The sequence below is a fragment of the Saimiri boliviensis genome, chromosome 9 (genome assembly GCF_048565385.1).
Source record: "Saimiri boliviensis isolate mSaiBol1 chromosome 9, mSaiBol1.pri, whole genome shotgun sequence".
NCBI classification, from domain to species: domain Eukaryota; kingdom Metazoa; phylum Chordata; class Mammalia; order Primates; family Cebidae; genus Saimiri; species Saimiri boliviensis.
The window spans coordinates 41,880,435-42,168,792 of NC_133457.1; the positions used below are offsets into that span (position 1 = coordinate 41,880,435).

Sequence of the window (288,358 nt, forward strand, 5' to 3'; positions counted from 1 at the left end):
TCCTGATCCGCCAAAGGTGACATGTTGGCCTGACCCTGCCTGATTATACAGACACCTGTACGACCCCGACAGAGCCTCTGGCAGAGTCTCAGGATGAACATTCTGTTCGCCTCAGTATAAACATCATCTGCCATGTGTTGTTCACAAGCCACATCCACAGGGCAAGCACATCCCAGAAAACTGAAATTCTAGTTGCTAATGTCACATGCATTTTCAGGAATGCTTTAAAAGTGAACGACACTGAATCAAACCCAGGGCTCACATTTCTCGTGAGCTCAGCCCATCCAGGTTAGGTTATGTAAACTTCCTAATAGTGTAAATGAGTGGAAGCAAGATGAAACAGAGACAGTTCTGCCAGCTCCAGGCTGCTTTACAGACTGAGGCGCACTCACTGTGAAAAAGGTGAGTTGCCTGTGGGATTAGTCCAATGTTATCACCTTCTGAGAACTCATTATACAGAATAGCTCTAATGCAATTGGCTTGGGAAGAGCTATGTATAACATCACCTTTGCATGTGCTCTTTCTTCTAAAACATGCAAAACTTTAAAAAATTAATTCCTATCCTCAGCTATTCTTTTTCTACCTCTGCACCCTGTGCTCAAGCCACTCAAGTTTATAGGCTATTCACAGAGTCATCAGCAAATTCACACCACTGAGTTTTCGCCCATACCGTTCTTCCAACTGGAATGCCTTGTCCCCAGGCAACGCTGTACAACCTGCTCAATTGAGTTTCTTATCTTTGTACAACCACCCTTTTTCACTTCTGATGAAATCAGTTGATGTCTCATTCACAGTCTCATTGCAGTCAGCACAAACTTATATAATGGCATTTTAATTATTACACCTGATTTTAATTATATGCACCTGCTTTTCCTAGGTTGGTCACGGATTTCCTGAGTGCAGAGACTCTGTACCCGTCTCATCTTTATATGCCACAGAACACAGCACACTCTAGGCACACAGTAAATATGTGTTGAATTCAGAACAATTCACACAATGAAATTGAAAGAATATTAATTATCTTAAAAATAACCAGATAGCACACGAGAAACTCCTGAGGTATCTCAGACCTGTAAGAGACATGACAAGAACCACAGGGCATTGGTCATATGTGGCATTCTTAAAAGACTCAGACATCTTTTTGAAATGATAAATTTGGGCAGATGGAAAAATACCAAGTAATTTTTTGCGGCATATGATTAGTACCAAAAACAACATAAATAATAGATTTTTTAAAGCCCAGGATGCAAAGAAGAGAAAAAATCATTTCCAGATGTGATCAAGGATAACCATTATTATAAGGTGGGGCCTGAGCTGAGCCATGATGAATGAGTGGGAACTTAGGTAGGTGGAGAAGAAGCTGAGAAGGAGGAAAAAACACATTTACTCACCAAACCTCTACGATCATAGAGGAAAACCCAAATTCTTCAGTCTGTCATTCAGGGCCTTTCCTATCCAACTGTATAGCCTGGATCTACCTACAGTCATGTGTCCATAGAACCAGAACTTCTCAGTGCTTAGTAAGCACAGGCATTGTTTTGTGCACTACAGATGCAATGTTGAGCCAGAACAGTTGGGGTTGTGTCCTGGTGGACTTGATAGGTGATAAATAAACAATATTTAATCTATGGTGGTGCTATAGAGAGTGATGAAGGTGGTCTATTTTGAATAGGATTGTTAAGAAAGTTTTTCTGAAGAAGAGATACTTGTGCTGACACTTAAATAGTGAGAATAAGTTAGTCATCCAAAGAAAAGGGGAAGAACTTCAGGTAGAGAAGCAGCAAGGGTTAAAGTCTGAAGTTGGTAACAATGTGTCTTCTTCAAGGGTCGTAAGAAAATCATCATGACTGGGATAAGGGGTGTGGTTAATGCAGGTGTATTATAGCAAAGTCAAGACAGTGCAAAGCTCTGCAGGCCAGAAAAAGGGATTTGGATAGGAAAGCTTTGCAGTATTCCATGTGAGTGAAGGCCATGTCCTGGGTTAGGGCCATAATGGTGGCAATGAAGATAAATGAGTAGATTCAGACTTCACTTCAAAGTAGAATGAACAAGACCTACTGAACTCTCACCTTGACCCAATTCATCAGTAACCCATGTTACATTCCAACTCCTTTCTTCCTGCATACTACACTCCAGCCACAATATACATAGCCACCATTTTTTAAACTCTCCTTCTTCCAGCCACATACAAACCACATCATGTTTCTAAAATACAGCTTATTATTCATTGCTGGCTCTCAAGACCATCCCATCCTCATGACCATTGAAATATTATTTTCTTCCTGAAGGCCTCCAAAATCCTTCATTAGAATTTATCTCCTTTCCAATACTCCATTTGTACTTTATTTACCATCATCATGACAATCTGCTTTAAGACAGAAATATGAATACATAATTTTTGTCAGTCTTGGCAGTTAGATTCAAGGGAGTGTCTCCTTTTACATGACTTTGGATGCAGTAGGCATTCAATATGTGACACATATATTGAATTAAAATAAACGAAGTAAAGGGTAAAACTTCTGGTTTTTCAACTTGAAGAACTGAATTCTAGTTTTCCTGCAATAATGATATCCTCTTGGTCACAATGATATGATGATGACAATGATAATCGTAATCATAATAATGACATTGATTATAACTGTTATTTATCTATCACATATGTGATAAGAAAGAAAAACTTTGCAGAGAAAATAGTTGGGCATATCATGATTTGATGTGTTGAGACTGAGATAAGAATTCAGCCAGAAAAAACAAGTAGGAGACTCTTGCAAGACCCATGATGCTCCTTTACCTGAAGTTCTTCCCCTTTTCTTTGGGTGGCTAACTTATTCTTGCCATTTAAGTCTCAACACAAGTATCTCTTCTTCAGAGAAAACTTTTTTAACACTGTGCTAAGCTCTTTATACATTTCATACTCACAGCAAACCTGTAACATGACATTTATTATTATTTCCTTTTTCTCGATGAGGAAGCTGAGGGGTAACGAGGTTAAGTAAATGATCTAAAATCATACAGATAGTAGGGTAGGGCAGGGACTTAACCTCAGTGTCTTTACTCTTAGAAAACTTGCTGTGAGAAAGGTCATCACGACAGCTGTTTAAAATATCAGGTGCTGGGGGATAAGAATTGAGCCAGTAAAACCAAGTAGGAGACTCTTGCAAGAGCTCTGGCAAGAAATGGTAAGTTTGAATCAGTACATTTCCCACAATGGAGAAGAGAAGATGACCTGGAGACACATATAGGAGGTGGAATTGACAGCAGTTGATGACTAATTGGATGTAATGAGTGACGGAGAAGTAGTTGAAGACCATGTCAAGGTTTCTGTTTAAGGCTGTTGGCTATTTGTCGGTGGCATCAACAGATTTTGTGGAGAAAGAAAAAACTTAGCAAGGAAAAATAGTTGGGCATATCATGATTTGATGTGTTGAGACTGAGATGCCTGGGAGGCATCAGTTCTGGTATAACACTTGTAAAACCTTGAATTTGTTCCAATGATATTAATATATTAGGAGATAGTTTGAGCATAACAAGAATTTTGCATTTGCTTATGTGTGATTTCACCCACAAAAAAAAACACTAGGTGAATGCAGAAAACTGCATCCAGGTGAACCAAACCACAAAGGAATACCAAAACTCACACACATGCATACCTCAAATATCTACCTACTATCCCAGTTTGCAGGATGTGTTATGAGCCACACTCATCTACATCTGTCTTCAAAACTTTCCAACCAATTTTACATAGCCCTGTTTCTACCACTTCACAATAACACAAAGTACAACGATTTCAAATCACATTTCTACAAGCAAACTTCAAGTCTTCTTTAAGATAAAGTGTCATATTTGTTGTAGTATTTGTGCATTTATTAATCATTTAATATGTGTAAAATTGTAATATTGCTTTTCTTAGGTTTCTGTCTTCTTCTCTGTGTTATTGTCTTAAGCGTATTCAGGCTACTATAACAAAATACCATAAATCCAGTGGCTTGTAAACAAAAGAAACTTATTTCTCATAGTTCTGGAGGCTAGTAAGTTCAAGATCAAGCCATCAGCAGATTCAGACTCAGGTGAGGATTTACTTCCTCATAGATAATCATCTTCTTATTTGTAACCTCACATGGTGAAAGGGGCAAGGGACCTCCCTGGGGTGCAGAGAGGGCTCTAGCCTCATGATTTAATCACTTCTCAAAGGTGTCACCTCAGAATACCACCACCTTAGGGGTTAGGATTTCAAGATATAAATTTTGGGGAAGACATAAATATTCAGTTCACTACAGTTACTGACAGACTGTTGTTCTTCTAACTCTGATTTTATACAAGTCCTGTTGTTTTTGTTGCATGATTTTGCATATTGTTGGAATGCATAAGTCACATTGTAGCAGAATTGACTAGTTTAGTTGAAAATACAAATATGAAGCTCAGAAAAGTGACAAGATACAGATTTTACAAGATTGAGCAGGTCAATGGTAGTCAAGGCCATGGGAATGGATAAGAGATCTCTGAGAGAATTATGAAAAAATAAAAAGGGTGAGGACAAGACCCTGGGTAACACCAGAATTTACACGGACAAAGAGCCAGTAAAAGAAACTAAAAATGAACTACTGTGAGAGGAAGAGGAACCTTGAAAAACAATACTGGGAAATCATAAGGGAAGGAAATTTCTACAAGGAAAAGATAGTGGTGAAAAGAAAAGGTCAAATGACGTATGTTGATCCAGGAGAGGGAGAGTTAAGAAATAGCCACTGGACTTTGTCATTCAATCATTGGTTCCTCTTGTTAGCCACAACCAGGTGAAGAGAAGCTTCACCTAAAACAGCATAGATATCAGAGCCCTTTAACATGAAATTCAGAGACACAGAGTACATGAGAAGTGTTTTATTCAAAGCACAGGGTAAGCAGGATTGGAGCAAAGAGGTAAAAGGGCACAGTAAAGCCTAATAGACTGAGGCTCAGGAGCTCTGTTCTACTCTTGCATCTGTCATTTAATAATTGCATGATCTCAAGCATTTTCTCTAAGCACTATTATCCAGAAATACTTTATTTAATTATGACTTATCTTTATTAATGGTGTGATTTGTAAATCTATCTGGAACATTTATTGTATTTTTCCATTTTTATAAAGAGTTGTTTATTTAGCATAATGATGGGGTAACCACTTCTGGGGAAGCCAGGCCTTCTGGATCATAAGGCCAAAAATGAATCATCACCTACTTGGCAGCAATATAATATAATTGTAGGCAAAGTGCTGAATGGAAAGGATGAAGAATTGATGGTTAACGAAATATACACAGAAGGATTTCAAGTTATAAATTTTTGGGAAGACATAAACATTGGTCTTCCCCAAATCAGAAGTTGGCATACTGTGGCTCACAGGCCAAATCTGGCCTTTTGCTTGTTTTCATAAATAAAATATTATTGAACACAGCTATCAATTTAGTCATATACGGTCTATAACTGCTTTTGAACTACAGTGGCAGAATTGAGTGGCTGCAACAGAGACTTCATGATCCACAAAGCCTAAGGTATTTACTCTCTGGCCCTTTACAGGAAAAGTCTACTGTTGTCTGCCCTAGATCAAAACTAACATGAAAGATCTAAATGAGGCTGTCCAACCAAGGTTAGATGAATAAACCAAGTTTACCAATCCAAAGTCATGAACTCTTCTTTCCACAGTCAAGGTCAGGATCACAGATTCAATAGCAGTAAGTTTGCATGCGTTGCTGGAGGATAAAGAAACTCTGAGCTATTAGTACTGAATATTCAATAAACATGTAAAACATTTTTTGTTTTTTTTGAGATGGAGTCTTGCTCTGTCTCCCAGGCTAGAGTGCAGGAGTGCAATCTAAGCTCACTGTAACCTCCCCAACCTCCGCCTCCCTGGTTGAAGCAATTCTCCTGCTCCTGCCTCCCAGGTAGCTGGGACTACAAGCATCCACCACCAAGCCTGGCTTTTTTTTTTTTTAATTTTTGTATTTTTAGTAGAGATGGGGTTTCACCATGTTGGCCAGGCTGGTCTTGAACTCCTGACCTTGTGATCTACCCACCTCAGACTGCCAAAGTGCAGGGACTACAGGCATGAGCCTCCATGCCTGGCTGATAAAATAGTTTTAAAATCCAATATTCAATGTGTCAAAAAGCATCAATGTATTCATCCTGGAAAAAAATTAAACTTTATTGGAGTTTCAAAAAATTATTTCATTATTTTTTATTGTTTTAATTTAAACTGCATATGGCAGGTGAGGGCAGAGAGAGGCAACTTTAATTCTTCCATATTTAGGGCCTCTTAGGTCGTAATTCAATGCAAGGAATAATTGTGTCTCCTGGTCTGGATGTTAGAGGCTGACCAATTAAATGTCACCAGCTCATTGTAGCTACTTCTCTTGGTGTATTTCTATTCCCAAACCACCGATTGTCTTTTTATGTTTTGTCATAGCTTTTCCACTTTCCAATAGACTACCTCAGTATAAATTCTAACTCCACCGTATTAGTAGTCTGTTTTCATGCTACTGATAAAGACAAACTGGAGACTGGAGATATATATATATATATATATATATATATATATATATATATATATATTTTAAAGAGGTTTAATGGACTCACAGTTACACATGGCTGAGGAGACCTCACAATCCTGGTGGAAGGTAAAATTTATGTTTTACATGGCATCAGACAAGAGAGAATTGAGAACAAAGCAAAAGGGGTTTCCCCTTATAAAACCATCAGATCTCAGAAGACATTCACCATGAGAAGAAAAGTATGAAGGAAACTGCCTTCATGATGCAGTTATCTCCCACTGGATCATTCCCGCAACATGCGGAAATTATGGCAGCTACAATTCAAGATGAGATTTTGGGTGGGGACACAGCCAACCCATATCATTCTGCCCCTGGCCCTTCCCAAATCTCATGTCCTCATATTTCAAAACCAATAATGTTCTCCCAACAGTCCCCCAAAGTCTTAACTCATTTCAGCATTAACTCAAAGTTTCACAGTCCAAAGTCTCATCTGAGACAAGGAAAGAACCTTCCACGTATAAGCCTACAAAATCAAAAGCAACTTAGTTACTTCCTAGATACAATGGGGATACAGGCATTGGGTAAATACACCTATTCCAAATGAGAGAAATTGGCCAAAATGAAGGGACTGAAAGCCCCATGCAAGTTCAGATTTCAGCAGGACAGTCAAATCTTAAAGCTCCAACAGGATCTCCTTTGACTCCATGTCTCACATCCAGGTCACACTGATGCAAGAGGTGGGTTCCCATGGTCTTAGGCAGCTCCACCCCTGTGGCTTTGCAGGGTATGCCCTCCTCCTGGCTGCTTTCATGGCTGACATTGAGCATCTGTGGCTTTTCCAGGTACACAGTGCAAGCTGTTGGTGGATCTACCATTCTGGGATCTGGAGAACAGCAGCCCTCTTCTCACAGATCAACTAGGCAGTGCGTCTGTGGGGAGTCTGCTCTGTGTGGGGGCTTCCACCCTATGTTTTCCTTCTGCACTACCCTAGCAGAGATTCTCCATGGAGGATTTGCCCCTGCAGCAAACATCTGCCTGGACATCCATGCATTTCCAGACATTGTCTGAAATCTAGGGGCAGGTTCCCAAACCTAACTTCTTGACTTCTGTGAACTGGCAGGCTCAACACCACATAGAAGCTGTCAAGGCTTAGGGATTGCACCCTCTGAAGCCATAACTTGGGCGAAATATTGGCCTATTTTAGCCATGGCTAACATGGCTGGGATACAGAGCACTAATTTCCTAAGCTGCACACGGCAAGGGGCTCTGGAATTAGTCCATGAAACCATTTTTTCCTCCTAGATTTCTGAGCTTGTGATAAGAGGCACTGGTGTAAAGGTCTTTGACTTGCCCTGAAGACATTTTTCTCACCGTTTTGGCAATTAATATTTGGCTCCTTGTTACTTATGCAAATTTCTGCAGCCAGCCTGAATTTTTCCTCAGAAAATGAGATTTCTTCTCTATGGCATCATCGGACTGCAGATTTTCTGTTATGCTCCATTTTCCTTTTAAAACTGAATGCCTATACCACTACTCAAGTCAGCTCTCGAATGCTTTGCTGCTTAGAAATTTCTTCCAACAGATACCCTAAATCATCTTCCTCCACTTCAAGGTTCTACAAATCTCTAGGGCAGGGGCAAAATACCACCAGTCCCTTTGCTAAAACATACCAAGAGTCAGATTTGCTCCAGTTCTCAACAAGTTCCTCATCTCCATCTGAAACCATCCCAGCCTGGATTTCATTGTTTATATCATTATCAGCATTTTTGTCAAAGCTATTCATTAAGTCTCAAGGAAGTTCCAAATTTTCCACATTTTCCTGTCTTCTTCTGAGTCCTCCAAACTGTTCCAACCTCTGCCTGTTAACCAGTTTGAAAGTCACTTCTACATTTTTGGATATCTTTTCAGCAGTACACTACTCTACTCATACCAATTTACTGTAATAGTCTGTTTTCACACTGATGAAAAAGACATACTTGAGACAAGGAAGATAAATAGGCATAATGGACTTAAAGTTCTTCAGGGCTGCAGAGGCTTCATAATCATAGCAGAAGGTGAGAGGCACATCTTACATGGCTGCAGACAAGAGAACTGAAAGCCAAGCAAAAGAAGTTTCCCTTTATAAAGCCATCAGCTCTTGAGACATTCATTACAAGAACAGGATGGGAGAAACCACCCCCATGATTCAGTTATCTCCCACTGGGTCCCTCCCACAGTATGGAAATCATGGGATATACAATTCAGATGAGATTTGGGTGGGGACACAGCTGAACCATGTCACTCATCATTTTCTGTTACCTTGGGTAAAAAAAAACTTAAACTCTTTCTGCCTTCTGTTTTTCATCTATAAATTGGGGATAGTTGTATTTACTCAAGAGATAATCAATATAAAGTACTTAAAACAGAATCTGGCACACATCCAAGCATTGAGAAAATGTTAGTTGTTTAAAATGTCTATTGAAATTTCCAATATACTTTCTTCAAAGAACTGAAAAGGGACAGTTGGGATAAATTAGTTTTTTTCCCCTTATCAACATTGGATCTTTGAAGTAAAACCATATTTGTATAAAAATTGTCTTTTATATCTAGTATTCTATCCGTAAGAGTGTAAACTACTTTTGAAAATATTTTGGTCCAGAAGGAAAGGAAGAGAAGAAACTAACACTGACTAAGTCAATTTCAAGTGCTATGCTATATAATATTATCTACTTAAATCCTTAGAATAAGCCTGTACAATAGGTATTACCCTCATTTCACAAATGAGAAAACCAAGGCTTAGAGAATTACTTTTTATCTTGCCCAAAACACATAGTGGCTAGCCCTGCCATGATTCCAAAGATTGTCCTAGGTTTTCTTGGCTTTATCAGTGGTACTCAGCTAGGAATTATTTTACCTTCCAGGGGACATTTGACACTGTGAGGCTGAAAACGTAGAGCAGGCATGTCATCATCAGGCATATCTAGTAGGTAGAGACCAGGTTACTTCTAAATATCTGTATTAGTCTTTTCTCACACTGCTAATAAAGACATACCTGAGACTGGGTAATTTATAGGAAAAGAGATTCTATGGACTGACAGTTTCACATGGCTGGGGAAGCCTCACAATCATGGCAGAAGGCAAAGGAGAAGTGAAGCAAAAGCACGTCTTACATGGCAGCAGGCAAGAGAGCATGTGCAGGGGAAATCCCCTTTATAAAACCATCAGATTTCATGAGACTTATTCACTCTCATGAGAACAGCATGGAAAAACCCACCCTATGATTCAATTACCTCCCACTGGGTCCCTCCCACAACACATGGAGATTAATACAATTCAAGGTGAGATTTGGGTGGAGACACAGCCAAACTGTATCCATACCCTACAATGCACGGGACAGCTCCAAATTATCTGGCCCAAAACGTGCATAGTGCTAAGGCCAGGAAACCTTGAGCTTCATTAGATAATTATTTTAAAAAGAAAATGGGTAAAAACAAACAACAACAACAAAAAACCATGCAAATAAGATTTCTAAAGGACTTACTGAAATGGTTTCAGTTGATCATTATTCGAAGTTATTGGTAAATTGACTCTTTTTTTTAAGTTTGATGTTTAACATCTTTTCTTAGCTTTGTCTATTGTTATCTGAGACTTGTTAGTATGGCTCTTTATAAAAGGCTTGGAGAGTCTTTCAAGGAGAGAAGAAGATGTTATTTATTACAAATACCAAGTGGACATTGCCCTATATTAGCAGAATTCCCTCCGAAAAAGCTCAGAATGCCGGACATGCTTCTCAAGGCCACTGTGAATAATGCTGTGACAAGCAGTGATACTTAGAGTACTTTGGGGTATTTTTTTCTAACTAATTGTATTTGTGATTCATGTCTCTTTGAGATTCTGGCAGAGAGGCAAATGCTGTTGCTCCCTCATCCAAGTGCCCTTCAAAGTATAGAGGCACTTCTTCTCCCACAGCTGTCATGAGTGTTGGTTACTAAGGTCTTATAGCAACTTTCTTCTTAGAGAATTGTCCTCCATGGAATGGGAGCTCTTCACCAGAGAGGTAACAACTCATCCTATTAAGTGGCCAAAGGCAAAGGACTGACAAAGGGATATGAAAGGCTGGTTTCCTTGCTTTTAGGAGGACCAATTCTGCAGTATACTTCATATTCCAAAGCTCTGCATAAGACCAGGCTAAAGCTAGATTCCTGTTAAGACTACATCCTGCCGGGCGCGGTGGCTCACGCCTGTAATCCCAGCACTTTGGGAGGCCGAGGCGGGCGGATCACAAGGTCAAGAGATCGAGACCATCCTGGTCAACATGGTGAAACCCTGTCTCTACTAAAAATACAAAAAATTAGCTGGGCATGGTGGGGCGTGCCTGTAATCCCAGCTACTCAGGAGGCTGAGGCAGGAGAATCGCCTGAACCCAGGAAGCAGAGGTTGCGGTGAGCCAAGATCGCGCCATTGCACTCCAGCCTGGGTAACAAGAGCGAAACTCCGTCTCAAAAAAAAAAAAAAAAAAAAAAAGACTACATCCTTGTTTAGATTCTCCCCCAGCCCTAATCTGCTTTCTATACTCCCCTGCTCTGGACAGTAGCCTCTAATAAAACACTTTCACCAAAATACCCACTGCAGGCTCCCATATTATGGAACTTGACTCAAAACGCATGGGGTCCATGTATCCAAGTAATGAATATTACAGGTGCCTTTTTCCGTAACAACATTCTCCTTGCTCTGCTACATCTCTGTGGTTTTTTAGCCAGGAGGTTGAAGGAGATGTATGGGGACGATCAGAGCTCAGAAAAGTTTGGTTAGAGATGACAGCATATTCTGCTTGCTAATCAGAGGACTGCTGGGAACCTGTCTCTCCAAACTCAAACTTTTCTCTGAGAGAAGTTTGTCTCCTTGGCCTGAATCCAGACCCCGAGGCAGCTGCAGTTTTGCCAGACTCCCAGCTCCCATCAAAGTTAATGAAGAGGAATTTTCCTTACTTCACCATTCCTACTAAGTTTACACATTTAATATTGTCAGCACAAAATAGTCCATAAAATTTTGTATCCCTTAATATGGTTATTAATTATATCTTATGTGAATAGATCAAATTTAATGTTCCCCTTTTCATCCATGATACCTGAAGTATTATAAAAATATCCTTACCTAGTTGTAATACTCATTCCACAAAGATATGATCACCAAATAATTAACAGAACAAGTCTTACTGTTTCTAAAGTATAATTTTGCAAGCAATATTTGATAAGTGTGGGATATTTTTCCTTTTTCTTTTCTTTTTTCTTTTTTCTTTTTTTTTTTTTGTAATGTTAGGTTTTTAAAACGTACCACCATCAGGTTAAGAGGAAATTTATGATTTTTCTTTCTACTCTGACCACACACACATTTCTAGTGGGATTTTTTTTTTTGTCTAAGTGAAAGCATATATTCATTTGTTCACTCCTTGCCATTATTCTAATAACTTTTCTGTCCAGGCACTGCTTTAGGCACTGAAGAGACAAAGATGAGTAAACATCAAAGCCTCTGCCCTGTTGGAACTCACTTTCTCATAGGGAACCAGATAATAAATAGAATACACTAACAAAATAATGTTAGTTCTTGATAAATAAAATGAAGAAACATTCAGCAGACTAACCCCCCACTTTAATGAAGGGGGTAATAATTTAGTTAAGATTGTGACTTAATGTTTCTCTAATGAGATGACAATTTAAGTGAGATATCTGAATGAAGAGAGGGAGTAAGATATGTGGATAATTGGGGAAGAGCTTTTCAGGAAGGGATCAACTAATGTCAAATTCCTGAGACTAAAACGTAATTGGCAGGCTCATGGATCATGGGAGAAGGTCAATAGCTGAAGCACAAAGAGCAAGACGAACAGTAGGGTAGGCAATGAACTATTGCATCCTACCAGAGGTGACAGAAAGCTTGTACAAGTCAGTTCTTTGCAACCCCTCCCACTGCAGGAAAATTAGCTTTCTTTGTTCCCGGGTACTAAATGCCAGTAGCACCATGCTTACTGTGACAGCCAAAACTATGCCCCGTATACTTGCAATAACACACTGGGATACATTGTTAGTCTGAGTGGAGGACTAAGGTTTAAACAAGGAAATGATCAGGTTTTAATTTGTGGAGTTATTTTGGCTGCTGAGTTGAAAACTGGCTGAATAGATAGAGTGCTGAAGAAGATAAACCACTTAGGATGCTAACGCATTGATTCATGCTAAAGATAATGATGACCAGAACTAGAAGTCATCAGTGAAAGTAGTGAAAAGCAGCTGTTTTGAGGATCTAGTCTGAAGGTAGAGATGACAGGATAATGCTGACATTGGAAGTCAAGTGTGAGTGAAAGAGAAGAGTCATAGAAAACACTAAGGCTTGCTGTTGTTACTAGTATTCTTGATTTTGCTTATAAACAAGTGTTAGAAATAATGTAGGTAGCTATTTTATCCTCTTCTTGTCATCTTTGCATTTATTTGCATGTGTGTGTGTGGATGTATGTGCTTGTGCATGCTTTTACATTTGAAAGTGACTCTGTCCCTGGGTTTCTCAGCCTTGACACCACTTTGTTGCAGAGCTATTCTGTGTGTATTAGGATGGTTAGCAGCATCCCCAACCTCCACTTGCTAGATACAATTAGTACCTTCCTGCTTGTTGTGACAATGAAAAATATCTGCAGACATTGCCCAATGTTCCTGGGGGACAAAATTGCCACTAGTTGAGAATCAGTGCTGTAAGCAAAAGTGACTGAATCTGTGGCCCTGGTTCTGCCTCTAATGTACTTGGCCAAGCTGCTGCACCTCTTGGGGCTCCCTTGCTTCCTGTGTATTTATCATAAATATGAGTAAGACATCTGTTAATCCAAGTTGGAAATGCTATAAATTGGTTAACCAAGTTCTTTGTTCTGAGGAATTAACTTTCAGTGAATTTCAAATGAATAGTGCCTCAAAACTACCCTATTAATATAAACACAAAATTACTTCCTTCTGTTAAAAAAAAATATTGCCCTTACCAATTAGGTGATTGATTTTCTCAATTTAAACCATAATCTGAAGAGATACAATTTGCTATTGGGCATCCTCAGATCCTTCAATAGCTACTGTAATTTGCTATTTTCAAAGGACGATTGAAGACATAGCCACAGCTGTCCATGTGTGGTTTTTTTGTGGGCTTTATCAAGCAATTTGGTGCAATAAAGTTGATCAAGCAATTTGGTGCAATATTTTGGTTGAAAATATTGAATTATTACAGGGGCTGTTGAGAATTATTTTGCTATATGGCATTTGTTCCTTTGCCCAGTGATAGCTGTCCATAAACAGACTAAACTGTCAAAACAGACAGAAAGATTTAGTAACAACCTCTTCTAAATTATTTCACAAAACTCCTAAGAATTTTTTGAAACTACTTTCTCTAAGTAATTTTATGATTTTTCTCATCCACTCCAAACTTGGAATTGAAGGGTGTACATCACATACTTATATAAATATTACTGAGGCTGATATAGGTCCACCTCTAACCTGTCATCAGAGTGGAGCTGGAACTATAGCTTAGAACTCTTCTTCTTAGGTCTTGAGCTTTGCTCACCACAGCTACAATGTCTGTTGCTTTGCCAGATATTGAGGAAGCAGGCAAGCACACAGATTTGTGGGATGGGTTATAAAGGTATATTTACAAATAATGGATAAAGCAGAAAGTCCAACAACATGGCTACATAGGTGTGCATGTGTTGTAAGATGGCTAAGAGCTATTCTCTCCCTCCCTCTCTCTCTCTGTCTCCCTGTCTCTGTCTCTCTCTTTGTGTGTGTGTCTGTTCTTTATTTGGAAGACCCATACGCAGGGTTTCTACTTTATGAAATCTACAGATGCTTTTTTATTAAATAGAAAGGATAAATCGATTTTCTATATTTAGCTTTACATTCCAGTTTCTCTAAGCTTGGCCACTTCCATTGACATTTAAGGGAAGCAGAGTCATCTGGGTGGAATGTGTATGCCCCTGTTAGGCTTTTCCTGAGTTCTAGGCCAGGGATTTCCTTCGTTACCTTATTCAGTGGTCAATTTTTGATGCTAAATGGTGGATTGATTTGTGCTATTGATTACTTTAAATTAAGAATCAATGTGTTTATAGTAGTACCAGTAGGGCTGGAATTGGTGATTTTGACATGGATAATCTTGAGATGATGTTCATTATTCCAGCGACAACGAGACAATCAAACTTCAGGAAAATGGCAGTCACGTGGCCCACCACAACAAAGATCCAAGATTAATTAAGGATCTTGACTCTGAAGAGCTCTGTGGAACAGGGGTCTATCTGGAAAAGTGATCACATAAGGAAATGAAGTATGTTCACAGCCTAAGGCAGATCATCAGCATACCTTAGAATCCATTGTATCTAATTATTGGAAGTTCTAAGATTCTCATTGGCTAGAGGAATTTCAAAGAAATGATTACTCTTTATTCTTTCATACAACAAATATTTCAAAGACTAATTTTCACAGAGCTTAATGCTAGGCAGCAAGAGAAATACAAAAGGAATAGGATATACAGCCTACATTTAAGGAATGTGTAAATTTCATGGGTCACATAATCATAGATAGTTTTAACCATACTACATATACATGACAAAATAAAATGTGTTTTTGATACAGGAGGTGCTCAAATATTGTAGAATAACAAAAAATACAATCAATTCTAGTTACAAAAGGAACTGTGTGTATAGTGTGTATATTAATTAGGATGCCTCCAACTGCAAACAACACAATATCCAATTAAAAGTGGCTTAAACTTATTTTGGGAATCTTGTTAAAATGCATGCTATAATTTAGAATTTTTGGAATACTGCCCAGGCTTCTGCAGTTTTAACAAGTTCCAGGTGACATTGATACATTTGGTCCACTGACCTCACTCTGTGAGTAGTAAGAACTTTTAAAATAAGATTTTGTATTATCTTACGTAACAAAAGTTTGGATGTATGTGGTTACCTCAGTAAGGGCACAGGCTCTTTCCATTGTTCTGCTCACTCATACTGGCTTTTCCCTTAAGGTCTCAAGATGGATGCTTTGAGTCTAACCACTGCATATAGACATGGAAAAGCTCATGATTAGTAGGCGAAGAAGAATATCATTTCTCTTGTGATCTTTTTATTAGGAGAAAGGCCTTTGCTACAAATCTCCAGCAAGCTTCTTCATAAGTTCCTTCGACTGGAATCATGTCTGCTTCCCATTCTTCACCGCAAGGGCATCTAAGAAAGTAGATTTTTAGCCTCTGTAATGAGAAATGGGCTCAACTGGAAGAATGGTGGAGAAGATGATGGTCATTGGATGAACAACCAACTATGTCTGCCACAGTGGGTCTGGGGTTCTGTTAGGGGAATCCTGAAGGGCTAGAAGTGCCTCAGTAAGTTAGTACATGGAAGGGATGACTAGACTTCATTATAGAATGGGTCACTTAGATAAGGCCATATGACTTAATTTACCTCAGAACCTTTCTGTCTTATTGGTCTATGCCTCCCCATACCCTCTTGTTTTGTTGATTCAGAACAGCAACTTCTCTTACCTGGAGTACCGTTATGGTTTGGCTGTGTCCCCACCCAAATCTTAACTTGAATCATACATCCCAGAATTCCCACATGTTGTGGGAGGGACCCAGCAGGAGGTAATTGAATCATGGGGGCAAGTCTTTCCCAGGCTATTCTCATGAGAGTGAATAAGTGTCACCAGATCTGATGGTTTTCTGCTTTTGCTTTTTCTTCATTCTCTCTTGCTGCCACCATGTAAGAAGTGCCTTTTGCCTCCAGCCATGACTCTGAGGCCTCCCCAGCCATGTGAAACTCTAAGTCTAATGAAACCTCTCTTTCTTCTTGGTCTCAGGTATGTCTTTATCAGCAGTATGAAAATGGACTAATGCAAGTACTGTAATAGAGTCTTAAATGGTCTCACTATTCCCATCCCCTTTACACATTCCCACTATGTTGAATATAAATGTAAGAGACTTCTAGCTGGAAAATGTGTCTGTGACACAATTTGCTCAAAATTATATTACAGCTCCCATAGCCTTTATGTTAAAATGTTAACTCCGTATTACAGTCTTCAAGTCTCATTATAATTTCCTCTCTGCTACTTATCTAGCCTCCCCTCTCAATACTCCCCACTAAAAGTCAATGTCTTTGATGTTTAAGAGAATAACAGAATAATTCTGCTGTAATCTATGATTAACTTCTATGGGTAGACAGATGTATACTTAAAAATTCCTTTTAATAACTCTGCAGGTTATGAAAAGTGATTACTGAACTTCCCCTTACTTGAAATATTTACACTTTCCAATCCATTCCACATGCTAAATGCTTGCTCATCAGAGTCCTCCATCAATATGGCACGAGGCTTTAATACTGAGGATTCCAGAGCCTTTTTACTCCCTGTGAGGGTGAAAGTCATTTGGAGTCAAAGTTCTTATTTACTTAATCTTACAATTAGTTTGCCTTCCCTTTCATGGTTTATTAATTTTTACCCAAGATCAGAAGATTTTCTGGCTTACTGACTTTTCAAAATACATGATTTTTATTATTATCTTCCCCTCATCCCATTACTTTTATCATTCTGCTAGATATAGCTCATAGACTATGTACTGTTTCCCTCTCTGCTCTCTACCTTCCAAATATCATAGCTTTAGTAAAAATTACAAGCATGCATATGACATATTTTAGGTTCTTAATAAATGTTCTTTCCATTCTCTTTCTTAGGTATGTTTTGAGCACCTTACATCTGGCTTGATGCTAAGGAAATGAAGACCTAATACATGGTCTCAGCCTTTAGATGATCACACTTGAGTTCACCATGGCAATGCTAGTTTGATTGTTCCCATGTTGGAATAATGTAGATGGAGCATTTAGAATCAGAAAGAAATAGTCCTTATGTCTGCCTGGAGAATCAGAAAAGGGAGCTCAAGATGGTATTAGTGAGAGACACATAAAAGATGGGGAGAGGCTGGCTGAATGAATTGGAGATTCCAGGCTGTATTTCAGTGAGAGTCACAAGAATGTGGTGAATTTTAGAGAACTGTGAGCATCTAAGCTCAGCTGTATCACAGAAGAAAGAAGAGCCCTAGTGAAAGAGGCAGACAGAAGATTATAATGAGACTCGTGGGTTTTGTCAGGAAGTTAAAATGTTATCATGAACCATTGAAGAATGTTGAGCAAGGCATGTAGCAGTCACATCAGCAGACTAGAAGGATCACTCCAACTGCAATGCAGAGAATGGAAGGGAGTTGAGGGGAGAGCTGGGGATGGTGAGACCTTTTAGGAGAATACTGAAGTACTTAGATGAGAAATAATAATGTTCTGAATCAAGACAGCAGCTGGGAAGAGGGTAGGGAGATGGTGTGCTGTGGACCATTAGTTATTTAGGAGGTACGTTTGGTTGTATTTGCTGGTGCACATGGAGGGTAAGGGTGACCTAAGGGTGAATTTGTGGTGTGCGAAGAGAAGAATATAACTTTCAGGTGTTCTCATTTTGGAAAGATCTCTGTTTGCTGAAATTGCTGATGGCTCCTTGAATACAAAGTTGTGTGCCAGGTATACCCAACAACCTGTCAATGCAACTCAACCTTGATTCCTGTTAAAACTCCAGAAAATACCTCTCTCTGTTTAACTCTTGAGGAACTGAGTACCGTGGCTCCTAGAAGCAGGGCATTGGCCGCGAGTAAATATTGTGCTTTTTCTCTAGGGTATGATCTCTATTTTTATTGAGCAACTGTCAGTAGGCCATGCAGCACTGCCAACAACACACTGAAAATAGAATGGAGGCAATTACCTCAGCAAAGATTAACGCAGAAAGTGAAATTGCACTTATGTAATACTCATTTTTCAGCCCCTGAGACCAGCCTTCGGTTGCTTTTCTCTGCATCCGCATGAGCGTCGTAACAGAGCAACAGCATCCGTGCCCATGTTGGAGGAATATACCCTCTGTATCACTCCCTCTTCCTGTGTTCTCTAAAGCTTTCCTGAGAGCAGACATCAGAACACTGAGCTGCTCCCACTGATGATCTCCCAGCAAAATGCAGTAAACAGATGAGAGATAATATTAGCTAACAACATATCAGCACTCTTCTGGTGTTTGGCAACTGCTTGTCAGTAAACTTCAGGAAAATGCTTACGTTCTGAGAGAATGTCAGGCCTGAGTGAAACTTTAGAGACATTCAAGCCAGTTCTCTCATTTTACGGAAGAAAACACTGAAGCCTGCAGGGATCAGATGGCTTGTCTGTGGTTTCCTTAGTCTTGTTTAAGTTTAGAAAAAGGACTAAGTTTAGAAACCCCCGCCTCCACTCCAGCAAGGGCATTTCCTCCACACCCTTGGCTGCTTACAATGAAATCAGGACCGCAGGGAAAGCTTCTCTGTCAAATCCCTGAAACATCCCCAGTGGGTGGGGAAAACTTTAAAACAAAAGAAGAAAATAAACCCCGTAATTAGAAACAGAACTGACTCCAGACCAACTAACAGAAATATTATGCTGGCTTTCACAAGTGCTACAGAAGGAGGAGAGGAAAGCCTGCATCAGCAACTTGAGGCTGACATGTGGGTCTGGCGGAATGCTGCCATTTTCCTAAAACACAAATAAATAAAAATAGCTATGATGGGGTGCAAAAGAAACAGGAACAAACAATTGCTGAGGAGGGCCACATTGGCATCAATTATCGATGTCACCCTGTTTTGTTTTGTTTTTGCCCAAATCTCTGGCATTGAAAACTGAACTAGCTTATTCTATCTATTAAATTATAGTAATAGGGATATTAACTGCACCTTGTCGGGCCAAATCTTACATCTGTAAAGTAACAAGAGGACATGGGGGATAATGGAGATTTTAGGGAAAAGAAAAATTCAGATGCCCCGGACGCAGACATGATGCTGTTCTATTATCATGAACCATTGAAGAATAGCGACCCATGTGGATATATATGTCAAAATTAGATTCACGTGTTTCATAATAAGTGTCATTCATATTCATGTCAAAATTTTGACATGATATATATGTCAAAATTTTGATTCGCATTCAAAAGGTAGAAACAACCCAAATATCTCCACAAACTGACAAATGGAAAGAGAAAACATAGCCATATAACAAAATATTACTTGGTCATAAAAAGGGAAGAAGTACTGATACATGCTATTGCATGATGTATCTCCATATGGGTCCCTATTTTAGTTAGAGAGAGAAGGAGGAGGGAGAAAGAGAGCATTTGCCAGATACAGTGGCATCATATATAATATCTCAGTTGATTCTTACAAACTTAAGAGATGACTATTTTCTATTTACGGAGGAATCTCAAACAGTACAGAGCTCTCATGTACCTTTCACCCAACATTAACATTTTGCATCACCATGTGGGCCTAACTTTTACCACTGTTTTGAGATATAATTCATGTACTTAAAAAATACACTTCAGTGTTTTTTATTAACAGCCATCACTTCAATGTTATAACATTTTTCTCACCTCAAAAGGAAATATCACACCCGTAAGTTATCACCTTTTTCATTCCCAACTCATGCCACAGCCCTAAGCAACCATTAATCTACTTTCTGTCTCTGTAAATTTCTCTGTCCTAGACATTTCATGTGAATAGGATCATATAATATGTGGTCTTGGCCGGGTGCGGTGGCTCACGCCTGTAGTCCCAGCACTTTGGGAGGCCAAGGCTGGTGGATCATGAGGTCAGGAAATCGAGACCATCCTGGTCAACATGGTGAAACCCCGTCTCTACTAAAAATACAAAAAAAAAAAAAAAAAAAATTAGCTGGGCACGGTGGCGTGTGCCTGTAATTTCAGCTATTCGGGAGGCTGAGGCAGGAGAATTGCCTGAACCCAGGAGGCGGAGGTTGCGGTGAGCCGAGATCGCGCCATTGCACTCCAGCCTGGGTCACAAGAGCGAAACTCCATCTCAAAAAAAATATATATATATATATGGTCTTTCATGACAGGCTTCTTCTGCTACTTACAGTAATACCCAAGGCCCATTCATGCTGTAGCATGTATCAGTACTTCATTCCTTTTTATGGCCAAGTAATATTTCGTTATATGGCTATAATTTATTTTCTGTTTCCATTTGTCAGTTTATGGAGACATTTGTGTTGTTTCTACCTTTTGGTTATTATGAATCATGTGAATCTAATTTTGATGAAGATTAAAATGTCCACTGTATTGCAAATAACATTGATTGGAAACGTGATTTTAGATCTACAAAAATTTTGATATGTCCTAATACCTTATTTTTGAAGTAAACTGACTTGTTCATTCAGTCACTAACTAAGACCTTCCCCAAAGGGCAAGTTCTTAAGCACCTGGTGGAGTTCAGTCTGAACATATATGTCCTATGAACTTGATATCTTCAAAAGAGATAAATATAAAGGTAATTTTCAGTGTCTTCTTTTAAACTCATCAGTCAGGTAATTTGACCCTCTCTTTTAGAGATCAAGAGTGAATGGGCCAGAGAGATACCTTAACCTTTTGGATAAGGGTGTGAATTCAAGTAATTTATTTGGAATGTTCTAGTGGAGGTTTACGGCAGTGAGACAGAAATGGGAAAGAAGCCAGTAAAGGGTTTACTTTTGGGTAAGTTAGTCGTACTTTTTGTGGGTAATGAGTACTTAACCATACAAAGGACTTCTGGGGCACAGTGTACAACATGCCTTAGAGACATCCCAAAAGTGGAGTTGTGTGTGGGATAGCCATCAATTCTCATCAGTCACTGGGAATGGAGCAGTAAGTCCCCTAGCACTCCTCAAAAGGCCAGTGTAGAGAAGCAGGTGCTTGCAGCTTGGAGGATGGAGGATGGAGACGCAAAGGGATGTGGGGAGCAGCAACAGCTACAAGAGACTAAGGTGTTATGAAGTCTCCTCATGGGAAGGCAAGAGAAGCAGGAGTAGAGCTTCCATCCTGATAATGAAACTTTCAAAGAAGTCATTGATGAATACTAAGGCAGCATCACAGACCTCCACTTACTTGTCTATAAAATAAGAACTAATTCTTTGTTCATTAAACTCTTGATATTTAAAGCTGCAATTATATATGAAGCAAAATAGATATAATTTTGCTTAAAGTTATATATCTTAATACCTCAGTCTACCTTAATACCTCATGAAAGATTTCTGCCCTATAAAGAAGCATATTAGTATATGATTGTGGGATGGTAGGAAAAAAACACATGTTTTGGAGACAGAAGATCCTGGGTTTAAGCCCTGGCCTCAATATACAGAACCTGTGTGCCCTTAAGCAAACTGTTTCATCTATGAGAACAGGTCCTCTCAATCCACAGTTGCCATTCATCTCCACCCCAATGTCTGGTAAAAAAAATGAAATGAAATTTTGACATTTTAGTACAATGGCTGTTTTACAGCATAAGTTCATTAAATGAGAGTTTTTCGTATTTCTACTGAGAATAAGGAAGAGATGCAACAAAGAAATATGTTAACTCATTCAGCAAATATTAATATCCTACCCTATGTAGAATTCTATTCTAGTTGTTGGAACATAGTGGCAAACGATGCAAATCTCTGCATTCATGAAGTCTACATTCTGGTAAATCACAAACACTGGGATCCTGTTTTCACATTTAAGTTCCTATTCTTATTGTCTGGAAAAATAGGTTCAGTTTATGTTGCTTGTTGGGCTTTTAACTTTGAAAAATATAAGCTTTATATTAAAGCATCCCAAAGTACTTGTCTTCAACTTTTAATTAAACATTTTCTGAGAGTCATTTCTCAAATCTTTCTTTGATGTTGTATTAGTTAGAAGTTTTTGGGTCCCGAATGATGGAAAGAAAATTTGAATGACTCTAAGTAAAAATACAAACTTACTGAAATGAGTGGATATATAGAAAGCTATGAGAAAAGCAGAGACATGGCTGCACCTTTAAATAGCTGTATCCAGGGGCATAGAAACTACAAGGAATTTTTCTGTCTCTAACATCTGTACCTGTGTGGCAGCTTTATCACTCATATTGCAGTGTGGCTTTCTCCACATGACAGACAATATACCTGCTCTTTGCACCTATGATTTATATCTTGCAGCTTTAGCTACTAGAGAGGTTAACCCAAACCTCCCAGTTTTCTTACACAAAATTTCCAGAGAAGAGACAGTTCCGCCTTGGGGAAAGTTCTCTATTAGATCATGCAACTCTATACTTACATCACAGTAATTATGGGGCTGAGGCACTCCTAGAATTGTTTAGGTACCCATATTGTCGGTTAAGACATAGAACCTTAAGAAGGCTGATTTTCATGTCATGGTCACCTTTCTGCCAAGAAGCATGTATAAATAGCAGCTCTGAAAGTTGGAAAAACAGCAGATAGAAGAGATCACATCTTATTCAGTCCATGCAGGTGTCCATTAGTAGAAATGAGCCAACAGTACATTACTTTCTGCAAATTTGTCCAGTACGTTCAAAACAAACACATTAAAAAGGGATTATTCACCATTTATGTGTCAGGGAAGTCATAATAATGTATATATTACACATATTAATGTTCTAAAGTACTGTGGAACTTCCCAACATCTTCCAGTTTCAGGGAACGAAGTAGCTCCCCTGTGAAGTAGCTCATGAACAATATTGCCATTTTGGAAAATGAATGATTGAGTTAGAAAGCCAAGGGATGTTGCATTACTCATCTTTTCAATAAGGGTATATCAAGCGCATACTTCATGCATGTCTCAGGGCTGAGAGTTGCCAGGACATAAACTGAAAAAGTTTCTGCTCTCAAGCAAAGGGAGACTTCTCGACATTGAGCCATAATACATGTCAAAACAAGGCCCAGGTGAGATGGATAAATATGAGAGACTAGAGGAAGTGATGAGACAGGACTGGGAAGAGACTTACATTGCAGAAGCCTTTAAAAACACCATGAGAAATTTATTTTTCCCTATATGAAGTCATCATTACATTTTTAATATAGAAAATATTATGAATTCATTTAATTGACTACAACTCCATTTGTTGATGCACTTAATAAGTGAAATAAAAATTGATCCATTTGCCTAAGTCGTTCAAATGATTAGTTGGTTCACTGGTTCAATTTGCTTGGTGTGATCTGGGCTAAAATTTACGATATTATTTGAAGACTGGATGAATTTGTATGGTTGGTAAGGCTAAACTGTTCAGATTTTCGTTATTTGGAAAGGGTCTGATCTCTGTTGGAGCTCTCCTAGTGAACCCAATTGCTATGCAGTGAGGAAGTCTTTGAGAACCTATGGCATGATGCACATGGAAAGCCCCACATGGAGAGAAACTAAGGTCCCTGGCTTTCAGTGCCTGTCGAATGCTCAACCCAGAGCCAACAGCCAACCCAGCCTGTCAGGTATCTGGCAAGCCATGTGAGAAGTGGATCAGAGGTATGCTTTCCTCAGTGAGCCTTGTCCAAATTCTAAATTCAGGCTAAATAAATGATCGCTGTTATTTTAAGCCAAGATGTATTTTAGGGTGGTCTGGTATTAATAGTTAAGTGGAACACATTGTACAAAGGATTCATGGTAATCATATCTTCATGTTTTGATCCCATTCATCCATTAGACAGCAGAGTTTCAGGCACCCAAACAATTCAGATTTCAGAAACTCAATTCCTGGGCTCAGAGGAATGCATTTCCATTTCTGTAAAGAGTTTCAAAGAGAGAATACAATTTAAAATTCAAGGAATTTCCTTTACATGAAAATTTTTCTGGAACATAATTGATTTTAAAATGGTGTGCCCCTATTTCTAAAGAAAGTTAAACTGAAAACACCAATAAATCATACTCCCCTCTATATTTCTATAACATTTGTAATATACACAGACAACTCGTACAAACCATCTATCTCTGACCCAGAGGGGCCACTGAAGTAGATGTGAAGGTCATAGACTTACAGCAATCAGCTTCCTTCTCTAGTTCACTAATCAAAAGTTACAAATACAGCTTCTGATCCTTCCTTTTTCTCTCTCCCTCTCTTTGTATCGGCTGTCAAGACAAGGCAAGGGTAGCAACCAATCAGATCTTTATATTAAACAGCATATTTTGGTGAACTGGACCTGACTTCCGGTTGCTACAAAACAAATCTAAGTTTGTATTAGAGGTGACAAACTCCATGCCCTGTCGTGTATCCTTTTTATAGCATGGGTGACACCAACAGTCAACAAATAATGTTGATGACTTGTTGATGAATTAACAAAAACAGAAAGCATCCAAATCTAGAAGTTTCCTATGTCCATAGTTAGTGATATTTTAATTAAAAGACAATTAAAAACCAATTCTGCTTTTTTTAACTACATAATTTTACTTTATGATTACTATAGGATTTTTTAAAAGACACCCCAAATCCCAGTGCCAACAGAGATAGCCACTGTTAATACTGAAGTATATCTTACTGTAGAAATGAGTCTACATATGTATATATTTTTACCAGAAAATATATTATACTTAATCTCACGTTTATACATTTAATAGTTACTAAATGAATCTATTTAATATATTGAGATTTTACTATGTATTAGGCACCATGGTAAGTACTTCATAAATGCCATTTAACTTAATTATAAACTCGATATATTGGAGGTTCATGTCCACAGTCACATCATCAGCAAGTAGAAATGTCTGGTTTCAAACCCAGATTTGTCAACTTCAGATTTTATTTTTTACTATTCTATATCCCACTTTGTGCATCTGAAATTTTTGAGTATAATTACATTATGACCATAAGTCATGATAATATTCACCTATTCACCTACAACATGATAGTGTCTGACTGATATTCCATTGTATGGATTAAAAAATATTTTTACCATTCCTCTCTTGGTAGACATTTGAGTTTAGTTTAGCTTCTTTTCAATTTTCCACTAATATAAAAACATTGCAATGACTATCCAGGTAGATAAATCTTGTTGCTCAACCTTAGTTATTTCCTGAGGATAAATTTGTTGAATTAGAGTCACTGGAACAATGGAATGCAAAAAAATTATGTTTTCAATAGTAGTGACAAATTTTCCTTCGGAAAAACTATGCCAAATTACATACCTGGTATCCAAATGTATCTATGTTTGTGTTCTAAAATCTCCTTTAAAAAACAAGAACAGAAATTTAAAAAAACAAAAACAACTTTAAACCATAGCATCAAAACATTTAAGAGGCAGAAAATATCTTGAGTCGTTTAGTCTAATCTCTTGCATTATGGACCTCCATTTTCATGGAGCATTTCTGATCTGAGGTATCTATCTACCCTGCAATTTGTAGAGGGTAGAGGGTAGGACAGAAAACACCAAAAAAAAAAAAAAAAAAAAAAAAAAAAAAAAAAAAAAAAAAAAAAACCCTTAAACTACAAAGCAATTGTCTTCACCTCTGAATAATGTAACACTGCTCAAACTGTTCTAAAATGCATCCAGAATAAAAGAGCCTCAATAGAAATGAGGAAACTTTGGCAGGCTTTCAACATACTTGACACAGGTCATGAAATGATAAAGATGTTTTGGTCATTCTCTACCTGGAATGGGTTTACTCTAGGTGCTGGCAGCTGAACATGTATGTCTTGCTCTATGCAATTGCTCAACTGCTTGGTTTGCTTTTGCTTTTTGGAATTCAGCAAAGGTGGGGTGGTCAGTGGGAGAAGATTGTCTAGAGACTGAAATGAATTAAATATTTTTTTACCTTTGCAGTAAAGGGGCTGTGAGTCTAACTCTATGTGTGGCTCCCCCGACCACACCCTAAATCAAAAGTTTCGTCCCTGGAGTCTCTTTAATTCTAGAGGCACAGATTTAGCTCACATTGAAGGAGAAAATGACCTTCAACTGGATCAGCTTTCTTTGAGTACCCATTAGATACAAAACACTACTGGGTGTTGCAGTGAGAACAAACAAAAAGCACAGGGAATACTCATATGTGAGTAAAGAGATAAATCTCTAAATGTATAAGTCCCGCAAGTGATTGGCGAATGACATTCTGAGAGAGCAAAGAGAAGGGAAAGATTTATTCTGCCTGTAGTTAGGGGATTGGGGTAGTGGAAAAAAGCTTTAGAAAAAGGTGGTATTTGTAGAGTCTGAAGAGACGAGTTCCTCTGCCCCAAACTGGTGTCTGGTGCAGATATGATAAATAATTAAAATCATGAAATTAAGAACATCACTAAAACCAATAATTTGACTTACTCTTAAAAGCGCGCGCGCGGAAACACACACGCGCGCGCGCACACACACACACACACACACACACACTGGCGTGCGCACGCTTTTTTAAGGGGCCTATAGACTCCATTTCGACTGCACGTTAAAGTCATCCCAGGAAGAAGAAGGGAAAATTGAATTCCACCTTCTGCTTTAGAAAACTAGATTGGTTGAGGGTCGGGATCAGAGACCGCAACTCAACCCCAAAACTTCGGGCTTCCAGAATTGCAGGGGAAACTGATTCTGAGATATGACAATGGAACCTGGGGTTGGGGGTGGGGGGTGTATCTTACTCATAATCCTCCCTCACAATAGCCGAGCACAGTGCTCGGCACCCAGTGAACACTCATTTGTCGAATTGATTTTAAGCATCAGCTTTCCCTCATTGAGGGCAATCAATCCATTGCACGTTTTGCTTCTTTGGTCAGCTTAATTCAGCTGTGATCTCAGTAGTTAGAATAACAGGGAAGGAATGGGGCCATAGCTTGCTGCGAGTGGAGCTGTGCAAGGGGGTGTGAGGAAGGAAGGCGAGAGCAGCGGAGGGAGTTAATACTCCTACCACAGCCGGTCTCCTCCCGCAGCCAACGCTCAGCCTCCGCCCCCTCTCTCCATTCCGGACCCCCCAGCCGCGAGGTGAGACAGCGGCGCCCGCGAGGCGCTGGCTGGGCTCTGACTGTCACGTTAATTCCCTGCTGCTTTTCTAGTCCCCAGCCGCCTCGCCCCTCCTCCCGCATCCCCAGCCTGGGTTTGGAGGCGATTTCCCTCTAGTGACTGAGCCGATTGCATCTGGGCAAGCGGCGCTCTGCCTCTCTCGCTTCTTTGTCTGCTCCTCCGGCAAGGCTACGACGCCAGGAGCAGGGTCTGCAGCGGCCGCCGCAGCAACGCGAGCCAAGTCGTGCCCCGCACGGCCACCCGGGGCCGCACCCTCGCTCGGTAGCGGCGCCCGAAGACGCCAGCCGCGCCACGCACTGCCTGCGTCCCGCGCCCCAGCCGCCGCGCACCAACGCGGCCGCCTTCGCCGGGGAGCCCAGCCCGCCGCGCCGGCCCGGTCCCAGGTGGGCAGCTCGGCTTGCAGCTGGTTGGAGATTGCGGTCGCTGCAGCCCTGGCAGCGCGCGCACCCCTTGGCATACGCACCCAACGCCTCTTCCCTGAACCACGAGGATGGAGCAGCCTCCCCGGCCCGGGACTGGCGCAAGGTAAGGTGCAGCCGCCTGTTGCTTTTCGCAGAGCGCGGGATCATCCCTGTGCCCGGGTACCTAGGCCGTCCCTCCAAGGAACAAGTAGAGGAGAACTATTACCCCAGTTCTAAGCCATGCCTGTCTAAGCCCCCTGATCCCTTTTGCGCAGACTCTTAAAGAGACCTCCGCGGGGAGAGAGTCGACCCTCTTTGCTCCTTCAGCCGGCTGCGATGCAATAGTCTGAAAACTTTTGTGACCCCTTCCCTGCCCGGTGCTCACCCCGTGCTGTGCAAGTTGCGGGTTTAGTTCTTGCATGCGCCCTTCTCCCAGCCCCCCTTGCCAGATGCATCTGCCCATTTCTCCGTGTGTGTTCTTGCCAGTCGACTTTCCACTCCCCGCAGCTCTGGCTCCTGAGGCGAGGGTTTGGGACCCAGCAGTGCTCATCCTGCCTCTAGGAGCCGGGTAGGGACAGAGAAGGTGAAATAAGGGAGGTGGGACGTGGAGGATGGCTGCGGCCACCCCTGAAGCTTCGTCCAGCGCGATGGGAGTCAGTCCACCCTTGCACACGCCACCCCCAACTCGGCAATGAAACCTTTGGTGTGGCTTGCGGCTGTGCGCCGTGGGAACTGCAAGTGCAGATATGGGTGGGTGAAGTGAGTGGCTCAGGGAGGGAAAGGTTGTTCCTGCGGTGGAGGAGGAGGCTGAGGGTCGGGGTAGATCTGCCCACGGTTGAGGGAAACGAAAAGGTACTGCCAATGTGGGCGAGGGGCCAGCCCTGAGAGGCCATCTGACAAAGAGGAAAAGGGATTTGAGTCCGGAGGGCGCTGGCCTGGGTATGTAAATACATATGGGGGAGGGGCTGGGTACCTGGGGGCGCGTGGAGACTAGGAATGGAATGCAGGGATCCTTGGGTACTTGGGAAGGCAGACTGCTGAGTGCCTGGGATGGGGCGATCCTCTCCCCAGAGGCAAACAAACCTCCCCGCGAGAATCTGAATGCGTTGGCATCTTGGGCGGTGACTGAATGGTCAGATTGTGGACTAGGGATGCTTTTCCATGCTCTAAGAGGACCGTAGTCCGCTCTCTTCTCTGGCATCCGCTTGCTTCTAAGCTTCTTCACCTCCGCAGCCAGGTCGGTAGACCCACACCCACCTTCCCTGCCAGGCACTCGGTAGTCAAGGATGTTTCCACAGCCGCAGTGTGGGAAGGGGACTCCTGTCTCCCAGGAGGAGACGTGTGTGCGGGGTAGAGGGGAGTCCCCAGCGCCCGGCGAGTAAACAGGGGTCCAAAGTGGTTGGAGGAGAGCGCAGAAGCGGAGGCTGCGGTGGGAGCCACTTTCCCCCTCCCCTCCAGAAATCGCACCTGGGCGGAGCGAGGGAGTGGGGGAGCCCTGTGCTGCGCCGGGGAGGCTGCGGAGCGCAGAGCTGGAGGGCGCGCAGGGAAAAGCCGAACGAGGGGGTGTGGGCCTTGGGTGAGGGGAGACCCAGCTCTTAGACCTGGTATCCCAGGCTTAGGTGGATCTACCCACCTTGCAGTTTCCAGGTAGATCGTTTTGGTGGTTCCAGATGCTCTGGCCAATGCTTGAAAGGGAGGCTCTTTTCTTCTTCGCACCCCAGCAGTCTGGAGCGCAAGACCGTTTGCGGGAGGGGGTGCAGTCAGCTGTTTCTAAGAGGCAAGCTACCCCTCCCTTTCATCCACCTAGCCCCCTATTTCCGGGTGGGGACCCAGTCACTGCCAAGGCCAGTGAGCACCTCATTTAACCCGTCTCTCTCTGAGGAGGTGCATGCTCCTCTCCCAGAGATGCGTTTGGCTCAGAGTGGATTCCTGGTTCCTAGTAGCCCTATAGGGAAACATTTGGTGGTTGAGTGGGTTTGGAAACCTGTACAACCTCTAGGTCCTCCCTTTGCAGACCTCCCGCGTGCAGACTTTTCTTACTTTCTCCGCGGTTGCCTTATAGAGGACTCCTGCTCCCTTATACCAGTTGGGAAAAAGCAAAATTCAGAGCAGTTCTTTTTTCTGGGTCCCTCGCCTTGGCCACATGGGAGGAAACGTCGACTCGCCAGGGCTCCCGGGAGAAACCCCGAGGTCAGTCCCTCCCATTCTGGGGCACCCCTGGAGAAGCTAGCTCTCTGCCTAGCGGTGGCAAAGTTCAGAGCCCCAAGGAGCAGAACGGGGATTCCCTGTGTGCAGGCTCCTGGTGCAGCTCCGGAGCACGCAAAGGCCACACCCTCACAGGCTAGGCCTAATGAGACAGCCGTGCTTCTTCACAAGTACCTGGATACTTGATGTAGTATCCCAGACTTAAAACCCACGCTCCAGGAGATTTATCTCTGACCTCCCCAGGGCCCCTTTTCTCTGGATGCTTATCTATGTCCTGAATTTGTGCTCTGGCCACTTCTTTTTGCATGTAGAAACAAGTTAGAACACGTCCCTTGGTAACTTGAGGAAAGACTCCAAATTCATACCAAGGTAGGTTTATTTCAGGTTGCTGAACTGTTCTGGGGAGACAAATAGTAATCGAGCCATCAGCACTAGCTAGCAATTGTGGAGTTCTTACTACGTGCCAGATACTATCTTCGATATTGTGTGGGTTCATGTTAGTTTTAACCCTCACAACAGCCCTGAAGGATGGGTACAGTTATTTATCTCACATTATAGATGGGGAAACTCAGTATCGAAGCAATCAAGTTATTTGTTTATTGGCATTCAGCCAGGAAATGGTGCGGCTGTTTGGTCTGGTGAACAGAGCACACTGAGTATGTCCCGTACTCACAGCCCTATTTGGTACTAAAAACCCTTTGTCTAGAAGGAAGCATGAGCGAGGCCCCTAACCCTTTACTCCAAACTGCAGGGACATACTATGAGTGCTAGTCCTGGCCTGTGAGCTCCTGTGACTAGAGTACCAGGGAGACTGATGTTGCGTATCACCTGTCCCAAAATTTGTTGAGGTACACCTTGGTATAGTAGAATATTCGTACCGGAAATCGATTTAGAGAACTGGCTACGGGTACTGGACTTCTTTTCTGAAACTCGCAGACATTCTGTTTTTCAATGGGAAGAGAAATGGAAGGAGGGATCCAAACATAAACAGAGATTTGCTCTGTGGTCAAAAACTAGAGGCAGTTTTAGGGAGCAACTGTGTTCTGCAAATGAGTGTGTCTCTCGGCGTGGAGCCACAGAATTAGTTAGAGCTAAGAGGGATCCCAGATACCATCCCACCCAATCCAGGCTCAGGGAGGAGATTCAATGCTGAGCTCAAGGCCACTTGGTACATTTGTAGCAGGATTAATGCTAGAACCACTGCCTTTGCCCCTTTCTCAAATATGCTACCGTTATACGTAAATAAATTGTGCTCACTCATGCTACTTCTTACCATCTTAAAATTAATTAGGAAAAGGCTTTTTATTTTTAAAGACTCTTTTGCTTATTTTCCCATAACTTCTTCTCAATCAGCATAACCATAAAAAGCCTGTATCATATATGATGAATAAGCTACCACAAATGTGACTTTTTGCACAATTAAAAATTGCAATAGAATATTTATAAGCCTTCAAATCAACAAAAACTAACTATGCAACCCTCTGAATGATTCTAAATACGATTAAATGACTTCTAATGATTTTAGCAAAGGGTTCTATTAGGTTTACTTGCTCCATCCTTCCATACTTCCAATTATTTGTGAAAATAATAGGGATTTTTTCCTATCAGGAAACATTCTTTTGAATACAATGGCATGAATTCTTAGGATTTCTCCTGGTTTTTTGACTTTTGATTAAAGTTTATGCTGATGTAAATCTGAGGAAAAACAATATATTTCTGCACTTGGGACTCAGAAAGAGGAAAAATAGTTCTTTATTGCTTTCAATAATACTTGTCACTTCCCCGCCTACCTAGCCCCTTCAACAAGACGGACTTTCTCCAGTCACTTGGGGCTTTCATATACATTTAAGCATTTTTGTGGGAAATAGTTCTAGTTTCTAAGAATCCTCCATGTCTTTTCTCTGTAGCTGTGGTACCAGGATATCCTTCCCTTGAGACAAACTAACACAAAGTCAGCTGGAATCAACAGGGAGGGGCATAAGAAAATCCTGTTTCTCATCATCACATGAGGGGGTGGGGAAGAGTCATAGGCAGATGGTGGAAACGTGGTAAATTTTAGGTCACCTGGAACAGCATTTCCATCTCTAATGCTATGGCACACTAGGACCTAGGCCATCCTACAGTGAGGGAGATGAAGGAAGAAAAGAAGAGAGTGAGGCAACAATATTGTCAGAGGAAGGATGGGATGGAGGAAGACGGAGGTGAAGCTTGACTGCTGAGGGACCCAACTGTGACGAGAATGCCGACAGAGAGCCAGGGTGCACTAACAGCTGCTCCTCTTCTTCCCTTTTTTTCCCTACCCTTGATCTCAGGCTGCCTTTTGTGTCAGGCTAACTTTTCTGAATCCCAGAGCCCCCAGTTAGCTCAAGGGGAAGCATTCATTTTGCAGAGAATTCACTAGAAATGAATACTGTTTTTATGCGAGTAGAAAAAACTTGTACACCTGGCCCACTCTTCAGGAAGAGCCATTCAAAACCAGATCATCCAGAAGGGTGACCTTCCGGATGTGGGGATACCAGTTTAGTTGGGTTGCAGCAGTGTGAAAAGAGATGTAACACTGAAATTAAGTGTGACAATATCCGAGATAAATGGTCTCTGTCTCAGGAACCACAGGAAGAAGAATCCATTGGAACCAGGGCAGACCTCCTGGTTTCCACTTCTTCATTTTTTTCGGGAGAGCTGTACCCTCATCTTATTTATGTGGTCCAATCCCTCTACTTAACTTCACTGTGGCTCCTATGCAGTGCAATATCAAAAGTCCCACACAACACGTCCTCTCTGTGTGGGACTTTTGATATTGTGTCGGGAAATTCTTTGGGGTGCGTCTTTATCTTAAATCATATCAGTATGAGTTTGTTGACATTTACAATAATAATTACTATTAAGCAACATGCTCTAAGACAAAGGATATGAAAAATAAAAACTTTTATTCAGAATACAATGAATAGATACATTTATACAGTACATAATATGAGTTTAAAAATCTCATTTGAGTTAGATATTTGAAAATAAAAAGAATCAAGATTCAGAATATCTGATCTTCTATTTTTAATAACAAGATAAGCCAAATAAGATTATGTGAAAGAGTTTGAAGAAGATTCTAGAAACAAAAGGTCAGAGTAGGACCTGAGAGGCTTTATCCTCACTGATTTTATTTTAAATAAGTATAAAATATCTTAACCTATATTTAGATTTGAATAATCCATAAGATTAATAAATTTCATATTCATTTTATTATCTACAGATTATGACTTTGATGAGCTTTATTTGATTGGTTTGGAGCCATGATGGAAGTTCTTATATCTGAGATGTTAGTATATATCTACGTATACTTTATAAAAACTTAATGAGTTAATACATCTCAACAAGAAAATGACATATGAAATTCCAAATCTGGAATCTTCTCAAAAACTGATAGGCTTGAATGTACTATTTCTCCACCACAGCTGGTAAGTTAACAGTAAGGGCCATATAGTTCTTCTAAAATAAATAAATGAATAATCACTGAAAAAAATGCCCCCCCACCAATAAAAACAGATTTTATTCTTTCGGAGGATACATGAACAGATTAGGAAAGGTTATGAAATTTACAGTTTCATTTTATCCTAAGCTCTCTAAGCTACCTTTTATGTTAATACTTGTCCAGTGCAAATGCCACTACATTTTCAGTTAAAATACTTTAGGTGCCTTTCATTATAAATAAAATGGAAACAAATATTGTTAAAAATATCTGAAGCTATTCCCAACCATAGAGTAATATTTGACAAAGTGGTATGTTTCTAAATAAATACTAGTTTCCTTTTATTCTCTTCTCTACCCCTCCCTGCCTGCTCCCTCCCTCCTTTTCTTCCTTCCCTACTTCCAATTTTAGGTCATTGATAGAAGTACTCAGGAACTTACTGGGAGAGACTGCTATAATATTTCAGGACAAATATGTCCTCTGGCGAGGGCAGTGCTGAAAGCACAGTGCATAGCTCTCTAAAGCTGAAGCACAAAGGTTAAGAGGTCTCATGGCTTTCCCCTGAGTCTTCAACCCGAGCTCTGATTTGGAGAAACAATCATTGCATTGTATAGGCCTGCTACAGAGGGCTCCCCCGGTTAGCAGTGACTAAGCAGTATGCTTTTCGTATGCTGCACTGGGAATTTCTGCACTGAGAAGAGTCCTGATCCAGGCTGCTGATCTTCCCTAGATGTCTGGCCATCAGGGATTACTAACTGGAACACTTTTCACTCTTTCCACAATTATATTTAAGTTTAGGGTTTCAAAGCTTTTATCTTCCTGCTACCCTGTGTTGTGTGGTCGTTTATTGGAATGGCCAGTTTGTTGTTGTGATTGTGGCTCAGAAACAGTGTCTGTTAGTAAACTGATAAATGATTCCCAAAGGGAAGATGTAATGTGGACTGTTGATACCCAAAACTTCTGCTGCAAAACCTGTGAAAGGGGTATGGTGTGTGGCCAGCCAAGACAGGAGCACCAAGTGAGAAGCAGCAGACAACAGGAGAGAAAGGTGGGGGAGGGTGGGGGCAGGAGAGAAAGAGAAGTAAGAGAGGCATGGTTAAAAAAAAAAAAAAAAAAAAAAAAAAAAAACACCCAAAGAGAACCTAGTACTTAGCACAGAAAGACTAAGAGATATCTGCTAGTAAACCTAAACCAAAAGATAAGGGGGAAAGCAAACAAAAAGTAAGCATAAGAGACAAGGTCTCCTACTCTGATTTATTCCCTGGTGCCCTTTCAATCTGACAAAGCCTAGGGGCCCTGGAATGGTGTGTTTAAATGCATAAAATACAATACATAAGATCACCGCACAAACCAACTTTATTGAAATATCTATTTGTTGACTTATCAAAGAAACCACTGCTACTAATGTATGTGGTTCCTACATAATGCCCGTATAACAAGACCTGCTAGTGGGACTAGTGGCTACTGTTGTTTCAAAATAGGAATAGGCATAAATGCTGCTGTGAGATAAACGTGGCAGCTGTATTGTGGCATGAAAATATTTATATTGGTGATATAATCAATAGTATTGCTACTACTAAGGTTTATGGCCTGTGTTCAAAATGGAATGAGATGCTCCATTGCTGTTTAAGCTTCACAAAGTTGCGATTTTTTTTCCATGCAAGTTCGTGGATGCCTTGAATTCTCTTGGAAGATGCCTTGGAAGTCTTTGATCCCAAGAACTCCAGACAAGGGTAACCATATAATTTATCATTTTCCACTGGGACACTTTGCAGAATGAAAGGGCTTTTAGTTGTTTTTCCAAGACAGTAGATATTCATTGAGGCAGGCCCGGGCAAATGGTAATACGGCTGCTTTAGCACGCTGGGATCTTCTAGCTGTGTTCATACGTGGGGATCTTCCTCCCCAGACCAGTTTTCACTTCTCTGGCTCAGGGAATTGGCTTTTTCTGCTCTGTTCATAGGGATCAAGACTGCAGATACTGGTAATGGAAAGTAGAGAAGACCTTCAGCTGGAAAAGGATCCTGTATCAGGGCCACAATCAGGCTAGGGGATACCTTTGTGAGAACTGAGAAGTGGGCTTCCTTGGGGCAGCAATGGCCTCCTGGATCCTGGCCTGATGAACACAGGCTTGTGTTTTAGTTCTCAGTGGCCCCCTTGGCTAGGTTCACTGTAGCCTTGGCCAATATCACCTGAAATGAGGGTGAATTATCAGACTACATTGCATTCCAGCCAAACGTTTCAGCTTCCCCTCCAACAATTTCTCTTAAGTAGACTTGCCACAATAGTTTTTAAAGATTTGCTTCATTTCCCTCCCCACTTCCCAATTATCAGGGAATGGCTTTAGAACAGGCAGGTAGATGGAGACCCATGGGAAAAGGTCAGGATCTGAAGAATTTTAAAGCAGATAATAAGGCCTTGAGTGTTAAAGAAGGAATGGTGGTCACAGAGTGTTTCCTAAACAGATGGCTCATGTTGTCCAGTGTTAGGGGAAAATAACAGAATGTCCCTGCTCCTAGAAATTAGCGTGTTTTTGCTTGTTCCCTTTGGTGAAATGGAACCTGCTTAGTAGAAGAAAAAAGCTCTTCTAAGAAAGCCTTTGACCCTACAGGGGTGGCAACATCCCAGGAAATGCCCTCTTTATGTGCATGTAGACTTTTTGACTGGGAACCAGGCCACCTAGTTCTAGTTCCAGCTTTGACTCTAACCATCCCTGTGGCACTGGGCAGGCTACATCAAATGTTATGGGCTCTATTTCCCCAGTAAGAGGACAATTAGGAATTAAATGGTTTCTAACGTCCCTTTCAGTTATATGGGTTTATAATGTCAAGGATGTGTCTGACATTGTTTTCTTTATATCCCATATGATGTTTTCTCTGTTTAAGTTGACGCAGACTAAATTCTTTGCCTGGGCCTTCCAGCCTTTACATGTTACAGATCCAACAATGATAGGTGGATACTCTGTAGTCCTGAGGGTCTATTTCACCTGAAGCACTTGTGGGAGCCTACAATAGAAGGCTGAGGGAGAGTGCACAGAGAGAGCAATCTGGTAAACGGACAAGGTACAAAGGGGTGAAACAATTAATAGCTTTTCTTACAGCAATAATTGCCATGCAAGAAAAATATAGGAAGATGAAGAAGGGTTCCTAATATTTTGACTATGTCCCTGTCTTGTGTCCAGCTTTTTATAACCCTATGATCATATCATTCTCTGCTAAAAGGCTTTAAAGTACTCCTGGTTGCATATAAGAGGATTTCATCCTTAGTATAGTTTAATAGGTCATTGTTTAGCAATGGGCAGGTCTATGCAAACATACCCCCAAAGTTCAAGGAAGCTGAGAGGCTGAAGAAAGAGGCTGACAAATCTAGTTTCTCAGAAAGAAACCTATAGTTGGGACTTATGAACAGAAGCCATGTCTGTGTCTTGGGTGATGGTGAGACAAGATGGTGGATCACTGAGCCATTACCCTCTAGACCCAGGGTTTATATATTGTAGGAAAGGGTGATTTAGAAAATATTTGTAGAATCACTGAAGTATGGTATCATCAAGTTTGTTTGACTTAAGGGCAAGATTTATAGTAAGTACCTGTTCTTACACAAGGAACAGTAGATAAATGGGAAAACTTAGAGGTCTTCCAGGAACTGAAGGTAATCAGAAGTCAACATGGTGAATTAGCATCCAAGATGGAGTTGCTTTGACCTCCACAGTCCTTTGTCACCTGACTGTTACCTGTCTCTTGTCATTTTCCTTGGCATACCCTATGCTCTGGTGTTTTCAAACTGGCCTGTACTGACAAGTGTCCACAATTTCTCTCTCCAGCTCTGTGGTCAGATATCATGTTGGCACCATGAAATCAGCCATGGCAGGAGGATATTTACACCATTATTCATACTACAAAGCAAGCTTTTACCCCTAGAAAGCTGGTTGTAGATTTTACAAGCACACACCACTGCCCCTGCCCCACCAAAAGATTTGATGTTCCTGTAACACAAAGTGCTCTTTCACATCTGTCTCCATCTGCCATTCCCTACTGCTGACAGTTATCTGTCCTCCCTTCTCTTCTTTCTCTTCTTCTCTCCCTCCCTTTCTTCTAATTGTTCATCCACCTACCCATCGACCCACTCATCCAGAGGTAGCCAGACTAAGTTCTAAGTAGTCTTCTGCCATTTAATAGCTGAGTGAGTGACTGTGGGAAAATTGTCTAACCTTTAGTATGCCTCAGTTTTCTCTACCTGGAATGGATATAATTAATAGGTATTTGTGAGACTTAAATAAAGGAACGTGAACAAGGTGCTTTTTAACAGTGTCTGGCACATGAGAAGTACTACTTAAGTCATTGTCAGCAGTATTGAACAAAATATTATTGATCACTTACTGTGTGTTCAGCACTGAATATGCACATGTGAAAACAAGTTTAGTAAAGCAAGCGTAAGAAAATGTTCAAAAACACTGAACAAAGCCTGGTTAGTTATTTCAGGGATATCAGAATTTACTTCATGGAACCAGGGACATTTGAACCGAATCCTGGAAGCTGATTACATATACCCAACAAATTGATGAGAGAGGTATGGATATCCCAGGAGGAGGGAAAGCACAGACACAGGAAAGGGAACGGAATAAATGACTTGTTAAGGTTTTGTGTAGCTGAGCATGAAGTCACAGACAGAGGAGATCTTTGATCTACCCTGGGTTATGGCAACATCTTCCAGGAAGCGAACTGCAGTCTCCTTTAATCCGTTTTTTTTTTTTTGTTTTTTGTTTTTGTTTTTGTTTTTGTTGTTGTTGTTGTTGTTGTTGTTGTTATTGTTGCCTGCATCAATATAGATCTGAACTTTGGATTTTGCAAAAGGTGTCAGAAATCCAGATCTGTATGTGTAAGCTCCTAATGTTTGGCAAAACTAATTCAATTAAAACATGGTAGAACTAATTAAATTTAAAACAAAATAAAACAAAACAAAACACATATGCAGGCTATATTCAGCTTTCCACAGGAAAGCGGGCCCTGGGTTCCAAAGCTTGGTTAAAGATGGTAAGCTCTGCAATTGAAATGTCTGGTTTTGAATATGATTCTGCCATTAGCTGTGTGACGGCAGGTGAGTTTCTTAAACTCTCTGAACCTTGGTTTTCTGCCAGATAGCTATGTTTCTTTTCTTTCATACCTTGCTGTGAGGAGCTTTTTGGATGATGGAGATAAAAGTCCTTGCAAGGAATCAGGCAAGTGTTAGAATTCTTCCTGAGTCCTGTGACTCTGCTGTGGCAGAGCCTACACTCAGTGCAGCCCTAAGCATAGTTTAAGTCACCCAAAGATACCTGAATGTCCTCACCTGCCTTGTTAATTTTAACGATAGATGGGGGAAGAAAAATGTAGGTGTATTTTTTCCCTTTATTCTGTTAAAAACATCACAAGGAGCTTGACATTCCATTTTCAAAGTCTGTATGTCAAAGATCCACCTAAGAGTTATTGATCGATTCTGCATGGATTCAGGGTGACAGGGAAAAGGTTCACTTCACCTCAACGTGGTGTGTGTTGGATGTTTCCTTGAGGTGGGGGGAGGATTCTCTGAAAAGAACTCTGCTGCACTACTTGTTAGTTGGGATTATGTCAAAATCTGTACTTGCATTTGTGTGATTTCCCGTCTTTTGATCCCTTTCCATTCCAGGCTGGCTTTGATCATACAGGCTTTTAAGGAAATGATCAAACCCTGTAAAGTCAAATTATTTCTGGTTGAGGGGCTGAGCTTGGTGGCTGTTGGCTTTGACACTGCTGAGAGTTGGATATGTACCCATCTTGCTTCATTGGGCCTGGTTAAAAGCTCTTTGTAATTACAGCTTTGCAAAAACTTCAGGCTATTATAATATGTTGAATATTGGTGTTGTCTGATCTGTGTTATCTTTATTTGTTTTGTTGTATTGCCTGATTTTACATGATCATAAGAAACTTCAAAGAGACAGGCAGGCCTTGAAATAAGGATACCTAAGTTACAGAAGCACATTCATTATGGGTTTTGGCTCTACTGCAGAAATTTTATCACCTTTGCTTCAGAACTGACCTGAGCCTCAGAGTCTGTTTTAGTCTCCCCTGAGCCTCAAGCCACTTGAACCACAGGACTTCAGTGGCTGCTGCCTCTATAGCTCCCATTTCCTGCCGGCATCTGGATCACTAACCCTGTAGCTGCTGCAGGAGTCCCAGAGGAGCCAAGGTTCCTCTTCTCTGAGGTGAATTTGAGACACTGTGGTTTACTGAACTCGTAGATGAAAGATCACATTTGTTATCAAGGAGGTATCAAAGTCCTAACCCCTAATATGATGGTAATTAGAGACAGGTCCTTTGGAAAGTAATTAGATTTATAGGAAGTCATGATGGTGGGGTCCTCAGCATAAGATTAGTGTTCTTACAAGAAAAGACACCAGAAAGTATACTTCCTTGCTCTCTCTCCACCTGCACAGACAAAGGAAAGATCATGTGAGGACACAGTGGGAAGGTGGCTGTCTGCAACTCAAGGGAAGAGCCCACATCAGGCATTAACCCTGCTGGTATCTTCCCCAGAACTGTGAGAAATAAATTTTCATTGTTTAAGCCACCCAGTCTATGGCAATTTGTTATGGCAGCCCAAACTAAGACAAGAAATTAATGTAGGTTAGCCTGGGCATGGATTCACCTTGTAAGCATCTCTTGGGATAAAAATGGACCTCGTTTTTGCACCTGTGTATACCACCAGCCTGGCACAAAATTGGCACTCAGTAACTACCTGTTGAATGAATGAATGAACACTAATGAATTAAGTGAATAATACCCAATTTATAAATATTTAGAGAACAATTCATTCTAGTGCTGGGGACTTCCTGCAATCATGGAATAATGGTTTGAGATCAAGAAAAAATAAATTTATTTTAGGATACACACACACACATACACACACACACACACACACACACACCCCAAAATGTTAGCAGCTTCTATTTTTTTTACTAGCTCACCCCACGGTGACATAATGATAGGAAAATAAATACAGTCAGCATGCTTTCCTATTTACCCAGCATGCAAGCAAATGACTGTTTCTAAGCATTTGCAATTTCATCAAGGTCTCCTAGAACTGTTCTCTATAAAGAGATGCTGAGTTGAGCTGCTGACCTGCCAAAACCTAATTAACTTGAGTTTAGTAAAATGAAAAAGTCCTTTTTTTTAAAATGAGAGAATTACAGGAAGGGAATTCTAAGGTCCCTTTTAATTTGAAATGCCCGGTCAGTAGGTTGCCATAGAAGGATGTGATTTTTCTTACAAAATGGTGGCTTTAGGATTCTTTCTTGTTGCTCTTAGAAATTCCTCAGACACTATGAGGAGTATACTCCATGGCTTCTGCCATTTGAGAATGGAGAAGCAATTTCCTCAAGATGCTATTCATCTTTATTCATATCTGGATGCAGATGAGTTCAGAATGCGTGGGCGTGGGATTTGAAGAGTCTGAAGTGCTTAGGTAACAGTTGGCGTGCCCGTTGTGTAATGAAGACTATGTATTGACAATATTAAATTGTGGGCTAAATCTCATTTTTTAGTGTTAAAAAAAAAAAAACAAAATTTCTAAAAGTGACAGTGTTGTTTTCATGCCAGGGGTGTTTCTAAATGTTGGGACAACAGTGCTGGAAAATGTGGGCCTTCAATATGCATTACTTTCTTCTGCCCAGCCTGGGTTTAGTGCGGAATGCCCATATCGCTTTCTTTTTAACTGGAGAGTGCTGTAGTGTTTTTCGTTTGTTTGTTTTTGAGACAGAATCTAGTTTTGTTGCCCAGGCTGGAATGCAGTGGCATGATCTCGCCTCACTGGAACATTTGCCTCCCAGGTTCAAGTGATTCTCTTGCCTCAGCCTCCCAGTAGTTGGTATTCTAGGAGCCCACCACCATGCAGAGCTAATTTTTGTATTTTTAGTCAAGATGGGGTTTCACTGTTGGCCAGGCTGTGTTTCTAAATGTACATTCTTATTGTATTCAACTGAATGAGAGAAATGTAATAGCAGGTAAGAATAATTCCCTTTTCATACTGAAGAAGAGCCAACTGATTTCTAGAAAAATGAGTGGTAATTTACTGAGTTACCATAAAATTGTTTGCTTCTCAACCTCCACCACTTCAAAGTCAACATCAGCTTCTAGGGCTTTCTCAGGTGAAATTGTGTGCCATTACTTGTTTTATAAAGTCGTCTCCTTGTCTCTATTTTACCGTTCCTTCGTGCAGACGGCAGTAAAGAGGTCTTCTTTCCATTCAGCTGTGAATTGACCGGGAAGTCCAGGCACACTCTGTTCAGGGCTAGGAAACATTTATGAATTATGTGGATAGTAGGCATCTCTAGTAATACACAGATATTCAGGGTCCTGGATTAGTCATGGAATGCCTGAAGTAGGGGATTTAGCCATTTTTTCCTGCTATAGATCCCTTTGACAGTCTGGTGAAACATATGTACCCTTTTTCAGAATGATATTTTCAAATTAAAAAATAAAGTACATAAGATTACCAAGAGAAAGACAAATAACACAAAAATACACTGAATCTCACAGAATATACAACATTATGGATAATAGCATCACCCAATATGTCATCAATAATAATCTTAAAATTAGTTTAAATAACATGCTTGTAGCCTACATGTTTATCATATTTCAAACAGCAATGGTAACTTATGAAGAATCAAAAATTCTCATTTGAATTGTCCAATTTGGCAAAATTATAACAAATTTAAATGTCTGACTTCTTTCCATATAGCCATTTTGACAAAATGCTCTTTTCATTTGGTGGAGAACAAACAAGTATGAGTAAGGAATTTCACAAAGCCTTGTAGATATCTGGATTACTAGGATGGGATTACACATCTTCCACCTTTCATGGCTGAAGGACTGCCAAATGAAGAATTGACAAATACTTGCCTCTTATATTATGAGGTGCTATGATCAGGAGAAATTAACTATCATAACTTTAATGTCATGATATAAAGAAGTAAATTTTCAGAATTTGTGGAACAATTGTATTGTCATATAAAAAAAAGTTGTGATTTTTGTTGGTGTGTCGCAGGTACTATAATGGTAGTGTAGTTTGTTGCTTGCCTTTAAGAGGGAAGGAAATGACGAAGTTCAATTAAGGGCTAATGGAGAAAAACAGAAAAGATGCTCTACAGTTGTGAATCCCTTGCATTCTAGCCATGTCCTCATCATGGAGCTGTTGGACCCCCAAGTTAAAAACCTCTGTCTCAAAGTGTGAATTAATACCTGACGATGTGGAAAATAACAACCAAAGCGTTCTCAGAAAAATTAGACCTGCAGATGGGATTATAAAAAGAATATCACTTACTGTTTGTTAACTTATTTAACAAACGTACCATAGTTCAACCTAAAGTTTGCAATTGACTTCATAATTGGACCCTTTGGAGAAAGATGCTCTTGCCTTTATTCAAAATCCAGTTGGGTCTTCTTTGAGAACCAATGGTATAATGTTTTGAATATTGTCATCAGTATTCATTCTTAAACTGTTTTGGGGTGGGTCTGGTGTTTTGAAATGAGCCAAAGTCAATTCAAGTAAGGCTGCTGAATGAAGAGGGTAATCAAAGCGTGTGAACACCAGATTGGGACTTGAAAGTCCTAAGGATTTTTTTTTGGAAGGGGCTTATCAGCTACCCTGATGCAGGTGGAGATGAGTTAGGGATAAGATTCAGAAAGGATTGCATTTCCAAAATGATAGCATCCTTGGAGTCAGCCTTTAATCCCTTAGAATGACTGCAGTATAGAGGAGCACTCATTTCCCTCATTAAATAGTCCCGTTCTAAATAGTCTTGAATAGAGCTGCACTGTTCAATAGAAATATAATGCTAGCCACTTGTGTATTTAAATTTTTTTTCCATAGCTACATTAAACATGTAAAAAGAAAAAGATATAGTTAATTTCAGTAATACACTTAACCCAATATATTCAAAATTATCATTTTGATTTATAATCAAATAAAATGTATTGAATTTTACACACTAAGTCCTTGACATCTGAAGTTACATTTTATACTTAACATCATGTTGTACTTTGGACACAAAATTTTCATCAGAGATACTTGACCGATATTTAGGTTTCATAAAATGTACAGTTAAAAAACCAGGTTCATATGCACAAGTTGTTTCCAACATACTTAAACATTTTCCATAACTGAATTGGGTATTAGTCTTTAAACTTAAGTTAATCACAGTTAAAGAAACTTAAACATTTAGTTCCTCAGTCACACCAACTACATTTCAAGTGATCAGTAGCCACATGTGGCCGGTAGTTACTGTATGGGACAGGACAGGTATAAACTATATGAAGAAACAACTGGAGAGGGCTTTGTATGTACTATGTGAGCTTAAACCCTCTGGAAAAATTAAAGTCATGCTTGTTCTTTCTGTTTTTTGTTGCCTTTTCTATGAATAACTTCTTTTAGTCTTTTTGTTAATCCAGCATTTTTCTAAAATCTCCCTATCTTCTCTTTAGAATGCTTTTGTGTGACCCCTCCCAAAGGCCTTTCCTTATGAGTATTTATTATTTGTATCCAGGGACACCACATGGTCTATGCTTCATAGATAGAAGGTTCAAGGGTGAGTTCAGGTGACTAGATAAAGACAGGAAGTTGATGTCCCTACGCTAAGTCAGGATGGATAAGGAGCTAAACCACAGGAGTAAATGTTCTTTGCTCCCAGCCCCACTAGGCATCTTTTGAAGCACCTCTGCTTCTGATTATGAAGATTTGGTGTGGGGTCTAGGAAACTGCATTTTTGTTACGTTTCCCTTACTCCCCCTACTCTCTCCACTAAGTGATTCAAAGAGCCCAATTTAATAATTATTACCCTAAGCCCCTCTCCTCCCGTTATGTTCTTTTTCCAGTGGTTCTCAAGCTGTGTTCTTCCCTCTTCATGAGATCACCCTACGTCTTATTAAATTGAAGACTTCTAGGCGCTGCCCCAAGTCTGCTAAATCAGAATATCTGAAAGCATGGCACTAGGAATATGCTTACAAAAACAAACGAAACAGAACAAAAAATACCCCCCAAACTCCCTAAGTAATTGTTATGCTTCATAAACTCAAAAAACGACTGCTTTATGCAGACCCCAACTTAGAAATAAAGCATTTGCTCACCCTAGCCTTTCTCATTTGTCCTCTTTTCCAGTAACTGACATTTAAAAACCCATATCATTTTTATTCTGCCTCCCCCCTGTCAAGGTTATTTTTTAAGTATGGGACTGGGATACAAAGGTATAGATCATGAGATCCTATTTCTGCTCTTAGAGAGCTTGCAGACGTAGGAAGGAGAGAGAGATCTGTGGAAAACCATGTTTATAAATCACTACAAGAGGAGGACTGCATGGCATGCTGTGTGTAGGAAGGACACAAAGAGCACAAGAGTCATATCCATTGGGCTGCGAGCTGGCAAAATGGCTTAAAAAGGCCTTCAGGAATCCTGAGTTGATCCAGGAAAGATGAACTTGGTGTTCTGCCAGACAGCTAGAGGCAGGGAAGGACACCTGGAGACTTCATATGAATTAAGGTGTGAACAGGGAAGCAGGGCCCCTATGAATGACATAGAATAATGGATTTATTACTAGAATAAACAGATCTTTCACAGTTGTGGGAGATGCTCGGAATGCAAAGGTCTGGCAGGACGCAGAAAAATAACTTAGCAGGGACCATGAAGGAAGCTGGTGAGGAAATCTATGGCAGGTACTGCCTCTACTGCTGGTGATGGAACTGAAGTTGCTTTAGGTCAGCAGGACTCAGGGAAGAAGAAATCGGGACTGATGTGAGGAGAAGTGAAGGCAAACTAGAATCTGTGAGGAGGAACTAGGCCTTGTGCCCCAGCAACACACGTGGCCTAAGGAGGAAGCAGTCACCCTTTGACCTGCAGCTGCACACCCAGACTGGGAAACCGGTGGTGGAGACCCAGGGAGATGTGGAAGAGCTGTGGGCCCACGTGTGCCCTCCTTAACAAGGCCAGCCAGGAGATCAGCAGCAGTGTGTGTTAGCTGAGATGTTGCCTTCCAAGTGTAATTCTGCATGGCATGTCTGCCTTCCAGATCTCAGGATGACTTCCCTCATGGCCAACCTTGACTGGATTCCCATAGGGAAGGGAAATCTGGGAAACACGGTCCCACGTAGCTAATTCAACACAATAGAAAACCATTGCAGTTGGCTTAGGAAACCTGAGCTGGCAGTGATGGGATAGAAAATGGCCACGTTGGGGCAGGGAACTGAGCTGGTGTGGCAGGGTGTTAGCCTATGTATGGCAGTAAAGCAGCAATGATGACCTTGAAGGGTTTTATCTTCTGCATATCAGTGATTAAAATGGAGGAATAACTTGATAACATAGACTTTCTTTCTTTCTTTCTTTTTTTTTTTTTTGAGACAGAGTTTCGCTCTTGTTACCCCAGGCTAGAGTGCAATGGCGCGATCTCGGCTCACCGCAACCTCTGCCTCCTGGGTTCAGGCAATTCTCCTGCCTCAGCCTCCTGAGTAGCTGGGATTACAGGCACGTGCCACCATGCCCAGCTAATTTTTTTTTTTTTTGTATTTTTAGTAGAGACGGGGTTTCACCATGTTGACCGGGATGGTCTCGATCTCTTGACCTCGTGATCCACCCGCCTCGGCCTCCCAAAGTGCTGGGATTACAGGCTGAGCCACCACGCCCAGCCGACTTTCTTTCAAAAAATTACAGAGTTTTAAAAATGAAATTTTTAAAAAATCAAAATTTTAAATGTCTGGAATAGTTCTCAAACTTTTTGGCATCGGAAACCTTTTAGACACTCAGCAGTTACAGAGGATCTTAAAAAGATGTTGTTCATGTGGATTGTATTTATCCATATTCACCATACTAGAAATTAAAACTGATAAAATATTTAAATATTGACTCATTAATTAAAAAACACGATTACATGTTAACATGGAAATACATTTTTATAAAAAAAAAATATGTTTTGCAAAACAAAAAATATTTTCTGAGAAGAGTGGTATCATTGTATAGTTCTACACATCTTCTTCATGTCTGGCTTAATAGAAAACAGTTGAATTCTCATATCTGCTTCCACGTTCACTCTGTTGTGATATCCCATGTCAGGAAGCCTTTGGAAAACTCCACTGTATATTTGTGAGAGAAAGAGTAAAAAAGACAAATCATATTTTAATCGTATTGTAGAAATAGTCTCATCTCCAGGGATCCCCTGCAAGGATCTTAGGAAGATCCTGGAGTCCCTGGACCAAACTTTGAGCGCTACTGTTATGGTGGAGAAGATGGCTCTACCAGCAAGTGGGGATACCAGGAACGGCTTAGGGGAGAAGGATGAAGGCATCAAAGTGTATCTTCAGGGAAGGAAAGTGGATGAATTGGAGAGAAACTAAGGAGACATAAGCCATAGAACTTCATAACCAACTGGATGTGGGGATGGAGGAGAAGACAGTCTCTGAGAATGTCTTGGCCAAATAAATAGCTGGGTGTAAGCAAGCTGCTGGTCCAGGTATAGTGTGTTAACCACACCACACAGGCCTGCTTCTCTAAAGGCTTTGACCTAGGAAAAGGAAGCGGGAAGTCCAGCCCTAAGTCAATGACTGGACTTTAAGGATATCACTACACATCAGCAGGAATTAAGATGGGCAGAGTTGGCCAAGCACAGTGGCTTATACCTGTAATCCCAGCACTTTGGGGGGCCAAGGTGGGTGGATCATGAGGTCAGGAGATCGAGACTATCCTGGACATGATGAAACCCTGTCTCTACTAAAAATACAAGAATCAGCTGGGTGTGGTGGTCTGTGCCTGGAATCCCAGCTACTTGGGAGGCTGAGGCAGGAGAAACGCTTGAAACCGGGAGTCAGAGGCTGCAGTGAGCCAAGATCATGCCACAGCACTCCAGCCTGGTGACAGAGCAAGATTCCATAAAAAAAAAAAAAAAAAAAAAAAAAGATGTGCAGAGTTACCAGAAGCATTTACATGTGGGTTGGCCTTGTCCGCGATGTTCACATATACAGCAATACAGGGAAAAATAATCGGTTGGTGAGTGGCAAAGAAAACAAGGGGTGAAGTTTGTGGAATGCCCTTCTTGAAGCTGAACACATTCATGATTGTAAGCGCACTTGGGAAGGACTCAGGAATCCAGAATGGTGATGAGGTTTTTATACATACTTGTGTGTGTCTGTGTGTGTGTGTGTGTGTGTGTGTGTGTGTGTGTGTATGTGTATATGTATATACATATGTGTTTATATGAAAACATATATAAAATCATATACACTACACATATATGTATATTCACATGTAGATGTGTCTGTGTTTATATAAGTGTGCTGTATAGATGGTTTTATATATAAATGGCTATGTCAACCCAGGTCTCAACCTGGAGTGGTGGAATGAGCTGGCCTGGGCATTTGGAGTCAGCTCCCACTTTGCCATCTACTCACCTACTAGCTGTGTGATCTTGGACAACTCACGAGGGTCTCTGGGTCTCAGTCTCACTGCCTGGAATATGCAGCAGGTGTGAAGTAAGTCTCAGGAATTCTGTGATACGATGTACCTTTTTTACAGGCCACAAAGAGTGATCTTCTGGAGGATGCAGGGATTCCATCACTGTCAGAGTTTGGCTGAGTAGCATTTTCCTGAGCCCCTTCTCAATCTTGTTCGTTGAATGATTTGGAAATGAATGAGGACACAGTCAGGCTGATGTCAGGGGACTATATATAGCAGCTGCATGTCTCAGGAGTTACAGGTCTTGTCATTTGCTTGGATGTGGTCCCTATTGTGGCCTTAGCATCTTCAAGTTTCCTTAGTTCTTGAGAAGCCTTTTCTTCCCAGCTAATTCTGCATAGACATACGCTCACACACAAGTATGCACACACATATACACACACAGAACAGTCTGACCACACTCTGTTCAGCATTTCCAGGCATACCACTGCATGTGAAAGGTGGTTTAGGTGTGTATGAATTATTTTTTGGTAATTACATATGCTTTGATAAGTATTAGAAAAATAAAGCAAGGATAACAAATACATTTATGCAGATATTATTTCTTAGGATAAGAAATTTAAATAAGTAAATTGACTTCAAGAAGAAGATTACATAAGAACAAACACAGGTAGAGCTTAGATGTAGCAGATATCTTGAAGGTAGTATTTGAGTGACTAACATGTGGGAAGCAGGAACTGAATTATGTTGATGAGGCTTTTGTTCTAACAAATTCAGAAGAGGAGACTGCCTTCCCATGCAGTACCTTATACCTGTGTCAGAAGTGTTTCTATTCATTGAGTTGATAACTCAGCCTAAAAATTCCTTTGAGAATCTGAGTTATTTCACATCTATTTCGTATTGGTCATATTGGGTACTTAGAATGTTAGACTTTAACCTGGATGTAATTAGGGGAAACAGTCAGACACATTTAAATGAGGACAATTTTGCAAAGCAACTGACCCTGGAATCTACGAAAATGTCAGTGTCATAAAGGACAGGGGAGAAAACCACTCTGAGGAACGGTTCTAAATTAAAGGCAACTAAAGAGAGATGACAATGAAATATAATGTGTGATTCATGATGGAACCCTAGATTAAAAATAAAAGGTTATTAAGGGCATTTTGGGACACTTAAGGAAATTTGAAAACTCACTACCTGTCAGAAAATAGTCTAGGTATCAATTTTGGGTTTCCTCAGTATGACTATTACAGTATAGGATCATATTCTTGGTCTTAAGAGATTCATATTGAAGTATTTAGGGATAAAGTACAGCAATGTCTACCACTAACTCTCAAATAATTCAGCCAAAATACACATACATAAACATATACTCACACATTTGATGACCATATATACACAGATACACAGATAATATACATAGCACATATACACACGCATATAAAAACAGATCTGCTGACACATACACATACATACATATATACGTGGGTACAGACACAGACGTATATACATACTCACATCTATACATGGAGAGGGAAAGCAAATGTGACAGAATATTAACAATTGGTCAGTCTAGAGTGTTTATTTGCAATTCTCACAACCATTCTTTAGACTTAGCCTTAAATTTTTCAAATTAAAAGTTGCAGAAAAAATAATAGACATTTTGAGTTAAAGAAGAGATAAATCTAACATGTTTGTCATATGTATTAAAAAGCAGGTGTTCAGAACTTGGATAAAATTTTTTGAGCCTACTAAAAAGGATGTTTACATTGTGCAGAGAGACCTGTAGTTGCTTCCTAGCTATTCCACAGACAAGATTTCCTCCACAAAGTAGCTGTGAGACATAAAGATTGTCTCTGGTAGGCAAAGAAATTATTTAAAGAAGTAAATTGACTTTCTCAGGCAAACTCAGTAAAGATAGTTCATAGTGGCTGCCTGGATTCTAGCTTGCATAGACTTTACTGTAACAACTGATCAGACAATACTATTACACACAGAATGGCCTCTGCTATGATGTATATATGTAATTCTCATTCAATAAGTATTTTTTTGAATGCCTACTATGCTTCAGGCATTGCTCCTAGGGGCTGGAGGTAAGACAATTAAGATCCTGCTTCTTATGTACATTACTTTCTGGAGTGTGAGGGATAGAAAATAGCCAAACAAGGAATTAAGGAATGGTGATATTTTAAAAATTGGGATCCTGTAATGGAAAAACAATTATGAGGGTACCATGTTAGAAAGTGGTTGAGGATGGGTTTTCTGAGGAGATGACCAACCATTAAGTTTAGAAAGAAGAGCATTTTATTTTTCGTGTCTGCTATTTATTCCTAATTCCCCCAGGCTTTCAGTTTGCCTTAATATCAAGGTCAAAGGTCTTATGGACTACCCCCAGGGTCTGTTTCTGACTATGGTCCATTCCAAGTGACCATACAATGTGGCCAACCCAAAGGTGTGCACTGATTTCCTTGTTCTCTTGTTGATGAATACAGATGTTCTCTACACACTTATCATTCACAATGCAGGCCATCTCATCTTTACGAGATCTTTAATCCAAAAACCACAGAAATCTCCTTACTTGTTTGTTGTGATACACGGTGATGAAAGTGAGTTATAATCCCTGAATAATGCTGTAGGAAGCCTTCCAACCAGCGATTTTCAATAATGCCACATTGGCATCCCTCTGAATTATTATCTCCTTTTACTAATTCAATATGACAGGTTTCTAAAGCAATTTGAGTTCATGTAAAAGCAGTGAGAGAGAGAGAGAGAGTATTCAAACTTGCTTGAAGGAGAGTCAGGGTAAAGAACTTATATCGCATTCTCCTGGCAACACCGATCAAGATCCATTTGGATTCATTTCCTGGAGGCATTAAGTATGTTTTATCTTTCTTTTGCAGTCACCTTTTCAGTTTCCTCTGATAATTATATTCTATCTGCAGTGCTTGAATTTACCCCAGAGAGTAAAACCAGTCAGCTGATTCTTCAGCCCAGAGGCCACTAAGGATAGGAGGAAAAAAAAAAATTAAAAATCCAGATTTTAACATGCAAGCCAAAAATATGCCCCTCATGCAAAAATTACTCAAGAGATAGGCCAGCAGGTGAAGAGGAGCCTATGGAGGATTTAAAATATAAATTTTTTTTTTCTATTTCCCTTGTTTCCACCTGGGTGAACCAAAGCTGGCCTCCAGTTGGTAGGATGTGGGTGTGGCAGCATGGTATAGTGTCAGATGTACAGGATTGGGAGTCGGGGAACCTGATTTGAGTCTCAGTCCCACCACTTATGGCTGTGAAATTGGCTCAAGGCCCGGCCCAGAGTAAATACTCAGCAAATGTGAGCCCCACGTCTTCCTTATCCATCTTGATTCTTTTTACACAAGTGGGTAGCTCCTTCTCACCTTTCCAACTCATCTCTTTCCATTTGTTACCTCAGGTACAGCCATACTGGCTTTCCTTCTGTTTGTGGAGCATACCAAAAATATTCCTGTTTCCAAACTGCCGAACCTAAACTTCCTTCTGCTTGATGCATTCCCCACTCCAATCACCCCATGGCATGCTACTCACTTTTTTTCAGTTCTCAGCTCACACATCACCCTTAAGAGTAGTCTTTCCTCCCTCAGTCACTCTCCAACATGTTACCCTGAGGTTTTTCTTCATGGCGTGTCTCACTATCTTAACTTATTTTGATAACTCGTTTGTGTTTTGTGCATATAGTCAGCCTCTATCTCTCAATCCAGAGCTCCTGGGGGCAGAGACCATGGCTCCTGAGCTTTTACCCATGTACCAGCACCTGCCGCATACTAGTTGTGCTACAAATATTTGTTGGATGGAAGTTACTTGGAACTCTTAAAAGAAATGGAACAGCCTTGAAGGGCTGTTATGAAGATCAGATAACACAAGGTTTCTGAGAGTACCTTAGAAATTATAAAACATTGTGTGAATAAAATGTATTATTAATTCTTCCCTACCTTTCCATGAAGAAATCCTTCCATTGCCTTGGCCCCAATTATCCTCTTGATATTCTTGGAGCATTACACATCACTCTAAAGCTACAGCATTTCTGACATGTGATTTAATGCCTGATACAGATTATTGGCAGGAGTTTCAAAGGAAACTCGAAGGAATTTGAAGCAAGAGAAAAGAATTTCCTAGGTTGGAAATTGCCACTAGGCAAACAATTTATGGCTATAAACTTCAATCCCATGAAGTACACAGAGCCTGCCATGTTTAAACAATATCCAGCTTCAGAGGGAGACTATTAAGAATTTAAGATACATATAGCTTCTCCACACCGAGTTTTGTTTCAAGAAAATGTCATAAGCCTGTGTTTTGGGGGTGGGGGGGTTGGGGGAGGCAGAAATCTATGCAGAGAGTTCAGCTCTGAGCAAGCACAGGGGTGTCGTGGCTCATTTTTGCTCATTGTGTTCCTTGACTACAAGAGTGCCTTGATGAAGGATGGTACTGATGAGGATGGAGTGCGTCTTGCCCATGTATGGTATAATAAGTTTTGTTGTTGTTATTTTTCATCTACTTACCTTTGTGGAAAATTTTCAACCTTTGCTATTTGTAACCTTTTCAGGCTTCAACTAAGATGTAGTATGTTGGCTTTGAAAGCACTTGATTTAAATTGCGGAGGGAAAGAAAGGGATTTCAGAAATCTCAATCCATTATTCATGATGTTTAGAAAGATGTGGGTTTTTTTTTTTAAGAAATGTGAAAATCATCCTAATAAAGACTAAATCAGACAGCGATTGGCACTGATTTCAGAAGGCAGAAACCCCTCCCTCCCTGTCACCTTGTAGATACAGTGCAGAATAGTACTATGCCTTTTTGTACCCACTCTCCATTCTTACAAGAAATGAGAAGAGCTGCTTTCCATTTTAGTAAAAATTAAAATCTCCAGGTTTTAAGAAAATGAAACAAAATCCTGAATCTAGTAGAAATCATTTTGCTTGGGGCTTTCAAAATGAATATTCTCCAGTTTTCTTAAAGCACCAATGACAGGATTTCGGATCCAGTCTGTGTTTCTCCTGCTCCCTCCCTAGAGAACCAGATTCCTGCTCAAATCTCCTACCATATGGGGTCTCTTCGTTTAACTCCTAAGAGGACCCCTTACACAAATGGCATGTCTACTGGGAAACGTGTATAGCACAAAGATTTTGATATTTGATTTATAATGTTTAAACTGTAGCATTTTGGTTTTTAATTTAAGTGCTTTGAAGAACGGGCACTTGCAACACTGAACTTATAATATGGACTCTGCCTTAACATCAGCAAATGATCTGTAATAAAGACAATGAACATACTGGCTGTCTTAAACTCTCAAAGCTTACATTCCTCCCTTGAGGCAACTCAAAAATAAGAATGGGGCATCTTTCTCCACTTGAGAGGTGAAGTTTTCTTTTAGGGAGCTTTGTGTAAAGAAATAGTGGATTAAGTAGCACAGAATACATCAGAAATTAAGTGCAGCCCTGAAATACAGCTCATTTAGAGGATTAAAACACAACCTTCTAAAAAATGTTTATAATAGAGGCTACTTATGTTCTTAAGAAAATAATTAGAAATAAAGTATAGATCTCTTGTCTAAAGGGTTCCAAGGATTTCTTCATCTGACTGAAGGCCAGGCTGCCTGAAGTACAGCAAAACACTGAACAGAATGAGAACATCACGCAGGTGATCCTTTCGCTTGTTTGTGTGTTTTCAAGTATGGGTAGCTTCTACTGGTCTTGGTGGAGAAACTACCATTGGAGTTCTAAGATTCAAAGAGAATTATTTGCCTCTCTGAATTCTCCTCTATTGTGTTTCTTTGGGAATATTTAGTTGAGAATATTTAACATGGAATGCTTTATCAAGGAAGTGAAGAGAATGTTCCTAGATCCCAAATGTGTGAATATTTTTTCCCAGGTCCCTCTTTTCATCTTCCTCAAATTAAAAATAAAATCAAACTCTGTTTAATTTCATGGTGTTGCCCAACGTCCTGCATGTTCATCATATTTGAAGATAACGATATCTCAACTCAGATCTCAACACTGTGTGCCTGTGTCCAAATTCACTCCTCTTTTTCTTCTCCCTCTACTCCTACTTCACATCACTACCAGGTTCATCGCGTTTAATTTGGTTATCTCCTTATTTAGGGAATTTGGTGACCTTAAGCTATGTATAATGCCAGATTCCTTAACCTGGCATCCAAAGCCACCCTATGGGCCCATTCTCCTCCTAAGACATTGCATGGTGCTATTTTGTGCTCGTGTTAAACATCATCCAAAATGTTCCTTCACTTCTTAATGCACTCTGCCTTTTGTACAGCCCTAATGTAGCCCCTCAATTGGAACTTTCTCCCTCTTTCTCTTTATTTCTCCAGTACAGTTTCATCTTTTTAAGACCCAGGACAAATACAAGTACAGAAGTTTGCATTGATCACCTGTGATGAAAATAATTCCTCTTTTTAAATAAACTTCTATTTCTTGAATTTATTTGTTCTATGTCTTCTGCCTATATTTCTATGTTTTCTCTCTCAAAATTGATTATAAGAAATCTTGCAGTCTAAGACCATGTCTCATAGATTTGTGTGTCTCCACTTAACAGCCTACCTTGTTAGCATACACGTTATGGATACGCAGTTAATATCCGTTATCTGCTCTCAAAAGTAAGGTATGTTTTTTTCTTTTTTAAAAAAAATTTTACTTTAGGTGTATACTATATCCAGCATTTCTCCCCACCCTCCCTAGCCCCCACCATCCCTCCCCTACCCTCCCCAATTGCCCCCAGTGTATGATGCTTCTCTCCCTGAGTCCATGTGTTCTCATTGTTCAACATCCACCTATGAGTGAGAACATGCAGTACTTGGTTTTCTGCTCTTGTGTCAGTTTGCTGAGAATGATGGCTTCCAGATTCATCCAAGTCCCTATAAAGGACACGAACTCATTTTTATGGCTGCGTAGTATTCCATGGTATATATGTACCACATTTTCTTTGTCCAGTCTATCATTGATGGGCATTTGGGTTGGGTCTAGGTCTTTGCTATTGTACACAGGGCTGCAGTGAACATATGTGTGCATGTGTCTTTATAGTAGAACGATTTATAGTTCTTTGGCTATATACCCAGAAATGTGATTGCTGGGTCAAATAGAATTCCTATTTCTAGATCCTTGAGAAATCACCACACTGTCTTCCACAATGGTTGAACTAATTTACACTCCCATCAACTGTGTAGGAGTGTTCCTATTTCTCCACATCCTCTCCAGCATCTGTTGTCTCCAGATTTTTTAATGATCGCCATTCTAACTGGTGTGAGGTGTCACAATGTGGTTTTGATTTGCATTTCTCTAATGACTGGTGATGATGAGCATTTTTTCATATGTTTATTGGCCTCATATATGTTTTCTTTTGAAAAATGTCTGTTCATATCCTTTGCCCACTTTTGAATGGGGTTGTTTGTCTTTTTCTTCTATATCTGTTTTAGTTCTTTGTAGATTCTGAATATTAGCCCTTTAACAGATGGGTAGATGGCAAAATTTTTTTCCCATTCTGTTGGTTGCCGGTTTGCTCTAATGGTGGTTTCTTTTGCTGTAGAGAAGCTCTGAATTTTAATTAGATCCCATTTGTCTATCTTGGCTTTTGTTGCCATTGCTTTTGGTGTTTTAGTCATGAAGTCCTTGCCTATGCCCATGTCCTGGATGGTTTTTGCCTATGTTTTCTTCTAGTTTTTTTTATGGTGTTAGGTTTTGTGTTTAAACCTTTAATCCATCTGGAGTTAATTTTAGTGTAAGGTGACAGGAAGGTGTCCAGTTTCTGCTTTCTGCACATTGCTAGCCAGTTTTCCCAACACCATTGTTTTTTTTCTAAAAAACATGAAGGCTGTATGGTTTCCATTTCCATGGGTATCAAATAAGCTTTTCTGTTGTGCCTCAGTGACTGTGCCAGGTTTTTTCTTTTCCACTTCCAGGATATGGGATGCTGGATTCAGAGTTTGAAAGGTCCACGAGGGAGAGTGTAAAACATATTTGGAAGAAAAAGGTCATGCTAGATATGGAAGTGAAAAGGTGGGGGGGTCACAGAGCTCCCCTCACCAGTGGCAGACTGGGGTCAGGGCAGTGGGAAAAGCACACCTTGGATACAGACAATAAGCAAGTGTAGAGAAAACTTGAAAATATCATAAAACCAACTCAAAGGTACTTTGCTTTTTATTTTTACCAAACACTAGCATTTCCAAACAATGTTAGTGATTAAAAATTCTTTCAAAATATTTTGTTGTAGAAGTTACTATTAAATTTTAATAATGTATGTAAGCTCCAAATCGCTCATTATTATTATTGCTGTTATTAGTTATAAACACTGTAGCCTATGTGAAAATTAACTCAGAGAGGTCTCAGTTGTGCCCAGTGACACAGGATCTCAGTTATCCACTCGACAGTAAGTGCATTACAGTTCAGATTTTTGTCCTGTGTCAGGCACAGTTCATGTCTCCAGGCCTTCTTGGTGTCACATATTCCGGTATCTAAACAGTAAATTGATGTAAAACACGGAGAGCACAGATATTGTAAAAATGAAGAAATGCACCTTGAGTTACGAATTCTGTCATTCTGTGTGTCCACACTTGTGGCTTATATTGGTGTTTAATATTTGCATACTGCAAAGTAGATCATTTTGTTTGGTGAGTGCACATTTTTGTGCATACTTAAAATATATTTGTTCAATTTCATGATTATCTTTGAAAATAATTTTGTCATACAGAGAATGGGTATAATTAAAAGTGACTTACTCTGAGACTCATACATTCTAGGAATGCCTGTGTATCCAATGCGCTTTTGTTTTACTGAAGAGCAATTTTCTGGGAGGTCATCCCATCTGTTGGGATAACCATCAGAATATGATTATACACAAACATCATCTCATCAGAAAAAGTTTCTGTGACCAACTGTATGAAATATGTAATCACTCCTTTTTATTCTCTGCCTTAGTCTCTATCATTTTTATCGTAATTTGTTTTTCCTCCCATGTTTATCACCACTGAACTATTAAAAATGAGCACGTGTGGTGTGTACCTGTGCGTATCTGTGTGTATATTTACTTGTTTAGTATCTGTCTCCTCTGTTACTCTCTAAGTTTCATGTGGTCAGAAAATTTACTTTATTAGTGCTATATTCTAGACAAAATGAGACAATCTGGCATGAAGTCAATGCTCAATAAAAATCTGTTGAGTGAATGAATGAGAGAAGGGTAGCAACATCTCCTGAAGAGACATTTTGTCTCTCTTCTCTGGAGCTCATTTGAAGTGGGGGAAAAAGAAGTTGAACTTTCAATGGGTTACAGAGGTACTCTTCTGCCTTTTTCCTAGCCTTAAGAATATGGTCCTCCTGAAGCAGATGGAAAATTGCCTCAACTTTAATCAGCATGTAAGCCTAATTCCGAAGGTTACCTTATAATAAAAATGGGCATATATTGAGAGTTTACTACTATTAGATCCTTTAATACTTATTTTCTCAATGAATTCAAGAATAAGTACCTTACAGATGATAAATGGCATCATATAACATTAGAACTTTCCCAGGATCCCAGAGCTAGCAAACGTCAAAGACTGGATTTAAACCCAAGTCTAGCTGTAGGACTGGCTCTTAGCTGTTACACATTCTTGATGCTTTGCTGCCCCTACTATAATTTTACTGGGCAATGGTGAGAATGCAGGTACAAAGTGGGTGAACCCACAGCACTTCCCATAAAATGGAAGAAAGGGCAGAGGGGTTTCAACCAGCTGAGGTAACGTTTGGCTTCCTGCAAACCCTACAGAACACTGTATATATGTGGAATAACACCTGATGATTAGCCGGGGCTGCTTTGTCCCTGAGACTGGGAGGGAAGGACAGCTGGGGCCTGCGAGGCAAAACCCAATCCTTTATGGGATCCTCTCCCGTTCTCACAGTCTCTGCTGCCTTGGCACCTGCTCCTGCCAGCATATGCTGCTGGGAAGTGTTAGATGTCACCGCACAGCTGTGAAGTGGGGCAGAAGAAAGAAGCCAAAGGAATCTCACAGAAGAGCTGGGGAACTAAATGCAAGCCTGCAGAGGGGTAGTAGAACAGAGTGTCAGCTCAAATTCTGCAAGAATAAAGGAGACAGTCCAGTGGGGGAAGAATGCATAGGAAGCCTTTAGTCTGCAGAGTTAACTGTGCATCAAGACAGTGAGACAGTTTCCTATGTCCATGTACTAAGTATGTCTCTGCAAAGGCTCATGATATTTTCTCTCTCATTCTTTGGAGTCCTCGCTTCCAAAATCCCTTGATTTTTTAATTTTTTTAAAAATAATTCACAGATGTTTTAGAGATTTCAAGTCAACTTTTTAAAAAGCACATAATTTTTTATTTAAAAGTGTAAAATTCTAACAGTTATAACAGCACTAAAGGAAGTAAACAAAGCATCTCTCCAAATTTTATCGTGCTAAGAAATATTTTCATTTTATTCTGCATTCTTCCCTTTCTTGTTCTTATTCATATCCATACATATTTTTATTATAGCATAATCCCATATCTTTTATGTGCTGAAATCTATTTCTGGAGGAAGTTATCATTTCCACTGCCACCAGTTCCAGGCATTGCCGGGTCAGCAAGAAGGGCATGGGGATGACAGTGCCCCCTAATAGATTCATACTTAAGGAGACATGGCCTCAAAACCTTAGGTCGAACTTGTGGGATTAATAAAAACAAATGAGATATCAGGTAAGCTGCTAAAGATGAGGAAACAAAAATGACTAAAAGACCGGATGAAAAAATTCAATATACGTAAGTGGGGAAAGAAGAAAATGAGGGATGGAGATCCTAGTAGGAATTAATGAAAGGAAAATGACTTGCATCTTAGCGTCTGTACTTGAACAGTTCCTCCACGAATCTAGAATGTCTGTCATTTTTTTACAGACAGGAACAAAGGCTTCCAAAGCTGCTTTGAAATACTCTCAAAGATGGGCTTGGATATACATGTGAGTTCAGATGTTGCAGAAATTGATCTGTCATTAATAACGGTTTAGGAGAAGCTGACATGTCATTTCTCACTGACTTTAAGCCTCTGGGAGGCTGAGAGAGATGAAGTATAAAACAAAACATGTAAACTGTCAAAAGGAAGAATTCACAGAAAAAAAATAAGCTGACAGTGTCCTTTAAACCGCAGTAAGATAACCTGAAGTCTAGCTGAGATTTTTGAGAACTCCTGATCTTGCCGGATGCAGTAGGCCTAAGTCATTTCTCTGATTACAGCTCAGAACCAGGTGTCAGATTTTCACAGTGAATTAGAATGTCACCCATGTAAACTGTTTTTGAGAGCAGGCTGTACCCATGTGTGTGTCCTGAAGTAGTTAGCATGACCACATAGAAAGATACCGTATTGAAAACAATAGTTCATCTAATAAGTGACTTTTAGTTTTTGAAGAACTGTATTAGGTTCTGGATATTAGAGAAAAAGTTTATTATGCCTATACCTGGTGGCACCAGATGGCTATTTTTTTCCATGTCTAATTAACAGCCTAAAATAGCCTGTGTGATACATTTCCTAGATGGGGAAGCAGTCCAAAGCCTGGCTGAATTGCTGTGATGCTTTCCTGTTCCTGGTGATCTGTTTCTAATAACCTGCAAAATAATGGAATAGAATCATAATTTAAAATCTGTCGGAGAGTTGGGTGTCCTGGAACAAGACCAAGATGGAGTTAGAAAAATGCTGAAGTGGCTGTTCAAGTATTTCTTCACTGCCATTCCATCCATACGAACATAAGCAAACATAAAAAGCTGGCTGTCCAATATTGCGGCTTAGAGAAGATCGTGAGTGTGTGTAGCAATGCTTCTCAAGTTTTGCTGCATGCTAGAACTTCTTAGCCCTGGAAAACATCCTCGGTCCAGATTTTTGTACTATATATAAATTAAACCAGAATTACTAAAGCTAGAACTAAGGCCCCAGTAGCTTTAAAAATGTCCTAGGTGGTTCTGATATACAGCCATAAAACAAGGCATGGTATAATAAATGCAAATGAGGATTACCTGTATGTTCTAGGAGTGCTTCAGAGAAAAGAGAAATGAGAAAGACTTCTTTGTTGGGGAATAAGGAGGATGTTCTAGGCAGAGAGAACAGCATAAGCAGAAACAGAGGTAAGAAGGCCTGTAATGGGACCGTGCAAAGTTCTTTTGCCTATAGCCTGGAGTCATAAAGGAGCAGCAGGGGAGAAGAGCAGCACATCAGAATATTCTGTAGAACTGCAGTGGATACCAGCTGGATGTAATCTTATATGCCATTTCACAGGCAAAAATAATCATTACAGAAAGAACGTTTTGTTTGTTTGTTAGTGAACATAGCGCCAGTGAGTAAAAAGTGCCTGGAAAAAAGCAGAAATTATTAACCTGTGTCATATTAGTGGGCATTTCCTAACCTAACATGAGTTGTTGCCTTGTGGTCTTCATAATTTTTTAATATAATTGTCTAGTATATTTTTAAAGTTACTTAGTTTACTTAAATATATTTATAAAGGAGATCTCTTTATCAATCTATCTATTTAGCTATCATCTCTCTATCCATCTATCAGCATTTATATTACTCCCTCAATGGAAAACTGGTATGACTTTTTATAAGTTGAAGATTAACTTTAAGAATTAATACCATAAAAATAAAAATTCTTTCTTCTTAGATATTTTCACTTTCTGCAGTGAATTAAACAGTGAAGAATTTCTTTAGTAGAGAAATTAGTAGGTATTACAAGAAAGAAAGATGCCTGTAGTCATAGAGCAAACATTATCACCCTCTCTTTAAAGCCAGTGACCAGCTGAGAAGAAAATATATTTCTCTCTCACCCTCTAAAGTTCTGTTAAAGCCTGTGAGAGGCACTGTAACATCTGTTTGAGTTACCTACTGTTTGTTTGTGTAGGCTATTAGTAAAAGCCAAACTTGCCTTCCTACAATGGACATGACTAAGGCATTTTACTGCTAAGTAGATCTGACTTGTTAGGTTGGCCTAGGATTATCAGTAAAATCTGGCTGTGCTGGAGACAAATATTCATCTTTTTCTTTTCACTAACTGATCTGTTCTGTTTGCATTAACAATACTTAGCTTTATCTTTTTAGTCATCATTCATGGATGTGCCCTTTTTATAATACCAAGTGAAGGAGAGTTCACATCTCCAATTCTTCATGATTAACCACCCTGTTGCCTTCAGCTGGAATTCTAGCTGTGTCATGGTGATAGAAATGCTCAGTAGTGCATTATATGAATAATGTCTACTGGTTACCAAGTTTCTGTCCTATGCCAGGGACTGCGTCAATGTCTGTGCCAAGCATATCACACACATTGTGATATGGTTTATATTTCTCCACGACTTCATTGCTATTTATTATCACCTTTTTACAGACAAGAAAACCAAGAGTCAGAGGCTAATGGAGTAGCCAAAGCGTGCATATTAATATATGATGTGCTGGACTTCAGACTAAGGTTTGTTTAACCGCAAAGCCTGACCTCATCTACTCTAGTCTGCCTCCAACCGAGTATGCCTGGTTTTTCAGCTTATTTTAGCTCAGTGATTTATGAAAGCCCAGAAGAATCACTGCAAGGATGGATTTGATAGTCTCTGTAAGGCAGAACAAGAGGTATATCACTGCTGCTCCTGCTGCCGTTGCTGCTGTCCCAAGTGAGCTGACATGCAGGATGGTTGTGTATTGTAGTTAAGGTGGTCTAATCACTATAACAAATTGATCCAAATACGTAACGACTCACCACAACAGAAGTTTGGTTTTGATCACGTGATTTTCCAGGGCAGTTTGAGGCTGGTGGTGAAGTGGGAGGGGAAAGAAAGTTTGCTCCAGGTAGTCACTCAGGGTCGTAGGCTGACTCTGACTCTGTTACTGTGTATACATGCCTTCCAAGTTTGCCACTCTTAGCTCTGTTACTGTCAGCCAGAAGGCAAAAAGGCTAAAGAGAGTATGCATAGGAGATTTTATGGACCAAGCTTCAGAAAAGACATGCATTTCTTGGACTTCCATTCCACTGGCCAGAATTCTGTTACATGGCTATACCTAATTGCAAGAGAGGCCGTGAAATGTTATCAAGCCAGGTATCCAAGAAGAAGAAAGGAATTTTAGAGAGCACCCATATTAGGGAAGCAGAGGAAAGCACTTAAGGCTAGAAATCCGCAGATTGGGATTTGAATCCTGACAACCATTGGTAGAGCCACTTGACAAGTTGCTCACTTGAAAATCAGAATCAATGGCTCCTGTTGCTTTCTACTCCACAGGGTAATTTAAAATCAAAGAGTGAAATAAGATGTGTGGGTATGCTTTGTAAAGCAAGTTAAGACTTAGCATGGGACAAAAACGTAGACTGGGAAATAGAATCTAAGTTTAGATTCTTTTTTCTGCCACTTTATAGCTATACAAGTACAACTCAGCTCTCTCAGATGCAAAAAATGTTTTCTATTATTTAGGAGTAAAAACCCTTGCCTTGCCATTTTTATAGGATCTAGAGTATACAACTCAGTAGCATAAGATATGGTATTTAAAAATCATTAAATATTAGAGGGATGTAAAGTGTGTGTTTTTAATATCATCAGGGCCTTCTGCTTAAGACACTATTGCTTAGAGAATGCTTTCCAAACCACAAATTCTCAGCTTTGCCATCCCATCCTGAATGAAAAAAAAAATAGTAAATTTTATCAAAGAACTGAAATAGATGTTCACTCTCAACTTGCACCTTTAATGCCTATAAACTCTTTGAGAGAACAACTTGAATCACCTCCATGTCTGAAATTCTTAGCATTCCAGGTATATAGTGCATACCTGATTAGTTGAATTCTACTTACTGAATTATATTCAGTTTCAAAATTTAATATGGATCAATGGCAAAAGAAGACAAAAATGTCTAGTAGGTTGACACAACAGTAGTGACCAAGTCCCCTGGGATGGAAAATGGAACTCTTAAAACTCCCATGTCTCTCTTTGAGTGTAATTATCCTGAGTGATCACATTCTAACTTTACTTGCTAAGTCACTTCTTTGAGTTGATAGTATTAGTCATTTAAAAAGACTCATCCCTGTTTTCCTGCTTTGAGTCGTTCCAGAATTAGAGTGATTCATTAAGTTATTTTCCTTTTCCTCCTCTTTTTTTTCTTGTTGATGTCTCTTGAAATTTCTTAATTCCAGCCAAGGCACTCATTACCTTCGAGGTTGCCCTCTGAGCTGCATTTGACAGAGGGATGATTGCCTGGCTTGGCTTTCCATTCATTTCTGGGGCTCACCCGACTATGAATCGATGGGCATAGCCTGTTCTAATTGCAAATTGAGATGACTCACTCTTATTTTTCTGGGTTGTTGCAGGTGAGGCTGCATCTGCCTTTTTAAACTTTGATAAGTAAACACCAAGCGATATGAGAGAAAATTAGTGAGAGACTGGATACCTTTAGTGACAGAATAATTGCTGCATTGTTTCATAGTACTGACTATCAAATTCAGATGATCTTGACTTTACTCAAGCCACTAAACACCTAGCAGAGTGTCATTCCTTAAGTCAGCTTTTCAATGAAAGATAATTTGTAAATAAAGTATCTGCAGAGAGAGCAGCCCAAGGCTTCTCACATTTTCATGTGCACAGGAATTACCTGGGAACTTCTTAAAATGAATTTTGATGCAGTAGATCTAGGATGGGGCCAGGGATTTGGCATTTTTAACAAGCTCTCCAGGGATGCTACTGGTATCACACATTGAAGAGGAGAGAGTTGAGGACATAGGTCCTATCTTATCAAAGCTTCATTCTTTATACAAAACACTTTCAGATGATGTGCTCTTTTTGACAAGAGTAATAACCAGGCTGCACCTATGGAAATAGATGAAAAAAATTGCAATCAGGGGAAAGTGCGATCTGTTGTGTTTTTTTCAATCTACAGTACTTTCACAAAGTGCCACCTCTAGGTCATTGTGAGTTTGCATAATTTAGGCAGGTTCAGGTGTAAGATTGCATCTACACTGGCAATGAACAGGAAAATAATAGATCCTATTGCGTTTGAATGGTGGCATGGACATGACTGCAACAAATTACCTGACAGAAGGGATGTTTAACTGTAAGAGGATGTCTGTATGGGGATCTACAGATAATTAAGGATCCGGGCTGGTATCAGGTGCTAACTTCTTAATGATTTTACACAATGCATTGGGAGTTTTAGAATATGCAGATGTAGATATTGTGAACTTAACTTTACAAATATATTCTTACACTAAAAATGGGAGGTGGAAGTAAACATATAAGTGTATATCGATGAATAATAGCCATATGTATGCTGCCAAATATTTGGCAAATATTAACTTGTTTTATCCTCACAACAATGCTACGAAGTAGGTACCATTATTGTCTTCACTGAATAAAGAAACTGAATCGCAAAAAGGTTAAGTATGGTCCCTAAATCAGCAGAGCTCAGATTTTGAATCGGGGCAGGCTGGCCGCCTAGCCCATTCTTACCATGCTCTCATATGGAGTTCACACACTCAAATATTGATGTGATTTAACTTCAGATTCTTCCACTTGCATTTGTCCTTGAATAAGTCCTTTTATCTCTCTATCCCAGTTCCACCATCTGCAAGGTGGGCCTAAGATGCCCTGGCAACCTCTCAGGATTTTTGGAAAGTTAAAGTAAGATAATACATATGAAATTTTTAAATAATATACAGATATTAAAACAGATTTAAGAATTCAATGGAAACTCATAAATAGTGCATTTGATTGCCATGGAGACAATTTGAATAGAATTGTGTAAATACTCATTTTATGTTTCTTTAGTCTCTATTTCTGTTTTTGCTACTGCTTTAGGAAGAACTAGTTTTGCCTGGACATACACATGAAAACAAAACAAACAAAATCCCCTCTCTTCTTGAATTTGCTTTGTTTAGGTTTTCTGAAAATAGAATGTTCTACAGAGGCTAAAAACCAATGGAAGATCCGTCAGCTGATTTCATTCATTCCTACGTTGTGAAAAAATATCCCCTGAAGAATATTCTCGGAAATGTTAGCCCATCTGGGTTGAAATGATTCTCTAATGCCTCCTGTATTTAGCTCATTCTTTTGGAAAGGTGTTTCATGATGAAAACAATTTCACCATAGAATTGTGCTCTCGGATGTAGCCCATAATTTTTCTTGTTGCCTTGCCTTATCCCAGCAAATTTCTCATTCTGCAAAAACCCTCACTTTGCTTAGGGTTTTAATCCTCCAGCTGCACACACATTTTTCTCCCTCCAAGTTTCAGCAGGAGAAAATACCGGGCTCACTTCATAATTTCATTACTCCGTCCCTACTCAGTCTAAGATTTCGGAGGGCTTGATAACACAGAATTGTGATTAGAAAGGATTATGGGGGATTTGCTTGTGTGGCCGTGTCTGGTTCCTGGATGCAGGTAGCAGAGGCGCCCTCCGATTACAGATTAATTCTCTTTCCTCTTTGTCAGAAAGGCATGGTAGAAAGGCAAGTAAATTTTAAGTCAGAACTTTATTCTATTTCGTTTCATTTAGCCAGACCAGAATTTGTTTCCTTTTGGGCTACACCCGATGATAAGTCTTTCAGAGTAAATGTTAGAATCAGATACCATTAGGTATCTTAAATAAATTATCAAATTCAAAATAGAACAAATATTAAGTGATTTTTTTTTCTGTGTAAACAGATAACATTTTAAAGCCGATTTAATAAAAGGAGAACCATCAAACATCATCATTTTCTTTCAACTATGGCTTCTAAGATAGGGTTCATTCAGGCTTTTGAAGTGGCCAGTATAAGATACTTGAGTAGTCAGTACATACCTGTGTCTTCCAGAGCATTGCTTGCTTTGCCTGGTACTATTCTAGAGCAAATGTTGACAATGGTAGATGGCCTTCTGACATATCTAGATGAATATTGTTGATATAAAAAAAACTCCAGGCACAGTAGAATAATGGTCAAAGATGTAGACCTTGAGGTCAGAGAGCAAGCAGTCCAAATTCTGCTTGCTTTTCTTTTCTGAGCTGCATGACTGAGTTACCTATTTCGCCCAAGCCTATTTCTTTATTCTTACAATGGAGATAATAAGAATACATACCGTGGGATTGTGGTAGAAATTATACAATCATAGTCTGTGGCATATGATAAATGGATTTTAAAATAAGAAAAATCATCCATGTAAGAGTTACTTTTTAGATAATTTTATTCTTGGCCATTATTAATCCATGTGGGATCATAATAGCTTCAAAACATTTTATTAGAGATTTGAGCATTTGAAAAGCATCCTGAATAGATTGTGTCAAATCAGTCAGTAGAAGTGCTGACCCCAGGGGTATGTACATCAGTGACTGAAATCTCCCCTAACCCCTGCACTCACAGTTACTGGCTTTTGTTTAGGGAAAGGTCTAGTTCAAAGGGAATATAAAGTGATATGGCTCCCAGTATGGAGTCAAAAGGCTGATTCCTCTTTTAAGACTTGCACTGCACACAGAAATGAAGTCTGTAGGTAGCGCAAGTGCTCATACTTTATCCAAAGTTCACTAATGTTTTCAATTCACCTTGTTCCTTCACACTTAAATTGGGAGAATGCTAACAAATCAGAAGATGACAGAAGCCACTCAAAATCCTCACATCTAATCATTGTTAATATTTTTATGTCTTTAGGTATTTAGTTGTTGTTAATTGTGATTATACTATATGGCTAATTGTATATCTTCCCTTTTTACCCTATTTAAAAAACGTTTCCAAGCATTATTACTAAGTCTTTACAAACATCATTTTAATGGCTGCATAGCATCACATCAAATGGATATATGAGAGTTACTCTAGCCACGCTTATGGAGTAAAACATTTATGTCTTCCCAGTTCTTTCCTGATATAAACACTGCTGCTGTGAACATCTTTGTGAATGATAATGCTGCAGTGTTTATGGCAGTGTCCACACTGTCCTGAATGTGACAAATTTATAAAAGTCATTACAGTTAGAACTTGGTTGATGCAGCTTCCATCAATTTCCTAAACTACCTTTCTTGATTTCCTTAGATTCTTCCAGCTCAGGATCAACACCCATGACATTTCCATGCCTTTTAAAGAGTGGGCGGTCAGGAATTGCAGAAAGGCCCAGAATAAAGAGATGGTTTCTCAGAGTTGTAGGTTCTGACCTCTGTGACTCCTCAAAAACTAGCAATCCCCTGAGTATTCTGGTGCTCCTCTGAGAAACGTTGTTGCCCCAACATATCACCCCAGCATTTACTTCTCTGTTCCAAAAAACCAGTCATACCATTAAAGAAATATGCATTTCCTACCTTTTAATGAAAGTCCTCCTTTACTCCTCTTGAGTTTGATAATTGAGTCATTTTTCCTGGCTATTAATGCTAGCTTGTCCTATCTTTTTTTTTCCCAGACCATTATAGTCAATTAAATTTATTTACTGTTCTTAGACTCTGCCATGCCCCACTTGTGCCCCACATTCTGTGATTTGGACAGTTCAATGCAAGAAAAATATTCTAGTTTGCTAGGACTGATATTCATTTGATATGCATGAGTATGAACATACAGTTGTTGAAATATTGAAATGCATTACTACTGATTAAAGTTTCTGCCACTCTGTTCCCTTAAAGTTTCCCCATCCACCCTTTAACTTCCTCCTACTCCTTCTATACTTTGGTAGCCCCAGCCCCTCCTCTGAAATCTATCACTGAAGCTACGATATTGATTGGTTGCTGTCCAAGTCATCAGACAGACTAGATAGACAGATAGATAGGTAGATAGATAGACAGCCAGACAGCCAGACAGACAAGCAGGCATGTATGTGGGATGTGTGTATGAGTGAGTTTTAACATTGCCCTTGCCTTATTCAAACTGGGATTTGAGTATGTAACTAAATTTCTTGGAGAGAGTGTGGCTACTTTGATGGTAGGAAGATCTCTTGATTCCTACCACTGCCTCCGCTTATCACCAGCTCAGCCCACTTCTTTAGTGAACATTTTTTTCTCAGGTTGGTGGTGAATGATAAGGCCAATAGACATTATCATTATTTTTAGGAAAGCCTGAAACTGGTTGTTCCTTTTCCTGTTGCTAATTCTTTTATTTTGTGTCATGAGAATCTGAAGTCCAAGGGAACATGAGGGTTTGCAGCTGTGTTACTCAGGAGGCGACTTTCTGAGAATCAAGAGACCAAACCTTTGTGCAAAAGGGGAATCAAGTTCTTGTCATGGCTCCACCACTCTTATTCCCGGTGCATCAGTCTCCAGAGGCTAGGTCTAGATCGAGTTGTGCTTTAGGCCTTCTCAGACACAACGATTCCGGTAAAAACTTCTTCCAAGTCATTTCCATAGTGTTCTGCTTTTTTGTAGCTAGCATTTAGCCTGACTGAGTTCTGTCTCTGGCAATATTTTTGTGCCAGAGTTAGCTATTATGTTTGCTTTTGCTCATGTAGTGATTTGGGGAATTCATTTTGCAGCTTTCTCTGTTGAAAGATTACATTACTCTTGTGTCAGTTTGCTGAGAATGATGGTTTCCAAGTTCATCCATGTCCCTGCTAAGGACATGAACTCATCATTTTTGATGGCTGCATAGTATTCCATGGTGTATATGTGCCACATTTTCCCTGTCGAGTCTATCATCGATGGGCATTTGGGTTGGTTCCAGGTATGGAAAATCAAACACCGCATGTTCTCACTCATAGGTGGGTGTTGAATAATGAGAACACATGGAAACAGGGAGTGGAGCGTCACACACTGAGATCTGTAGGGGGGAAATACAGGAGGGACAGTGGGGGATGGGGAGTTGGGGAGAGATAGCATGGGGAGAAATGCCAGATATAGGTGATGGAGAGGAAGGCAGCAAATCACACTGCCATGTGTGTACCTATGCAACAATATTGCATGTTCTCCACATGTAAAGAACAATTAAAATGCAATTTTAAAAATTTGAGAAAAAAAAAGATTACATTAATCATGTTTTTACTCCCCCCCACCGCAATACACATACATCTTCATTTTACTGTTTGCTCTTCCATTAAGCTTTTGCATATCTCTATGTCTAATTTTCTTAAGAGTTAGAATTTTGTTAATTACTAAAGAAATACTGAAAAATTCTGTAAGCTCTCCATTTAAAGTAATCATACCTAAATTGTATTTAACTGAAAGGGCATGTTTGTTAATTGTACCTGGTGTTTCTGTTGATTAAGCAATTCTATATCAGTACTAATCAGAGATGTCTTGCATTTTTCAGCACTGAGAAAGCTTTCCATTGACTGTGTTGATTTGGATATTAATTGTATCTAGCTTTCCCAAGGTAAGGGTTGATTATCTGTGTGGCTGTTTTAGTCCTCACTCCAAACTGGCAAGATGGAAATGGTCATGACTAAGTTAATTGCATCATTCAAGCCAGAAACCTGGGTTCATTCTTGCCTTATTCCTCCCTGTCAATCAGCACTACAATTACTAACATCTTGCCAATTTTGGCTCCTATGGTTTCCTGGGTTCCATATTCTCTTCCAGTTCAAAACCTTGCCATGTCTTGCTTAGACTATTGCTATAGCCTTTGAGTTAGTTTCCCTGCTGATAAAATTGCCCCTTTTTTATATTCAACCAGAGGATTTTTCTCTGAACACATTTGAACATGTACTTTCATGCTTAAAACCTACCAGCACATACCCATCACCCACCAAATAAAGCCCACACTACTTAGAAGAACATAGAAGTCTTTCTGTGCTTTGGAACTTCCCAATGTTTTCAACTTTATTATCTTCCCCTCTCTAATTTGAACTGGACACCACATGAACACCAAATTATGCATGGTTCTTCTCTGTCTCTTACTTCCATGTTTTGGTCCATGAGTTTTGCAGGAATACTTCGTTCACTTTTCATACCCTGGAAAGTCTTCATCCACTTTCAGGAGTGAGCTTGGCCCATTGCTTCTTCCACAAATTTTGAGTTAAATGTTTTCCTAACACTGTTGATAATTTGAGTATTGCTATATATACAGTATCCTTTCCTGTGTCTGTCCCCACCACTGCTACTGCTACTACCCCTAGTTTTCTAGGGCAGAGAAAGTCCTATTTATCTTGTTATCCCCAGCCTCTACTGTCATGCCTAGAGTCTAGGAGTTATTGCTAATGTGATGCCAGATCACCAGACTGTAAACAATAAAGCTGTGGTTTTCATGAAAGAAGGCATTTTTGGTTTAGTTCCCTAGAAGCAGAACCTGTGCTGAAGATTCATGTGAAATTGATTTATTAGGAAAGGATACTGTGAAACACTGTTTGGGTGGTAGGGAAGTGAAGAGGAGGTTAGGAAAGGCTGTGGTATCAAGAGAGACCCACAGAGAATAATTTTGGCTCAGGTCTGTAGCAGAGTTCTAGGAGACAGTTTAGGTCTCACCTCTGATTTGTTCTTACAAGGGGCGAGGCAGCTGGGGCATTGATAACTCTCGTATCTATCAGCATTGGTTACAGGATGCTGCCCCTCAAAATGTAAATTTCCAGTCACTTGACTCTCCATGTGTGAGTGGGTCTGAAAATTAAGCATGTATTAGAATTATGTAGAGGGCTTAATCATATGCAGATTGATGAGTCCCTCTCCTCCAGTTTCTGATCTAGTAGCTCTAAAACGGGATACAAGAATTTACATTTTTCAGGAAGTTCTGAGGTGATATGGGTGTTTCTGGTCTGTAGATTATACATTGAGAAGTGCCAGTTCAAGCAAAATAGGCTACAGCAGCCTAAAGGCCATCCTACCACAAAGGTACAGTCAAGCTTTTGGGAGTGAAAGCAGCACTATAGAATCTGGAGTATTCGGAAATCTGTAAGAAATCTAAGGGAATGGGAACAGGGCATCCAGAACATCTCCTTCTGAAGATTGGGCCCTAACTCATGCCCAGGAGGATCTGAGCTACCCAGAGCAGAGTTCCGTGGCCTCATTTCTCATCCATGGCAATATCCCAATTTGAAGGACTGGTTTATCTCAGGATTTAATGTCTAAATCAAACTTCACTTTGCTTGATTGAAAACCACATTTATGTTCTTCCTATCGTCTTCTCTTCTTGTCCTTTTTATTGTGTTCTGCTAAAAAATAGTTTCTGGAGCCACCATTGCTTTGTCTTGTTAATATGTTTTCCTTCCTAACTTACTTCCTTTTGCATTCTCTGTTATTGTAATTACTAAAACAACTTCAAAATATGGCCATCTAATCAGAAAAGCGTGGAGTTCGGTATTGACTAGTATAGAAAAGAGTTGAGGCAACAAACTATAAAAATAGAGTGTGAGAAATAAACAGACACTAAGATTGGCTAAATGACCAAGAAAAGACCTGGAAAAATAAATTATTTTCTTGATTTGCCAGGCACTATTTGAAAGCAAGTGAGAAACATGTTGGTAATTGTTGAAATTCGAGTCAAACCTTAGGTATGCTTTTTAAGCTAAAAGAAAATTTTCTTCACTGTATTCATCTTGGTTCTTTCTAAGAGTTAATGGAACTCCCAAAGGCATGTGATGTTCACCAGAGTAGCTCATGTCCTGGAAAATCTGTCTAACTGGGTGCTTTGAAATAAATATGAGAGAGCTAAAAGTTTAATGTTGTAATTACATCTGACATCATGCTCAAATGTTTGCAAAGATAATAAATCATTCAAGGATTATGAAATAGTCCTTTAACTATATCCCATCTTCATTAATTCAAATCAATTTAACAGAAACATGCTGAGAACCTATTCTGTATAAAACTAAGGGAAGGAGTGAAGGAGAGAGACCCATGGAGAAAGGAAGATTTATATCCATAAGTTTACCGTGGGATGCCTTTGCAAGAGTACTGAGTATAATCTGGATCCTAAATTTAGTCAAATGAATTTAGAAAGACTACAGATAAAAAAGACATCAAAGAAGAAAGCTGAGTAACCACAAGGAAAAAGTGAAGACAGATTATTAATGGTGGAGAAGAAAAGAAAGAAAAGGAAAACATATGACTGCCTTCAAATTTTTGGAAGTTTATTATAAGAGAATGTTTTTTTCAGTAGTGCCAAGACAGAAGAAGTACATATCAAAGAATTTACCTGATAATAGAAAATGTTAAAGATTGGTGGGATTTTTAAGGGTGTTCATGGAAGGGAGGGTATTGATATTTATTAGATCTCTACTACAAGCTCAGGGCTTTGTACCTATTATCTCAACCAATCCTCCCAACTACTTAGCAATAGATATTGCTATTTTTAAATGAAATTAAACATTTAGAATGGCTTCAGTCATACAGAAAAGTTGTAAATATAGAACAGGGAGTTCCTGTACACCCCCACCAAGTTTCCCCTGTTGTTCACGTCTTATATTATTCTGGTACATTTGTCACAATTAAGACTCCAATACGGGTTACATCACTGTCAATCACACTCCAAACAATCTTTGGATGTCACCAGTTTCCCCACTAATGTGCTTTTCTTTTCCAGGATCTACGTTACATTTAGTTGTCATGCCACCCTTTTTTCCTCTGGTCTGTGACAGTTACTCAGTATTTCCTTGCTTTTCATGACCTTGACAGTTTTGAAGACGACCTCAGGCATTTTTGTAGAATAGAAATTGTTGTTTTTAATAGAAATGAATAAACTACAACATTTTCATCAAATGTAGGGGTTTTGACTAAAAAGAGAGGTATTACTAACAACCTTTGCCAGCAACAACAGTTATAACTAATAACTAAGAATTAACTATTTTTTACTGATTGGGTATACAGACCACTATCCCCAATCCCATGGCCTTTCAGCCCCTGGGAGATTTGATAAGGATGCTACCCTTCTAAGTGAATTTTCAGAATCACTAACACTTGATATCCACTAACTGTAATTAGTGCATTATTAAGTTTACTAAGGGTTCCATTTATATTATGTTAAAATGCCTGGTTGTCATGCGAAGTTCCATATCTCCTTTAAGACTAGGTTGGCTGCAAATACAGAGACCTGAAAAAAAAAATGGCCTGCATGTACAGAGACTTAAAGAAAGTAACAGTTTATTTTTTTCTCACCTAGCAACAATTTAGAGTAGGCAGTCCAGAGCCAGAAAGGGAGCTACTAAAACTATTCAGAGACCTAGGCTCCCTCCAGCCCACTGTTCTACCATCCCTGAAGTATGGCCCCCACCCAGTCTTCTGATCTGGAAGGGCTGGTAAAGCTCCTGTCACCACATCCATATTCCATGCAATTGGATGGAGAAAAGAAGGGTGTGCCTTGTCTTTTTAAGAAAGATTTTCTGGGAATATCACATAATATTTTCTCTTTATATCTCATTGGCTAAAACATGGTTACATGGGAACTCCTAACTTAAAAAAATAAAATCCAGACTGAGAAATATAATCTTCACTGCAGGCAGTGATATGCCTGGTAAAAACACGGTGTCTCTTGCCAAGGACTAGGATGAGCCTGGGCATTGGGAGACAAATAGTGGTCACCATCTCACTTGGCAATATTGTCCAACCCTGAACATCAACACAGATCGTTGGATTACCAACAATTTTCAGTGGACCATCAATATTGAATTTTTGGACTCAACATTGTTTTGAACCTACCATTAATTTTGCATAGTGTTTTGCACATAAAAGTTTCAGAGTAAATGATAGGGCATTTCTGGGTTGCAGTTAGATACTATTATAAAAAAAAATATGAGTTTGCTCTCTTTGTAATCTACCTGGGAATACATACAGTAAGTTAGTTTTCTTTTTTCCCTGCATTAATGAGCCCTGTTGAAAGAATCAGAGATCTGTGTTTCATGGCATGTGCTCAGAGAAATGACTAGACTTTTCCAAGAAGTAGCAAGTAAGAAAGCTATTTCTTACTTGCTGGTCATAACAGAGCTAGAGCTGGTTACTTAAGCTTGACATTAGAGAACTTAATGGTGTAGGATCAGAAAGACTTGGGGGCTGTGAAATTGCCCAAAAGGACAATGGGGGGTCCATTGAAGGACTTCAAGAAATGTGATAGAATAAATTTTGCAATGGAAATATACTTGTTCTGGCCAGAAATTTTATTTTTGTGGAATGTACTTTAGGTTTAGAATCCACATTTAGGTTTCGGTAGTTTTCTACATCACTGTGCAGGCATAGGTCCCCCAGGAGCAAGTAGAATCAACTATTAGGGGCATTTTCCAAGAATCTAGGTTTTTTAATACAGAGGACTGCTAAAGCCTTTTTTTATGTGGCAGAATTGAGACCTTTTTTAAGTTTTTTGTTTTGCTTTTTTGTTGTTTATTTTTACTGCAAAAGGAATAAATAATTATTGTTGAAATTTTGGATAATACAGAAAAGCAAATAAAACTCCCTAAACCACTATAGCCAGCAATGAACAGTTACCATTTCAGTGTACGATCCTCTGGCTCATTTTCAATGCATATAGACTGCAAATTTTGCTGAATAGCATGCTGAATGCCTTCTATAAGCCTATTTTTATATTATGACTTTTTAGTAGAAGAGAAAGGATTCAGAAGTTCCTATTTGGCAGCTGAAGAACTCTGGGGATCAATGGATTACTTACAAGGGTCGTCAAACCCACATACTTATCAAGCGTCGTCTGTAGACTGAACAAATTAATATGTCATGTACACTTGTTCAACCACTAGGTAAACATGCAAAGACACTATTCATTGAGATTAATAAATGCAAATTCATCCAAAAGTCCTACTGAATTTAAAATAGCTTCCTGTCATTAGTTTTTTTTTTTTTTTTTTTTCTTTTTTCAGTCAATGAACATTAAGGAGATCAACTATTTCATGGTATGTCCGCAGATGTACTGAGGTTCCAATGTATTCTTGTGTTTGTGAAGGTGAAAGCAAAAATTCGATGGGAAGATGAGTGAATTCCACAGTTATTGCTGTTTCCGTGGTCATTTGTGAGCTCATGCCAGTACAATTTCTTCTTCAGTTTTCCCTTTTCATTCCTTTTATTAAGATGGAGTGAATTTAATACATTATTGGGTGGGTCTTCTTCCATGATTGGATTAACAAAACTCAGCTAGCTTTGCTAGATTCAGTAAATGAAAGATTTAATTCTTCCAGCAAAAATATTGTCTAAATTTACAAGTAGTTGTAAAATAAGGAGATGGTATTACCTTTTTAACCCCATGATAACCCCAGAAATCATGTAACTGAACACCAATTTTCACTAATTGCTTGATTTTTATTCTTGAAGATTTACTCTGTTAGTAAAGTCTGTCTTATTTGAAGAAAGCAAAGCAATAACTTGGAAAATAAGTTTCCTATTTGCCATTTAAAGAAAAAGCTCTTTTATACTTCATTTATTTTATTTCCCCAAAGTTGAATCTTACTTAATTTCATATGGTTTCTGGTGAAGGATGATTTTTTAGATTTCTGTAAGTTGCATGTGCTAACAGATACCCCTCACATGTGGATTATTTTGTTTTAGTTTATTCTGGTTTGGTTTGGTTCAGTTCAATTAGGTTCATTTGCTTCCTTGAGGATGGGGACTGGGTCCCAGGTGAGAGTCCTCCTCATCCACACCATTATGTTCCAATGTTTATCACATTTTCTTGAGCTTAATAAAATGTTCCTTCCCCTTCCTCCACCCTGCTCTGCTTTATCAATTTATTGGAATTAATATTGCTGATGCTTTCTGGGCCTAATGGAGTAAAATTTTTGGACAGTAAATAAACTACTGGAGAAAACTGGGTCTACTCTCAGAGTAGACCATTTTTTTTTTCTTTTGTCTCATTTTATCCTGTGTGTGCTGTTAATTAATCTAGTTCTTTCATCACTGGAGAAATGAGGGTGATTTTGAAAAGGATGTGCATTTCCTGGTAGATGCTCAGTTTCAAAGAGAAGTGATTTCCTCTCTTTGCCTTGCAGAAGTGAGAGAGATGAAGCAGTCTCCTAGAATACAGACAGACACATTAGTAGTATATTTCCAAAAATAACTGAAGGGATTTGGTTTTGTGTCCTGCCCTCTTCTTCTTACCCCATTGCATGCTAGAAGATCATAATAGATTACACAATGGAACGTTCATTGTGTTACGATTTCAAAGACTTGATTTGTTGTTCATTCTATCGCTTATGTATTTGGGCAAATTGTTTGTTCTTTCTGAGCACTGGGCTTTTTAATCTATGAAATGGATCTAAGGATATTACTAGGGAGTGGGAATCCCATGAAATACCACGTTCTATAAAAGTGTCAGGAATTATTACTACATCAAAGATTTCGCCTCATCTAACAAGCTAGAGGCAAAAATCATTTGTTTCATTATCGTGGAGAAAGGTAGTGAGTCCACATATGAATCCCATTTTACTAGTTAACTGTGTGACCTTGAGCAAGATCCTTAACCTTTGTGTCCCAATTTCCCCAAGTATAATATAAAAATAATCATAATTACGACTTTAGTACATTAGGAAAATGGAAAGCAGTAATCTACATGAAAAGTTCAATCTGGTATTGGGGACATAATAAAAGCTCAATAACCATTAATGGTTTTATTATCACCTACAAAGAACTATCAAGGAGAATTCTTGTGCCTTAGTTCTTTTATTTGATGTGTGTTCGTAGCATGCTATGGCAGTTGTATAATACTGTACTCATTATTGGGAGAGGTGGGCACACTCTACCTTCTCATGTGTCTTATAAAAATAATTTTTATACATGGAGTGATCAAGACTAGCTCCTTTCTGCAAATGAAGAAAATGAGGGCTTAGTATGTGAGGATTTGAAGCAAATTAATTTCATTAGAATCACACTTTGAACCTTTAGATATCTGTCCTAGAGTTCCTTCTCTTACATTTGCAAACTTGAGGTTGCTAGCCTTTCTTGACAGAAACCTCCCAGAAAGGCCAAGAGTTAAAATGTTGTAGATTTTGAACACAAGATCTATTTAGGCAGTTGAAAATGGAAACTCTAGTACCGACTCATTGTTAAACTTATTTTAAACACATTTTAAAGTCCTTTCAATAACATGTGTACCTCAACACCTTCAGCTCCAGGCTTTAACCAGTTAAAATAAGTTGCTGTCCAGTAACTAAGGTGTTCATTTATCATCTTATTTTATGTTTTCATCAACAGAGTGCGTTTTGAAGAAAATAGTTTTGATTTTTTCAAAAGGCAAAGCAGAAGATATTAACGGAAAAAAAGTGCCACAGACCTTAGTTAATATAATACTCTAGAATAATCACAGTCAGTACTTTTTTTTTTTTTTTAACAAGAGGAGGGTAGTGCTAATATGTTGCAATAGGCCACACACTGTTACCAGCCTGATTTCTTATTATTATTTGTCAGTTGATAGCTCAGTTCTTAAGTGTTTAGTAGGACTTGGCTATGATGCAGAGATAGGAAAATATCTCCCTATAATTTCAAGTTAATTGTAAACAATCCAAAACAGTGGCCCTTCACTTGAGGGCCTGAGAAGACACTGGGAAAACCACTTTCCTTTTGAAAAGGAGGATTAATTTTGTCATTCTGTTCCTGAACTGGCAGTTTATACTCAGTCTCTGCTCCCAGCCTCCAACCTAGTCAGCCTAATGGTAATAACCACTTTTATTGTTAAATGTAAAATCTCAAATATATTGTCCAGTTTCTATCAGCAAATATAATCTCCAATTCTATTGCTCCAATTAGAGTAGCTATGCTAAGTAGCTGATTAAGATGTTTTGATTTAGTATATTTCATCTCCGCCTTTTCATGTCTTTGAAATGCATTTCTAATAGAGTGCATCCAAGTCTTTCTGAAACATCTTAATTCAGAAACAACTCCCAGTATGCTTTGTTTAGGGACCACTTTTTGGAGTAATATTTTTAATATTCCACCAGATCAGCTGTGCAGGATGGCTTTGAGAAAACAGCATTTTTCCTTCAAAATGTGAAATGAGGGTTGTGGGTGGCAAGGTAGGTTTATTTACCATCCAAAAATTTTACTCCATTAGTCCAGTCTCATAGCACCTGAGAATCAAGTTCTAGCCTAGGCACGTCAGTGCTGCCACGTGAAATGAATCTTACAGATTACTCCTAAATAGTCCAGACAAAGGTCTGCTGCAGTGGCAAGCAATCGTCTTTTGCATAAATACAAAATCAGGAAAAATCAAAGTCATCATAGATTGCCTTTATTTTTTTCTAAAAGTCATTTAAAAAAAATCAACACGCACTATTGAAAACTGAGTTTATCTGGTCTTTTATTCCTTTTAAGGTTTCCATTTCAAACCATACAGATAATGGTGCTGTGCCTTTACATACACTTTGTGTGAGGTACAAACCCAACAATCCTGAAGAACGTATTGGGAGACATGTAGATAGGGAGAAAAAAATAGCACCAAGGTTGAGCCACAGAACGATGAAAATGTACTTCAGCTCATGTTAAGGTTTTCTCAACTGCTTGGGGAGGTTTTGTCTTAGAAATTAAGCAGTGCAGTAAGGTAGGGTGGACACAAATACTTGCTAGTGCTTGCCCGTTTCACATGTCTTCTTTGCCTATCAAAGAGAAGAGAATATTCCAGTGGTTCCAGTAGCCTGGCTTAGCATGGAGTGGAAGCAGTGCCCTCCATCTTGCTTTCTGGCTCGGGTCTCTAAGCTGCTCTGCCTTCTGTGACATATGCTCTGTGAGATTCCCCCATATTGTCTCCATCCTTACCTCCAGCCACTGAAGAACAGCCTCCTCTACTCCAACAGGAAGTCTGCATACAATTAGTCAGCTCTAGGAGAGTTTTCTTAATGTAGGGCATTAATTGGTGAGTGACACTCACCCTGTCCACTCTTTTGAGTTACTTGTTCCTGAAATTGGTCCCTGGGCTGTGGACCACATTGGAAGCCAGCCAGTCTTCAGGAGGCCCAGTTTCATCTTCTGACCTAGTGTAGATTGTAAACAACAAATAATAAATAAATAACAAATAAACACATAGGCTTGTCAATGATGAGCTTTTGAACTGAGTCAACTTTGTGATTTAATAGAAATTATTTAAATCATTTGAATTATTGGTACAAGCATATTCTGAATTTTACAGGAGAGGAGAGGTTTATGTTGAGTTTGTTCTGGATTACCGATGCTGTGTTATCAGAAATATGATTACTTTCATCACCTCCAAAAGTTAATTAATGGAGAAGATCCTTCCGGAGTCTATGGGAGGTTGTACTATCTCCAATTCAACAGGTTAATTATGAATATTTGGCAAACGTTTTTTGTCATGCTGTCATAGGGCAGAAGCAAAACATTTACTTATGAATGTGAAAACATTAACATAAAACTAAATGGCCTAAAATAAAGTTTAAGCTTTTGGCTAATTTAGCCAGATCAAAAGAAAATATTGGTATTATGCAAATGACTTAGTACTTGGCTTCTGTTCTTGTTTTCTCATAAAAAGGAATAAAGGATGCTTTTTAAAATTTCTAAATGAATTATATATTTCAAAACAAGTTTTCTCAAAGAATAAAAACATCATATCTATTCTATTGCTGATGTTAAAATCTAGGTTATTTGTGGAACCAGGGCCTATATTCTGTCTTATGCCTAGCAGTAAACACAAGGCTTGGTAGTAAATATATATAATAAATATTTTAGATGACTAAATGAACTTATGAATACCCGCTAGATTTCACAACCGGGAAGCCCCACAAACATCTCAGATTGAGTTCATTTTAAGAATGAACTCATCCTTGCTCCTTCCTTATTTGCTCCAACCTACAACCTTATCCTCTTCCTCCCATGTTTTTCTTCTCAGTGAAGAGTCACTAGGGCTAATAACTGGATGTCAGTGTAGACCGGGCCTGTCTATTGTTTTTCCTGAAGATTTGTCAAATGGCATGGGCTTAAATATAATTTAGAAAGGATTCCAAGTAGTTTTATGTTGGGTTATTTTGCTGATATTTTATGACATGACTTGAAACAATTGGAAACACCCTGGGTTATCACAAGCAGAAAGGACAAGAAATCCTCCTCTCAACGTGTTCTAGTCTTTGATCTTTGTTTTCTGTGTACTCTAGTAATGCCTTCCTGGTATAGTTCTGCCCACCTGATTCTACTGAATGTAAGTAGATACCTACATACGTAGGTAGATACAGGCAGGAACTTTTGTCATTTTCTTTTTTTTTTTTTTTTTTTTTTTTTTTGAGGCGGTGTTTCGCTGTTGTTACCCAGGCTGGAGTGCAATGGCACAATCTCGGCTCACCGCAACCTCCCCTTCCTGGGTTCAAGCAATTCTCCTGCCTCAGCCTCCTGAGTAGCTGGGACTACAGGCATGCACCACCATGCCCAGCTAATTTTCGTATTTTTAGTAGAGACGGGGTTTCACCTAGCTGACCAAGATGGTCTCGATCTCTTGACCTCGTGATCCCCCCGCCTCAGCCTCCTAAAGTGCTGGGATTATAGGCGTGAGCCACCGCGTCCAGCCCCTTTTGTCATTTTCTTAAAGTAAAATAGATACATTTAGATATGGCATGTAAACAAAGCCAGTGATTCTTAAAATGAAGTCTGCATATGGCTGTGATACCCCAATCAGATGAACTCCCAACTGACAAGGTTGAGATTATGAGTCAGGCCTATGCCATGAGCTCTAGGTGCCACATGCCCCTTCCTGGAGTACTTGCTACCTTCAGCCAGAAAAACACTGTGCCAACTACCCACTGTCTTCCTGGCGCTCCAGAGAGTGAGAATGTAGGAAAAACCATTGGTGGCATGGAAACAATTAATTCTCAACTTTTTTCAGTTTGCCCAGAATATTCCAAGCTGTGTGAAGAAGCTCCAGTGAGTGTTTTTTCCATTTTTGCCAAACAGCATATGAAACTGGAAGTTTGACAAAGGTATTGATAAAAAAATAATTGGAATAACTTTTTTCTTGCATTGTTCAATATATATACATATATTTGAATATATACTCAGGTTACCAAACAAGTATCAATTAAATAATTACAGCATAGTTAAGGGAAATTTGTTTGAATTTTTAATTTGAAAATATATAGTGTATTTTTAAAATAGGGTGATATGAAATGCCTTAATTGTTTTTTCTTGGGAAAAACTAGCCCTTTTTTTTAGAATGTTGATCTTCTTCTTTATGATAAAGTATATCATTTCTTTTATGAAATAATGGTGGCAGTTGGTAAAATAAAATGTGGCAATCTGACATAATCCTTTGTTCATTTCATTTTAAAATTTGCACATCCATGAACACTGATCTGGCAGCATGATTTATAAGGAGGAGATCCGGGCTTCACTGTAGACATGCTCTGGGTGGAAGTGTAGAATGAAGGTGTCAATGCTTCCAAATCACAATATAAAGCAGGAGTTGGGCAAGGTGTCGTGCTGGAATAGAATTGACACTAGTCTAGGGGTCAAGAGCACACATTCTTATTCTGGCTCCATCACTAATAAGTACAGAAGGTGAGTCATCAATCTCATTTGCAAAATGGATACAAAAACCATTCCTTCCTTCTTTATGGGGATGTTGAATAATGAAAGAAAATCATGTGCATGAAGTACTTTGATAACTATACAGGGCTATGCGAAAATAAGGTACTCATCTTACAAGGAAGCCATGTTTTCTTCTGGAAAATGGGACTGTGAAGGGAGGGTTGTTACGGAAAATACACCAGTATTATGGTGTACTTCCCATAATCTTTCATGCCAGGGTGAATCCAAGGGAGGTTCAGCAAGTGACTGGCAGTGGTCACAACCCTAGACAGGAGGCACTGTGTAAGGTGTTTATTTGCCTGTGATGGACTTTCACTTCTGCCAGGAGCAGGCTGCTCGTCTGCATCCTAGCCCACTTTGGAGGGGCTGGCGGGCTTGTATGTGGAGAAGGGATGGCCTGTGTGAGTCAAAGCAGATTGGACAGTGGGCTGGTTTGTTGGAGGAGACTGGGAGCATCCCTCCACCAATGGTATAAACCTTTGAAGGATATTTAGAACATGTAAGGATAATAACGCCACAATTTCGAAGAAACACATGTATACATATAACACATTCTTATTGTCAGCCAAAATTGAACACAAAAACAGTTTTGTTGTTGTTGATTTGTTTTGTTCTGGTTTCTGTGAGACAGGGTCTCCCTCTGTCATCTAGGCTGGAGTGTTGTGGTACAGCCTTGACATCCTGGGCTCAAGTGATCCTCCCAGCTCAGACCCCGGGTAGCTGGGACTACAGGCATGCCCCACCATGCCTGGATAATTTTTGTATTTTTCTTTTTTATTTTTTTGTAGAGACAGGATCTCTATGTTGCCCAAGCTTGTCTCAGATTACTAGGCTCAAGTGATCAACCTGCCTTGGCCTCCTAAAGTGCTTGGTTTACAGGTATGAGCCACCACAAGCAGCTAGGATTGGTATTTTTATTTATTTATTTTTCTACATATTATAATGAATTTATTATTTTATTATACTTTAAGTTCTGGGGTACATGTGCAGATCATGCAGGATTGTTACATAGGTATATACATGTCATGGTGGTTTGCTGCCTCCATTCCCATCATCTGCATTAGGTATTTCTTCTAATGTTGTATTTTTAACAGTAGTTTTAGATACCTATAGAAGTCCAAGAGGCTTTCTTGTGAAATTTATGAATATATGGGAGTAGTGGGATTCACTGGATGCAGTGGCTGACACATGTAATCCCAGCACTTTTGAAAGCTGAGGCAGATAGATTACATGAAGCCAGGAGTTCAAGACCAGCCTGGTCAACATGACAAAACGCTGTCTCTACTGAAAATACAAAAATTATCTGGGTGTGGTAGCACATGGCTATAATCCCAGCTACTCAGCAGCCTGAGGCAGGAGAATTGCTTGAGCTTGGGAGGTGAAGGTTGCAGTGAACCAAGATCATGCCACTGCATTTCAGCCTGGGTGACAGAGTGAGACTCTGTCGATAGATAGATAGATAGATAGATAGATAGATAGATAGATAGAAATGGTGGGATTCCTGATCAGTGCTGATGCCTGAAGAATCAGATTTCACATCCTGGGTAGTATCTATACCCAGGGTTTGTACCTAAGAGCTAGAAGACTCTCAAAACCACGTGGGAAGCATAATGCTGGTTCTTAAAGCTTACTCTGAAAGAACGATTTGAAAAGCACTACAATAAAAGGATATTAAATCATAGATTCATAGAGCCAGATATAAAAATCACTTCAGGGGTTGTCAAATATCCAACTGATACTCTGTTCAAGGTTAGCACAAAAGCCTTTGAGAGTAAAGAAAAAATAAAGACTTTCTGGGAAGAAGAATTATGAGTTGTTTGATCAGTTCTTTCCATGAGAAAGATCTGCACCTTTTCTCTTTCTCATTAGAAAAAAAGTAAAAATTGGAATTCATCTAAGGTCAGATTTTCCCAGAATATTTGGGTGGGCTCCATTGGCAACAGGTCTGCTATCATACAACAAATATAAATGTATTTGATGAGAAAAGATTTTATCAAATCCTATGTTCATGAATAAGACAGCAGATGATTATTATGTATAGCCATAACCTGGGCAACTAGAACCATTCATTCATGCATTCATCAGTTAATCCATGCATTCATTCAGTTATCCAAATATTTAAACAGTTGTACAAACTCTTCTAGGTTGGACAGTCTGTCATGTGGGTGCTTCAACAAGAAAGATGATAGCAGGGAGTCTTGCTGTGATCACAACAGCCAGAGCAATCTTTTCAATATGTAAATCAGTTCATCTCACTTCTCTGATCAAATTCCAGTGGCTTCTCATCATGCTTAGAATAAAATCCAAACCTTCTGGCATAGTCTTTGAGGTCTCCTACCGGCCTCTCCAAGCCTATCTCTGCCACTGTGCCTCTGCCTGCTTAGCTGAGGTAACACTCAACTTTTCACTTTTCTTCAAAGAAGCTGAGGGTGGCTCAGGATCTTGGTACATGGTGTTCTTTCTTCGGGAGCTCTCTACGTTTCACTGTCTTTATAGATTATTTCCTCCCTTCAGTCAGTTCTCTGTTGAAGTGTTTCTTCCATGGGGAGGCTTCTACTAGCCTTCCTATCTAAAATAGCACCATCCACTGCAATATGTTCCATGCTTTTATTCTGCTTTGTTGTTATTCTGCTTGGTAGTTATTACTTCTCCTGACATTATATCACTTATCTGTGTGTCATCTGTCCTCCCTACCCTCCTCCACCAGAATGTGGAGCTTGATGAGGGCAGAGACCTGGTCTGTTGTGTTCTCTGCTGTCAGCTCAACATCAAGAGTAGTCCCTGGCATATATGAGACTCATAAGAAAATATCTGTTAAACAAGCAAATGAATGAATGAGAGGGGAGTGATGAAAGGATTTGGGTGAGAACAAAAGTTTGTCACATAAAAGAGAACATGGGATCCCTGAGCTTCATTTTCTTCATCGGCCACTACCCCAGCCTCTATAGAGCTCACTTGCTTTTCTTCTTCAGCCTATAGCGGAGGCCTAAGAACAGTGAATCAAACTTTCATGTGCAACAGATTTCCTGTGAAAATGCAGATTCTGATATAGTATGTCTGAGGCAGGGCCTTAAATTCTGTATTTTTTGGAATCTCCCAGGTGATTCAGATGTTGCTGGTCCACAGCGCAGGGAATGGCAATTATTACAAAGCCTGCCCGACAGCACTGGTGCTTCCCAGCCTTCCCAACACCACCTCCCCATCCCCACTGCCCAGTAAAATCACCCATTGAGGGGGGACAAATTACATGTATAAATTCTCTTCTTGAAGTTTCTATGTTTAGGAATCCTGTTAAGTTGTGCTTTTGGAATATTTGTCTTATTAATCTATTTAGTAAATGGCTTATATCTCTGTTTAGAAATAAAGAAAAGAATGTTCTTACAGGATTTCTCCTATTTAAGGTCTAATGCCATGAGCAAAGATTGTAAATTTCCTCAAGGGATCTGAGAAATAGAATTTTATATTGCATCCATTTGTGGATATGGTAGCCAAGAAAGGTCACATATACCACACCTCAGTAGTTCCCCAACGCTTCTCCATCATTCCATGTCACAGCAATTCCTACTCTACATCCCAGTATTGTCTCAACCATTGATCTCCTGTATCTTCACACAGAATGTCGTAAGCCTGTGCATAAAATAGGCCAAGATTATTTGGCATTGCATTTGGTAAAGGAAATTCTATAGCTGATTTTTCCCACCTTGTCTCCAATAACTTTTGTTTCATTGTGATCAAAAGATACAAAATATAGTCTAGCCCAGACAGGAAATTTATTTGGGCATATCCTAAAATACAGATTTCCAAATATTTCAGAAATATCCTAATCTAGAAAGAGGGTGTTATTTTTCCTATTTTATTACTGATCATAAAATTTAGTTTTGGAAACTAGAGACCAAAGGTAACGTTGGACAGAGAAGAGAAAACTTGTTATTTTGTTCTCTTGAATATTTATTTTTGCCACTTATATGCTACAAAAGACAACTGAATTATTATAGTTTGGAGTAGGCTTTAAAAAAACAGGTTTTGCCAGGCGCGGTGGCTCAAGCCTGTAATCCCAGCACTTTGGGAGGCCGAGGCAGGTGGATCACGAGGTCAAGAGATCAAGACCATCCTGGCCAACATGGTGACACCCCATCTCTACTAAAAATACAAAAATTACCTGGGCGTGGTGGCATGTGCCTGTAGTCCCAGTGACTCGGGAGGCTGAGGCAGGAGAATTGCTTGAACCGGGGAGGCAGAGGTTACAGTGAGCCGAGATTGTGCCACTGCACTCCAGCTTGGTGCCTGGTGACAGAATGAGACTCTGTCTCAAACAATCAAACAAACAAAAAACAGCTTTTAAGGGAGGAAGAAGAAAGGAAGGATAGTTTGGAAGATAATATATAGTTTCTGTTCTCATTGACATTTGCTTGTACATTTTATTGTTCTTTTGATGTTTATGGAGGTGCTTTTAGACGTAATTAACATAATATGAATCCTTTGGGATCACACTGAATTGTATTAACGAACGTAATTTTAAGTGTAGGTTTTGTGGAAAGAAAAATATGTCCTATTTAATATGTAGTTTTAACAGTGATATTGATTTGAAAACTAAGGCTAAATTAAATATATTTATGAAACATATTAGTAGCACATGAAACCTCTCTTCCTCACAGTGTACTAGGGAGGAACAGACATAAACCTCATCATCTCTGCTCCGCACGAGATAATATTCCATAATGTCTATGAGCTCAGGTTCTAGAATTGGCAGATACGGATTGAAATCAGGCTTTGCAATTATTAGTAATTCAAGGAACTTTCTGTCAGCCTTGATTTTTCTTATCTGTAAAAGGGGATGATAGTGATTCATATCTTGCAGGGTAGCTCAAGAGGTGAAATAGAATTACATGACATGTACAAAGCCTATAGCCCCAAGTAAGGGCCAAATAAATGTCAGCCACTATAATTATAATAATTATTCTTACCACTATATTGTCATTAACGTCAATCACTGTCAGGCATTAGAGTAGCAACCAGATGGTTGGTAGATCTGGTAAAAACAAAAGTATTTCTGAAACATGCCAAAACCTCTTGAATTGAATACAGCAGTCATCACTTATCCACAGGGGATACTTTCTAAAATCCCCAGCAGATGCCTGAAGCCATGAATAGTACTGGACCCTGTATATGCTGTGTTTTTTCCTATACATACAGGCTTTTGTGTATACAGTTCTTGTCATATTATATCCTATGCTAAAGTTTAATTTATAAATTAGACACAGTAAGATATTAGCAACAATAATAATAAAATGGAACAATGATAAAAATACTATTAATAAAATTTATATGATGTTGTCTCTCCCTCCCTCTCTCTCAGAATAACTTACGGTACTGAATTCACCTATTTGTGGACTATGGTTGACCAGGAGTAACTGAAAAAACAGAGAACAAAACCATGAATAAGAGGGTACTGCGGTCAACTCCCAATCTCTTTTCACACAGGACTTAGCGATAGCTTTGTGACTGCCCTTTCCTCTTGCCCAACTGTTTTTCATGCTCCTTTTGTTTTTCTTACACGTTACCTAGGCTTTAGAACCCCCATACACATAGCTTGCCTCTCATGATCGCCACTTTTCTTCTGGCAAACTCTCAAGTTCGCTCCCTCTTTCTCCTTTGCTTCTCCTGCCGCCTCTCCAACCCCAAACTTTCATGCGTATATACATTGTCACTTGCAGAAAGAACTGCTTAGGTTGCTTTCTCAAGTCACCTTATTTACTGAAAAACTGTAGTTATTTGTAACTACATTTCCTTTTGCTTTTGTTCCTGATGGGAAGATCTATTTATTTTCCCCCAGGAAGTCCTGCCATTGAGATGGGAAAGTACGTTTCCTGGCCAAGTGCCACCAGAAAGACAGCCCCTGGCCTGGAGAAAACCTACTCCTTTTGGTGGGGCTGTTGTTCATTTCTAAGTACCACCGGGCCTCTGCCCAGCTTCCCTTGCAGGTTTCTCACATGAAAGTGGCATTGCCTCAGTGGATAGTTTCCCCCTCCCCATTGTATATTGCATGTGACATTCAGCTGCTGCACATTAAAAGTGCCAAAAGATTGCTGTATTTTCCTGTTCTCCATCAATTACCTCTCTATTTCCCGTTTCACTTTTCCATTTTGTTTACCCCAAACAATGTAAAGTCTGAGATTTTCTAATTTATACCCTGTGTGTCTCTCACAGGCATTCTGCAGCAGGTACAAATGACATACAAAAACAATCCTATCTTTCGTTTTTATGCCAGTTTTTAAACCTGTCAGCTTAGTTCTGAGATCTTTTCGATTCCAGTCATGCTTACTTCATAGCAAGATGTGTTGGGACTTCTATGGGAGGAGTTTAGGAAAGGTCAGGACCAAGGAAAGAGAAACTAAGAGGCTATGGGGTATTCTTTGTCCCATCAAGGAAAGAGACAGCAGTTTAAACTACATTATAGGACTGGCTTACTATGGGATGGCATTTCAGTAGCACAACCATCTGATCTGTTGGGTAAATTGTGGCAGCAGCAGCTGAAATATCCAAATATTAGCAAAGCCAGATTTTAGCATCATAGTTCTTTGGGGTCCATCAGTTTAGGCCAAAAAAAGCTCTGGCAATTTCTAAAGAAACAAAGAAGGAGATTGGCAAAGATATGCTATGAGTTGGATCCCCAGGAGGCAGAGGTTTATGGCAGGTCCTCACCAGGGGATGCTGAATGCAACTGAGAAATAAAAGCACAGTCATTTCCAAAGTCCTTGTTCATGAGGTTTGGAAAGCTGTGGCTGGGTGGACCCATATGTGCATAAGGTTGTACCCTATTGAAACAGTGAAACTAGAAATACTACTTACTCAAAGCAAACCATTCCACCACTCTGAGCAGCCCATTAGTTAGCACTTCTGGCCTGAGACAACAGCCTTGCTGGCTTTCCATTTTCTGTCTACCTCCCCTAACCTCACTTATTTGTGTAGAGCTAGGATGCACACTTTTCCTAAGATAGCTGCAGCACAATTTCTCAGGAATACAGCTCTGTTTTTACTCTATAGCACATTGTCAAGCAAATCTTGGCACCAACTCTCTTGGTTCCTTTTTGAGCATAAGTCATATTGATGTCTGACAAAAGCTGATCCTTTGTCCACAGAGCTTGTTTCTCTCAATATTTTCTCAGGATCCTTCTGGCTGAATTGTCTGCTGTGGACTTCTCCTATTTCTGCTGGTGAATCAGCCAATTTAGATAATTTGTTCAAGTTATTCAGTGAAATTCATGGTTGCATGAACAACTCCTTGGATCTTTTTTCCCCCATTTTTCGAAAACAAAGTTGGGAAAGTTCCAGCCCTCTCTGTGCTTTCACAAAGCTTTGTGCTTTCTGATAGTATCCAAGGAACCAACGGTGAAAGAAATTGTAACTGTCAGTTCCACTGGTTTCCACTGAAATTCAGTCTCAATCTACGTGGCATTTAAAGGACTACACAGTATTCCGAAATAAGCAGGTTGGTTGGAAAATTATGATCATATCCTGGCCTTGACCATGATACGTGCTGCATCTATGCTTACTCTCTTATCTCTTTTCTGACAGTTTCTGGTTTTCTACTTCAGCTCTCTTACAGACTGCCTTAGTCCATTTTGTGCTGCTATGACAGAACACCTGAGACTGGGTAACTTAAAATAAATAGCAGCTTATTTTCTTACAGTTCTGGATACTGAGAAGTCCAAGATGTAGGTGCTGGCATCTGGCAGGGGCCCTCTTGCTGTACCACCACATGGCAGAAGGCCAAAGGGCAAAGAGACAGAAAGGGGGCCAAACTTGTCCTCTTATAATGGCATTAATCCACCCAGGAGGACAAAGCCCTCATAGCCTAATCATCTTTCAAAGGTCCCACCTCTCAATACTGTCATGACAGCAGTTAAATTTCAACACCAGTTTTGGAGAAGACAGACATTCAAACCATAGCACTGACTTTCTATAAATATATGTAATATGTTCAGAGTGGAACTCATTATTCATTTAGATCCCTGAGCTCACCAGTAGCCGATCTCTGTTACTCCGTTCCCACATACACTGGAGTGCTTGCAGTCACTCAAACACATGGGTTTTTTCTTGTTGTTTTGGGGGGCGGTTTTCATGTTTTTGTTGTTTTGGGGGGGCAGTTTTCATGTTTTTGTTGTTGTTGTTTTGCCTACTTGATTTGACTTGACTTTCTTGTTCTCTAAAATGATCACCTCCCTTCAGTCTCTGCTTGTCAAAATGCTGCCTATCTTACTAGTATGTGACCAAGGACCAGTCATTACATTTTTCTGAACCTTAGTTTGTGGAAGGAGGATACCCAACTTTAACGGTGAAGATAGGCTCAATAATGGTGTAGTAATAAACCTCAAATTTCAGGATTTAAAAGGACAAAAGTTTATTTTCTCAGTCATGTTATGTGCCCAGCATGGGTCAGTGAGGAATCTGCTCTTCCTATTTACTCATGGACCAAGAAAGACTGGGGTTGGGGGTGAGAGGTTACGGAAGGCTTAAAACTCACACAAGTTCTTTTCTGACTCATCAGCCAAAATGATGACATGGCCACACCTAACTTCAAAGAGATTGGAAGCTGGGCTTGGTGGCACAGGCCTACAAACCCCACTACTCAAGGGGCTGAGTCGGTAGGATGCCTTGAGGCTAGGAATTCTGGGATATAGTACACTGGGATCATACCACTGTACTCCAACCCAGGCGACAGAGTGAGACCCCAATCTCTAATTAATAAATGGAGTAGAGAGGGCAATTCTACCACTTCCCAGAGGAAGGAAAACTGAAAATTTTGTAAAGCACAGTAATGATGACCTCACTTCTGTAAAGGTACATTATAAACTCTAAGACACCATTCAGATATAAGGTGATGTCAGGATACTTCATCTTTGTAAGAGCCTCAGTGTGGTGAGAGAGAGGGCAAGACAGAGAATTTCTATTAATTTGATGTGCTCTTTGTTTGCACAGACATGATAATAGAAAAAGTCCAATGTAGTGGTTAGCATGGATTCAAATTCTGGCTTAATTACCTACCAGCTCTGTGACCTTGTAGAAACTAATTTCAGTGTGCCTCAGTATATTTTTTTCATCTGGAAAATGGGGATAATGATTGTAAATACCTCAAAAACTGGTTATGAGTATTAAATAAGTTAGTAATTCTGAAGCTACCAGAGTGGTACCTGATGCCATGCATATATTTGCTTATTAAAATTAAATTATGTTGCCACACACACTGTTTTGCAACTGGCATTTTCACTTTTAATATTAAGATATGGTAAACTCTCTCTCCCTCTCTATATATGTATGTACAAGGATATACATATATTCACATATATACTTCAAATATATACACACTTCATATATATGTGTGTATATATATATAGTTATAGCTATATATATATATATATAATTTTCAAAAACTATGTCTATTTTATGACTATACCTTAGGCAGTGAAATTGATGGAAATTTCATATACAATAATTCAGAAAAATCTTAGTTTCATGAATCTCTATTCACTGAGCAAGTTGCCTGCTTTCCTCCTCTCAGACCTGGTGTTTAAATACTGTGTCTAATGCCATGTAGTGGCTCAGTGGGGGGATATGCCCAGATATGCGCCATTGATAACTTAGTCCGGTCTCTAAGTTATGGTAACTTTTTCTGGTGGCAAACATTCTCTAAGATTCTCTATTGCCAGTAGCTCCCTCTCTCTCTCAATAGAGTGAAAATACCACCTTCTTAGGCTTAACTAAAAAAGTCACTTGTTCATTAATAGATTCAGCTGTGGCATAGGGGTCGCACAGATTATGTCCCTTGCTTTGCCTAGGTAAATTGTTATTTCTTAATTATCCATGTTTCTTATGGTAACTTCAACACTGCTTCTTTACTTAATTTGAAGCCCAATCTTTTTATTCAATTTCCATTTGGATCATTCATAGCCTTTTTCTCTCCTGCATCCCCTACCTGCCAACCTGCATTTCTTCTTTGGTGTGTTACATAACTTATCTTCTTGGAGTATATACCAGCCTCATTCACAAAAGTAAATATTCAGCTCAGAAAAAATAATGTGATATGAAAAAAGGGCAGGGTAGGCAAAGATTAGTGACTATTAACTGTTGCATGTTGTGATTCAAAGGGAGAACCCTGAGATGGGATTTGTCATGCAAAAGGTTTATTAAGGAGTCTCCTTGGGATCAACATTTGTGAATAGGGTGGGAAAGAATGGCGAGAAGGTGAAGACAAGCTGTGATGCAGAACCAACCACAGCCTCAGCCAACCTCCCTGGGACCTCTGGATCCAGACTGGCCCTTCAGAGCTGTCCCATAGTAGCCTCAGAGAGCCTGACCTTTTCCTCCCCGACTGATCAGTCATCGTATGTAGGCTGTTTCTGGAAGGCAAAGTGTCTCTTTGCCACAGAGACAATCCCTGAAGGGGTCACTAATTGAAAGCTCTGTGCTGACAACACTCCAAGCAGCGGGGGCAAGCCCTTTATTGCAGGGTCATCAAAGTGGTGCCTTGCAGTGTCCGCCATTGAGAGCAGGAGAGGGCATTGGTGACTGTAGTCCAACCCTTTCTTATAAGTGCAGGGAGAAAAAGATGCTTCCATTTGCTCCAAGATTCTATTTTCTCCCTGCCATTCTACCTGTGTTGGTAACTGTGGTTTTGAATGTCTTGATGTGTTTTCTTCCCTTTCATCATCCTTAGGATTTTAATACAGACTTTGTTTGCTTCTGCTTTTGCTGTCCTTGGCATAATCTTTTAAGGAGATGTCCTCTTTATTTAAAATGTTTGCTGCTATGACAATCAGTGTATCCTCTGCATTATAATTGCTCTAAATATGTTCTCAGCATTCCTTCCCCTCTAGTTCTGAGAGGAAAGTATGCTTCCAAACATGAGTTTATTTAATAAAATGTGGGCTTCTCTGTGTGGCATGCTGCCGCTGAGCATATAATTCCTTTTTCTTTTCTTTGAAGAAGTTACTGTTCAAGGGAACTACCCCCACTTCTTTTTTCATCCCAGAGATCGTTTCCATACAGCCCACTCGATATTGCCTGGCAGCACGGGGAACAAGAATAGCAAGGAGAATTGAAACCCACAGAGGAGCCACAGCCTCCTCCCTTCATGTGCTTGTGAGCTGAGCTGCTAACAAGTGGTAGAATCAATTCATTTGAATTTCATCTTCCTTCATTTCCTCTGCCTTCCCTCTTGTGCTAGAATGAACAATGAAAATGACCCAGGGCTGAGGAGACAGATAGAATGGGAAGAGAATCAAGGATTGAGATAATCCGTAGTTTGAATAAGGAAGAATTAGCCTTGGCTCCTCCACCTCCCACAGCTTTATCTCATCCCACAGCAGCCACTGGACAGAACAACCAAACAAGGAGATGCTTCACAAATAGTCTCTGGGAAGACTTTTGTCAGATTCCTCCTTGCTTTGGTGCTATAAAGACACCTCATTGAAGCTTCCATCTTGGTTATCTCACAAGGAGGTTCAGGTATCCCTGGTGCACCTGGAAGGACATAAAATGGCGATTTAATTATAACAGAGTAATGGAAAAGGGATGAACCTATAAAGGTATATCCAGATGTGAACCTATGAATTACTTTGAGTAAAAAACGAAACATATCCACAGGTCTTTCTAGACATCTGGGAATCTATACTTGTCTGGTCAACAGAAAAAATGCTCCCTTACAGAGAAGAGCAGGCACACATTTTAAATAAAGAACCACAGAAAGAATATGTGTTGCTGCTTTGTGCCAAGGATCAAAGTTCCAGTTGGACAAGGAATATTTGTCAACACCAATAAGAAATAATGACTATTATTAGTGCATTCTGATTTGCTATAAAAAATACCTGAGACTGGGTAATTTGTAACGAAAAGAAGTTTAATTTGCTCATGGTTTTTCAGGCTGTACTGGAAGCATGATGCTGGTATCTGCTCAGCTTCTGGGGAAGCCTTGGGAAGCTTTGAATCATGGCAGAAAGCAAAGGGGAATCAGGCACATCTTACATGGCCAGAGCAGGAGGAAGAAGAGGGAGGTGCCCATACTTTTAACCAACCAGATCTCCTGAGAACTCACCATCATGAGAACAGCATCAAAAGCATGGTGCTAAACCATTCATGAAAGATCCACCCCGTGTTCCACCCACCTCCTACCAGGCCCCACCAGCAACATTGAGGATTACAGTTGAACATGAGATTTGAGTGAGGACACAGATACAAACCATATCACCATCCCACTCCCATAATCACTGCCTAGAGTAAAATTTTCAGCCACTTTCAGTTGTGACTGCAGAATGCCAAGCACAGCATTTCCATAAATAATTATTGGTCAGCTGTCAACAGATGTGCCTGGATCTCCAAACAGATAAGAATCTACTACCTGCAAAGTAGAAGAATCAGCTTTTAACATCACCAAGGCCTCAGTTATCCCCCATGATGGGATGAGAGTCACTTTCTGCAGGTGGAGAGAACTCAGTGTTCGCAGACTTGCGATGTTTCCTGGACTCCAGGGAGTTCTAGAAGCGGAGCACGAGGAGCCTTTATAGACTCCTAGACGTTCCATCTCCCTAAGGGTTAATAATGATGTCCTTCCTTCTAAGGCAGAGACAAAGTAGAGGAAAAGAGAGAAATGCTCGTACATTTAAAGTCAAAAATTTGCTTTGTTCAGTTTCAGTCTCTCCCTGACTCTCACTTTTTGTAAATATTTTACCTTCATGTTTTCACTAGGTGTTTCTCAAACTTGTAGGCCAGGCTAGCATCACAGGCTCAATGACAGTGCCTCTGGAACACAAGGACCAATCCCGACATGTTAAACAATGGTGACCTTCTCACAGAATCTGACCTCCCTCTGACAGTGAACATCCCCGGGTAGCTTTCCGAGAGAGTAGAGGTGTCATCCTCTTGATCTTTCCAGATTTTAGTTTTCATGAATTAGATACTGTTGTTTCCATTTCATCAAAGTGAGAGGCTCTTTCCTTCTGTTTTGAACCTGCTTGTGCAAGGAGCAGGTGGTATTAGTGGCTCACTCTCTCTCCTGTTCTTTCTCTATTTCCATACGGATTTCCATAATGAGGTGACCAAATCAGCATTGTCAGGAATAGCGTGGCCCACCCCCAGGACTTACAGGTTCTTGAGAACCATCTTTTCGGCCATCCAGACCTTTGTTGAACAAACATTTTCTGGGCACAGACTGTATCATTTGCTCTAAGGCAACTCTGAGGATGCCACAGCTGTTAATAGTCAGATGGTCCACAGGCCCACACACACATGGTGTCTTGCTCTGCTCTGTCCAGTGCTCCCATCTGTGACTTTAGGTGTTGCTGAATTGGAAAGAAAAAGAGAAGGAAGTGCTCAGGGTGGATCATGTCTCTGCTTAGACTGAATGTTACTAAATCAGGGAATTGAGGAAACCTCACTTGGCTCTTCACCACCTTCTTCTTCTTACATGCTATGATTCTGCACACAGCAAAAGCCACAGGCATGGCAAAAATGTAAAACATGGGCATACCTGACCAAACACAGGTTTGTTGAGCTGAATATGGATAAAAATTGGTTGGATGTGGTAGCAATTTGGTTACAGTTCCTGCAACTATGCCAGAGGCAGTAAAATTTGTGAATTCATGTTAATACGATGGTCTATTTTTAAAAGATTGTGCAAGTATCTAAAGAAGGCTAGATGAAGATTGACATTATAATGTTCAGGAAATGGCTGTCTCTCCTCTGCTTGATTTTCTTAGTTTTGCCTGCATTGATTTCTACTATCTTTACTTATTGTACCTGCCAGTTGGTTCACCAAGATAGAATAAATGCTAGGTTGGAGAATGCCAATCCGATTTTATTTAAATTGGTGTGTTATGTCTGAGCAAGGAGATAGGGTAAGTCTTACTGCATCGTGCAGACAATTAAATGTGTTTGAAAAGTTTTATTTGGTTCATTGTTGACAAAAGCTAAGTCCCTAGGTAGCTGTTAATTTTTTCCGGGCGCTTCCCAGAGGAAAATCAACTCAGAGCAACCTTATTTCTCTGTGGACTTCAACGAACTGCACAGTATTAAAAAGATGGGTGGTAATCTCAGTTCTGATTTTCTTTTTTGTTTTGGAGGGTTTTCCTTACTATGAAAGGAAAATTTCTCTTGGTTGGAAAAAAAAATCCATGTCTAACTGAGAAGATAAAGTGTTCGTGTAATAACAAAGAGGCAAGAACATTTCTATACTATATCCAAGCCATTGGTTTAAAAGGGTTGCCTAGTTATCTATTGGCATAATTAGTTAAACAGAAGGCAGCCTATCTGATTATATTGCTGTTAGAATTACACTGCCATTGATAGTATTTAGGCAACTTTTTGTATGACTTCCTTGTTCTACAAATATTAGTTGATTGGTTTTTCCACTCTGTAATTTTCTTTAAGGAAGGAGTTAAGCTTGCATACACACACACACACACACACACACGTATGTATGTACATGAATGTGTGTGTGTGTGTGTGTGTGTGTGTATGTGTGAGAGAGAGAGACAGGATAAATTAAATGAGGAAAACTTTGACCTTACATGAATCCCCCATGTGATCACTGAGAAGATGAAATTTGAAAATTTACATTAGGATGCCTAAGAGAATGAAGAATCTGTATCTGAAATCAAGAAAAAATCATATGAAGGTTAGGGATGATTTATATACCACTTGACTTCTACCAATAGATTGGAGGGGCAATTATTCATTTTATTTGATGGACAGTGGTTCTGGAAAAGAAAAATGAAGAGATTATAAAGAGCAACTTTGGTGTGAGATGATTTGTGACAATTTGGCTTTCCATTTTATGGTTCATCTGTGTAATCTGTCTCAAATCCTAGCTGCTTACCCACCTCACTGACTCCGTAACCAGATTTTTGACTTCTTGATTGGGAAAAAAGACTGGAAGGAAGGCTAAGTTGCATGAAAATAACTTCTCTATCCATCTCTAGTTAAAATCAGCATTCAGGTGTCAGTTTGAGGTCATTGGTCTGGATAATTCAGTGAGAATGTGCATGATGCCACAGTTCTGAACAAGGTTTGTTGGGGGATAAATGGCCAAAATGAAATGGGGGAGAGCACTCTCTTGATATCCTACTCTTCAGGCATGAATAATAGAGAGTGGAACATTTGATGGAAGCCTTTTGCAGATCTTACATGATCCCCCATATTGGGTGAGAACCTTATACTATCCACATGCTGGCAATACTCCTGAATTAACAGAAAGTTATTTATTTCGATTCTGTTTCATCAGAATTACCAAGACATGTCATTTAAATTCTTTGCTGAATCTCTAGAAGCTTTGCTTCCTTTGTAGTTGTCTCTTTGATGTTTGTCTTTGTGTTTGCAAGAGAGCTTCTGAGAGCTGCAGAGAATCACCAAGCACTGGGATGGCTATCCACACATGTCCACTAAGATGCCTATATGCCATACAGGCTCTATTTCCAAGAGTACATTTAAACCAAAATCACTCAACAAAGAGAAGTAACTAATATTTATTTTGCACTTACTGTGCCAGGTCTCATTCTACATATTTTGCCTAAATAGTATTACTTAGTCCTTTCTACAACTAGAAGAAGTACTGCTGGTATACTCGTTTTACAGGTGGGGAAACTGAGGCGAGGTAAGTTAAGGTTATTATGGAAACTGCGGTTTAGACTCAGATAGTCTGACTTTTGAGTTCCTGATCTTAACTGAGCTACACTAATAAAGCACTAATTCCACACCAGGAGCTGTGCTAGACACCAAGGATATGTGAGCAAACAATATTTAAATGTGTTATTCAGATTACACCTTAGAAGTGCATGGATGTCTTTCATCTGTGTATCAGTTTTTCTCAGCTGCTTGAAAGTTACCATAACAACTTAGAACACTATCGATTGTTAGGATTAAATAATTTGGTTTCTAATGACAAAAACTGCTGTGTCCTTCAGCATTGAGCAATTGCAGTATTTTAAAATGAGGTTTCTATTATACTTTTATTAAAAAGCATACTCTTCCATTCGTTGCTAGTATATATGCGTAAAATATTAATCAGGGTTTGTGATAAAACATATTTAATTGGTAAAATAGCCATGTGTATCAGTTAGCTTTCACTATATAAGAAGTATTTACAAATTCATTGGCATTTATTATTGCTCACAAATCCATAAGTAGCTTGGTGGTTCTTCTAGTCTTGGCTGGGCTTACTCATTAGCCTATTGTCAGCTGCAGATCAGGTAGTTGGCTCTAATGATCAGGCTGGTTTCCCCATATTTTTAGAGTGTGATTGGCTCTAGTCTGGGATACCTCAGCTAGAACAACTAGCTTCTCCTTTACATGGTTTCTTATCATCCAGCAGGCTAGCCAGGGCTTGTTCACATGATGGCTGGGCAGGGTTCTAAGAGCAAGAGCAGGAACATGCAAGGCCTTTTGGAGAAGCCCAGGATCAGAGCTGGCATAGTGTCACATCTGCCTCACCAATCTCACGTTTGTCTCAATAATTCCAATCTAGATTAGATTTTTTAAAATGGAGAAATAGACTCCACCTATTGATTTAAGGAACTTTAAGATTGCATTGCAAAAGACCATGGATAAAACAAGATAGGGAATCATGGAAGTCAGTTTTGGAAGCAATCTCTCAAACCATGTGAAATAGGTATTATCATGCCCATCCTACAGGTGAAAACACTGAGGTCCAGTGTTAAGTAACATGCCCTAAAAATCACAAAGCTAAGTTCAAGTTGCTAGTAGTAACTACTAAGAGGCTGAATGACAAGTTAGACAAACTTAGAAATGCTTAATTCCAAAGACCTTTAAAAAAAATACTGCTTTATAAGGTTTTTAAGGCCTTTAAGGGTAATTGTATTAAATAATCTTTTCAAAAAGAAAAGTGGTATCTGAAGATGAGGAAATAGCAGAGTATAAAATTGAAACACAATAACCCATTCATCTTCATTTACTTATAAGCATGTCTAGTTTAAGTCTAGGGACATTTCTTTAATAAAACAAAATACCCTTAGTGATAACTATTGATTATTAATTTTTTCTTCTCTGCCTGCAACAGACATTAGTTGGTATTAGGTGTTTCTCTATGGTAATATTATGCAGCCTGACAGTAATCAAATACAACTAGAATCCTCATTTGCAAAACTTGTCACCTCATATTCCTCTAGAATATTTAGGCAAAGTGGGAGTATATTAATAGTAGTAGTAGAGGTAATATTAAATGTTGTCCAATTGAATCAGAATCAATTTATTAATAGCAATGTTTTATTCTATGAGTGATTTCATTATACAAATAAGAAGACCTGGGGAGGCCTTCAGCAGGGAGTCAAGTATATTTTGGGAAAATGTGGGTTAATAAACATTTTACTGCAACTATCAGAACCTTTAACTGATATCCATTGTGAGTCTCAGAGAGTGTTATGACTTCATTTGTAGAACTCTGGATGCCTAACTTTCTGTAGAACCCCTGGAAAATGTGAATGTAATTTTGATCCTTTTGAAGGTAAATTCAGAGCTAATACTACTTGCCAAGCATCTGCTATGAGACAGTCATTATCAAAACCACATCAGAAATCCATGAAAATAAGCATTGTTCTTAGTTTTAGTTGAGGAAACTGAGTCTCAGAACAACTAGTTGGTTTGTCCAAGACCACCTAGCTGGTATCAGAAATGAACGTTAAACTTGATTGTATCTAACTTCAAGTTCCAGATGATTTCCGTACATTTTGCTGAGACAAAGATTAAACAGTACAGGGTGGTTCCACTGGTAAGAAAGGCACTATGTCATATACTTGCATATCTTCCATGGCACTTAACAGGGAATGGGTTGTCAGTGCCTCCTGGCCAATCTCTTTGCTTATTGCTTAGTTATTATTACGGTCATCGTGAAAAATTATGACTATAGAAAGTGGTATAAGATAAAAAGTAAAAATTCTCCTTAATATCATCAACCTCTAGAACAGTCCAATAAAGGTAAAACTATTATCAATTTGTCCTTGTTTTTCCATAACTTTAAAAGCCTGTGTGTGTAGATGCCTCTGTTCTGCCTTACTCAGATGAGATTTCACATGTAAAATTTTTCCTCAGTTATATATGACATCTTTTATATCAGGATTTGCAGATTGCTTCATTCTTATTTAATCTCTTTATGATGAGTACTTAGATTAATTCTATTTTTTAAAAAATACTTTTTCTTTTTGTTGTAACAGGCAGTTTGAAAGAAACATTTTCATATGCATGTCTTTGCACAGTTAATTTTTCAATAGAAAACATAAGGGGCATTATTTCCCTTGTTGTCTCTTCTCAGAAACATGGTGGACTTACAAACAGCATTCTTAAGAGTTAGGGGAGAGTCTGATCAAAGTTACAGGATGCCATTTTGAAAGAATATGTCAATCCCTGACACTAAACAAACCTCTGTGTAGAGCTCATAGGGGATGTCTAAGAAGACTATGCGCTCTACATAGAGCTTTCTAAGTGAGGTGACTACATGTTCCATTTTGCCTGGGACTGTTCCTTCTTGAACCTGTCATCCCAGCACAATTGTCACTAGCACTGCTTTTCACTGTTAGACGTGTCTTTGTTTGTACAATAAATTCTGTGGGTCCCTCACTGTAAGTGACATACTATCCTGTTTCACCACATTTTTCTCTCATCCTGACCTCTAGTAAGCATCATCCTTTGATCATAATTTAACTTTCTATGGCTTAGAAAGTCTTGTACACATCAAGGACTTCACCGCATGCTTAAGGCCAAAGAAGGATGTATCTACATCATCAGTGAAATCTTTTCTTCTTTTTGAGATGGAGTCTCGCTCTGTTGCCCGGGCTGGAGTGCAGCGGCATGATCTCAGCTCACTGCAACCTCCACCTTCCCAGTTTAAGCAATTCTCCTGCCTCAGTCCCCTGAATAGCTGGGACTAGAGGCGCATGCTACCACGCGTGGCTAATTTTTGTATTTTTAGCAGAGATGGGGTTTTACCATGTTAGCCAGTATGGTCTCAATCTTCTGACCTCTGACCCACCCACCTCAGCCTCCCAAAGTGCTGGGATTACAGGTGTGAGCCATTGTGCCCGGCCATCAGTGAAATCTTAAAGACAAACCTGCACATTCTGCACATGTACCCCAGATCTTAAGTGTAATAATAATAATAAAGACATTGTCCATCATGTTGTTTGGGAGCTCATTCCCAGGATTTTTTGGAAATGATAAAATTTGAAAATTCATCTCAGGCGGCTGGGCGCGGTGGTTCAAGCCTGTAATCCCAGCACTTTGGGAGGCTGAGGCGGGTGGATCACGAGGTGAAGAGATCAAGACCATCCTGGTCAACATGGTGAAACCCCGTCTCTACTAAAAATACAAAAAATTAGCTGGGCATAGTGGCGCATGCCTGTAATCCCAGCTACTCAGGAGATTGAGGCAGGAGAATTGCCCGAACCCAGGAGGCGGAGGTTGTGGTGAGCCGAGATCGCACCATTGCACTCCAGCCTGGGTAACAAGAGTGAAACTCTGTCTCAAAAATATATATATATTTATAAATATCTATCTATATATATATATCTTATAATAACTAATTTGTTTTGACTGTTTTAAATAGCCATTTTGTAATTTGACGTTTTTGTTTTCTTGCTTTGGCTTCCAGGAAACTCAGAGTTAAGCCAGGTACTTAGTTGCAGCAAAAGCTCTTAATTCATATAACGGGGAGTCAGATAGGGTTGATCTCAAGTTCTATTCTTCATTGACTACTGTATTAGTTTCCTATAGCTTCTGCAGCAAATTGCCAAAATCTTGGTGGCTAAAAATAACACACATCTATTTTCTTATAGTTCTGGAGGTAGAAGTCTGAAATCAATTTCTTTTTTTTTTTTTGAGACAGAGTTTTGCTTTTGTTACCCAGGCTGGAGTGCAATGGCGCGATCTCGGCTCACCACAACTTCCGCCTCCTGGGTTCAGGCAATTCTCCTGCCTTAGCCTCCTGAGTAGCTGGGATTACAGGCACGTGCCACCATGCCCAGCTCATTTTTTGTATTTTTAGTAGAGACGGGGTTTCACTATGTTGACCGGGATGGTCTCGATCTCTTGACCTCGTGATCCACCCGCCTTGGCCCTCCCAAAGTGCTGGGATTACAGGCTTGAGCCACCGCGCCCGGCGCTTTAAGTCAGAATTCTACTAAATAGTGTTGATTGTCTTGTCTATGCAGGCTCTCTTTTGGTTCCATGTGAAGTTGTTGGTGTGTGTGTGTGGTGTTTTTTTTTTTTTTTTTTTTTTTTTTTTTTTTTTTTTTTTTTTTTTAATTAATCTGGCTAGCAGTCTATTTTGTTGATCATTTCAAAAAAAAGCTCCTGGATATATTAATTTTTTAAGGGTATTTTTGTGTCTCTATCTCCTTTAATTCTGCTCTGATCTTAGTTATTTTTTGTCTTCAGCTAGCTTTGAGTTTTTTTGATCTTGCTCCTCTAGCTCTTTCAATGTTGATGATAGGATGTCGATTTTAGATCTTTCCTTGCTTCTCTGGTGGGCATTTATTGCTATAAATTTCCCTCTAGACACTGCTTCAAATGTTTCCCAGAGATTCTGGTACATCGTGTCTTCGTTCTCATTGGTTTTGAAAAATATCTTTATTCCTGCCTTCATTTCATTGTTTATCCAGTCAATATTCAGGAGCCAGTCATTCAGTTTCCATGAAGTTGTGCAGTTCTGAGTTAGTTTCTTAATTCTGAGTTCTAATTTGACTGTACTGTGGTCTGAGAGACTCTTTGTTATGATTTCCATTCTTTTGCATTTGTGAGGGGTGATTTAATTCCAATTACGTGGTCAATTTTAGATTAGGTGCCATGTGGTGCTGAGAAGAATGTATATTCTGTGGATTTGGGGTGGAGGGTTCTGTAGATGTCTATTAGGTGTGCTTGGTTCAGATCTGAGTTCAAGTCCTGGATAGCTTTGTTAATTTTCTGTCTCATTAATCTAATATTGACAGCGGAGTATTAAAGTCTCCTACTATTACTGTGTGGGAGTCTAAGTCTCTTTGTAGGTCATTAAGAACTTGCTTTATGTATCTGGGTGCTCCTGTATTGGGTGTGTATATATTTAGGATTGTTAGCTCTTCTCGATGCATTGATCCTTTTACCATTATGTAATGCCCTGCTTTGTCTCTTTTTATCTTTGTTGGTTTACAGTCCATTTTATCAGAGCCTAGGATTGCAACTTCATCCCTTTATTTTGAGCATATGTGTGTCCTTGCATGTGAAATGGGTTTCCTGAATACAGCACACTGATGGGCCTTGACTTTTTATCCAAGGAAAATAATTAATTTTTAAACCTAATCATCTGTGAATGGTCATTGACAGTTTCTGAAGCACATTTCACATATATTTTGTCTCCTTGTAACTGTGAGACGAATGTGGTGGATATTACTGATGACAGTCCTAGGGCAACTAAGGGATGAAAGTATTGTTTTGCTACATTCCTGAAATTCATTTCTTGGGAAGCTGAGGCTTGCATCCAGTTTGAGTCTTCATTTTGGATCTCTATCCTGTGTTTTCCCCACCAACTCAGTGAATATTATCACAGCATCTTGTGTAAGAACGATAATGCAGGGTTAAGCAGGATATATTTTTTTTAAAAAAATCGTGACACTCATCCTACTCAGAAGTACAACTGAATTCAGCCTAAGTAAGGGCTTTCTAAAGGCAGCTTTCAAGATTTCCTGGACTCTGGTGAATCTTGGAGAGCCTACATTTATGTAGATTAGATGTTAAAAGTTTGCAAAGCTCTCACGTTGTAAATGTCATAAGCACTTGCTGTGAAATAATAGTAGAGAAACAGAAAGAAACCAAGATGGATAGATTCCCACTCAGTCTCCCTATAAACTTGCAGCATGTTGCATAATAAATATGGTTGTTAGCAGAGATACGGTGGTATCCTTATGCTGTGCTCAATACCCACAGAGGAATAAATGCTGGGTTCATTAAAAATGTGTTTTAAAAATGTATTTGTTTGTTTTTCCAGTGAATGAATTGGTAGGAAGAACTTTTAAATCCACTCTGAAGATCTGTAAGCATTAGATCTTGTAGGAAGGAGTTAATGTATTCAGAAGAGTCAATTCTTTCCCAATACATTGCTTGAAGATTTATCTTGTGAAATAGGTTTCAAAAGAGGAAAAGCAGTACCTCAAGGATTTCGTGTAATTTTGATAAAAGTTTTCTATCAGAGTAGCCTTAAGAAATTCTAACAGGAGAAGGGGTTGTCTCCCTCTTTGATTTTCCTAAATTTGGCAGGAAGAGGTCAACAGAGTGCTAGTTAGGCATTTGAACCTCAGCATTTGTGTTTACAGACATTCATATTGAAAAGAGATATAGAAACCAACACATGTTAAATGAGACCTGTTCTGGGGAATATCTGAAATGTAGGTTCTTTAATTCTGCTAACCAGCTGTGTGACTTTGAGGAGTCTCCATTTAATGGCTCCTCTACTGCATTGACATAGAGATTAAATGTCCACTATGTGTATTTGATAGAGCTGTTGAGAAATAATCAGATGAGAGCATGCCTATAAACTTCCCACAGTATCTAAAGGAGTTCACAAATGTAAGGCAGATGTACAATTTTAGAGTTTCTGACTTGGAAGTATACTTCCCTCAATTTAAAAATAATCTTGGTCCTTGTTTCCTATCTTAGTGGAATCAGTTTGGAAAGAAAAAATTATAGTTTAGCTGTAACACGGTGTATGGTGCCATGTTTGATCACATATACTCTGGAAGCCAAAGGACTTCAGTTAAGTTCTTGTCTCTGTCATTTAGCACTTGTTACCATAAATGGTTTATGTAACCTCAGTAAGTCTCAATTTGTTCATCTGCACAAGGGTTGCAATTACTACCTTTCAGGAGTTTTGTGAGGATTGTGTGAGGTGATCCATGTGTAACCAGCATAAAATGAAACTTTACGTCTTGCCTCTACTGTTCCTTTAATTTCTATCTTGTGATCATTCTCTTCTACTACCTGAATGCAAACATTAGTCAGCCCTATAATTTTGTGCTTACTCCTAAATAATAGAATGTCTTAACATTATTTTAAGTCAGAAACTCAGTTAATTTAAACCAAAATAAAAATTAAACATGATCACTTAAATGTCTAGGTTAAGAGATTAACCAAAACACTGAATTTCATTTAGTATTTAACTATTCTCCCCTTCCCTTTGTTTCAGGCTCAAAGGGAAAGAGGGTTTAGTGGGTGGCTTGATTTCTCTTCTCTGCCTTCCATTCCACCCCCAGCCCCAGGTGAGCATAACTGGGTGGCAGCTGCTCAGGAGGTAGAATGAGTAGGATGAGAGGATTCAGGCCTCTCTCCTGAGGCTTTCATGCTCTCCCCTCTTGTGGCTCTCCTGAGTTTGATAGTGGATTCATTTTAGATGGCCACTTGCTCAAAATCTAAGCATGTTCTCTACAGTTTTGTGTTGCTGGAGTCCCTCTGCCCTATGAAGGAATCCTATGGTTCAGTGAGATAAGATTCTGGATGCTCTATCCTTGAGAATCTCTTTCCCCCTAGTGATTATATCTAATCTATAGGAAATAGTTTCCCATCCCTTATTGACAAACTCGGTATGTAGGCTCATCCCAACATCGAAATATCACCCAACTGCATCTCCAAACAACAGGTTAGGCTGTTGTTGTTTTTTTCCAAGACCCTCTGCCTCCTAACTCCAGGGGTCATATAATAAACTTTCTCCTCTCTTTGGGGTGACATGATAGGTGCCTCTTGACCTTTTTACTCTCAAAGTGGGCAAGGATATGTTGACTTACAGAGTATGTGTCAGCCAAGCTTTATATGGTATCTTAACCCCTTAATTCCAAAAAAGTTTATATGTAACTTTTTAATTCTACATTCATTTAACCAAGAACCTTGACAGAATTTCAATTTTACCATCCTGGTAGAGGAGTTTATCACTTAACACATACCTGATATGTAATAAAAGCCATGCAAATGATAGCTATGTGTAATGAAATAAGAATGGGTTATAATCCATTTCAATAAATATTAAATTCTTACCAGGGGCAGTGTGAGAATATGAAATGGTTAAGACACTGACCCTATCTGTTAGAACCTCGTGGTCTAGCAGTAAATAATGTAAAGTGATGTTTTTAATTTAAAGTAGAAAATAGTAAATAATATAGTGGAGGCTAGGATATTAGAGAAGGGAGAGTTTGGAGATTGCAAGAGTTCCATGCCTTAAACAGTTCTGGATCTACTACAAGATGATTCTCCTTTTAAATGAAAAGATTCGCTGTTCCTCATGCATCTGTCTGCCTTGTCGGTTCATATCCTTGACTAAAGTATCACAGCTGTTGTTATTAATGGGCCACCTAAATGACTCATGGGCCAGATCTTTATAATTGGATTTTAAATCAGGGAAGCTATTCTACATTGTAGAGATCTTCAGTTGGATTGGTTAGTAATAAATCTTATATTTGTGGAATGAAGTGCTATTCATCATCCGTTTTCTCCTCGTTGAGCTTTTTGTTGAGTTCATGTTTCTGTGTCTGTGTAAGAAAACTTGGTGGGAGACATAACTGTAAAAGGAGATCCTTATGGACTATCGGGGGTCATTAGGGTTTTTTAGACCTGCAGGGTGACGTGGTTAAGAGTGTTACTTTAACCTGACATTAGAAGAATGGAAGCAGAGAGAGACCGGACACAAGCAATTCAGGAAGGAGGCCTTTGCTTTTTCAGAACAGGATGTTGGAGATTTGAATCAGAAAAGAGGCCATGGGAATGCAAAGCAAGGGACTGGTAGAACTGAGAATGAAAATAAAAACTTTTCAAGAAATCGGGAGAGAAGAAAGAGTGGTCTACAGTGGAGGCAGAAGTCATTGGGTAAAGCTGAGGATAAAATTAGGACTTTACCTTTAGGTATGCAATGTTTGAGGTCCTGATGAACTCTTTCTGTAGCAGACAGTTGAGAATGGAAAGGCAGAACTAAAATCCCTGGTGGAACTCAGTGCTAAAGAGGTGAATGAAAAAGATGTTATCTCCAAGCATGAGCCCAAAGAGCAGCAGTGAAAAAATTACCTACGCAATTTATTCACTTGAATTAGCCAGGTCCAAGCTCCCTTTCCCTAGTTATTTTGGTAACAAATACACAGGAATTACATGTATTGATGGCTTATGCAACCCATAGTTGTTATATAGATAACCTGATTATATAAATAAATCATATCTAAGCTCTATGATAGACAATAAGACTAATTTTTGAAATATTGCATTAAAGATATCTAGTACTAACACTTTAGATTTTGTGAAAATAAAGACCACCCAAAGGAGAATAAGCAAATGCTATTTCTTCAAAGCTTTCAGTAGCAAAGGAGGTAACCACCATCCCTTGCATTTGGCAGAGAGACTCACAGGCTGGAAGAGGAGTGTAAAAGCTAGTGGGGAAAAAGGCGGCTTCAGGTATGTTCTAATTGAAGGATGTCAACATGGGGAAGCTGGCGGTGGGCTAACTAGAAGCAGGGAGGCTATGTAATTGGTTAAGGGTAGATATTTAGTGTTCTTTGGTTGGTCCTAAGTTGGAAGCAGGGTGAAAAATTAGGAAAATTATCAGTTAATAATCAGCTCGTGGCTGATTTGAGGTGTTTGCTACAAGACTGTGGTTTGGTTTCCTAGTCTGCTTCCTGCAGATTGTGGGCCAGAGACCTATTTTTGTAGATGGTGTGGCCACTGTCCGTTTGTATATGCATTCTCTCATCATGTAACATGTACTGCTTTTAATAATTCATTGTCCTTTCATTTGCCTTTGCCCTCTTGGCCACCATTGTTCAACTCTTTCATGCACTGAATAGTTGCTTTCTGAGGCATTACATTTGAGTTCAATCTCTGGCTAATCCCTAGTCCCTTTGTATTACCTTTTAAATATTTATTATAAAATAAAATATACTTTTATACTGTAAGAAGTTAAAACTATACAAAAGGATATAAAATGAAAAGGCAATTCCTCTTGTTTCCCTCACAGTCCCTCAGTTCCACTATGCACTTGGAGTTAACCATTACTAATAGTTTCTGAAATAACCTTTTGGAAGTGATCTATGCATACGTAAGCACATTAATTACATATTTCTAGTTGCATATTTATCTTCTTTAAAAAAATATACACAAATGTAATTATAAGTATTCGGGGTTTTCTTGAACTGCTTTTTAGTGTAATCTTTGGACGGACATCTTTGTATCAGCACAAGCTTATTCTTCAATTTTAAATCTGTGATAGATATTCCCAAACTGCTCATTTGACAAGAATGAACCAATTTATCTTCTTATCAAGTGTTTGAGAACGCTTTGTTCTTAACGTATTTATTGACACAATACTATTCCTAATTTAATCTAGATGATAAACACTTTAACCTGATTTTACTGTCAGTGAGATCAAGAATCTTTTCTGCTTTTTTATTTTGTATTTTTTTGAGACAGGGCCTTGCTATGTTGCTCTGGCTGGACTCAAATAATCCTTGCATCTCAACCTCCTAAGTAGCAGGGACTATAGGTGTGTATCGGTGCACCCAGCTTTCCATTTTTTTTATTGGATTAGGTTATTATTCTTTTGTAAGGATTATTTCTTGCCATTTGCTTTTTGACTTTATGATCTTAACTTTTTGCCATAGAAAAGTTTTAAATTTTAAATAATTAAATGTATGAGGATTTCTTTCCCCTTTTGATTTGAATTTTGTTTTAATTAAAGGCCCTTCCTGTTTTGCTATCTTTTTTCTTTTTAATCAAATTTTCCTATTTGGTAATAGGGTTGCAGAGTATAATTGGAAGAAACTGGTGTATCTGTTATTTGTCTATGAATTGGTACCCTTAGTCCCTTAGTTCTCTCAGAAGGGTTAATAAAAGCTTTTTGGTTAGAATCTCTGAATGTTCCTATAATTTAATGATGAAAAGAAAGAAAGAAAGCAGCAAGACAGTTGTTAATCAGCCACTGAATGGACTGTCCTCTCATTGAATGAATACTCTGTTAAATGTACTGTTTGTTTTTCTTTTTCTTCTGGAAACAGTATTTGATGGTTGCCACCCAATCCCAGAATTAGCTGCTAATGCTCAGAAACCTGGGTGGCAAGAAAATATGAGCAAGACCTGAGTCTGGAGAAAAATAGTTCTTCTCTGGGGCACAGTGCATACTTAAACACCACATCCAGAAATATTACGGCTTTCTGCTTGACCCAGACATAGTTAAAAGGAAGGAGTAGATGGCGACGAGATAGTCCAGAGAGTCGAGATTTAGGAGGGAGGAAGGCTGTTGTTCATCTGTCCCTTTCATGGGTCTGATTCCTAATCAGAAAGACAGACAGTGACTGCTGTTGCTGTTTTTGCCGTTACCTGTGTGACCCTGGGCCATTCTTTATGTTCTAACCACTCGTTCTGAAGTTAGTAGGAAGGCACTCTTCTTGTCCAGTAGCATCTCTTGTTTGCCGCTTTGGTTTGTGTGTGATGTGATTCAAACAGAACAGGAAGGAGTTTTGGGTTTCCAAGCTTTTTAGCACTGTATTCTGCTGGATAACCAACATCTGAAGAATATCCACCTTTTTTTTTTTCGGAGGCACCTCTCCTCCCTATCCTCCTATCTTCCTTTTTCAACACCAGCTGTTGACCTATCCAGTAACATAAAGCAATGTCAAATTGATACTGCCTTTGGAAACTACAGAGCCAGTATTGTGGAGTGGAGAGCAGCTCTTCCTTCCTCCCTGGTGAAGCTGACCTTGACTTGTTACTTTTGGCTTTGTTGTCTGCATCCTGGACATCTGTCTCAGTCATTTGCACTGCTAAAGCAATAGAACTTTATTTCTTAAGGTTCTGGAGCCTGGAAAGTTCAAGATCAAGGTGCCAGAAGGTTTGGTTTCTGGTGAGGTACGGTTTTGTGGCTTGTCAATGACTCTCTTCTCTGTCTCTTCACATGGAGGGATGAGAGAATTCTTTGGGGCCTATTTTATAAGAGCACTAACGCCTTTCATGTTGGCTCTCCTTTCATGACTTCATCACTTCTCAAAGGCCCCACCTCCAAATATCCTCACACTGGGGATTAGATTTAGGCATCAGAATATGTGAAGGACACACATATTCAAAGCACAGCAACATCCCAGGGCTCAGCTCTCTGCATCCTGCATCTTTTGTCACTTGATTCTGGCTCTAGAGGCTGAGTCACTGAGGCTCAGCAATATAGTTAGTCCCAGAAGATTTTATTCTTTTTATCAAATATAATAGACAAAAAAAGAAATACTTAGTTAGTTCAAGCTCAACTTCTTTGAAAGCAAGGGATGCTCTCTATTTGTCATCCCTAACAAGCATTACAACCAGTTCACAGGTAGACCATTTGGGATATGATGGATTTCATCTCAAGAAAGATTACAATCTGGTGTAGAGAACTCAACCTGTGTTCTAAACACTTCTTACATGTGACCATGACCATTGGACTGGACTGGTCATTCTGGCGAAGCCCCGATTAGAGTTAGAGTTGAGAAAGCATTCCATTCTTCTTTCCATCTCCTAGGAGCCTGACCTTACATGACTTTTCCAAAGTTCATTATGTTGCCGTATCATACCATTAGACCTTTGATGAATCAATGTTTATCATATTTATAAAAATAATCACCACAGAGAAGAAAAAGCATAGCTAGCCTTTTCAATATTTTGCCACCTTATTCATATAACAAATAGATATTTATTTAGTCCTCACTATACGCCAAGCACTATGCTGGGTGTTGGGAATGTATCCGAGAAAATAACAACTATGGCCAACCAGCATTGAACTTTTCTACAAATTTCGCACTGTGCTAAGTGCTTTACATGGATTACTTCATATAATCTTCAAATCAACCTTGTAATTAGGTGCTTTTAGAATCTTTATACAAACAAACATTTTAAAAAATGAGGTTTAGAGTGTTGCATAAGTTTCCAAGAGCACCACTGCTAATAAGAATTAAAGTTGGGATACAGGCTGGGCACAGTGGCTCACACCTGTAATCCCATCACTTTGGGAGGCAGGTAGATCACTTAATGTCAGGAGCTCAAGACAAGTCTGGCCAACATGATAAAACCCTGTCTCTACTAAAAATAGAAAAATTTAGCTCGGCGTGGTGGCATAAACCTGTAGTCCCAGCTACTCTGGAGGCTAAGGTAGGAAAATTGCTGAAACCTGGGAGGCGGAGATGTGCAGTGAGCCAAGATCACACCACTACTCTCCAGCCCAGGCAACAAAGAAACACTCCATCTCTAATAAAATAAACAAACCTAAATAAAGCTGAGATACAAATTCAGTGTCCTTTCTAAATTGCTTACTGTTGTCTCTGCAAGGGGCAGAAACAAGCCTCTGCTGAAAATTGTACTCTGAAGAGAGAACACTTTTCAAAGCTAAACTCCTTTAATGGATCCCAAGAGATATATGAAGTGTCCTCCAGAAAAGGCTTCTCATCTTTCAGCATGTTTTCAGCCGGTTGCACATATTCAGCCTATGGTTGATGTGGCCTCCCTTTATTTTCGCCAATTACATTAATTCCTTCTATCCTGTGTTTTTCTCATGCCCTTTTCCTAGAATTCTTTACCTTGTCCTTCTACTCCTCTGTATTCTCTCTTCCCTTTCACACCTGTTTATTTTCTTTCTCATTCGGGTAATTCCTAGAGTCCCCAAGTGCCATGCAATACAGTTTTGAAGGGAAACATGAAAGGGAGGACACTAATTGCCAATGAAATGATCTGTTGATGGAGGGCTTAGTAAGCCGAGGGGTCTCTCTTTAGCATTCTCTGGTTTGTAAGGGACTTCCGTGTCCCAAAAGCACATCCACTCCATTCTGCTGCTGCTAATCTCATTTTTTTTCATGATTAACAACCCAGACCATTACGTTTTTAGCTCACATTAATCTTCTCTTCTGTGAGTTTGGTAACATTTGGAGTCATTTCCCTCTGTATTTATCCATCTGGGATCTTCATAAAAGAGAAGTTTTCAGAAAGTCATTAGTTGCTCATGCAGAAAGTTGTTTGTTGCTCACTGCTGTAAGAGGAATGAATGCTCTTCTTGTTTCTCAGATCCTGCGAGGGAATCTTCTCAGTGAGGCATGGGTTCCCTTCAAAATGCAGAGTGATCCCTCACTTGAGCTCCACGGAGTCCTCAACTTGGAACAGTATTCATAGCATAAAAGACTGGGCTGCCACATAACAGCATCAGAAATCTCAATAAGCAATGGTTGCTCTATATTTATAGAGCAGATGGGATTGAAAGAGAACTGTGTGGATAGTGGAAAGAGCTGTGATATTAATGAGTCAGAACAAAGACTTTGGCTTGAGTCCTGTCTCGACATCTCAATCTGTTTGACCTTGGGCAAGTAACCTCATCTCTCTAGGATCCACTGGTCTCCTCTATGAACTGGTTCCAAAGATGTGTGCTTTCCTCTCTATATTAAAGGGTAATTTTGAGAGTTAACTTATATTCTTAACGTTGCTCTCTGCTGTTGAATAAGCTTCATAACCTTGTTCATATCACGTAACTGCAATTTCTGTGGCCCCTGCCAACACTAACAGTATATATATACATGCAACATACAGTCAAGTCTATTGGGGAAGTCTTCAAAGCCATTATTTCTTAATTCTCTTGTTATATAACAAGTCTTATATGTGTGTATCATATTTAAGCATTTAGTGGGGAGGGGATAGGGTGCTTAGAAACGAGAGAGAGGATCCTTTGAAAATTCAGTTAAAATTATATTATGCCTGGAAGGCTGCTTTTAAGAGGTCACAAGAAGGCAACTATCCTGGAGGTTCTTGGTTGTCAGCCTCTAGCAATATTTTGTTGTGAAGGTTGGAATGCATTTATTATTTTCTTAATTCAAGTAAGATGTTTCTTTAGAGACAATATTCCAAATTGGGCATCCATTCAAAAGCCATGACAGATATCCCTGTCTATGGTCATTAACCATGAAATATTGGCATTATTTTTCATTGCTGCCCAAGTGCAGGATTAAATTGTATTAATGCATCTGTTATCCCAGAAAGGGTGAGAGACATAATTAAATTTTATTTCTGTAGAATTCGAAAGGGTCCAGGATGTGGAGAGCAGCAGAGAAATAGGGAGTGTTTGTTCTCATCCTATCCAACTGCAAACCAGGCAACAGAATTCAGAAATATTTTCATTCACTGACATTCACTGACAGTTCTCTCCCCCAGCACCTGGGATTTGAACAGGAGACCCCTATTTCGCAGATAACTCCCAGTGGCATTGATAGAAATTACCTGCATAACTAACTAACGCCCCTGCCAACTGTCAGGCACGTCAGAGCACCTTTAATTACAATGTACCTAATTGCATCTGTTTCCCTTTCCTTTAGGTGCCCAATCAAGGACAGAAATAATGAAGAGACACATGTGTTAGCTGCAGCCTTTTGAACCACGCAAGAAGGAAATCAGTAGTGTGGACAGGGCTGGAACCATTACCACGCTTGTTGGAGTAAATGAGGAATGGGCTCATGATTATGCTGACATTCCAGCATGAATCTGGTAGACCTGTGGTTAACCCGTTCCCTCTCCATGTGTCTCCTCCTACAAAGTTTTGTTCTTATGATACTGTGCTTTCATTCTGCCAGTATGTGTCCCAAAGGCTGTCTTTGTTCTTCCTCTGGGGGTTTAAATGTCACCTGTAGCAATGCAAATCTCAAGGAAATACCTAGAGATCTTCCTCCTGAAACAGTCTTACTGTATCTGGACTCCAATCAGATCACATCTATTCCCAATGAAATTTTTAAGGACCTCCATCAACTGAGAGTTCTCAACCTGTCCAAAAATGGCATTGAGTTTATCGATGAGCATGCCTTCAAAGGAGTAGCTGAAACCTTGCAGACTCTGGACTTGTCCGACAATCGGATTCAAAGTGTGCACAAAAATGCCTTCAATAACCTGAAGGCCAGGGCCAGAATTGCCAACAACCCCTGGCACTGTGACTGTACGCTACAGCAAGTTCTGAGGAGCATGGCGTCCAATCACGAGACAGCCCACAACGTGATCTGTAAAACCTCCGTGTTGGACGAACATGCTGGCAGACCGTTCCTCAATGCTGCCAACGATGCTGACCTTTGTAACCTCCCTAAAAAAACGACCGATTATGCCATGCTGGTCACCATGTTTGGCTGGTTCACCATGGTGATCTCCTATGTGGTATATTATGTGAGGCAAAATCAGGAGGATGCCCGGAGACACCTCGAATACTTGAAATCCCTGCCAAGCAGGCAAAAGAAAGCAGATGAACCTGATGACATTAGCACTGTGGTATAGTGTCCAAACTGACTGGCACTGAGAAAGAAAGTAGTTTGCGATTGCACTAGAAATAAGTGGTTTACTTCTCCCATCCGTTGTAAACATTTAAAACTTTATATTTCAGTTTCCTTTGAATTATGCCACTGCTGAACTTTTAACAAGCACTATGACATAACAGATAATTTTAGTTTAGGTGATCCACCCCTTAATTGTACCCCCAGTGGTATATTTCTGAGTAAGCTACTATCTGAACATTAGTTAGATCCATCTCACTATTTAATAATGAAATTTATTTTTTTAATTTAAAACCAAATAAAAGCTTAACTTTGAACCATGGAAAACAGAGTGACTTATTGGTCAAGAAAACAGTATAGTCATTCTACTTGCTCTAAAGAAAAACAACCTTTATGAACCCAAAGAACTATTACAATGAAAAAAATGCGTTATTAAGCCCTACTGTACACTGGGGAGCCATAGCTGAATTATTGGCTGAGTTAAGTATCTGTCAGATTCTAAAATACTGAACGTTACTAGGAGGTTATACACAAGTGTGGTATCCTTTAGAGGCTTCAGTCAGGATGCCTTTTGGCATTTAATCTTCAAAAATAGATATAATTAGCTATAGAATCCAAATACTTATTGTACCTTTGTACTATGGTGAACAAAATAGAAAAGAAAACGACAGCACATAGCCTATCCTCAAGATGACTTTCTCATGGACTGGGGTGTGTGACAAATACAGAAATAGCTACACTAAAAGAGGAAGGTCCTCATAATCGTGTGGCATCAACTGGGTGTAAGCAACGTGAGAGGAATTTTTATGCTATTATTATGTCTATAAACAACAAGAGAAGAGTGACAACTGCTCTGTTTACATGAGGGAAAACTTCAAGTAAGAGAGGTTCATGATTTGCCAGGTAGAAAGTATTAGAACTTAAATTTGAGTAAGATCTGTCTCCAAAGACACGTCTTCACATTACGTTTCTACTGAGCTGGTTTGCAGTTATAATTTTCATGTTTTAAAAACTGTACCTAGGGCGGTGGCTCACACCTGTAATCCCAGCACTTTGGAAGGCTGAGGCAGGTGTATCACGAGATCAAGAGATCGAGACTATCCTGGTCAACATGGTGAAACCCCGTCTCTACTAAAAATACAAAAAATTAGCTGGGCATGGTGGAGCGTGCCTGTAATCCCAGGCACTCGGGAGGCTGAGGCAGGAGAATTGCTGAACCCAGTAGGCAGAGGTAGCGGTGAGCTGAGATCGCGCCATTGCACTCCAGCCTGGGTAACAAGAGCGAAACTCCGTCTCAAACAAACAAACAAAAAAAACTGTACCTAGGTTAAGTACACAGTTCTATACATTTTAAAAATATATACGCCTGGGAATCTGTCTTGCAATCAAGATATTGTGTCTTTGTCATTGGTCAGAGATGGGAGGAAGCACCTTTGGATCTTGGGAATAGGGAATTGTGTCGAAGTGGTTGGTTTTAAGGTACCATTACAGATCATCCTTAAAACTTGAGTGGGATCTCACAAGGTGATGATGTAGACAAGCAAGATAGCAGCAGCAGAAGGATATGGTATAGGGAGGTGTTTGGGATGAAAGAGTCTATGCAAGGAAGTGAGAAACAAGGCTGGAACTATATAGTAGAGACCTCAGTTCCAGACTAAGGAATAGTACTGTATAACTGATAGCATTTATGAAACACTTACTATGCACCAAATACTTTCCCTGGAGTATCTTGATGAATCCTTACAAACTCCCCTATGAGACAGTAGATTGTGAATGAGGATCAGAGACACAAGAGTTAAGCAATTAATACAGAGTTTATAGAAGGTATTGAAACCCACTCTGTCAACTCCAGAACCTATGAACCTTTTAACCACCGTGCTGCCTTATGCTCATCAGCTTTACTACCTAAAGTTGCTGTTTCCTCAAACCTACAGGTTTGCAACCTCCTATGTGATGGTTTTATTTTTCAAATAGCATAAAAATAGCCCTTTGTGAGATTTTATGTAGGGAAGATGGAACCTCTGCTATTTTGAGACACTGAGCCTTCTCCAACCCAAGTTAGGGTATCTTTGGGTCTAATATCTCTGCTCTCAGAAAGCCCTAGGGGTCCTAGCTGCAGCAGTAGTCTCTTTAAAGTTTATTTATTGCAAGGGACAATCAGGGTCAGCTAATCCAGGACCTGTAGCTAGGCACGCAGAGCACTGTGGCCAGACTCCACTCCTGGTACACACCCAGAGCCATGGGCTTTTCACACTCCCCACCCCCTTTAAACTTGCTAAAAGTGTTAGATATAGTCTAGAAGCCTGAGGTAACTCCTAGATGTAAAATGCAGGATATAGACCCAAGAATTCCTGCATCTCAGCAAGGAGGAGGCCAGACTGTCTGCTTTTACTGAATTGAGAATTCATCTTTCCAGTGAAATTGAAGCTTTGCTGAAGAGTTATCGCCCCCTGGAGGACAATACTATAATATATTTCTGCAGGTACTCGAGAAAGGTGCCCAACTGAACTGAAATACACACACTTTTCCTAAACAGTAGGAAAATCACGGCTTTGCTAAGACAACGTTTTAAAAAGTTAAATTGCATTTATTTGAGTGTATGAGTCACGTCCATTTTAGAAAAGCTTTCACAAATTAGATAATCCATTTCAAGCTGCTTCTTCCAAAATAATCTTTATGTCCTCACTAATGAGAGCTTATTTTTCCAATGGTCAATTGCATTATTCAAGTAAAAGCACTTGTAAAACAAAAATCTCTGAAAGGTATTGTAAATATAGTCATATTGTTGTTCAGATGCAGGAAAGTTAAATTTCCACATATTTAGTATGAAACTCTCCATATACATGGAGCTGAGAGGTATGTCATAGGTTAATAATTCCCCTGCCTGAATTCGATGTGTAGATTTTTAGTTAACAGTGCCTTAAGTGCTTAAAAAAAAAAAAGAACCTTTAAGTTAGGTTGCCATGAATCATATGTAAGCCATTGTAGGAGAAAATTCTTTTGTTTGATTCTTTATTATAAAATAAACACCAGGCTATGGCACCCATTTGTGATCAGAATTGAGAGAAAGTGCTCTTCCTGCCAGCCTGTGGGAATACTCTTTCCCCTAAGGCCAACAGTGTGTATTGCCAATGAGTGTAAAGAACTGACTAAGACTCAAGTCTGCACAGAAAGAGGCCCAACATGCATGCTTCAGCTTTGATGCCAGCTTGACCCTTAATTTTTCAAACCCTTGCAGATGGAAAGCTACCTAATTTGGGACTGTATGTTTCTTGAAATTAACTATCAACTCAATATCCAAGGCACATACTCTTTACCTCTATCTTACCTTCTAAATATTTTTAATAACAGCTTCTTTTCTCAGTCTTCTCTTTTGGCGTCTCTTTCTTAACCCCAACCTCTTAAATTCAGAACTACCTAGGAATTTTAGTTTAATATTTGACAATGTGCTTATCTTTGAAGCAAGGAAATCATAAAACATGCCAATCCAACTGGAACATTTTTAACAAAGTGATGAAAAGTTATGTAATGGAAGATTTAACTTTCAAGAATGCTTTGGCAAATTGTAATGCAATGATATACAAAATCTGCCAGGTACGCATTGTTCTTTTCTACATCCTTCTCCGATTCTCCACAGTAATTCTTGTCCTGACATCAACAAACTTAAGGCAGTCTCGGATGTGGGTAGGTTTTCCTTATTGGCTTAACACTTTCACTTCATATAGTAAGTTCTCTAATCTATCTGGCAGAGGAGGTGGAAAATTCTGCTTAATTAAATGTCCCTGTTACTACAGCCAGGTGAACTCCTGGGAGAGTCTTAGGGATGAGCTTACCTGCTTATTTTACAGGTGTTGAAATTGAAACCCTTCCAGGCTTGCAGATTAGCACCCATGTCCTCACATTCCCTATCCAGTGTCCCTTACAGGACACTAACTTCATCTCTTGATAAATTGTTTCCCAATCAACACAGAAACAATAACATAACAATATACACCATGAAAATGCCACTGACCATCAGCAAGTTTCTTTGAGGATTTGATAGGCATGTAAGGCTCCCACATTGTCAGAGTCACAGTAAATAATATTTATGATTCCAAAAACCTTCCTGTTCTTTCAAGATACGATGAGGGGATCAGTTACCTTTAAAAATAGCCCCCCAGATAACATGCTGCATGTTGAGCATGGCCTGGCTTCCCAATGGAGAGATGGGGAAACTAATCCTGGTGCAAATTGCTGGAGAAGGAGAGTTGATACGCATTTATTTCCCTGAGTAACAACATAAACCACACATGATCGAGTGCAGCCCTGCTTGGCAGGAGAAGAATGACTGTCCTTAAATGACGCCCTTCTCCATTTCCCGAGCTCTTGTCAGCTTGGCTTCCCAAAATGATATCACTCATCTGTCAAGTTGACTGGCTCTGACCCAGACAAAGCAAACCAGAGGCAATCTTGATTACCACACATTTGTAAATGCCCTGTCCAACTCATTCCAAAGTCCAAATGAATCAGAATTCAAAAAAAAAAAAAAAAAAAGGAAGATCTGCATTTCTCACCCCACGTTTGCCCACACTCATGATACGGATCATCCGAAATGCCTGACTGGGCTACACAGACCCAGCCAGGGGTACTCCTCAAGATTCAAGACTTTTTCACCCAACTTGGGGGAAATTATGCTGTAGAGACCACAAGGTGAAGACAGAGTCCCCTGGTTTCATTGGTGGATGACAGTAAAAAGGAAAGACAACAATTTTATGGCTGTAATCTCTTCAATAGTAAAAGAACCAGAAGCTAGTGAGGATCACTTAAGAAGCATCCATGTGTGCATTGTGTGAGTGAGTGTGTGTGTGTGTCTGCAAGCACGTTGGGGTAACATGGAATTGGGTTCTGAAACCATTAGGAAAAGAGATGTTGGAGACATTGAATACAAAGTATGCCTGCCAAATTTGGCCTAGGAATGGCCTAAGTTTCAGGCTTCTGGGGAAATCACTAGATGTATTTTTAAGGCTGTCTCCAAGTTCAGTGCAAACATTTACACTTGTCACTCATTAGTGGCAACTGAGTTGATCGATTTCTTAAGGTGTATTTCTTCTTTGGCTGGAAAATTGTTCTGCATTTTGCTCACCATTTTTTGCTTTCTTTCCCTGTGGATGTGCAGGCATCCAAATGCCAGGAGTTCTCTGGATCTGACCTTAAAAGCTAGGCCTGAAATGAATACATTGTGGGTCTCTCTGGGGTTGGGACCAAAACCCCATGCTTTTTGTTTTATCCTTTTTCTTACAAAGAAGAGTTTCTAACATAAAAGGCAATCTGAAATCTGGCTGTTGGTCTAAGAATTAACAAGCAATCTGTTGTGCTAATGGCATCGACTACTGAATAGATTTCTAAATAAAATGACCCATGGGGAGTAGGATGAGGTTAATTCACAGAAAGCCAGCTTCCTTGGGACTGTCTGCATTTCTACTGAAGGAAAACATCTGAAAGATTCTGGTCTTCTCTCAAAGTCTTTCATTCCCACAGACAGCCTTCCCAGTGTTTGGGGTCTCTAAGGAGCCAGCTGCTGTGACAAGACGCAAATATGACGTGAGAAGGGAAGAAGAAAATCTCAGAAAAGTGCCGCCTGGAGCAAGTCTTCAGGCGGACAAACAGGACTGACTTAAACTGACATTTTCAGCACTTCACCATTAACAAGACTTTTTATATTCACATTAAAACATGAACTGAGGAATCCTGTGCTTCAGTCACAGATAAAGAATCTCTTATCAAATAATTCCACCTTTCTGTAACAATGGTTATCATTTACTTGGCATAGTGCAAGATTCTGTTCCCACCTTTCCTAGTTCTCGCAAGATTTATTATCAAGTAGATATTATCATTTTTCTCATTTTACAGATGAGGAAACTAAAACTTAGAAAGCATCCTGCATGAGCAGAGCCAGATCTAGTTATCTGCAAAGTCCTTTGTTCCACCAATGTCACATTGCCTATTTATACAGCGTCCTTTCATTTTATGAAGTCTCATCTTAAGACGCATCGTAAGTGGAGGAGGATAAGCAAAGACATTTTTCTTAATTTGCACAAGAGGGAAGTGAGTTTCAAAAGAACAAAGCGAGTCTTAGGTCACTCAGCTAGTTAGCAGAGCTTGGTGTTTGGGAACTACAACGATTTATCCCCTTTTTATACCCGTCTTCCTACGCTCAGCTCTGAAATCTAACATACACCTAAAGTAAACCAGGCTCCTGGATGGGGAAGATGTACAGATAGTTCTCAATCATGGGAATGATAACTTTTATTTCAAGGTTGCTCCTGGGATGATGGAGATGTTGGGGAGGGTGGTATCACTGGCAGTCGCATCTGCCCTCAGTCCTACCATTTCTATGTACTCTAGCCGAATTCCAACTGGCACCTCCTGCATGCATTTGCCTGAGGGTTTTCTGCGGCCACCACGACACATTTTGCCACTTACACACAAGGTTTGGAATGCCAGGGAGTTGCATCTTTCACCTGCAACCCTCAACCGATGACTACTGAGAACTTGGTGCATAAACACCCAGACCCCTCACTCTTGGAAGCATATATTCTACCCCATGTTGCAGAGTTTCCCCAGCAGAATGAGGCTCAACCCATACGTCAAAAGGCACCAATCTTTGCTTTCTTTACTTGTCTTAATTTTCGACTTCCCTTTTGGCGTTTCCCAAAATTAACCTTTGGGAAACGCTTCCTAAATAAACTCTTTGCATTCTAATCTCATACTTATTGTCCACTTTTGGGGGAACCCAAACTAAGTTACCTGAATGTACCCTACATCAATACTTTCCAAAGCTAGCTAATGATCAGACAGATTGAGAAAGCCTTTGAAAGATATAAATATGAAAGTGTTACCCACATCTACTGAACTAAAATCTTGGGAGGTTGGGTTCAGGCCTCTGTCTTTTCTGTTAATCTCCTCTGTTCTGAAGATCTCGTGATTAGTCAGGATACCAAAACTGACCCATAAAGCATCCTGCACTAGAAATTATTTCTGGAGCATTGCGTTTGGCAAAACTTTGCTGCCCTAAAAAAACAAGTGAACTCTGTTACTTCATGAAGAGTGAGTGTCATGGGAACCCACGATAATGTTCCCTGTTTTGCCTTACATCCTAGGACTATCAGAAGAAAAGCAAATCTATGCCTGAGATATACAACCTTATAGCCCATCTAGCTGTAGCCTGATTTCCCCTACTTTTGGCTTTCAATAAGTCATCAGTTACTCTGACTATTTTACATTTGTTATTTGTATATTCCTATTTTAAGTATTTTTTTTTCCCTTTCTCACATCCTTTATGTAATAAGGAAGAAAATTACATTTATTTGCTGTCATTTACATTTCTCTCCAATTTATAAATTGTTCCCAGACTCATTCTATATTGCTCAAGTTCTGATTTCTTATCATTTGTTTCCCCAAACTTGCTTTCATGTTCTAGAAATATTGGATATCCATTTATACTATGTTATGAATCTGCCTTGATCACAGAGATCCAAGATCAGACACAAGTTCAGGTCTCCTAATCCCACAGCCCCCCCAGTAGATTTTGCTAATTTGAACCGTGTTCACCTTGGAAGGAGGGAGGTAGAGTAGATGAGAGCATTATTTTTCAAATGAGGAAACTGAGGCCAAGAGATGCTAAGTTACTTTTCCAAGGTGTTCCCTGGTCAGAGCGCTGTGACTTCAGAAAGCTCACTTGACACCAAAGCTTATGTTCTGTCCATTCCCATTTATGAGTCATGAACACCTTTGGAGAGGCCTCAGGCAATTGCAAGAAGAAGAGTAATGATCTGGCTTGACAGCTCCTTGGTTTTCTTTGGAGTGAAAAAGGCCCACATTCACCTCTTTACTCAGATTTGGCAGATTATCTTATCACTGTTGCTTCTGTTCTAAAAGCACATAATACATTTGTAGCTTTATTGTTTCATTTTATCAATTTGTGCTTCCTGACTGATGCCATATATGACCGGCTGAATTAGAACCAAAAGTATTATGTTGAAGCCCTAAGCCCTAGTGCCTCAGAATGTGACTGTATTTTGAAACATTGCCTTTAAAGGGATAAGTGATAACTGAGGCTATTAAGGTGGGCCCTAATCCAATCTGACTGGTGTCTTAAGTAAGGTGAGTCGGACACAAAGAGAGTCACCAAGGGTGTGTGTGTTCAAAGCCTCAGTGAGAAGTCAGCCATCTGCAAGCCAAGGAGAGAGGCCTCAGAAGAAAGCAAACATGCCAACACCTTGATCTTGAACTTCTAGCTTCAAGCGAGCTAAGAAAATGAATTTTTACTGTTTAATCCACACAGCCTGTGCTATTTAGTTAACATTCCAGAAAACTACTATACCATATTAACCCTTTATCTCCAAGGAGCAGTTTGGAAAGTTTTCTTAATAGGTAATAAGGGAAAATTTTAGGAAGTGCAAACGATCAATTAACACCATCTCATTTTGAGTCCTATATGTGTATCTTTGTGTGTTGCCCTTAGTTTTCAGGGGCAGCTTTGCCATTGAAACAGATCTACCTCTGTGTTTTGGAAGTGACCTGTGCTAAGAAGTAGGTATAGCACCTCTGAGAAGCAAGAACTTATGTGTAGATACATGACAGCGAATGAGACAAAATGAATACATGACCAGCTCATGCTGCCTCTATTTCCAGATAACTATTTTAAAGGGCAAATAGCCACATAGAATGAAACATCTTAATTGGGAGAATGCTACAATTATCTGCATTTAATTACATTTGAATTCTTATTCTACCCCCTGGCCCAGCTTCATCAAAAATTTTCTTTTTTTTTAAGAGCTAAAAATCCCAAATACCCCATTAAAACCAGGGCCTATAAAATCAGAAGGCTTTATTAATTCCCTTCCAGCAATTTTTGCAATAAATTGGCTCTGTTTACAACTCCAGTGATCACTTCTGAGATTGGGAGATCTGAAAACTCTGACCAGGATTGTAAATGATGTCTCTTCTCTCTTTCCTCTCAAAGAGTAACAGAAACACTGTAATTAGAATCGGCTTACCATTTGGTCAATGGTACTCACAGCTGGCTCGGCTCGGTTAGCAGGGGCTTTGGTTCTGCTAGTAAGAGGCTAGAAATTTGGAAGCCAGAGACAGTGGGAAGCCTATTAGACAGTTCATTGGGCCACAGATTTAGCTGCAATAAGAGACAAGTGCAAAGGGGCCCAACTAACAGTATTTTAATTTGCCTTGTGGAGTGGTTAAAAAAAGAGCTCAGGACTTTTGCTGTTGTTTTAGTTTGCTTACAAAACAAAAATAACTTCAATGTTTAAAATCTAAGATTATAAAATCATGCAGAAAATGAGAGCAATAATAAAAGACACTAAGAGAAATTATAAATTATTCCAAAGCCACTCAGGAATAAGTATTCTTTCCTTATCTTTGCTTCCTTTTAGACCTCTTCTGTCTGAACATACATTTCTAAAATTTCATCTAAAAGTGACATTTATGCACATTATTGAGATACATTTAATAAATCCCTATGTCCCTCTCAATAATATTCAGGACAGACCCCTTTATGCTGATATGGTCCTTCCAGATCAACTTTGTCCAGTTTTCTGGAATAATCTCTTGTCTCCATACTCATAACCCACTAGGTTCCTACCTATTATCTTGAATTCCTGGAAACAACAACCCTCTAACCTGCCACCCCACCCATTGCAATCCTTTGAAGAGCTCCAAGCTAAGATGGGAGTGTGATCAACTTTCTATTTCTGAAAGCTAACTGGCAGCAGCATTTAGAATGAATTGTCAAGAATTGAGAACGATTGGCTGTAAGTAGCTCAGGTATTTATTGCACTAATTCTCAGGTGAACAAAAGCTAGAGGCATAGACCAGAGTTGTGGCAGTGGAGAAAGAAAGAAGGTGCATTTGAGAGATGCTTGGGGGATGCAATCAGGCATGTGTTATATGCTATCTGTCTGTGTGTCATCATCATCATTTTGTAGTTATTGTTGGCTCTGGCCCTTGCATTTAATGACTCCCAAGTTCGTGATTAAAATACATGGGGTCGATGAGGCTGTGCATAACCAGCTTATGATTCTAGCACAGCAACATGGTTTCACTGTCAAGTTCAACGGGATCTAGCCAAAAGTAGGTTTGATTTAAACTGTATCACAGAATAAATAGTCTCAAATCTTTTATACTGGTTGTCAGAAAAGAATGGAGTTAATTTTATTTGAAGACCTTTTTTAATGAAGGCTTTAAATAAAAAACTATCATCACTTGTTTCCTTGCAAGAAAATGAGCTCATGCTAATGTCATTCATTAAATTTCTTGTCTAATTTTTGACCTAACAGTTATAACTGGCTTAAATCTCTGCCCTTCTAGCACCTTCCACATCTCCATACATATGTGGGCCTGTTTCTTGAAAAGCCTAGGTAATGTCTGAGCTTCTTATTCAGGAGATTAGGGTGTGGCATGCTGCAGCTGGAATTTACCAGAAGAGTTGTCTTTTAAAGGTGGGTGAAAACAACTAATCTTTTCCAAGCCACTCAGATACCATCTCATGGGGTCTAAAAGACCAACAACAACAACAAAAAAGTCATAAAGGTTTAATAACTGCTTCTCAAAATAAAATGAAGTATATTGTTTTTAAGACAATGTAATAAAATGCCCTCTGGAACCCTTTAGTGTTGCATCAATTTAACACACTTTAAAATAATGTAAATGATAACTTTTGGCTAACAACATTTATTAAGCAATTACTATGTGCCAGGTATCAGGCATTTTTCATGCCTTCTTTGATTACCCTTCAACCCTCTGAATTAGATACTATTATAATTCATATTTTACAGATAAACAAACTAAAGCTCAGAGAGGATCATAAACTCAGGAGGACCTGTGGTCACACCTTACTCAAGTGATAGAGCAGTGGATTGCAGTTCAAGTATTCTGACTTTAGCGGTCACATCACCAAGCCCTAGCTGTGCAATGCTGCCCCATGCCAGGATAACACACGTCTACATGCTTCTTATCATCGTGATAATTAACACTTGGGTTATTTCACCGAAGGTTGAGAATGTACATCATGTACCATTATAATCTTCCATGTCCTGAAACTTTTAGCATCTCACCAGGCTTTCAAAGTTAGTAAGGCAGGATGGGGACCATAACCTCAGTCTCCTGACACTAAGTGCCGATGAGTGTGATGTATCAGCATCACATAATCCATTTACAAGTCTGTACTGCCAGGCCTGAATTTAGCTACTGCCTGTCATGCAGAAGAGTAGCTGAGAATTTTACAAATTATGGAAAACTGGATAGGTTAAAGGTAATCATTTGTATGTTTTAACCAGCCACCATGATGTGGTAAGAACTCTTGTTCATCATAAGTAATAGACTTAACAATTTAATATTAATAACTATGTTTGTGTTTGATTCGCAGCTATATTACAGCACATTGCCAGTATCGAGAATCTACTATGATTTTAAGATAAAAAGATCTTACTTAAGACAATAAATTAAAATGCATCACATTCTGGGCACATGCTTTATCCCAATTCATGAATGCTTGCATGGCTCTTCTCTATGGAAAATTGGGTGCTTTAGCTATAACATACAGATTTTTCTTTGAGAGACTATGCAATAAATTTAATTTGTTTCTTCCTAGAGACATCTCCAAAACATAACTTTTTGATTCATCCTGAAAAAAATATGTAAAAGGGAAGAAAAATTTCAGCTTTGGGGGTGAAATAATCTTGGTGTAATTTTAATCTTTTTTTTTTTTTTGAGGGTTTAGCTTTGCCTAAATTAAATATATTTTAAAGTGGCTTTTCATATAGCTAAAATTTGCTATGATTTTATATATAGACATAGATATTGATATAGATTTAGATATATAGAAAGAGGAATCAGGAGGCAAAATCTGAAGAGCCAAGAGGAGGAAAACAAATGACCCTGTACCAGTATGTTGGATGCCCTGTAGTAGACTGGATCACAGTCCCTTCACTTCTTCCCCAGTGCCATGTGACTTGCAGTACCTCCCACTGGTCAAAAGTAACAGTGTGCCCACTCAGAACCAGGGTGTCAAATGCTTCCACTTACCCCCGACACCTCTGCTATTCGTTAGTAGAAGAACATATCTCAGGTAGCATTGATCTAAGAAGGCTGGCAGACTCGTGAAACTGACTCCCTGAGTCCTAAAGCAGAACACCTAGTAGCTTGAAGCAGATTCATCCTTGCTGACTTTCAGAACAATGAGCAAGAGAAATAACTGTTTCTTCTTTTAAGCCACGGAGACATTTAGGTCGTTTGTTATGCAGTACTATGGCAGCCATAACTAACGGCTACAACCCATAAGAAATAACCCTAAAAGTATACCTAAAATAAAGGGATGAGAAAAAGAGTGATCTCAAATTTTCTACCTGCTGCTGTAAGAGAAAGCCCTCCAACATCAACACTGGAGAAACTGATCAGTGCTACTGCATCCTGAGCCTAGAGGGCACAACTACCTTATTTTAAGAGAAAATATGCTATGTGTGATGTGTGTAGAAACAACCTATGCTCTTCTTTTATAAAATTCTTTGGGAAAACCATTCATCAATAGCAAATGCCCTTGTGTGTTCAGTCTGATTCTGACATAAAAGATGAGTAGTTGCAGGCATTAGTATCCATTAATACTTAGCTCGCTTCTGAAAATAGCCATAGATGACTTTAATTGAACCATTCCAAATCACATGTCCCCATTTTAATCTAAACTGTCTCCCTGAGATTGGCATGATAACTTCAAAAAGCTCAAGAGAAACATAATCCATGGGAAACAGAAGTTATTGAGGTTTTGTGAGATATTAGCACTTTGCATAAGAACTATACCCAACAGTCTTCCATCAGTTGAGGTGTAGTTCATTGAGAAGAGTAGGCAGCAGGAGTATCATAAATGTATACCCCACTTTCTCCTCTATACTCTGGTGTCAAAATGCATTGTGAGTTGGAAGCATGGCCTGGTATGATTCACAAGAAATGGTTTACAATCTACCATACATGTCACAGCTATAGAAAGATATAAATCCAGGTTTGAATCTTAGATTTTGCATTTATTAGAAAATTACAAGGCGTGAATTAAATTCTATAAACTTCAGTTTCACCAACTGTAAATAAGAGATTTTTAAAAACTCTCTAGTGGAGTTATTAAGAAGGCTAAATGAGGTCATATCTAGAAAGTACATAGTAAGAGCACCTCACCTTCTTGATACTATAAAGCCTGCCTCCTTTGGCCATTAGTTGTTTGTTCTGTTTCTGAATACAGACCCTGTGTAACCTTATATGGTGTATGACATGCTTCTCCCTGGGGGTGTGAGTATATGTGACTAATAAATGGCTATCAATCTCATCTGCCCAGCATAAGGTGTTGTATGTTTGTCCATCCCTGTAACTCTTGGGCAAGAACCCATCTCTTAACAATGTGTTGACCAGGGTATAATCAAAAGAAATACGTACCACATTACAAATAATAAATGGTAACTGATGTTATAATTTTTAAAAATTAAACCCTAATATTGCTTTCCAGCCAGCCAAAAATGCCTTTGGAGTTGCTTCTCTCCAGAGCAGAGGGTTGCCAAAGTCTGTTCTTTCTGATCCAGAAGCTGACATTTGGAACCTAGAGAAAGGGGAGGAGTGAGAGCCACAACTGCAGCAAAAAGGGGTCTTTGGCCTATGTGATTCCTGCTCACTGTGGCTCACGACGTAAAGGAAACAGAAATGAAAAGTCCAGTCCCACAGTCACTATAGCTATCTCAACATCTCCAGGATCTTTTATGCCACTGTGATCTCATGGGATCACCTCAGGGACAGGTCAGTGTTGCTGACAGTGTCTTTCTGAAAGTTTCTTAGCCTGTGAGCCTGCATATAAACCCAAAAGTAGATGAGCGGAAGCTTGAGTTCAGAAAGACCTCTGAGGGTTCTTAGAAAGCTAGAGACGGACATAGCAAATCCTCAGTTGTTGGTTCCTGCTGCTTCCTTAGGAACACTTCTTCAGGAAGCTTCAATCATTACACTCAATAAGAAGCAGGGAAGAAGCAGGGATGTATTGTTCACTGTAGTCGTCACAGTACTTAGTATGATGCCTCACGTTTAAAGGACTTTCAACAAACTCGTGCTTAATTAAACATTGTTTGAATGAATGCAAAAGCAAAATGAATTTACTGTACACTTGGTACAGTAAGAGTATAAGAATGGTAAAAAATACGGTCCCTAAAATTAAGCAAAGTACAGTATTTTTGATGAGACAAAACCCAAAATCTACAGTATATGAAGCAAGGGGAAACTCAGTATACACAAGGAGAATTGTTGGTGACTCCTTGAAGAAGGTAGATAATTCAGTCTGAAAAGAGAAGAAACTGGGTCACCTGGGGGTGACAACAGGGTGAGCAAGCACCTCTGCTTTCCTATTTAAGAATACTCTACATGTTTCTTGCCCCTTATTTCAAAAGAAGGAAAGAGTCATGTAGATGAATAGGCACATGTCCTGCATGAAACGCCTGTGAGCCTTTCAAATATATTGTCTTTTATGCATCATACTCAATGTATGCAAATGAAATCAAAGGATTTCTCATAATAAAAGATAGCCATTTTGTCCCATTTACTTTTCTTTTGAACAACATTATCAATGTTTGAATGTTCCCATCTATGAAATGCAGTGTATCCAGTGTGATACTAAAATATAGTGGATACAATGTAAATAAATTCCCACCTCAGAAATAAACTCATAAAAAGTGTCAGTTTTCCCTGGATGCTCTTGTTCATTATGTGCAGAATAAAACGAGAGTCATGGTGTAATAAAGACTTGACAAAGCAGTGTTGAAGTGACAAATATCTGAGGCATAGAAGTTGAAATGTGGCATAAAATATGATCACTAAAGAAAAATAATGGTACTTTTCAATTAAAAAAAATATTCTCACTATAGAAAGAGAAAACTGGTAGTCATGCTTTTAGGAAGACATGAAGTCAAATTCATTCCTACTCTTAAGGTGTGGTTTTGTGTCCAGATATTAGAATTAGAAACTGAAATATAGTTTTAAGAGCCTGGATTAATGGACAAAAATCACATTAGTAACCTAAAAAAGTTGCTAATCTTCAGCACAAAATAAATTGTATTTAGAAAGAGCATTCCAACTCCATTGTGAACAGGAGAGATATAGAACATTTACGCATAATTTAAAATTGTTTTATGACTGATATAAATAGCTCCTAAGTATCAATTTTAACATGCACATGTGTACATGCACACACACCCACAAAGCACATACACGACTGTTCCTTAGTTGCTATTTTGGAATACAGATTTCATTTCTAAATCAAATGAACAATGTTATCTCTATGTCTGATGAATTTGCCTCACTATCTAACCCTCACCAAAAAATTCTGAAGGATACAATGCTTTCCTTTAGTTAGAAGCTTGAGATAACTAACATTGTGTTGTGTTGATTAGCCTTTTCCAAGGATTAGGAATTTGTGATTTGGGTTTAGAGAGTCCCTGTCATGCTTTTTGAATTAACTGAGGGAACGTAATGAATGCTTTCTTAGTCATTATAAGACCACACTATTAGTTTATAAAAGAAAGTCAAAATTAAATTAATATGAGGAATAGTTATTTGTCAAGGTGTTCAGACTTGAGACTTGGGAACGAAATTAAACCTTATTGTACTGTGATGTGTTCAAATTTAAACATTCCTAAAGGGAACAATTTAGTGCTTGGAGTAGAACTCTTTTCTCTTTCTTTCCCTTTCTGAGTGAATGGGAACCAAGCTTATCCCCCACACCATGTGCAAACTTGTGGACACTGAGATCAGAGCAATATCAACAAAGCAAAAAATAAAAATATTGCCAACTGATGACCATGAGTATCGAATTTATAGGACATAAGATGGGAAAATAGAGACTAAGAGTTAATCAAATTCTTGGTAAATCTGGTGTTTCCCCAAATTAAAAAAAAAAAAAAAATGGACACTGGGAACATGAGTTAAAAAAGAACTAAAGGGGAAAACGTTTGAGGCATGGGGGAAAATGAGCAACAGAATGTCCTGGTTGAAAGCTCCTTTTAGGAAGGATGCCTTCCAGAGTATTACTTATTTCATGGTGTTACCTAAAACTGGGTATAGGACCTGCTGCCAAACATCTTATCCCCCGCCCTTCGCCACCCCCTGCCCCACTGCTGCAGCTCTCTACTCTTTTGGAGTAATCTCTCAAACCCCTTTAAGTAAGGACATTGAAATTCTTCTTTGAAATCCACTTAATAGAGAAAGTATTCATTCCCTTCCTTCCTGATTTTCAGTGGGCAGAGGCAGCACCCTCACAACAAACCACTTGTCAGGAAGGAGCTTCTGTCTGAGGCCAGACACACAATGGAAAGGTGATTCCCTCCAGCCTGCCAGCTTCTCCTCGAGAGTAAACCTGTGAGCAGAGAAAAACTAGTAGTGCAGAGGAGTTTCTTTTTTAGTTGCTTTGCTTCAGTTATGTTTTCCAGTTACAGAACTATTTCTACATGAAAAAATAAATTGAGAAAGTCAATTTGGGCCTGATTCGTGGGATGACCTGCAAGTCAAACGCCAAGTAGAAAACCTTGCCCAAGTAGTCAGTGCCTTGCATCAGGCACCCTGAGCAGAAGGTCCACATAGCTGTGCCAGCCATCAGATGGAGGCCCAAAATACAGATGTTCAGTTCACCACAAATGGAGCCAAAGCCTCTGTGGCAGTTTCTCATGTAGGTCATTACCCAAGGAAATTTAACAGGAAATGCAGATGGATAAGAGGGAGGAAGGGAGAAGTGGCTAGGGCAAAAATGGTGTGAATTCTGTGGCCTTTAGAATTCAATCCATTGGGTCTCAATCTTGGCCACACATTAGAATCACCTTGGAAACTTTAAAAGTCCCAGTGCCAACGCCACACCTTAGACCAATTAACTCAGCATTTTGTTGGGTGGGATTCAAGCATAAGTATTAATTTAAGCTCCCCAAATGACTTCAATGTGCAAGAAGATTGTGAACCACAACACTGGTCCATTTTTATGTCAGAAAGCTAAGGGGGTCCGTGCACGGTGGCTCATGCCTGTAATCCCAGCATTTGGGAAGACAAGGTGGGAAGATCACTTGAGGTCAGGAGTTCAAGAACGGCCTAGCCAACACAGTGAAACTCCATCTCTACTAAAAATACAACAATCAGCCCAGCATGGTGGCAGGCGCCTGTAATCCCAGATACTCAGGAGGCTGAGGCATGAGAATTGCCTGAACCAGGGAGGCAGAGGTTGCAGTGAATCAGGATCGTGCCACTCACTGCAACTTGGGCAACAGGACAAGACTCAATTTTTTAAAGTTGAAATAAAAAATGAGGCCTGATAATTCAGATACAAGAGGCAAAATGAAGACTTGGAAACATGACCAGTCTCCATAGGGTGAGTAGACTGGAAGGTAAATGTACATAGAGGTAAATTTGGGTAAATAACTTTGGATCAGACTATAGTAAATTTTCAGGTTTCAGAGGCATCTTTATATAGTATCAGGTATATAATTAAAGATATCTAATTTTTCTGAGAAATCAGATGCTTCTCCTTAATCCCAGTCCTTGGGATTTCCGGGTGGGCCATATATCGATGAGCAGGTGGCAAAATGATGTTTCTGCTTTTTCTCTAGCTGAATGGTGAGGGAATAGATTGTGTCCAGCTGGGACAGTTCTTCCTTTAGTTAATCATACCCCTAAGGAATTTCAACCCGATGTCTAGGGATAAAATTCCCCCACATAGCATGTTCTGCAGTGGGCAACAATTGGGGCTGGCCTAAGTGAGAAGAAAGAATCACATTTTCTCATACTTCAAAAATATCTTGTCTTATAAATGATATCTTTATTGACCCAAAAAAGAAATAATTTTAAACACTGACATTATTTCCATCACTTTCATATTGTACTCAATCCATAAAAGTGAAGTTGGTTTTCAGTTTCCCGCTGAAACTCTGCTCCATCTTATTTCTCATTATTATTACATGTGGGTCTCTAAAGATACTAAGAATCATATCTTTCTAAGTTATATTTTGGTAAACAAAACTACAAGGAAGTTTTCACAGCAGCTGGGTACAGCCCATGGCAGCTCAGCAATGCCTCTACTAGCAGACTGTGACTAGACTACCTCCTTGCCAGGCAGGACATCTCTGAAAAAAGGCAGCAGCATGTCAAGAACTTATAAGCGAAGTCCCACCTTCCCAGGATAGAACACTTGGGAAAAGAGGTGGTTATGAGTTCCACTGCAGCAGACTTAAAAGTAGCTCCAAATGGAACAACAGAGTGCCCAGCACAATACTTGAGCTCTGAAAAGGGACAGACTGTCTTCTCAAGCAGCTCCCAAACTCCCGTATTTCCAAAAGATACCTCATAAAGGAGAGCTCAGCCATTACATCTGGTCAGTACCCTTCTGGGATGAAGAAAACAGAAGAAACCAACAGCAACCCTTACTGTTCTGCAGCACCTGCAGGTGAACCCCAGGCAAGCAGGGTCTGGAGTGGGCCTCCAGCAGTCCTGCAGCAGAGGGGCCTGTTAAAAGGAAAACTAAAAAACAGAAAGAAACAGCTTCAACATCAACAAAAAGAACGTCCACTCAGAGACCTCATCCGAAAGTCACCAACTACAAAGACCAGAGGTAGATAAATCCGTGAAGATGGGAAGAAACCAGTGAAAAAGGATGAAAACACCCAAAACCAGAACGACTCTCCTCCTCCAAGGGATCACAGCACCTCACCATCAAGGGAACAAAGCTGGATGGAGAATGAGTCTGATGAATTGACAGAGACAGGCTTCAGAAAGTGGGTAATAACAAACTTCTCTGAGCTAAAAAAATACTTATGTTCTAACCCAATGCAAAGAAACTAAGAACCTTGAAAAAAGGTTAGATGAAATGCTAACTAAAATAAACAGCTTAGAGAAGAATATAAATGACTTGATGGAGCTGAAAAACACAGCATGAGAACTTCACAAAGCATACACAAGTTTCAATAGCTGAATCAACCAAGCAGAAGAAAGGATATCAGAGATTAAAGATCAACTCAATGAAATAAAATGAGAAGGCAATATTAGAGAAAAAATAGTAAAAAGAAATTAACAAAGCCTCCAAGAAATATGGGATTATGTGAAAAGACCTAATCTACATTTGATAGGTGTACCTGAATGTGACGGAGAGATGAATCTAAGCTGGAAAACACTCTTCAGGATATTATCCAGGAGTACTTCCCCAACATAGCAAGGCAGGTCAACATTCAAGTCTAGGAAATACAGAGAACATCACAAAGATATTCCTCAAGAAACGCAACCCCAAGGCACATAATTGTCAGATTCACCAGGGTTGAAATAAGGGAAAAATGCTAAGGGCAGCCAGAGAGAAAGGTCCTGTTACCCACAATGGGAAGCCCATCAGACTCACAGTGGATCTCTTGGCAGAAACCCTCCAAGCCAGAAGAGAGTGGGGGCCAATATTCAACATCCTTAAAGAAAAGAACTTTCAACCTAAACTTTCATATCCAATGAAACTAAGCTTCATAAGCAAAGGAGGAAGAAAATCCTTTATGGACAAGCAATTGCTGAGAGATTTCAGGCCAGGCCTACAAAATCTCCTGAAAGCAGCACTAAAAATGGAAAGGAACAACCAGTACCAGCCACTCCAAAAACGTACCAGATAGTAAAGACCATCACACAATGAAGAAACTGTGTCAACTGATGGGCAAAACAACCAGTCAAAATGGCAGTATCAAATTCACACATAACAATATTAACCTTAAATGTAAATGGGCTAAATGCTCCAATCAAAAGACACAGACTGGCAAACTGGATAACAAGTCAAGACCCATCAGTGTGTTGTACTCAGGAAACCCATCTCATATGCAACAACACACATAGGCTAAAAATAAAGGGATGGAGGAAGATTTACCAAGCTAATGGAGAGCAAAAATAAGCAAGAGTTGCAATCCTAGTCACTGATAAAATGGACTTTTAACCAACAAAAGAGGCAAAGAAGGGCATTACATAATGGTAAAAGGATAAATGCAACAAGAAGAGCTAATGATCCTAAATATATATGCACTCAATGCAGGAGCACCTAGATACATGAAGCAAGTTCTTAATGACCTACAAAGAGACTTAAGACTCCCACAAAATAACAGTGGGAGACTTTAACATCTCACTGTCATTAGACAGACTAACAAGACAGAAAATTAACAAGGATAGCCAGGACTTGAACTCAGATCTAGACCAAGCATATCTAATAGACATCTACAGAACTCTCCACCCCAAATCCACAGAATATACATTCTTCTCAGTACCACATCACACCTACTCTAAAATTGACCATGTAATTGGATATAAATCACTCCTCAGCAAATGCAAAAGAACGAAAATCATAACAAACAGTCTCTCAGACCGCACTGCAGTCAAAGTAGAACTCAGAATTAAGACACTAACTCAGAACTGCACAACTTCATGGAAACTGGCTCCTGAATATTGACTGGGATAAACAATGATATTAAGGCAGAAATAAAGATGTTCTTCGAAATTAATGAGAATGAAGATACAACATACCAGAATCTCTGGGACACATTTAAAGCAGTGTCTATAAGGAAATTTATAGCAATAATGCCCACATGAGAAGCAAGGAAAGATCTAAAATCTACACCCTATCATCAAAATTGAAAGAGCTAGAGGAGCAAGATCAAAAAAACTCAAAGCTAGCACAGACAAGAAATAACTAAGATCAGAGCAGAACTGAAGGAGACAGATATACAAAAAAAAAAAAAAAAAAAAAAAAAAAAAAAAAAAAAAAAAAAAAAAAAAACTTCAAAAAATCAATAAATCCAGGAGCTGTTTTTCTTTTTTAAAGATCAACAAAATAGACCACTAGCCAGATTAATAAAAAAGAAAAGGGAGAAGAATCAAATAGATACAATAAAAAATGATAAAGGAGATATCACTACCAATTCCACAGAAATTCAAACAACTATCAGACATTACTACAAACAACTCTATGCACATAAACCAGTAAACCTGGAAGAAATGGATAAATTCCTGGACACTTGCACCTTCCCAAGCCTAAACCAGGAAGAAGTCGAAACCCCGAATAGACCAATAAAAAGCCTGAGGTTGAGGGAGTAATTAATAGCCTACAAAAAAAAAAAAAAAAAAAAAAAAAAAAAAAAAATCCAGTTCCAGATGTGTTCACAGCTGAATTCTATGAGAAATACAAAGAGGAGCTGGTACCACTCCTTCTGAAACGATTCCAAACACTACAAAAAGAGGGAATCCTTCCCAAATCTTTTTATAAGACCAACATCACCCCAATACCAAAAAACTCAACAACAAAAAGAACACTTCAGGCCAACATCCATGATGAAGATAGATGCAAAGTCTTCAATAAAGTACCGGCAAACCGACTGCAACAGCACATCAAAAAGATTATTTATCACGATCAAGTGGGCTTCATCCTGGGGATGCAAGGCTGGTTCAACATATGCAAGTCTATAAACATAATCCACCACATAAACAGAACTAAAGACAAAAACCACATGATTATCTCAATAGATGCAGAGAAGGCCTTCAACAAAATTCAACAGCCCTTTATGCTAAAAACTCTCAATAAACTAGGTATCAATGGAATTGTATCTCAAAATAATAAAAGTTACTTATGACAAATCCACAGCCAATATCATACTGAATGGGGACAAACTGGAAGAATTCCCTTTGAAATCCAGCACTAGATAAGAATGCCCTCTCCTACCACTTCTATTCAATATATTATTGGAAGTTCTAGCCAGAGCAATCTGGCAAGAAAAAGAATTAAAGGTTATTCAATTAGGAAAGGAGGAAGTCAAATTAGTCTCTATTTGCAGATGACATGATTGTATATTTAGAAAGCCCCATTGTCTCAGCCCAAAATCTCCTTAAACTGATAAGCAAATTTAGCAAAGTCTCAGGATACAAAATCAATGTGCAGAAATCACAAGCATTCCTATACACCAATAACAGACTAATGGAGAGCCAAACCATGAGCAAACTCCCATTCACAATTGCTACAAAGAGAATAAAATACATAGGAATACAACTAACAAAGGATGTAAAGAACCTCTTCAAGGAGAACTACAAACCACTACTCAAGGAAATAAGAGAGGACACAAGCAGATAGAGAAACAGTCCATGCTCAGGGTTAGGAAGAATCAATATCGTGAAAATGGCCATACTGCCCAAAGTAATTTTTAGATTCCACACTGTCCCCATCAAGCTACCTATGATCCTCTTCACAGAACTGGAAAAAAAAAAAAACACCTTAAATTTCATATGGAACAAAAGAGAGCCCACATAGCCAAGAAAATCCTAAGCAAAAAGAACAAAGCTGGAGATATCATACTACCTGACTTCAAATTATACTACGAAGCTACAGTAATCAAAACAGCATGGTGCTGGTACCAAAACAGAGATACAGACCAATGGAACAGAACAGAGGCCTCAGAGGCAATGCCACACATCTACAACCATCTGATCTTTGACAAACCTAACAAAAAACAAGCAATGGGGAAAGGATTCCCTATTTAATAAATGATGTTGGGAAAACTGGCTAGCCATGTGCAGAAAGCAGAAACTGGACCCCTTCTTGACACCTAACACTAAAACTAACTCCAGTTGGATTAAAGACTTAAACATAAGATCTGACACCATAAAAACCCTAGAAGAAAACCTAGGCAAAACCATTCAGGACATAGGCATAGGCAAGCACTTTATGACTAAAACACCAAAAGCACTAGCAACAAAAACCAAAATAGATAAATGGGATTTAATTAAACTCCAGAGCTTCTGTACAGCAAAAGAAGCAATCATTAGAATGAACAGGCAACCAATAGAATAGGAAAAAAAAATTGTAATCTACCCATCTGACAAAGGGCTAATATCCAGAGTCTACAAAGAACTAAAACAGATTTACAAGAAAAAAACAAACCCATTCAAAAGTGGGCAAAGGATATAAACAGATGGTTATAAAAAGAAGACATATAGGAGGCCAACAAACATGAAAAAAAGCTCATCATCACTGGTCATTAGAGAAACGCCAATCAAAACCACAGTGAGATACCACCTCACACCAGTTAGAATGGCAATCATTAAAAAAATCTGGAGACCACAGAGGCTGGAGAGGATGTGGAGAAATAGGAACACTTTTACACCGTTGGTGGGAGTGTAAGTTAATTCAACCATTGTGGAAGACAATGTGGTGATTCCTCAAGGACTCAGAAATAGAACTTCCATTTGACCCAGCAATCCCATTACTGGGTATATATCCAAAGGATTATCAATTTTTCTATTATAAAGACACATGTATACCTATGTTCATTGTGGCACTGTTTACAATACCAAAGACCTGGAACCAACCCAAATACCCATCGATGATGGACTGGACAAGGAAAATGTGACATATATACACCATGGAATACTATATAGCCATAAAAAACAATGAGTTCATGTCCTTTGTAGGGACATGGATGAACCTGGAAACCATCATTCTCAATAAACTGACACAAGAACAGAAAATCAAGCACCGCAGGTTCTCACTCATAGGCGGGTGTTGAGCAATAAAAACACATGGACTCAAGGAAGGAAGCATCACACACTGTGGTCTGTTGGGAAGGTTAGGGAAGGGGCAGTGGGGAGTGGGGAGGTTGGGAATGGATAATTACATGGAGGAAAATGCCAGATATAGGTGATGGGGGGATGGAGGCAGCAAACCACCTTGCCATGTATGTACCTATGCAACAATCCTGCATGATCTGCACATGTACCCCAGAACCTAAAGTACAATTTAAAAAAGTTATATTCCTTTATATCATCATGAAACAATTCCAGAAACAGTCCCATCCTCACTAGAATTAATTAAAAACTCCTCACCCATCCCACCAACAGTTTCCATTCTTAGTAGAGTCCAATTTTGAGTCTCAGCCATTGAAGCCTTCTCTTAAATCAGCAGTCAATAAATTTTACTTGGATATCAAGCTTTGGACTTAAGCATGAAGTTTAATTAAAAAAAAAAAAAACAGGAAGGAAAAGAATAAACTAGTTCTTGGCTCAGCAAATTAATCTGGATAATCCAGCTACAAATCCTTTTGTTAGGGACAGATTTGAAAAGCCTCAATCAACACATAGGGAACCTTTCATAAAAGCCTCTCTCTGCCTCATCATGTTTTGCCCTCTTATTCTTAAAAAGCAAGCCTTTCCAACGAGATGCCTAACACTCTGCATTATTTAGTCTTTGTAAGCCTTTCTAAAGTTTTGCTACATTAAAAAAATAAGATCAAAAAATTGCAGGTGTCATAATCCTAACATGTTCATACAATTTGCAAAATTATTCCTGCAATCACCTACTTCACCCTATTCTTTTATTTATGCTTATAGTTATCTTTTTCTATTTTCAGTTGTCATTCTTTTCTCTTTCAACCCTTTCTTCCTTCTCCCCTTTTGCTGCCTGGTGCAAAGTCACCTAAGAATATATTCTATATGAAATTTCTAGAGAAATGCATTTTTTTCTTGATTTTTCAAAGAGAGACTTCATTTTATGCAATCCCGTCTCCTTTTCAATGTAATGTGGCCTTTGGTTTAGAGGATGCTTTAAGGCTTCTCAGCTTTTTTGGAGCTGGAGATGAAGGGAAGAATGAATGGAAGCTCCTAACTGGAAGGAAATTTCCTATTTTTGTCTATAATGTTTAAGTCAACAGTTCTGCTTGTAGGTGACTTTTCACTTTAAAAGTTGAAGGAGGACAAAGATTGATCTATTTCCCTTCTAAAGAAAAAAAAAAACAAAACAAAAAACAGCCATTTTGAAATCTCTATAGAAACCATGCAAGGACAAACTACTTTCATTTCAGAGGTTTCTGGAATTCTACAGCACTCTTCTGGGAGAATGGCCTTGTGTCCAAAGATGGGAAATGTTATAATTCAGTTGGAGGTTATACACTTGGGAAAATAAGTGGTTAGGCCCAGGAACAACGATCATGATGAAATTTAGCATTTGTAATCAACTTAGCCAAGAGCTATAGCTCAGCTTCAGGTCAAGATATAGCCAATCTCCATTTTACACAAACGACCTCAGAAGAAATTAATCTGCTCAACTAAATGTGTTAACTAGGTTATTCTAAATGTGGCTCATTAATTCTATACGAATACATACCATGTTGTATAGTGAGTATCATTCTGGGCTTTTCTCTCTCCTTCAAATAGCTGTTAAATATTTAAAGTCAAGAATGAAACATTTATCTTTGTTGGCACATACCCAGTGGAGACACAGGCATAACTTAGGCATTGTTTTAATGTGGCAAGTAATTAAAAATGCAACTCAAATTGGCTTAAATAGTAATCTGAGCAATCTAGAAGTGATGTAAGCTGCAGGTAAAGCTTGATCCAGAAGCAATGAAGATGCCTTCAGTTATCTTACATACTTAGTATGTAAGCAAAAGTTTAAAAGTATGTAAAATTATTTAACAGTCTATAACTATTTCTTCCCCAGGGTATCTCGGGAAAGATGGTCAATCCCTATAAGTCATGTGATCGGAAGAAGACTTAAAAGGGTCTCAGCATCCTGAGACAAGTTCTTTCAAACGTGTGCCTAATGGTTGAAAATTCTTTAAGAGTGGACTAAGGTGTTCTAAAGAGACCAGACTTATAAGGCAAGCATCTCTTAATATAAAGAAAAACTGGAACATGTCTTTCCTCCAGAATGAACCTCTATAGCCAAATATGTTCCTGAGTGATTGAGAGAATCTTTGCAAGAAAGAAGAGTTGTATTCTGGACCAAGTGGAAGCAATGCTTGTAAAGGATGAAACCACTTCTCCTGCCATTTGGAGATGTTGTTCCTCTGCTTTCCTCCTCATGAACTCCTACTGATCCTAAAAAACCTTGCTATTATTCATTCTTATATCTCCAGTTGCTGACTTAGGGCCTAATTCAAACTAGGCTCTGAAAAAATATTTTTTGAGGAAAAGCTTATTGAGACCCATTCTATTGTAAAGAAATAAAGGAGACACCAGTCCTGTAAATCCAGACTCCAGTGGCCCTCATGGCAGAGACATCAGTCACGTTGTATCTAAGGCCTATCTCAAGAGCAACCCTGAAAAGGCAGCTAAAGCTTGTGTGAGGAGAATCCCCGGTACCTTGTAAGATCTTCCTCTGACACAGACTATACAGGTGGGGAATAGTCTCCATATAAAAATACACAAAAGTCACTTCCTGACGTTTTACAAATAGAAACTTATTTACAATTTGAATTGTATAAAGTACTTCAAAGGTTTAAAATATCAAGAAAAACTTTTGGTTTGCAGAATTGTGGGTAAAATGTCAGATTTGAAAAGGGCAAACTCTCAAATGCTATTGACAGAAAAAAAGTTCAGTAATAAACATAACAGAAAAATTTCAACAACAAACAACAAGCAACCAAAATTACCAGCTAAGATTCCTGTTGGGACTAACTTTTCTTTATTGAGCTTCTCGGTGTTTATATGTCAGAGTGCTTTTGGAGGTGGAAAAGAAAAAAAGAGACCGAAGGAATAGAAATATGTTACACTGACCTCACTCTAAAAATATTTCGGATATTAAATTACAAATTCATGTGCAAGCTAAAGGAGGAAGAATGAAGTATTCATTTTTAGCTTTATATCATTTATTCATTCTTTTATCCATATCTTTCATTTCAAAAATTATTTTCATGCAACTTAAAAACATTTAAACGCTATAGAATGATACATGTTCAGCTGTTTAATAATTTACTTTGAGAGTCAATCACTGCAGAGAAAGAATGGAGTGAGAGCACTAACTGTCACCCAAGGGTAACTTTTTTGAAAATAAACAAGAGGAAAGACAATGCAAGTGCTATATATTAAATAAAACGAAGCTTTTATTTAGAAGACAATCCATTTGCTTTTCTACCTGTTGTGCCATCGTATCACTTACAGCCAGGCACACTCTGTCACCACAAATATAGACTTAAGTCTCTTTGGAAGAGAAGCTCATTGGTGAGATGGTAGGTAGGATGAATCGGGACTGGATGGGTCAAGCACTCAGCAGAGCTGTGAGTTGGGGAGAATGAAATGATCTCTCTCCCGCTGTGATCCCACAAAACTCTAATAAATATAAGCTGATTTCTCTAAGAAACCATTAGGATGGGAAGGGGGCAGGGTTGAGTAACAAGCTAGATTTGAGCAATGCCTACACTGAACATCTCACAAACACAGAATCAGAGTGGAAGGTATCATAAGGAGTTGCCACTGCTAATTCATAGAGATGTCAAGGAGAGCCATGTTTTTAAAAGTCTCTAGTGTAAGCAAGGGCCCAAGTGACATCTGCATTCCATATAGCTGCAGAGCCAACAGCAAGCCACTTTCTGCATTTCTTCCCTCTACTCCACATTTTCCCCAGTCATGTCAAGCTTTTCATCACCACTGCTGTGTCTTTGGCCCCAAATGGGAGGTATTCTGAAAGATCACTATATGAACCTTTCCATTTGGACTTCATTCATGGCCTTGCTACACTTGACACATTGAAGCTAACACCTACTTAGGTTTTAGTTTATACAGAATTCGTGTCCCTGCTTTAAAAAAAATCATTGACTTTCCCATGGAGAAATTTTTTAAATTGCCTTGAATAGAGTTAACCGGATGCCTGCATCTCATTACTGTTTCTAATTTCTGCTCGAAAACCCCAGATCGGGATTTTAGGAAGTTTCATTTTTAATTTATTCTCATTGAAGAATATACTGAATGAGGCGATGTATGGGACCAGATCTCAAGGGGGAATAGAAGAATCAACATTTTACAGGCTACAAAAGTCTCATTTCAGATTGAAAAAGTAATTGTAGCCCTACGAATTGCCTTTATTACCAAAAATGCAGCACCTGTCTGCTGAGGAGTAGCCTCACTCATTTCATATGAATTAGCTTCTTGATACTAATGACAAACATCATCAAGCATGCTATATCAAGCTGAATTCCTTCAAATCCAGGCCCAGCTCACTGACAACCAAATAGTTCTCTGAAGCAAATGAAAGGTACAAGTTTGAGGGGGCACTGTGTGGTGATGACTTCCCAGCCAGTAGAGCTACAAGTGTACTGGAAGACCTCCATCCTTCATAAATGTGTCTGATAGCTACTGGCACTTGAAAAATAAACAACTGTAACCTTTGTGCATCTCCATTTAATAAACAAATGGCCCTTGAGAAATTCGCTTTCTTGTCAATCTATTGCTGTCTGTATTCATCATTTTTAATTTGATGGAACAAAGAAAGCAAATAAACAGGTGGGATAAACCAAGGTCCAGCCATGTCCAGGACACCTTGTCCCTTATAGTAATTCTAACTCCAATCCATGTGGACATTTTGGAAGTAACGTGGAGCATGGGGTACAAGGAAACCCAGGAATCAGAGTGCCGGAATTCTACTAACTAGCAGGGTGGCCCCAGACAAATTACTGTTTTCTCTGTTAATAATTCCCTCAACGAAAATAAGAGACTAGAGCTAGGTAATTATGGAGGCCCCCTCCTTTAACACAGGTTGTGGAGACTGTCTGTTCATAAATCCTATCTTCTTTCTGTTGTTTATGAAATAAAGTTCAAATTTATCATGTCAGTTTTACATGCTCTCAACAATCTGACCCCAGTTTATATTGCACTTCTCTTCCAGCTACAATTTATTCTCAAGAAGGCAGGAGATAAGTACATTTATTCTGAGTTTCAGAAACAGGGGACACCTGTGGGCCTTCCCCCATGAGTCCCTAGCAGGAACTTTTTGCTTCTTTGAATGCCTTGGCTGACCCAGAACCTGGCATATTGTAAGTATTCAATAAGTAATTGTAATGAAGAAACACAGTAACTTACTTCTGCCAGGGCCATTTATTTGTTAAATGGAGATGGACAGAAGTTAAAATTGTTTATTTTTCAGGTACCAGTAGGTGGCAATTACATTTACAAAGGATAGGATGTTCCACTACACGTGTAGTTCCACCTCCTGGGGATATCATTATACTCCCAACGCTGCGGTCATTCTCATCTTCAGTCCTTTTTTCATGCATTTTCTGGGGCCTGGCATGACTTCCTGTCTGCCTCCAATTTTTCCAAGTTCCATATTATCCAGAAGGTCTTCTCAATATGGTAGCCTATATTTGTCTTTGCTCTTCTAAAGTACTGTATCAGTTAGCACATTGTCTAACATTAACTCGCTGCTTGTTCATTAGTATTTAACATTTCACAGGTAACATTTTCATAGGTAAAAAAACTGTGTGTCCTGCAATGTAGTGGTTGCTTTATTATAATATTCTGACTAAATACTTAAACCAAATTTTGAAAGTAGCCATTGAAATTAAATCAAAATACACAGAAAAAAAATATATAGATTTCTTTTTTCAAAGCATATTCTTTTGAGAGTATTTTTACTTCACTACTCTGAGATTTAAAATGTGGGTTTCTCTGGAAGGGATTCCATATAACCAATGTGAGAATGAAAACATTTTAAATGCTACTAAAGGGTTATAGTCATACGCTTGATGAATTCCATATGATTAGGTAATTGAAATATTTCCTTTTCTTTTCCCTTTTTTTGCATGCAGCACTTATTTTTAGCTTTATTGAGATACAATTTCTTACCATAAAGTTAATCCTTTTAAAGTATAGAAGTCCATGGTTTTTTATATATTAGAGGTGTGTACCTATCACCACTGTCTAATTTCAACATTTTTAAAATCATCTCCCAAATAAGCCCTATATCCATTTGCAGTCACTCCTCATTCTTCCCTTTCACTGGCCTCTTACAACTATTAAAATACTTTTTGTCTCTATGGGTTTGCCTATTTTGGACATATTCCAGAAATAAAATCATACAATATGTGATATTTTGTGTCTAGCTTCTTCCTTTTTGCATATTTTTAAGGCTCATCTATTTTTAGCATAGATCAGTGTTTCTTTCATTTCTTTTCATGACTGAATAATATTCCATCATGTGGCTACACCACAATTTATTAACTCATTAATTCACAGACACTTAGTTCTTTATTATTTTGGGGGTCTTATGAATAATGTTCTTATGAACACATGCAAGTTTTTCTGTAGACATTTGTTTTCCATTCTCTTGGGTACATATGTAAGAGGAGAATTGTTGGGTCAAATGGTAGCTCCATTTGTAACTTTTTGAATAACTCTCAAAACGGAAATACTGGGAGAAATACAGGTAAAAGATTAATCACACATATTTTATTTGTTTTATTGCTAAATGATAAATCCCACTTCTGCAATCAAGCAACTTAGTGACACATTTGATTAGGAGCAGGGAGACTGAGGAGGAAACTGGGCTTCAGTCATGAGTAGAATGAACTAGTACAGATAGGGAAAGCCTCATCATTACTAACTCTGTCCCCACACACTTAGTGAAGATAATGCCAGTTTTCAGAAATCTGTGGCACAGGAAATGTCAGCAGAGAAAGCATTTATCTGTGAGATTGTTTCAAGGGAATGAGTCCTGAGTCTGATAGGCACAGCACAGGCAGCCATCAAACTTGGGACAATTTGTCAGGAATTCTTCCTCCTTTTCTTTATTCTCCTTATTTCTCTGGAAACATCTGCTTTTCCTTTTTCACCCCACAAATTATTAACAATCTGGGAGCTACTTTCTCAGTGAAGATCAAAACATTTGGAAGATGACCGGTTCTAAAACTAATTCTGGAATGTACCTGAATCTGTGTTCTTATCTGCAATTATACCTATTTCAGGAGATTGTTTTGAGAAAATATGTGATCATCAATGAAAACTGCCTGAGGTGGTGCTATCACATAGAAAATTCTAAATGAACCTTTCAAGTACTTTCCCTTCTTTCCGGTATAATGCAAATTGGATGGTCCAAAGAATAGGAGACTAACAGTCAGAAGACATAAATTGGGATTTCAATTTAGTTTGTACTCAGGTTTTGTTTTTCTAGTTCTGTGAACTAGAACAATTCAATCTAGCCTCAGTTTCACTGTCTTTAAGATAATCATGCCTCTTTCGCAGTTGCCTACCTCCCAAGACTCAAGACAGTATAAAGAAGCGCTTTGTAAATGTATGAGTGTGCTCACTCTCATTCACATTCCATGGAGGTGTATTAATAGGATTTCTTTTTTCCTCAATTCCCTTGACTGGTTCCATGCTTTATTCATGTGCTCCTTGGCAACAAGGGATTAGAGGAAAAGAAGACACACCTAGACTCCAAAAATTTGGATTGCCGTGGGCTGCTATCCTCACTCACCCTATGACGTATATATTCCGCAATATTTAGAATCAAAATTTCTCTTTTCCTGATTTCTGAAACTCAAAACTGAGATAAACATTATGTTGCACTAAAATGAAGATAAATCTCCAACATGGAGCAATAGCAAGTCCCAAGTCTTCATACAGATGGCACAGAATTATTGTAGGTCTGGCAGAGGTCAAGTGTGCCCAGGTAGGTGTGCCCAAGGATGTAATTTTTATAACCAACCCTCCATCATGGTAAAAGCACACAATGTCAGATACACGTCGCTACATTTCCAGTAAACGCTTTATTTTTTTTAGAGGAGGGGGATTCCAAAGAGGAAAGTCTAATGCAGTTATCCCTTGGTATCCACAAGGAACTGATTCCAGGACTCACTCAGATATGAAAATCTGCAGATGCTTAAATCCCTTATATAAAATGTAGTTCTTGCATATAATCTGTGCACATCCATGTACTTTAAATCATCTTTACAGTATTTATAATAGTTAATGCAAGTGCTATTCAGAGAACAGTAATACTCATTTTTGTGTTACATTTTATTGTTGTATTTTTATTTATTTAAATATTTTTAATCTGAAGTTGATTAAATGGGCAGATGCAGAACGCATAGATACAGAGAGCTGACTGTGCTTACGGCATCTAGTGTAGATCACCTGACTCAGAACAGATTCTAGCTTGCCTTCCAGACCTATTGTGTCTGTAAAACTACAAATTACCTTTTAAAACTTGTGAAGCTAGAAGTCCACAAGTAAACTAAGTTCTACCATGCAGACAATCCCATGTTTCTTAGAGAGGAAGAGAGAAAATTGAAGCAGTGTTCCACATGAGAAGATGCACTTTTTGGAAAACAGGTGTCTGGTTACTCTGGACCATAGGGAACATTATAAGATCCAGGCCTTGGTATTATATTGCTGAGTGGTAGATGGTAGCAGCAGAGATGTTTCTAAGAGAGAGCTCCATGGTATCAATTGTTTCATTTCACTGCACTGTTCTTCACTGAGTAGCATCTAAGCCTGAATCACTGTGAAACACTTAAATCATTTCATAGCTCTTTCTGATTAATAGCTATAGTGGATTCTGTTGTAAGTGACTAAGAACCTTGAGCAAAAGTACTTCATCAAGGTATTCTTACCAGAATGAAAAAGAACCACTGAATTTGGATTTAACCAAATATTTGTAAAGCTTCAAAAAGAGGTATTATTATAAAATTAGTTCCATGTAATATCTCTAACATTATGAAGTTGATACAGTTCTTATTCCAATGATTATAGTAAATTTAGTGTTACATGCATGCAAGGTTGATGTAGTCATAAAGTTGGTATTTTTTCTGTAAAGTCTATTTTTCCTTTTTAATATTTTCAAACCTTTCTTCTAGCTCTGTTTTTCTCAAATTAAGAACAGCAGTTCCCTGCCAAAAGTTAATAAGGATATTTTAATTGGTGTTAGGAAAACTTCTTAATTTGCAAATATAGATATTTTAAAATTATGATTTGTAAAAATAACACAGAGTTAAACATATTTTGCCCTTATAGGGATGTTCTGCTGTAGAACTCTTGGTTTTTCTGGGCCAAGACCTGGAGGCACTACATACAAAGCATGGGTTGTGCCTTGGAAGAAATTTTGAGGCAGAAACACCTGTATTTATTGTAGACAAAATGAGTCAGCCTAAGGTCATGGCAACTGCCTACTGCCCCATTCTTGTTAAAAACTTTCACATTGGTCTCTAATTCCAAAAGCTGGATACTTTCCCTATTTCTTCCAAGTTGAAGGCTCATTCTATTCTTATTTTAATTTCCAAAACTGTAGTCCTTCTTTAAATCCCCCCCCCTTTTTTTTTTTTGGAGGTAGAATCTCACTCTGTCACCCAGGCTGGAGTGCAGTGGTGTCATCGTGGCTCACTTCAATCTCTGCCTCCTAGGTTCAAGCGATCTTCCTACCTCAGCCTCCCGAGTAGCTGGGACTAGGCACATGCCACCACACCCGACTAATTTTTTTATTTTTAGTAGAGACAGGGTTTTGCCATGTTGCCCAGGGTGGTCTCAATCCTGAGCTCAGGATACCCACCCACCTTGGCCTCACAAAGTACTAGGATTACAGGCAGGGGCCACCATGACTGCCATCCTTCTTTAAATACTAAGCTCTTTGTTAGAGCACTGTGATTGGCTGAAAAATACTAAAGATGATCTCCCTGTCTGCTCAGAGCAAGGCTTGCTATTATTAATTAATAATTATTAATTATTTGGTGGATTACTTTCATGTAATGGACATTGGATAGTCCATTACATGGACATTGCTATATATTTATCACAACTTGTTTCTTCCCTGTGGTTGACAGAATAAGGCCTCCCAAAGATGTCCAAGATGATCACATTCTAATTCCTAGACCCTATGAATAGGTGACCTCACATGGTTAAAGGAAATTTGCAGAGGTGATTAAGTTAATGATCTTGAGACGGGAAGATTATCAGAGATAATCTAGTGGGCTGAACAAATCATAAAGGTTCTTGGAAAGCAGGAGGCTCCAAGTAAGAAGAGATGTAATGACCGAAAGAGGTCACAGAAAGAGAAGAGATTGAAGGTGCTATGCTGCTGGCTTTAAAGATGAATTAAGGAGTCATGAAATAGTACATGTTGGTAGCCTCTTGAAACTGAAAAAAGAAAGAAAAATGGATTCTCAGATAGAGCCTCCAGAAGTAATTCAGCCCTGCTAACACTTTGGTTTTATGATGTCTGAGCTCTAGAACCCAAAGATAATAACATTGTGCTATCTACTAAATTGCTGGCTATTTGTTACAGCAACACTAGTATACTAATACATTCTTCTTCCTGGGTACACAGTTAGACTACATTTCCCAACTTCCTTTGCAGCTAGATGTGACCATATGACTGAGTTGTGGTCAATGGAATGTGGAAGAAGTGAAATCCACTACTTCTAGGCCAAGCCAATATAAAATCTTTTCTCATTATCCTGAATGATTTTTCCCCTTTATCTAGCTGTATGAAAATAATACACCAGATGACTCTAAGAAAAGGCTAGAGCCAGAATATGGCAGAATCCTGTTACCTTGAATCTCTATATGGAAATTAATCCACCAAAGAACCACACTGAACTGATACATAAGTAAAATTCTCAGGTATTAAGCCACTAAGATTTTAGGTATGTTTGTTAGGTAGTAGTTACCCAACCCTCACTAAAGCATCACTTGATCGATAAATGTTTATTAAGCACCTACACTTTACTAAGTACTAATAAATGGTGGAAGAGAGGCATAATTTATACCTTCTTAAAGTTTATAGTGTTCTCAATTTTCTGTCTACTTACTGAAAAACCTGTTGATAGCTTTTATCAACACTAAATGATGTTACTAATTCCTATTATCTCTGTAGTGATGGTTTTATATAAAGAAAATTTGTGAAATGATGTTAGCGACCAGGTTAATAACACATTAGTGACTCACTTGTAGAAATAAAAATAACTACATGTATTCATCAGAACATACTAACTTTGATACAAAAAAAAACCTTAAAATCTCAGTGTTTTAACACAATAAAAATTTTTCCCTTTTTTCCCGTTCCTGAAAAGTCCACAAAGTGAGGTTCTTTTGGATAATTTATGTGAGAATTGACTGAGAGACAGATTCACTTCCATCTTACAGCTCCAAGATTCCTTGGGTATCCTCTAGTCAAAAGATGGAGAAAAGAAAGAGTGAAGAAGGCACACAGACACATTTGACCAGCTAGGATCAAAGGTGTCACACATCACTTCCACTCATATATCATTAGCCAGAGCTAGCCACATGACCCCCTAGGTATAGGAGAGCTGGGAAATGGAGTTTCCAGATGAACCATCATTTCCCATCAGTCATTCTGGAGAAGGAGCATGCACTGTGAATGGTCACAAAGCCATCTCTGCCAGGGATCAGTGGGCTACTGATTTTGTTATTTACTCTCAAAGAAACTCTTTGAGATGGTTATTATTTTCCCTGATTTACAGATGAGATAAATATGGCTCAGAAAGTTTAACTAACAAAGTTGTGTAGACACTTTAGGGGCAAAGCCAGGATTCAAAGAAGTTTTTAGGCTACATTGTATTCTGAGAATGTACAGAGTTCTCAGGATAGCAACAAACATAGCATAACCTAAAACGAAAAAGGAGAGGGAAAGGGGAAGGGGAAGGGGAAGGGGAAAGGGAAGGGAAAGGGGAAGGGAAAGGAAAGGAAGAAAGATCAAAGAAATTGACCCCCCAAAAAAATTGAAGTAGAGATGGAACTGACTCCTAACCTTCTTCTGGGGAGATAGATTACATCTCACCTTCAGAAAAGAGTACTTATAGAGGATTAGGGAATGGGAATGACTGAAACAAGACTACTTAACATTTTGTTTATGGTGGTAAGAGAATACTTCTTCCTTCACCTCTACTACTCCCAGGGAACTTGTCCCTTCTTAACAAAAGGATCATTCAACATTGGGGAAGTTCTGTGTGCAATCTAACCTATTACAACAGCTTTTACATTGTCTCTATTATCCTTGGAAATTTAAAACATGAAATTTTTAATGCTGAAAGATAAAAATCTATCCAGGTGTGAGAAATTCTTTAGCATTTTTTTCCACTTCCTTTTCACAGTAGAATTGAAGAGTCATGTAACTTCTCACAGGAATTCCCCTTTGCTATTACCCTGGAGGAGAAGCCAAAAAAGTCCCAAGCCTTTTGGGTGCCTCACAGCATGATTAGCTTGACTCTTACCTTTAGGCAAATAAAACTGAATGCAGTTCTACATGGATGAAACATATTGGCATAAATGTTATTGTTAGGAAGTTTGATTGTATTAGTCTGTTTTCACATTGCTATAAAGAAATACCTAAGACTGGATAATTTATAAAGGAAGGAGGTTTAACTGACTCAGTTTTGCATGGCTGGGGAAACCTCAGGAATCTTAGAATCATAGAAGAAGGTGAAGCAGACACTTTCTTCACTAGTCAGCAGGAAAGAGAAGAGTGAAGGAGGACTTTGAAACACTTATAAACCATCAGATCTACTGAACTCTCTCACTATCTCAAAAACGGCATGGGTGAAACCACCCCAGGATCCAATCACCTCTCTCTCGACATGTGAGGATTACAATTTGAGATGAGATTTCGGTGGGGACACAGAAATAACCCATATCATTGATGATGAGGATGATGATGACAATGATGATGATGATGATGACGATGATGATGATGCTAACAATAAATAAGAGAAGCCTCAGGAACAGGTTTTCATGAGTATTGCAAACAAACTCTAGCCTAACAGCTCCACTGATTTCACAGGTCACAGCTACAGCTGAGCCTTAGCTCAGTGTCAAGGTAAAAGCAGCAAAAAGTCCAGTTCTGTGGATGGGTAAGGCTAGGAGTTGGGCAAGTGGTGAACTTTGGGATGTCCAGGGCCCAGCTGCAGAGAAAAAGAAGTCTTTCCTCTGCCCAGGATCACACTCTCGGGAAAGCCTTCAGCAGCTCTTAAAATCAGAGCTCACTTTAGCAGCCATCTAATTGCACTGGGGCGCTGTGTTTTCCTGTATCATCCCTAGCTCCACTGTTAGTCAGGGCCAGGGTAGTAAGCAGCAATTTTGTGTCTGGACCTAATGTGTATGGTGGCTCTTGCTACATTGTGAAAACCGTAATTCCTACTTTCCTTTCTTTAACAGCTGTATATCGAGTACACTGTATGGCCTCCTTGCTGTAGTGAGAAGAAAACTACAGCCAGCTTAAAAGCAAAGAAGGGACCAGAGCCGGAGTAAAAAGGGAGAGTCTGTTCCGTTTAGAAATGTGCATGGATGTGCCCAAGGCAAAGAGAGCAAGCCTTCTCCATGTGATCAAACAGAAGCTTGTTTTAAGTAAAGTAAGTTTTGCTTTTTAAGAGTGTTCAAAACATTAACAGAACTTTATTTTTACTGGGTCGGTAGTAGGTTAGGAAAGAGAGGAAATTGGAGAGAAGTCTGTTCTGAATGCTGGTGATCCTTCAGGATCCCAGATGAGAGGCAAAGTGTGTATGAGTGTTCTCCAAAAAAACAAGATGTGTCAAGGGGGATGTGTGTGTGTGTGTGTGTGTGTGTGTGTGTGTGTGTGTGTGTGTAGAGAGACAGAATATGTAACAAACCTGCACCTTCTTCACATGTACTCCAGAACTTAAAGTATAATAATAATTTTTAAAAAAGAGAAATTGCTCATCTGATTGTTGTGAAGCTGACAAATCCAAAATCTCAAAAGCTGCAGGTTAGGACAGCAGGCTTGAGACCCAGGTAAAAGTTGATGCTGCAATTCAAATCTGAAGGTGGTCTGCTAGCAGAATTCCCTCAGGGGAGATTGGTCTTTTTTCTATTCAGGCCTTTAACCACTTAGACTCTTTAACCACTGAGACTCACTTACATTATGGAAGGTAATGTGCTTCATTCAAGTCTTCTGTATTAGTCTATTTCACGTTGCTATGAAGGAATATATGAGGTTTATAAAGAAAAGAGGTTTATTTGGCTCATGATTTTGCAGACTGTACAAGAAGCATGATGCCATCATCTACTTCTGGTGAGGCCTCGGGAAGCTTCCAATCATGGTGAAAGGTGAAGTGGAAGTATGCATGTTGCTCACAGAAAGAGAGTAAAAGACAGTTTCAACAATCAGCTCTTGTATGAACTAATCTAGTGAGCACTCATTCAAACCCATGAGGCAGGCAGCAAGCCGCTCATGGGTATCCACCCCCATGACTCAAACACCTCCCACTAGGCCTCACTCCAACACTGGGGATCACATTCCAACATGAGATTCAGAGGGGACAAATATCCAAACCATAACGTCTACCGATTTAAGTAGAAATCTCATATAAAAATACCTTCATAGATATATGGAGAACAATATTTGAGTAAATATCTGGTGTCATGGCCTAGCCAAGTTGATACATAAAGTTAACCATCTCAAAGTGCTTCTGTGAGATTCACCCAGAAGACTACTGGTACTGGAGGGGCTCTGAACCCCTTCCTTTTATTTCCTCTCCATAGCATAGGGGTCTGGAGTCTTGCATCTGACTCTACCACCTTAACAGAACAGCCCAAGTGTTGTGGGGTTTGATGCTTATGTAATTTGAGTGATCATCGTTGAGAAATAATTAAAATATATAAAACATGTTCATTTTTCATTTCAGACATTACTGATGGGACAGAAAAGAAATAAACACTTTGGAGATCAGCTAGGCAGTTTCTTATGAAGGTAACCATTTCCTCTACCCTATGGCAAAGCAATTCCCCTAAAAAATAACATTTGTCTATAAAAAGACTGAAAAAGAGTTTCATAGCTGCTTTATTCATAATAGATCCAAACAAAGTAACTAAAATGTCGATTAAAAAATAAATGAATTAAAAATAGTGATATATTCACACAATGGAATATTAATCAGAAATGAAAAGGAAGGAATTGCCAATATACAGCAAAACATGCATAAATTTTAAAAATTATGCTGTACTAAATAAGCCAAATGCAAGAGTACATTGTATAGTAGTTCATGTATATGAAACTCTAAAACAGGTAAAACTATTCTTTAACGTGAGAAGATAAGTAGTTTTCCTTATGCTGTTGACTACACAGTCTATATTCTTTGATTGGCTCCTCATATAACAAAGTCTTGTAAGCTCTCACTAGAGAAACTTTTCAGGATTTCCTTTGGCATGGATGCATGAAATTCACTTTTTTTATTTCTGATAATTTAGAAGAGTTTTCTTTAGTTTCTTGACACACTCTGGGTGACAACACAGCTATAACTTCTTATGGTTTTTTGTGAAGAGTGCTTCACGAAGCACTCAGGAGGAGCTTTGGTATCTCCAGATATGATGTTTCTTGGCATGGACCCTGATGACAACTCAGCCGCTGGCCCACCTCAGCCAGATTCTCCCTGGTCCCTACCCTCCATCTCCCCATTTCTGCAGGGATGATCCTGGGGGATGAGTTGGCCATGAAGCCTGAGACACAGGTCCTTAGGGGAGTAGCAACTCCCTCAGATCCTTCTCTTCTGAGTAAAGACATAGCCCTGATGCTTGATGCTTGTATCAGATATAAACTATCAGTGTGGCTGAGAGAATGTACAGTTAAAGTTGGCAGCCCCAGGATCACCTCCAGGGCACATGGCTAGAGGTACTGCTTTTTATTTTCATCTTCAGAGAGAAACAGGCTAATACCTGGACGGCATCCATGCAAGATCAGGGCTCTAAAGCTTAAGCATCATGAGCATGTGCCTCATAGCTTTGGAAACTTGTTTACTCTAACCTCAGTCTCCTCATTTGAAAAACAGGGATGATAATAATAATGATACTATGGGAATCAGGATTACTGAGAAAATTTAATGTATGTAAAGTACTGAGTATGATACCTGGTCTGTGGCAATTACTGAAATATTAGTGCTTGGATGAACACATCGACACCCATTCCAAATCTACTGTCTCCAGCCAATCTTTATCCTCAGCCTCCAACCAACACATTTAACGTACTGACACAGTAGACAGCTCTACACAGAAGTCCACTAGACACTTATCCATCCTTCCAGAACATTCCTCCTTCTGTCATTTCTACTTTGTTGAATGACAACACAATTACAAAGTTACTCAAGATAAAAATAAGAGTATATTTAGATACTAATTTTAGGTCACTGCTGTTCATTAAAAATGTAACATGAGTCACAAATGTGGGCAACATAGGTAATTTAACATTTTCTGGTACTCATAGTAAAACAGTATGAAGAAATATGTGAAATTAATTTTGATGATATATTTCATTTACTCTATCTCCAAAAGGGTATCATTTCATACAAAATTATTATCGAGATATTGTATATTCCATTTTAATACTGCGTCTTTAAAATTAAGCATGTATATCACACTTACAGCATGTCTCAAATTGCATTAGCCACGTCTAAAGTGCTCATTAGGTACACATGGCTAATGGGTACTATGTTGAACATCACAGCTCTAGACTCTCCCAGGTAGGCCCACCCCACTGCATATCCAACTGATCATCCATTTTCATAACTGCTCTCTTTGTGTTGCCTTCAAAGTCTGTTACCCTCTACTTTCACTTGCCAGCGAAGAGGCTTTTGTATCCTAAACTGATGACTCCGTTTTCCAATTATTTTCCCTTTCTTCAAGCTCACTCCCTTCCAGTCTCTCCCTCAGGCTTCTACCAGCGGATCTCCTGTGACAACACATTCAAGATGAAGTGCTGAGGCCTTAGCTCATCACACAGGGTCCATCACGTATGGCCCCAGGATATGCCCACAGTTCTATCTCCTACCCTGACACATTCTTCTCATTCATGTTAAGAAACATTTGACATTCTTTCAACAAATATTTACTGACCAAAACAAAATCCTTGACCTTAGTGACTTTTATTCTAGCTACACAGACATGCACATGCCGTTTCCTCTCTTTGACGTGACAGAGGGCTCCTGCTTTCTTTTCTTCAATGGCCAACTTCTGCAACAATTCCCTCTGGCAGAGTTCAATACCCCCACCTCGTTTATCAGGATACCTAGCCTTGTATTCTTATAGCACTCTCTTAACGGAACCATTAAAATGATCATGATATACTGTTCTGTGCTTGCTGATTTTTCTCATCTGTCTCCAGCACTTTCCTGTATGTGTGTAAGGAGAGTAAAGACACTATTTTACTTAAGTTGCTGCCCCACAACGTGGCATAGGGCCTGGAACATCATGGGTACTCAATAAATATTTCTTGAGACCATGAATAAAACCAGACCAAAAACAGCAACCCTGAGTCTTATTTAGTTCATGTTTCATCACTAAAACCTGATTTCATATTTTAAAAGGCGAAACAAGTTATTTCCTCCCACTGTTTGACAAAAAGGACATTTCCCAGACCAATTTGAGGTTACTGAAAGTGTAGGAGAGCTTTTAAAACGTCTTTAAAAACTATACTCTACACAAAAGGCATCCCAAAAGAAGATAAATAAGCATTTACCTAAGAAAATCTGACAACGGTGTATTTATGTGGGAGTTTCCAGGGTTCCCAAAAATTCCAGCCAAGAAAAACACCAGTTTGTGTTCTTGTCTCAATTTTGTCATTTTAATAAAAAGTTTTGCTTTTAAATTTATTCTGTAGCATGCTGTGTGAACAGCAAAGTTAGCAGATGTGCTCCTCTTTTAGTCAGCTGATTTATACAAAGTCTGATTCATTGAAAATAATTATATAAGGCATTCTTCACTTTATGAAAAGGTTCACCTACCATGTCTCCCCATGTAACACTCACTGTGTGTTTAATACAATTTGCTTTATTAAAAATATATGCACAAGAATTTTTCAGAAGCAACATGTTATTTTTGTGATATTTAAAAACATTTTTAAAAAATACTTTGCCAAGTAGTATTTTATTTTCACCTAACTTTTTGAAGTTGATAAGGCAGGAATAATTCTCTAAATTATGATGGTGATAACAACAACAATAATAAATAACAGTAACTATTAGGAATGGTCGTGATGATCACCAGTGTTCACTGACCATTTACCATGTGCCAGATACTGCTTGAATGTTCTCTACATCATGAACTCTTTAATCCTCCCAATGATTCTTCCAGTGAGGTAGGATATCGTTGATATTCACGCTTACCCAGGAGGTATTGAGTCTTGCTGCACTGAGTTTCTCTCAGTTTCTCATATTGGCCGTAGTGGGTTAAATAGTGCTCCCAACTATTACACATCTAAGTCTGAAGTCCCATAATCTGTGAATGTGACTTTATTTGGAAATAGAACCTTTGCAGATGTAACTGGGTAAAGGATGCTAGGATTAGATCATCCTAGATTTAAGGTGGCCGTAAATCCAATGACTAGTGTTCTTATAAGAAAAGGAAGAAAGATATTTGAGACACAGAGGCATGGGGAAGGAGCCCATGTAAAAATGGAGACAGACTTTAGAGTTATGCTGCCACAAGCTTTGGAATGCCAGGAGTTACCAGAAGCTTAAAGTCAAAGAAAGATTTCTTCCTGAAAGCCTATGGAGAGAAGATGTCCTGCTGAAACCCTGACTTCAGACTTTCAGCCTCCAGAACTATGAGAGAATCTATTTATGTTGTTTTAAGCCACCTAGTTGTGATCATTTGTTATGACATCCCTAGGAAACTGATACACTGGCCAAGATCCCCTTTGCTGTAGATTTTTATGTACGCTCTTCCCTCAAGCCCTATGAGCGGAACGCAGGAAGGAGCAAAGAATGCTCCTGTATTGCCAGCTCTCACCATGACAATTCTGTGTAACAAATAACTATTTCAGTGACAACCAAAGATGAGCTTGTGTTTTTCACACATCTGCAAGTTGATTAGGACAGTTTTGTTGATCTCACCTGGGCTCATTCATGCCTCTGTAGGCTGGCTATGGGTCAGCTTACCCAGCATTTGATTGGCTGGGTAGCTCTGCTTCAAGCTATGAGGCTAGTGTGTGTGGTTCTTCATGGAGGATTGGGCTCAGATCACTCCCTTCCTTAGAACATCATGCTAGCATGGTAGATTCTTCCTGTGGTGATGGCAGAGAAGTAAGAAAGAGCAAGCAGACCAAGTGATGCCTCCCTGGAACCTGAGTTGTCACATTGTGACATTGGTCTACATTCCACTGAGCAAAACGAGTCACATAGAATCAAGGAGAGGCAACACACACTCCATCCATAAGGGTGAGGGTAGGTGAAGAGGAAATTTAACAGACTCTAGAAAGGTAGAAACCATAGACCCTTTTCTCTCAGTCCCACGCCCTGTCTTCTACTTCCTGCCTGCCATCTTCTACCTCCATTTCAAACAACAATGTGGTTATCACCACCGCCAAGTCCTTCCCTACAAATCAAATCTTCACTAGGTATTTCACCCACTCTTTTTATTGCTATTGCACAGATTTAATTTGTATTTATTATTTGCCTCCCATATAGACTACAAACTTTTGGGGGACATGACCAAAGTATCTCTGTTTCATAGACATTTTTTTCTAGTACTTTCTAATTGTCCTACCCAAATTGGCTTTTACAGATCATTATTTTGAGAAAAAAAAAATTTTTTTTAAGCTGTTTACCCACAGGTTGTTTCATCTTATGAGATGTCAGCATATAATGATAGTTCTGGCAACATTTTCAGCAGTTCTTCCCACAGGTGGTGGTGGCTCACAAGAGGGTCTTGTCTTTGGTAAAACAGGGGACCTGATAGGTCTCCTAATTTAACCCTCTCACTTCAGAAATGGGAAGCTGGAAGCCTAGAGAGATGACATGATTTCTTCAGATGATCTAATTACAGAAGGAACCAGGATTGCTGTATTCAAGTAACATCTTTACTCATTAACCACGTCATATGTTTTTGATCCATTTCTATTCCTGGTTAGGTCTTTGATCAAACACAGAAAAGTAAAATTCTCTCAGCTTAATAAATCAAGATCAAGTAGTAAAGAATCACGTGAGATATCATGCTGGTGATAGTTACTCCTTGAATTCCAGAGGAAGGGACATTCTCTTTGAATGGTAGTATCCTTTTAGACTACCAAAGCCTATTGGCCAGAGTTCCAGATAGGAAGCAGAATTCAACTCACATGACCAGAATAGACATTAAAGAGGTGTGGGCAACATTGCAGAAGAACCACCAGAGATCAGCAACAGTGGGAAGCCATTACTTCCTAACACAACCCTACCATTTTCCAGTACCATCCCATGCAGACTCCGGCTCAGCCATGTGACTTGACTTTATTAATGAGACAATCAAAGCTTTGAAAATGGCTTGCAAATTTTTTTTTCTCTATTGGAAACCTGTTATCCCCTTAAGAACAAGCCTGGGCTAGCCTGTTGGAGAATAAGACACTATGTGGAGCAGAGCTGAACCACTCAAGCCATGGCCATTGTAGTTTAGCTAACAACCAACATTTGCGTGTGCCTCAGTTGAGATGAGAAGTATCCAGCCAGTCCAACCACCATCAGGAGTAGGTCTAGCCAATTTATAGACTGTGAACAATAGAAGTGGTTATGTTTTAAAACTCTAGGTTTTAGGGTGGTTTCCTATGCAGCATCATTGCAGCAGTGTTAACTGATACATCACACCTAGGGTTGAAGTGACAAAAAGTGGAAAGAGTATCATTCCACACAGAGTCCATTGAGAGAAGGGACAGTGGAGTGGGCTCACATCACGTGGTGTCAAAGCAAAGAAGAATGCACCAAATGTCTCTCTCCTCCACCATATGACCTCCTGCCACTGCTTTCACTGGTCATAGCCAATAGAAGTCAGTCAACTAGGGCTCATAGATACATCACCTGCAGGGACTCACATACTGAGGAAAAAGAACAGCTCAAAGATGGGAACATACTAAATCTCTAGCAGGGTAAATAGGGAACACTAGCACACCTAAGAAATATTTAGTTAGTATTTGGGCACCACATGTTTTTATTCATATTTAAATTCATTGGAATCTCTCTAATAAGAGGCTTTATTTCCCTAGACTATGACTGAAAACTGCTGCCAGAGTGTAAGGGAGAAAGAAATTAAATCTAAAATAACATGTGTTAGGGAATTGCAAAGAGATGAAAACCTAAATTGTAGCAAAACATAACCCTAGATTCCAATTCTGTCCTGATAAAAAATTACTTACTTCCAATTTGCCCATAATTTGAAAGATTTTTATTTGCCTCTAGCTTTCCCTGTACCTTAAACTTTTCAACATATTGTCCATATTTGCAGACTGATTTGGTAATGTTTGGTCACCTAAGAAATTTCTATGTAATGAAACCAGCTATTTATAGCCAATATTAAAATCTCTCATTCAAGCAAATGAACTTTTATTCTTGTTGCTGAAATCCTCTCAGCCAATGCCTGCTGTTGATGAGCTCTAGGGGCACTCTTAGTGTGTGCATTAGTTAGGATTTGATGATATGGAATGCGGGATTTTAAAATAGAAAGTAGACTTCATGAAATTGCAGGTGCTGATGGAGAAGTCTATAGAACATTGTGGTCTCTGTGCTTGGTGTGTGCCTGAAGTCACCATAAATTAACAGAGTCAATAGTGAGAAACAAAAGCAGGATATGAAGTCAGGACTGGTGAGGACATATTTGGAATTCTTTCTCACTACCTCCAGTCTCAGTGATGTGGTTGGTCTGCAGTAGGAGACAGTGAGCTTTGCTGCAGAGCTGCACAGCTGGTACATGTACCTAATCTATGCTTCTGAGACACTGAAGGAGTTCCATCAGGATCTGGAGGAGCTGCAGGCCTAGCTCCGCTGCCCTATGCATACCAACAAGATGAGATAGCAGATCGGTGACAGCATGCATGACCTGCAACAACATCCAATGCCTTGCATTGATCTTGAGAGCGTAATTACTACTGATTTGCTTCTATCTTCCAGATTACATGCAAATATCTTTGTGACCATGCATAACGTGGAACCTCATAGGAAGAAAATTCTGGATGTTTCCAGCTTAGCTATGTTGACACAGTAAATAGGCACCAAAATCTACACTTGTTTTACTCAAGATTCTTCAGCTTGACAACGGTAGAAAACCATCTAAAACTGGTTTGATTTGTCTAAAGGAATTGAAAAGTCTATGGCATGAGTCTTCAGACATGATTAATTCCAGATGTTCAGACAATGTTGTCAGAAATCTGTACATTTTCTTGGCACAGCAAAGAAAACAATCAACAAAGTGAAAAGGCAACTTATGAAGTGAGAGAACATATTTTAAAACCATATATTTGACTAAGGATTAATCTCCATAATACACAAGGAACTCCTACAACTTACTAGTAAAAATACTAATAATCTGTTTCAAAAGTGGACTAAGAACTTGAATAAACATTTCTACCTGTATGTCAAAGATAACATACAAATGGCCAATAGATACATGAAAAAAATGCTCAACATCACTAATCATCTGGGAAATGCAAATCAAATCCACAATGAGATATTATCTCATACCTGACATCATGGCTTTTATCAACAAAAATAAGACCACAAGTGTTGGCAAGGATGTAAAGAAATTTGAATCCTTGCACAATGTTGATGGGAATGTAAAATGATGAAGCTGCTGTAGAAAAGAATATGGAGGTTCCTCAAAATTTAAAAATAAAACTATGAGGATTCATCAATCACATATGTCTATCAAAATAATTGAAATCATGATCTCAAAGAGACATTAGCACTTACATGTTCATTACAGCACTATTCACAATAGCAAAATGTGGAAATAATCTAAATATTCATTTACAGTAGGATGGACAAAGAAAATATGGTATTAGGTTGATAAAAAACTACTTTGTGGTTTTTGCCCTCACTTTTAATGGCAAACACCACAGTTACTTTTGCACCAAATGAGTATATTCATACAATGGGATACTATTCAGCCTTTCAAAAAAAAAAAGGGAGAAATTTTGCAGCATGTGACAACACGGTGAAACTTAAGGACATTATGCTAAATGAAGTAAGTCATTCACAGAAAGACACATGCTGCGTGATTCTACTTATGTGAGGTATCTGAAGTAGTCAAGTTTGCAGAATCAAAGAGTAGAATGGTCATTGCCGGGGGCTGGGAGAAGGGGAAATGGGGCGTTACTAATCAACTGCCATAAAATTTCAGTCAAGCAAGATAAACGAGCTCTAGAGAACTGCTATGTGACATTATGCCTACAGGCAACAATAATGTATTGTACACTTAAGAATGTGTTTAGAGGATAGATCTCCTATTACATGTTTTTAAAACAATAAAAACAAATCTGTACTTACTTATCTAAGTGTCCTGTTTTCCTTGTGGTTGATTTTATCCACAGACAGGTTTTCCCAATGTGATGGTAAGAATTACCATCAGGAACTTCCAGCTTGTATTTTACTGGCTTAGGGACCTTATGGAACAGGAGTACTTCTATTCGCTAGGGTTCTCTATGGGTCTAGAAAGAGTTTTAAATAGGGCCTTGTATTGGTTTCCCAAAGCTGCTGTAACAAATTATGGCAAACTTAATGGCTTAAAATAGACCAACTTTATTATCTTATAACTCTGGAAATCACAAAAATTCAAAATGGGTCAGCAGAGCTACATTTCTTTCAAAGGCTCTAGGGGAAAATATATTTCCTTGATTTTTTCAGCTTCTAAAGGCTGCCTGCATTCCTTCACTCATGGCTTATTTTTCTATATTCAAAGCCAAGAGTACAGCATCTTCAAATCTCTCCTTTGTGTTTCTTCTCTTTCTCCTCTTTCTCTCTCTCTCTGTCCCTCCCTTCCATCTCTCACTCTCTTTCTCTCACCAACCTCTGTTTCTGTCATTACAACGAATTGTCTGTGTGATGGTTAATTTATAATACATGTCAACTTGACTAGGATAAGACTATAAGTGCCCAGATATGTGGTCATTGTTCTTGTGAGGATGTTTTTGGATAAAATTCACATTTCAATCAGTAGACAATAAATCAGATTACCTTACCTAATGTGGGTGAACCTCATTCGATCAGTTGAAAGTTGAGTAGAACAAAATGCTGACTTTCCCTCAAGTTTGAGAAAACTCTTCCTCCCTGACCACTTTAAGCTGGAACATTGGTGTTTTGTTTTGTTTTATTGTTCTCTTTCAAAAACATTAGCTCTTCTTGAGTCTCTAGCCTATGGCTTCTGGTCTGAAACTTACACCACAGGCTCTCCTGATTGTCAGGCTTTTGCACTTGGACTAAAACACCACCATTGGCTTTCTTGGGTCTCCAGCTAGCCAACTGCAGATCTTAGGACTCCTTAGCCTTCATAATCATCTAATCCAATTCCTTATAACAAATCTGTGTGTGTGTGTGTGTGTGTGTGTGTGTGTGTGTGTGCACATGCGTGTGTGCGTGCATGCATTATATTGACTTTGTTTCTCTGGAAAGCCCCGAGTAAAACACTCTGACTCTAACCCTCTTGCCTCCTTCTTATAAGGATTCTAATGATTATATTGGGCCCACTCAGATAACCCAAGATAATCTCTCCATATCAGGACATAGTCATACCTGCAAAGTCCCTTTTGCCATGAAAGAAAACACATGGGTTTGGGGAATTAGGATGAGGTGGGCATCTTTGTGGCCATGATTCTGTCTACCGCAGGTTCTCATTGGCCCAGAGCGGACCATTTCTTCATCTCTGAACTAATCTCTTCAGTTTAGGGGATCTAGTGCTGTGTAATCAGCTATTTCTGAGACATTTGATCATATCTTTATCTAAGCAGAGGAATTAAGTAGCGCCAGTCACACTATGTATATTGAAAGCAGTTGGGTCTTCACACGCCATTTCCATACTAAACGGATTTGGATGCTGGAAAGACAAAAATGAAAGGTATTCTCTGCAACCCCCAATCCCAAGGTCTTTGAAATCTCCTAGGACTGTTCTATGATAAAGAATTCTGGAGTTGAAATCAATCCAATTCTGCTTTAAATTGCAGTTGACCACTTCAGAGTTGTTTGACTTTGGATGAGTTACCAAATTTCTCTTAGCCTCAGATACTTCATTTTGAAAAATAGGGATAAAATATATCTATAAAGCACGGCTATCATGTTGACTAAAGAAAATCAGTATGTAAAATTTCTAGAAAATGAGTGGCCCTTAGCTGCTATGCAATAAATGAAAGTTCCTTTCTCCTTTCCATTTCTTTTCTGTGATAATCTGTATTTAAAACCCCACAAGGTGAATTTGTAAAATCCAATCCTCAAGAGCTCTGTTGAACTGAGATCGGGATGATTTCCCATCTGGGCATGTATCATGACCATTTGGAGATGCTGACTCCTAATGGACAGATTTGAGAAACCACAATTAAGAAGCAAGAAGTTCATTCTTCATATGTCTACCTGGCAAGAAGGGATCAAAGGCAACGATTGTCACCAGTAGCTCCTAGAGAATTTAGGGGAACAGAGAATGAGAGGGAAATGATCTTTGGAAGCTGGGAGAAAGACTCCAGGGTAGCCTCCATGCAGGCTTTTCTGGGAGCAGATCCTATTCTTCTATGATCTCTTTAAAGTCCCTTCCAATCCTACTGGGTCATTATTATCAGTGCCTATTAGTTAAGGCCTAGAAATAAACCAACTGGCACTCTTCTAGGAGGACTGGTGAAGAGTTAGTAAGCATGAAGAGGTTAATAAGCAAGTGTTCTTCAAACATATAATACGCTGCAAGGGTTAAATAATAACATTAAAAAACTGTCCTGAAATTTTTGCTATTTTTCATCAATACTTATGCATACATTAAAACAGAGAGGGAAAGGGTCTGTTCACAGTACAGAGTTGATTGGGTATGCTGGTAGAAAATGTGGGGAAGGAAAGCAAAGGATAGTAAACATGTGGAGGTTGAGACTGAACATTATTTATTTTTGGACTTTTAAAGATCTGGCAGAGCGAATTATGAGCTATGATTGACCAATTCTGGCACGTCATCAAGAAAAGGACAGAGAGGACACGTCTCTAAATAAAATTTAAGTATACATGCAGGCCTCATTTCCTTGATCTCATCTGACCTGAAAAGCTGATCAAGGTGAGGATGCATGTGGTTAGGAGAAGGGCTTGGGACTTGGAGGTGTGGTGACAACTGGGGACCACATGGTGTAAGAGAAGGAACCCCAACCTACGGGTCAGGATCCTGGTAAATCTCTGCCTAAAGACTGTGTGACCTTGAAAGACAAACTTTTCTCTCTGATTTTATCTTCTCATCTGAGAATGCAAATTAAATGATCTGAAAGGTCTCGTCTAACACAAGCATCCTATAATTCTCAGAAAAAAAATGGTGTGTAAGGGACTATCTCATCCTTTATCACCCAAATTAAATGTTCTCTCATTACTACTTGGAACACTTCTGCCAAACTCCCATAGAAAATTGTGCCTTCTACAAGGGTAGCAATCATATTTCACCTTGTATTAGAACAATTTTAGCAATTCTCCAACAAAGCTAGCTATTCCTTCAGGGCAGGGGTCCTGGCTGATACACATTTAAACTCCAGCCCCCTAATGCAATGCTTAGGCCATAACGGAGGTTTAGTAAGCATTGCAGAAAACTGAGTGAAACTTTTCCTGTTGTCCTAGAATTGGCAACAAGGCCCCAAAGCTGGGGACAAAGAGACTAAGTACTGAATGCTCTGATACCTCTTATCAAATATGGACACAAATTCTTCTTTAGACAATATGAGTAGGAGACTGAAAAAATAAGGGAAACATGGGGAAAAACAATCATTGAAGTCAGAAACTGGCCTATTAGGGAGTTGGGTGGATGCTCCTTTCCCCTTGAAACAAAGTGGTAGGGCCCCGGAGAGGCAAGGGAGAATGATGTGTAGCGGATGGAGAACTTTGAGTGATTAAGCAGAAGAACTTGAGAGTCAGGTCCCCTGGGTTAGAACCTCATTTCCAGCAGTTACTTAAGCTCTTTGCAATGTAGTTCTCTATGTAACAGAGATAGCAATGTCTACCTCATAAAGTGTTGTGAAATTGAATTAATCATTATATATACCATGTGCTTAGAGTAAGGCCTGGAGCACTGTAAACAAACATATAAAAGAAATAGAAATTCTATTATATATATACATATATATACACACACACATATATATATACACACACACATCAATTATATTTTAAATAGTTTTGTTATTTCATTATTAAATAAATTTTTATTATGAAGAATAAAATAAAATTTTTCAGTACCTCTTGAGTCCAAAAGATATCATCTGTTTTTAGATCCTAGTTTGGTCACTTATTAAATTTGCACTTAGCCAGGCATGGTGGCTCATGCCTGTAATCCCAGCACTTTGAGAGGCTGAGGTAGGAGGATCACAAAATCAGGAGTTCAAGACCAGCCTGACGAACATGGTGAAACCCCGTCTCTACCAAAAATATAAAAACCAGTCATGGTGGCATGCACCTGTAATCCCAGCTACTCAGGAGGCTGAGGCAGGAGAATCACTTAAACACAAGAGGCGGAGGCTGCAGTGAGCCAAGATTGCGCCATTACACTCCAGCCTGGGTGACAGAGTGACACTCTGTCTCAAAAAAAAAAAAAAAAAAAAAAATTGCACTCACAGCCAACATATTTGCTAGAGGAACTTTACAGCGTATGTCTAACTACCAATCATCTCTACCAGTGGCAAAGAACAGAAAGTATATTTCAGAATTTACATAGAGCCCAGGTGGTGATGTCCCAGAGCAGACAAAGTAGCACAGTGGCTTTGGAGATGGATAGAACATGGATTCTGATTCTTGTTCTGGTGCATGTTATCCATGCAACTGCGGGTCGATTCTCAACTTGCTGGGCCTCTACTCCTTTGAATTTCAAATAAGACAATGATATCTTCCTTTTACTATGATAGTGAAGATTAAAAGGAAAAATTGCACACCAAGTACTAAATCCGATGCCTTAAACCTCTTAATAAGGGTTAGGTTGTTGTTGTTGTTTTTTAATACTATATTAGGAACTAATGGAAAAGAGATAAGGGCAGAAAATAAACTGGATCAAGGAAGAGAGTGCCAGTTAGCAAAAAATTGAGCAGTAATCTTCCTTTAGGTTTTCTGTGGCACTGGACTGATGGTTTAGCTCTAGATCTGACACAAACATAGAGGGCTGTGCAGTAATAGAGGTCTCTTGTGGGTGGGTGGGAGCAAATGGCAAAGCCCCTTTGGAAGAGGATGGAGTTTAGCACAAGATTGAAAACGGTGGGGAGCAGCTGAGAGAGAGAGAGAGAGAGAGAGAGAGAGAGAGAGAGAGAGAGAGAGAGAGAGAGAAAGGCACACTTGGACACTCTGCAGCCAAAGTCCCAAACTCATTCCTGTAATGCTGTAAGTATCTCCAAAAAATTGTCAGACTTTGTTTTCCTGTCCTCTTTCTGTGTGTTGCTACAAATGTGAGGTTTGAAATTTTTTAATAGATACTCATTACCCTTTGCTAGAGAGCCTTGGGAGGCATAAAAACACCAATAATGAAAAACACAACAACAGCATAAGCTGAACGCTATAAAAAGTGCTCCGCAGCCTAGCAAACATAGCTGGCAGGATGGCTAGAGGCATCTTCTTGAGGTCTGCTCTGGCTGGGTTCTGTGATGATGAGCAGTCCAGGACACAAGTCACGACTGTGTTGGCCTCCACGGTCAGTAAGGAAACACCAGCTAGGAGCTCCTGGGATTCTGATGCCCCTGCAAGCTCTTAGACAGGACTCTGCCCTAAATGGTCCGACTTCCATTCAGTGCCCTACCATTCACTGAGTGCTCGGGGTAGCCCATTGTGCCCCTAGTTTGTATATACACTGAACAACACTTCCACTTTGTGGATAAAGCTTCACAGCTATAAACTTGCCCAATTACACGTATTATCTAAATATGGATCTAAGACTGCAGCCCAGACCTCTGATCCAAATTCCGTTCTGTTCTCTGGCTGTAAATGAGGGGATGTTGCTGTAGGGAGGTGTGGGGGATGGGGATTGGGAAGCAGGGAAAGGCTGGAGCTGGCCTGAAGCTCTGGTCTTTCATGGTGGAATGACTTACAGAGACCTTCGTTTCTTCCCATTTAAAAGGATCCCCTCAGTTTTAGTCTGGAAAGACCTGCTCATTTTCTTTAAGAACTCTTCAATTTTCTTTGCTTGCTTTAACTCAGTTTTATCTCCCAAAAAATAGTGTATAATCTCACTAAAAGAGTAGAGAAGAAATCACAAAATGCCAGGAAAGCCATTAGAAAATGTTATCGTATTAAAACAGTGATATGTATGAAAATGCTCTTGTAAACAGCAACTTCTTACATACGGTTTTCCCCTCTCGATTAATTACTTTTATCAGTTTAGCACATGGAGTTCTCAAATTCTAGGCTGTGTTAGAATTACCTGGAAGACTTGTAAACCCATAGATATAGACTGCTGGACCCTGCCCAGCAATCTACATGATTCAGGTGATGATTTGCATTTTTCCAATTAGGATTTCATGTTGGTATTAGACCACACTTTGAAAGACCAGTGTCCTAGCAGAAAGGTGTGCCTTGCTCATGCTTGAGTCGCAATCTCTCCCTTCTCTTGAGCCCTCACCTTCAAATCTATTTAACCCATGGGTTGCATGTTATAGGAGAAAACACTTTGGGTAATTTTTTGGCATACAAATCTCTCATCACCAAGAATGGTTCCAAATTATGCAGTGCTGAGTTTCTGCTGGAAATTTTCTCTACTGTGTAACTGTGATTTTTGGTTATAGCTGATTGATCTATAGGTGAATTGCTGATCCATTCAGGGAAAATCTTTTGAGAATATAAAACTGGGACCATGACCTCTTCCATTGAAAATACTCCAAGTCTTTTTCATGGCTCTTGGGATAAAGGGCAAAATCTTTAATGTGCATATTAGTCAGGGTACCTAATGCTGAAACAGCTCAAACATATCAGTGGTTTAATCTAATAAAGGTTTGTTTCTTGCTTCCTTTCCAATCAAAACGAGTGAGCAGAAAATGGGTCTGTTCCCTGCAGTTATTCAGGAATTAGGTACCTTCTAATTTAAGGATCCACCATTCTTTAAAGTTTTGGGAATGACCAGCAGATAAAATAAGAAAGAGTGGGGTTTCAGTATGAGGTTTCAGGCCTGGAGGTGATCTTTATTAATTTCAACCCACATTTCATTAGCCAGAACCTACTCAGATGGCTGCACCTAACTGCAGATCTGGCTGTAGGCTCAGGAGGAAAAGGTAGGGGTTTGGTGAACAGAAATGTTTCTCTTACATGTGGTTTTTAGGACTTCTGTGATCTAGTCACTACCTATTACTACGAAACTCCATTCTGTTCCATCCTCAGGGCATATGCTTCTCATTCATGCAAAATATTCTTTATCCCACTGTTGTCTTGTAAGCTTCTAATTAGCCTTCCAGTGTAACACTCAATTATAACTTCCAGTTATAACTAGGAAGGTAACTAGGGACACATTGTTCTAATATGTATATTTTAATGAAATAATTTGCCTCTTTCAATTTCAAATAGTTGTGATTATGCTAATTTTTGTTTGAATACTTCATTAATTCTGCAATCTCTATTCATTCTACATTCCTCATGGGGCTGTAAACCCCATGAGAGCAGAGACTATTTCAGTTATGTTCACTGAATTCCTATTGCCTACCAAAGTGTTAAGCAAATAGTAGGCATGCAAAAAATATTGCTTAATGAATGAAAGGAAGGAAAGGAAAGGGAAGGGAAGAAAGAGAAGAGAAACAGAAGGGAAGAGAAAGGGAAGGGAAGGGATGGGGGCAGGGGGAGGGAGGGAGGGAGAAAGTGAAAGGAGGAAAGGAGGGAAAGAAGGAAGCAAGGAGGGCAGGAAGAAAGGAAAGAAGGAAGGAAGAAATAAAAGAATGAAGGAGGAAGAAAGCGAGGGAGGGAAGGAAGAAAAGATGGAGGGAAGGAAGGAAGAAGAAAGGAAGAGAGGGAGGGAGGGAGGGAAAGGGAAGGGAAGGGAAGGGAAGGGAAGGAGGGAAAGAAAGCAGCAAGGAGGGAGGGAAAAAGGAAGGAAGGAAGGAGGAAGAAAGAGGAAGGAAAGAAGAAAGGAGAAAGAGAAGAAGGGAAGGAGGGAGGGAGAGAAGGAAGGAAGAAAGGCAGGCAGGGAGGCAGGGAGGGAAGAAGATCAGCAAAGCTGTTTTTTGTTATGGTTACATTCTGGAAAGAGGTTTCTGTTTTCCATATTGTTCAGGTTCTTTTTTTTTTTTTTTTTTCCTCCCATGACTCTTGTGTGGTCAACTCCTCCTTCAATTCTTTGAGATACCCAACATTTTTCTGATAAATCCCCTCTTGAAGCTTAAATTAAACAGAGCCAGTTTATGTTGCTTCCTAACAAAATAATTCCATGTCCTTGTATTTTAAACTTGAATACATATGAATACCTGGAGATCCAGCTAAGATGCAGATTCTGATTCAGAAGATCTTGGAGTTGACAGGGGGTGTGGGGCTATGTAATTCTAACAACTGCTCAGGTGATTCTGCTGCTGCTTCTGGAGGGACCACATTGTGAGGGGCGAGATCTGTCTTGGATACCATAATCCAACTGGATGATCATTCAAAGAATTTGTTCTGGAATGCCATTGTCCTTTGGCTCATGGAGGAAGGAGCGAATTCTCTTTACCTACCATGCTTCTGCAGTAAAGCTGATTCCCTCCATTTGATTTCAAGTCTTTATCCTCTGTCCTCTAGTACCTATGCTGATTGCTGAGTTTGACTTCCTGCCTCCTGACCTAGTGCTAATTTTAAATCTCACATCACCTGGTCAGTTTACTGGAATGTCTGAATATTTACTTCCAGCATTTAATTGCCCCAAACAATAAATTAACTATCAAAATGCCAAGTCTGGCAGACACAGTGTATTTTTTGTAAATGGCATTTTCACCTCTATTGCTTTAAAAAGCTCAGCAGCTTTCATCCCTTGGGCACTAGCGGGCCCTTGTCTTAAAAACTATCAACCCCTCTCAAGATTCTACATAATCTACAGTTCATTCGTACTTCCTTCTAAAGAAATAGTTACAATACTTTATTTTTTGATAGTTCTTCCTATCTTACAAAACGTATTGATGTATGTCATTTCATTCTATCATCACATCCTTTAAAATTAGTTCTGTATCATCAACTATGGGGATGGCACCTTCAAGGACTGTGCATTGTGTCATAAGTATGCATCATTGCCCTGCAGCACCAGGAACCATAGATTGATATGCAGGCCTTGTGTAGAGACGGCAATTTTCTGAGAAGCTCTATGAGCAAAGCAGCACCATGTGAACTTCTGTCTAATGGTGTATAACACAACAAAACAAACATGTCTTTACCTGCTGCAATAGAAGTACAGACAGCAGGTGGTTCTAAAGAGGGGCAGTGTCCACCTCCTGCCAGGGAGGCATATCAAATGAAGAAAAAAAGTAGGTTTGTGTGTAAAACTATGTTTCAAAAGGATTTGACTATTTTTTTAGCCATTTAGGTAACTTTGATAGCAGTGAGATATTACATTTATCCATTTATTAAAGAAAGCATAAACCTTGTCAGGTTGTCAGCCACATTATTATGGTTGCTCCTGGGCCTTGTGTGGCAATGACAGTTCTCAAATAAAGTACCTGGCAATGCAGACTTACTCAGGAGCATATGGGAGTCCAGAAAGGTTTGAGCAAAAGGAGCAAGAACCAGGGGAATTGAATGTCTCTGCTATGTCCCCTTTTGCAGCCACAGGTTGGGAAGTTCTGGATAAGTAGAAAATGTGGTTCATATTTTTAAGAAACACCAGTGAAGGTTACACCGTTTTAACATAAGCTAATTATTAATTTTAGGAAATATGTAGACACTGAAACCTAGTGATGGTGGTTCACATTTGATGGTGACATGTCAAGCTCTGCACTGATACATGCAATTTCTCATAAGAACCCCTTCAAACTGAATACTGTTAGCTGCGACTTAAAGAGGGGAAAACAAAGACTGAGAAAGATAAGCAGTTTTCCCTAGGTTACAAAGAGGATATTCAAACTCAAACCTGGGTGACTTGATTCCAAAGCCTGCTAATACCTATTCACCAACGCTAATTCCTACTTTGGTGTGATTTTTTTTTTTTTTTTTTGGACTTGCTGTGTAGACCATGGTGACTATGGTATTGACACCACAAACTGGGTTAAAGAGTAGAAGAAAGTTCATTGCACCAGTATGATCTTCACTGCTTATCCATGCTGAAATTACCCAGAACCTCCACAGCCTTCCCATTCACTGTCTATATGCACAATGTTTCCACAATATTCCATTAAGAAGTTCAGAACCGAACATTTCACCAAGGTTCTCTTGTTCTGTGGAGAAATCTCAGTTATTACTGGTCTCCTGACATGGCCCAAAAGGGCTCTGGTATCAGCCATCTACCTCTCCATAGGTGACCAAGTTTTTGCATCTGAATCCGATTCTGAGATTATTTTAAGTAGAAAGAGAACTCCTGCCCTGACCGTCCAAATAAGAACATAGATTCCACTCATACAAACATGCATCTTTCTGGGAGCCTTCTACCCTTCACATCTAAAAAGGACAGAAATATGTTGTAGCTTTTTAATTGAAAAGAAAACATTATGTTTCATTTTAACCCCTCTGTCCCTCCTTTGCCTCATTCTTTACAGATTCGTGTTGACCATGGTTCTTATAGAGCATTCTTTTTGGCTCAAGCTTATTCAGCAGATACCTTCAGCATCTACCATAATGCTAAGAAACTCTTTGTTCAGAAATAAGTTCCACAGGCATTGTTTACTATTCCCCATGCATATTTAATCCCTGCAGAGAGATGAAAGACATATGCAAAATAATCATAGGCATTAAATATTTAAAAATGCATTACCAAGTTCTTACTGTAAGCCAGAAAAAAATAGGTTTGGCTATAAAATGTTCCCAGTCAGGAAAACCTGTGTGAGAGAAATAAAAAACATGGGGATGTGCTTGAAAGTCTTATGGGGGCCCTCTGGAATAGATCATCAAAAGAACAAGAAGCTAGAGGGAAGAGGTGTAAATGTGATTAGTATCTTTCTTTTAGTTCTGGTCAACTTGTCAATACAGTGCAGGAGAACATGTTTCAGGATCAAGGGCTATGAATACAATTTTAGTGTCCTAAAGAGCTAGATAACTGTGAAATATTCAACCTCATGGTCGCTGTGTGTATCTAATTATAGGAAGGGATTTTTTTTTTCCACTTCTTCACTTGGCAGTTTAAAATCTAGGACTGAAGGCCTTAGCCACACTCCACTTGAGCATCAATTTCTAGTGTTTTAAAAATGAATCTTTCAATGAATACTAATATTCTTATAAGAAACCACCCAGAGGCCAGCAAACCCTGATGAGAAAAATTTGCTTCGAAATGTTCCAAACATTCAGAATCTTGTTTACCATGGGAAGTGCTGAGACTGTTGACAAATCCCAGAAGATGCCGATTGGAAAGTTTTCAAGAAAATGATTACATCTCACCATCTAGAGTTTTCTAGAGGGTCCCAGATACAGAGCCTGAAGCAAATGAGCTCACATTATCCTTGAAGGAGGAGACAAACTGTTGAGCTGCAGATTAAGTTACCAAGTGCTTTGTCCAGTCCAGCCTTTGGTGAAATCTTGTCCACAGAGTAAGCAGAAACATCACTCCCCACCCCCGATGTGATGGTCACAGAAGAAAAGCACGTCAGGAAGGTGGTGATAATGGGGGACTTTCTCATGGATAATGGATCTCACAAAAATAAGAGACGCTGGTGTTTTATTGACACCAGTGGGATTCTAGAACTGTATTCATGGCTTTGGAATTGTAAGAAAGGGAAAGCACTAGTATAGAAATGGGTATGCCCAATCACTAATCCCAGCTGTGCTGTGTATCTGCTGTATTACTTACAGTAACTCATTCTTTCTCTCTTAGCTCTTGGAGTCTTGGGGTCTTAGCTCTATCATTTATAAAATTCCAACTTGACCAATGTAATATCCCCTACCTAGGTGTGAGTTAAATTAAAATTTACTTTGTCAGGCATACTACTCAAATTTCAATGCCATGTGTAGCTAGTGGCTACCATATTGATAGCACAGATTATAAACCATTTCCAACATCACAGAAAGTTCTATTGAATGATGTTGGTAGAGATGATGTATGTGGTCTTTTCTAACTCCAAAATTCTGAATCCATGCCCACACACCATCTGTGTTAGCCAGGATTATACAGCATGGACTCCTGGCCCTAGAACAGTAGCCTTTGTCTGCTAAACAGATAATGAGTGTGGCATTTGTAACAGAGTGGGGATATGTTGGCTGGGACTGGTATTCACCCACCAAACAGATGCAACAAGGAACACAATGGAAAACCCCACTAAAGAGGAATGAGGGAGAGAGCTGGCTGGCCAGATGGCATGCCTGGATTCCCATTCCCAGGCCTCACACTTGGTAAAACCTCTGAGACAGACAGAAATACCAGACCCCGTCCTCAGAGAATAAGGCCTTTTACTGTTTATTCATTTACAATCAGCTGGCTCAGGATAAGTCACAATTTAGAACTTGGTTAATGCCATCAGAGCTGAACTCCAAAAAGAACCCAACTCCAAAAATGTTAGTATCATGGGTTCACCTTTCCAGCAAGCCGATGGGGAAAATGTAACTCACTTACTTCCTGTGTCTGAAAACATGGAACTCACAGAACCAAACCAAGATACCTTGTTTGCTAAGCTCCTGTTCTATCATTTGACACAGCTGACTTTTGGTTGCTACTGTGGTTGTCCAGTTTTACTTTTTTAGCCAAAGAGAGTTCTGATTATGGAAGAGGGACACTGTTGGAAGGATATGAGGATCCAGGCCAAATGGAAATAAGTCCTGCACATTATGTTACAACTAAATCTACAGCTGACTCATTTAATCATGGGTTCAGGGTCTAGAGAGCTGGGGCGATGGAAAACCCAGTGCAGAACTCTCCTTCTAAAGGTTATATCCTATACTCAAACTATGTCAGCCATTTCTCTAATAAAATAAGATTGGTAACATTTATCTAACACTTACGCAACTGATGTGCTTCCAAAGCCTTTAAATATATTTAGTAATTTAACCCTCCCAGTAAACTTATAAAGTAGCAACAAAACTGTTCCTATTTTAGAGTGCGAAACTGAGGCACAAAAAGTTTAAATACTTTCCACAAGATTACACAGCTGGGACTGTGTAATAGAAGCAGATTCTGCACTCAGGAATCCTACTTTTAGAATGTCCATGATGCAACATGTTTCTATATAGTCATTCTAAATAAATTAAATTGTTAGTTGAAAGCCAGCTGGTGAATAGCAGTCTATGTAAAATATACAGTTTCAAGGTTGTCACATAATTGAAAAGGTGACAGAAAAATCGGAGTGGCTGTGACAGGAGCTGGGATGAGCTCAGCTGGCCCTGTCAAAAACAAATTAGTGACCACGTTGGTCATGCAAATCAAAACCCAAAACACATTCTTACAACAGAGGCTCTTAGCCAAGACAGCATAAACTAACTGGACTTTTTCTTTTCTTTCCTTAATCTGAAAGTGCAACAAACAGTGAAATAGTCGGAAGGAAGAACGTATGCAGACTATGGGGACATAAAAATAGAGGTCTAGGTAAGCAAGAAGTTGTTAATACGAATATGAATAATGAAAGGAGCTCACTTTATAACGAGTTTATAGTTTAAACCTAAGGGTTTAAACTTAGAGTAAACCATTTGAAATGACAGACACCCTATCAAGAAGTACAGTGAGCAAAATGTCATTTCCTCCTAGGTGTGATGCCTGTAATTCAGGGATCTGCCATTGCCTGGTTAGAAAACTTGCAAAAACAAAAAAACGACAAAAGGTTAGTGCACAGTCATAGCGCAACTACGATTTCTCAATAAAATAACCCTCTCCGGGTGAGGCACGTTGACTCATGCCTTGAATCTCAACACTTTGGAAGGTTAAGGTGTTTGAGATCAGCCTGATCAATATAGTGATACCTCCAGGGGGAAAAAAAAAAAAAAAAAAAAAAAAACTTTTTTAATCAGCTGAGCATGATGGCACACACCTGTGGTTCCAGCTACTCAGGAGGCTGAGGTGAAAGGATTGCTTGAGCCCAGGAGTTTGAGGCTACAGTGAGCTACGATCATGCCACTGGACTCCAGCCTGGGTGACAGAATGAGACTGTTTAAAAAATAATAATAAAATAACCCTCTCCTATGAAGCAGTCACAGAAGATAATTTAATGCTTTTGTGAAGACAATGGCTATGATAAGCACAAACTTAAAAAATCAGTTTATCTGAGGGCTATCCGGTAGCCTCTCTCATAGTCACTTTGTGTTGGTTGATTGCTACTTTGCTGTTGGTGATAAAATTTCTTGTACTTGTTTCCTAGAAACAGAGATTCTAGGAAGGCTTTACTGATATGGCTAGTTCTTTCATCTGCAACATTTACATTCACACACACACACACACACACACACACACACACACACACAAGCTGAGTTCCAGCAGCAAGGTTGTAAGCATTAGGCTTCCTACTTCTCAGATCTCTGCTATTTCTGTTCTTGTCCTTCTGCACCGTTGACAACTTCTATTCCCTACGTGACAAGTTCCTCTCTGGAGGCAGAGGATATGCATTTTAGATCCAGCCATTACTAGGTTTGTATCTGGTTTTGGTCACTTGATAGTTTTATTACTACAGAAAATGGAAAATTTTCTTAGCCCCTGTAAGCCTCATATTCTTCATCTGTAAAATAAAACTGGTGGTTCGTCATTCATGGTGTTATTAGATGTAGATAAAATTTCTGGTCCGTAATAAATGTTTAAATAATCTGTCTATTTTAACTATCTCTTCCTTTCTTAGTTTCTGAGGCTGGACAATGGTTGATATTAATAAGTGTTGAATAAATGTACGTATGAATGAAAAAAATGAATGAGGATAGGTTTTCTGTGGGTAACAATGGTTCTGAGCTTAACACAGTAACAACACCCTCTGAGTGCACTGGCGAAGTAAATTCCAGTCTTTTACTTTCCTAAGTATTTTTCTCTGTCTTTTTACAATGTGTACACCTCAATCTTTTGTTCATGTCATTAAAATAGCATGTCTGGCTGTAGAGATATGTGGAATCAAACAATGTCATAAACTGTGTAGTACTAGTAGCTAAAAGAATAATAAAAGTAATTCAGAACAGAGCCAAGCAATTGAATCTAATCAAATGGTAAGGCAGAGTGAGTTGGAAAGTTCCTTGAATAGACAGAAGAATAAGATACTGATAGGATTCATGCTCAGGATGTTGGGCAGTCTGCCTTAAGTTTTAGAGACCCTGCCACAGTGACCATAAAAAGCCTGCATATAAATTTTAAACAAGGTCACATTGCTATTTCTTATTTAACCTTCACTAGTTGAGAAGATAACCTCAAAATCATCCAGGTAATATAACTGTCTCATTAGCATATAAGAATCTTTTATCCTGGACAAAGTTTGGAAATAAATGTAGACATGTTTTAGAAAATTATGGTACTACCATTTTGTATTAAGTATGTGCTTGATATTTTAAGAATTTGTAATGTCTAAAAGAATTTTGCCTTTGAGAGTAACATATCAGCTTTATGATTCCAATGTGAAATGGGTAACTGAGTAATTGATTTGGACATGTGATTTGAGGTATATATATATATACATATATAGATATATGTGTGTGTGTGTGTGTGTGTGTGTGTGTATGTATATATATATATACACACACACGTATATATATTTTTCTATTGTGAAATTAATACAAATTTAAAATTTAAATAAGTTTCATAAGTTTAATTTATAGATTTGAAAGAGTAATTTAGGTCCTCTAAAAAAGATATTTTTTTGCCTGTTATTTGAAATTCTTAAAAAGAAAATTTTATGTTTTAATGTACTAAATTTATAAGGTAAGCTTAAAATGTATGAGTTTAAAACTAAAAACTGGGCTGGGCACAGTGGCTCCTGCCTATAATCCCAGCACTTTGGGAGGCTGAAGCAGACTTCATAACTTGTCAGACTTCAAGACTAGCCTGGGCAACATGGTGAAACCCTGTCTCCACCAAAAATACAAAAATTAGCTGGGCATGGTGGTGGTTGCCTATAATCTCAGCTACTCGAGAGGCTGAGGCATGAGAATTGCTTGAACCTGAGAGGCAAAGCTTACAGTGAGCCGAGATTGCACCACTGCAATCCAGCCTGGGTGACAAAGTGAGACTCAGTCTCAAAATATAAAATAAAATAAAATAAAAGTTAAAGCTTTAAATTGGACAGAATATTAGTTGAAATTCCTTTAAAACTGAGGAATGTTTTTGTTAATTTTATAAGAAAAGATTTGTAAGTATGACTTTAAGAAAAAATAGATTACTGTATTGACTTCAACAAATCAAATATTCGTATTTAAAATAAAACATGTGATTATTTTCTGTTAATTAATATTTTACTAGGGAATCCCAACTCTGAACAGTTCACCATACCTGATATATATATATATATACATATATATATATATATACACATATATATACACACACACACACACATATGTGTGTGTGTGTGTGTGTGTGTGTGTGTGTGTGTGTGTGTGTGTGTGTGAATCTCTCAGACTAGACTAAGAGTTGGGATGGCAGCTACTAGAGGGGCCAGAGTATGGGGCTCTAAACTATCACAGAAATGGATCAGAAAAATGATTCTAAGTAACATAGGTTTCTACAAGGAACTCTATCCATAATGGACAAAAACTGTAAGTATAGTCTCCTCTCTCAGAAGCATGTGATACCAATCATAGAGGGAATAAAGGAAGATAAGGAAGGAGAAAGAAGAAAGGGGAAAGAAAAGGAAAAGAACAACACCAAGCAACAACAACAGAAAAAGAAAGCTAAACAACACCCACCAACCCTCAGTTGGAATTTGCCAGTTGGGTAGACTGAGGAGAAACCACAGCGTGACTAGGAATGCCATTCCAGCAAGACCGAAGGTTAATCCTAAGAGCTAAATAAATGTCTAGTCATTTCGTATGCACTGCAAAAAGAAAGAACAGTAATTACGGAAAAGCAGCAAGCATGTAATCTACATAAAAGTATTTGGAAGCTATTTTGTTTCTTTATGCAGGCCAGTTGCTTCTGTCTATTGTGAGTGAAAATGACCACTTGTAATCTCTTATGACAGCCAAAATGTGGTCAAATAAAGGTAATTCCAAGCAAATTACTGCATTTTATTATATTAATACATTAAACAAATGCCTTATTTTGAATATATAGAATGGAGTATACACAATATGAATAGACACTTAGCTTCTCTCTAACAAATGTTAAACCAAAAAATAAATAACGTTGGTTTGAATAGTGCACTGAATTAATGGCCTAGTGGGTTGCACACATTGGTTGGGAGACTTAGGGTAGCTATAATTCTACAGGCTCAGCTTATACTTGGGTCAAATTTCCATAGCCTTACGGAGCACTAGCAATTTTCAATACACATTCTTAAATGATATGCTTTGATTTATAAATCCAGTAGAAAGAAAGTGAAATGTATGTTTTTAAAAATGTGAAAATAGGAAGCCAAGAATCAGAGAATAGAATAAACATTCTGATATTAGTGAGTCATGTCAAGCTACTTCCACCAAATTAAGATTGCTCTAGAGAGGAACAATTTTAAAAATCAGACAAAGTCAGGCCATACAATTATGCCAACAGATTATGATTTTACAAAAACTCAAAAACTGGGTTTAAAAATGGTGCAGGTTCCCAGATATCTGTGAGCTAGATCAGATTTAGACTGGGTGGGGCTGGCCTTCGTCTTTTAAAAAGTATCCTTCAATAATCTCCAGCCATGAGAATAAAACAAATTACAAACATACCAACAACTGGAGGAATCATACTGCGTTGGGCCTAAGAGGCTAGATCCAAGAATATACAAGGTTTCCATTTGTAAGAGGTTCAAAGACAAGCAAAAATAATCAATGGTATAGGAAACTATAAAAATGCCTCAGGAAAGGGTGGTGAACGACTGAAATGGGGTATGAAGGAACTTTTGGTAGCCATGGAAAGAAATATTGTATATCATTATCTGAGTGACAGTTACATGTATCCATTTGTCAAAATTCATTAAGGTTGAGAGTCTTGCAATTTTATTACATTTAAATTCTATTTCAATGAAGTATTTTAGCATAAACACACACACACACACACACACACACACACACACACACACACACACAATGAGCCTAAGGGTATAGCTTATTCCCTGCTGTAGTAGAAAAAGTAAACTTACAACTTACAGAATAACCTTGAGGAAAATGTTTGGCAGTTTCTACAAATACTAAATATACAACTATGTTATGGTCCAGTAAATCCATTCCTAGGTATATTTATACAAAACAATGTTCACTTAAAAGCACCAAAGATAACTTGCACAATTTTTGCATACTTTTGCAGTGACCCTTAACTGGAAACTGCCCAATAATCTATTAAAAGTGTAATTAATAAAGAAAGAGAAATTGTGGACCACCACCGCAATGGAAAACTATTTAGAAATGAGAGTAAATGATAATTTTATGCAAAAACATGAGTGAATCTTACTAATACAAAGTTGAACAAGAGGAGCCAGACACAGAAAAGTACATACTGGATGTTTCCATAAATTTTAAGTAACTAAGTAAGCAAGATTAATTTATGGTGTTAAAAAGCAAGATAGTGGTTACCACAGGAAGGATTGTAGCAAGAAAGAAACAGGGCAGGATTTGTAGGGTGCTGGTCATATTATCTTTCTTCATTTAGGTTCTGGTTACACAAATGGACTCAGTTTGTGAAAATTCATAGAGCTGTACAATTATTTTGGGGTTACCTTCCTGTATGTGGTACATATAAAAACCTTTGATTTGTTTTAAAAGTAAAAACGGAAACAAAGTCTCCAGTTGTACCCCTCATCATCCTTTGCTCTATCTGTTAATTTGCCTTGGACTTCAGACCCACAATCACCTTTCTCTGTTTCCTTAGCAGGCACACATTAGGTACCTTTTCATTTTTTGTTTCTTCTCTCCAGGTGCCTTAGTAATTGTGGCATTATGTATCTTATATTATCCAGTGTTTCAATTCATTTTAACTAAGAAATTTCCTCAGTCAACTCTCTCACATCCTAATGCCTAACCCAGTGTGTAGCTCAGAGAAGGCACTCAAAATTTACTTAATAAACAAATATTTAAAGCAACAACAACAACAAATCAGATGCTCCCAACAGCTGTTCTCCACTGCCCTTACCTGGCTATCTGTACCTTGATTCTAACAAGTATTGGTCTTAGCAGGAAGGATGCATTGAGAATGCGTCACTGACTGAGAAGCATCAGAGGTGAAGAACTGCACAAGCATTTCCAATCCCAAAGTCTGCAGTCTTCATCATAGGAGGAGAGTCAATAGGCATACTGAGAACTCCATGGGTCCTGCTACCATAGCATCCCCAGGGTAATGGTTAGTGGCATTTCTGTGTTACAACTGAATTATTCAATGGTATGATTTCTGCAGGTATATCAAAATGAATCTTATGGCTTATTAAAACTGAATCATTAAAGAATAAGTACAGTTGCAAATAACAAAAAATAGAATCACAATGCTTGAACAGATTATTTGTCTTTACAATATAAAATCTGGAATTAGGTAGTACAGGGCCAGTACAACATCTCAATAATTCAAGCTCTCTCTGTCATCTTGCTTTGCCATCCTTCACGTGCTCACAGCATCCTCATGATCGTAGCCCTAATGTTGCAAGCTTCAGCTCCATTTTTGTATTCCATGGGGCAGAAATGTAGAGAACACAAGGGAAAAAAGTCACATGATTACCATGTAATCCAAGCTTCAAGGCATCTAAAATACACTCTCTGTAGCAGGCACAGGTAAAAAGACAGTAAGTGCAAATGGAAGTTGAGTACCTACCACCCAAGATATTTTACCAATGTTAGGACAACACAGAACATTACTACCACAAATGACTATGTAGTCATCCAGAGCATTCTTAAGCTGCCATTTAAAATGATGCCACAGCAAAAGGCATGATCAACAGAATAACCAATCTACAGTATGAGAAAAAATATTTTCATTATGCACCTGACAAAAGGCAAATATCCAGAATCTACAAGGAAGCCAAACAGCCCAATAAGAAAGCAGCAAACAATCCCATTAAAAAGTGGGCAAAGGACATGGACAGACATTTTTCAAGAAGATATACAAGCAGCCAACAAACATAGGAAAAAATGCTGAATGTCACTAATCATAGAAATGCAAATTAAAAGTACAGAGAGATACCATCTTACACCTGTCAGAACGGCTATTAATAAAAAGTCAAAAAAGCAACAGATGAGGAGGATGCAAAGAAAAGGGAACATTTATACACTGTCAGTGAGAATGTAGATTATTACAACCTTTATGAAAAACGGTATAAAGATTTCTCAAATAACTAAAAATAAAACTACCATTCTATGCAGCAATTCCACTACTGGATACATATCCAAAGGGGGAAATCATTCTATCAAAAAGAAAACTGCACTAGTATGTTTATTGCAGCACCATTCACAATAGCAAACATATGGAATCAAGCTAAGTGTCCATCAGTGGAGGAGTGGATAAAGAAAACATGGTGTATATATACCATGGAATACTACTCAGCTATAAGAAAGAATAAAATCATGTCCGTTGCAGCAACATGTATAGAACTGGAGGCAATTATCCTAACTGAAATAACTCAGAAAAAGAAAGTCAAATACCCCATGATCTCACTTAAATGGGAGACAGGCAATAGGTACACATAGACATACAGGGTAGACTAACAGATATTAGAGACTTCAGAAGGTGGGAAGAGAGTGAAGGTTTAAAAATTACTTATTGAGTACACTGTTTACTATTTGGGTGATGGGTACATTAAAAGCCCAGATTCACTACTGCACAATATATGCATGTAAGAAATCTGTACTTCTATCCACTAATATTCAAAAACAGTGCCAGCAAAGTCTGTATAATGGGAAAGTCCCATGACTGAAGGTAAAAAAGTTTGCTCATGCCCAAGTACTGCAACTTTTAAAATATATAGACATGGAGACCCAGGTTGGAAAGGAATAATTAAAATGAAATTATTACCATGTTCCTCTAGAGAGATTATATATAATAGTTATTTTTAAGACAAACTATTCTAGTCTTAAATATGGCTTTACAAACACAAAGAGATCTTAAAATGTTTTATACTTCAGAAAACCCATCTTCAAAGACAACAAGTCACTCCTGCTTTGATTTTATTTAGATTCATTAATCCCTTGTCTCATATTTTAATTTTTTGTGGGTACATCTTAAGTGTGTATATATATAGGGTATATGAGATGTTTTGATATAGGTACACAATATGAAATAAGCGTATAATGGAGAATGGGGTAACTATCTCCTCAAACATTCATCCTTTGAGTTGCAAACAATCCAAATACAATCTTTATTTAAAAATGTACAATTGTTATTATTGACTATAGTCACTTGACTGTACTAATAATATGTCTTGCTTATTCAACTGTTTACTTTTATACTCATTAATCAACCCCACCTCTCCCACCCCAAGCTCCCTACTACCCTTCTCAGCCTTTGGCAGTCTTTTTAGTCTTTATGCCCATGAGTTTAATTATTTAATTTTTACATTTGTAGATCACACCTTAATCATCTCCAGTTTCATGCACATTTTTGCAGATGACTGGATCTTATTCTTTTTTATGGCTTAATAGTACTCCATTGTGTATATGTGCCACATTTTCTTTATCCATTATCATAATAATTTTCATTATCCAGGTGTTAATGAAATCCTTTAGCTTTTATTTCGAAAAGTCGTTATTTCTTCTTCATGTTTGAAGGATATTTTCACCAGATATAGTATTTTAGGGAAAAAGTTTTTTCTTCTCCTTCAGCACTTTAAATATGTCATACTGCTCTCTGCTGGCCTGTAAGGCTTTTCATGAAAATTCTGCTGCCAGATGTATTAGAGTTCTATTTTATGTTATTTGTTTCTTTTTCTCTTTCAGCTTTTAGAATCTTTTATCCTTGGTCTTTGAGAGTGTGAGTATTAAATGCCTTGAATTGGTCTTCTTTGGATTAAATCTGCTTGGTTTTCCATAACTTTCTTGTATTTGGATATTAATATCTTTCCCTTGGTTGGGGAAGTTCTCTGTCATTATACCTTTGAATAAGCTTTCTTCTCTCTCTTTCTCTACTTCCTCTTTAAGGTCAATAACTCTTAGAATTGCCCTTTTGATTTCCTAGTTTTCTAGGCTTGTAGGTATGTTTTATTGTTTTTTATTCTTTTTTATTTTGTCTCCTCTGACCATGTATTTTTAAATAGCCTGTCTTCAAGATCACTAATTCTTTCTTCTGCTTAATCAATTTTGCTATTAAAGGACTTTGATGCATTCTGCAGTATTTCAGCTGCATTTTTCAGCTCCATAGTATGTCTGAGTCTTAATTATATCAATCTCCTTGTTAAATTTATCTTATAAAATTCTGAATTCTCTTTCTTATCTTGAATATCTTCGACTTTCCTCAACACAGCTATTGTGAATTATCTATCTGAAAGACCACATAGCTCTGTTTCTCCAGTATTGGTTCTTGATGCCTTACTTAGCTCATTTGGTAAGGTCATGTTTTCCCAGATGTTGCTGATGCTAGTAGATGTTCTTCTGTATCTGGTGATTAAAGAGTTAGCTATTTATTATAGTCTTTATTGTCTGGGCTTATTCATAGCCCTCTGTCTTCAGAAGGCTGAAGACTAATAACAAAGCAGTTACCATTTTGAGTGGAATTGAAGAGATGTTTCCCAGGCCATCCCAAATGATTAATAGTGTTAGATGAAGTGACTATTGGCTTATTAGCCACCAGGTTTAGTATAAGCTATGTGCTTCCTTGCAATCAGTCTCAGATTACAACATTGTTTCCCGAGTGGACAAAGGGAGCCCAAGTGGGTCAATGAATGGAAAACGTCTTCATTGACAGGAAAACATGTGTAAACTTGTGATTGCTGCAGGTTGGCTCAAGAGCTACTGTGAGTTGTGACTACTTTTTTGTTTTGCATGGGTGAATGGAGCATGTGGAAGATAGACAAAGGAATGGCTCAGACTCGTCTAATAAATGTCAAATTCGTTGGCCGTTTGAGTAAGAAATAAACTCATTGGTGTAGAAAAATTGATATACTTGAGTAAGAGGAATTTAGCCTATTTTTTGTTTACATACTAGTAAATACATTTCTGAATACATGGTGAAAACAGTGGTGATTTAACATTAATTTGTAGAAAAGACATTTGAATTATGATAGAAACTGGATGCAGTTTGGTATTAGTGACATCAAGACAAGAGTGTTGAACCATGTATTTCCTGGTTCTTTGCTATCACTCTCTGTCTTCATTCCACTCAACAAAGCCAAGTACGGATAACTTCAGAAAGGCAGGGTCTCACCTACTTGAATGAGTTCTTCCCATGTTTTTCCTTTTAATCCCTTTAAATTTTTCTGATAGGCACCCATTCACTTTGGTCCTATCTTCAGAGGGAAATAAGACTGAGCCTTCAATGAGCCTCCCATGTAAAGTTATCATTACTCTGAATGATGAATATAAAAGCACTTGCAAAATGAGAGCAACAGAAGTAGAAAGATTGTAGCATGTACCACCTTCCTCTGCAGAAAAGGGGAAACAGAAGGCACTATAGGGAGTTGCTACTAAGTCAGTACTCACTACAGGGTCCAAAAGTTGATCCAGATTATGCTTTAACTACACTGGTATCAGAATTCAACCTTCAGAACGTTTAAGCTAAGAGGTGAAAGAAACTTTGTTAAATGGAAGTGTGATCATAGAGGATTAAAATAATAAAAAATAAAAATACATGACTAAATACTCAGAGAATGTTTGGCCAACTTACAGAATTTTGAAAGTAAAATTTTTGAAAATGATAAAGCCTACACCAGGCGTCCCCAAACTAAGGCCCACGGGCCGCATGCAGCCCCCTGAGGCCATTTATCCGGCTCCCCTCAGCACTTCAGGAAGGGGCACCTCTTTCATTGGTGGTCAGTGAGAGGAGCACAGTATGTGGCAGCCCTCCAATGGTCTGAGGGACAGTGAGCTGGCCCCCTGAGTAAAAAGTTTGGGGACACCTGGCCTACACCTTTAATTTCATGGATGAAAAGTTTATACATCTTGTACAGGGATGGTGGTAACACCAAGACCAGAATGCGGGTCACCAGCTTTCTGGGCCACTTTCCTTTCTGTTGCACCAGGGTCATTTGAATGTTGGTGATTGTTACAGGAGTCAAGCATGACCACAGAGGCTGGCTGGTCAGCTGGCCCACAGAGCTTCTTGCTGCTTGCCTTCAGGACTTGACACCATCTCCCTCAGAAATGGAGAGGTCTCTTCCAATTAAACCTTACTGACAAAAATAGGTAGTTTTCCCAAGTTTGCTGATTTGATTCTTTTGGACTATTGCACTGAAATAGCATTTCTCTTGCCTATGGAGTTTTGAGCATATTCTGAAGTTATGCATTGGAGGCAAATGCCTCCTTCACCTCCCCCTAGTTCCAGCCCTGGTCTTACCATTTCTTGGTTAGGAGGAGAAATCTTCTACCTTGCATCTGGTAAGGTACAGGAACTTAACTAGCCACAGAAAATTTGTGTTACTTTTGTCATGTTTTTCTTGGAAAATTTCCTGCATGCTTTGTGGTAATTTCATTCTCTATGTTTAATTCTTAAGACTCCATAATGATTATATACTGTTCATGACAACATCGCCCATCTACTTGGGCTTCATTAGCTTAAAGCTTTCAAAAACAGTTGTAAACAGAGTAGAAGCTAACACATTTTAAGGAACCAAAGGAGGGATACTGGAGCTGGCCAGAAAGAAAAGATCAAAGAAAGGTTTCCTTTAAGCTAACATAAGAAGATCCAACTACCACATCTTTTTCAATAAATTCAGTTAAGTATTTTGTAGGATGTAACGATATAGAGAAAAATGGCAAGGGGTGGGGATAAAGGAGAATGCTTTAAAATCAGATATATGTGAATCTTATATTGCCTTGCCCTTGAACAATTCAAGGAAGCCAATATCCATCAACTATTGTGATTATTGTGGAATATAATATTTCATTCATTTCTTTATTCAGTAGATATATACTGGGTACCTACTATGCATTAGGCACAAGTATGAGAGCTTAGGAACCAAGAGGAGGTAAAACAGATTCCTGCCTTCATGGGGTTTATACGTAGTGGGGAAACAAGCAATGCAAGTCAGGCATTTGCACTGACTATTCCTTTTATGGGAACCCATACCTCCAGACCATGGATACTGTATACTTTTTTAAGGCATACAGCATCTAGAGACTATACATATTCGTAAGTCTGTATTTGTTTTATCTTTTCTAACTTTTATTTTAGGTTCAGGGATACATGTGTAGGTTTGTTATATAGGTAAACTGCATGTCACAGGGGTTAGATGTACAGATTATTTTGTCATGCAGGTAATAAGCATAGTACCCAATAGGTATTTTTTCTGATTCTCACCCTGTGGTTTGGGGGAGGGAGAGGGTATGTTTAGATGTATAGTCCAAAGAATGCCCTAATCGTTTGGATATGGGTTATGAGAGAAAGAAGAATTGACATTAATTCCAAGGTATTGTTCAAGCAACCAAAATGAAGAAATTACAGTGAAGTGAAATGGGGAAGTCTGTGAGAGAGGTTTGTTTGACAGAGAAGATCAGGAGTTCAGTTTTGCATTTGTTAAGGTTCAAGTGTCATCAGATAACCAAATGGAAATGTTGAATGAACAGCTGGAAATCCAGTTACTATTAATAGGAACAATATCAATAACAGCAGAATTTCTTGAGTGCCAAGTTCACTTCCATGTAATTTACATGCATTTATATTGTTTTATTATCTCTATTTTATAGATGAAATTCAAGAGGTTACGTAACTTGGCCTGGCCAGTGGTTGGCAAAGTATATACCTCATGGGCCAAATCCATCCCAGTCTGTTTTTTAAGTGTTAAGAACACAGCCACTCTCCTTTGTTAGCACATCTGTGGTTGCTTTCATGATGCAAAGGTAAAGTTCAGTAACTGTGAAAGAGACTATATGGCCCACAAAGCCAAGATATTTACTATCAAGCCTTAACAGCAAAAGTTTGCCAATCTCTGTCCTTGGTGATTCAGCTAGACAGTGACAGACTCTGGATTCAAACCCAGCCAGACTGACCTGAAAATGCACATATCCTAGCCACTATGATCTAGTTTCTCCCAATTATATGCAAACCTGTTCTAATTTTTAATATAAAATGTAATGTTATTTTTCTTTCTCTAGAAGCCACTAAACCCACACTTTGCTCTACATTCCAAGCCCTTCTTCACACGGAGTAGAATAAACACGTTTCTTGTGACTGATGGTTAGTGACTCCAATCTAGGAAAAATTAAGCATTGCTAGATATGTCATGTGTTCTTTCTTTGAATAAAAGTAGCATGATGAAGGCTCAGGTGTGGAAGGGAGAAAGGGGTTATTGATTGAAACCAAAAGAAGAGAGGTGCCAGATTGAAGTATATGCAAACCTCAGGGCTCTGCCTCAAAAGGGGGCTTGGCAATATGGAAAGTACCAGGTAATGTAGACAGGAAAAGAACTGCTGCAAGGAGCACTGTTTTCCTGACTAGGAGTATGATGGAGTTCACCAACACTGAGGGTGCTATTGGGGTACCTTTCCACATCCAGAAAGCCCACAATCCTCTTCTTTAGTTATAATGTAAGTAGGCCAATGTCTTATCCATGCTTTCCATTAAAGAAGGTCATAGTTTTTGGCCACTCTATGAAGATTTCATTCCAGACACATGTCAGGATATTAGAAAGCATAAAAGAAGACCCAGGGACATTGGGAGGGCTATAGTTATGGAGATAGTGGCTCCTGAAGTTTGGGTTCAAATCAAGAAGGCTGAGAGTAATTTAAACTGATGCTGGATTTGGAAACTTGTCATATAAGAGAATTAAATGAAAAAAATGACATATTTTTAATAAAGTGCCCATTAGAATGCCTGGTACAAAGTTGGTGCTCAGCAATAGAGATTATAATGGAGAAAACTCTAAGTAAGGCTTGCTACCTGTACACTGTGGAAGAAAGATGACATTTATAGGCTCTAGAATTTAAAGAACCATTGAAATGCTTTAACTGTTAGATAAAAGATAGATGTAGCTATCACACTCGTTTTGGGAATGCCAATGCATCTGCTAAAGGGATTGAAATTAATTTGTTGGCTTTCACCCCCTAAGGTAGAAAATCACTGCCCATGTTTACTCTACCCATTTACTCAGCAAACCCTTTGATCCATGAATTTGGTCCACAGTGAAAGGATGAATTTTATTCCTGCCCAGTGGAAGCACAGAAGATTGTAGATTAGAGGATTCCACACCAGCACAATCTCTCTATTTACAGGACTAAGCTTTGGTAGCTAAGATCGTGTCATTTTCTGAGCCAGGAGCAGAGCTTGTGTCCAAGGCTATACTGTTAATGGCAGCATTAAAAAAGTGTTGAGACTAGAAAATTCTGGCCTTTACAGCATTGACAGCACTTCAAGGCCAGTATTTCCTTTATGGCTGTCATTACTACTGGACTGCAGACTTTGGAACTCGGTTTGCTACTAGTGAATTGTTAGCAAGTATAAAATTGATGATCAGTAGCATCAATGCCAAACAGAGTGATTGGGTCATTTAGGCTTTCAGGGAGGATACAGTTATCAAGACTCTATAGAGGCTACCAAGAAGTAAATAAAATCTCTCTTGATCCCTTCTCCAATTGTAATGAGTGATGGCTTCTCTTCTAATATCATTTCTTCATTTCACATCTTATAGGAGTTTTCTTTCTGATCACCAGCTAAAGTGGAGGTAAACAAAAAGACTCTAACATTCTTCTCAAATCCCACCTATAACAGCAGGAATGATGTTTTTCAAGAAGTCTTTATTTGACATTAAAATCTAAGTTTACTTCACTTTGAGACGTATGTAGTAAGCATTTCCAATGCTTCTAGAACTTTACTGGCCACCGTTAGGTACAGGATCATCTAAGACATAAAATGGCTGTGATAAATGCATAAGATGCTTCTTGCTAGAGAAAAAAATCAACGTTAAACCCTCTTACATAGCCCAAAATGGTGAGAAAATGAGTAAGGGTTGTCAGTCTGTTTTTACCTGGGAATCCAGGTGATTGTATAATACAATTTCATTGCATCATTTCTGTTAGTGGTGGACAGACCTGGGGTATTAATTTTGAATGATGTGAAATTCTGGTTGTACCTCCATTATTGTAATTACAGTATTGTATTGTCACTCTCCCCTGCTGGACTGTGAGGAAAGGAAATCCAGTTATCGTTCCTATTAAGCCATGGTACAATGCCTGGTCCAGAAGAGATGATTATTAAATGCTTATTTATTAAATAAAAAGACAAATGAAGAAAAGTGTTGAAAATGAGGATTGATAAAATTACTAAATAATATGGGCAAACATTTGTGTTCTTCAAGTCCTCTCCCAAAGGTGCACACATACTAATCCCCAGGATCTGTGAATACATTGCCTTACGTGGCAAAATGAATTTTTCAGATGTGATTAAGCTAAATATTTTGAAATGGGAAGATTATTCTGAATTATCTAGGTGGGCCCAATATAATCACAAGAGTTCTTGAAAAAGGGAGTCAAGAGGTCAGAATTATTAAGAGAGGTGACAGTGGAAGCAAGAGGATGGAGCAATGCGAGAAAGGGTCCATGAGCAAAGGATTGCAGGCAGCTGCTAGAAGCTGAAAAGGACAGAGAAACAGCTTCTTTCCTCCGAGCCTCCAGAAGGAACCCAACCAGCCAACACCCTGATTGTAGTCCCCTAACACACATACAGAGGACTGGAAGACAGACCCTCTGGCCCAGAGGACAGATCCATGGGCCTGCCTGATGGAATTTGCCCAGCTGGTTTTTGAAATTGCTTTGGCCCTCCTTTTTTCTTTTCATTTTCTTCCTCTGGGGATGGGGATATAGATAACTGTTATCCTATTCATGTTCCATCACCTTATTTTTGGAGCAGATAACTAGAGTCTTGAGTGTCATAGATTCATAGGTGGATAGAAATTTTGTGCCAGGATGGATTATATACAGAGTCTCATTCATACTTAATTTAGGAGATTTGTATGATGAGATTTAGGACTTTTAACTAGTGAGACTTAGATGCAATTTTGAGCTTGAGTTGACTCTCTAGTGGGTTGAGAGTTTTGGAGACCTGGGGATAGGTTGACTTTATTTTGTGTGTAGAATGGACATGAATCATTGTCATAACAGCAATAGAAAACAAGTACAGTGTAACATTATTTCCAAAAGACCTTTAATTTATTTGTTAGTTTGCTTCTTACTGCTTTCAGTGACAACTGCTTGAAAGTGAATATGGATAATACAGGAAAAAATTTCCTTCTTTTTTCATCAAATATCTTCTTCATTTTATTCTATTTAGCTCTGGACTAAATTATTTAAACAATTGTTTTCTTTACCGTGTAGGGGGGTGTGTGTGTGTGTGTGCACGCGCGTGCACGTGTGCACACACATGTGCACGTGTGAAAGAGAAAGAGAGAGAAAGAGAGAGCAACTGTCCATCAGTTAAATAAGTCAGATCTTTATTCTGATGTTCTTACTGAATATAGCAGCACTGGGAAATCCATACACAGGATTTGTTACTTTGGGCTAAGATGCAGTCACCGATGGACCATTGCCATGATTCCGTGACACATTTTAAAATTTTAATTATTCAGTCACATTTCTCCTTAGCCTACTGTTTTCTAGTCACTTGTACAGAATACATTATGCTTGACTAATTGTAATAAACCCTCATACCTGGATCATGTCTCAACCCAGAATAACTCTCAGGTTATGTCAACGTTGTCAATATTATGTTAAGCAACTTAAACCCAATAGATACTTCTCTTGGTAACTGAGGGAAAAGCCCTATATCTTAGTAATATCACCGGATATAGCTGATAAGCTAATAATTTATTAAACTTGCTTGTTTGGATATATTTATAAAAATCTAATACAGTGTATAAATTAATACTGCAAATTCCACACTCTGTATTCCAAAATTCTATTCACCATTTTGTTGTAAAGTATTGTTAAGTCACATATATAACATTCAGAAAAATATTTAGGGCCGTTCTGAGAGACATAAAAATTATTATAGCCTCATAATACTGAATTCTAAGATAGTAGGTCTTTTCTAGTTTCCTGAATTTGTGCTAGGTTTAATAAAATTTGATAAATGTGAATTATTGCTATAAATAATTTGATAAGGGGAAAAATTTGAAATCAACCAATTTGTGTCATAGCCAAAACACCAAATAGATAACATTTTTTTTAAAAAAAAACTGCTCTTCCAGGAGTTCTGGGTTTGTGAAGACAATTTACCTTTGATCAATCAAGAAAAGGGCCCCTGCCTTCAGATTCTCACAGGCTTTCGAACCTCACATCATTTCTGGATGTTTGGCTGGTCCATCAGGAGCTCTCAGGAGGCAATTACAGAGAAAAAGAAGTGGAATATGTTTCTCAACCACTGGGAATCCTATTAGTTTGTGTAGAAGCAGAAAAGCATCCAAAATTTATCTCATTATTTTCTTTAAGAACAGTTCAGCTTTGTAAGAAAGCAGACTACTATCAAAAAAGGAGTTTTGTATTCCACTATATAGAGAGAATGGTGATCTTCCAAGGAAGAGAAGAAAAAATAATTATTATGTGCTCTGTTAGAGCATTTATCTTTCCTATTTGGAATCCCAAACTCCTTGCAAAAAGACATGAAAAAATGGATGGAGAAGAGCTATGGCCATAGGCTTCTAATCTATTTCATCATCCTCCCTAGGGCAGTCTGTGCTGCTTAAACATCAGCTAGACACAGACCACTCCAAAATATGATCTATGGCCACTCTACTGAACTTCACACACAGTTGCTTACTGACAATGCTGCGCAGATTTCTCAGATTTAGCAGGACCAAGTAAGACATTTCCTTTCTTTTGTTTTTCTACAAAGCTACCCTGCCCTGGGGCTTGCCATCTTGGTGAATAGCATCTTCATCCATCCAGTCACCAAAACCAGATATCTTGACTTAGAGTCAGCTTCTCTTCCTCCCTTGCCCCTCAAATCTGATTCACCACTAAGATTTGTTCATTCCACATGTGCAGTATGGCTTGAATTCAAGCTTTGTTCACCATTCCTTGTGCCACTGCTAACTGCAAGCCCTGGAAAGTTGCCTTTTGAACTCTTTCACTATCACTGAAAGATTCTATTGACCTGTGCCACCTCAAATCTTCCTTTCCTGCAGCCACCAAAACATATCTTTTATTTTAAGTTAGAAGTTTGGAGGATGTAAATAAAATTCAAAGTCTTATTGCAAGATATCTATACCTATGTTTATATTTAGATATCTATACACACACACACAGATAAATAATGTCTCTTACATTTCTCCACTCCACTCTCATCCCCAAAAGTTGCCATTACTGATGCATTAGTGTCCTTTAGACATTTTTCTATACATTCATGTAAATATGTACTTCTACGCATACTCATTGCTGTTTAAACACAAATGGAATTATATTTAGTGTGGTGATTTGTAACTTGGTGTGTTAACAATGTCATGGAGATTATTTCATATTAACAGATATTATACAATACAATCTAACATTTATTTAGCAATTATTTTATGCTACTTACTGTTCAAAGAGTTTGATATGCATTATCTCACCTAGCTATCAGATTATCTCTATGTAGTCAAAACTATTATTGGTATTGCTACTTTACATATCAGAAAACAGAAGCATGTAGAAGTTAAATCGCTCCTTGAAATAGTTAAGGAACAGTAAAGGTGGGATTAAAACATAGACAAAATGATTCCAGAACCCAAGTTTAATCATTTTATGGTAATACCTCAGTAGTTAAAACAAATGCATTCTTTTATTAAATGATCCAGAAGTCACTTTTGAATGCATGTTGTATGCCATGCTCTATGCTAAGAACTGAAGATAGAAGGATATTCAAGGTTACTGCTCTTATGAAATTTGCATTCCAGAAGGATAACATTCTTAATATGTAATTTTTAAAAAATTTTCTACTGAAGAACATTAAGATTTCTTAAAAACAACAACATAACAAATGTTATTGTACAACATGTATTTGTGTGCTCATGAATGAATATTTCTGTAGGACAAATTCCTAGAAACAGAACTGTTAACGTGAAAAGTATGCACATGTAAAATATTGCTATGTCCTGCCAAATCATCACCTCAATAAAAGGTGTACCAACATTAACTGCCATAAACAGTGTATAAAATGTCTGATTTTGATTTATTATTGTGTACTTGAGAAAATTAGCATTCTTTAATCATGCGTCTTTAATCATAGCTAGGAGAACCATACACACATTCAGTTTCAAGCTACATAATTGTGTTGTTTAGATCATCGATCTTCTTTTTGAATTGTAAAAATTATTAAAAAATCCTTAACAATATTTAAAGAGTATTTATCAAACAGATCATATTTGTACAATTTAGAAGTTAGTAACAAAATGCTAAATAAAAAACACATCAATATTTGGAAATTTAGAAAACGTATTTGTAAATAAGTCATGAGTCAGAGGAAAAATACTAATTGTGTTGTTTAGATCATTGATATTCCTTTTGAATTGTAAAAATTATTTTAAAAAATCTTACTATTTAAAGAATAGTTATATGGATCATATCTGTATAATTTAGAAGTTAGTAACAAAATGCTAAATAAAAAACACCTCCATATTATCCATATTTGGAAATTTAAAAAACACATTTGTAAATAAGTCATGGGTCGGGAAAAATCCTAATTTAAAAGTTTTTTAAATATTTTTACATCTCTGATAAAAAATACACTATGTATCAAAGTTTGTAGGATGTAAGAAGAGTGAAACTTCAATAAGTGTATAGTCATAAAATATTTATATTAGGAAAGAAATATTCCTCAAAATTAACAAGCATTCATCTTGAAAATTTAGAATACCAGAATAATACCAAAAAATTCAAGTGAAACAGGAAAAGATATATTAAATATGCAAGTAAAAGTCAATTAAAAGGGGAAAATACAATAAAGAAGGTTAACAAAGGCAAAAGTTGGTTATTTGAGAAATCTCACAAACACTGCCATCTCACAACTCCTATAAAGACTGAGAAAAAAGATATAAGTAGAAAAATATATATTATCAATGAAAATACAACTACAGATAGAAATTTAAAAGATAATAAAATTATTTACCTAGGTTGCATTATATAAGATTCATTTAGATTTCTGTATCTAGCAACAAACAGAAAATACTAACATGTATAATATGATAGTACGAAAAAGTCAAGTAGGTAAGAATAAATACAACATCTTGTAAGCTAAAACCTATTGAATATAATTGTGAGAAATTTAAAAATACCTAAATGAACAGAAAAACATCATGTTCCTGGAAGACTCAATATTGGAAAATGAATAAATTATCTATAGATTGATCTACAGGATCAATAAGCTACAATTAAAATCCCACAAGGATGTGTGTGTGTAAAGTGACACGATTCTAAAGTTTATACAACAATGCAAAGGGCCAAGAAAAGCCAAGACAATACTGAAAAAGACCAATGCTGAAGAATTCTTAAAGTCGAATATCCCATTTATTTTAAAGGAATAGAAATGGAGGTAATATGGACAACAAAACAGGTATCACAGAACCAAGAGCTCAGCAACAGACACATACATTTACAATAACTGCCTTATGAAAAAGATATCACTACAGGGGAAGTGGAAAATATCATCTTTTCAGTAAATGGTGATGGAAAATTTAACACCACGTGAGGAAATTCAATCTCAACTATAACTCATGCTGTCTATAAACACATACAGACATACAAATTGATTATATATATTAAAATAACAAATAGATTACATATAATTTATGTAAAGTTTCTAGAAGAAAACTTAGGAGGATCTCTTGAAAATCTTGTGTTACACAAAGATATTTCAAATAAGTCACAAGAATAGAAAATCCATAAAGAAACAAATATTGATAAATTGGTCAAATAAAAATGAATAAGTAATTCTATTTCTCAAAACACACCATTTAAGACAGTATATGTAATAAAAGATTTGCATCTAGAAAATATTTTTTAAAACCTAATAAAAGACTTAAACAAACAATCACAAAGGACATTCAAATGGCCAGTAAATCTATACAAAGGGCTTGGCATCTTTAATCATAAATAATTAAACATAGGGAGGTACCACTATTCACCGCTAGAATGGGTATAATGAAAAGACTGTGAGTATCAAATGCTTAGTAGAATATATTGTAATTGTTCTAATGAAAGTTTAAATTGGTACAACCAGTTTAGGAAAATGTTTAAACATGCTCATACCCTGTTACTTAGCAATTCCAAAAAGCACGTATTAACACTTCTGGAGCCATTTATATGAAATAGAAAATATGGGTTCTTAAAAGTCTGGTGGAATTCATTCCCCTAAATTATCTGAACCGGATGCCTACTTAGGGATATATATTTGACTCATTTATCTTTTAAATCTTCTATTTAAGAAACAGCCAAAACTGGGAGCAACTCCAATATCCATCAAAAATAGAATGAATAAATACATTGTGGTGTATCCACACAATCAAATACTACACATTAATAAAAATGAGTAAGTTATAACTATATGCTATAATGTAGATAAATTCTTACCTTAAGAGAAAAGCTAGACAAAAAAGAACATGCCACGTGACTCAGGGTATGTAGAGTTAGAAAATTTCCATTTTAGAGTATTATTCCGTTTCTCATAGGAAATTGCAATACGAGGCTATTGCCTGTCTACTAGTTGTCAGGGGCCTGAAAAAATAAGTGTGTGCTAGTGAAAAAAAAAATGCAAAGTCAGAAAAAATAAGAAAGTATTGCAAATTATTAGAAGAATTTTGAACTGAAATGAAAAGTGAGATTTATCAAGTGTTCCATGTGCAGGTCAGAGGGATGTTTAGACTACATTTATATGCCTTACTCTTACCACATTAGTTGGCACAATGTAGACACTCAACATCTATGTGTCAAATTGAATCGCTACCTGAAAACTAATGTTGGAGAAGATTTCATCATCCTCCTACAGGGATCAGTGGATCCTGGAAGTTATCCAACATAATGAGATGAATATGTGAACTATCAGTTCAGAGTCTCAAAAAGTTATTAGATTCCTGCTCTAAGCATGACACAAGCTTCTGATAGGCTGACCAAGTGACCACGACCCAGGCAGTATACCCCAATCATCACATTAGGCTCCAAGAAAGAAAGACTATCTGGGAGTGGTGATGACAAAGTAGACAGGCTTCCTGTGAAGAACTAAGGATTCTGGCAAGGGGTAGATAAGTATAGAAAGGAAATTGGACTTTCACTGCCTATCCCTCCACAAGAAATATTCTCAGGGTGACTCCTGCTCTCTGTTCTCTTCAGCTTGATGATGAGCTTGAGGAATGGACTGTGAGTTCATTTCTTTCTAGCTAATTCCAAATGCTGTAGACTAATTAACCATCAAATCAGGCACACAAACATGGTAAAATGTGTATGTGTAGCTCATTCTTTGGGTTATTTCAGAGACAATGCCATGGGAAAATAGGTCTGTAAACTTTTTTTATCATACAGGCTTTCCATCATGTAAGTTTTGGGATACAAATATATCCTCCTCCTTTTCAACTTTCACTCTGAGTATTATAATTAAATAATTACCTACTCGCTACCTCCCAAAAACAACAAAAATATACTATGGGCTAAACTATCTGACTTTGAAGTTAAAACCAGTAACTTGTATTTGTTGTCTGTCCTCAAGAATTTCAAATTATCTACAGCAGACCTCACTTGACATTTTATACTTTATAAAATTAACTTATACTTTATATATAAGTTATATATATATATAAAACTATATAAAGTTATACTTCATATATATAAAGTATAAAATGTCATATTTATTCATGCAAGGAAACCTGTCTCCACCTTGTTTTATTTACTCCTGCAAGAAAACTTGTCTCCACCTTGCTCTTACTGCTACCCAGAAATGGAATAGAAAGGGAGGAGTTTATAAATGTGACCGAGGAAGAACACCTCAGCAAGGCTGTCAGTGACACGTGGTGGCAGCTGCTCTATCGGATGTCATGAGTTATGCTAAATAATTCCTCCTGCCACACTCAGGAACTTCTCCTGAAGTCATGTATTCAGAACCAATGCTGGCAGAGACTTGGCATATTTGGGACAAAAAAATACCTAGATGAAATCTACCTAAGGGTATTCTAGTGTTTGTATACAACAGTTAAATTATGTTTCTAAAAGTTTTGCTCATTATGTTAGAGAACAAAACAATCAGGTTTCTTATTACATTACTGATTATATTATTATTTTAGAGATCCAAACAATCAGTATGGACTATCTTTGATCCATGATGATGACTACATCTGAAACAACCAATATACTAAGGTCTCTGTCAATCACACTATAATCTAAGTATACAGCATGACTAGAAAATGATTAAAATTCATACCAGCTGGCTATTGAGTAGATAAAACTCTAGGAAAGGATGAGATATTAATAAAGGTAAAGGAAAGGAGCTCCTAAAAATTGTAATAAACCACCCTGATTAATAAACAGTTCAAGCTCTTTTTAACACAACCTAAATATACTAAAATCTGGTGTTAGTGACCGACAACCCTGTTTTTATCAAGAAGAGAACTGATATATTGCAAGCTTGTTTGTGGGGCAAACAGTAATAAATTCATTATGTTTTAATTTTCAGGAAAATTTTGCATTCCTGAGAATTTTTCAGACTATGACCACTTGTAATATTAAGTAATGAGAACGAAGATGTCATGGGCTCACAAGAAGACAAGTGAACATCCCCCAAGGCACCTGATATCTGGGTATTAGAGCAAGAACTGCAGTGGCTTCTATTTAATGTCCTGATAATGTTCATTCATTGTTATCATGTTTGAAGGGAGATTTAAAATGGAGGTAAGTGTATATTCTGTTTCCCTTAGATAGAATAGAATATACACTTGACCAACAAGATTGTACACTTACCTTCACTGTAAACCTCCCTTCTTATTTCACTCGGCATGAGTCCTGAAAGAATAACATCAATCTGACTTATTGTATGAATCCAACCTGTTTTTCCCTTTCAATTGCTGAGTAGTGTTCCGCAGTACGGGTGTGTCAGTTTATTTAACCATTCACCCACTGGAAGATATTTGGGTTGTTTCCAGAGTTTGGCTGTTAGAAGTGGCCATAGTATTTTTTTTTTAAAAAAAGAATATACTCCAGATGCTATGCTGGACCTACCTGCTGGAATGTCTATTTAGGGCAACATTAAATAACTAAATCCCTTAAGAGCCGTATGCCAAATAAATATTTTTCATCTTTAATGTACCTCAGTACTGCAAAAGGTACTACTTAAAAATGATAGAGTGCTGCCAGTATCTATGGAAAACATCACAAAAAGTTACTGACTTAGAGATAAATATGAAAGAATATAGGATAATATACCAGAACCAATCTAGGTCAATGAGTTTCTTGCTCACTATTACATATCAAGCATAGAGCACATGCAGAAAACATAATGGGTGCTCAATTACCACTTGTTAAAAGATAAATAAGTTAATAAGTGAATTAATAAAATGATTGTAAAGTTAGGCAACACATTCACAATTATGAAATGTAGGCAATTCATGAAACCTGTATTTCTGAGGGGGAGGATAGCTGGAGGGAAGCAATGACAAGAAACATGGCAAAGATAGCAGTTTTTATTATCATTATTATTATTATTGCATTTTAGGTTTTGGAGTACATGTGAAATACATGCCAGAGTCTTGCATAGGTACACACATGGCAGTGTGATTTGCTGATTTGCTGTCTTCCTCCCCATCACCTATATCTGGCATTTCTCCCCATGCTCTCTCTCCCCAACTCCCCAGCCCCCACTGTCCCTCCCCTATTCCCCCCAACAGACCCCAGTGTGTGATGCTCCCCTCCCTGTGTCCATGTGTTCTCATTGTTCAACACCCACCTAAGATATCAGTTCTAAAGTAAAGTTAGACATAATTTATCTTTAACAAATAGAAATTTATGCAGATTATTTTTCTTAGATGAACTATAAAAAAAAAAAAGAATGTCAAATTAAAAATATATATAACCTGCTACTAAGCAAAAGGGCTCACTGCCCAGTGCGCTGGAAGTCAATACCATGACACCATGTTTTTTTTTTTTTTTTTTAATTTTTTTTTTATTTTTGAGACGGAGTTTCGCTCTTGTTACCCAGGCTGGAGTGCAATGGCGCGATCTCGGCTCACCGCAACCTCCGCCTCCTGGGTTCAGGCAATTCTCCTGCCTCAGCCTCCTGAGTAGCTGGGATTATAGGCACGTACCACCATGCCCAGCTAATTTTTTTTATATTTTTTAGTAGAGACGGGGTTTCACCATGTTGACCAGGATGGTCTCGATCTCTTGACCTTGTGATCCACCCGCCTCGGCCTCCCAAAGTGCTGGGATCACAGGCTTGAGCCACCGTGCCCGGCTGACACCATGTTTTTTAAAAAAAGAAAGACCTTTCATTGTAGGTTGAACAATAAGAAGGTAAGAGTCCAGCTTCTCCACCTTTATCAGAAGAGGGTTAGGGAGTCAATTCAGGGATAAACAGGTGATTTGTGGAAAGAAAGATCTGTAAAGGCCTCAGGCCTGCGCAATGTCTCTTTATGCCTCCTCATAGGTCACATGTGAAAAACTGGGGGGACTTCATATAAAAAAATGCAGTACAAAGTGGGGCCGTGAAGTCACCAAATTTGTTCTGAACAGACTCCAGTTGGCCATATAGGTTCCACCTGATTTCAGGCAGTTTTGGTATTTTACAGGCAGAGAGGGTTTCAGCATTTTGGCAAGCTGCTTCTTTTCTTATGTACTGTCCTTCAAACTCAAGAATTTCTGTTAATCATTGGTTTCTTTAATTCTTTGGGGCAGAGTTTCATAAGCCTGAAATAAACGTGGTCAGATGGAAGCATAAACAAAATAGTTAAAAGAATAAGATATGGCAGTTCATCCAAATAAAATGGAAGAGCTTCAGTGAAAAAAAACTTAGAAAGTTCAGGACCAACAGCCTATTACATGCAGTGACAGTAATTTTAAATGAATGCTAGAGTGGCCTAAGCCAGCGTCTGTGCTCCATTAAGTAACTCATTAGTGAAAGTAGAATTATCATCTACTAATTTTTCAATCATTGAAATACATTAGCCAGTAAATAGATGTTAGCCAAAGTAAAAGAAAGTACTATGCATATAAAAAAATTTAGTTAGCAAGAAAGTACTATGCATATAAAAAGATTTGGTAAATCTCTTAAATGAGACAAATAATGTCAAAACTGTCTTCAAACTGGATTTTTTAAATGCCAGGTACATTCACTTCCAAAAAGGATAAGGAAAGTCCCATGTTACCACTGCTTCCATCCTAACAAAAACAACCTGAATAAGCTATAAAATAATAGCTTTCACAAACGTGTCAGAGACCTAAGGATCCAAACAAACCTAAATCAACTAATTTCCAGAATATGGCAATACATTCTTAGAAGGGAGCACTCCATGACCATTTTTATATTTTGAAAAGCAATGAAAAAAAGAAAGCATCTACCCTAAACAAGGATAAAGAGAAATGAGAAGAAATGTTAATAAACTTTTGACAGAGGCATGTTGATATGCTGGATTCCATATGATAAACTGGAATCCTGAGAAGCCCCAAGCACAGAGTAAGTCTGCATTCATGTACCAACTACTTTCCCTCAGCCTTTGCTTAATAAATGTGACAGTATTCTGAAGGCTCAGGGCAGGCAGCAGAGCTGAGATAAATCTCTCCAAGGCACTTCAGGTCTTCACCAAATGCATTATATTCAAACTTCCAAGGCTGGAGATGGAGTAGCAAGACAGATCTTTCAAGGAACACAAAGGCAGTGGTGGAAAAAGAATGCAAAGAACATTCCTCAGCAACTGAGGGAGCAGATAACAAAGAGTCAGACTATAATTCAGAGTAATACCATAAGCGGTTCAGAAAACTGGCAGCAGTGCTATAAAACAAAGTATTTCTAGAATCCCAAAGATTCTAAGATCCGAAACTCTGCTACAGAAGAAGTCTATATTCAATTATCAGAACATTCAAAGACAATGGTTAACTGCCTCCAACTAAAGGTGCAACAAAACTCAAACCTACCTGAAATGCAGCTTAGATTAACTAAACCACCTATACAAGAAGCCCTCCTTGTTAAAGAAATAAAAATTATTTACTTCTCTACATGCATAAAATTCAGCATAAAGTGGGAGATTATAAGCACATAAAAAAAAAATCAAGAAAATGTGACCATGGTAAAGCAAAGATACTCTCAATAAAAATAGCTGTGGAGGTCGGCCATATTCTGGAATTATCGGAAATAATTTTTTAAAAATATCTGTAGTGAATATATTAAAACATCTCCTGCTAAAGCTAACAGCATGCTTAAATAGATGGAATAGGTGGAAAATTTCAACAGATACGTGAAAATTACAAACTATTCGAACCAAATGAAAATGTTAGTAATAAAAATATAAAATAAATGCAGAATTCATTTAATAGAATGAACAGCAGATTGGACATTGCAGAGAAAATATACAGACACCTGCATATAACTTAATAACTTATTTATACTGAAACATTAAAAGAAAAAAACTGAAAAGAACACAAAATAGAGTAAGAGCTGTGAGACAGTATCCAAAGTCTGCATACGAATAATTGGAGAAGCAGAGGTAGAGAAAAGAGACACAAGAGTAAAATAAGTATTTAAAGAGATATTGACAGGGCAATTTATCAAATATTATCAAATAAATAAGCCCAGGAATCCTACCGCCTCCCCACCCCACCCCACCAAAAAGCATCAAATAAACCTCAAGCAAGATAAATAAAAAGTATGGAAAATCACGTAATAAGTCACACTGCAAAAAATAATAAGTATCATAAAAATAGGAAAAGAAGTGTCTTACATGCAGGGGAACAGCAATATGAATGATGGCTTAATTCTAATCAGAAACAATGTGATCTAGATAGAATGTCATCCTTTAACATTTGACAGAAAACAAAGTGTCAATCCAAAATCCCATCTTCAGTAAAAAAAAAAATAATCACTTTAAAAAAGAAAGCAAAATAGAAACATTTATGACAAATAATAGATCAGAGTATTTGTCAAAACAAATCGACACTACTAAGGAAAAAAAATGAAGAATTTGAACTACCTGATTTCAAGAAATCTTAATTAATCAAGAAACTATGAGTTTGGGCATAATGATAGGCAAATAGATCAGTGTAACAGAATAGAGATCCCAGAAACAGATAAACTCTCAACTAATGTTCGTGTGTGTGTGCGCCCACATGCGTGAGTTTCTTTTTTTTTTTTTTTTTAACCAAGGTACGATATCAATTCAATAGAAAAAAAAAATCATTCTCAACAAATGGTGCTGGAGAAAGTAGATATTCATCTTGAAAAACATTAAAACTTAATCCCTACATAACTCTCTAAACAATAAATTAATTTAAAATCAATCATAGGCTTAAATGTAAAAGATAGAACCATAAAGCACCTAGAAGAAAACTCTGAGGAGTATCTTGCAATCCATGGGGTATGCAAAGATCACTTACATAGGAAATAAAAACCACCAATGATAAACAGAAAAGTTGCTAAGTTAAATTTCATCCTTTTGATGAAAGTTAAATTTCTGATCATCAAATCAATGTAAAAAAAATGAAGTCTCAGACTAGAAAAAAGTGTACACACACAAGCATACACAAATATATATTTATAAATATTATATATAAGAAACTTTTATATAAAATTTATATTTTGAAATGCTTACAAATTAACAATAAAAAAGCAAACAACCCAATAAAAATGGACAAAACATTTTAATGAACACACATTAAACACACAAAAACGTGCTCAACATCAATTTGTCATCAGGAAAATTAAAACTACAATTAAAACCAGAATGATGTATAGTTTACTAGAAGGCACAAAATAAAAAAAATTAACAATACCAAATGTTGACATGGATGTGTAATAACTAGAACTCAAACATTCTAAGTAGGAGCATAAAATGGCAAATCCACCCTAACAAACTGCATGGTAGCTTCTTTTAAACATGTATTCAACCTATGATGTTATTTTATTTCTGTGTATTTAGCCAGAGAAATCAAAGTAGATTTGTATGAAAATGTTCACAGCAGCTTTAAATATCTATGTAAGCCAAAAATTGGAAGTAAACTATGTGTCCACTAATAGAACTGATATTTGTAGAGTTGAGTACTACTTAGTAATAAGAAATACAACTACTCACATATGAAACAATATCAAAAAGATCTCAAGATCATTTATTTAATAAAAGACAGCAGACACGAAATAATACATGCTATACGATTCTTCTTGCATAAGTAAGTGAACTTTTTTTTTTCTGGTGGAAAGCTGAGGAAAATCTTTTGTGGGTGGTAAAAAGGTATTATATCTTCCTTTGAGTGTTGGTTACATGATATTCCACTTGTTTGGGTGATGTCGGAACTCATAGAACCACATGTTTAGGGTCTGTGTGTTCTGTTACTTACAAATTTTTCCTCAATAAAATATTTAAGTAAAATAGCATTGTCTTAGCCTGCTCAGATGGCCATAACAAAACACCATAAACTGGATATTTTCTCACAGTTCTGAAGACTGGAAGTTCAAGAGCAAGATGCCAACAGGCTTGTCTGTGGAAGGCTCCCTGCTTGAACTGCGATGTCTATCTCCTCTCTGTTGGTTCATGTGGCCTTTCCTCTGTTCATGTGCCTGGGGAGAGGGTGAGCAAGCCCCCTGATGTTTCTTCCCGTAAGGATACTAATCTTATTGGATCACAATGCTACCCGTATGACTTCATTTAACTTTAGTTACTTCTGTAAAGGCCCTATCTCCAAATAGAGTTATACTGGGGGTTTGGGTTTCAGCATAGGAAGTCGGGATTAGGTTATAAACATTTAATCCATAATAAAAGAGACCCAAGTTTATTGGAGAGGAGTTGTTGTTTTAGTAGTCTTGTTGTGTTTTTTGTTTGTTTTAGACTTCCTTACATGGAACATGAAATTAGATGAAAGAAATGAAAAGAAGAACAATTTCACACTTGGAAAAGTACCTGTAATGTGCTGAGAGATGTCATTTATATTTTAAGATTAATTGTCCCAACGCAAAACAGACAATTGAATTAGCAAATAGAAAAGGTTTTTTAACAACCCTTCAGTTAGGAAGATATGAATAATTCCAAACATTTGAAATGCTTTAAACTATTTTATAAAATAATGTTTTAAAATCCTGTCTCAAAATATAGGAGCAAAACAAGCCAACCACCAAGTACATGAAATGATAAATTTCAGGTTGAGAAATATGGAAAAAGTGTATGGCTATAATGAAAAATAATGACCTAATCAGATGTTGAATTGAAAAATTACTCAGAAAAATAATTATATGAGAAAAATGTTTTGGAAGAAAATTTAATCTTAAGACACATACAGGCTGCCTCTTACTCCTAAAATGTACTTCAATTTGAAGAAGAAAAAGCCTCTTTTTTCTAGTGTTGTATCTAAGATATTCAGGGCACACACTCCAAGGCTGAAAATAAGAAAAAGGTACTTTGCTCCTTACCATTCATACATTTCCCAGGAAATGTTTTTTTTTTTTTCTTTTGATAGCCAACAAAGAACATAGGCCACTTCTATACCTAGGATATAATCGATCATGTGAAATAAATGTGGGCACACGTTGTGAAACTAGTATTGCTCACAGTTAAAAATTGGATGTGTTTTATGTATGCGAAGGCCATCATAAATCAGTATCTTTTCCAAGTAAATCTTTTGCCTCCTAGCCTCAGAGGCAGCAGAGATTTTTAACTAATTTTTCCTTTGTGTACTTTATGTCCCAATATTAGTGAGGTATGTTACATTTTTCCTTCTGTTTTATTTGCCCCTGAGAGTCTGCCTCTATGTATTGAAAGTATTCCCATAGTTCTCATTTTATGATAAATTCAGTGTTGGAATGAGCATCATCTTTGATCTTAAATATTGTTTATCTGGAAGTAAAGATGGGATCCAGTTAAGAAAAGAGACATTTTACTATCAGGTTTTTAAAATCCCTTTGCAAATAATCTTAGAAAATAATTGAAGTCAATCTTTTCCATGAAACTTTAGTAGACTCCTTAGAATTTCTGTACAAAGCTCATCTATTTTTTAAATAAACAAGATAAAGAAGTCATATCATGCATTGTTATGGACTTTAATCATCTGTGATGCCCAAATATATAATCCATGCAGAAAGTCTGAGCAAATTAATCACTTACTATATGTAGCAAATGCTGTTCATTCATCACCCAAATTCCCAAACCTACCCACGTAGTGCATATCTGCCAGACTTACAATGGCATCCCTGCCTTTTTTTTTAAAAAATTTCAATAACTTTTAGGGTAAAAGTGGTTTTTGGTTACACAGATTAATTATATAGTGGTGAATTCTGAGATTTAAGTGCACCCATCACCTGAGCAGTATACAGGGTACCCAGTATGTCATCATTTATCCCTCACCCCTCCCAACCTCCCTCTGCCCAAGTCTCCAAAGTTCATTACATCACTCTATGTCTTTGTGTTCTCATGGCTTAGCTCTCACTTATAAGTCAGAACATATAGTATTTGGTTTTCCATTCCTGAGTTACTTCAAATAGAATAAAGGCCTTCAGCTTTATCCAAGTTGCTGCAAAAGACATTATTTGTTTCTTTTTATGGCTGAGCAGTATTCCATAGTGTGTACATATCACATTTCTTTATCCACTCGTTGGTCGATGGGCACGTAGTTTGGTTCCATACCTTTGCAATTGCAAATTATGCCGCTATAAATGTGCATGAGTATGTGTCTTTGTCAGGTAACGACTTTTTTGGGGGAGAGGGGGGTTGTAGATACCCAGTAGTGGGATTGCTGGATTGAATGACAGATATATTTTTAGTTTTTTAAGAGCTCTCCATACTGTTTTCCATAGAGGTTGTATTAATTTACATTTCCACTAGCAGTATAAAAGTGTTTTATTTCACCATATCCACTCCAACATTTATTGTTTTCTTCACTTTCAAATTATGGCCATTCTTGCAGGAGTAAGGTGGTATCACACTGTGGTATAAATTTGCATTTCCCTGATGATTAGCAATATTGAACATTTATTCATAAGTCTGTTGGCTGTTTATATATCTTCTTTTGAGAAATGTCTACTCATGTCCTTTTCCTACTTTTTGATGGTATTATCTGTTTTTTGCTGGTATTATCTGTTTTTTGCTTTCTGATTTGTGTGGATTCCTTTTACATTCTTAATACTAGCTCTGTTTTGGATGCGTAGTTTGCAAATATGTCCTCCCACTTGGTGGGTTGTCTGTTTATTCTGGTGATATTTTGCTGCGCAGAAACTTTTTAGTTTAATTATTAGGTTGGTGCAAAAGTAATTGTGGTTTTTGACATTACTTTTGAAAAAACCTATTTGCCTAATAGGTCCCATTTATTTATTTTTGTTTTTGTTGCATTTGCTTTTAAGGTCTAGTTATTACCTCTTTAGCAATGTTCTGAATCACTAGAACTCCTTTGGAGGTGGGATGGGGGGAAGCCTTCTTTTTCCTTTTTCTTCCTCTATCTTCTCTTCACAGATGGGTAATTGTGTCCCTGTACCACAGGACATTCCCCTCAGAGGCATCCACCAAACTAAGTTTAATTTCCTCAAACCTTAAACTGCTTAGCTTAAAATTGAACTGAAAAGAGTACCCAGAAGCCTGTCATGCCAGCAAAAGTTGTCACCAGTCAGATTTCTGGCCTCTCTATGCCTCTGCCAACTGGTAAAAGAAGTGGTAAAAAACTCTTTATATACTTTGCAAAGTTTTGGTTAATGGAAAAAACAATTTGTAAGGCTAGTTTTAAGCCGTAGCCAATCTAACGTGCTTTGTGTGTCTTTCCATATAGTTCTGTTATAATGAGGAATACCTTAGGATAGAACATGGGCCTAGGAGCCAATAAGCCCACTGTTCAAGCCAGCCCAGGGAACTGGTCAGTTACAAGTTTTGCTATAGGTCTCTGAAGCGGGGATAAAAAATGAATGAGGTCTCCATCTTGTTTTATATCCTTGGGAGCTTGACCCCTTAACCACGTGGCAGTAGTTTCTTTGGGTCTCTGTCATTTTACAATAGTGTTCCGGGTTTAGTCTTGGCTTAGGGAATGAGTACTTTCTAGCTAATATCTGTGTGAATTACTATTTGCTGATTCTCTTCCCCTCTGTGAACTTCTAGCTTCTTTTCTTAAATCTTCTTTTCTCTGTGCTACCTTTAAAAATTCTAGATTTCTAAACAACTGCTTACTACCTCTTTGAAAATACCTGGCACACTCAGGGTGAAGTCATAATCTTAGTTAAGGCTTCTTGGTTTCACCTGTGAGGTGACTTCTGGTAAAGTTCAAAAGCCAGAAAGGTTGGCTGCTTGGTGTGTTTAGTTGGGTAACAAGGGATTTACAAGAATTTTCTTAAAAAGTGCTATGGTTAAAAGTCAGCTTAATTGAAAGTGGACATCCAAGCTTTAGGTATATTTAAAAGGCCTTTATGTTTTTCTTTACTTGGATCTTGTTTCACGGGAAAAAAAAATGTTTGTTTTTTTGGTTTTTTTTTTTTTTTTTCAGTCAACTTGATTATTTTACTCCATTGTGTCTTGCCACTCTCAATCCATGCATGAGAGGCCCTAACATAACTTCTGATAGCCTGGGACTCCCTGAGATCAACAGCACATGCCGCTGACCCCATTATAAGAAAAAAAAACCTCTGTTTTCTTCATGGCACCCCAAGAATTAAAAGTGGATAAATCCCTCTCAAAATCTGTTTTTGTTTTCTCGTTATATCTGCTTATTAGGCCCTAGAAGCTGCATATTTTTCTAACTCTGCTCTTGAAGGGTTACACTCTGGGGCCAGAGTGGCACATGAAAAATCTCACAACTACTGTTTCATCTTCTGTGTGTGAACATATTTACTAAATTCATAAAGACATTATAATTTTTTTAAATAAATTGAGCATTAAAATAAAAGCACAAAAAGATTTTCTCAAGGCACTGATCTGCTTTTTTTCTTTTTTTTTTTTTTTTTCTGAGATGAAGTCTGATTCTGTCATCCAGGCTGGAGTGCAGTGGTGCCATCTTGGCTAGCTGTAACCTCCACCTCCTGGGTTCAAGTGATTCTCCTGCCTCAGCCTCCCAAGTAGCTGGGACTACAGGCATGTACCACCACACCTGGATAATTTTTTGTATTTTTAGTAGAGATGGGGTTTTACCGTGTTAGCCAGGATGGTCTCAATCTCCTGACTTCGTGATCCACCCACTTTGGGCTCCCAAAGTGCTGAGATTACAGGTGTGAGCCACGCACCTGGCCTGATCTGGTCTTTAACAAAAATTTGTGAACAGTTATAAAAGGTTTATAAGAATATCACCTCATGGTCAAACTGGTTAAGATTGGATAGAATTATCTGTAAGGTTTCATTACAAAATAGGGTCAACATTAATAGTAGACTAATGCAAGGGTGAAATTTGGCTTTCTCTCCCTTGAACAAGATTTGCATGTAATAGCAAAGAATAATGAAAAGAATGTTGCTTACCTTGTGAATAAACTACTGAAAAAAAGGAGAAGACAGGAGACAGATTGTTGTGAAACCTACATCTTCTCTCTTACTGAGTAAAGGTTTTTGACTTTTTAAAATTTTTGAGCCATTTTAGCTAAATAAATGACTTATGGGAACTTGGAATTCTATTTAATATTATCAAGTGTTTTAAACCTCGAACATTTTTAATAGGCTTTCCCAAATCAAACTTCAGTTTCAAGGTTGTCTTTTCTAACCCCTAATTTTGGATGCTACAGAGGGCTTCTAGAACATCCAGAAAAGAGGTAAACAGGATTATTTGTCATGTTTAATTACATGAGACTGCCAAATAAAAATAATGTTTAGTTGTTTTTATTTGACAGTCTCACATAACTAAATATGACCAATAACTCTGTCACCCAGGCTGGAGTGAACATAACACTTCAGGTTATATTTCAGTGAAAATATTAATATTTGTTTTAAAATTTCATGGGATTCCTAAAATTCTAATGTCTGAGTATATGCTTTCAATCATAATTAAGGCTACTGTGTTAAGTTATTGTAAACCTTAGTAATAACCAAATTTCTTTGACAATTGTGTTTTTTTATTGTGGCTATCCAAAGACATTTTGTTATTCAGACAATTGTCATCTGGTTTTGATCCTTTTAAAAGGTGGTTTATGATCAGCTTTGGGACTTTTACAGGTGCTCTCAAATTCAAGTTTCTAACTTTGGAGATTGTGACATAGAAATAGAGGAAGACATATAGAACTCAAGAAGAGCTGAAATGTTCATGAATATCAAGCAGAGCAAGAGTTAATTGCATGGACTGAACTAATAGAAAACTGAAGTAATTCTTAACTTTTTGCTTAAAACATTGCTGATTCATGTTTTGCTTTTCAGAGTCAAGGAAACTTCTTTTGAGCTATATACAGCTTTTAACAATTGAGTAAAGTACACTACTACGAAAAAAATTGGAGCATATTTGTTTCTCTCTGCCTGCTTTCTCTAGAATTTGGAAACTATTTGTGAATAGTCTTAACTCATGGCCACATAGTTGTTTGCATTAGTACAAAAAAAAGTATTTTCTTTTGCAACAGGAGACAATTGGAAAAACTGATTGTTTCACCAAGGCTTTGACTGGAAGGGTATCCTACCCTTTAAGGAATCAAGCTTGACTTGCAGAGCCAATAAAAGGCCCTCGGGAAAACTGGCCCCATACCTTGTATACACAGTTCCCATACAGGGTTCCTAACCTATGATGAGTAAAGAATGGCATTTTTCAACAGACCCAGGAGGCTCATGTTCTTGGGGCCTCAAAAAAGGAGGAATTTATCCAAGTCATAGGTATTTGAGGGTATAAACCCATGGTTGGGCTTGACTTTAAAAAGTCTTATCTGAGATTCTTTGTAAAACAGAGTTCCATCAAAGCCAATTTAAAGAAACTATTTGAAAATAATTATTCTTGCTGTACTTGATGCAAATAATCCGGCCAAGGATAAGACTAATATTTATTTTGCAAACAAATCAGTCCTATCATGATTTGTTAACAAAAAGGAAAACTAAAGAGAGAAAAATTATGTTTCAAAACTTACCATATACTTGTCATTAAATCTACTTTTGTTAGTTGTTATTAAGTTTTGGCCTATGTTTTAGACTAAACCTGCTTATTACTGTCAACCAACCAGTAATTTCCACTGCAGCTCAGAAGAAACAAAAGGTATGCGTAATGTAAAAATCTGGATCAATATTCTAGTTCTGGGCAATTATCTTGCAAGTACTGCCAGGTGATAGGAGTAAGTAGGGTGCCTATAACCATGAGGTTTCCTTGCTTGGAAAAATAAGACCAAAGAAGCTGACCAAAGCCAAACCCTATGCACCCAAATCTTTGCAGGCATAACTATAGCTACCAGTTATCAGGGCATGTTGGTAGCCTCAGGATTTTTAGGCTGTCTTTACCCCCTTGTTTCATTTTTACACATGTTGTCTAATAACCTGGTTTGTCTCTTCTCACCTTCAGGCCATCAAACTCCAAAATGGTCATGTAATTGGAGCTTTGGACGATGGTTCCCTTTTACAAGACACCCTTCGATAGACTCTGAGGAAGACCTGGCTGCCATCTTTCCAAAACAGTGCCCTTTGTCAGCAGGAAGCAGTTATGATTCATCATCATCACTATTTTAACAGCAGTTAGATGTTCCTCTTCAAAGAGGGAAATCGATAGTGATAGGAAGCAGTCAAATGCCTAGACAGATAGGGGAGTTTCCCCAGTGAAACCCCACCTGTAAGCCAAAGACAGTTTAAACCCCGAAAGCCAACCTACAAGTTAAATCCTCAGACCAGATTGAGAACCTGTCTTCCTGTTTGGCACACTTTCCTCTGATTGATCCCCACCTTTCACCTATTTTACATATATCTACCCTTTCCTAATTGATTTTCTATACTGCCATGCCTACCTTTGAGTGGTGTCTTCGCTTTAACCTTTTTTCATACAGACAAACCAATCAGCATGCACTCCCCATTCCGAGTCCATAAAAAGCCCTGGACCCAGCCACAGGGAGAAAAAAAATTTTAAAAACACCTGACTGTGGAGATGGAAGAGCCCATGTTCCCTCATCCCGTCTCCACTGAGAGCTGTTCTATCACTCATTAAAATTGTTCTCTGTCCATCCTCACTCTTCAACCGTCAGCATACCCCCACATTCTTCTTGGATGCAGGACAAGAGCTCAGGAACTACTGGACATAATACAGGCTATAATACAAGTGGGCTGGGGTATGCTGAGCCATGAGCTGAGCTGGTGTGCAAGCTAGATTTGGCCTGGGCAAGCCAAGTGGGCAGGGCAACCCCAGCAGCAGGCCTGGGGCTAAGCTAGGACCCATGGGTTTGGGGGTTGTCCCTGGCCAGAGGTCCTGGCTGGCAAAGTGACTGAGAAAATTCCTGCATCACTGTTTGTCTAGAAAATAATTTTATTTTCCTCTGCCTGGGAAAGCTTTGGTACTGACATTTTGAGGACAGGGAGAAAGGGTTGCTGAGGGTCCCATAATTTAATGAAACTTCCCCGTTTTGATTATATTGCTTTACCTTTGACCTCACCTATACTGTGTGTCCTAGAGCCTTGAGACTCTGTTTCCATTTTCCCTAGCAATAAACCTACACTTTTTTTTTTTCAGGGATCAGGGAAAAGATTGATGCTTGCAAAAGGTAAGAATGGAAAATACCTTATCTATTAATTTCACTAATTAATATACAATTATCTTTCTATTCAGCCCCATGCCTTCCTTTATCTGGTTCTTCAATTTTATTTATTTATTTTTTTGAGACTACAGGCTGGACTGCAGTGACATGACTCCCTCCCAGTCCCCACAAATAGCTGGAATTATAGGATTGCACCACCATACTCACACCCAGTTAATTTTTTTTTAAGAGATGGTGGTCTTCCTATGTTACCCAGCCTTCTTCAATTTTTGACACTTTCCAGGACGGAGCAAGGGGTATCCACCTCTCCTTATTATTGATCCTGTACGCTCTTAGGTTACAGCTCCCTCTGGTATTTCAGGCATCACTCTTCCAACTCAGGCCATGTTTCAAGTACTACTGTTTTCCTCTCCAGTTTTCTCTATCCTTGTAGACTTATTATTTTCTTGTTTATTCATTTTACGGTGTTTTAATGGGATGTAAGAATGGAACAAAGGGAAACACTTGGATTAAAGCCATCATGTTTAACAACAACTAGAAATTGTTTTTTGAGGTAATATTGCACAAGGTTATCAAAACCATCATAAGTCTTACCATTGTTCCAGTTCTGCAATGTGTATGAGATGAGAGTGTACCGTGAGGGTTATGTGGCTTCTCTGTAGAGAAGTTTTATCATCAGAGGTAGGAATAAAGACCCAAAAGAAAGAGGATGATTTACCCTGCTGCAAAATTATGTTCAAGGTATAAAAGCCAAAGTGGGTTGGCAAGATGACCAAGTAGATACAGCCAGGTGGAACAGCTCCCACTGAGAGATTGAGATGCCTGGCATGCTCCTAACAAGTCTTCAGACAGAAGGCACCAAGAGTGAATGGAGGGAAGACACAGAAGCTCGCCTGAATGGGGAAAAAGTTGAGAACCCTGCATGGAGCTACCATGCACTGAGACTCATTCCTGGCCCCCAAGGACTTCGGCAGAACAGGTGAGTTGAACTGGCAAGAAGCAACCCACTCCCAGTAAGGGCCTCTGGAACCCTGGCAAGAGGAGAATTCCTTGACCACCATGAACCCTCATGTTGTCAGGGACAACTTAGAAAAGTGGTAGGGACAGCAAACCAGCTGATGAGGAGCCCACGGGGTTTGGTGCAGGAGGGTCTATAGCAGAACATGGCCCGGAATGGCCATTCCCCTAGGCTTGACTTTCTCCTATAGGATATTTTAGCCATAGGAGGACTATCAGACCTAAACTCTGAAAGCCAGTCTTACCAGTCAGACAAGAGCACCCCTTGGTCTGCTAGCTTCTCTGGAGGCCCCAGCCTGGTCACACTTACCTGCAGGGGAGTCTGGAGTACCCGGGAGGCCCACGCCATACCTTCTGCATCGGCATATTATTGCTGACCTACAGAAGGCTTCATCAGGGCAGCCCCTAAAGCCACGTATGCTCCCTGGATGTTCCCTCCCCATACCGCAGCTTGCCCAAGGCCCATGGCAACTCCCCCATCACTGTACTGGTGTATATCAGCCCAGACGAGTTCTGCTTTCTTTGCTCCACCAGTTCATGGGAAAGCAATCTGTTTCCCTTCCCCCAGCTGACCACCATTGCAGACAGAGCCTTGGCAGCCCCACCTCCACAAGTCTCCTGCCCTTGCACTAACACTGTGCAGAGAACAGTGGATAATGTCCCCACACCCAGTGACCACTCCTGCTTGTGGAGCACAAGGCACCCAGAGCTGAGCCTACCAGCAGTATCCCACACCCAAGCCAACACCACCTCTAGCATGACTGCACACACAGTCACCAGCAGGAGCTCCCTGCTCCCATCAGCTGCAGTGCCTCTGCCCCTGTGGAGAATGTTCACAGGGAGGCAGGCAACCCCCACCCACTAGCACTCCACCACAGCTGCTGCTACCATGGCTGCTGGCACATGTGAATGAAGATAGATCCTGCTGTCACTGCACTATAAAATGCTTTAGCTGACACCACCCATCACAGTGTAGTGACCAGTGGTCTGGGGCAGTTTGTTTCCCTCAATGTAGTGGATTTCTAATCTCAAGGAGTCAGAGAACAAAGTCAGGACCTAATATAAGTCCTCAGAGTTAAAGCACATAGTCCAGGCATTAGGAGCTGAGCACTGGCCTCCAAAATCTTCCAGAAACAAAGTAGTCAGCTGAATTCATCTTATCTCATAATCAAACACTCAAAGTCATCAAAGAGAGTTTAAAAATCCAAAGGTCAGTAACCTCAAAGATTGAAGGTAAATAAGCCCACAGAGATGAGAAAGAATCAGTGCAAGAACCCTGGCATGGCTAAAACATTCAGAGTGCCTTCTTTCCTCAAACTGAGTGCATCACCTCTCCAGCAAGGGTTCTGAACCAAGATGGGATGGCTGAAATTACAGAAATAGAATTCAGAATATGGATAGGAATAAAGATCACTGAGCTACAGGAGTGCATTCAAACCCAATCTAAAGAAGCAAAAAATCATGATAAAACAATGTAGGAGCTGACAGACAAAATACCAGTGTAGAAAAGAATGTAAGCAACCTGACAGAGCTGAAAAAGTACACTATAAAAGTTCTATAATTCAATTATAAGTATTAATAGCAGAATAGATTAAGCAAAGAAAAGAACCTCAGAGCTTGGTGGCTAGCTTTCTGAAATAAGACATTCAGAGAATAATAGCAAAAAAGAATAAAAAGAAATGGACAAAACCTCCCAGCTATATGAGATTATGTAAAGAGACCAAATCTACAACTCATTTATGTCCCTGAAAGACAAAAAGGTAAATGGAACCAACTTGGAAAACATATTTAAGGATATCATCCATGAAAATTTTGACAGCTTAGCTAGACAAGCCAACATTCAAATTCTAGAAATGCAGAAGACTCCAGTAAGATACTCTGAGAAGATCATCCCCACGACACATAATCATTAGATTCTCCAAGGTTGAAATGGAAGAAAAAATGCCAAGGCAGCTAGAAAGAAAGGTCAGATCACCTACAAATGGAAGCCCATGAGACTACCAGTGGACCTCTCAAAAGAAACCCTTTAAGCCAGCAGAGATTAGGGACCTACATTCAACACCCTTAAAGAAATAAATTCCAACAAAGAATTTCATGTCCAACCAAACAGAGCTTTGTAAGCAAAATAAGATCCTTTTCAGACAAGCAAATGCTGAGGGAATTCATTACCACCAGACCCATTTTAATAGAGCTCCTGAAGGAAGCACTAAATGTGGAAAGAAAAGACTGCTACCAGCAACTACAAAAACACACTGAAGTACACAGACAGATCAGTGACACTATAAAATAACCACAAACCTGCAAAATAACCAGCTAGCATCATAATCACAGGATAAAATCCACACATATCAATACTAACCTTGAATGTAGATGGGCTAAATGCTCCAACTTAAAGGCGCAGAATGGCAAGCCAGATAAAGAACCAAGTCCCATTGGTCTGCTGTCTTCAAGAGACCCATCTTATATGCAGTGACACACATAGGCATAAAATGACACAATGGAGAAAACTCTACCAAGCAAGTGGAAAAAAAAAAAAAAGCAGAAGTTGTAATCCTAGTTTCAGACAAAACAGAATTTAAACCGACAAAGGTCAAAAAGGACAAAGATGGGCATTACATGATGGTAAATGGTTTAATTCAACAAGATCTAACTATCCTAAATATATATGCACCCAATACAGAAGTACCCTGATTTATAAAGCAAGTTCTTAGAGACCTTTGAAAATACTTAGACTCACATGCAATAATAGAAAGAGATTTTAACACTCCACTGACAACATTAGATCACTGAGACAAAAAATTAATAAAGGTATTCAGGTCCTAAACTCAGCAGTGGGTCAAATGGACTTGATAGATATCTACAGAACTCACCGTTATATGGCACATATTCAAAATCAATCACATAATCAGAAATAAATACCAGAAAGTACAAAAGTACAAAAGTAAATATCAGAAAGTACAAAAGAACTGAAATCCTAACAAACAATCTCTCAGACCAGTGTACAATCAAATTAGAAATCAAGACTAAAAAATTCATTCAAAAACCATACAATTACATGGAATTTGAATAACCTGCTCCTGAATGACTTTTGGATAAATGATGAAATTAAGGCAGAAATCAAGAAGTTATTTGAAACTAGCAACAACAAAGATATGGCATACCATATTCTATGGGACATAGCTAAGGCAGTGTTAAGAGGAAAACTTATAAAACTAAATGCCAACATCAAAACATTAGAAAAAAAGAACTTAAAATTAAAGCTTAAAAAAGATATAAAAGCCTTTTATGTTTCTGTAGAAGCTGTGCTTTGTTTGTTAAAGAAGTTCTTTTCAGAAGAACCAGTAATATATATTTTCATTTAATCTGTACAAATGCTCCGTATTTGGTGACAAAGTGGTAATTTTTGCCTTATGAAAAATAAGAACATTAAGAGTTTGTGTATCTATTCACAAATGAGTTTTAGAAACAGTCACACAGAGTCAGTGGACTTGATTGAGTATAGCACATAAAAGTCAAACATTTGAAATACACTGAGGGTTAAGAAGTGGAATGTAAACAAATTTATAAAAATTGATATAAGTTCATCAATTTCAAATGTATCTAATGAAACATAAACCCAGAATGTAAAAAAGAAAAAGAAAAACTGTCTTGTAAATAGAATACCTATATGTGTGAATATACCCACTGCAGGTTCAACCAATGACAACCGAGACTCAGATCAGAAGTAATGCTTTGACATGCTTCCTTACCACTAAAATAAAGTCTTCCATGTTTTTAACCAACAATCTAGATAAAAGACTGTGATTTCATTTTATATCAAAGGGAGAAGTTACATGTTTTAAATGCAATTTGGATTTGGTAGGTCAAAAGAATAAAGGAATAGTTTCAAATGAGTAAACATAATGGATTTGTAAGAGATATAAATATTAAGAGGCAGTTAATACAGAAATTCAGTTGCACTTCCTAAAGACTGCCTGAGTCACCAAATATAGAAATGTTTAATTCATTCACTAAAATGACTACAACTAAGATAACCAATCATCAACTACCAGAAGTTTTAATTGGTGTTTAGTCTTTGACAATGACATAGAAACATCTGGCTTCATTAAGGGTAGCTAAGCGATGCCATGTATTTTACATGCCAGGGGGAAGTTGTTTAATCTTGATGTAATTACTTTTCTTTGGGTTTCTAATTTCTTTGAGTAATTTGAATTACCTGTAGAGTATGGCAAGGGAAATACAGTTACAAGGTAACTGTATATGCTTGTAACTGTATATGTATATTGTTTAACTGTTGTTTACCTTGTATTGTTTAAGGCTCCAAATAGTACATTCTACATGTTTTATTAGCAACACATAAAGTATGTCAGAAAATATTAGGATTGACAGAGTCTAACTTCTCCCTTTAACTGATCATGCTCAAACTGCAAAATCAGAGAAGCAACAAGAAAATGTTGTGATTTACATTTATATTAAAATATTTTTAGAAGAGCAAATTCCAATTATTTTACTGCCATATCCAGTTTTAGAGTAAAATGAGGCATTTCGCCTCAATAAGGAAGAGAAGCAGGTTCATGGAAAGGAGAGAAGCGACAGAGAAATACAGAGACTCTTACAATTTATAAACAAATGTTCTTAATAAATCTCAGAATTTAAACAGAAAATTTGTTTAATAAAAATGCAAGGCAGCCTGATGAGTTCAATTTGGTGATTGTTTTAAAATAATTTTTGTAACTTATTAAATAAATTCTGTCTAGCATACAGTACTTTAAATGATAAAGTTTTATTAAGGAAGAAGTTTGATATACCTGACCCATATCCTTTAACTGTTTCAAGGGCTTCACATAAAAAAGAATTGAAAATGGCCAGCTATGAAGAAGGACCATTCAGTGCTTAAAACAAGCAAATGCAAAGAGCGTATGCCAGGGAAAAACACTCTGATATGACATGTTAGGGCAATATCAAGAGTCATGTTGCAGATATATGTGTATATGTAGAGTTTCAAAAGAAGTCTTTCCTTACCAAAGATCTCAAAGTTTATCTAGTAGGTATAATGTATCCATGCCATAGTTAAAAATGAAATACCGTATAAAATCCATGGCAGAGAAAAAAATTAGCAAATGTAGCAAATACTAGATGCCAAATTCTATATATCTTTGTTGCTGAGCCTCTATATAAGTAAAACAGACTCCTTAATGAAAATCACTATTCTCTGTAAAATATCTTTAAATATTTTTAAAATTTTAGTTTGAAGTTCAAAACAAGACATTCGAACTTTGTTAAAATTTCCCTTCATTTATAATCAGTGCTTAAGTTATTAATAATTAACAGCTGATGCATAAACCAAACCCCGGTTTGTAGATTTGTGTACTATGTATCCCTAAGGCAAATCAATTATTTACTACATAATAGTTAAAACTTCCATTGGCTTCCCACTGAAGTTACAATAAAATCCAGACTCCCTGTCAAGGCTGAGAAGACATTACATTTCTGGCCCCTGGGTATCTCTCTGACTTTATATTGTACCTCACTAACTACAGTTCTGTCTCACTGTCTGTGGCAGCCAAAATTCTAAGACGCCTACCAAGATTCCTGTGCACTGGTATATATTCCCTTTGTAATCTCCCCTCTAGTGTGAGCAGAACCTGTAAATACGATGTAATAGCAGGCACTCTCTCAATTAGATTATGTTACCCAGCAAATATGATGGGATAGTCATTCCATGATTACCTACTATTACATAAGACTGTCTTGATGGACGAGAGAGAGATACTCTTGCTATCCTTGAAGAAGAAATATGCCATGTTGTGAGAATGTCATGGGCTAGAACCTAAAGGCAGCCCTTAAGGAGTTCAAAGCAACCCTCTCATTATCCAACAAGAAAACAACACAATGAATTAAATTCTGCCAACCAGTGTGTTTGGAATAGGACCCCAAACTCCAGATGAAAATGCAGCTCAGCATTCTTGATTCAGACATTCCCCTAAGCAGTAATCCCAGGTATACATGATAGAATCTTGACCTACGCAAAGAATGAGATGATAAATGTGTGTTATTTTAAGTCAGTAACTTTGTGGTAATTTCTTATGCAGCCACAGAAAATTAATACATGTCCTTCCTTTGTTCTTCAAACATGATAAGCCCATTCCTACTTACATAGGTTGTCTTTGCTTGCTAAGTTTTTTTCTTCAACTTTTAAGTTCTAGGGTACATAGGAGGTGTAAGTTTGTTACACAGAAAAACATGTGCCATGGTGGTTTGCTGCACAGATCAACATATCAGCATAGGTGTTTTCTTATTTAAATTCAGACCTCAGCTCAAAATCACATTCTGTTATAAGCCCCAGCTGCCAACCACATCTAAAGTTTGACCCACGTATATACCAGTTCATCTCCTGAAGATTATCATCTTCTATTGCCATCATAGCGCTTATTACTATTGACAAGAATCTGTTTAGTTTTCACATTTTTTTAAATTCTAAACAAAGCTTATAAACACAGTTAAGGAGAGTGGGGAGGGATAACATGGGGAGAAATGCCAGATACAGTATGCACCTAAAGTAAAATAAATAAATTTTTAAAAAATTAAAAGTAAATTTAAAAAAAGAAGTCAAATCATACTGGAAGACTTACAGTAATGACAACAAAAGTGCACACTTCCATCTTACATGTCACCAACGAAAAGTACAGAGTTGTTTCCTGCTCTCCTATGTCAAATCCTTTGTAATCTTGATCTTTTGACCTCCCCTTGATCCTCAGCCTTCAGTTAAACTGTTTCAGTTGATACCACACAGAGCAGAAACAAACCTTACATGTTGAGCCCGGTTCAAATTGCAGATCCATAAGCTTAAATAGTTACTTTATGCCACTAAGTTTTGAGAGTGGTTTGTTACATGGCAATTGACCATTAGAGCACCAGCTAATGACTTAATGATAATCAATTTGTTTAGTGTACAATGGTGTGCAATTAGAGCTTAGAACCAAACAGTTATCTTTCAGAATTACTGACAACATATAAAAAGAGAGGCTATATCTCCTCCATAAAGCATTCTTAGTCACAACATTGAGAAAGTAATTGAAATTCCATCTTCAAGTCTAACCCTAATGAGTTCACTTGACTATTAAAATACACACACACACACACACACACACACACACAGACACACACACCCCTCTAGTGTTTTCATGTTCTATAGTTAAGATTCTAAGACTATTTTTCATGAGTTGAGAAATATGCTATCTATAAATCATATATAAAATATCCATATACTGAACTTCAAAACATTCCACTATAGGGGACAGTGGTATCTCATTACCACAGGCATTTATTCTCAAGATTCCTGTCAAGATCATTTAGAAAATAAACTTTTAAATATGACTTTTTAAAAAGATTTCAGTAGCCTAGGCAATATAGCAAGATCTCATCTCTACTAAAAGTAAAAATAAATCAGCCAGCCATGGAGGCATGTGCCTGTATTCCCAGCAACACAAGAGGCTGAAGTGGGAAGATGATTTGAACCTGAGAGGCTGAGGTTACAGTGAGCTGAGATCACGCCACTGCACTCCAGCCTTGGTGACATATCAAGACTCTGAATAAATAAATAAATAAATAAATAAGATGTTAAGTTCAACTATGACATGAGCAAATCATCTAGAATGGAATGATTTAATTAAATTGCAATGTAATGTCCTTGATTTTAGCTGATAAAGGCAGTTACAAATGTATGTCTGCTTTTCCGTTCCCAAACAACATAAAACTTGATTACAAACTTGTAATGTTACAGACTAAGTAAGATATGACCACTTGGCTTGATACAAAAGACATTTTTTCTTTTGAAGGAATTTGGGTATTCAGAGTGATTTGCATAATTGTTTTGGGTCACATGAAGATAAAATGACCAGAGAAATCCTGTTTACCTGAATGGCATTGGAGAAAGACTTGAATGAAGCAAACAAATAGGAGATGAGAATAGCTGAAGGAAGAGTATTCTAGAAAGCTAGAAAAGGAAGTACCAAGACCCTAAGATAAGATTATGAATGGAAAATTTTTTGTAGATCACTTAGATTACTTGCTTGAATAAAGTTCATATACCCACTTTCATAGTAAAGCTATTTCATGTGCCAGTCCTGGGCAAAGCTCTGCTCTAAATGACCTCTAAGTATCCACAGATGACCCCAGGACAAAAGCAACAGTCTTCGAGGTACATGACTTAAAGTAAGGGCAGAAAATATGAAGAGATAACAGTGAAATAATAGAGCAAGAGGACTCTAATTCATGTATGAGTTGCTTAATTAAAATGTATTTATCTCTTTAATGACCACAGGATGAAGCAACTCTGATTCACCTCTTTGTACACTAATCACGCCAACATTTTATTGGATCTTGTTGCTTTTTGAAGATGGTTCTTCTTTCACTTAAGTATTATAGTTGCCTTGGGCAAGGAGTTGAACTAAATCACCTAGTGCACTATTAGGAGAAGCTTAAAATTCAATAACTGGTTCACACTGTGTCCATCTTTGCATGGTTTTGATTTGTAAATGAAATAAATGTACCATCCTTTTAAATTAACTTATGTATAAATTTTTTAAAAAATTAAAATGAAGCAGTATATGTATATTCAATGGGATACTACTTAGCCACAAAAATTAATTAATTAATGGTATTCATAGCAACCTGGATGGGATTGGAGACTATTATTCTAAGTGAAGTAACTCAGGAATGGAAAACCAAACATCATATGTTCTCACTCATAAGTGGGAGCTAAGCTATGAGGATGCAAAGGCATAAGGGTGACACAGTTGACTCTGGGGACTCTGGAGGGAAAGGGTGGGAAAGGGGTGAGGGATAAAAGACCACAAATTGGGTTCAGTGCATACTGCTTGGGTGATGGGTGCATCAAAGTCTCACACATTACCACTAAAGAAATTACTTATGTAACCAAACACCATCTGTTCCCCAAAAGCCCATGGAAATTTAAAAAAAAAAACTTAATTAAAGTTCTTTGGCAAAATGGTTTAATAAAATAAGATGAAGAGGTATCATTTTGTAAAATCACTGGAAATTTAAGACAATATTTAGCAGAGGCTTAGGCAAGCATAGGAAATTTTCTTTTTTGGAGAGAGAAGAAAGAGTATAGATTTTATTAGAAGTGTTTATATTTAAGTAATTTTGTGTTAAAATCTCATAATCAGAAGATTAACATTACAAAAAAATCTTCAAAATAAGAAATAAAGGTGACAGGGGCTGGAGAATAAAGAGATCTTTATGTAAATAGGAGACAGGGAAAAAGACAAAGAAAAGCAAATGAAATAGCAAAAATATTTGGTTGTATACAGTTTATTATATTAAAAAGAAAGATTATGGGGGGAAAAAAGCTTATTGAATTGTTTTTTCAAGATGGAGTTAAAATTTGTATCTAATTACTTTGCTTCTCTTGAGATGGTCAGTGGATCCTTGCTGGTTCCACTTAAAGTTAGAGGTATTTTCATTTCTCTGGAGTGTACAGTCCCAATCTGAACATTATGGTTCTCTATCTTCCTCATTCATATAAGAGATTACTCCATAGATCAACAAACAACTCAAGCCATATAGGTCCATAATGATTGTACTGCATTCTGGCTACCCCAAGCTAAATTTCCTCTTATGAAAGGAAGGAAGAAATACCCTGTTATAGTCTCTTTCTTCATCTCAACCTCTCTTCCACCCTGGAGAAGGCCAATATGCTAAATAGACATCATTAAGGTTGAATCTTTTTCCTAAAAATTTTACTGTGACTTTCGTTTTTGACCAATCTTCTCTTTTACATAACTTTAAGGATATGAGTAAAATTAAGTCTTACAGTAAATATTACTTCAAAAAATTAGAAGACAAAAATCACAATTTTAGTGAATTTTTCAGGGGAATGGGAGTACTTGGGAGTAATTAAAAGATGGGGTCACTGCAGCCCAAAGTGCCTAATGACATACAACTACTTATCAATGGAATTGAAACTGGAACTCGGGCCTTATAGAATGTGCCAAAATTGTTCACTCCTTTTAAAGGTCTATCTATCTAATACTAGAGTCATCAGTTAAAAAGTAGAAAGAGTGCCTTGATCAGCTAGTACTTTTGTCTGTACCTTATGTAAGCAACATGGCTTAGAGTTCCAGTGCTGTGTTACAAATGTCTTCTGTGAAGTCTGATTGTCTCCTCCAGACAGAAGATGCTGGGTAAAATTTATCGCTTCCCATCTCCCATTCTGGCACTAAGGATGGAAATGTATGTGGCCTATATCCTTAAAATTGTATGTAAGAAACTCCTATGACATAAACCTAGAGCAAAATTCAGATATTTCAATAGTAGTTCATCTGTTCATTAACCTCAGCCATGTGCAAAATTATAATAAACATCCACTTTAACATCAGACTTTCCAGATTTGTTACTTCCATTAGAATTTCAAGATGGTAGAAATGAAAGGTATCTTAGAAAAAAAACTACTTGATTAATACATGAAGAAACGGAGGCCTAGAGAAGTGAACTGATTACCAGAAGTGTCACTTCAAATGGTTCACACCAGGTCATGAGCCAGAATTCACATCTTTTCATTCCCACTCCAGAGACCATTTACCATTTCGGAGGGTACGTGGTATAAGATGGGAAAGCTATTCAGGTTTTTGTTCTTCCACTAATCTATTTTTGGTTCAGATGTTTATAAGCTACTCTTTCTGAAGACAAAAATACTAAGCAAGAAGGCTTAAAATAGGAAAAAAAAATCATTTATTTATTCATTGAATAAGTAGCATGCACTTTTCCAAATAGTGATGTAAATCCCCTCACTTTATGGAACTTAGATTTCAGCAGGGGTTGGAAAGATGCTGGTAGTGAAGGGGTTGGAGACGCGTAGTCTAAATAAACAGATTAGCCAAATAAGTTCACATAATGAAACATTCTAAGAAGGAAATAAAACAGAATGAAAGGGAGTAGGTGAGTACTTTAGATTAACGATCTTTCTGAGGCATTAATCCTTGCACTAGAAGCTGAATGATAACAAGGAGTCAGCTACGCGAGGTCCTAGGAAAGTCCATTCTAGACAGTGGAGGCAAAGGACTGGAGGCCAGAACAAGGCTGGCAAAATAATCCAGGAGGGGAAAGACTACTGAGGCTAGAGTATGGTGACTAAAGGAGACACTGTGGGGAGATGAGGTCAGGGCTATGCAGAAGCCCTATCATACTATGACAGGAGGTTTGGATTTTATTCTTAGTATTAAGAAATTCATTTGAAGCTTTTACACAGGGAAACATCATTCTTTAATTGATTCTTTTTTAAGATCTCCATGACTGCATACGTGAAGAATAGATTACAGTGATGGCCCTGTAATTTGGTCTATATTTTATGACATATGATAGACAGTAAAACATACTAAGCAGATAAAATAGGACCAAAATAACTGGAATTATTCAAACGTTATGTTGTCAAAGCAAATGGGGAAAGACGATCACGAAAAAAGTTGGTTGAAATCTGGAATTTCATATATCTGCCTGATAAAAAGGGGACCTTGATCTCCACTGACACTCAAAAGAGTTTTAGATTCCAGCAACTTTGAAGATGGTCATTAAAACTCATGGTACAAATTACATGGTCAAGATCTGTCCATTTTGCAAAAGCCACAGTAATGAATCTTAATGAGTACCTTAATGCATTATATTCCCAATCGATCTTATTTTCACAGTCTCCTCTCATGACATGGATTATTTATTCTACATTTTCATAATCTGTCCTTGAAGGAATAAAGATGCCATTTACCTCAATCTCTGGGGACCAAAACTCCAACCTGTTGAAGTGTGCTCATAAAGTATAGACAGTACCCTTATGAAGGAAAACACTCAACAGATAAATTGCATCATTTGTCAGTATTTGTTAGTATTTTACATATGCCACCTAGTTTATATTAACAGAATCATATGATAGGTACTATTTTTGCCACGTTCCAGCTAAGAAAGATGAGCTTAAAATATCTGGCAAACTGTCCAGGCTCACACAGCCTCAAAATAGCAGAGGTGATACTTTGAACCCAGGAAAATAGGACCCCCAAAACCGAGAGCTTCTGTAGCAGTCCAGAAAGAATTCTACATGCTATAAAAGAAGTTCAGGTAGGAGAGTTTAGGCTGACTTCCAGTATATCTTGTAGGACCTAGAGCGTGTACCCATTTTTAGTCATTAATCAACCTTCTCATCATGAACAGGAATATTGTCACACAGTTTTTAACCTGAGTTATAATTAACACTATAGTAATCCAAAAAGTTAGGACTATTGTAACATTATAAATGCTTCAGGAAAGTACGACTACTGTAGTATTTTGAGAGCATTAAAGTTGTCTTTTATAAAACAACTTTATAAAAGGCTGTATTGTGTGTAAAAATCTTCCCCCACTCCTATGACACTTCAATGATGCAAACTGTTTTCCTTTTTGTGGTAATTTAATGCTCCCCTGAACTGGCTCCCTCGATTTCAGAAGCTGGCCTCGAAACAGTCATCCTCACTGAGACAGACTTGGCACAATGAGAAATTCATTTTCTGCTTGACTTTGTAAGTGAAATTACACTCTGGCAGCACTCCTTTCCACTGCCACTGAAAGGTATTAATGAAACATGGCACAAGAAATTATTTGCAAGGTTGTCTTCTAGTTTACCCTTAGGTCTAAAAATGCCTTTTTAGATCTCTGTGACAAGAGATGAAGTGGGAGGAAGAAAATTCCTGGCATGGCTGGAAAATCATACAAGTTCTTTGGTCTCCAGATTGAAAAGTCAACATTTCACAGGGGTCTCAGTAGTTATAAAAGACAGCTGTTCTCAGATAAAAAAAATATATATAGGTTTATATTTCACGAGCGAGTCCTAAGCCTCTCAGGTCAGAAATTAATAGATAGCTAATTAGCCTTCAGAAAGAAAAATTATATATGTAATGAAACTCACTGTTCAGGGTGTAGTTTCAGAAGCAAGATGTCTAACATCGAGATGAAGATCCTCAGAGTATGTCTGTATTGACTGACTCCTTGTTCTTCTCTCCATGCTCAAAAAAACCAAGCCATCCTAAGGGATAGAAATGAGAGAGAGAATATTTAATTAGCAGTCTTCTCAGATGGTTCTGACCTGAGTACAATTCACTGAGGAGTCTTCCAGCATTCTGTCAACACTCTTGCCAGTTCACCATTATTTACTTTCTATAATGATTGATTATCAGTCCTTCTTACTATAGACTATATGTGTGCTGAGAGCTTATGATCCATTTATTTTTTTTCCACAACTTAGCACATGACCTAACATGAAATAGACTCAATATTTTTGATGAATGCATGAAGAAAAAGAGAAAGAATAAATCAATTGTTGATAGACAGATGAATAAATGGAATTTGATTTTGATTCTGGGGAGACAGGCAGGGCTCTGGCATCAACTCACAACACACTTTTGTCCTCAGTGAATAAATTTGATGTTAGAGGCCACATGGTTAAAAGTGACATCTATTGGTCAGGGGTAGTGTGGCATAGAAAGCAGGAGCCCTGAGGACTTTTTCTTTTAACCAACTTCTCATATACTAAGATATTTTTCTCTAAGATCTAAACTTCACATGCATTTTGCTCAAGTTTAAAAAGACGAGGCTATCCTAGGTTAGTATCAGCATCTCTCAGTATGAAATTTGATGAGAGTTTGATGGAGTTTATAAATTTGCCCTAGTTTTCTGAAATACTTCCTGACTTGGAGAGAAGTAGACAAAAATTATCAAGTTCCTCCCTTATGCTCCTGCATACACCAGCTCTGTGCTAGGATAAAAAGACAGCCAAGCACTGGTAAATTATTGCAAGACACGATGGGGGAAGAAACAGCATTTTTTTTTTCTGTCTCAAGAGCCCAATCTTGGTTCTCATGCCTAGAGATCATTATTATTAATAATGTCAGGCCATGGGCTAAATGAGACTGGCATGTATTAGCATATTTAATGCTCATGACATCCCACTGAGATACAGGGCCAGTCACATTTCATACAAATTGGAATCACGCAAATTTTAATTAGGCAAATATAAATTAGTCTAATATAAAAATACCAACACATTCTCACTTTATTTACAAAATTTCAAATATAGCACACATCTTCCAATTTAAAATATTATGAAGAATTGCCAAATTTAAAAGATAAACCTAGAGAATTTTAAATGACATTTATGCTTGGGTGATGTGAGTATATTCCACTTTTGCAGGAAAATAAAAGTTGTTATAATAAAAGCTCACAGTTCCTGAACGTTAAGCACTTCATAGACATCGGGCTATTTTTCACAAAAAGAAGATTCTATGAAACAACACTCTTCTTATCCCTCTTTTGCAGAGAAGGAAAAGGTGGTGTGCAAGGTCTGAGAAGCAGAAGTAGAATTTAAACTCTTATAGCCAGGCTTCAGACGTCATCAAATCAATGCCTGGCCTTACTTTTTAGGATTCATTTTGACTTATATGCATTTTTAATTAAATAAAACCTTTAGGAATCTGTCCTTCACATAAAATATGACTGCCTTGTAGGTACTATTCTCACTTTTGAAACTGAAGCTTTAAAGTGGTTAAGTAACCTATTCAAGGCCTCAAGGCTAATAGAAGCCAAACTCACCTAACAGAGACAAAGGCAGTTATTTTAAAGTAAAGTCATAGACACACCTGAGAGACCAATCAGAGCCTGAGTCCTCTGGTTCTGTGCCCTTGTTGACTCTCTGCCATATGCATAACATTGAGTGAGCTTGGCCCACAAAAACCCTCAGATTCAATCTCTACACCCTTTTTCCTCCCCAGAATCATTTAGATCTTAGCCTTCTCCAAAGGAAATTACACGTGCCACAAATACCTGAATATATTACCTTATTCTTCCAATTAAAGTTCCAACAAAATAATCTCTCAGCACTTTCTTAAGTATCCCACCCTCTTAACAATGTCTGCTTTGTAACTGCAGCACCATCTTGTCAAACAGCAATCAGAAGCAATAAATGCTTGACCCAGGCCAAGTACCCGGAGAGGAGGAGACAGTCACCAATAACCCCATCACACACTCTTGTTATCAAATTTACATAGATTTTTGTAGTGCATGTTCTGACCAATGATAAATACAAAATGCATTCTTTCCAAGAGGGCATCAGAATCAACAAAAAGTGTTACAACTCATGGAAGCTGAAAATTAAGGACATGGCCTTTTACTTTCTTTAAAAGGAAATTTACAGCAGATAAAGCAAAGCTTTTTGGTGAGAACAAGTTGACAATGATGTGTTGTGCAGGATAACAACCGGCAATTTTTTTTCAGAGATGCTGCTGAAGCTTTTTGCCTTTTATTCTGGTAATAGACTTAGCATTGATTAACGCAGGGGTGTGTGTGTGTGTGTGTGTGTGTGTGTGTGCGCGCGCACATGCATAAGCATAGTACATTTGTAACACTGGTAGGAAATAAAAACAGTTTTCTCAAGTAAGGTGACCACAGCTTACTAACTGTAAATCTTCTTTGGCACAAAACAGATTGTTTTCTTTAAAGGAACAAAAGATCCCCAAAATAGAAAAGTTCATAGCAACCCATAGCTGTGTCTTGACTGTCTGCTGAGAGGGTTTAGACAATGAAAAATCAGCAATGTTTTTGCTCTCAGGCCAATTGAAGTAGCCACCAGAATCATTAAAAATAATAGATATCTAAAAATATTAGTGTATAATATGTACTAACATATAATATGTATATTATTTAATTTGTATATAATTAAAATGCAAATATAGTATACATTATATATTGTAGGTTTAATATATTTTTATGTAATGTTATATATAAACATAAATTTTTAAATACCCATATAATTCTTTTTTACAATATACATATATATATATTTCAAATTGAATGCACAGCCTAGTTTCTTCTTTTTTATCATAACCATTACTACCATTATTCAACATTTAACATTTTCTGGTATCTGTAAGTATTTATAATACTCTCAATTGTTAAACACAATAAATCTAAATTTCATTTACAGATGTAGACATAATTTAACAGTGAGGTCAAATTACTTGTCCATGATTACCCAGTGATGGATCCATGCCTGGAACCAGGAGCCCACTGATTGCTCTATTACAATCCCAGCCTTCCTTCTTTAACTGAATACGTCATATATACCAAGAAAGTTCCTTATTTCTTCTGATTTCTGCTTTTAAGAGACCGTTCTCTCTCTTCCTAGACCTTCTTAAAACCTTCTTAAGAAAAGGATGTTTATTATGAAAAGGGACACAAGATCATTTTCTCAAAGGAGCCCATGAAGGATATAGAAATGAGAACAAGTCAAGTCAGACAGCAGGTGTTGTGGGTGAGCAAGTTGTACACTCTCCCAATTCTTCTCAGACTGCCTGAGCCTACAAGGAACCTGGGTCTTCATGGAAATACTGAGGAAATGAGATGTTTGTTAGAGGTCAAGGATGAATAATTCTAGTTTAGTACGGAGAAGACTAGTTGCAGTTATGTAATGACAAAAAGAAGATGGAGAATGACATTAGGGAGTTCAGAAACACCAGGGCAACTCTGCAGGTTGGGGAGTAAGGCATTGACTAGGGTCTTAGGGCAGACAGATCACAGCTCCACCACTAGCACTGAATGGAAATGCAACCAATGAAACACTCCAGTCTTTTAGGAAAGGACTCTAATTGGCTGGTTTTGGTCATGTGTAGAAGTGGAGTACAGTTTCTTGGTTGTCCAAAGGTAAAATAGATGGCAGGCAGCCAAAATGTAGCAAATAGCTAACAAATAGCTACTGCAGCATGTTTTAAAATGTCCTTTCAGATACCTGCTCATATATATTTATCACAACACTATTCACAATAGCAAAGATTTAGAATCAACCTAAGTGTCCATCAGTGGATGAATGCTTAAAGACAATGTGGCATTTACATACAATGGAATACTATTCAGCCATAAAAAATGAATGAAATGTCTTTGACAACAACATAGATGGAACTAGTGGCCATTATCTTAAGAGAAACAGCTTAGAAACTGAAAGTCAAAACTACATATTTACACAAATACTTTTAAGTGGAAGTGAAATAGTGTGTACATATGGACAGAGTGTGGAATAATATGCATTGGAGACCTTGAAGGGTAGGAGGGGGCTGAGGAATGACAAATAACAGGTACAATGTACATTATTTGGGCTATGGTTACACTAAAAGCCTGGTTGTCAACCTATACAATACATCCATGTAACAAAACTGCATGTGTACACCTTAAATGTACACAATTTCAATGTGCTTTCAAAGTATTTTAAAGGCTATTTTTTAATTTGATTCCAAAAAGCAAACTTACACTCAAAGAACAGGTAGATATTGCAGTTCCTACTTTTAAGATGAGCAAACTAAGGATTAGGGATGCCAAGAACTATGCCTAAGGCTATGAGTGTAGAAGGTAGTAGTGTCTGCATCTTAAAGTGCTCTGACCTATGTCTTAGTTGACCCCTCTGCCACACGCGCGCACACACACACACACACACACACACACACACACACACACTTTGCTGCATTAATGCTAGTTGATCATATCAGAGAAATAAAAATGGAATCTAGTCAGGCCTAGATCAACTAGTAAGAGTTTCTGGGGAAGGATCCATGCATTGCTATTTTTATTAAGTGTCCCAGGTTATTCTAAGGTGCAAACAGAGTTGAGAACAACTTTTCCAAAAAAAAAAAAAAAAATCATTTGAATGTCAGGTGAAAAAGTAGTTCTTGAAACTTAATCAAATGCTAAAGGTATGATTATACTTTTGTTTTGTTTTCTATTTGAGTGCTGTTCGGTTCCCATATGAGCTTAGATTTATAGCTGCCAACTCTGCAAAAGATAACAGTTTGAAAAGAAGTCGAGGTTGCTAGGGGCAATCCAATTTATCAGGGAAACCAGCTGAGTGGAGGAGCAACACTGAGTGAGCAACACACAGCTAGAATGCTCTCTGTAGAAGGGGATGCTCTCTTTATTTCTTTAGGCAAAAATTAGAACATTATTCCCTTACCACTGGTAAAAGAGCATTTCACTCTTTGCTGTAAGATGCACTTATGTAACCCAGACTTTTCTGCTTTCTGCCTTTGCCATGAAGAACAGTGTAGTCCCTACAGAGATGTAGGAGCCAGAAGTGAGAGATCATTCTTTTTGTACTTCTCCCTGGAGACTTTTAATCTATGAAGAATTCTTGTTCCTTTTACTTAGGAACCAGTGGTTTCCCTGTTAACATGCCAAATAGTTAACGTGAAGGATTCAGTAACAGTAAATAGTTTCTTTACAATCTTACTCTAAATGTGTATCCCCTTTATATTTAATATTCCAGTGTTGCTATTTGCTGTTTAATAAATGATTATGAATAAGTGATTTAAAACAAATACTAAAGAAATCTGTATATAATATAATGTGAATCTCAACTTCAAATATATGCTTTGATCATGCACCTATGTTCTATATAACAGAAATTGTAAGTGGATAGAAGAGAAATGAAATTTTAAGTGATAAACTTGTGAATCAAAGTCAAGTAAAAGCAAATGGCAATTTTATAAACTAATATCCCCAAAATGGTTTATATCAATGTTTCATCAATATAAAAATCACAATTCAAGGGGTTTAAATGTGATAATGTCTCATGATAACTCAAAGGTGCCTTTTAGTGATTAACTTTTACTTTTTGAATCTGTGCTTGTCAAAGCTATTGCTGCAGCTCTGTGTACAGATAGACAGTAATATCTTGCTTTATGGCCATGACTAAATCTAAGTCAAATGTTTACAATTCAATCAATGTCTCTTCTTAAACCTAATTCCTAGTTAAGGTTTGGGTATCAGTTTAGTAACATCTCCTTTAGGCTGTCTTCCCCATCCCTATTGCGACTTGCAAAGTTTGTGTGCTCATAGTATCCTGAAATAACCTTTCCATAACAATGATCATACCACATAGAAATTTCCAGTCTAGACTGCAAGTTCTTGGTGCAGGGATTAATTTCATTCATTCATTCATTTCCTCAAAACATATTAATATTACCTACTGACTACCAAGCACTGTCCTTGGTCCTGAAGATACAACTGAAACAAAAATTCTTGCCCCTATGAAGTTTACATTTTGGGGAAGATAGGAGGATATGAAATGTGTGTCTTGTGATAGTGGTGAAGGCAAAGGTGAGTTTGGAATTTTACATGGGATATCCAGGGAATCCCTCTCTGGGAAAGTGACATTTGAGGGACACCTAAAGGAGATGAGAAAATGAATGAAATAAGATTCTGGGACAAGAGTGTTCAGGCAGAAGAAAAAGAATAGGCTAAAGCAAAGCTATGAGAAAAATGTATGCCTGGCATGTTCAAGAAATAGCTAGATGTCCACCAGTTGTGGAATAGAGAGAGAGAGAGCAAGAGTAGATTAAGTTCACTGTGGTGCTGTGCTTAGGTACTAAGTAACTACTTGTTGAATTATTTAAAAATAATTAATAATAAATTTGACAGAATACAATATGATTTATAAACCATTATTCTCACTCAAACTAGCACACTTTCTGGTAAAAAAAAAAGATACAGGTTTACGCTCTGTAAAATAAAGATAGGTTCACAAATTCATTTAAATTTGGAGGAAATTTGGGGCTTTATGCACCAGATTATCTGAGACTAGGTGAGCTGTATTCAATAATAGGCAACACTCATCAAATTTTAACTTCTTTCAAGGGAACTTGGACTGTTAAAGTGAGTGTCACGTCTGCTGTTTTAATTTATTTCTCATAATCCTCACCTTTTGTGCACATCACAGCTTTTGGGTAAGCACTAATTACTCTTGATTCTCCTTGTTGAGTGTTCTCACTGCTCCAAAGTCCTTTTCTAATGGTACATTCTTCCATGGATTTTCTTGTTTCTGTAACTTCTTCCTCAATCATTATTAGAGAATGAGTTCCTGAACATCATGATGGAACCAAGTAATGAGGAAAATAGTTTGTCTTGGTGTGTTAGTAGCTCTGACAATTAGAACTAGAAGAGAAAAATATACCTCTTTACTCTGCCACCAAAGAACCATTCCATGAGGATATGAGGGGGATGAGGTATTCCTAAAGAACTGCAAATAAAAGCAGTAAAATGGAGACCATTTCATCAGATCCATGCCTTATGTGCTCAACTGTGCTATTCTGTAGGAAAATCAGCCTGATGAATTGGGCTTTGAATCCTAATTTATAGCTTGACTTGCTAGGCAATCTTAAGTGAGTCACATTCTTGTTGGAAGCACAGTTTCTTCATAAAAACTGGAATAAGAAAACCTGCATTGTTTTTCTCCCAAGGATAGGATAAGGATCAAAGGAACAATGTGTATGAAAATATTAAGTAAATAATGAAGGGTTATAAAAGAGCATTGTTTGAATTTAAATGGAAAAATAATACAGAAAATAAAACAAATTAGTGGGAAAAAACAAATGTTTTTCTTAAAAGTTTCCCTTAATATTGTTTGGAAAATAAATGGTAACTATTTTTCTCAGCTAACAACAATTCTCTAGATAAAAGATGCTATCAGCACTACTTCCAAAATATACCTTTTATCTGTCCACTCTTTCCCCTTTCCAGTGCTACACAAGCCAGCATCAGGGAGCTCTGCAATAGCCTTTGAACTACTGCTTCTAAATTCTACTTTCTCCACCTTCTAATCTTTCTCCCCACACAGCATCTAAAGTGCTCTTTCAAAACTATAAATCAGATCATGACTACCTTATATTTAAACTCCTCAAAATGTTTTTGATCATAGTTAAATCCCAAATCGCTATTATGAACAAAAGACCCTCCTCTGCCCTCAGGACTTTATCCACTGCTTAGGTCTTCCTCTCTCATGGTGTTTCATCCTAATGTTTTTTTCTCTTCCTTGAACACACCAAAATTGTATCTGCTTTAGAACTTTTGCATTGTTGCCTCCTCTGCCTGGAAGTCTCTTCTCTCATCTATATTTGAATGGCTTCTTCCTACAACTCTAGTCCAAGCTCAAAATTAATCTCCTTGGGGAGGCATCTGTTGCTGTATCATCTAATGGTGGCTTCTTTACAGTCATTCCATCACAAAGGATCCTAGGAAATGGTGCCTTCCCTCGATCCATTGTTCTATCTTTTATCTTGGCACCTAAAATTTGTGAAATTATTGTATTTGTTTACATGCAATTGCCTGTGTCCCTCAGTTAAATGTGAGCTCCATGACAGGAGTGGCCTTATTATAATAGCTTCTTTCATTATTGAGTCTTCTGTAATGAGATTTTTATCTCAACATCGTAGGTTATCAGTGAATATTTGAAGAAAAAGTGAGTTAGAGAAACCTGAAGTCTCAGGCATGGTTATTAAGTGCCATTTTTAACAGTGAGATTTCAAGTAGTTTAGATAAAATGATTATTCAGCATAAACTTGCTTCCTTGGAAGGAAGTTTAAGAATAAATTATGAGACTGTGCTGAAGAAGATGATGGCTTTGTATTTTAAATATGTATAGCATGCCAGTTGGAAGCAAGCCAGAAACTTATACCTAGCTCCTTACAAGTCTATAATGTCTATCACGACTTGTTACAAGTCATAAAAATGAAACTTGGCTGTACACAGTGGCTCATGCCTGTAATCCCAGCACTTTGGGAAGCCAAAGCGGGCAGATCACCTGAGGTTGAGAATTCAAGAACAGCCTGGCCAACATGATGAAACCCCATCTCTACTAATCATTCACGGTGGCACTGCCTGTAATCCTAGGTACTCAGGAGGCTGAGGCAGGAGAATTGCTTGAACCTGGGTGGCAGAGGTTGCAGTGAGCCAAGACTGTGCCACTGCACTCCAGCCTGGGCAACAGAGCAAGACTTAGCCTTAATCAAAAAAAAAAAAAAAAAAAAAAGAATTAAAAAAAACGTGGCAACAAAATTGGAAGCCTGTGTTTTTAGTGTAACTTCCATTTCAGAGAAAATACACAGCCATCCACCAGTTCTGTGTTGGCACAGTAAGATTCCGATCAACGATAAGAATAGAAAAATACAACTTTGTATAAGCAGCTCCATCAGGGGACCTTTACATTAACATCTATGTGTCAGCACTTGAAAAAGAATTAGGAGCTGTTTTCGATCATTCTGTGAATAACACAACATTTTTCAAATAGGAAAGAAAGTGTAAAGAACAAATGCTTCATAAGTAGTTTTAGAATTTGGGGATCTAGAGAGCAGAGACAGATTCATGCTTCAATCCCTGCTTATTGAATTATATACAAAACAAAAGAACCCGAAACTAAGAATATTGGTCCATAATTAGCCAGATGTCAGACTCAGTTTTTACAGATCAAGCAAAATGATAGCTATAGCAATCCTGTAATGCCAAAAGGTACAGATAAATTTTAAAGTTTAATTTTTGTTTTATTATTCTACTGTTACTTTAGGGTTTAGACCCTATGTCTTTTATTTATCCCAACTTAAATTTAAGGGATATCATACCATTCCACATATAAAATGAGCACCTTACATAGTGTGATTTTATTCCTCTATTTTTGACCTTTCAGATATTGTTGTCATTTATTTCACTTCTTGTTTTTAACTTAACATGACATTATAATTTTTATTTGAAGTCATTTATGTTTTAAATATGTTTAAATAATATCTGTAAAATCTGACATATTGACTCATGTAGTTGCTATTTCTTTTATATATAGCCTAATTTGCACATGATACAATTTGCCTTCTGAAGTCTGAAGGACTTATTTTTTTGTAATGCACATGGGCTGACCATGAATTAGTTCAAGAGTTTGCATGTCTTAGAAAGTCTATTCCCTTTGTTTTTGAAATATGCTTTTGTTGTGTGTAGAATTTTAGGTTGACTTTTTTTTTTTTTTGCAGAATTTTTGTTATTTAGTTTCAGTACTTTAAATATACTGCTCCACTTTTTCTATATGCATTGTTTTCAGCAAGAAGTCTGTTTTATCTTTATCTTTGTTCTTCTATACAAGATGTCTTTTTTTTTCGTTTAGTTATTTTCAAGATATTCTCTTCAGCAGTAACTTTGAACAATTGCATTTTGGTGCTTGTTAGCATAACTTTACTTTTTCCGGTTGCTTTTGCTTGGAGTTTATTGAGATCTTTGGAAGTGTAGGTCTATTATTTTCAAAAATTCTGAAAAATGTTGGGTATTCTTCAAACATTCTTTTCCCACTTTCATCTCTCCTACAGGGAATCCATTTATACACAATTAGGCTGCTTTCCGTTGTCACACAGTTCATTGCTATTGGGTTCTTTTTTTAAATTCTTTTATTTCTCAGTACGTTTTAACTATTTCCATAGATACATGTTTGAATTCATGAATATTTTTCTCTGGGATGCCTAATCTACCATTAATCCAAGTCAGTTTATTTTTATATCAAACCTTGTAATATTTATGTCTAGAAGTTCCATATGGGTCTTTTCAGTATCTTCTGTGTCTCTACTTACTAATTTTATGTAATTTATAGTGATTGATGCCATTGTCTACTAATTCTAACACCTGTGTCATGTCTGGTTAAGTTTGACAGCAATTGATTTTATTTCCCACACTATAGTTGATGTTATCCTGTTTCTTTGATATCTGTTAATTTTTTATTGAATGGTAAGGTATTTTGATTGGATATGATCTTGTTGAATACCAGATACTTTTGTACTCTCTTAAGTAGTTTTTGGCTTTCTTCTGGATCAAAAATGAATTACTTGGAAACAGTTTGAACATTTTAAGTCTTGCTTTCAAGATTGGTTACATGTAACCGATTGCCACATAATATCTAGATAGGACTAATTTTTTCCCACTACGGAGGCAAGAAACTCTGAGTACTCTACCCAATATTCCAATGAATTATGTTATTTGCCAGTCTTGCTGGTAGAAACAGTCACTGCTTCTGGACTTCTGTGAGCAGAACATTTAGCAATGCTCATGTTCAGGGTTTCAACTAGAATTAGTCCAGAGCTAATTTTTCCTTACTATGGAAACAAGACACAAATTTTAAGTATTTTCCCCAATACTTCAATGAAATATGAGATTTTTCCAACTTGGTTAGTAGGAATAGACACTGTTTCTATCCCTGCATGAGCATTAACTACTGTCACTTCTGCCCTTTAAAGTGATTATTTCACCAGCTTCAAGTATTTTTCTCATATGCATGCAGTGATCAATAATCAACAGAAAACCCGAGGAGTCACTCTGCAGGTCCCCAGAGTCCTGTACTCTGCCCTGTGAATTCCAACTGCACTTAATGCCCAAATCCCCAGCTCTGTCTTCACAACAAGTAATGTCCGCTGAACTCTGCCTGGGCTTGCCATCCCTACCCCACCGCCTGGAAGCTCTCAAGGCACAAAGCTGTGTCAATCAGAAGGCTAACGTTGTTTCCAACATCTCCTCTCAGAGATCCCTGTCCTTTATTATATTGTACCCACTGTCCTGAAAGGCATTCTTTTATATATTTTGTGTATTTTTTTATTGTGACAGGAGATTAACTATTATTCATATTGGCTAGAAAAAGAAACATTAAAGCTTTTGCATTATTATAGCAATAATTAAATACATATAGATTCAGCAATAACTTTTGAAAATTTAAAACCATTTGTAAAAACAAAAATGCTAGAAAAATCATTTGAGAAATGTCCAATTCATGTAGCAGTAGACAAAATAAAAAACAAGTGTACGAAATATGACAGAAGGAAAATCAAATATATGAGTTAACATAAACCCAAATAGGCCAAATATTTTGTTAAAAGAAATATTTCTTGACTACGTGCTACATATACATAAGGCAGAGCTAAAAATAAAGTGGCTCTAAAAAGTAAAACTAAAAGACGGACACAAGTCTATCAAGCAAAAACAAACCAAAGGCAAACATGACTAATATTATTTATATTAGGCTAATTTAATGCAAAGTAAACTAAATGGGCAAAACGGATTATTTATTAGAAAAAAAGGATAATCAGTCTATAATCAAGAATTGTGCAAGGAACTTTTTGTACTACACAGATCAGGTTAGCAACATGTACACGAACCTCTCCATTTTTACGTTAAACTGGACCCCAAAAGCACTCAAAGCATGGGAGACAGAAAAAGAACTCTAAGCATGGGAGAGTGAAAAGCACTCTAAGCCGGGGAGAGGGAAAAGCACTCTAAACATGGGAGAGGGAGGCACCCAACTGCAACACTTATCCTTTACACTGAAGTTAAGTCCCAACAGACTAAATTGTTGCATCAAAAATAGAACTATTTAAAAAACAAAAAACAAAACATAACGGAATATTAAAAAGATGAATGAAAATACATCTCTGGTTTGAAAAGGACTAAGAATTGACAATAATAGGGAAAAAACATAATCTCAATAATTCTATAAGAAGGCTTTCTGGAAAATAATTTGACAATAGCTTCTTTAACCATTAAGACACCCATAGCATTTGACTTTATGATTTAACTTCTAGAAATGTCTCCCTCAGTGATGTTTAAAGATTTGCATTTAATGATATTTACAACAGCCAAAAATTAAAAATAGGATTAAATATATAGTAAGAAGAAACTGCTTAGCTAAAATATAGTATAGCAATAGAGGACCTTAGAATATAAATATTTATTAAAATTCTAAACTTGAAAATATGAATTTGATTTGACATAGGAAAATGCTTATAAAATCATAAGTATAAACAGTAGTATATACAACTGTGTGCATAAAATTATTACGTGTCAGATAGATGGTTGAAAACAGACAAATGTTAGAAGGAGAAGGAAGACGGAATGAAGAAGAAAGATACAAAAAGAATGTAAACATTTTTGCCAACACATTTTTTATTTTGGCAGTAAAGATGGTTTGGAAGGTATTATTTTTTATTCAAAATCTTCTGAAATTTATTAACTTCAAATTTCATAATAAGAATTGAGCAGATCAGTATCTCTATCATCAGAAAACTCCACCTAGGTTTTCTCCCCAATATTCCCTTTGTATTTTCTTTCACTCATTTAACTCTTTTTATCCCTTAAATTACCACTGTTGCCTTTAAAACTTTGCCTACTGCTCCCCTGTCTATGCTTAGATAAATTTAAAGTGAAACAATTATAGAAGAAAAACCTTATATTCAAGAAAAAGTGCAGACCTCAAACAACCTTGGTTTAGGAAATAGAAGTTTTAAAAGGAGCATTAAAATCATCTCAGATTGAGTTTCACTCCGCTTGGCTCAGGAATATTTAAGAGGAGAGAAAAAAAACTCATAAATCAAGAGAAATATTATTTTAAGGCAAAAAAAAATTTTAATGCTATTTATTTTTACTCCAGAGTTTTTGGAGCTCCCTTAAATTTTGTACTCAAAGCAACTGCCTCATTCATCTAACCCTAGTCCTATCCTTCCACCCAATGCCACATAAAAATATGGCCTGCTCATTTGCAAAGGGATTATCTGCCATAAAAATGGCCATTGTGGAAGACAGTGTGGCAATTCCTCAAAGATCTAGAAATAGAAATTCCATTTGACCCAGCAATCCTATTACTGGGTATATATCCAAAGGATTATAAATCAGTCTACTATAAGGACACACGCACACGAATGTTATTGCAGCACTGTTTACAATAGCAAAGACCTGGAACTAACCCAAATGCCCATTGATGATAGACTGGACAGGGAAAACGTGGCACATATACACCATGGAATATTAAGCAGCCATCAAAAATGATGAGTTTGTGTCCTTTGTAGGGACATGGATGAACCTGGAAACTAACATGCTCAGCAAACTAACACAAGAACAGAAAATCAAACACTGCATGTTCTCACTCATAGGTGGGTGTTAAACAATGAGAACACATGGACACAGGGAGGGGAACATCACACACTGGGGTCTGTTGGGGGAAAATAGGGGAGGGACAGCCAGGGGTGGGGAGTTTGGGAGAGACAGCATGGGGAGAAATGCCAGATATAGGTGAAGGGGAGGAAGCCAGCAAATCACGCTGCCATGTGTGTACCTATGCAACAATCCTGCATGTTCTTCACATGTACCCCAAAACCTAAATTGCAATTAAAAATAATAATAATAAATGACATGAAAAAAATGGCTCTTCTCCTGCCTGCAGTCAACAGAGTGGGTAGAAACAAATTGCTTAGAGATATCCATGCCATTTTTAGGCTACTACGGTATTAACAATCTGGCATGACCAAAAACAAAGACCCCCTGCCATCCTCCATCCTGTGTCTTTTTTTGGGGGGGGTGGGGGCCGGGGAGATGAAGTCTTGCAGGCTGGAGCACAGTGACATGATCTTGGCTCACTGTGATCTCTGACTCCTGGGTTCAAGGGATTCTCCTGGCTCAGCCTCTGGAGTAGCTGGGACTACAGGGGCGTGCCACCACTTCCAGCTAATTTTTAAAATTTTTTGACAGAGATGGGGTTTCATCACATTGGCTAGGCTGGTCTCAAACTCCTGACCTCAAATGATTCACCTGCCTTGGGCTCCCAAAGTGCTGAGATTACAGGCATAAGCCACCATGCCTGACTTTCTATGCCACCTTCTTCAATATACTCACGGCCAAAAGCACTTTTGAAACACTGCCAGTTAGAAAAAACCCGGCTAATGAAATGCAGCCTTTGTCAGGTTTAAGGAGTCAGGCAAGAGGAAAGTGCTGGAAATTTTCCTTCCATTCTGACCCGATCTTTGGCAAAATTGGGCCAACTATGAAGGATGAACAGAGAACTGTACTCTCACATTTTCCTATTTCCTTTATCGGCAAAGAAATGAAAAAAAATCTAGGCCATAATGTCGATGTAAGACTGAGCTGAAACCAGGATGCAGAAAACCATATAATTTTTGTCAGAATATATAATAGATTTCAAGTCTCCTAAGTCGCAGTTGAAATAGTGTTTTTATGGTATGATTTTCCAACCAGACAATTGTACTAATCGTCAATTGTACATATTAGCATTTATTTTAGGCGACTTGGAATCCAGTATACATTTTCTCAACCAGGAAGGCTGAGAAAATTACCACCCAGCAAAGGTATGCTTTTAATAATATATTCTTTATTTGCCATGTGCAACTTACGTTAGAAGAATAATAAAAATTGAAGACCTATACATACATTAACCTAGAGAAGAAAGCCAGTTAGGGCTCTTCTATCTAAGTGAATGTTAGACTAATCATCACTGTATTTATGGAGAGAATGTTAGCATGATCATTATTCTAAAAATATATAACAACTCCATAGAGTTCCTGAACACTTTACGACTTAATAGAGTTTTCATGTATTTTTAAACTGTAATAACCAATGAGATGGTAAATACATAGCTAATATGCTTGCTCCTTGGGCTTGTTTACTGGGAGCTATTAATAGGTAATGACAATTGTATTACTCACCAAGCCTGGATGCAATTACACAATATTGTTTTATACAACATCTGGAGCATCCACCAGCCAAATCTCTGAGAAGAAATCCCTTGCTATCACTAATTTAGGGTGTCAATTATAAACAAACACATTTAAAAGCTTTGCATTAAAGTATAATATACATATATGTAAAAAAGTATACATATCGTAAGTTTACTGCTGGAAGAATTTCCAAAATTCTTCCAAATTAAGAAGCAGACCATGACTCTAGAAGTGCACTCCAGTCTCTTCCCTGTGATGGGTTAGTCTGGCTAAACTACAGCACCCATTGAAACACTAATTTCGATCAGGTTTGATGGCTCACGCCTATAACCCCAGCACTTTGGGAGGCCAAGGCAGGCAGACTACTTGAGTCCAGAAGTTCAAGACCAGCCATGGACAACATGGTGAAACTCTGCCTCTACTAAAAACACAAAAATTAGCCAGGAGTGGTGGCATGTGCCTCTAGTTCCGGCTACTCTGGAGACTGAGGAGGGAGGATGGCTTGCATCTAGGAGGCAGAGGTTGCAGTGAGCCGAGATTGTACCACTGTACTCCAGTATGGATGACAGAGTAAGATCCTGTCTTAAAAACAGACAAACAAAAACACTAATTTTGGCATGGCAGCAAAGATGTTTTGTAGATGCCATTAACAACTATAATCATTTGACTTTAAGGAGATGATTTTCAATTATATGGGTAGACATTATCCAGTTCAAAGACCTTACAAGCAAAACTGAGATTTCCCTAATGAAAAAATTTACCTCAAGACTGCAGCATCAGCTCCTGCTGGAGGGTTTTCAGCCTGCTAGCCTACCCTACAGATTTTAGAATTGCTAGCCCTCACAACAGTGTGAACAAATCCCTTCAAATAAATTTGTGTGTATATGTGAGTGCATGCATGTGTGTATATCTTCTCATGGTTCTGTTTTTCTGAAGAACTCTGATTGATAGATGGTCACTGCTTTCCTGAGAGTAACCTTTCTTTGGACAAAGATTCATTTTATTAAACAATATTTAAAATCATTAAAGAAAACTTGTTATACCTTAGAGGTAATGGTCATGCTATCACCTATTCTATCACTGTGGCAGACACTGCTCTAGGTCTTCACAGTCCTTATTGAAACCTCATGACTCATGCTTGCCTGTTCTTTCCCTCTAATTTGGCAGATCAGAAAATGGAAGATCAAGGAGGTTAAGAAAACTCTCCAGGGTTCTCATAGCAAGTCACTGGCTTTATTTCCTCTTTTTCTAAATCAAACAATTGTATTCCGCTTCTGTAACATGAAATGAAAAATAGCTTCCATAACCAACAAAGTACACTGGCTCAAACTCTGTTGAACTACTTTTTACTCACAAGAGTAAAATTTAAATGTAAGTGCAATTAATAAATTGACTGTACTATCCCCACAGCTATTTTAAAGTTTATAACGTTTAAAGATGCAGCTGGGATTTTCTAATTCATATTATATTTCAAAAAAATAGATAAAGTAAAAGAAAAGGGGAAGGGTAGAAGAAAGCTCTATCCATGATCGCTATTTGTCCTAGTCTCATAATTTTCAAAGTAATAAATTGCAAAGAGGCAGACACATGTTTTTATAAAAGTATAAAATATGATAACAGGAAAGTAATTTGCAGATTACCCAATCTGTGTTTTATTATTCAATATAGTACTGTATTATAAGAGGAAGAGAAAAGTACTAACATATTCACTGCATGGCAGGCACTACCCTGGGAGTTTTTCCTATGTTAATTTAATTCAGTGTTCATATCAGCCCTGACATTTTCCATAATGTACAGATGAAGAACTCAAGCCTTGGAGATTTAAATGTAATCTATCTATGAAGCTTTGCAACGCCTGCCCTTCTCACTGACCCCTTTTATGTTGTTCACACTGATGTAGTCACAACCAAGTGATTCATTCACCGAATTAGATGACTCCCATTCTCAAGTCTAATTCTGAAATTTAGTTAACCAGCATAAAATTTGTATTTTCTTATGAATCAATGATGTAACCCAGAGCAATGGAAAGTGTTTATTGGCTGGACTCAATCACCTGGATGGGAACAAGGGAGCTGCAGCATGGGAATGGAAGCTAGTCCTCCAGAGGCTTTGAATAAGTCAAATACCATGGAAAGCAGAAGGATGGAACAGAATTTGGGTCCCGACGTCATTGTTTGAGCTGCTAAATTAAATCAACCATGAAACAAAACCAGCATCTTGACTTGTATCTTGAACAACCAATTAATCGTCTTTAATGTCTAAACAGCCTAAAGTTGAGTTTTCTGTCAGTACTACCTGGTACTGAATCCTTTGGGTGCTATACGGGAAAGCTACAATTCTGTGGTTCCAATGCCAGTACTTCCCACAGTAAAATTCTGCCTTTAGGAGTATTTTAAGTGGAAGAAAATTTTTTTCTTATAGTGTTATTTAGACCATTAAAATCCATGAAACATGTATGGCTGGAGTACATTCTGCCTTTTAGGAGGACTTTCAGTTGTGATGTTGGAACTCTGCATGCCCTTGAACAATTCCCCTCATCTAATTTCATCTTATCTCTTTACCTTGTTTTACCTCCCAACTCTACAAATATTAAATTCCCAGCTCTTCAACCTTTGAACTAATTTTTAAATTAAGACATAGAGAAATGGGGTGACAGGCTTGGAATACTATACTGGGCCATTCTGAGCATTCAAGACACTTTCAGTGGATTCTTTGCAGGGTAGGAAATAGGTGACAAAATGTAGCATTGCCATGGCTGCTGACCTCAGGATAACACCACGGGATGACTGAGGTTCTCCACGGTGTACAGTCCATTTGGTAAGGTGGCAGCTACTTTATTCAATCCTGTTGCATTGTTTGTGGTCAGTCTTAACTCCTATGCTCCAAATGCAAATTATACTATTAATTAAACAAGATGAGATTCCAGTTCTAAAATTTTATGGAAGACAAGGAAAAATCAAGAATGCTTTTTTGAAGCAGTAACTGACTTCAGGAAGTACCTGGACAGAGATAACTTTATTCTGGTCCAGCCCAAAGCACTGTCCTTATCTCAGATATTCTGAATCAGGTGTTGGTGATTCTGCTGCCACCTTTCTCATCATGTCTCACCCTTCTCCAAAGATGGCTTTGCCTCCCATATCACTGATGATATCAGACGCAAACTTCTTCCCCATCCAACTCATAGAAGTAACCTTCTTACTACACTTTTTCTTCATCTCTAAAGAACAGGTGACCTCCCTTTTATTATCCAGGTGACCAGCATTTTCTACTCACTTCTTCAATAGATTCCAGAATTACTTGATCCCCTAAAGCCTCACCTGCATTCTTTAAAGAGATTATAATTAAACTTACCTATCTCAAATTACCTAAATAAGGGTTTTAAAATGAGTGAGATCATGTATGGAAAAATCTTTTTGGCCACATTAGTCAAATGGTATGCAAATGTAAGAGATTTCTCTTTATTAAAACAGAATATGTTTACCACAACCCCCCAAAAATCCAAACAAAACAAAAATCCTCAAAGGAATATTTCAACAGTATTATTTTCACTTTATATCATATTTTTCCCTTTCAATAAAGTCTGTTACATGTTTCTTGGTCTGAGAAACATTGAAAATAGAATTAAAATTGCACCAACCATAAGTATTTTATTTCCTCCTCTTCTGTATTTTGCACATAAACATTCCCAATGAGTGAGAGAGATATAATTGTTCTATGTTGGTAGAATATTCAAATATCTAGTATGACGTCTCTGAAAAATATATTTGCCTAACAGTCATTTGAGCTTATCAGTGTCGGTAGTAAAAAGTATGACATTATTTCCAAATGTGAAGGTTTTGTGCCCTATTAAAGAGAGAAGTAACATAATTTCTCTGAAAACTCCCCTAAATGATTAGCCTCAGAAATGAATAAATGTATATGAGAGTACTGTTTGCATTAACAATAATTATAGAACTTTTTTTTTTTGAGACGGAGTTTCGCTCTTGTTACTCAGGCTGGAGTGCAATGGCGCCATCTCGGCTCACCGCAACCTCCGCCTCCTGGGTTCAAGCAATTCTCCTGCCTTAGCCTCCCGAGTAGTTGGGACTACAGGCACGCACCACCATGCCCAGCTAATTTTTGTATTTTTAGTAGAGACGGGGTTTCACCATGTTGACCAGGATGGTCTCGATCTCTTGACCTCGTGATCCACCCGCCTCGGCCTCCCAAAGTGCTGGGATTACAGGCTTGAGCCACCATGCCCAGCCCAGAACTTCTAAATTATAGAGTGTTTCCCTTTAGCAATTTGTAAGCAAACTTTATTTCACAATAGGCCTTAAATGTTTTAAATTATTTAGAACATCTCCCATAGGATGCCATATTAATTAAAATGAAAAGTAATGATATTCTAAAACCATGATCTTTAACAAATAATGCCAAAATATAATAGAAGGAACCATAAGTGCAGTGAGCATGGGGCAAGAGAAATAGGTTATAGTTTTCATCTATTCCAATTTTGCTGTTGCCAACTTGACAAGCTATGCCACTTCTGTGAACATCTGGATAAGAAGCTTAGACTACACTCAGTGATAAGCAATCCATTGGCCCCAGGCTGCCTAGCAGATGCTTTCCAAAATGGACCATAACTTTATCGCTCACAATTTGAGTAAATATTTATTGAGCTCCCTTCCAGGGACTTCATATATTATTATGTAATTTAACATTACCAACTCTGAGAGAAGCCAAAATTATCCCCATTTTATAGGTGAGGCTCAGAGGTGTTAAGACACATTGCCATTAACAGAAAGAGGAAGAAGCCAAAGATGATTTATTTTAAGCAAGGTTTCCTCTGTTTTATGAGATATTTCTCAAAGGAGAAAATTAAAACTTAAATGGAGGAGTGCTAAAATAATATAAAATAGATACTAAACTTAGATCAAATGGACCCACATGGATGCTATAAGTTGAGGTTTCATGTTCTATCATAAAATATAGTTGTGTGATGAATATTCACCTCCAACATGGTATCAGCAGAGAGTCAGCTGCCAATCACATGACACCAATGTCCTGTTCCCTTTTGGCATTTCCCCTTCTTTTAGCAACGTTACAGATAGTAGCTTGAAAAATCTGATACTAATCCAGTCATGGGAAATTTGGACACTTTAACTTGGCAGGGCATTAATAAGTACTAGAAAATGTCTAGAGGGCCACAAGCTAGCTCTTTCCGAAAATTTATCAACAAAGAATTCCCTCAGCACTCATGCAGTTGCTAAAATGCTTTTCCAAAGGTAAATTCAGTGTTGGCAGAGAGGTGAACGTTCTGAGTGATCTCTGGGGCCTTCAGTACCGCCCCTGTTATAATGGGTATTGAACTGATGTCTATGTGGGAGAAAGTAGAAAAAGCAATAAAATTATGCGCTTGGTGTCTAGAAATGTAACTGAAGCCACCTTATTAGTGGCACCATCTATCCTGGAAAATGGGGACCATTGATTATTGATTTACTTTACCATGTGCCACCAAAATAAGAAACATGAGTCATGTCCGTTAGCTATAAAGTATAAGGCTTTACTGAGTCTGAGGAAGTTTTGCTTTGCTGTGCATTTTAGGGAAGTTAGATCGACTAGATTAAATCCCACCTGCCAAATAGTAATGCTAAGGTGGTTTTTCACGGCCAAGGCGAAGTTGGAAACTGGACAATCTTAAGGCAGAATATAATGTGCCTCAGCTTTAGGTAAGACAGTCAATAAATGGCCATTTGCCTTGAATAAGGACCAGTCAAATAACTGATCTGAAAGGAGGATACAAAAGGAGAGAGTAGATTTATGAGGAGGAATTTTTTAGAAGAGCTGGTCTGAATCTCACATCTGCCTCCCAATGAAGAAAAGGGAATGGAATCTCCTAATCCTACGCCTTGTGAAGGGGCTTTAACACAACCCTGGCAGAGCTTTATATGTGTCTTTGTAATTAGGGAAAAGAGAGCACTAGACAAGAGAAGGCTAAGGAATCTACAGCAGCTGAGTTAGAGGCTGCATCTGAAACTAACTCTAGCCTATCTGTCCATAGAGCAAATGTGCCTAATACTCAGGGATCTGATATGGATCATCCTTTTATGGAATCCCATGAAAGAGTGGAAGGTGGGAGGATGCATTAAAAAAGATCTTGAGCTTGTGAATCCCATGTTTCCTTCTGATGCCTACTTTTTATCTGTCTATTTATTATTTCCCTCATTATTCTCCAGATAACATTCCAGAAATCCGGGTCTCTTCTAAAGCCTCCTTGCAAGAACCATAAATCCCAATGGCCACCATCCCAAACCCAGGAAGTAACTAAAAGAGAACAGGAACTAAGCCAACTGATTCTGATTATCGAGGAAGAGTCACTAGCAGGAAGGGATGGATTATTATTCCATTCCAGAAGTTTGGCAGGTGAGAATCCAGTCTGCTTCACTCATCCTTTCTAGTTATTTCCCTGCCTTTCATATCCTTCTCCCCTCATCTCTTTCTCCAAAAAGCTATTTACAATATTATATGCATTTTCAGTTCCCCTTCCTACCTCTCTTCTCAGCTCTCAGCTTCCTTTGGAGGGGTCTGTCTCACTTCTTCAAATAGGAACCTACCCTTCTCTCTTCACCTTCTTCTTATGTTGTACTCTCTTCTCCCCTTGCTTCAGGAAGAAAGAAGAGAGAGACCCACGTTGATTCCCTCATCTTCAGGAAGGCTCTCCCACTCCTCTATCACTCTTTACCCATGGACCTACCACTCCCCGCTACCACCAAATGCTAAGGATAACAGTCTGATAATAAGGAGAGGACTTCACAGCCACTTAAAAAGAAAATAATTTTCAGAGGAAAGCAGGCAGAGAACTTTCCAACATCCTTTTGTAAAATCTCTCCCTTTTGTTCACTGTAGCCTTTTCCCATTCTTGGTTTTAACTATTTTAGCTTCGAAATGCTGTTTTGGGGTTAAGCTGCTGATTTTTTCATGTTGAAAGAATGACATCACCCCAGGAGCCAGAAATAAATATGAATTACCCAAGAAATTGACCCATCAGGACAAGAGGAGTCTCCCAGCAACAGAAAGTGGGGTACTTGTCACCCTATCCCATCACGAAGTAGAAGCTGCAGGGAGATAAGAAGCCCCTGGCAGAAGAGGCTCCAAAAGGTTTGACTACCAGTGCAGACCCATAATGGGGTCACCTGAGAATCCACCCAAGTTCCAGCAAGAAGAATCAAATTATCATATGGAACCGGGTTGTTCAGGGCTGACTTTGGACTTTGGTGGGTTGGTAAATACATTCTGCCACCTTTACCCCCCCCCTTTCTCACTCCGCTTCTCCTTATCCACTGGCAGGGTCAGAATCAGTAGCCACCATTGCAAGAGAAGGTAAAGCGGGAAAGAGAAAAGGCACAGATGCTGCACCTCTGCCCCAGTCCTCCATCTGGGGGAGGGAGGGAAGATGATGTAACATTCAATCAGCTTCTGGGTTTTGATAATAGTTTGTAACAGATAATTTTCCACTGCTACTGAGATAACAATTGTGATTGAATGTGACCATCAAACTTCATTATTTAAGAGTGACTTGAAAGCTCCTTGAGTTTTTCCCCTAAGTTTTGACTAAGTTACCATCAAGAAGCATCAAGAAGGAAAGGACCATTTCCACTAAATACATTTTAAAGAGAGAGAGGGAAAACAAAATAAATGTATTTTCTGATTGTCTAGCATGACTCTTTCTTGGTCGATGTGCTGGCTACCATGGCTTTCATGCCTGATTTATCTGGGTATTACCTGCTGAAACAGTTTTCCTTCGTTTTTGTACTTAGATTGGTTTGGATATATAGATTGTTGATGTGGGAAGGGACTTCATTTGAACACTATCTCTGGTTGATTCCACTATGTTTATTTTAAGAGAGTGTAAATTTGGCCCTTCATGAATACACACGGTTCTGCAGCTGGTGAATGTTATGGGAGTTTCCTCAAATGGTTCTGCCCACACAGCTTGGCCTGCAAATGAGCCCTCTCCCACCAGCCAATTCCCTCCTGCCATAAACAATGTGTACACATGCTTCCAGGCACAGATAATTTTATTTACCCATATGCCCACAGCTTGGACCCCAAAAAAGCTCCTAGTTTTGCAGGAATAATTATTTATGTACTTTTCCACTCATTCTCTAGGACATTGGTAACCACAAAATCTGCATATACTGGGTCAAAACTAAAACAAAATATTGGTTCACTTTTGCTCATTTCAATAATTTCTTGCCTGTTTGTGCTTCCATTTTCCAAATCAAAAGTCCTTATTCTCTATAAAGCATTAAAACCCTCCGTTCTCCCTCTCTCTTCTAACATTTACATACTTTGCCACCAGGAAGAGAAAACTCTCTTATGAGGCAAGGACTAAATGTAGTCTCAAGGTCATAAAATGGGAGCCATTGTTTTTAAAAATGGGTCACTCTTTGCTGTTGTGGCTCTTTTTTTGGATGAAAGTGATTCTAAATAGAATTCTCTTAACTTGGAAGGATTTGATTTCTATATTTTATCCCCTTTCCCATGAAGCTGTACAGTAATGCAGTTGAAGGAAAGCTACCAGTGGCAGATGCCCATAGCCACCTTCTGTTTGACTTAGGCCAGAAAACAAAACAAAGGAAATACTCCAGAATAAAGGGGACACAGCTTCCGGTATTGGCCTTGTACCAAATAGAGGCCTTTAAATTTTGTCCACAGTTAAGCTCTGATCAGGAATGTATGACTTAGATGAAGACGTAGAGTTGAATCTATAAAGAGTGAAAGTTTTCCATAGGTATTCTTTTGGCATGCGTTCCCTAGCTGAAATAGTAGTGACCTTGGGAGGGTGGTGTTGGTTTAGCATTCAAAGTCAGGATATCAGCTGTGTATTTATGCACAGCATAGAATCTATATTGTCAGGGGCCTGACCTATTTATTACCAAAACAAAATGGTCACATGCAATTAATGCCCAAGGGCTATTGGGGGTTATTTTGAGGAGAAGGATTAACAACTGGTGAGTTACATGGCAGAAAATAGAATTAACATGTATCATGCAGCTACTACGTGGTACCAGAGTGCAAAGATATTTGAATAGAATCCATTTACTCCTCTGATCACTATGTCTCATGGATGCTTTAGTACATGATAAACTAAAATATGTCAACCTGTAAGTCAGTTATTGTTACTCTCATTTATCAGATAAAATGAAAAAATCAGAAAGGGTAAGTGACTTGTAAGAGGTTATATTTTAATGTCTTCCTGAACTTGGCTGTTATGTTTGCATTATAAGAAAAATTTGGTCCAAATTCAGTCTGTCACTGTGTTATTTCAACCATTGGTCCAGTGAATTGGCCACAGTGTGGAGGAAAAAACCAATTGGTAGATTAAATGTTTTCTTAAGTGATCTGCTATTGTGGTGTTATATACTTGAGCAATGTCAGGTACGCAGCACATATTCAATAAATGTACATTATAAATAATAGATAATAAATCTAAAAGTAGCTGTCTGGAATTGTCTGATAAGATATAAAGAGTTGTCACATATACATTAGTCTTTTAATTTCAATGTTGTATATACATTCCTTATCACAAAAACTTAAAACTACTTTCTCAAGTATATGAGCCTTGTGGTAGCTCAAACCTTGTCAATTATACCTTGTCGGGGGGAGGAAAAAATAATATTTGTGCCAGAATTAAAGGCTGTTGCATAAAATGATGATGAGATTCTCTTTAATATTCTTCACAATATATTATTTTTTCTTCATGATTTTTAAAAATTTCTATGATAATTTATCTTTTTAAAGGTATATTTGTCTCTGGGGCTCTAAAGAGGAATAATTAGGTCAATGCAACCTGAGTAGATGGACACTGAGATAGGCATTTTCCATGAGATGAGATGAAAATTTATGATCTACCTTTTCTTTCCATTGATCTCTGTCATTTTTTATCTAAATTGTATCTGTTATTCACAAATCAGGATGGAAATTAGATTAGCAATGGCAATATACTTAGTGGCAAAGAGTTCAGACTGGGTAAAAAACAAAATGACACAGACTACCCTTAAATATAAGGTTTTAAGAATTTGCAAATATTTAGGTACATATTGGTGAACAAATTCTTTCTCCAATCTTTTATGTCACAGTTATCTCTCTGCCAATTAGCAATATCTTATAGTTGTTTTGTACTCTCTAATTGACATGATTCTTTCATATGCAATTACTTGATCCTTAAAACTAATGAAATATCGACTACATTATTATTGTCTTTATGTATAAAATGGGAATAAGACTGAAACAGGTTAAACAATCTGCTCAAGATAATATAGTTGGTAACTCTGAAGCTGGAACTCAATTCTAAATCCTGCTAGTCTGATGGCCTGTGCAGGAAAGCAGTATCTAAGCATGGTTCTAAAACCAGAGATGCTGTCTATTGTCTCTGCATTCAGTACACTCTGGTGCCAATGTCGGCAAGCTTACAAAGGTAACACACATTATTTTTAAAAAAAAAAAAAAAGGTAACACAGTCTAAGAACCATAACTAAGGAACTAGACACAAAGTAGATGGCAAAATATGACATGTGCCCTTAAAAACTCACTAATGAAGAATAGCAATTCTACCGCCAGTCTCTTCACGTTCCCAGTAACCTCAGTAAGGCACAGAGGGATAGTTACAGAAATTTACTTTTAAGACTCCTGACTCTTATAATGAGTGGGCAGCCACTCCAGGACTCAGCTACCCACATTTATAACACCCATTAGTCCTAAAGGGCATTGCCAAAAAATACACTCTTTTATTTGAAATATAGCATTAACGGCTGAACTTAAGCTATTGCATTATAATTAATCTGCCTTCATCTTTTTTATATTAAAGGGTTAAAACGGGATTTTCTGATGATTAAAGGGAGGAAGACATATGGCAAAATAATGAATATAAAGGGAATGCTCCTGAGAAGCAGGCCAGAATGCTCTAGGAAAGGTTAGAAAATGAGAGTCAGAGAGGTAATCATTGGTTATGCCCATTCAAGCCCTTTACCAAGAGCCAAATGCTAAGCACTTTAAATAAACTTCTGTGAAAATCATTTTTCTTTAGTTCTCCACAAATAGTGAGAATGCTTTCACATTAATAATTACTTGCAGTTTCCAGTAATTAAGTTCTAATTGATTTGTTTATTGAAAAGCATTTAATATATTCATAATGTTATGGCAGAAAAGGTTAGTATAGGATTGCATTAAAGAATTGCTTAGAAAAAAAGTAATAATAGTTACCCATAAACACAAAATTCAAACTATTTACTCAAGCAGATCTCAGTTGCCTTTGGTATCTGTGATATATCAAACAACAAATGCTTTCACATTGTAAGTAGTAAGATTTGTTTCTTTCTATTTCCCTTTAAGCCATAGAAAGCTAGCAGTTCAACACTTCTTAAAGTCTTGCTGTAACAACAAATTTTGGTTTTCCTTTCTCTCCCTGACAAAGAAAAGGAAACCTCTGAGGGATTACAGATGACTCCACCTTTTTCCTTCTTCAAGCCTCTGCTGCAAACCCAGCTGTGAAGGAAATATTATTTCAGCTAACTCCGTGTTACCTCCTTTATTCTTAGAGGCTGAAACAGTAGAGAAATTTCCTCTGAGGGAGCTCCCAGACAAAGTAAGATGTAGCCTAAAGAATAAACGTGACACTGGATTCTATCTTCTATCCAGAGAAGGTCTGTGCCAGTCAGGATCCAATCAGGAAAAAAAAAAAAAAGACTCTAAATATTTTAAACAGAGAATCTATTCTAATGCATGGATTTGGTGGCACAGGTGATAGAAGAGCATATGAAAGCAAGAGACAGAGAGGCCATTAGGGATCAGGATAATCAGAAAGCCACTTCCATCTTTAGGATAGAAGGGAGCAGTAGTAACATCAGTGCCTAGTGATGTGACATTCAAGGGCAACTGGAGCCATGGTGGGCTTGCCTCATGTAGGGGGTGAAGCCTGCAGCAGAGACGAAGGCACAGAATTACCCTGGCTTCTCCTTTCTTCTCATTCTCTAGTTTCTGGAAAACATCACCTAGAAGCTCAGCAGCAGAAGGGCAAGGAATAGACCTCAGGGCAAACAGGACAGGATTGGCAAAAAGACTTAGAAGCAGAATTGTTTCATTATCATGTACTTCAAGTTTTACCTACCAGAATTGAGCTGCATGAGATGCAGATTTAAGCACTGGTCTAATGAGGTACAACCATCTGACAAGCCCAAGCTAACCTCTTTCCAGGAAGAGGAGCAGCAATAGGCCCGCAGTGGAAACATGTTAGAATTGCTTGTGAATTCATGTTTGACACTTGCAGCATCCCCCTACCAACAAGGATCCCAGAAATATTTGAGACTACGAAGCAGAGAAGAGGAGGTACTAATGATTCCCCAATATTCAAAAAGACCAGTGAAACTTCAATTACTACCATAAATAGGACCTAGCATTACCTCTAGACTAATGATACCTGGAAGAATTTCGATTACTCATGCATATTAGATAACTAAAAGCATATGCATCAACAGTGATTATGTCTACATTTTCTGAAATTTCTACAATGAGTATGTATTACTTTTCTTACTTTCTAAGGTTTTTAAAAATAAGATACCGTAATAGATTTTGTTTAAAATACTTGGTGCTTTCTGTTTTCCTGGTTGGACTTGGACTCAGGGATGTTTCTTGGTAGCTAGCATCTGATTATTTATCTCTAGGCAGTTCAGCAAGGACTCATCTTCCAGGGCACTGCTTGCCGTGGGCATATGTAATTGGACGGCCTTTTCAAAACTAGGCATTCTGCTTTGACTCTTAAGTTTCTCTGCAAGCATTAACCAAAGGAAAACCTCTGACCAAGGCAGCCTTAATGTTCCCCTCAGCTTGACTAAACTTTAGATTGATTTCTTCCTGACTATAGGCCCGTGACCTCCTTTTTTCTTAGAGCACTTATGTCACAAAACTTGTCATTGTAAATTCTCCCTGTCTTTTCTGAAAATCAATCTTCTTAGAAACCTCAAGAGTTTTAAGACCCAATAAATGTTTTTCTCAAGGACCTGGGAGCCATCTCTTTGAAATGTAAACATCAGTGGATCTTCTAGCTTCTGTGGAAGGGTAGGAGCCTAACTCCAGTGGGGTCCCTCTTCCAAGTTGTAAAACTACCTCCTGTCATGAAGACACAGAAAGTTTACTTTTCCTTTGGGTAGAAGCCAATTAGAAAACACACATGTCCTATGATTTCTCCCACCCCAGCTCTTGAAAACTCTCCAGTGAGAAATGTTTGTGCAACCCTTCTCTTCCAGGTTCTCTCACCCTTATTGCGATAGTCTTGAACAAAGTCTTCCTGTTTTATTCTTCTAGTGCAGTTCTTACTCTGACACCTCCCAGTTCCCTCATGAGATTATCCTATATTTATGAATCAGCAATGATTTTTTTAGCAAGGAGAAATAAGATTGTCAGCTGACTCCCTCAACTTGGTGTTCTCTGGAACACCACGGCCGATCAATAAACAGCAAGCCCAGAAGGGTCTTGCAAGTGGCACTTTAAAAACAAGTTGCCTTTACTACTAAAAGGCCTCCAATTTTTTTAAAGAAAATGTATTGGGTTTTATTCTCTCCTCTCTCGTGTCTCCTATCTATTTTCTTTCTACCTTCTCCCTACACAACACCCCCTGAGTCCCATACACAACCATGCACACACCTCTCTACCTGTGTCATTTGCGTTAAATATGTACCCTTCTCATCAATTTAGAAAAAACACCAGGCCTGGGATAAGCTCCAACAACCAAGTCTTCAGTGCCTGGGAGGGCCATCTATGGACAACCTTTAGTTACCAGCCTCTTCAACAAATATCTCCCAAGGCCACTTGTCTGTCAGACACAGAGTGACCTCACTCAATGACTGTCAGGTGCAGGGTATGAAAACCTGGGGCTTGACCCAACTCTGGACAACTTTTCATCAGGCTCTTCCAGCTGCAGAGCTCCCACAGAGTAGACCAAGGCTGTTATTGGGTTGCACCAGTTTGACTTCTCCCTCTGCTCATCTTGCTTCCTTCCCTCTCTTCTTTAGGTACTGATCCCAAGAATACTTTGGAATATCCAACCCACTAAACCCACATCTCAGTGTCTGCCTCCCAGGAAATGCAACCTGCCACAGAGTTGTTATAACAATCAAATTAAATGTATGTGAAAGTCTTGTAGAATTTCTGAGGTGCTAATCAATGGAAAGGTAGAAATAATAATGACTACTTACTGAGTACTTTGTTAGGCACCTTAATACTTAATTTTAACCAAATACTGCACAATAGATAATTTTATTCTCCATTACTTTGAGATAAGAAGACTAAAGCTCAGAAAGGTCATTTTTTTTTTTCTGTTTTCCAAGGTCACCAAGCTTGTTACAAAGTGTCAGTGCCTGGGATTGAACCTGAGAGTAGTGTGATTCACCTTCATCCTGCTCCCTTGTAACCTACCACAACCTCATATTAGTTGAGACAGGTTCTCAGTTGAGTGCCATTAATGGACTAGAAAGCTATGACTTTAAGAAATAAGAGTATTAAGAGGGAATATAAAAAAGCTTTCAGATGGAGAGAATGCATAAGAGAACAACCAGTGAAAAGTTCAGCTACCTCCTTCCTGATGGTTCCAGGATGTGCTTCCTGCTGAGAACAGAGAAAGGTTGTCAGGTCTATTAACCTCAGCAAATGTAAATGGGGACCCAGATGCTCTCATCTAAAATAAAATCATCCCCAACAGATGGTCAGGTTTAACAACTTGGTATGGAGACTGGAGCTTCCAAATAGCTCATCTGCATAAGAGCAGAATCAGATAGAACCAAAAAAAAAAAAAAAAAAAAAAAAAAAAAACCTTCACCCAACCCATTTTCTGCGGCTTGTATGCTGGTCCCAAGAAGGGTCAGCTTCCAAAAGTAGCACCTTTCATAAATGCCGGTATCCACCTGGATATCAGTACAGAGCAGACTGTTCCAAGTCCCTGTTCAAAGGAGGCATGATCTGGTGACGGGGAGACTGTCTAATGTAGGACAATCCTGTGGGAGGAAATAATTCACTCTTTTGAGCAATGTGCATTGAGCATCTATCATATGCCAAGCACTGACTCTGGAGGGAGATTCCAAGTAAGGAGAGGCAGGACTTGCCATTAAAGAGGTCACGGGCCAATGAGGACAAATAACCAAGTAAGTGGGAAACTTCAACACATGTGATTAAAAAGACAGTGAAAATAAGCAATGGGTGCAGGGAGAAATATTCTTGATACTAGTCGTTTGTCAAATGCATAGTTTACAGGCATTTCTCCCATTCTTCAACTTGTCTGTACACTCTGTTGATACTTCTTTTGCTTTACAGAAGCTTCTTAGTTTAATTAAACTGCATTTCTCTATTCTCGTTTTTGTCACTTGTGCTTTTGAGTCTGAGTCATGAACATCTCCTAAGCAGCTTTTCTTGGTCACAGCCCGCTTTCTAGAGGAGGCTGAGAGATTGAAACCAGAACACTGAGTAGATGTTAGTTAGCCACAAAATGTTTGAAAGGGGTAAAAGAACTTATAGGTAGAGGCAACTGTTTCACAAAGACTCAAGGAAAGAATGGCATATCTGAGGCAGAGCAGATTCATTTGGGACAAAGTTTTTGCATATTCTTATACATATATGCACATACACACATACATATATATGTTCATATATACATATATATACATATACTATGTAGATATATATTATGTATATATCTATACATATATGTGTATTTGTACAGATATACATATACACACATATCTATACATATACATGTATATGATACATACATTATATATATTATATATATTCTATATTTTGAGATCTTAATCATGAATTCTTTGCTGAAACCATATATACTATAATATATATGTAAATGCATAGATATATGTATGTATATATGTATATGTATTATATATACATGCATAGCATGTAACATGTATATGTATATCATGTATATGTATACATATACATATTATATATTACATATACATAGTATACATATATAATATACATGTATATATGTATATATACATATATATGTATGTAGTGTATACATATGTATATACACCTATACATACATGCATACATATATATGGATATACATGTACATGTGTATGTATACATATATAGTATATACATCTATATGTATAGATGTATATACATCTATACATGTATATAGTGTATACATATATGTGTGAAATATATACATATGTTATATGTATATTATGTGGCATATGTGTATATGTATTATGTATATATTTATTATATTATATACATAGTATATGTTATATATTACATAATATATATTATATACATAATACATATATAATACATATATGTATATATGTGTATACATATATAATATAGTGTCTGTGGTTATAGTCACTAGTAAGTCAGAGCTGCCCTACTAACTATACACATAATACATATGTATACATATACTAAATATATTTATATTCTTTTCTCCAGTCACCCATTTCTGGCACTTAGGTTTATTTCACATCTTTGCTATTGCGAATAGTACTGCAACAGACATCCAAGTTCAGATGTCTTTTTAAATTATTCTGTCTCTTTGTGTATATACCCAGTAGTATATACCCAGTAGTGAGACCACTGCATAGAGTGGTAGTTCTACTTTTACTGATTTCAGTACAGTTTTCTATTGAGGTGGTACCATTTTACATTCCCACCAGCAGTGTAGAAGCATTTCTTTTTCTTCTCATCCTTGCTAACATCTATTTTTTGACTTTTTAATAATAGCCTTTCTGACTGGTGCAATATGATATCTCATTCTGGTTTAATTTGCATTTCTCTGATGATTAGTCATGGAGAGCATTTTTAAAATATGCTTGTTGGTCATTTTTATATTTCCTTTAGAAAAAATGGCTAATCATGTTCTTTGCCCCCTTTTATTGGGGTTATTTGTGGGGGTTTTGGTTGTTATTGAGTTGAGTTCCCTGTAAATTCTGGATATCAGTCTTTTGTCAAATGCATAATTTGCAGATATTTTTGCCATTCTTTAACTTGTCTGTTCATTCTGTTTTTTTTTTTGTTTTGTTTTGTTTTTGTTTTTTTGTTTTGTTTTGTTTTTGGAAATGGGTTCTGGCACTTTTCCAAAGCAAATCTTAATTGGTTTTCACCTCTCTTAATTGTATGTTTAGCATATTGGCAGCAAGCACAGGCAGAAATGAATCAAATTACAAGGCTTTATAATAATTGGCCTTTTAGAAATTCTCACATGGTGAATATAAAAGTAATGACTGTCCAATACATGACTTTTCTTGGTGCCACACAGCCCAACTGTATTGTCTAGAGCTGGAACAATATTGCATGAGAAGAAAAGGTTGTTTGGGCGGGAGGTATGGGTAAGAATCTCATGAAACTCGTAACTCTGCCTAGAATTGTAAGTAGAGTTTTATAGAGCCTTAAAATGGAGCACTACTGGCAGAGGAGATACAAGGCAGAGGTGGTCAGAGATAAAACTGGGCAGAGGTCAACGGCAGGAAATTGTATGTCCAATCCTGAATCACAGTTGGAGTTTCTCATATCATATGATTTCTGAGACACAAAAAGAGTTCCTAGACTAGGACGACCCTTCCTTGCCAGGTCACGGATATCTGAAATTTCACTACTTGGAACTTCAACAATCCAGTCACATGGGAAAATAGTCACATTTCATTGTCCTGTTATTCGTTAACACTTCAACATGAATTCATTTCCCAGAGTGTTTCCTTCAATAATCATTGATTGATTTGCACATTCAATATTGGTTATTAAATATGGACCATGTGCCAGGCATTTGATGAAGACAAGGGTGCTAAAGGGACACACATGTCCACATGGCTGCTACCCTTACCAGGCTTAGAGCAGAGCATAGCACACCAATCTATTTCAGGATTTGGGTAGGGAATGAGAAAGAAGGAAGCCTCTGCAAGCTAGCTGGGCAACTACCTCTTCCTCCCTCCAGGTTCTCTTACAGAACATTTACTTACATTTCTCTTGAGGTACTTAATAACTTTTATCCTCTTTAAGTTATTTGTATGGTAGACAACTCTCTGACACGAGTATAAATTATATGAAGATAAAGTCGTTATGAAAGTATTAGACATGGAGAACTTTCCATTTGTTTTTTATGACCCTTCTTCACACTTTGCAAATAAGGGAAACTGAGGCTTATGCTAGTCAGCGACTTGCTCAAGATTATACATCTTGGTCTCTAACTCAGCTCCTCTGTATCTGTTTCCAAGGCTCTTTTTGTTCAAGCACTTCTGCAGGCAAGAAAACATAGATTCATCCTGGGTGCACCCATAACTTGGTACTGAAATCATATCCCCTTTAGCTTCTCCACTGTGGTTTTTAACGTGTGCTCACAAATTATTCAACATTCCTCCCTTGAAAAGATGTAAACTAATTCCTCTCCCCTTGACTGGGGGTTGGACTTAATGGACTTAAGGATTCACTTCTAAAGAAGAAAATATGGCTGGGGTGGCAGTGTATGACTTCTAAGACTAGATCATAAAATATGTTGTTGCTTTCTGTCTCTCTCTCTCTCTCTCTCTCTCTCTCTCTCTCTTTCACACACACACACACACACACACACACACACACACACACACACACACTTTTCTCTCTCTCTCACATCACCTGCTTTTAGGGAAATCAGTTGCCATCTTATAAGGATGCTCAAACTACCCCATCTATGGAGAAGTCCATGTGTGGGGAATACTAAAGCCTGCCACAGCCATGTAAGTGAGCTATTATGAGAGCAAACACTGACACCTCAGCCAGGTCTATAGATGACTGCAGCCCTACCTGATGTCTTGACAATAACCTGTGAAACACCGTGAGCCAGAAATATCAAGATAAACCACTCCCAGGTTCCTGACCCCTTCACACTTCATAAAAAAATAATCACTTAGTATTATTTGAGGAGTAATTTTTACTCAGTGATATGCATGTAGCTAATACATGCTCTTCCTCTTCCACACCAAATCTATTTTGTAACTGTAAAAGTGGATAAAATAATTAAATACCCTCAGGTTACTGGATTCTTGCAGGCTAAAATTATTTTACCATTTTAAAATCAGTACAGTTTTATTAATCATTCATTTTACTGTAATATAATCATCATAATGCAATTCCTATTGATCTTGGTTTCCAAAGTGTTCAATGATATCTGATTAAACAACCATAGCAATCTTCAGACCAGATACCACAGATACCTGCCATTGCTACATTCTCTGCCACTTCCCCTCAAGACGATGGAAAGGGAAGGCTATTCTCCCCTAGACCGAGGCCTGTCATGTCTGCCTCCTATTTCAGACTCACTTTAGCCTACTACAAATCACCGTGTTAGGTACACACACAATCATATTTACAATTATATATGTGAAATGATGAAATGGTTTAGGCAAAAACTATTGACCCATTTTGATCAACTGTGGGAGAATATACCACTCTTGACTCTAAATATGCTTAACTGGTTCTGGCTTTAATCTCTTTTTGAAACTAGTTCTTTGGATATTAAAGTTTCATTGAAGTCATCACAAAATCTTCTGGTTGAAAACTTTCTCTAAAGCATCTCACTCTGGATTTCTGACCCTTTGAGATTAATCCAGGATAGGGAGGTGACTTTAATTCATCCTGTGACAGCCATGCTCTACAGCCATTTGCAATCTTCTTTTCTCTTAGAACCCTGATCTTCAGACAGGAGATCTCTTTCTCCCATGCACCTTCCCCATATGAATAAACTGAGTTCTATATCTGGCTATAGATTCTCTGCCACTAATCTCAATTGATGCTTGTTGCCCTCTTTTCGCTTTCAACGCCACCCATTCCTGAGGGCCAGGAGATCTAGATATCTAGATATGATCTAGTAATTGTAATAACTAATCAATATATCAGTTGGCATTTTTATAGTCTAACATTACAATTACTCTTTTCCATCCTTACATGTCTATTCACTATTCATATGATTTGTGGTGAAGAAGGAAAAAAGGTAAATTTTCACATAGCTTCCTACCAGCGGAAGAGAATCTAGAGAATAGAGAGAGAAATAGCAGTTACCCTTCTCCAGAGAAAGTTAAGTAACTGAAGGGCCTTGCTAAACATGAGCCTCAGGTAGGACCATGTTAAAAATCCTCAGCCCCTAATTCAGAAATTCAGGACATTCAGTCATTGACTGAAACACATTCCTACTTCATTCACTTGCATTTAAATTGAGTTCATATCAAGAATATAAATGTAGCCAGGCAGAGTGGCTCATGCCTGTAAACCCAGCACTCTGGGAGGCCAACGTGGATGGTCTGCTTGAGTCCAGAAGTTCAAGACCAGCCTGGGGAACATAGTGAAACCCTACCTGTACTAAAAATACAAAGAGTAGCTGGGCATGGTGTTGTATGCCTATAATCCCAGCTACTTCGGGAGGATGAGATGGGAGAATCACCTGAGCCCAGAAGGTCAAGGCTGTAGGGAACTGAAATTGTGCCCCTGGGCAAAGAGAGAGAGACAGAGACAGAGACAGAGAGAGAGAGAAAGAGAGAGAGAGAGAGAAAGAAAGAAAAAGAGAATATATGTATGTTTTTCTTTTAAAATATTTAACAGCTTTACTGAAGTATAATTTTCATACAATAAAATTATTCACAGTCAATGGTTTGATGAATTTTGGCAAATGTCAACATTCTTGCAACCAACACCATAACCTAAACTTGGACTATTTCCACTTGGACTATTTCCACTACCGCAAAAAAATTTCTTTTGTCTCTTTGCAGTCATTCTCCACCCCAACTCCTGGCCCTAGACAACTACCAATCTGCTTTTCTTTTTTAACTGTATGTGTCAGTTATCTACTGCTGTGTAACACATCACCCCCCAAAACTCAGCGGTTTAAAACAAGAAAGATTATCTCACACAGTTTCTGAGGGTCAGGAATCAGGGAACAGCCTAGCTGGGTAATTGTGGCTCAGAAGCTCTCATGAGAGTTCAGTCAAGCTGTTGGGAAGGGATGCAGTCTATGAAGACTTAACTGGAACGTGATGATCCACTTCCAAGACAGCCTGTCCTCAAGGCTGTTGGCAGAAGGCAACAGTTCCTTCCCCCATGGACTCTCCACACGGCTGCTTGGATGTTCTCAGAACAAGGCCCCTGGCATCCTCCAGAGCATTTTACCTGAGAGAGAGTGATTCAGCAGGAAGCTGCAGTGCTTATTATGGCCTCATCCCCAAGTAACACACTACCACTTCTACCCTATTCGAATTGTTAAAAGCAAGTCATTAAGTTCAACTCACATTCAAGGTAAAGGGAATTAGGTTCTGTTTATTGAAAGTGGGGATATCAGGCTGGATGCAGTGGCTCAGCCTGTAATCCCAGCACTTTAGGAGGCCAAAGTGGGTGGACCACTTGAGGTCAGGAGTTCAAGACCAGTCTGGTTTGGTGGCACATATTTGTAATCCTAGCTACTCGGGAAACTGAGGCAGGAGAATCACTTGAACTTGGGAGCCAGAAGTTGTAGTGAGATGAGATCATGCCACTGCACTCTAGCCTAAGAAACAGAATGAGACACCACCTCAAAAAAAAAAATTTTTAAACAAAAATAAAGGAGGGGCATCAATTTATGCACAGTAAAAAAAAAAAAAAACAATTAGACAAAAATAAAGGAGGGTCATCAAACAATTGATGCACAGTAAAAAAAAAAAAAGACAAAAATAAAGAAGGGGCATCAAACAATTTACGCACATTTTAAAAGCACCAACACAAGTTTGCCTTTATAAAAATCACCTGTAAGTAAAATTATACATTATGTTATCTTTTATGTCTGGCTTCTTTCACTTAGCATAACGCTTTTGAGATTCATCTGTGTTGTTACAAGTGTCAGTGATCTATAGCTTTATTACGTAATATTCAATTGTACAAATATGCCACATTTGGTATATTTATTCGTTAGGCACTTGTTATAAAACAAGTGTTTTAGGGTTTTTTTAATCTAAAGAATCTATTGGGTTCTGGGCAAGATGACTGAATAGGAACAGCTCAGGTCTGCAGCTCCCAGAGAGACTAACACAGGAGGTAGGTGATTTCTGCATTTCTCACTGAGGTACACAGTTCATCTCACTGGGACTAATTAGACAGTGGGTACAGCCCATGGAGGGCAAGCCAAAGCAAGGTGGGGCATCCCCTCACCCAGGAAGCAAAAGGGGTCAAAGAACTCCCTGCCCTAGCCAAGAGAAGCTGTGAGGAACTGTGCCATGAGGGACAGCGCTATCTGGCAAAGATATTTCACTTTTGAAATGGTTTTTACAACCTGCAGACCAGGAGATTCCCTTGGGTGGCTACACCACCAGAGCCCTGAGTACCAAGCACAAAACTGGGTGGCCATTTGAGCAGATACCAACCTAGCTGTAGGGGTTTGTTTTCATACCCCACTGGTACCTGGAACCCCAGTGAGACAGAAACAGTAACTTATTCACTCCCCTGGAAACGGGGCTGAAGCCAAGGAGCCAAGTGGTCTTGCTCAGCGGATCCCACCCCAAAAGAGCCCAGCAAGCTAAGATCCACTGGCTTGAAATTCTCACTACCATTACAGCAGTCCGAAGTTGACCGGCGACACTGGAGCTTGGTGGGGAGAGAGCTGTTTGCCATTACTGAGGCTTGAGTAGGTGGTTTTCCCCTCACAGTATAAACAAAGCTGCTGGAAAGTTTGGACTGGGCAGAGCCCGCCACAGCACTGCAAAGCCATTGTAGCCAGAATGCCTCTCTAGACTCCTCCTCTCTGGGCGAGTCATCTCTGAAAGAAAGGCAGCAGCCCCAGTCAGGGGCTTCTAGATAAAACTCCCATCTCCCTGGAACAGAGCACCTGGGGGAGGGGGCGCTGTGAATGCAGCTTCAGCAGACTTAAACATTCCTGCCTGCTAGCATTGAAGAGAGGCTCGGATTCCTAGCACATTGCTCGAGCTCAGCGAAGGAACAGACTGCCTCCTCAAGTGGGTCCCTGACCCCCCTGTGCCTCCAGACTGGGAGATACCTCCCAGCAGGGGTCAACAGACACCTCATACAGGAGCACTCCAGCTGGCATCTGGTGGGTACCCCTCTGGGATGAAGTTTCCAAAGGAAGGAGCAGGCAGCAATCTTTGGTGTTCTACAGCATCTGCTGGTGATACCCAGGCAAAGAGGGCCTGGAGTGGACCACCCGCAAACTCCAGCAGACCTGCAGAAGAGGACCCTGACTGTCAGAGTGAAAACTAACAAACAGAAAGCAATAGCATCAACATCAACAAAAAGGACACCCATGCAAAAATCCCACCAAAAGGTCCTCAGCATCAAAGATCAAAGGTAGATAAATCCACAAAGATGAGGAAAAACCAGCACAAAAAGGCTGAAAATACTGTTTCTCCTCCAAAAAATTACAACTCCTTGCCCGCAAGGGAAGAAAAATGGCTGGAGAATGAGTTTGATGAATTGCAGAAGTAGGCTTCAGAAGATGGGTAATAACAAACTCCTCCAAGCTAAAAGAGCATGTTCTAACCCAATGCAAGGAAACTAAGAACCTTGATCAAAGGTTACAGGAACTGCTAACTAGAATAATCAGTTTAGAGAAAAACATAAATGACCTGATGGAGCTGAAAAACATAGAAGAACAACTTCTTGAAGCATATACAAGTCTCAATAGCTGAATCAATCAAGCAGAAGAAAGGATATCAGAGATTGACTATCAACTTACTGAAAGAAAGCATTAAGACAAGATTAGAGAGAAAAGAATAAAAAGGAACCAAAAACCTCCGAGAAATATGAGACTATGCGAAAAGACCAATCCTACATTTGATTTATGATGGGGAGAATGGAACCCAGATGGAAAACTCATTTCAGGATATCATTCAGAAGAACTCCCCAACCTAGCAATACAGGCCAACATTCAAATCTAGAAAATACAGAGAAAACCACTAAGATATTCTTCGAGAAGAGCAATCCCAAGACATATAATCATCAGATTCAACAAGGTTGAAAAGAAGAAAAAAATGTTAAGGGCAGCCAGAGAGAAAGGTCAGGTTATCTACAAATACACACCCATCAGACTAACAGCAGATCTCAGCAGAAACCCTACAAGTGAGAAGAGTGTGGGAGCCAATATTCAACATTATTGAAGAAAATAATTTTCAACCCAGAATTTCATATCCAGTCAAACTAAACTTCATAAGTGAATGAGAAATAAAATCTCTTATAGACAAGCAAATGCTGAGATTTTGTCACCAGGAGGCCTGGCTTACAAGAGCTCCTGAAGGAAGTGCTAAACATGGAAAGGATCAACCAGTATCAGCCACTGCAAAAACGTACCAAAATAAAAAGACCATCGACACTATGAAGAAACTGTACCAAATAATGTGCAAAATAACCAGCTAGCATCATAATGACAAGATCAAATTCACATGTAAAAATATTAACTTTCAATGTAAACGGGCTAAATGCCCGAATTAAAAGACACAGACTGGCAAACTGCTAAAGAGTCAAGATCCATTGTATGCTGTATTCAGGAGATCCATCTCATGTGCAAAGACAGACATAGGCTCACAATAAAGGAGTGGAGGAATATTTACCAAGCAAATGGAAAGAAAAAGAAAAAGAAAAAAGAAATAAAAACAAGGGTTGCAATCCTAGTATCTGATAAAACAGACTTTAAACCAACAAAGATCAAAAAAGACAAAGAAGAGCATTACATAATGGCAAAGGGATCAAGAAAACAAGAAGAAGTTAACTATCCTAAATATACATGCACCCAATACACAAGCACCCAGATTCATAAAGCAAGTTCTTACAGACCTACAAAGAGACTTAGACTCCTACACAATAATAGTGGGAAACTTTAATGCCCCAGTGTCAATATTAGACAGATCAATGAGACAGAAAATTAACAAGGATATTCAGGACTTGGACTCAGACTGGACCAAGTGGACCTAATGGACATCTACAGAACTCTCCACCCAAAATCACAGGAATATACATTCTTCTCTGCACCACATCACACTTACTCTAAAATTGACCACATAACTGGAAGGAAAACACTCAGACCACAGTGCAATCAAATTAGAACTCAGGATTAGAAACTCACTCAAAACAACACAAACTACATGGAAGCCGAACAACCTGCCCCTGAATGACTACTGGGTAAATAATGAAATTAAGGCAGAAATAAATAAGTTATTTGAAACCAATGAAAGGGAAGACACAACATACCAGACTCCCCGAGACACAGCTAAAGCAGTGTTTAGCGGGAAATTTATAGAACAAAATGCCTACAGGAGAAAGCTGGAAGCATCTAAAATTTACACTGTAAGATCACAATTAGAAGAACCAGAGAAGCAAGAGCAAAGAAATTCAAAAGCTAGCAGAAGACAAGAAATAACTAAGATCTAAGCAGAACTGAAGGAGATAGAGATGTGAAAAACCCTTCCAAAAAAATCAAAGAGTTCAGGAGTTGGTATTTTTTTAAAAGATTAACAAAATAAATAGACCACAAGACTAATAAAAGAGAGAAAAATCAAATAGGCACAATAAAAAATGATAAAGAAGATATTACCACTGATCTCACAGAAATACAAACTACTATCTGAGAATACTATAAACACTGCTATGCAAATAAACTAGAAAATCTCAAAATAAATAAATAAATAAAGGATAAATTCCTGGACACATACACTCTCCCCAGACTAAACAAGGAAGAAGTAGAATCCCTAAATAGACCAATAACAAGTTCTGAAATTGAGGTGATATTAAGAGCCTATAAACAAAAAACAAAAAGCCCAGGTCCAGACAGATTAACAACCAAATGCTACCAAACGTACAAAAAGGAGTGGATACCATCCCTTCTGAAAATGAACCATTCCAAACACTAGAAAAGGAAGAACTCCTCTCTAACTCATTTTATGAAGCCAGTATCATCCTGACACAAAATCTGACAGAGACAAAATAAAAAAAGAAAATTTCAGGCCAATATCCATGATCAATATTGATGTAAAAGTCTTCAATAAAATACCAGCAAACTGAATCCAGCAGCACACCAAAAAGCTATCCACCACAATCAAGTCTGCTTCATCCCTGGGATGCAAGACTGGTTCAATATACACAGATTAATAAATGTAATCTATCACATAAATGGAACTAATGACAAAAACCACATGATCATCTCAACAGCTGCAGAAAAGGCCTTTGATAAAATTTAACACCCTCCATACTAAAAACTCTCAATAAACTAGGTATTGATGGAATGTGTTTCAAAATAATAAGAGCCATTTATGACAAACCCACAGCCAATATTATACTTAATGGGAAAAATCTGGAAGCATTCCCTTTAAAAACCAGCACAAGACAAGGATACCCTGTCTCACCACTCCTATTCAACATAGTATTGAAATTTTGGCCAGGGCAATCAGGTAAAAGAAAGAAATAAAGAGTATTCAATTAGGAAAAGAGGAAGTCTAATTGTCTCTGCAGATGACATGATTGTATATTTAGAAAACCCCATTGACTCAGTCCAAAAACTCTTTAAGCTGATAAGCAACCTCAGCTAAGTCTCAGGATACAAAATCAATGTGCAGAAATCAGAAGTATTCCTATACACCAATAATAGAGAGCCAAATCATAAGTGAACTTCCATTCACAATTGCTGCAAAGAGAATAAAACACCCAGGATACAATTTACAAAGGATGTGAAGGAACTCTTCAAGGGTAACTACAAACCACTACTCAAGGAAGTAAGAGAGGATGCAAACAAATGCAAAAATATTCCATGCTCCTAAATAGGAAGAATCAATATCATGAAAATGGCCATACTGCCCAAAGTACTTTACAGATTCAATGCTATTCCCATCAAGTTATCATCGACTTTCTTCACAGAATTAGAAAAACTATGTTAACTTTTATATGGAACCAGAAAATAGCCCATATAGCCAAGAAAATCCTAGGCAAAAAGAACAAAGCTGGAGGCATCATGCTACCTGACTTCAAACTATACAACAAGGCTACCATAACCAAAACAGCATGGTACTAGAACAAAAACAGATATGTAGACCAATGGAACAGGACAGAGGCCTCAGAAATACCACCACACAACTACAACCACCTGGTCTTTGACAAACCTAACAAAAATAAGCAATGGGGAAAGGATTCCCTATTTAATAAATGATGTTGGGCAAACTGGCTAGCCATATGCAGCAAACTGAAACTGGACCCTTTCCTTACACCTTATACAAAAATTAACTCAAGATGGATTAAAGACTTAAATGAAAGACATACAAACATAAAAACCCTAGAAGAAAATCTAGGCAATATCATTCAGTACACAGGCATGGGCAAAGACTTCATGACTAAAACACCAAAAGCAACTGCTACAAAAGCCAATATTGACATATGGGGTCTAATTAAACTACAGAGCTTCTTCACAGCAAAAGAAAGCATCATCAAAGTGACTGGGCAACCTAAAGAATGGCAGAAAATTTTTGCAATCTTTCCATCTGACAAAAAGCTGCAAGGAACATCCAGAATCTACAAGGAACATAAACAAATTTACAAGAAAAAAAATAATCCCATCAAAAAGTAGATTAAGGATATGAACAGACGCTTCTCAAAAGAAGACATTTATGCAGCCAACAAACATATGAAAAAAGTTCATCATCACTGCTCATTAGAGAAATGTAAATCAAAACCACAATAAGATATCGTCTCCAATTAGAATGGTGATCATTTAAAAGTCAGGAAACAACAGATGCTGGAGAAGATGTGGAGAAATAGAAATGCTTACACAATGTTGGTGAGAGTATAAATTCCTTCTACCATGTGGAAGACAGTGTGGTGATTCCTCAAGGATCTAGAACCAGAAATACCATTTGACCCAGCAACCTCATTACTGGGTATATACTCAAAGAATTATAAATCATTCTCCTATAAAGACCCATGCACATGTATGTTTATTGGAGCACTATTCACAATAGCAAAGACTTGGAACCAACCCAAATGCCCATAAATGATAGACTGGATAAAGACAATAAGGCCCATATACACCATGGAATACTATGCAGCCACAAAAAGGAATGAGTTCATATCCTTTGCAGGGACATGGATGAAGCTGGAAACCATTATTCTCAGGAAACTAACACAGGAACAGAAAACTAAAAACACTGCATGTTCTCACTCATAAGTGAGAGTTGAACAATGAAAACACATGGACACAGGGAGGGGAACATCACACACTTGGGCCTGCTGGTGGCCAGGGACAAGGGGAGGGATAGCATTAGGATAAATATCTAATGTAGATGATGGGTTGATGGGTGCAGCAAACCACCATGGCACACGTGTAACTATGTAACAAACCTGCATGTTCTGCATGTTCTGCACGTGTATCCCAGAACTTAAAAGAATCTATTGAACTGTGCATTGTCAAATACTGACCTGGATTTTTAAAAGAATATTTGTGTTATGTAACAAGTAATAAGATGTATAAAACACAATCTTACTGCAAGGAAAATTACCTCAGTTCATGTGCTCTGGAATATGCAGCATGACTACATATTTGGACAATCGGATGGCAAACAACTTTGTGTAATCAGACATCTGTAGTTCCTTTATTACATGCTGATCACAAACACAGAATTTACCCAAGTCACAATCAATCATATTGATGGTTGACAATGAACTATATTCTCGGTAAGATAAAAGGAGAGTTTTTGAGGTACACATTTTTCACAATTTTCACAGTTGGCAATAACTTGATCTTGTTGGTAAATTCAGTTTCTATCATTAAATGTCTGCAGTTTTGTCTGGAGAAATATGAAATACTTTTATTTCTTTTCATCTGCCAGAGGAATGAATTGAATATTCAAAGGCCTCTGAAGATCTGTAAAAGCTTAAACTCTTGAACCCAGGCTTAGAGACCCCTTCCAGATCATCTTTGTCAGTCAGAAGTGGCCAATGAAAAGCTAATACAGTATCAATGCAGACAGCAGAAAGAGTAACATGACACAATGTCGAAGTCTCATATTGAGCAGTGCTTGTCTGGTTCCCAGGGATCTCTGAATCTCCTTGCAAAATTTAGCAGGGATCAAAATTCAGGAGTTATGGAATAAATAAATGGCTTTCTTAGCAGGTCTGTTCATGAAGCATATCTGACAAAGGTGAAGAAGGTCTTACTAGTGTTGAATATCATGTGAAAAACTTAGGAAATTCACCTTCATGGATTCATAGACTGTAGTCTCCAGACCATGAAACTCAGATTCTAGGATGGGTCTATTTACCCTTATGACACAGGAAAGTGGGTCAGAATCACTTGGTGGTCTCTTACAAGCTACACAGTTATCTATCCCCAAATTTACATATGAACCCCATATGGGATTAGAATGACTACAATATATTGAGTCATTTTTATCTATAGAAAAATGTTCCATATTTCACATGAAATGGAATTGGTCAAAAAGGAGTGTGTGAGCCTCTTTTCGAAAATTGCTTTGATTGGCATTTAATCATTATTTATTTTAGTTTTAAATGTCAACCAATATTTAAGCATGCTTCCTTAGTCAAAAGGGAGCATGGGATGCAAAAGATTGAGAACATGGTATTTAATAATAAAATATGAGCTATGGAAAGGGGAATGGAGTAGTTTAAAGCATTAACCAGGAGTGTTGGAGGATCATCAAATAGGTAGCATATGTTTCATCTCAGACATCAATCCAGAAATTATCCTTTTCATAGAAATACAAGACATCTCTTCACCATCACCACCTCCCTCTCCCCCTCAACCCTCACTGTACACACATACAGTCACACAGGCAAGTATATATTTGCCCTTTTATTGCCTCTTATAAATTTTGCTTGTGCCTCCCTGGAGCTTCCTTCAAATCTCTATTGTTTGAAGGATGAAGGGGAAGTTTTCCTTTATAAACACTTGTGCGTTGTTTACAAAAAGCAGCATACATGACAAAGGTGACAAAGGTGAACACCTTACTAGTGCGGATCCACATTCTGTGGATCTCTCTCAATGTTTGGATCAAATGGCTCCCACCTACTTATCACAAATAACTTATATGATTTGCATACATTCTTTGGCCCTAACTTTCTACTCTAATCACTGGCTATGTTTGATTCATACATGGAAATCAAGAATTAACACTGCTACCGGGTGGTTTTCCATGATAAGTGTTGCAGAAATCAGTACTAGTTAAACTGCAACCAGTCTTACTCTCTGGAGCCAGCTGCAGAATTTCTCCTAACAGTATCGGGACTCTGAGATCACTTTTTAAATTCTGTTTCAACTTCCCAGAATACCTACATATAAAATACTCAAAAAACATTTTCTACATTTGTTATTTTTAAGGGAAGTTCTATAAAAGATATTGGGGAAGTAGTTGGAATTTAGAAGTTTCCTACTAGAGAGAGTTGGAAACATAGGAATCCAGAGATATGGCCAAACAATTAGATGAGTCCAAGATTCAGACATTGAAAGATGTGGTCTAATTGAAGAAGCCTGTATCTGAGGCAAGAATCAAAGTGAGAATCAGAAATCCACAAAGAAGTGAGGAGGATTGGTGTTTGAATATGAGCAAACTGATATTAAAGAAGTATGGCTGGGATTCTAAGGGCATTCTCTTGAGCACTGAGGGGTTTATGATCTATATTGCTTATCTGGGAAAGTGTAACAGTCCTCTAAAATACCAAAGTAGAAAGGATATGAATTAAAAATGAGTTCTTTGTCTTAGGCCCTTTATGGTCCTGCTTTTCATTGCCAAGCCTAATATAAATTTGACTTTAGAGCTTAAGCCACTGTAGCATTAAACTGTCTAAACTTTAGTGTCCAAGACCACCACAAAATAACAGCACACTTAGGAGTTAGAGATAGAGAAATGTCCTTGGATGAGCCAAACAGACTTGTTTAAGGCCTACAAGTTTCTTGTATTTTCAGGAACAAGAGGGAAGGAAGCACTGAAAATGTTGCTGTTATACTACAACCTATTATTTCTCAGAAGAGTGACAGAATACTTTAGGGTATGCAATCAAATGAATGATTTACATTAAACATCCAGTCTGTCAATATTGGGCTAAATGTGTGCATCTCATTCATTATGCTCACATCTGTTACTATGTATCCTGTAATTGCATTCTCTATATTGACAAAGAAAGAAAATGATTGAATGAACACATATTTGTGCATGTCCCAAAAGGGATATGATAATTTCAGCCCACTGAAATTTACCACTCATTGTCAGGGTATCCTTCAATCACATCACTGGGTAACAAAGTAAAAGAGAGATGGAAAAGAGGCAAATGCCTGTGGACTCATGAAAAACAAAAAAATAAAAATATGCAAAAGATGCCTCAAGCGAGTTTGTCTCTGCAAACCACTTATGCACTAGCTACTACTCTCCAAAGCATGGATACAGCACGGAATTATTCTGTCTCCTTTTTAAAAGGAAATCAATATCCTCAAATATTTAAGACTCTACTTGAGTGTCTTAAACCAAGCATGTGCACAGTGCCATGTTTGTTAATACCTCACGGTGGTGTAGGTCTTTATGGCTTAACAAGTGCTTTTACACACACACTTTTTTTATATAATTAGTGGGCAGATATTTACATTTTATCTTTATTTGGCATATAAGGAAACATAATCTTAGACAAAATGACCTCCCAAGGCTTACCAGCTATTTGTTGACAAACTCAAATCCAGTCTTTTAATTTCAAATTAAGTATAAGGTTCATTACTTTAGTCTATTTTAGTGAAATTTATATGTATATTTAATATTGTATCTTAAAGCTGTTTAAGGAAAATTGCCTATAATGTGTGTTAATGGTGATATTTATCAAATTTGAGTTGCTAGAACCCATGGAATGATTTAATTTGTCTCATATGACTCAACAATGGCTCCTAAACTGCACATCTGTTGAGTCTTTGAAGAAAGATGTGTGATGAAAACAAGAAGTCCACACTGATCCAAATACTGAGCATGGGTGTGAGTTACTGGCTTGGTTTATAATTACTATTATTATTCATCACTTTTATTTTTATTCTTTAGGCTCATTTTATTAATTATCTACTGTAAAAATTGACAGTGCTTACTTTTTCTTATTTGGTAATATATGTGATTATAGTCATGAATTTTCTTCTCAGTACACATTTGATTGAGTGCAATAGTATTGATATATAGTTTTCCTTATTATCATTTTCTACCTATTGTAATGATCTCTTTGGTCCAAAAATCATTTAGGAAGGAGTTTTTAATTTCAAGTTTAGCTTCTACTTTTGTTTGCTTTATTCATTTCAGCACTATGTATGTTAGTGCACAAGACATACGATTATACTCACCGTGGACTATACTTTTAATCAGTTTCATTTAATACAACCTCAACTTATATGCATCATTTTCTAACAAAATTGCAAACCTTGCTTTCTTTAATTGATATTTCTTAGCTCACTTTAATTTTTAACCTATTGGTATTACAATTTATCCTTATATGTCTCTTATAAATGCCATGTAAATATCTGTTTTTATGCAATGCAAGTATTTTCCTTAGTTAAATTTATATCATTTAAACTTATCAAAACATGTTTGTTCTCACTTCAGATATATATATATAGACTTGTCTAGCCTTGTTTTATATCTTTCTTATAAAACAAAATATTTTTCTCTTGACAATTCCAATTCTAAAAGAGGTTACTTTAACAAATTTAAGTAGTATGCTCAACACAATTTTTTGCCTTTATGACAATTGTTTTGACATTAGCAATGGAAATGACCTGAGAAGTCATTAAGCTCAATATTTCCTGCAAAAAACAATGTTGTAAAAGAACAAAGTTGAAGGTTTGCATTAGCTGATTTCAAGACTTAAAGTTTCAGCGACTAACTGTGTATAGTATTGGCATAATAATACATATATAAATCAGTGAACAAGAATGGAAGTTTAAAATTCCAGGTAAAATCTGGAAATAAACCTATGTGTCTTTGTGTGTATAGTCAATCTATTTTCAAGATAGTTCAATAAAGCTGTGCCTTTTCAACAAATATGAAACTGGAACTAAGAACTACACTTCAAACCTTATTTCACATAATATACAAAAATTAACTTGAAATAGATCATAAATTCGAACATAAAGGTAAAAAATATGTAACTTCTAGAAGAAAATAGGTGAAAATCTATGCAATTTGAGGAAGGCAAAGATTTGTTTCACAGAGGACACAAAAAGAACAAATCATAAAAGAAACTTCTTTGTCCCTTAAAGTCAGGCAATGTGGCAATTTGACTTATCTTGGTCAAAGAAATCAGAATGAAAATGACATGGCCCCATTCTGTCTTTAATTGCCAGTGCTGACATGTCCAAGAAGTTCTAGTTAAAGAAGTCTTCATTAGCCCGGCTCTCTAGGTGAAGTGATGGAGAGCAAAGTGCCACTGACTGACAAAGCAAGTGTGCCCTGTGTGTAAATAAAACCCCTTTGTCTTTTGCTTAAGCCAATTGTCAATTGTCTTAAGCCAATCCTATTTTGGGGAGTATTATTTGCTATGACCACATAACCCAACCTATCTTAGGTAATACAATTAAATTCTAAGATATACTTTTTTTTTCTTCAAAATGTATTTAATGTTTACTAAATTTGGACAGATGTTAAAATTAACTGATATACACATTTCTTTTAGGGATCCTCCCTCACCCACCCTTCAAAGGAAATTATTAATTCATGGTGTATCCCATAACCCATGGTATCCTAGAAATGGGAGTAGCAGCCTACACAACAATCCTTTCTTATGGAATACTCCTCCAATACAGGCTTCTAAAGATGTTCCAAGATCCCAGGGGAAGTTAGCTTCTTCTAATTTCCTTATTCTGGAAGCCCTCAAGAATCTGAGACCTTCACCATATGCTTTCTACCTCATAATGCCCCTGATATGAGCCTCTAATATTTAATTTTAAAATGCATGCAAAGTATACATAAAGGCAATTCGATTTTCCTACCATCTTCTTCTTTACTCTAAGTACTTCCATTGTTAAATACCATGCTCAGTTTAAAAAAATATATAATCTTCCACAAAAAAGGAAAGTGAATATATGGCCAAGAATATACCTGCAGGCAAGCCCTTATTGAATTTTAGTTTCCCAATGCTTATTCTATCTACCCATCCACGCTGCCTGTTTTTCAAGGGCACAATTATCCTATGACTGGTTTTCCAGTAGCCTTCTACGGTGTTTTTTCATTTGTCAAATAAAGTCATTTCTGTCAGTATTTTGAGAGATTTTATGCACAGTGCTATTCTTAGGAAGGCACAACTGCTCATGCCAGTTTTCCTTACCTCCTTATTCCTTCTCTCACCTTATTTCTTTGCCCACAATTTTATAGTTATCCTTCTAGTTCATAAACAGAAAAAAAAAAGCTTTAATTGTACTGTGTTTCTTAGTTGAAATGCTATTATCTACCTTTCCCATTTGATATAACTTGTCTTTCATTGTACCTACAAAGGTCTCTCTACCTTTGCATTATCTCTAAAAGAGAGAACCCTCCTCTAGAAACAAAAAGTACCTTTGAAGATAATCTGTGCATTTATATGACTCTGTATAACAGAGGCACTCATTTTATATTTGTGGTTGTTATGGGCATTTTCATAAGATTTTTCCCTTGCCAACTGCCCCATGATTCACCCTTATAGGAAATCAAGATAATTTGATCAAATGAACAGTCACAGTAGCCTAGATTAACTAGCGCCCCCACTCACATACCACCACAATTACAGTAATGCCAGCATTTAGAACTTCAGTATACTTCTATTCATACTTCCAGCTGGTAAAAACAGGAGAAGCATACAGGTTTTTGTGAACTTACATAACAATAAATTCTCACTATAACTTAAAAAGATAAAGTTGTCTAATGATTTTATTTGCAACTCGGTGAACAGAACTCCCAGATGCCAGCACTTGTTACCCATTTTTACAAGTTTGGTTTTGTGTTACTGAAAGCCACCAGAGTCCAAATTTCACTCAGTGGAGACCTGTGGCTCTGGAGAAGGTAAACATCTGAAAGCATAAGTAATTTCCCCTGAGTCCTATAAAGCTCTAGCAAACCACAGAGGATTGAAAATTCTGCTGGTTATTTTAGACAACAGTAAAATAATGTAATGAAAGGCAAAGAGAAGGTATTTAAAGTATTAGCTTTAATAATGTGTCATGGTTATTTCAATTAACATGTATGTTTCTGTTAGAGATAATAAGGAAAATGTACCTTCTATACAGGGAAGTAGACAGGCTCCTAATCAGCTAGAGGGAATAGAAACTGGAAATACCTTTCTGTGGCAACCATCTAATTAATATAAATAAACCTGTAAATCATCACATGTTCTACTTCTGGAAATTTATTATAACCAACTATTGATAGGAGCTCACATATATTTATTACATATTAATTTTCATAATTTATTAATAATGTATGCATTTATTCACTTATAAATAATATGTATTATGTAACTACTGTTTGCCACATAGTATTCTAGGTAATTTTCACCCAATTTTTATTTGTAGGAGAAAAAAACTCTATCCTACTGGCTATGTAAATTGAGAAATATACCTCTAATCAATACTGTATCTTTTTCAATCATTATATCATTTTTAAACCTAATATAAATATTGACAAGAATAATGACAACAGGTAACATTTGTCAAATACATATTACATACTAGGTACTGACTGGACTGTGTGCTTTATATAAGAACTCTAATTTAATCCTCATAACTCTTTACTTTGATTCTCCTCACTTTATTGATAAGAAAACTGAGGCTCAGAAAGGCAAAATCTGAAGTTACACAGTAACAGGTATACAAATGCAACCCAGGTCTTTTTATAAACATCTTAATTAAGATGCAATTTATGTACCATACAATTCACTTATTTAATATGTACAATCCAGTGGTTTTAGTATATTCACAAAGTTGCATAATCATCACTACAATCGATTTTAGTACTTTCATAATTGCAGATAAAACCCCATACCATTTCCTTCAACTCTTTCTATACTCAGCTTCTGGCAATGTAATATACTTTCTGTCTCTATAGATTTGCCTATTCTGGATGTCAAATGGAATTATGTAGTATGTGGTTTTTGTGACTGTCTTCCTTGTTTTCAACTTTATTATGTTTTATGTATCAGTACTCTTTATGACCAAATAATATTCCATTGTATGTTTATATCACATTTTAGTTACCCATGCATCAGTTAATGGACATTTAGATTATTTCTATTTTTTGGTTATTTTAAATAATGCAGCTGTGAACACCTGTATACAGTTTTTTTGTATGGATATATGCTTTTATTTTCTTGGTTATATAACTACTAGCAAAATTATTAAGTTTCCATGATGACTACTCCATGGCTAACCTTTTTAAAAACCGTAAGAATGTTTTCCAAAAAGGATGCATAATTTTACATTTCCATCAGCAGTTTATGAGGGTTCTGATCTTTTTACATCCTCATCAACACTTGGTATTATCTTTTTCATTTAAGCCATCCTCGTAGTTGTGATGTGGTACTTCAATGTAGCTTTCATTTGCATTTCCCTGATGGCTAATGATGTTGAGCATCTCTTCATGTGCTTACTGGACATTATCTTAAGAGGAATGTCTATTTAAATGTTTTCCTCATTTTTTAGTTTGGTTATTTGTATTTTTATTATTGAGTAGTAAGAATTTTTACACATTCTGGATACTATTGTCTTATCAAATACACAGTTTGCAAATATTTTCCTCCATTTTGTAAATTATCTTTTCACTTTAATGATGTCCTTTGAAGCACAAACATTTTTAATTTTGAATTCCAATGTGTCTACCTTTTCTTTTGTCCTTTGTGTTTCTGGTATCATATCTAAGGAATCTTTGCCTAATGCAAGGACATAAAGATTTATGCCTATGTTTTCTTCTAAGAATTTAATAGTTTTAGGATTATATTGCATTGTACATATTTAAGGTAAACAACATGTTTCGTTCTCTATATCCATAGTGAAATGATTACTACAGTGAAACAAATTAACATATCTATTACCTCATATAGTTATCTTTCGTGTGTGTATGTAGTATGACCATTAAAACGCTATTCTCTTAGCAAATTCTCAGTATATAATACTAATTATAGTTTTCATGCAGCACAATAGATCTATAGACTTATTCATTCCATATGACTGTACCAGTGTACTTTTATAAATTTTAATTTTGGGGAGTATATAGTGGGTGTATATATTTGTGGCATAAGATGTTTTGATACAGGCATGTATTGTGAAATAAACACATCATGGCGAATGTATTTATTTCCATGAGGTTATTTCACCTCCCCAACACCAAGCCCTCCACTACCCTTTCCCAGCCTCTGGTAACCATCCTTCTACTATGTCTCTAAGTTTGTATTGATTTTTAGATCCCACGAATAAGTGAAAATGTGATATTTGTTTTACTGTGCATAGTTTATTTCAATGAACATAATCCTCATGCATGCTGCTGCAAATGACTGAATCTCACTGTTTTCATAGCTAAATAGTCCTTCATTATGTTTATGTACCACGTTATTTATCCATTCATCTGCTGATGAACACTTAGGTGGCTTTTAAATCTTAGCTATTGTAAATAGTGCTGCGAACAAACATAAGAGTGCATAAACCTCTTTAATATATGAATTTCCTTTCTTTTGGCCATATACACAGAAGTGGGATTGCTGAATTATATGTTAGCTCAATTTTTAGTACATTGAGGAACATCCAACTGTTCCCCATAGTGGCCATACTACTTTACATCCCCACCAATAGTGTACAAGTTTCTCCTTTTCTTCACATCCTCACCAGCATTTATTATTGCCTTTTGGATAGAAACCATTTTACTGGGATGAGATAATACCTCATTGTAGTTTTTATTTTCATTTCTCTGATGAACAATAATGCTGAGCACCTTTTCATAAGCCATTTGCCATTTGTATGTCTTCTTTAAAAAAAAAAAAAAACTATTCAAATCTCTTCCCATTTCTTGATCAGATTATTAGATTATTAGACTTGTTTGAGCTTTTAATATATTCTGGTTTTTAATCCCTTGTTATATGGGTATTTTACAAATATTTTCTCTAATTCTGTGGGTTGTCTCTTCACTTTGTTGATTGTATCCTCTGCTGTACAGAAGCTTTTTAACTTGATGTGAGCCTATCTGTCTATTTTTGCTTGGGTTGCCTGTGCTTGTGAGGTATTGCTTAAGAAATTTTTGCCCAGGCCTATGTCCTGGAGATTGTCCTCAGTGTTTTCTTGTAGTAGTTTCATCAACTGAGGTCTTAGATTTAAGTTTCAACCCATTTTGATTTGACATTGTATATGATCATAGATAGGGTCTAATTTTATTCTTCTGCATATGGATATTCAGTTTTCCCAGCACTGCTTATTGAAGAGACTGTCTTTTCCCCAGCATATGTTCTTGGCACGCTTTTTGAAAAATGGATTAACTATAGGGGTATGGATTTGTTTCACAGCAGAACTAAAAGGAATTGATACCCAAAGAAAATCATACTAAGGATCAATGAAACAAAACATTGGTTTTCTTAAAGGTTAAACAAGAATGATAGGTGGCTAGCTAAATTAGCAAATAAAGGAGAGAGAAATAATATCCAAATAAACACAATCAAAAATAACAAAGGTGGCATTACAACTGATCCCACAGAAGTAGAAAGGTCCTCACAGACTACTACAAATACCACTATTAACACAAATTGATAATTCCTGGAAACACATAACCTTCCAAGATTGAATCAGGAAGAAACTGAAACCTTCAACTAAACAATAATCAGTTTCAACACTGAATCAGTCATTGAAACACTACTAACCAAAAAAGTCATTGACCAGACAAATTCACAGCTGAGTTCTACCAGACATACAAAGAAGAGTTGGTACCAATCCTTCTGAGACTTTTTCAAAACATTAAGGATAAGGGATTCTTTGCTAACTCATTCTACAAAACAAGTATGATCCTAATACCAAAATCAGGCAAAGATACAATGAAAAGAATAAAACTATGGGTAAATATCCCTGATGAACGTGGAAACAAAAACTTAAACAAAATATTAGCAAATTGAATCCACCGGTACATTAAAAGTTAATTCACCATGATCAGGTGAGCTTTATTCCTGGGGTACAAGTTTGGTTCAATATACACAGATCAATAAATGGGATTCACCACATAAACAGAAAACAAAAACCATATTGTTATCTGAATAGATGTAGAAAAAGCTTTTGATAAAATTCAACTAGCCTTCGTGACAAAAACTCTCAACAAACTAGGCAGTGAAGAAACATACCTCATAGTAGTAATCTATCTATGACAACTACACAGCCGATATTATACTCAATGAGCACACAGTGAAAGACTTCCCTTTAAGAACTAGAGCAAGACAACAATGCCCACTCCTATCATTCCTATTAAACATAGTACTAGAAGTCCTAGCAGAGCAATCAGATAAGAGAAAGAAAAGTCGTAGAAATAGACAAAAAAGAGGAAGTCAATTTATCTCTTTTCACACCAATGATTCGATTCTATACCTAAAAGACCCTTAAAGACTCTACTGAAAGGCTCCTAGACCTGATGAACAACTTCTCTAAAGTTTCAGGATATAAAATCAACATACATAAATCAGTAGCATTTCTATACACCAGTAACTTTGAAGCTGAGAGCTAAATCAAGAATGTAATCACACTACAATAGCCACATAAAATAAAATAAAATACGTAGGAATACATCTAATCAAGGAGGTGAAAGATCTCTACAAAGAGAACTGCAAAATACTGCTTAAAGAAATCATAGATGACACAAACAAATAGAAAAATATTCTGTGCTCTTGGGTGGAAAGAATCAACATCATCAAAATGTCTATACTACCCAAAGCAATCTACAAATTCAATACTATTATATCATATTAGCAACATCACTTTTCGTGGAATAAGTAAACCTATTCTAAAATTAATGTGGAAACAAAAAAGAACCTGAAGAGCCAAAGCAACCCTAAGCAAAAGAATAAAGCCAGAGTCATCACAGTACCAGGCTTCAAACTATACTGTAAGACTACAGTAATCAAAACAGCATGATATTAGTATAAAAATAGACCAGTGGAACATAATACAGAACCCAGAAATAAAGCAGCATGCATACCTACAACCAACTGATCTTCAACAAAGTAGACAAAAAATAAGAAATAGGGAATTAACTCCATATTCAAGAAATGATGCTAGGAAAACTGGCTAACCATACGCAGAAGAATGAAATTGGACCTCTACTTATAACCATATACAAAAAATTAACTCAAGATGGATGGAAGACTTACATGTAAGACCTTCAAATATTAAAAAAAAAATCTAGATGAAGATCTAGGAAATACCTTTCTGGATATCGGTCTTTGTAAAGAATTTATGAGCAAGTGCTCAAAAGCAATCACAACAAAAAATGAAAATTGACAAGTAGGACCTAATTAAACTATAGAGCTTCTATATAGCAAAAGAAAGTATCAAACACACAACCTACATAACGGAAGAAGATATTCTCAAACTATATATCTCACAAAGGGCTAACATTCCAAAACTGTAAGCAACTAAAATATGCAAAAAAAAAATAAATAATCCCATTAAAAAGTGGGCAAAGGACATGAATGGACAATTCTCAAAAGAAGACATACAAGTTGCTAACAAATATATGAGAAAATGCTCAACATCACTAATCAGCAGAGAAATGCAAATAAAACCACAAGGAGATACCATCTCACACCAGTCAGAACGGCAACTATTAGAAAGTCAAGAAAATAATAGATGTTGGTGACACTATAGAGAAAAGAGAATGCTTATATACTGTTAGTGGGAATGCTAATTATCTCAGCCTCTGTAGAAAGAGGTTTGGAGATTTCTCAAACAACTAAAAATAGAACTACCATTTGACCCAGTCATCTCATTACTATGTACCCAAAGGAAAATAAAGCATTCCACCAAAAAGACACATGCACTTGTATGTTCATTGCAGGACCATTTACACCAGCAAAGACATGGAGTCAACCTAGGTGCCCATCAACAGTGGACTGGATAAAGAAAATGTGGTACATATATACCATGGAATGCTACAAGCCATAAAAAAGAATGAAATCATGTCCTTTGCAGTAATATGAGGCCTTTATCCTAAGCAAATTAACACAAACAAAACCAAATATTGTGTGTTCTCACTTGTAAGTGAAAATTACACCATAACATAAAGACAGTAATAAGAGACACTAGGGACTCCAAAAGGAGGGATGGAGGGAGAATGAAAGGACTTAAAAGCTTCTTATCAGGTACCATGTTCGCTATTTGAGTGACACGATCAATAGAAGCCCAAACCTCAGCATCATGCAATATATCCTTGTCAGAAACCTGCATATGTACCCACTGAGTCTAAAATAAAAATGGAAATTTTTAAAAATGAGAAAATAAATTAAAAGCTACCTTTTCTAGAATCTGTTGAGGTTGAGATTTCCAAATATTGTTAAACTGTCACTAACAAGACGCACCCATTTTATCTGAATTCAGAAATGTCTTTAGTAGAGAGGGACAAGGGAATGCAAGGAATTTATTTTACTGGTATAAATCTAATAGGCATGGCTTGGTTCTGACCTGGTAGAAGCCGCCTTCCCCCTGGATTTCAGCTAAGACAGCGCATAAATGCAGAAGTCTGCCAACAGCTTCCTTATGTCCAAATTAAAATGTGGACTACATGATGGTGGCCACAGCATGCACCTCTTGAGTACAGCAGCATACAGCCAGCACCCTATGGCTGTCCAGCTCTGTACTATTTGCTGGAAATCAATCCTGAAGACCCAGCCTTCTGACCAACAATGATTTTGTAAACACCAAATTTCCTGTATTAAATCACTTCCTCTGTAAAATGTTCACACAGTTTCTGTTATCTTCAGCAGAAAATTAATATAAGGGGCCAGGGCAGGAGCAGCAAGTAAGTGACTAGGACCTCACGGCAGCCTATGAAATGTGTGTTTATCTCTTGCTCACTGTTTTCCCCTGTGGAATGTGGAAAGAGACTATTTCTTTTAAACCTGTACCCCTACCACCAAAGTTTAGGTAGTATATGCCCTGTTACAGTGTTAATAAGTATTTACTGAGTGAGTGAACAAATAAGTGTAGGAAGTTAAGCTATTCACTACTAATTACATTACAATAACATTGATTAAATTCCTACTCTGTACCAGGCCCAGGTGCCGAGCTGGGAGCTTGTCATACACCCTCTCATTCATGTAGCAAACACAACAGCAATGGTACAAAGTAGTCAAGAAAATCAAAGGAAAGAAAATTGACACTGATGAGACTCCTTCATAAATAATGTGAGATTTCATCTGATGTTGAAGGAAAGGTAAGATTTTAATAGTTGAGGTGAGCACGGAGCAGTGCACTATGCTAGAGAGACAAATATGACTGCTACAACGCGTGCCTGAAGAAGAAAAACAGACCCAATGCTACAACAAAGAACCTAAAGGAAATAAAACAGAAGAGAAACGTTAAGGGCTTTGTGTTGAAACAAAGTAAAATCCCAGCTCAGAAGTTCAAATCTGATCCTATACATTCTGGTGTCATTTAAGCAGATTTTAATGAAAGTTAGGGTAGAAAGATTTAGCTAATCATAATCTGTAGAAAGATTTTAGATGGAAAACTTGTGGCTTGTAGAAGCAGTTAGTTTTAACAAATGCATATATACGTTAAAACTCATCCAGTTGTACACTTCAAATGTGTGCAGTTTATTGTACCTCAATTATATTTCAATAAATATGAACAGAAAGCAGGTAGACTAATAGGACACATATAGTTTTACATTAGGGAGATTTATTATAGAAACTGGGTCATGAGATTATAGAAATTGGGTCATGAGATTACGGATGATGATCTGCCATCTGCAAGCCAGATGACCAAAAAAAACCAGATGGTATAATTCAATCAAAGTCCAAAGGCCTGAGAATCAAGAGGCCAACAGGATAAGTCCTAGGCTGAGTCCAAGAAACCAGGAGCACCAATGGCCAAGGGTAAGAGAAGATGGATGTCTTAGCTCAAGCAGAGAGAGCAAATTCACCCTTTTACTACCTTTTTCCACCTTTTTCCTTTATTCTGACCCTCAACACATTGGATGATACCCACTGACATTGGGGAGAGCCACCTGCTTTACTCAGTTGTCCAGTTCAAATGCTAATCTCTTCCGGAAACCCTCTCACAATCACACCCAGAGATAACATTGTACCAGTTATCTGGGTGTTCCTTAGCCAAGTCAAGTGGGCACATAAAATGAACCATAACAGGCAGCAACATTCAAGTGGCAGAAATGAGCTAAAATTTATTTAAAACCTACTAAGGGCAGGGCATTGTGTTAGCGACTTTTCTCCAGTTATCTTGATCAGTCAGCATAGCAACCCTGAAAATGACACATTAGCATAGAAACTGAGACTCAAAGACCAGCTCCAAATGTCATTTGGTTACTAAGAGAAGGTGGTTAGATTTGAACACAAAGTCTGTCTAGCTTCAAAAATCTTGATATTTGAAATGACGCCACACAGGGTGAATATTAATATTGCATCTGGAACCAGATTCATTCTCTCTACTAACAATAATGCCAGGGCAAATTATTGGGAGCATATACATAATCCAAATTAAAGACTTAGAAAAATTGACTCTAGAAAACTATTTTGCATTTATTATAGACTTGTCACATCTGAAACTATTCCTAAGGTAACTGAAAATTTAGTGAAATAAAAAGAAAACGAGGAGAAAAAGAGAGAGAAAGGAAGAAAGGGAGGAAGGGAGGGAGGGAGGTAGGAAAGGAGGCCTGCCACCAATGTCACGATGGAAGTTCATACATTACCGCATATATAAGGCTAATTAGGAAGGAATTTCACCAGTGGAAAGTCATTTCTAGTAGTCATATGTAGTTAACAATGTATCTGATATTCATCAGAATTAAAGGCAGCTAAATTCCTGAGTGCAGATTTTTCTGATAAAAATGCTAGTACCGCCTGAGCCCAGGAGGCGGAGGTTGCGGTGAGCCGAGATCGCGCCATTGCACTCCAGCCTGTGTAACAAGAGCAAAATTCCGTCTCAAAAAAAAAAAAAAAAAAAGCTAGTGCCCCTTCTAACGTAGGATTCCGCTTTAGAGAACTGACAATGCTGAAAATGTAACTAAAATGCAGGCATATCTCACTATCCATCCCCCTATAGCAAATATGTACGAATAGTACAAACTTTGGCTTATTTAAAAGTTATCATAATGGAAATGTGAAACACATTGAGTAACCCTGAGTATCAACAGACCATCATTGAGTTGTAACAGTTCATTTAAGCAGAAAGTCATCTTAATTACATAGCTATGAGTCAAAACCTGGATTTGGTTTGCTGTCATTTTGAATTTCAGTAAGCTTGTCCTTTCATTCTCTGTCGTTTGCCAGCAAGTAGTTCAAAATGCTATAGTTTTTTGAAGCAGATTTTTCTACAAATTACTGGCTTCTTGAGTTTTGTATTGAATTTTTTTTTTTTTAATTTTCAATTTGGCACCATCCTCCTAGAATTGTTTTATACTGAACTTCACTTATTGGAGCAAATAAGAAGTGTGCAATGGTGTGGAAAATATTTCTTAATGTAACTGTTCTTACGTTATCCTTAGTTAAGTGCCATGCGCTTTGAAATTACCATTTATTCCACAATCATCTCCTTAAGTCAGTATATTTTCCTTCCCGTGATAGAAAGGTGATCATTGCTGTATTCGCATTAGGGAAAATGGGGCATAGATGTATTAAGTGACTCCATTTTCTTCCCTGACAAATGGAAAAATGAACCCTGTGGTCTAATCTGGAATGTCACACCAGGCACACAGTTTTTACATATATTAGACAAGGATTGAAAACATTTTTAAAAAATAATTTTAGTACATAGCAGAATCTTCTTCCCTATTTCCCATATTTAAGGGTCTATATCCTATACTTAATAATAAAGGTCTAGTAAGTATGTCAGAAAATATTAACATAATTAACCTCAAAAACGTTTACATCAAGTTCATGCAGCTATAGCACTTACTTTTCCTATGTGGAAAAAAAGGAAGTTGGGCATGCGTGAGCTACTGAATAGTACAGACAATGATGTAATAGTAATCCTTACGCACAGTGGATGTATTGTTATGCCACTCATTCAAAAAAAAATCTCCTATATCTTTCTTAAACACAAAGCAAATGGAAATGTGGCTGGTCCGAGTGCAGTGGTGTTTACAACTAATTGATCACAACCACTTACAGATTTCCTTGTTCCTTCTCCACTCCCACTGCTTCACTTGACTAGTCCTTAAAAAAAAATAAAATAATAAAATAGAAAAAGGAAATGGAAATGCAACAAATTTTCAAATTTCTACTTTGTTTTCTTGAGAAAATATTTTAGAGGTCCAATATCACCATAAGATTTCAATTAATTTGCATGTGTTCTTTTAAAATAGCATCTTTTCAAGAAAAAGATATGTCCATTGTCATTACTAGAAATGAGATACCGAGAGTGAAGATGAGTGGAGCAGGCTCTGATGAAAGAATTGAATGATGATCTAATTCTGAATTAGCTGCATAATTTATTGTGGTACGCCCTTATTACAGGCCAGTATCAAAAATAACTTCCAGAAATGTGATCAGGATATTGGTCAGAATCTATTTAATTTCCCAAAGTAAGAACTCTCTCTGTCAATTTAAGTAATTTTGTCTTCTCATAAAACTTTTACTGCAGTAAAAAGTATGTGTATCATTGCTAACGTTCAACTTTTGCCCAAGAGCTGCATAAATAATTCACATTTTATGCAGTTGCTCCTATGTAGAATGTTCTAGGCAATTTGTCAATATTCTGTAAATTTATCTTCCTTACATTTTTATAACAGTAAAAATCATGTTCATTATGGCTAGTGTTTGCTACTTGACTTAGAAGTCTATATTTCCTAAATTATTTAATTTCAAAAGTGACTTAGAAGTACATAAATATTTCCCAAATTATAAAATTATTCCACTTCAGAAGAATTATTTGTAACCCAAATTTTGCAAGGTCAAAAAAATATGTAATTTATGTATTCAAGGTACCTAATGATTCTGGGGTACAGAGTGGAAATTAAGAAAAAGTGAATGGGAATGATCTCTCCAGAGATCTTGGGAAACTCAGAGACTTTCAAAAGGAGCCTTGGGCCTGATCATCACCCTGGCTTTTAGCAAGGAGAGAAGGATTGTTAGCAATGTGAGAGAAACCACAGAATTCGGATGCTACCCTCAATTCATAACTGCTCTTGACTCTAACTTACAGCCAGGCACCATCTCCACAGTCCTGGAGCTCAAAAATAACAATGCTAAGGAATAAAATGCCTTTTTCTACTATCTATTCTTCACCAGCAATCTCACCTTAAGTCCTTGATTCATGCATCTAACAAATTTAATTTTCTCTACATAATGCAGTATAGTCTGTCTCTAAAAAATAATAAACTCTATGAAATAATTTGTGCAAGATTTAATTCCTTTTCAAGAGTTTCATGGCCCAAGAAGCATACATTTAACCTTCAGAATAAGAAGCATACCTCAGGCCGGGCGCGGTGACTCAAGCCTGTAATGCCAGCACTTTGGGAGGCAGAGGCAGGTGGATCACGAGGTCAAGAGACCATCCTGGTGAAACCCCGTCTCTACTAAAAATACAAAAAAAAAATTAGCTGAGCATGGCGTGCCTGTAATCCCAGCTACTCAGGAGGCTAAGGCAGGAGAATTGCTTAAACCCAGGAGGCGGAGGTTGCGGTGAGCCGAGATCACGCCATTGCACTCCAGCCTGGGTAACAAGAGTGAAACTCCGTCTCAAAAAAAAAAAAAAGCAGCATACCTCAAAACACATACACATAGTCTAACACATGAGCACTTTTAGTTTTATATTTGCATGTGAAGTTTTTCATAATTGTATTTGTTGAATGTTTCAAATCAGTCTATGCAAAACATCGAGAAGAGCATTTTTAAAAGCTATGTTGATCATTTAAACTGTGGAACTTCAGCAACAGTATATATGCATAATGCTTAGTAATTAGCATTTATCTAGAAAGTATGTATTGATAGACCAACTCAATGATTAGAAATTATTTTTATTTGCCAGCTTATTCAAGAAAGATATAGTCAATAAACATATGTTCCCATCTCAACTGAGTGTTTTACTTAATTTTCAACAGTAAACTCACCCAGTCTCTTTTGCTAATATAACTAACATTCATGCAAACCTGTTAACTGCATATCTTTTTCTCTTGTATTTTCAGATCTGTATGTTATGTATATATTTCTATCAAGATCTTATACCACTCTGTCCTCACCCATGTAGAATAATCATCTAAACCAGTGTTGTTCACTCCCCATCTGGTATGAATCCATATACCAGGATTCACTCTAGGCTGCCGTTGAAGCAATACAGATACATATTTATTTCCACTTACCTGCTAATGTTTAGAAAAGGAACTGAAAAGAGTAGATGCCTGTAATGTGAACAGAACTCTAGTGCCAATTTTAATAGCAACGCTGACTGTAAGCCTAATATCAGTACGACTACCCATCAGGCAGCTAGGTGTATGGATTTACATGGACTATCTCATTCCTATGAGAAATTGCCTTTATTCCTTTCATTTTCAGATGAGGAAA

At 38.1% G+C, this 288,358-nt stretch overlaps 1 protein-coding gene and 1 long non-coding RNA gene across 6 annotated transcripts; one reads left to right on the forward strand and one right to left on the reverse strand.

Annotated features, from left to right (window-relative positions):
- Positions 1 to 27,143: 27,143 nt before the first annotated feature.
- Positions 27,144 to 153,543, forward strand: LRRC3B (leucine rich repeat containing 3B). Of its 5 annotated transcripts, XR_012519215.1 has the most exons (5): positions 27,144 to 27,861; positions 139,027 to 139,704; positions 150,468 to 150,661; positions 151,306 to 151,376; positions 151,955 to 153,543. XR_012519215.1 is itself a non-coding variant. In XM_003936044.4 (2 exons), the coding sequence occupies exon 2, from the start codon at positions 112,708 to 112,710 to the stop codon at positions 113,485 to 113,487; it is 780 nt and encodes a 259-aa protein (XP_003936093.1). In that variant the 5' UTR covers positions 27,185 to 27,861; positions 112,548 to 112,707; the 3' UTR covers positions 113,488 to 134,340. The 5 variants fall into 5 exon arrangements, 3 of the variants coding, with proteins under 3 accessions (XP_003936093.1, XP_074261845.1, XP_074261846.1); XR_012519214.1 differs by lacking the exon at positions 151,306 to 151,376; XM_003936044.4 differs by lacking the exons at positions 139,027 to 139,704; positions 150,468 to 150,661; positions 151,306 to 151,376; positions 151,955 to 153,543 and adding an exon at positions 112,548 to 134,340 and having other exon boundaries at positions 27,185 to 27,861.
- LOC141585628 (uncharacterized) lies at positions 91,280 to 106,180 on the reverse strand. The gene is made up of 3 exons (XR_012519216.1): positions 106,090 to 106,180; positions 93,578 to 94,517; positions 91,280 to 92,703 (listed from the first exon to the last, which is right to left on the reverse strand). It is a non-coding gene; the product is annotated as an uncharacterized LOC141585628 (long non-coding RNA).
- Positions 153,544 to 288,358: the final 134,815 nt, after the last annotated feature.

Coding starts and splice junctions, on each gene's coding strand:
- LRRC3B (XM_003936044.4), top strand. CDS start 112,708: ATGAATCTGGTAGACCTGTGGTTAACCCGTTCCCTCTCCATGTGTCTC.